The sequence below is a fragment of the Streptopelia decaocto genome, assembly GCF_964273445.1.
Source record: "Streptopelia decaocto genome assembly, chromosome: 2".
Taxonomy (NCBI): Eukaryota; Metazoa; Chordata; class Aves; order Columbiformes; family Columbidae; genus Streptopelia; species Streptopelia decaocto.
This window is the reverse complement of record NC_138655.1, coordinates 713,020-988,170: the sequence shown is the minus strand read 5'-3', so window position 1 is coordinate 988,170 and position 275,151 is coordinate 713,020. Positions and strand designations below refer to the sequence as shown.

At 62.4% G+C, this 275,151-nt stretch overlaps 7 protein-coding genes across 10 annotated transcripts in view; 5 read left to right on the top strand and 2 right to left on the bottom strand.

Annotated features, from left to right (window-relative positions):
• Nucleotides 1–1,239: 1,239 nt before the first annotated feature.
• Nucleotides 1,240–9,106, top strand: HGH1 (HGH1 homolog; the record flags this gene model as incomplete). Its single annotated transcript, XM_082046259.1, has 6 exons — nt 1,240–1,748; nt 4,242–4,342; nt 5,670–5,768; nt 5,851–5,942; nt 7,775–7,897; nt 8,795–9,106. 6 exons carry the CDS (start codon nt 1,240–1,242, stop codon nt 8,969–8,971), a joined length of 1,101 nt encoding a protein of 366 aa, XP_081902385.1. The 3' UTR covers nt 8,972–9,106.
• Nucleotides 9,107–31,888: 22,782 nt separating this feature from the next.
• MROH1 (maestro heat like repeat family member 1) lies at nt 31,889–105,110 on the top strand. Of its 4 annotated transcripts, none has more exons than XM_082043966.1 (43): nt 31,889–31,934; nt 32,475–32,749; nt 34,114–34,259; nt 34,898–35,029; nt 35,422–35,584; nt 36,234–36,332; nt 42,799–42,950; nt 45,113–45,253; nt 45,971–46,063; nt 46,966–47,044; nt 50,046–50,159; nt 50,570–50,643; nt 55,407–55,526; nt 56,488–56,598; nt 58,157–58,301; nt 58,390–58,430; nt 59,634–59,775; nt 60,705–60,757; nt 62,128–62,235; nt 63,432–63,551; nt 64,704–64,826; nt 65,808–65,954; nt 66,077–66,091; nt 67,710–67,832; nt 67,973–68,052; nt 69,333–69,465; nt 71,098–71,193; nt 71,870–71,974; nt 72,356–72,491; nt 73,437–73,549; nt 74,403–74,555; nt 77,683–77,837; nt 78,769–78,934; nt 80,171–80,367; nt 90,496–90,633; nt 92,998–93,112; nt 95,111–95,257; nt 96,136–96,324; nt 97,693–97,845; nt 97,933–98,067; nt 100,004–100,106; nt 100,988–101,053; nt 104,606–105,110. In XM_082043966.1, exons 2-43 carry the CDS (start codon nt 32,728–32,730, stop codon nt 104,689–104,691), a joined length of 4,929 nt encoding a protein of 1,642 aa, XP_081900092.1. In that variant the 5' UTR covers nt 31,889–31,934; nt 32,475–32,727; the 3' UTR covers nt 104,692–105,110. The 4 variants fall into 4 exon arrangements, with proteins under 4 accessions (XP_081900092.1, XP_081900090.1, XP_081900093.1 ...); XM_082043964.1 differs by having other exon boundaries at nt 66,077–66,103; XM_082043965.1 differs by having other exon boundaries at nt 31,917–31,934; nt 32,391–32,749; nt 66,077–66,103.
• Nucleotides 105,111–106,218: 1,108 nt separating this feature from the next.
• Nucleotides 106,219–178,298, bottom strand: BOP1 (BOP1 ribosomal biogenesis factor). The gene is made up of 16 exons (XM_082043968.1): nt 178,089–178,298; nt 177,769–177,933; nt 158,107–158,217; nt 112,840–112,994; nt 112,222–112,339; nt 112,031–112,132; nt 111,535–111,747; nt 110,902–111,063; nt 110,634–110,714; nt 110,264–110,333; nt 108,586–108,718; nt 107,614–107,794; nt 107,246–107,534; nt 107,063–107,147; nt 106,585–106,692; nt 106,219–106,465 (listed from the first exon to the last, which is right to left on the bottom strand). Exons 1-16 carry the CDS (start codon nt 178,095–178,097, stop codon nt 106,312–106,314), a joined length of 2,136 nt encoding a protein of 711 aa, XP_081900094.1. The 5' UTR covers nt 178,098–178,298; the 3' UTR covers nt 106,219–106,311.
• Nucleotides 119,734–129,753, top strand: SCX (scleraxis bHLH transcription factor). Its single transcript, XM_082045159.1, has 2 exons — nt 119,734–120,401; nt 129,569–129,753. The coding sequence occupies exons 1-2, from the start codon at nt 119,883–119,885 to the stop codon at nt 129,605–129,607; spliced, it is 558 nt and encodes a 185-aa protein (XP_081901285.1). The 5' UTR covers nt 119,734–119,882; the 3' UTR covers nt 129,608–129,753.
• Nucleotides 178,299–178,810: 512 nt separating the features above from the next.
• Nucleotides 178,811–244,754, top strand: HSF1 (heat shock transcription factor 1). Its single transcript, XM_082043970.1, has 13 exons — nt 178,811–178,964; nt 191,064–191,172; nt 194,311–194,447; nt 195,951–196,075; nt 222,863–222,938; nt 223,285–223,346; nt 224,901–224,997; nt 229,279–229,415; nt 230,798–231,031; nt 240,607–240,712; nt 241,798–241,863; nt 243,456–243,525; nt 243,915–244,754. Exons 1-13 carry the CDS (start codon nt 178,827–178,829, stop codon nt 244,118–244,120), a joined length of 1,563 nt encoding a protein of 520 aa, XP_081900096.1. The 5' UTR covers nt 178,811–178,826; the 3' UTR covers nt 244,121–244,754.
• Nucleotides 244,755–247,245: 2,491 nt separating this feature from the next.
• LOC309436048 (uncharacterized protein) lies at nt 247,246–253,395 on the bottom strand. Its single transcript, XM_082044905.1, has 8 exons — nt 253,331–253,395; nt 251,061–251,116; nt 250,519–250,569; nt 250,380–250,418; nt 250,274–250,309; nt 248,776–248,908; nt 248,166–248,210; nt 247,246–247,517 (listed from the first exon to the last, which is right to left on the bottom strand). Exons 1-8 carry the CDS (start codon nt 253,345–253,347, stop codon nt 247,469–247,471), a joined length of 426 nt encoding a protein of 141 aa, XP_081901031.1. The 5' UTR covers nt 253,348–253,395; the 3' UTR covers nt 247,246–247,468.
• Nucleotides 253,396–260,164: 6,769 nt separating this feature from the next.
• LOC309435582 (casein kinase II subunit alpha-like) overlaps nt 260,165–275,151 on the top strand; it is a 25,571-nt gene continuing 10,584 nt past the window's right edge. The window contains exons 1-6 of the mRNA XM_082043971.1: nt 260,165–260,367; nt 269,854–269,961; nt 271,074–271,185; nt 271,395–271,496; nt 272,779–272,829; nt 274,976–275,035. Coding sequence (XP_081900097.1) covers nt 269,861–269,961; nt 271,074–271,185; nt 271,395–271,496; nt 272,779–272,829; nt 274,976–275,035 — 426 coding nt within the window. The 5' untranslated portion in view covers nt 260,165–260,367; nt 269,854–269,860. The remainder of the gene's footprint in view (nt 260,368–269,853; nt 269,962–271,073; nt 271,186–271,394; nt 271,497–272,778; nt 272,830–274,975; nt 275,036–275,151) is intronic.

Genomic DNA, 275,151 nt, shown 5'->3' with positions numbered 1-275,151 from the left:
CTGGGACAGCACCAGGACCGAACTGGGACTGCACCAGGACTAAACTGGGCACCAGGACCGAACTGGGACTGCACCAGGACCGAACTGGGACTGCACCAGGACTAAACTGGGCACCAGGACCGAACTGGGACAGCGCCAGGACCAAACTGGTACTGAACCAGGACTAAACTGGGCACCAGGACCGAACTGGGACTGCACCAGGACTAAATTGGGCACCAGGACCGAACTGGGACAGCACCAGGACCGAACTGGGACTGCACCAGGACTAAACTGGGCACCAGGACCGAACTGGGACTGCACCAGGACTAAACTGGGCACCAGGACTGAACTGGGACAGCACCGGCACCACACCGGGGACAGCATGGGGACCGCACTGGGACCAAAGTGGGACTGAACCAGGGACAGCACTGGGACCAAACTGGGACAGCATTGAGAACTGCACAGGGACCAAAGTGGGACTGCACCAGGACTGAACTGGGCATAGGGACCAAACTGGGACGGCACCGGGACCAAACTGGGACAGCACGGGGACCGAACTGGGACTGCACCAGGAATGAACTGGGCACCAGGACTGAAGCAGAGCAGCGTGGGGACGACTACATAGGGACAGCACCGGGGACAGCACCGGGACTGAACTGGGGCAGCACCGGGACTGGAGCGGAGTAATGTAGGGACTGCATAGGGACACCACTGGGACTGAACTGGAACAGCACCGGGACCACACGGGTGTCAGCAGCAGGACCCCGGTCCCCCCGGGGCCTTGGCCACCCCGAGCCCCGCCGTGGGGCCACGGCTGTGGGAACAAGTGACCCGGGGGGACCCGGGAGCGCAAGGGGCAGCCCCGCGGTGCGGGGAGCCAGGGGCTGGCCGTTCTGACCTTCGTCCCGCCGAGGAAGGGCTGGGTGGCGATGGGAGGGTCGCAGTGACAGCGAGGTGGTCACGCGTGGGGTCCCCGGGGGGCGGGGACACGGGGAGCGGCCGCCCCGCGCCGTGACCGCCCGGGGGCACCCGCGTCCTCCCGCTCGCACTAGGACCCGGCGGCGCCGCAGAGCTGGGGGGCGGAGCCCAGTCGGGGCGGGGCAGCGCAGCCTCCAATCCCAGAAGCCGTTTCTCCGCCGGGTCCTCCCCTTTCGGCGGCCGTTCTGTAGCAGACGGGCGCTCATTGGCTCTCGGGCACGCCCATCACGCCGGGAGGCGCGCCGGTAGCTAGGTGACGCCCGTGGTGCGGAGGCGGGCGGCATGGCGGACGCGGCGGTGGAGGCCGCGCTGGCGGAGCTGGCGGCGCTGCTGGCCCCGGCGGCGGGCGCGGCGGCGCGGGCGGGCGCGGCGGCGGCGGCGCTGGCGCTGTCGGGGGACGCGGCGGGGCGGCGGCTGCTGGCGGCGCGGCCCGAGGCGCTGGCGGCGCTGCTGGAGCTGGCGGCCGCGCCGGGCCCGCCCGCGGCCCGCGATGCCCTGGGCTGCCTGCTGAACGTGTCGGCCGAGCCCGCGGCGCGGGAGCCGCTGCTGGCGGCGCTGCCCGCGCTGCTGGCGCTGCTGCCGGCCGGGCCGGCCTGCGGGCTGCTGGCCAACCTGTGCCGGGAGCGCGGCGCCGCGCGGCGGGTGCTGCGGGGCCTGCGGGAGCGCGGGCCCGGGCTGGCGGCGCTGCTGGACGCGCTCGGGGCGCCCCGCCCGCCCGCGGAGCTCGGGCCGCTGCTCTGCAACCTCAGCCGGCTGCCCGAGGGCCGCCGCGCCCTGCTCGACCGCACCCGGTACGGCCCGCGGGCGGCCCCCGGTGTACGGCCCTCCCGGGGGGACCGGCACGGGGTGATCGCTCCGTGTGTCCCCCCGGTGTGACTGGCACGGTGTGACCATCCCGGTGTGATCACTCCGTGTGTCCATCCCGGTGGGACTGGCACGGGGTGACCGGCCCGGTGTGATCACTCAGTGTGTCCATCCCGGTGTGACCGGCCCGGTGTGATCACTCTCTGTGTCCCCCCGGTGTGAGATCAGCCTGGTGTGACTGTCACGGTGTGACCGGCACGGTGTGATCACTCCATGTGTCCATCCCGGTGTGACTGTCATGGTGTGACCGGCCCAGTGTGATCACTCCGTGTGTCCATCCCGGTGTGACTGTCACGGTGTGACCATCCCGGTGTGATCACTCCGTGTGTCCCCCCAGTGTGACTGTCACGGTGTGACCGGCCCGGTGTGATCACTCCGTGTGTCCCTCCCGGTGTGACCATCCCGGTGTGATCACTCTGTGTGTCCCCCCGGTGTGACTGTCACGGTGTGACCGGCCCAGTGTGATCACTCCGTGTGTCCCCCCAGTGTGACTGTCACGGTGTGACCGGCCCGGTGTGATCACTCCGTGTGTCCATCCCGGTGTGAGATCAGCCCGGTGTGACTGGCACAGTGTGACCATCCTGGTGTGATCACTCCGTGTGTCCATCCCGGTGTGACTGGCACGGTGTGACCGGCCCGGTGTGACTGTCCGTCGTGTCCGTCCCTGGTGTGACCATCCCCAGTGTGTCCATTGTAGTGTGACAGTCCCCAGTGTGTCCATCCTGGTGTGTGACTGTCCCAGTGTGACCATCACAGTGCGACTGTCATGGTGTGATCACCCGGTGTGACTGTACCGGTGTGTCTGTCCCCGGTGTGACTGTAATGGTGTGTCCATCCTGGTGTGTTACTGTCCCGGTGTGTCTGTCCTGGTGTGTGACTGTCATGGTGTGTCTGTCCTGGTGTGTGACCGTCCTCGGTGTGTCCATCCCAGTGTGACCGGCCCGGTGTGACTGTCATGGTGTGATCACTCAGTGTGTCTGTCCCGCTGTGTCCATCCCGGTGTGACTGTCACGGTGTGACCGGCCCGGTCTGATCACTCCGTGTGTCCATCCCGGTGTGACTGTCACGGTGTGACCGGCCCGGTCTGATCACTCCGTGTGTCCATCCCGGTGTGACTGTCACGGTGTGACCGGCCCGGTGTGATCACTCCGTGTGTCCATCCCGGTGTGACTGGCACAGTGTGACCGGCCCGGTGTGATCACTCCGTGTGTCCATCCCGGTGTGACTGGCACAGTGTGACCGGCCCGGTGTGATCACTCCGTGTGTCCCTGCTGGTGTGAGATCAGCCCGGTGTGACTGTCACGGTGTGATCACTCCGTGTGTCCCCCCGGTGTGACTGGCACAGTGTGACCGGCCCGGTGTGACTGTCTGGCGTGTCCGTCCCTGGTGTGACCGTCCCCAGTGTGTCCATCCTAGTGTGACTGTCCCGGTGTGACCATCACAGTGCGACTGTCATGGTGTGATCACCCGGTGTGACTGTACCAGTGTGTCTGTCCCCAGTGTGACTGTCCCGGTGTGTCCATCCTGGTGTGTTACTGTCCCGGTGTGTCTGTCCTGGTGTCTGACCGTCATGGTGTGTCCGTCCTGGTGTGTGACCGTCCTCGGTGTGTCCATCCCAGTGTGACCGGCCCGGTGTGACTGTCATGGTGTGATCACTCAGTGTGTCTGTCCCGGTGTGTCCATCCCGGTGTGATTGTCACAGTGTGACCGGCCCGGTGTGATCACTCCGTGTGTCCATCCCGGTGTGAGATCAGCCCGGTGTGACTGGCACAGTGTGACCATCCCGGTGTGATCACTCCGTGTGTCCCCCCAGTGTGACTGTCACGGTGTGACCGGCCCGGTGTGATCACTCCGTGTGTCCCCCCGGTGTGACTGGCACAGTGTGACTGTCACGGTGTGATCACTCCGTGTGTCCCCCCAGTGTGACTGTCACGGTGTGACCGGCCCGGTGTGACTGTCCGTCGTGTCCGTCCCTGGTGTGACCATCCCCAGTGTGTCCATTGTAGTGTGACCGTCCCCAGTGTGTCCATCCTGGTGTGTGACTGTCCCAGTGTGACCATCACGGTGTGACTGTCATGGTGTGATCACCCGGTGTGACTGTACCGGTGTGTCTGTCCCCGGTGTGACTGTCATGGTGTAATCACCCGGTGTGACTGTACTGGTATGTCCGTCCCCAGTGTGACTGTCATGGTGTGTCCATCCTGGTGTCTGACTGTCATGGTGTGTCCGTCCTGGTGTGTGACTGTCCCAGTGTGTCCATCCCAGTGTGACGGTCCCCAGTGTGACCATCACGGTGTGACTGTCATGGTGTGATCACCCAGTGTGTCTGTCCCGGTGTGTCCATCCCAGTGTGACGGTCCCCAGTGTGACCGCCCGGTGTGCCGGTCACGGTGTGACCGCCGGTGTGCCCGTCCCCGCAGGCGCTCGGTGCAGCGGCTGCTGCCCTTCACCCAGTACGGGGACTCCACTGTCCATCGCCGCGGCATCGTGGGCGCCCTCAGGAACTGCTGCTTCGAGCACGGTGAGGGCTCCGGCACCGGGACCGGCACCGGGACCGGCCTCTGGCCCTGGGGGAGCTGGGATGGGCTTCGCACCCACCCTGCTGTGCTGCTGGGCTTTAGACTGGTCACGCTGCCTGGGTTTAGCCAGTGCGGGCGGCAGGGCCAGGTTTAGCCAGTGTGGGTGACAGGGCCGGGTTTAGCCAGTGCGGGCGGCAGGGCCGGGTTTAGCTGGTGTGGGTGACAGGGCCGGGTTTAGCTGGTGCGGGTGACAGGGCCAGGTTTAGCCAGTGCGGGCGGCAGGGCCGGGTTTAGCCAGTGTGGGTGACAGGGCCGGGTTTAGCCGATGCGGGCGGCAGGGCCGGGTTTAGCCAGTGCAGACAGCAGAACTGGGTTTAGCCGGTGCGGGCGGCAGGGCCGGGTTTAGCCAGCGCGGGTAGCAAAACCGAGTTTAGCCAGTGCAGACGGCAGGGCCGGGTTTAGCCGGTGCAGACAGCAGAACCGGGTTTAGCCGGTGCTAAGCAGAGCTCCCACGACATCAGCCTGTCCCCGTTTCTCTTGGTGGCACCGCAGCACGCAGGAGCCTGGGGGACGTGCAGGAGCCTGGGGGACGTGCAGGAGCCTGGGGGACGTGCAGGAGCCTGGGGGACGCGCAGGAGCCCGGGGGACGTGAAGGAGCCTGGGGGGTGTGCAGGAGCCTGGGGGACGCGCAGGAGCCTGGGGGGACGTGCAGGAGCCTGGGGGACATGCAGGAGCCTGGGGGGTGTGCAGGAGCCTGGGGGGTGTGCAGGAGCCTGGGGGGTGTGCAGGAGCCCGGGGGACATGCAGGAGCCTGGGGGACGCGCAGGAGCCTGGGGGACATGCAGGAGCCTGGGGGGTGTGCAGGAGCCTGGGGGACATGCAGGAGCCTGGGGGACATGCAGGAGCCTGGGGGGTGTGCAGGAGCCTGGGGGACATGCAGGAGCCTGGGGGACGCGCAGGAGCCCGGGGGACGTGCAGGAGCCTGGGGGACGCGCAGGAGCCTGGGGGACGCGCAGGAGCCTGGGGGACGCGCAGGAGCCTGGGGGACATGCAGGAGCCTGGGGGTGTACAGGAGGCCGGGGGACACAGCCCGGCCCCCTGGACACAAGGGTGTCCCCCACCCCCAGCGCTACAACGGGGACAGGCGCTGGGGGCCCGGCCGGTGCCTTCGCGTCGCTGGGGGCTCCTTTTGTGGGCAATCGTCCACCCATTGCCCCTCAGCTCCCCCCCCGTGCCACTGGTGGGGGTGAGCGGTGGGATGGGGGCTCAGCGGGGGGGCGGGGGCTGCGCTGGGCTCCGGGGGCTCCTCTGACCCCCCTTTCTCCGCAGAGGATCACGAGTGGCTGCTGAGCGAGGAGGTCGACATCCTGCCCTTCCTGCTGCTGCCCCTGGCCGGCCCCGAGGAGCTCCCCGAGGACGACATGGAACGTGAGGGGGGTCGGGGGGCGGCAGGGGGTGTCCGGGGGCTGCCGGCTGTGTGCCCCCCCCGCTGAGGCCGCCTGTCCCCCAGGGCTGCCCCCCGAGCTGCAGTACCTGCCGCAGGACAAGCGGCGCGAGGAGGAGCCCGACATCCGCAAGATGCTGCTGGAATCCATCATGCTGGTGGGTGCCGCGGGACGAGGGCGAGAGCCGCGTCCTGGCCGTGGAAATTGGGGACATGGGGGTCCTGGGGACAGCAGGGTGACCATGAGCCAGCACTGGCCCTTGTGGCCAGGAAGCCAATGGGACCTGGGGGGGGTTAGAAGGGGGTGGTCAGTAGGTCAGAGAGGTTCTCCTGCCCCTCTGCTCTGCCCTGGGGAGACCACACCTGGAATCTTGTGTCCAGTTGTGGCCCCTCAGTTCCAGCAGGACAGGGAACTGCTGGAGAGAGTCCAGCGCAGCCACCAAGATGCTGGAGGGAGTGGAGCATCTCCCGTGTGAGGAAAGGCTGAGGGAGCTGGGGCTCTGGAGCTGGACAAGAGGACACTGAGGGGGGACTCATTGCTGGGGATCAAGATGGAAAGGGGCAGTGTCAGGAGGATGGAGCCAGGCTCTGCTGGTGACAACCAGGGACAGGACAAGGGGCAATGGGTGCAAACTGGAACACAGGAGGTTCCACTGGAAGAGGAGAAGCAACTTGTTGGGGTGAGGGTGGCAGAGCCTGGAACAGGCTGCCCAGGGGGTTGTGGAGTCTCCTTCTGTGCAGACATTCCAACCCCTGGACACCTTCCTGTGGAACCTCAGCTGGGTGTTCCTGCTCCGGGGGTTGCACTGGATGAGCTTTCCCCAGCCCCTGACACTCTGGGATGGTGTCACTGTGTGTGGGTGACACCGAGCCGGGGTGCTGGCACCGGGGCACCCGCGCAGCCGCAGGGATGGTCTGACGGGTGTAGCAAACGCTCCCGTGCCGATAGGCCCAGGCAGGATCTCACAGCAAAACATATTTTATTAACGATTTTGCAAGAGCGGGTGTTGTCCCTAAAGGTCGGTGCACGGAACAGGGCAAAACTGACTTTTAAATGCAGGACTCAGTTTGCATTCCAGGATTAATTCAAAGAGACTTTGTTTTACCCCAAGGATTCATAGTGCGATGTCTGTCTGTCCTTCCCTGCTGGGGTCAGGTCCCCAATTGGGTAAAGACACGTTCCTGTGTTAAACGTTCGTGCATCGGGGACCTCGCGGAGCTCAGTGAGGGACAATGGGCTGAGAGCGGCTCTGCACGCCCAGGGGTGTCCGTGGCCACCATGGGGGGCTCGGTGGCCACTGCGGGAGCTGGTAGCGGGTTCTGGTGGCAAAGGCGACCAGCGGTGTCCTGGGCTGCGGGACAAGGGGCCTGCACGGCACCGGAGCAGGGAGGGGACACAGTGGGGACACAGTCAGCCAGGGTGGTGAGGGGACCGGAGCTTCTCCCCGGGAGGGACCGGGGATGGTCCGGGCTGGAGGAGCGAAGGCTGAGATGGGAAACGAGAGACAACTTCTCCCCGAAAGGGCTGTGGGGCATTGAACAGGCTGCCCAGGGAGCCCGATCCCTCACGCCAAGAAACCCTTGAGGTGCTGGAGCGAGTGGAGAGAAGGGAGCGGAGCTGGTGAGGGGCTGGAGCACAAGGGTGATGGAGACTGAGGGACCTGGGGGTTCAGCTGGAGAACAGGAGCTGAGGGGAGACCTTCTGATCTCTGAACTGCCTGAAAGGAGCTTGGAGCCAGGGGGGTCGGGCTCTGCTCCCCAGGAACAAGCGCCAGGAGCAGAGGAAACGGCCTCAAGTTGCCCAGGGGAGGTTGAGGGTGGATGTGGGAACAATTTCTTCCCCAAAGGGCTGTGGGGCATTGAACAGGCTGCCCAGGGCAGGGCTGGAGTCACCAGCCCTGGAGGGTGGACAGACGGACAGGAGGCTCTGAGGACAGGGCTGTGGCTGGACTGTCCCTGCTGTCCCCACGCCGCGGCTCTGTCCCCGCAGCTCACGGCCACCAGGGCCGGCCGGCGCACGGTGAGGGACAGGGGGACGTACGTGGTGCTGCGGGAGCTGCACCGCTGGGAGCGCGACCCCCGCGTGCTGAGCGCCTGCGAGAGGCTCATCCAGGTCAGCAGCGTCCGGGGGGACAGCAGGGTCCTGGGGGGACAGCAGGGTGCTGGGGGGACAGCAGGGTCCCCAGGGGGGGCAGCTGGGTCCCTGGGGGGGACAGCAGGATCCTGGGGGTACAGAAGGGTTCTGGGGGGACAGCAGGGTCCCCAAGGGGGGCAGCTGTGTCCCTTGGGTGGGACAGCAGGGTCCTGGGTGGGACAGCAGGGTCCGGAGGGGACAGCAGGATCTCCAAGGCGGGCGGCTGGGTCCCGGGAGGGGACAGGAGGGTCCTGGGTGGGACAGAAGGGTTCTGGGGGGACAGCAGGGTCCCCAAGGGGGGCAGCTGTGTCCCTTGGGTGGGACAGCAGGGTCCTGGGTGGGACAGCAGGGTCCGGAGGGGACAGCAGGATCTCCAAGGCGGGCGGCTGGGTCCCGGGAGGGGACAGGAGGGTCCTGGGTGGGACAGAAGGGTTCTGGGGGGACAGGAGGGTCCCCAAGTGGGGCAGCTGTGTCCCTTGGCGGGGACAGCAGGGTCCTGAGGGGACAGGAGGATCCCCAGGCAGGGCGGCTGGGTCCCTGGGGGGACAGGAGGGTCCTGAGGGGACAGCAGGGTCCTGGGGGGGACAGGAGGGTCCTGGGTGGGACAGAAGGGCTCTGGGGGGCCAGGAGGCTCCCCAAGGGGGGCAGCTGTGTCCCTGGTGGGGACAGCAGGATCCTGGGGGGGACAGGAGGGTCCTGGGTGGGACAGAAGGGCTCTGGGGGGCCAGGAGGCTCCCCAAGGGGGCAGTTGTGTCCCTGGTGGGGACAGCAGGGTCCCGGGGTGCAGAGCTGCTCCCAGGCTCTCTCTTCGCTCCCCACGGGGCTGTGGGGCCGTGGGTGGGGGTCCCACCAACCCGTCACCCTCCCGGGCCAAAGGTGCTGATCGGGGACGAGCCCGGGCCGGGGCTGGAGAACCTGCTGGAGGTGACGGTCCCCGAGGACGTGGAGCAGCAGCTGCAGCGCCTGGACCGCCAGGAGGAGGAGCGCTGGCGGGAGGAAGAGCAGCGGGCGGCGCGGGGCTCCACGGCGCACCCCCCGGAGCCCCCACGGTGAGGGGCTGCCGGCCCGGCCCCCCCAGCCGGGACACCGGGGACCTGCAGGGACAATCCGACCCCCCTGCTCCTCCCAGCTGCTGGGGGAGCGAATTTGGGGTCCTGGGGGCACAATGCCCCTCATCCCCCCAGCTCTGCCCTGGGATGAGGCTGAGACGCGCAGGGGGTGCTGCCCCCTGCCCCCCCGCCGTGGGGCTGCCCCACTGCTGCACGGGCTCCCCCCAGGGCTGCCGCAACGTGACTCGCAAAATAAAAGGTTTCTGGCCCAAAACTGCGGTGGCCCCCAAGGGAGGGTGAGGGGCGCTGGGGGGGGTGGGCTCCGGTCTGTCACTGTCACTGTCACCGCGGGTCCCCTCCTCCTGCCCCGGCCATGGGTGCTGCAGGGGGGCACAAGCTCACCCCCCACCCACCCTCGTGATCCCCCTCCTGTATGGGGCACCCGGGGGTCTGGGGGCTGATCCCCCTCCTGGATGGGGCACCCGGGGGTCTGGGGGCTGATCCCCCTCCTGTATGGGGCACCCGGGGGTCTGATCCCCCTCCTGGATGGGGCACCCGGGGGTCTGGGGGGCTGATCCCCCTCCTGTATGGGGCACCCGGGGGGCTGGGGGCTGATCCCCCTCCTGGATGGGGCACCCGGGGGTCTGGGGGCTGATCCCCCTCCTGGATGGGGCACCCGGGGGTCTGGGGGCTGATCCCCCTCCTGGATGGGGCACCCGGGGGTCTGGGGGTCTGATCCCCCTCCTGGATGGGGCACCCGGGGGTCTGGGGGGCTGATCCCCCTCCTGGATGGGGCACCCGGGGGTCTGGGGGCTGATCCCCCTCCTGGATGGGGCACCCGGGGGTCTGGGGGCTGATCCCCCTCCTGTATGGGTGTCACGGAATATTGCAGGGAGCCACCCCGAGGTTAATTTAAGGGACAGCAGAGTCCAAAACAACTGTTATTAAACCGGTGAGAAACAGGGTTTAGGGCTCCAAAAGTGACTTGAATACAGGTTCGGGTATCAGTTGAGGAAAATGATGAAGGGGCAGCAGCCAATACACCAGGCGGTCCATGGGGCGCATGCACGTGGCTGCACCAAAACAACGCCGGAGCCGGCCTGGTCCCGGGGAAATACACACTTGCCCGAACACGGTGCAGGATTATATTTCTTTTTAAAGAGATACGCGCACTCGTGGTGAGTACGGGAAGTGCACACTCGCGATTCCGCGAGGGTCAATTTATAATACACTCGCAATCCTGCGAGGGTCACTTTACTTACACGTGCAAGCGTGCACGGAATCCTACGCGTGCTGATGTGGAAGCACGGGAGGAAAATACACTCGCGATTGTGCGGGGAAATAATTTCAAGTACCCGGTGGACGGCAAATGGCCTTTATTGTCAAGTAACACAGGCTGAGATACCTTTGGTTCACAGCGTCATTCCGCTTGCGTACATCACGCACCCGTACCTATGGACGGAGGGGTTACTGCCTTTCCGTACAGCGCGAGATCTTCCGGCCGCCAGACCCCTAACTGCCTACATTTCCCCCTCCCTATGCAAAACTAAATTAGCTAAAATGTAACAGTCTGAAAAAATGTTGTGCCTCTACCTTAGTGCAATATTTTGTGAATAAAGCGACTGAAGTGAACAATAAGGCACTATAAATTAGTTAAAACTAGGAGGTAACAGCATGCAATACTGCATAAATAATCTTTAGAGTTATACTTCATAACATGAGCACCAAGGCACCATAAACTGGTGAAAACCAGAGTAGTGGTTAGTAACGGAATGTAACTGGGGATAACACTGCAGGAGTACTTATGTGGTTCTTCATATTAGTAGATATACTTCTCTGAAATAAGAAAAGGAAAAGAAAGAAATAACACATTTGAAAGAAGTTGCTGCACCTGCAAAAACGCTCTTTGAGCTTACTATGAAATACAAGAAGTGCACCCTTCTGTATCTACATCTACATCTATAGCTGCCTGTTTACAGTAGTTGCTGGCGTTCGATCAGCATGATGTCGACTCGCTGCAGCCGGCTGTGAACAAACGCCACGAGCTTATTCAGCGTGCAGGCTCCGAAGATCAGTGCTAACAGGACATAGCGATGGGCCGCCGAGGTAGATATCGGGGGTTAGCCATGGTGAATGGCTGAACCATGACTCAAACCATCCCTGCGGGGCTCCTCTATCTGTTTTTCCCTCTGTTCTCGACCCTCCCTATGTTTGGCCATCGTGTCTCTGACAATCCCTGTGTTGTTCGCATACACACAACATTCCTCCCCTCGCTCTGCACAAAGTCTGCCTTGTAAAAAGAAGAGATCCAGTTCTTTACGATCTTGTAAAGCAACTTCGGGCTTCCGTGACTTTTCCAAAGCGGTGATGGATTGTACAATTCGGACCAAATCTTCATCCGCTGCTGCTCCGAGGGAATGGAAGTTTTGATTCTGTTCCACTGGTGCTGCTGTTCCCATTCCCACTCCTGCGGCCAGCAGGGCAGCTACGCTCAGAGCCCTAACGGGTTCTCGCTTTTGTCTGTGACCCGAAGGTGAAGGGGATTGATGGTCAGGCATGTATTCTTTGGGATGGTACACGATTCTCGGAATAATCAGTACCTGTATGCAAAACTCACTGTTTTGATGAAGCACACTAAGAGACACACATGGCGTAACTCCAGTGTTTGAACATACCCATTTGGCATGGCTGGCAGGAACCAACCAAAGGGCTTTCGATCCCTTTTCTAGCGTGAACTCATTCGCACATAACGCCTTTTTCTTCGGGGGTACTTTACCGACACATGTGCCTTGCCCTGATACGTTTTCCGTTGTTATTCCCAGGTTGTTCGTGGCGTTCCACAGACATTGCGGTGGCTTAGACCCGTGTACCAGTTCTGGTTTAGAGGGTATACCTATTGCTTCGTAAAAGGGGGGCTTCCCGTCGTAGCAAAGCCAGCAATTTTCTGTCATATTTGGATTGGTGGAATTCAAGAGCTGGTATGTTGAGTTCAGCAAATTCCATAGGGGTTGCACTTCAAGTTCCACCGTATTAAATGTCTTGGTACTGTCTAAGGGCTTGGATGCTTGTGGGCTAAGAGCCGGGTTAGGCCCAAGTGCCTGGGGTGTTTGTAGCTCGACCTTGATGATTTGTATTCGTGTTTCTGGATCTTTGGAAGGGGTGCAAAGAAACACTGACCACGTTTTCCCCACAACCCAACCCACGTTGTTCGGCTTTTGGATCTTTAAATGTAGATAGGTGCAGTTACCTCTTTGGTCCAGCGTTGCATTGAGCGCAAATATGGGAGGGGTACACCCTCTTGGTCCCAAGCTTACTTGCAGAAATTTGTCCTTTTTTTTTTTGCTTGTTACAGTGGTCTCACACCCCCCACAGCAAAACCCCAGACAGTCGCAATAACTCTTTCCTGAGTTTGAACTATGGCACCAACATATTTCCCATAACGATTCAGATGTGAGAAACAAGTCATGGAATGTAACTGTGAAAGTCGGAGCACCTGCTGTTATGTTTTCCCCAATCACTCGATCGTTCGAGGCGTCCCGTAGGATCCACTTGATTGGCCGATGGTGAATGTAATCTGATTCTACTTTACCTGTAGCAACAAGGCCCAGAATCAAGATCACACAGAAGTGTGGCAGCTTCCGTGCTCGGCAGCCGCTTCGCTGCCGTCTGGGCTCTGTCAGCGCGGGACTCTCCGGCTCGGACACGACTCTTGCCGGCTTGTTGACGTCTCTTGTCACCGGGGTGCACGGGTCACCAGGGCGTCCGATGATCCCGTCCTGCAAACAGAAACGCAGTTTTCATTAGTTTTAGTCTGAAGATCCAGTTTAATGGACGTAAGCGGACGCCGGGTTCGGGAGCGCCGCGCTCCACGCGGGGTTGGCATCATTGGGCCGCCTCGTGTCCCGAGTGGGACAGGGCTGTGCACGGCCCGTCTGCCCTCTCCCCGTCTGCCCGCTCCCCGTCCCGTTTCCCCGGGTCTGGGGTCTGCGTTCCCTGCCGAGGTGCCCCCTCCTTCCGCAGGCCCAGCACGGGCCTCTGGGGCGGTTTTGGTGTGGGGGGCGCTGCTGACGGATCCCCCAGCTGAGGGCAATGTGCTGTGACACGGCCTGCCTGGCCACATTTAAAACACACCATCACGTTGGCTGTTGCGGTGCGAACAGCTGCCTGGACCGGGGCCAGGTGCTCTTCTCTCGCCACACGTTTGATCACGGCCGCGCCGCTGGACCCGCTGGCAGCCTTTGGTTACCGAATGGCACTGCTGGCGCAGGCGTTCTGCCGCGACCGGGCCTTTTGCCTCCGCGGGCAGCGCCGAGGAGCCGATCGCTGCCTGGGGGTGAGCTACGAACTGCGTGAAGCTCTCGCTTTCACCCTGTGTTATTGTGGACCATGGCGATGTTTGGCAATAGCTCTGGAGGCCGTGCCAATGGCCTCTCTGGCTGCACGTGGAGTGGCCGTAACTTCTAGAGCCCGCGAGCCCTGGGCCTGTGCCCGGGGGGTGATCATCGCTGGGTCCCAGCCCATCAGCGCTGCAGGTCGGGGCCGTGCAGCGGGTGATCCGCCCCGGTTCAGCGCTGCAGGTCGGGGCCGTGCAGCGGGTGATCCGCCCCGGTTCAGCGCTGCAGGTTGGAGCCGTGCAGCGGGTGATCCGCCCCGGTTCAGCGCTGCAGGTCGGGGCCGTGCAGCGGGTGATCCGCCCCGGTTCAGCGCTGCAGGTTGGAGCCGTGCAGCGGGTGATCCGCCCCGGTTCAGCGCTGCAGGTTGGGGCCGTGCAGCGGGTGATCCGCCCCGGTTCAGCGCTGCAGGTTGGGGCCGTGCAGCGGGTGATCCGCCCCGGTTCAGCGCTGCAGGTTGGAGCCGTGCAGCGGGTGATCCGCCCCGGTTCAGCGCTGCAGGTTGGGGCCGTGCAGCGGGTGATCCGCCCCGGTTCAGCGCTGCAGGTTGGGGCCGTGCAGCGGGTGATCCGCCCCGGTTCAGCGCTGCAGGTCGGAGCCGTGCAGCGGGTGATCCGCCCCGGTTCAGCGCTGCAGGTCGGAGCCGTGCAGCGGGTGATCCGCCCCGGTTCAGCGCTGCAGGTCGGAGCCGTGCAGCGGGTGATCCGCCCCGGTTCAGCGCTGCAGGTCGGAGCCGTGCAGCGGGTGATCCGCCCCGGTTCAGCGCTGCAGGTCGGAGCCGTGCAGCGGGTGATCCGCCCCGGTTCAGCGCTGCAGGTTGGAGCCGTGCAGCGGGTGATCCGCCCCGGTTCAGCGCTGCAGGTTGGGGCCGTGCAGCGGGTGATCCGCCCTGGTTCAGCGCTGCAGGTTGGGGCCGTGCAGCGGGTGATCCGCCCCGGTTCAGCGCTGCAGGTCGGGGCCGTGCAGCGGGTGATCCGCCCCGGTTCAGCGCTGCAGGTCGGAGCCGTGCAGCGGGTGATCCGCCCCGGTTCAGCGCTGCAGGTCGGAGCCGTGCAGCGGGTGATCCGCCCCGGTTCAGCGCTGCAGGTTGGAGCCGTGCAGCGGGTGATCCGCCCCGGTTCAGCGCTGCAGGTTGGGGCCGTGCAGCGGGTGATCCGCCCCGGTTCAGCGCTGCAGGTTGGGGCCGTGCAGCGGGTGATCCGCCCTGGTTCAGCGCTGCAGGTTGGGGCCGTGCAGCCTCCGCACGGCTCCGGGGGGTCCCCCCGCCGGGCTGGTCCAGCCGCTCCGGCCGCATCACCCGAGTCCAGGCGATGCTCCCGGGGGTCAGCACCACCTGTTGCCCCTCAGGAGGCAGTGGCGACCCGGTTCAGGGAGAGCACGGCGACCACCCCCAGGTCGCCAGGCCATCAGCTCGCAGGCACCAATGTGGTGAACGGCAAATGGCGTTTATTGGCACGTGAAACTGGCTTATATACATTCGGTTTACGTCATCACGCAGCAGGGAGGAGCGGGGGGGGGTTGGATTGTCCCTGCAGGCCCCCGGATGTCCCGGCTTGGGTCGACCCCGCGTCCTCCCGCTCGCACTAGGACCCGGCGGCGCCACAGAGCCGGGGGGCGGGGCCCAGTCAGCACAACCTCCAATCCCAGCCCTTTCTCCGCCGGGCCCTTCCCCTTTGGCGGGCTCTCGGGCACGCCCATCAGCGGTGGCGCGAAGAAGCGTAGCGAGCGGCACGGGTCGCAACAGCGACCCCAGCCGGGACACCCGGGGACCTGCAGGGACAAGCCGCCCCGCCTCCCCGCTCCCCCCTGCTGCTGGGGGAGCGAATTAGGGGTCCTGGGGGCACAGCGCCCCTCGTCCCCGCAGCTCTGCCGGGGGATGAGGCTGAGACGTGCAGGGGGTGCTGCCCCCCCGCCGTGGGGCTGCGCCACTGCTGCCACGGGCTCCCCCCAGGGCCGTGTCCCCCCTCGCTGAGGCCGCCTGTCCCCCAGGGCTGCCCCCCGAGCTGCAGTACCTGCCGCACGACAAGCGGCGCAAGGGGGAGCCCGACATCCGCAAGATGCTGCTGGAACCCATCATGCTGGTGGGTGCCGCGGGACGAGGGCGAGAGCCGCGTCCTGGCCGTGGAAATTGGGGACATGGGGGTCCTGGGGACAGCAGGGTGACCATGAGCCAGCACTGGTGTAGGTAGGTAGTTAGGGTCTGGCGGCCGGAAGATCTCGCGCTGTACAGAAAGATAGTAGCCCCTCCCTAGGTAGGTAGGAGTATGTGAGGCAAGCAGACGGACGTGACGTTGTAAACCTAAGGTATATAACGCTGTGATATCTGTTAATAAACGCCATTTGCCGTCCACCACATTGGTGTCTGCGTGCTGATGGACCGAGCGACCTGGGGTGTGGTCGCCATGCTGCCGTGCTGCTCCTGAACCAGGTCGTCACTGCCTACTGAGAGGCAACACACTGGCCCTTGTGGCCAGGAAGCCAATGGGACCTGGGGTGGGTTAGAAGGGGGTGGTCAGTGGGTCAGAGAAGTTCTCCTGCCCCTCTGCTCTGCCCTTTAGTTCAGATACTATCAGGATATACTTTGGGAACATATACATACATACATATATGATATATACAGCCACACCACCCTGAGAACACCCGATCTCATCTGCTCTGGGAAGCTAAGCAGGGTCGGGCCCGGTCAGTGCTTGGATGGGAGACCAGGTGGGAACAGCGGGTGCTGTGGGCTGAGCCAGCACTGGGCCTTGTGGCCAGGAAGCCAATGGGACCTGGGGGGGGTTAGAAGGGGGGGGTCAGTAGGTCCACCAAGTACTGATTACAAAAAAGAGTGAGGGAATTCTACGCTTCAAGCTACGGAAACGCCTGGGCCGAGGCCCCGGGGCCTCGGCCGCTCTCCCCGCCGGAACTCACCGGGCTCCAGCAGATGAGCGAGTCGGTGTTGCTGCCGCCGCCCCCTCCCGCCGCCGCGCCAGGCCCGTCCATGGCACTGAGGGCTCCAGGGCCCCGCACCCCCGCCAAGCCGCCGCCAAGGTGCGCGCCGGGGCGGGCGGGCTGCCCGTGGCCGTACACGACCACCGCCATCTTGGGCCGCGCCGTGACGCGCCCCGCGCACCCGCCTCCTCCTTCCCCGCGACGCACATGCGCAGTGTCGAGCCGGCTGCGCTGACGGCAGTCCACTATGCGTGCTTCTGCGCATGCGCAGCGCGCCGACGCCCGCTCCCCACGCAGCAGGGAGGAGCGGGGGGGGGGCGGATTGTGGTCAGTGGGTCAGAGAGGTTCTCCTGCCCCTCTGCTCTGCCCTTGAAAAGAGGGTTTAGCTCAGATACCATCAGGATATACTTGAGGAACATATATATATGTAATATATAGAGCCATACCACCCTGAGAACGCCTGATCTCATCTGATGTGGGAAGCTAAGCAGGGTCGGCCCCGCTCAGCACTTGGATGGGAGACCAGGGGGGAACAGCGGGTGCTGTGGGCCACGGAAACGCCTGGGCCGAGGCCCCGGGGCCTCGGCCGCTTCTCCCCGCCGGGACTCACCGGGCTCCAGCAGATGAGCGAGTCGGTGTCGGGATCCTCCACCAGCGTCCAGAGTTTGCTGAGGAACGCGGGGACGTTGCTGCCGCCGGCGCCGCCGCGCCAGGCCCGTCCATGGCGCTGAGGGCTCCGGGGCCCCGCACCCCCGCCAAGCCGCCGCCAAGGTGCGTGTCGGGGCGGGCGGGCGGCCCGGGGCTCAGAGGCGGCGGCGGGAACGGGCCGTTGGTTGCGCACTAAACCGCCCGGGGTCCAGTATGGCGGCCGCCTCCGTGAGGCGCAACGCCTCCTCCCTCCCCGCGATGCGCATGCGCAGCGCGCCGACGCCCGCCCGGTGCTTGGCAGTGCGCATGCGCGCGGTGCAGCGCTACCTCTCCCCTTTGACTCGCGCTCAGTAATTATTCCCCCCCCGCCCCTCCCGGAGCGCGGCCTCCCCTCCCCCTCTTTGTTTCCCCCTCCCCCCGGTGGGCGCTGCTGGGCGGGGTCCTGGGGGGGACAGCAGGATCCCCAGGGAGGGCAGCTGGGTCCCTGGTGGGGACAGGAGGGTCCTGGGGGGGACAGGAGGATCCCCAAGGGGGGCAGCTGGGTCCCTTGGAGGGGACAGCAGGGTTCTGGGGGGGGACAGGAGGGTTCTGGGGGGACAGCAGGACCCCCAAGGGGGACATCTGGGTCCCTGGGAGGGGACAGCAGGGTCCTGGGCGGGGACAGGAGGGTTCTGGGGGGACAGCAGGATCCCCAGGGGGCGCAGCTGAGTCCCTGGGCGGGGACAGGAGGGTCCTGGGGGGGACAGGAGGATCCCCAAGGGGGGCAGCTGGGTCCCTTGGAGGGGACAGCAGGGTTCTGGGGGGGGACAGGAGGGTTCTGGGGGGACAGCAGGACCCCCAAGGGGGACATCTGGGTCCCTGGGAGGGGACAGCAGGGTCCTGGGCGGGGACAGGAGGGTTCTGGGGGGACAGCAGGATCCCCAGGGGGCGCAGCTGAGTCCCTGGGCGGGGACAGCAGGGTCCTGGGGGGAGACAGCAGGATCCCCAGGTGGGGCGGCTGGGTCCCTGGGGGGGTACAGGAGGGTTCTGGGGGGACAGCAGGGTCCCCAAGGGGGGCATCTGGGTCCCTGAGGGGGGACAGCAGGGTCCCCAGGGGGGGTGGCTGGGTCGCTGGGTGGGGACAGGAGGGGTCTGGGGGGAACAGAAGGGTTCTGGGGGGACAGGAGGGTCCCCAGGGGGGGCAGCTGTGTCCCTTGGGGGGGACAGCAGGGTCCCCAAGGGGGGTGGCAGGGTCCCTGGAGGGGACAGGAGGGGCCTGGTGAGGCATCTGGGTCCCCAAGGTGGGCAGCTGTGTCCCTTGGTGGGGACAGCAGGGTCCTGAGGGGACAGCAGGATCCCCAGGTGGGGCGGCTGGGTCCCTGGGGGGACAGGAGGGTCCCTGGGAGGGGACAGGAGGGTCCTGGGTGGGACAGAAGGGCTCTGGGGGGCCAGCAGGGTCCCCAAGGGGGGCAGCTGTGTCCCTGGTGGGGACAGCAGGGTCCCGGGGTGCAGAGCTGCTCCCAGGCTCTCTCTTCGCTCCCCACGGGGCTGTGGGGCCGTGGGTGGGGGTCCCACCAACCCGTCACCCTCCCGGGCCAAAGGTGCTGATCGGGGACGAGCCCGGGCCGGGGCTGGAGAACCTGCTGGAGGTGACGGTCCCCGAGGACGTGGAGCAGCAGCTGCAGCGCCTGGACCGCCAGGAGGAGGAGCGCTGGCGGGAGGAAGAGCAGCGGGCGGCGCGGGGCTCCACGGCGCACCCCCCGGAGCCCCCACGGTGAGGGGCTGCCGGCCCGGCCCCCCCAGCCGGGACACCGGGGACCTGCAGGGACAATCCGACCCCCCCCGCTCCTCCCGGCTGCTGGGGAGCGAATTTGGGGTCCTGGGGGCACAGCGCCCCTCATCCCCCCAGCTCTGCCCTGGGATGAGGCTGAGACGCGCAGGGGGTGCTGCCCCCTGCCCCCCCGCCGTGGGGCTGCCCCACTGCTGCACGGGCTCCCCCCAGGGCTGCCGCAACGTGACTCGCAAAATAAAAGGTTTCTGGCCCAAAAGCGCAGTGGCCCCCAAGGGAGGGTGAGGGGCGCTGGGGGGGGTGGGCTCCGGTCTGTCACTGTCACTGTCACCACGGGTCCCCTCCTCCTGCCCCGGCCATGGGTGCTGCAGGGGGGCACAAGCTCACCCCCCACCCACCCTCGTGATCCCCCTCCTGGATGGGGCACCCGGGGGTCGGGGGGCTGATCCCCCTCCTGTATGGGGCACCCGGGGGTCTGGGGGCTGATCCCCTCCTGGATGGGGCACCCGGGGGTCTGGGGGCTGATCCCCCTCCCGGATGGGGCACCCGGGGGTCTGGGGGCTGATCCCCCTCCTGTATGGGGCACCCGGGGGTCTGGGGGCTGATCCCCCTCCTGGATGGGGCACCCGGGGGTCTGGGGGCTGATCCCCCTCCTGGATGGGGCACCCGGGGGTCTGGGGGCTGATCCCCCTCCTGTATGGGGCACCCGGGGGTCTGGGGGGCTGATCCCCCTCCTGTATGGGGCACCCGGGGGTCTGGGGGCTGATCCCCCTCCTGTATGGGGCACCCGGGGGTCGGGGGGCTGATCCCCCTCCTGTATGGGTGTCACGGAATATTGCAGGGAGCCACCCTGAGGTTAATTTAAGGGACAGCAGAGTCCAAAACAACTGTTATTAAACGGGTGAGAAACAGGGTTTAGGGCTCCAAAAGTGACTTGAATACAGGTTTGGATAGCAGTTGAGGAAAATGATGAAGGGGCAGCAGCCAATACACCAGGCGGCCCATGGGGCGCACGCACGTGGCTGCACCAAAACAACGCCGGAGCCGCCCTGGTCCCGGGGAAATACACACTTGCCTGAACACGGTGCAGGATTATATTTCTTTTTAAAGAGATACGCGCACTCGTGGTGAGTACGGGAAGTGCACACTCGCGATTCCGCGAGGGTAAATTTATAATACACTCGCAATCCTGCGAGGGTCAATTTACTTACACGTGCAAGCGTGCACGGAATCCTACACGTGCTGATGTGGAAGCATGGGAGGAAAATACACTCGCGATTGTGCGGGGAAATAATTTCAAGTACCCGGTGGACGGCAAATGGCCTTTACTGTCAAGTAACACAGGCTGAGATACCTTTGGTTCACAGCGTCATTCCGCTTGCGTACATCACGCACCCGTACCTATGGACGGAGGGGTTACTGCCTTTCCGTACAGCGCGAGATCTTCCGGCCGCCAGACCCCAACTGCCTGCATTTCCCCCCTCCCTATGCAAAACTAAATTAGCTAAAATGCAACAGTCTGAAAAAATGTTGTGCCTCTACCTTAGTGCAATATTTTGTGAATAAAGCGACTGAAGTGAACAATAAGGCACTATAAATTAGTTAAAACTAGGAGGTAACAGCATGCAATACTGCTTAAATAATCTTTAGAGTTATACTTCATAACATGAGCACCAAGGCACCATAAACTGGTGAAAACCAGAGTAGTGGTTAGTAACGGAATGTAACTGGGGATAACACTGCAGGAGTACTTATGTGGTTCTTCATATTAGTAGATATACTTCTCTGAAATAAGAAAAGGAAAAGAAAGAAATAACACATTTGAAAGAAGTTGCTGCACCTGCAAAAACGCTCTTTGAGCTTACTATGAAATACAAGAAGTGCACCCTTCTGTATCTACATCTACATCTATAGCTGCCTGTTTACAGTAGTTGCTGGCGTTCGATCAGCATGATGTCGACTCGCTGCAGCCGGCTGTGAACAAACGCCACGAGCTTATTCAGCGTGCAGGCTCCGAAGATCAGTGCTAACAGGACATAGCGATGGGCCGCCGAGGTAGATATCGGGGGTTAGCCATGGTGAATGGCTGAACCATGACTCAAACCATCCCTGCGGGGCTCCTCTATCTGTTTTTCCCTCTGTTCTCGACCCTCCCTATGTTTGGCCATCGTGTCTCTGACAATCCCTGTGTTGTTCGCATACACACAACATTCCTCCCCTTGCTCTGCACAAAGTCTGTCTCGTAAAAAGAAGAGATCCAGTTCTTTACGATCTTGTAAAGCAACTTCGGGCTTCCGTGACTTTTCCAAAGCGGTGATGGATTGTACAATTCGGACCAAATCTTCATCCGCTGCTGCTCCGAGGGAATGGAAGTTTTGATTCTGTTCCACTGGTGCTGCTGTTCCCATTCCCACTCCTGCGGCCAGCAGGGCAGCTACGCTCAGAGCCCTAACGGGTTCTCGCTTTTGTCTGTGACCCGAAGGTGAAGGGGATTGATGGTCAGGCATGTATTCTTTGGGATGGTACACGATTCTCGGAATAATCAGTACCTGTATGCAAAACTCACTGTTTTGATGAAGCACACTAAGAGACACACATGGCGTAACTCCAGTGTTTGAACATACCCATTTGGCATGGCTGGCAGGAACCAACCAAAGGGCTTTCGATCCCTTTTCTAGCGTGAACTCATTCGCACATAACGCCTTTTTCTTCGGGGGTACTTTACCGACACATGTGCCTTGCCCTGATACGTTTTCCGTTGTTATTCCCAGGTTGTTCGTGGCGTTCCACAGACATTGCGGTGGCTTAGACCCGTGTACCAGTTCTGGTTTAGAGGGTATACCTATTGCTTCGTAAAAGGGGGGCTTCCCGTCGTAGCAAAGCCAGCAATTTTCTGTCATATTTGGATTGGTGGAATTCAAGAGCTGGTATGTTGAGTTCAGCAAATTCCATAGGGGTTGCACTTCAAGTTCCACCGTATTAAATGTCTTGGTACTGTCTAAGGGCTTGGATGCTTGTGGGCTAAGAGCCGGGTTAGGCCCAAGTGCCTGGGGTGTTTGTAGCTCGACCTTGATGATTTGTATTCGTGTTTCTGGATCTTTGGAAGGGGTGCAAAGAAACACTGACCACGTTTTCCCCACAACCCAACCCACGTTGTTCGGCTTTTGGATCTTTAAATGTAGATAGGTGCAGTTACCTCTTTGGTCCAGCGTTGCATTGAGCGCAAATATGGGAGGGGTACACCCTCTTGGTCCCAAGCTTACTTGCAGAAATTTGTCCTTTTTTTTTTTGCTTGTTACAGTGGTCTCACACCCCCCACAGCAAAACCCCAGACAGTCGCAATAACTCTTTCCTGAGTTTGAACTATGGCACCAACATATTTCCCATAACGATTCAGATGTGAGAAACAAGTCATGGAATGTAACTGTGAAAGTCGGAGCACCTGCTGTTATGTTTTCCCCAATCACTCGATCGTTCGAGGCGTCCCGTAGGATCCACTTGATTGGCTGATGGTGAATGTCATCTGATTCTACTTTACCTGTAGCAACAAGGCCCAGAATCAAGATCACACAGAAGTGTGGCAGCTTCCGTGCTCGGCAGCCGCTTCGCTGCCGTCTGGGCTCTGTCAGCGCGGGACTCTCCGGCTCGGACACGACTCTTGCCGGCTTGTTGACGTCTCTTGTCACCGGGGTGCACGGGTCACCAGGGCGTCCGATGATCCCGTCCTGCAAACAGAAACGCAGTTTTCATTAGTTTTAGTCTGAAGATCCAGTTTAATGGACGTAAGCGGACGCCGGGTTCGGGAGCGCCGCGCTCCACGCGGGGTTGGCATCATTGGGCCGCCTCGTGTCCCGAGTGGGACAGGGCTGTGCACGGCCCGTCTGCCCTCTCCCCGTCTGCCCTCTCCCCGTCCCGTTTCCCCGGGTCTGGGGTCTGCGTTCCCTGCCGAGGTGCCCCCTCCTTCCGCAGGCCCAGCACGGGCCTCTGGGGCGGTTTTGGTGTGGGGGGCGCTGCTGACGGATCCCCCAGCTGAGGGCAACGTGCTGTGACACGGCCTGCCTGGCCACATTTAAAACACACCATCACGTTGGCTGTTGCGGTGCGAACAGCTGCCTGGACCGGGGCCAGGTGCTCTTCTCTCGCCACACGTTTGGTCACGGCCGCGCCGCTGGACCCGCTGGCAGCCTTTGGTTACCGAATGGCACTGCTGGCGCAGGCGTTCTGCCGCGACCGGGCCTTTTGCCTCCGCGGGCAGCGCCGAGGAGCCGATCGCTGCCTGGGGGTGATCTACGAACTGCGTGAAGCTCTCGCTTTCACCCTGTGTTATTGTGGACCATGGCGATGTTTGGCAATAGCTCTGGAGGCCGTGCCAATGGCCTCTCTGGCTGCACGTGGAGTGGCCGTAACTTCTAGAGCCCGCGAGCCCTGGGCCTGTGCCCGGGGGGTGATCATCGCTGGGTCCCAGCCCATCAGCGCTGCAGGTTGGGGCCGTGCAGCGGGTGATCCGCCCCGGTTCAGCGCTGCAGGTTGGGGCCGTGCAGCGGGTGATCCGCCCCGGTTCAGCGCTGCAGGTTGGAGCCGTGCAGCGGGTGATCCGCCCCGGTTCAGCGCTGCAGGTCGGGGCCGTGCAGCGGGTGATCCGCCCCGGTTCAGCGCTGCAGGTTGGAGCCGTGCAGCGGGTGATCCGCCCCGGTTCAGCGCTGCAGGTTGGGGCCGTGCAGCGGGTGATCCGCCCCGGTTCAGCGCTGCAGGTTGGGGCCGTGCAGCGGGTGATCCGCCCCGGTTCAGCGCTGCAGGTTGGAGCCGTGCAGCGGGTGATCCGCCCCGGTTCAGCGCTGCAGGTTGGAGCCGTGCAGCGGGTGATCCGCCCCGGTTCAGCGCTGCAGGTTGGGGCCGTGCAGCGGGTGATCCGCCCCGGTTCAGCGCTGCAGGTTGGGGCCGTGCAGCGGGTGATCCGCCCCGGTTCAGCGCTGCAGGTTGGAGCCGTGCAGCGGGTGATCCGCCCCGGTTCAGCGCTGCAGGTTGGAGCCGTGCAGCGGGTGATCCGCCCCGGTTCAGCGCTGCAGGTTGGGGCCGTGCAGCCTCCGCGCGGCTCCGGGGGGTCCCCCCGCCGGGCTGGTCCAGCCGCTCCGGCCGCATCACCCGAGTCCAGGCGATGCTCCCGGGGGTCAGCACCACCTGTTGCCCCTCAGGAGGCAGTGGCGACCCGGTTCAGGGAGAGCACGGCGACCACCCCCAGGTCGCCAGGCCATCAGCTCGCAGGCACCAATGTGGTGAACGGCAAATGGCGTTTATTGGCACGTGAAACTGGCTTATATACATTCGGTTTACGTCATCACGCAGCAGGGAGGAGCGGGGGGGGGTTGGATTGTCCCTGCAGGCCCCCGGATGTCCCGGCTTGGGTCGACCCCGCGTCCTCCCGCTCGCACTAGGACCCGGCGGCGCCACAGAGCCGGGGGGCGGGGCCCAGTCAGCACAACCTCCAATCCCAGCCCTTTCTCCGCCGGGCCCTTCCCCTTTGGCGGGCTCTCGGGCACGCCCATCAGCGGTGGCGCGAAGAAGCGTAGCGAGCAGCACGGGTCGCAACAGCGACCCCAGCCGGGACACCCGGGGACCTGCAGGGACAAGCCGCCCCGCCTCCCCGCTCCCCCCTGCTGCTGGGGGAGCGAATTAGGGGTCCTGGGGGCACAGCGCTCCTCGTCCCCGCAGCTCTGCCGGGGGATGAGGCTGAGACGTGCAGGGGGTGCTGCCCCCCCGCCGTGGGGCTGCGCCACTGCTGCCACGGGCTCCCCCCAGGGCCGTGTCCCCCCTCGCTGAGGCCGCCTGTCCCCCAGGGCTGCCCCCCGAGCTGCAGTACCTGCCGCACGACAAGCGGCGCAAGGGGGAGCCCGACATCCGCAAGATGCTGCTGGAACCCATCATGCTGGTGGGTGCCGCGGGACGAGGGCGAGAGCCGCGTCCTGGCCGTGGAAATTGGGGACATGGGGGTCCTGGGGACAGCAGGGTGACCATGAGCCAGCACTGGTGTAGGTAGGTAGTTAGGGTCTGGCGGCCGGAAGATCTCGCGCTGTACAGAAAGATAGTAGCCCCTCCCTAGGTAGGTAGGAGTATGTGAGGCAAGCAGACGGACGTGACGTTGTAAACCTAAGGTATATAACGCTGTGATATCTGTTAATAAACGCCATTTGCCGTCCACCACATTGGTGTCTGCGTGCTGATGGACCGAGCGACCTGGGGTGTGGTCGCCATGCTGCCGTGCTGCTCCTGAACCAGGTCGTCACTGCCTACTGAGAGGCAACACACTGGCCCTTGTGGCCAGGAAGCCAATGGGACCTGGGGTGGGTTAGAAGGGGGTGGTCAGTAGGTCAGAGAGGTTCTCCTGCCCCTCTGCTCTGCCCTTTAGTTCAGATACTATCAGGATATACTTTGGGAACATATACATACATACATATATGATATATACAGCCATACCACCCTGAGAACACCTGATCTCATCTGCTCTGGGAAGCTAAGCAGGGTCGGGCCCGGTCAGTGCTTGGATGGGAGACCAGGTGGGAACAGCGGGTGCTGTGGGCTGAGCCAGCACTGGCCCTTGTGGCCAGGAAGCCAATGGGACCTGGGGGGGGTTAGAAGTGGGGGGGTCAGTAGGTCCACCAAGTACTGATTACAAAAAAGAGTGAGGGAATTCTACGCTTCCCCCACCGGAACTCACCGGGCTCCAGCAGATGAGCGAGTCGGTGTTGCTGCCGCCGCCCCCTCCCGCCGCCGCGCCAGGCCCGTCCATGGCGCTGAGGGCTCTGGGGCCGCGCACCCCCGCCAAGCCGCCACCAAGGTGCGTGTCGGGGCGGGCGGCCCGGGGCTCAGAGGCGGCGGCGGCGGGAACGGGCCGCTGCCCGCGCATTGATCCGCTCCGCAACAGCATGGCGGGCGCTCCCTCAGGCGGCGCCGCCTCCTCCTCCTCCTCCTCAGGCGGCGGCGCCGCCTCCTCCTCCTCCTCCTCAGGCGGCGGCGCCGCCTCCTCCTCCTCCTCCTCAGGCGGCGGCGCCGCCTCCTCCTCCTCCTCCTCAGGCGGCGGCGCCGCCTCCTCCTCCTCCTCCTCAGGCGGCGGCGCCGCCTCCTCCTCCTCCTCCTCAGGCGGCGGCGCCGCCTCCTCCTCCTCCTCCTCAGGCGGCGGCGCCGCCTCCTCCTCCTCCTCCTCAGGCGGCGGCGGCGCCTCCTCCTCCTCCTCCTCAGGCGGCGGCGGCGCCTCCTCCTCCTCCTCCTCAGGCGGCGCCTTCTCCGGCCCCGTCATGCGCGTCCCCCCTCCTGCCCCGCCCTGGCGGGAATCCCGCGCTGCGCATGCGCACTTGTGTCGAGCCGGCTGCACTGCCGGCAGTCCACTATGCGTGCTTCTGCGCATGCGCAGCGCGCCGACGCCCGCTCCCCACGCAGCAGGGAGGAGCAGGGGGGGGGCGGATTGTGGTCAGTGGGTCAGAGAGGTTCTCCTGCCCCCCTGCTCTGCCCTTGAAAAAAGGGTTTAGTTCAGATACTATCAAGATATACTTGAGGAACATATATATATGTAATATATACAGCCATACCACCCTGAGAACACCCGATCTCATCTGATGTGGGAAGCTAAGCAGGGTCGGCCCCGCTCAGCACTTGGATGGGAGACCAGGTGGGCACAGCGGGTGCTGTGGGCCACGGAAACGCCTGGGCCGAGGCCCCGGGGCCTCGGCCGCTTCTCCCCGCCGGGACTCACCGGGCTCCAGCAGATGAGCGAGTCGGTGTCGGGATCCTCCACCAGCGTCCAGAGTTTGCTGAGGAACGCGGGGACGTTGCTGCCGCCGGCGCCGCCGCCGCGCCAGGCCCGTCCATGGCGCTGAGGGCTCCGGGGCCCCGCACCCCCGCCAAGCCGCCGCCAAGGTGCGTGTCGGGGCGGGCGGGCGGCCCGGGGCCCAACATGGCTGCTGCCTCCGTGAGGCGCCCCGTCACCTCCTTCCCCGCCTCCTCCTTCCCCGCGATGCGCATGCGCTTCCCCCCTCCTGCCCCGCCCTGGAGGGAATCCCGCACTGCGCATGCGCGCTTGTGCCGAGGAGCCGGCTGCGGTGTACCGGCACTCCCCCATGCGTGCTTTTGCGCATGCGCAGCGCGCCAACGCCAGCCCAGTGCCTGGCAGTGCGCATGCGCGCTTGTGTCGAGCCGGCTGCGGTGTGCCGGCAGTCCACCATGCGTGCTTTTGCGCATGCGCAGCGCGCCGACGCCCGCCCGGTGCCTGGCAGTGCGCATGCGCAAGGCGCCGCGCTACCTCCCCCCTTTGACCCGCGCTCAGTAATTATTCCCCCCCCGCCCCTCCCGGAGCGCGGCCTCCCCTCCCCCTCTTTGTTTCCCCCTCCCCCCGGTGGGCGCTGCTGGGCGGGGTCCTGGGGGGGACAGCAGGATCCCCAGGGAGGGCAGCTGGGTCCCTGGTGGGGACAGGAGGGTCCTGGGGGGGACAGGAGGATCCCCAAGGGGGGCAGCTGGGTCCCTGGGAGGGGACAGCAGGGTTCTGGGGGGGGACAGGAGGGTTCTGGGGGGACAGCAGGACCCCCAAGGGGGACATCTGGGTCCCTGGGAGGGGACAGCAGGGTCCTGGGGGGGACAGGAGGGTTCTGGGGGGACAGCAGGATCCCCAGGGGGGGCGGCTGGGTCCCTGGGTGGGGACAGCAGGGTCCTGGGGAGTACAGGAGGGTTCTGGGGGGACAGCAGGGTCCTGAGAGGGGACAGCAGGACCCCCAGCCGGGGGGGCTGGGTCCCTGGAGGGGACAGGAGGGTCCCCAACAGGAGCAGCTGGGTCCCTGGGAGGGGACAGCAGGGTCCTGGGCGGGGACAGGAGGGTTCTGGGGGGACAGCAGGATCCCCAGGGGGGGCATCTGGGTCCCTGGGAGGGGACAGCAGGGTCCTGGGGGGGGACAGGAGGGTTCTGGGGGGACAGCAGGATCCCCAGGGGGCGCAGCGGAGTCCCTGGGAGGGGACAGCAGGGTCCTGGGGGGAGACAGCAGGATCCCCAGGCGGGGCGGCTGGGTCCCTGGGGGGGTACAGGAGGGTTCTGGGGGGGCAGCAGGATCCCCAAGGGGGGCAGCTGGGTCCCTGGGAGGGGACAGCAGGGTCCTGGGGGGGGACAGGAGGGTTCTGGGGGGACAGCAGGATCCCCAGGGGGTTGGCTGGGTCCCTGGGAGGGGACAGCAGGGTCCTGAGAGGTACAGGAGGGTTCTGGGGGGACAGCAGGGTCCTGAGAGGTACAGGAGGGTTCTGGGGGGACAGCAGGGTCCTGAGAGGGGACAGCAGGATCCACAAGGGGGGCAGCTGGGTCCCTTGGAGGGGACAGCAGGGTTCTGGGGGGGACAGCAGGATCCCCAGCTGGGGGGGCTGGGTCCCTGGAGGGAACAGGAGGGTCCCCAACAGGAGCAGCTGGGTCCCTGGGAGGGGACAGCAGGGTCCTAGGGGGGGACAGGAGGGTTCTGGGGGGACAGCAGGACCCCCAAGGGGGGCATCTGGGTCCCTGGGAGGGGACAGCAGGGTCCTGGGGGGGGACAGGAGGGTTCTGGGGGGACAGCAGGACCCCCAGGGGGCGCAGCTGAGTCCCTGGGCGGGGACAGCAGGGTCCTGGGGGGAGACAGCAGGATCCCCAGGGGGGGCGGCTGGGTCCCTGGGGGGGTACAGGAGAGTTCTGGGGGGGCAGCAGGATCCCCAGGGGGGGCAGCTGGGTCCCTGGGGGGACAGCAGAGTCCTGAGGGGACATGAGGATCCCCAAGGGGGGTGGCTGGGTCCCTGGTGGGGACAGGAGGGTCCTGGGGGGGACAGGAGGATCCCCAAGGGGGGCAGCTGGGTCCCTGGGAGGGGACAGCAGGGTCCTGGGTGGGGACAGGAGGGTTCTGGGGGGACAGCAGGACCCCCAAGGGGGGCAGCTGGGTCCCTGGGAGGGGACAGCAGGGTCCTGGGCGGGGACAGGAGGGTTCTGGGGGGACAGCAGGATCCCCAGGGGGGGCATCTGGGTCCCTGGGAGGGGACAGCAGGGTCCTGGGGGGGGACAGGAGGGTTCTGGGGGGACAGCAGGATCCCCAGGGGGCGCAGCGGAGTCCCTGGGAGGGGACAGCAGGGTCCTGGGGGGAGACAGCAGGATCCCCAGGCGGGGCGGCTGGGTCCCTGGGGGGGTACAGGAGGGTTCTGGGGGGGCAGCAGGATCCCCAAGGGGGGCAGCTGGGTCCCTGGGAGGGGACAGCAGGGTCCTGGGGGGGGACAGGAGGGTTCTGGGGGGACAGCAGGATCCCCAGGGGGTTGGCTGGGTCCCTGGGAGGGGACAGCAGGGTCCTGAGAGGTACAGGAGGGTTCTGGGGGGACAGCAGGGTCCTGAGAGGTACAGGAGGGTTCTGGGGGGACAGCAGGGTCCTGAGAGGGGACAGCAGGATCCGCAAGGGGGGCAGCTGGGTCCCTTGGAGGGGACAGCAGGGTTCTGGGGGGGACAGCAGGATCCCCAGCTGGGGGGGCTGGGTCCCTGGAGGGAACAGGAGGGTCCCCAACAGGAGCAGCTGGGTCCCTGGGAGGGGACAGCAGGGTCCTAGGGGGGGACAGGAGGGTTCTGGGGGGACAGCAGGACCCCCAAGGGGGGCATCTGGGTCCCTGGGAGGGGACAGCAGGGTCCTGGGGGGGGACAGGAGGGTTCTGGGGGGACAGCAGGACCCCCAGGGGGCGCAGCTGAGTCCCTGGGCGGGGACAGCAGGGTCCTGGGGGGAGACAGCAGGATCCCCAGGGGGGGCGGCTGGGTCCCTGGGGGGGTACAGGAGAGTTCTGGGGGGGCAGCAGGATCCCCAGGGGGGGCAGCTGGGTCCCTGGGGGGACAGCAGAGTCCTGAGGGGACATGAGGATCCCCAAGGGGGGTGGCTGGGTCCCTGGTGGGGACAGGAGGGTCCTGGGGGGGACAGGAGGATCCCCAAGGGGGGCAGCTGGGTCCCTGGGAGGGGACAGCAGGGTCCTGGGTGGGGACAGGAGGGTTCTGGGGGGACAGCAGGATCCCCAGGGGGTTGGCTGGGTCCCTGGCAGGGACAGCAGGGGGTCCTGGGAGGGACAGGAGGGTTCTGGGGGGACAGCAGGGTCCCCAGGGGGGGTGGCTGGGTCGCTGGGTGGGGACAGGAGGGGTCTGGGGGGAACAGAAGGGTTCTGGGGGGACAGGAGGGTCCCCAGGGGGGGCAGCTGTGTCCCTTGGGGGGGACAGCAGGGTCCCCAAGGGGGGTGGCTGGGTCCCTGGAGGGGACAGGAGGGGCCTGGTGAGGCATCTGGGTCCCCAAGGTGGGCAGCAGGGTCCCTTGGTGGGGACAGCATGGTCCTGAGGGGACAGCAGGATCCCCAGGTGGGGCGGCTGGGTCCCTGGGGGGACAGGAGGGTCCCTGGGAGGGGACAGGAGGGTCCTGGGTGGGACAGAAGGGCTCTGGGGGGCCAGGAGGCTCCCCAAGGGGGCAGTTGTGTCCCTGGTGGGGACAGCAGGGTCCCGGGGTGCAGAGCTGCTCCCAGGCTCTCTCTTCGCTCCCCACGGGGCTGTGGGGCCGTGGGTGGGGGTCCCACCAACCCGTCACCCTCCCGGGCCAAAGGTGCTGATCGGGGACGAGCCCGGGCCGGGGCTGGAGAACCTGCTGGAGGTGACGGTCCCCGAGGACGTGGAGCAGCAGCTGCAGCGCCTGGACCGCCAGGAGGAGGAGCGCTGGCGGGAGGAAGAGCAGCGGGCGGCGCGGGGCTCCACGGCGCACCCCCCGGAGCCCCCACGGGGAGGGGCTGCCGGCCCGGCCCCCCCAGCCGGGACACCGGGGACCTGCAGGGACAATCCGACCCCCCCCGCTCCTCCCTGCTGCTGGGGAGCGAATTTGGGGTCCTGGGGGCACAGCGCCCCTCATCCCCCCAGCTCTGCCCTGGGATGAGGCTGAGACGCGCAGGGGGTGCTGCCCCCTGCCCCCCCGCCGTGGGGCTGCCCCACTGCTGCACGGGCTCCCGCCAGGGCTGCCGCAACGTGACTCGCAAAATAAAAGGTTTCTGGCCCAAAACTGCGGTGGCCCCCAAGGGAGGGTGAGGGGCGCTGGGGGGGGTGGGCTCCGGTCTGTCACTGTCACTGTCACCGCGGGTCCCCTCCTCCTGCCCCGGCCATGGGTGCTGCAGGGGGGCACAAGCTCACCCCCCACCCACCCTCGTGATCCCCCTCCTGGATGGGGCACCCGGGGGTCTGGGGGCTGATCCCCGTCCTGTATGGGGTACCCGGGGGTCTGGGGGCTGATCCCCCTCCTGTATGGGGCACCCGGGGGTCTGGGGGCTGATCCCCCTCCTGTATGGGGCACCCGGGGGGTCTGGGGGCTGATCCCCCTCCTGGATGGGGCACCCGGGGGTCTGGGGGCTGATCCCCGTCCTGTATGGGGTACCCGGGGGTCTGGGGGCTGATTCCCCGTGTTGGTGCCACTGGGGGTCCCAGGGTGTCGATCCCCTCCCGTGGGGGGGTACCCAGGTACCCCTGGGTCCCTGTGTGGGTCCCTGGAGGGAGCCCATGTCCCCCCATGGGCTGGTGGTGACATCGTGGAGGGGGGACAGGGTGGGGAGGGGTGGGGGTCCCCAGCTGCAGCGTGTGTCGTGCTGGGGGGGCAGGGGTGAGGCTGGGTGGGGGTCCCCTTGTGTGGGACACCCTGGGTGGGGGTCCCTGCTGTGGGACCCCCTGGGTGGGGGTCTCCATCTATGGGTGCCACGGGTGGAAGTTGGGGATGGGGCCGGGGGCTCCCCGCTGCGGGACACACTTGGGTGGGTGTCTCCACCTGTGGGACGTGTCTGGCTGGGGGTCCCCACTGTGGGACACCCGTGTCCCAGCCCCACGCTTGGGGACACCCCGGAGTCCCTCCAGGTGCCTCGCGCTGCCCCACCCTCCCCAGCGCGGCGTGGGGGGGGGCGACACACACGCTGTCTCCCGGGCGGGACCCACGGCCTCGCGTGGGGGACACGGGGACAGGGAGGGACCCCCGGGTGTTCCTGTTTTGGGGACCCCACCCCGCCACCCGCGCCCCCTGGCGGAGCCGCGCGGCCACGGCGCCCTCCCCTCCGTGCGCATGCGCGCGAGCCACCGCCCATGCGGGGCGGGGTCTTAGCCGAGGGGGCGTGGCCCTCTGGAAATTGGGGCGTGGCCATAGGGCGTGCGCACCCGGAAGCGGCGGAGGGCGCTGAGCGGTCCCGGCCGGGCGGTGAGTGCGGGGTTCGGGGCACCGGGCCGGGGGGCGCGGGGCTGCCCGTTCCCGGCCGAGCGGGGGCGCTGCGGGGCCTACGGGGGCGCCGTTCCCCGGATCCCCCGGCGGCCGCGGGAAAAGTCTGAAATGTCCCCCCCAAAGCTCGTCTCGCTGCCGGCTGGGCCCGGCTGGGCCGGGCGGGCGGGCGGGTTTAAGCCCGGCTTTGCCAGGCGTGGCTGCTGGAGGCGCCGCTCCCGCGCTCCTCACCGCGGCTTTGGGGACACAAATCTGGAGCACGGCCCCGGCATGGGGGTCGTCAATGGGGCGCCCACCGGGAGTTCATTAATGGCGTGCTCACGTGGGGTTCATTAATGGGGGGCCACCTGGTGTTTGTTAATGGGGTGCACACCTGGGGTTTGTTAACGGGGCGCTCACCGTGGCCTCGTTACCGGGTGCCCACCGGGGTCTCGCCAGCCAGCGCCATCCCGCCGAACCTGGGGGTCGTGGTTCCCCGTGGGAAGAGCCGTTTTCCGCTGCCGATCGCTGTCCCGTCCGCAGGTGCAGCAGAGGGAGCGGCGCCCGGCTCCCCGGCTCTGCAGCACGGTGCCGGCACCCATGGGAGCGCGGTGCCCCCGCCTGCCCGGAGCCGGCGCTCCACCGCGCCCAGGGCTGCCGTAGAGCGGCTCCAGCGCCGCGAGCAGCGTCCTCGGGGGAGCCAAGGCAGCGCGTGAAAATAGGTTCACCGGGGCTCCCGGGGCCGGGGGACGCCGCCGCCTGCCTTCTGCTGGCCGGGAGGCTGAGGACACGGAGCATGACGGAGTCACGGGTCAAACGTGAGTACGGGCGCCCCGGCTGCTCCTCCGGCGCCGTCACCGGCTCCGGCACCGCGGTTCTGCGCCATGGGGCCGGCCGGGAGCGCACTGGCGCTAATCAAGCCCAAGTGCCCCCGCGGTGCCGGGGGGGAGGGAGCGGTTCTCCCCGCGCAGTAATTCCCTGCCCTAGAAATTAATCTCGGGCCTTGGCTTTGCTGCAAATTGCATGAGCTTAAATAGTCGCTAAACTGCTCTAAACCCTTGTGCGTTTCCTAAATGAATCCCAGCCAGCTTGGAAATGAATCGCTGGGGTTTGTTGGTTTGTTTTTTTAATAACGAATATTCTGGTTTCTGGAGCCCCAGGGTGGGATGGGGGGGGGCACAAGGATCCCCCTCCCCAGCAGCACCAGCTCACGGTGGCTTCACCGTGACTGTGGGACCAGCGTCTCCGTGATCCCCCAACCTTGGGAAATGAGACCCCGGTGGTGGCTTTGGGCTGTGGGTGGGACCGTGTGGGACAGACGGACAGACAGCAGCTCCTCCTGCCTGCTGGCACCTTCCCATGCGCCCCGGGTGCTGCCCCCTCGGTGCCGGGTGTCCCACAGATCTCGGTGTCCCCACGTGAAGCCGCATCCTCGGATGAGCGGCCGTGGTGTCGCGGAGGCCACGTGCAGCCTTGGCCTGCTCTGGAGCTAATTAAGCTTGTTACGACACGGCCCTAATGAGGAGCGCCCGTCCCCTGAGCCGCTGCCTGTCCCGGCTCCCAAACCTTGGGTGCTGAGCATCCTCCCGGTGCCCGGAGCCGCGGTCACCGCGGTGCCGAGCGTCCTCCCGGTGCCCGGAGCCGCGGTCACCGAGGTGCCGAGATCCTCCCGGTGCCCGGAGCCGCGGTCACCGAGGTGCCGAGATCCTCCCGGTGCCCGGAGCCGCGGTCACCGCGGTGCCGAGCGTCCTCCCGGTGCCCGGAGCCGCGGTCACCGCGGTGCCGAGCGTCCTCCCGGTGCCCGGAGCCGCGGTCACCGCGGCTCCGGGCACCGGGAGGATGCTCAGCACCGCGGTGCCAAAGCGATATCTGGAGGGTCTGCGGTTCAAACGCACCCGTGGGACAGGCAGCCCAGCTCGGGGATGAGGATGGTGGGGATGAAGGAGCCCGTGGGGTAGGGAAGGGCGCGCACAGGGGCGTTGAGTTAACAGTGAGTTATTGGGGGGCTGAGCCCCCAGGAAGGTGCTGGTTGAGCAGGAAACAAAAGGGCCGGTGAGGTTTAATTGAGCCGCACGGGGCTGGTGGAAGGACGGGTGGAAACACCCTTGGGCGGCTCTTTGTCCCGGTGGGTCCGGGGGTGTCCGGGGGGGCAGAATCTCTGCCATGTGCCCGTTCTGCCCAGGACTCGCCACGACGCTGATGGACGCCACGACGGACAAGGCGCCGCTGGTGCAGGAGCAGATCTACAAGGCGCTGTGCGAGCTGGGGGCGTCGGAGCCCGAGGAGATTCTCAACGCCTGCGACGAGTACCTGCGGCAGCACGACAAGGTGGGGGCGCCGGGGGTGGGTTGAGGGGGGTCCGGGGTGCGGCGCTGGAACCGGCGGGTGAGGAAAAGCCCCTCAAGGTCATGGAGTCCAACCATAACCCACCCTGTCCCTGCCCCCTGTCCTGAGAACCTCATGTCCGTCTGTCCAGCCCTCCAGGGCTGGTGACTCCAGCACTGCCCTGGGCAGCCTGTTCAATGCCCCACAGCCCTTTGGGGAAGAAATTGTTCCCACATCCACCCTCAACCTCCCCTGGGCAACTTGAGGCCGTTTCCTCTGCTCCTGGCGCTTGTTCCTGGGGAGCAGAGCCCGACCCCCCTGGCTCCAAGCTCCTTTCAGGCAGTTCAGAGATCAGAAGGTCTCCCCTCAGCTCCTGTTCTCCAGCTGAACCCCCAGGTCCCTCAGTCTCCATCACACTTGTGCTCCAGCCCCTCAGCAGCTCCGCTCCCTTCTCTCCACTCGCTCCAGCACCTCAAGGGTTTCTTGGCGTGAGGGGACCCCAGGGTTCGGGTTTGACCCCCGCAGGGTTCAGGTTTGGCCCCCCCAGTGCCCACCACAGCAGCTCCATGTGGGGTCCATCATGTTTTGGTGGCCATGGCGCAGCCCACCTGGCCTGACCAGCTCTCCCGGTCCCGTTCCAGCTCGCCTACCCGCACCGCGTCATCATCCTGAAGGCGATGGAGACCGTGGTGAGGAACAACATTGCGCTCTTGGACAAGAGCACAGCGAAGGTCGTTATCTTCCTGGCGTCTAACGAAATGACCAAGTCGAAGGTACGAGCCGGGGGTCTCGGCCGGGCCCCCGCTGCCCCGATGCTGTTGGTGCGGTGGATGCTGCGTGTCTGGGTGCAGCGCAGTGACCAGGACCCTTTTGGGGACGGGAAGAGCTGGTTCTGTGCCACATGGCGGGGAGCAAGGAGCAGGGGAGGGGTTCGGGCTGCGTTCCTCTATGGGGAGCGATGAGGATGCTTTGCGGAGGGGTTTCTTCCAGCAGAGCGTGTGAACGCAGCCAAACCAGATTGGGGTGCTGAGAAGCCCCTGGGCAGGCGGCGGGTGCTGGAGCGGGGGGCGAGGGGTCCATCTGAACCCGGAGCCCGCCGTTCGTCCCGCCCGGTCCGCGGCGGCGTCCGTGTGTCTGTCCCGACGCCGTTCCCCGTCCGCGGCAGGATGTGATCCGGGACTGGCAACAAGCCGCCAGCAGCGTGCTGGTGGCCGTGGGGCAGCGCTTCATCAACAAGGTGATGGAGGAGGTGCTCAGCAAGTTCCAGCCGGGGATCCTGCCGCACTACTTCGTGGTGCAGACCTTCGCCAACCTCGCCGCGGCCAACGGTGAGCGGGCGCCGCGGGGGTGTGGGTGCTGCGGGGGGTGGGGTTCACCCGCACCCCAACGGCTCTGCGGGGTGTGCGCTTCCAAACAGGCTGCGCGGGGCCTCGCGGCTCAGACGCTGCTGCTGAGCAACGGGGGCGCTCGATCGGCGAAGGAGCTCGGGGGAGAAAGAATCAGAGAGATGGGGGTTCGGCCTGGGGGGCAGAAGCTCCGGGGAGACCTTAGTGTGGCCGTTATGGACTTAAAAGGGGCTCATGAGAAAAATGGGGGCAGAGTTTGGAGCAGGGTCTGATGTGATAAGACAAGGGGTGATGGTTTAAACTAAAGGAGGGAGATTCAGGCTGGATATAAAGATTAATTTGTCACGCTGAGGGTGGTGAGAGCCTGGCCCAGGTTCCCGGAGCAGTGGTGGATGAACCATCCCTGAGACACCCCAGGCCAGGCTGGACGGGGCTCTGAGCACCCTGAGCTGTGAGATGTCCCTGCTCATGGCAGGGGGGGCACTGGGGGGGCTCTGATGTCCCTCCAACCCAAACCAATTGTCATTCTGTGAAAACGGGGCTCCTGGCCGCCGCGAGCCGCGTTTCTTGGGGTGCCCGCGCGGTTCCCCTCGTGTGTCGGCGCTGCTGACCCCCTCCCGTCCCTCCCCAGTGTTCGGGATGGTGCCTTTTCTCAACTCCATCCTGGGGACGATGCTGCCCATGCTGGGGATGGCCAAGCAGGACCACATGAAGTCTGTCTTCTGCTACGGTAAGGGCTGCTCTGCGCCTCCGGAGCCCGCTGGGGTTTGCGGATGTGCCATAGGAGGTGTTTCCCCGCTGGAGAAGGAGGAACGGCGGGCAGGGTTGGGAACGGGCTCGGCCGGACCTTTCCTGCGTGTTTGGGAGCAGGGACCCGTGTGGCTGTGGGCAGGAACCTCTGGGTCACCGGGATCATGCAAAAGTCCTTCTCTGTCCCTGTGTGATCCCACTCGCTCCAGTTTCATGGCCCGGGGGGTCCCGGTGTCCTGCGCCGTCTCCTCCGGACAGGAGGACGTGGTGGAGGTGGCGGGTGGACAGAAGGAGGGACGTGCTGATCTAAGCCAGGCTGGCCCTTTGTTGTGCCAAGGGAGATCAGGGTGCCGGGCAGCGCTCGCCAAACCCACTTCTGTGGTTGTTATCGGCCAGTTTCAGGATGTGGCGCTCGGGGCGGGCAGGATGTCCCGGGGCCTCTCATGGCGCTGGAGCCCTGTGGGCTGGGCTGCTGAGAGCTGGTGCAGCGGGGCTGCGGCACAGCGGGGTCCGGGTGGAAAAGACCCTCGAGATCACCGAGTCCAACCATAACCCACACCGGCACTGCCCCCTGTCCTCAGAGCCTCGTGTCCGTCTGTCCAGCCCTCCAGGGCTGGTGACTCCAGCACTGCCCTGGGCAGCCTGTTCAATGCCCCACAGCCCTTTGGGGAAGAAATTGTTCCCACATCCAACCTCAACCTCCCCTGGGCAACTTGAGGCCGTTTCCTCTGCTCCTGGCGCTTGTTCCTGGGGAGCAGAGCCCGACCCCCCTGGCTCCAAGCTCCTTTCAGGCAGTTCAGAGATCAGAAGGTCTCCCCTCAGCTCCTGTTCTCCAGCTGAACCCCCCAGGTCCCTCAGTCTCCATCACCCTTGTTCTCCAGCCCCTCACCAGCTCCGCTCCCTTCTCTCCACTCGCTCCAGCACCTCAAGGGTTTCTTGTCCTGAGGTGATCCCACCATCCCTGGGGCTGCCATTTTGATCCCTAAGCTGCTCTTGTCCTGTTGGGCCCAGCTCAGAGCAGGTCCGGCCCTGCCGTGTCCTCCCAAAGCCGAGCTCTGAGCGCCGCGCATCCTCCTGGGTCAGGCCCAGACCGGCGCTGGCTTGGCCCTGGGGTTGTTGGTGTTGCCAGCTCAGGGGGTTGTGGGTGATCGTGGATTTATAGATGGTTTATAGGTTGGATTTATAGATGGGAGATTGATAGATGGATTTATAGATGGGAGATCTGCTGCTGCAGGTGGTCGTGGATGCGGGTATATGTTTATAGACGGGAGATCTGCTGCTCTGGGTGATCACGGATGCAGTTACATGTTTATAGACAGGAGATCCACTCTGGGTGATCACGGATGCAGTTCCATGTCTATAGATGAGAGATCTGCTGCTGTGGGTGATCATGGATGCAGTTACATGTCTGTAGACGAGAGATCCACTCTGGGTGATCAGGGATGCAGTTCCATGTCTATAGATGGGAGATCTGCTGCCATGGGTGATCATGGATGCAGTTACATGTCTATAGACGGGAGATCCACTCTGGGTGATCACGGATGCAGTTACACATCTATAGATGGGAGATCCGCTGCTCTGGGTGATCACGGATGCAGTTACACATCTATAGATGGGAGATCCGCTGCTCTGGGTGATCATGGATGCAGTTACACATCTATAGATGGGAGATCTGCTGCCGTGGGTGATCACAGATGCAGTTACACATCTATAGATGGGAGATCTGCTGCTGTGGGTGATCACGGATGCAGTTACACGTCTATAGACGGTAGATCACAGATGCAGTTACATGTCTATAGATGGGAGATCATGGATGCAGTTACATGTTTGTAGACAGGAGATCCACTCTGGGTGATCACGGATGCAGTTACATGTCTATAGATGGGAGATCTGCTGCTGTGGGTGATCACGGATACAGTTACACATCTATAGATGGGAGATCTGCTGCCGTGGGTGATGACGGATACAGTTACACATCTATAGATGGGAGATCTGCTGCTGTGGGTGATCACGGATGCAGTTACATGTCTATAGATGGGAGATCTGCTGCCATGGGTGATCACGGATGCAGTTACACGTCTATAGATGGGAGATCTGCTGCCATGGGTGATCACGGATGCAGTTACACGTCTATAGATGGGAGATCCGCTGCTCTGGGTGATCACGGATGCAGTTACACGGCTATAGATGGGAGATCCGCTGCTCTGGGTGATCACGGATGCAGTTACACGGCTATAGATGGGAGATCCGCTGCTCTGGGTGATCACGGATGCAGTTACACGGCTATAGATGGGAGATCCGCTGCTCTGGGTGATCACAGATGCAGTTATGCATCTATAGACGGGAGATCCACTGCTCTGGGTGATCTGGCTGTCTGTCGACAGGGGATCCACTCTGGCTGCTGGAGCGGCTGCTCCCCGGGCTCCTGGCCAGGACCCTTTGAAAACAAAACCCAAACCCAACCAAAAATCCCAAAGCCGGGCGTGATGTCGCCCGTTGCCCTTGTGTGTGCTGGGAGGAGCCGCTTTGGCCGGGCAGGCTCACCCCTGTGGTGACAAACTGCTCGCAGGAGCTTTAGGAAGGTTTAACTAAACCTGCGTGTTTGAGCACAGCGCAGAGACGGGGTGAGAACGGGACTGGATTGCACCCCCTCTGCACCAAGGTGTGAGGAGGAGGAGGAGGCGGCATGTGATGAGATTCTCTGGCTGCGGGACAAGGTCAGCGGGTGACTCAGCATCTGGGACCGGCCCGGGCTGAAAATAAACCCCAGCGGAGGCTTTGGCAGTGTATGCGGTGAACGGGGCGGCAGGGCCGGGACCTTCCTCCTCACCCTCCTCCTCTGGCTGCGATAGCGTGGGCGCATGGGGCTCGTGCTCAGCACGGGGAGCCGGAGTGTCCTTGAGTCACCCCACATCCTCAGGGGCTGTGGGGCCGCTTGGTCCCATCGGGGTGAGGGATCATTGAGTCATTTCGTTGGAAAAGCCCCTCAAGATTGAGTCCAACCACAACCCACCCTGTCCCTGCCCCCTGTCCTGGGAACCTCGTGTCCGTCCGTCTGTCCAGCCCTCCAGGGCTGGTGACTCCAGCACTGCCCTGGGCAGCCTGTTCAATGCCCCACAGCCCTTTGGGGAAGAAATTGTTCCCACATCCAACCTCAACCTCCCCTGGGCAACTTGAGGCCGTTTCCTCTGCTCCTGGCGCTTGTTCCTGGGGAGCAGAGCCCGACCCCCCTGGCTCCAAGCTCCTTTCAGGCAGTTCAGAGATCAGAAGGTCTCCCCTCAGCTCCTGTTCTCCAGCTGAACCCCCAGGTCCCTCAGTCTCCATCACCCTTGTGCTCCAGCCCCTCACCAGCTCCGCTCCCTTCTCTCCACTCGCTCCAGCACCTCAAGGGTCTCTTGGCATGAGGGATCGGGCTCCCGCTCGGAGGGACAGCTCAGTCCCCTGGGTGTCCTATGGGTGCCGCAGCCCCTTCCTGGGTGCTGTTGGGCCGGGGGTCCCAGCGGTGCCCCCCCCTTGCACAGGCTGCGTCCCGTCCCCTCGCGCGTCCCCCGCCGCTCGTGGCCGCGGTGACCCCGGCACCCACGGCGCTGGGTTGGCGGCACAGCGTGGGTTTTGCAAGCCCGAGGTTGCTTCCTCGTTAAGAAACGGCTAACGAAGGGCGCGGAAGCTGCAAGAGCCTCGCTGTGCATTAAGAGATAAAGAAGGGAGCACCCGCAGCGCGGGGAGGTGATGGGGACCTGGGGATGGGCTGGATGGAGCGGAGGGACGGACAGACGGGTGTGCGGGGCCGGGGGGCGGATGGGGCAGCCAGGTCGGGTTTGCGGTGCTGCCGGAGCTGCCCCGAAGGGCCGGGCCAAAGCGGCAGCGCGGGGCTCGTTCACACTGAGCATCGGGAGCAGCAGCCGGCGCCGGAGCTGCCCAATCTGGAGCCCGTTTGGTGCCTCCAGAGCGTTCCTGGAGTGAAACCGGGTGGGCGTCTGCGGCCTCGGGAGCTGCCGGCTCAGGGCTGCTCAGTGACAGGTGACCCCTCAGCTGTGCCGGGACCCCCTGGAGCCTCAGGGAGCCCCATAAAGTCTTGGGGACCCCATAAAGCCTTGGGCACCTCATAAGGCATCAGGGACCCCCACAAAGCCTTGGAACCGCATAAAGTCTCAGGGACCCCCATAAAGAATCAGTGACCACCATAAACCCTTGGGCACCCCCATAAAGCTTTGGGGAGCCCCATCAAGCCTTGGGCCTCCCCTAAAGTCTTAGGGACCGCCATGAAGCCTTGGGGACCCCCCTAAAGTCTTGAGGACCTCCATAAAGCCTTGGGCACCTCTTAATGCGTCAGGGACCCCCACAAAGCCTTGGGCACCCCATAAAGCCTTGGGGACCCCCATGAAACCTCAGGGACCTCCCTAAAGCCTCAGGGACCTCCATGAAGCCTTGGGGACTCCCCTGAAGCCTCGGGGACCCCCATAAAGTCTTGGGTACTTCCATAAAGCCTTGGGCACCCCACAAAGTCTCAGGGACCCCCATGAAGTCTTGGGGACTCCCATGAAGCCTCGGGGACCCCCATAAAATCTTGGGGACCCCTGTGAAGCCTTGGGGACCTCCTTAAAGCCTCGGGCACCTCCTAAGGTGTCAGGGACCCCCACAAAGCCTTGGGCACCCCATGAAGCCTCAGGGACCCCCATAAAGCATCAGTGACCACCATAAACCCTTGGGCAGCCCACAAAGCCTCGGGGAGCCCTGTGAAGCCTCGGGGACCCCTATAAATTCTTGGAGACTCCTATAAAGCCTTGGGCACCTCCTAATGTGTTGGGGACTCCCACAAAGCCTTGGGCACCCCATAAAGCCCTGGGGACTCCCCTAAAGCCTCAGGGACCCCCATAAAGCCTTGGGCACCCCACAAAGCCTCAGGGACCTCCACAGAGCCTTGGGGACCCCCATAAAGCCTCAGGGAGCCACATAAAGCCTTGGGGACTCCCCTAAAGCCTCAGGGACCCCCATAAAGCCTTGGGCACCCCGCAAAGCCTCAGGGACCCCCATAAAGCCTTTGGGGACTCCCCTAAAGCCTCAGAGACCCCCATAAAGCCTTGGGAACCCCGCAAAGCCTCAGGGACCCCCACAAAGCCTCGGGGACCCCCATAAATTCTTGGAGACTCCTATTAAGCCTTGGGCACCTCATAATGTGTTGGGGACTCCCACAAAGCCTTGGGCACCCCACAAAGCCCTGGGGACTCCCCTAAAGCCTCAGGGACCTCCATAAAGCCTTGGGGACTCCCCTGAAGCCTCGGGGACCCCCATAAAGTCTTGGGTACCCCCTAAAGCCTCAGGGACCTCCACAAAGCCTCAGGGACCCCCCTAAAGCCTCAGGGGACCCCCCTAAAGCCTCAGGGGACCCCCCTAAAGCCTCAGGGACCCCCATAAAGCCTCAGGGAGCCCCATAAAGCCTTTGGGGACTCCCCTAAAGCCTCAGGGACCCCCATAAAGCCTTGGGCACCCCGCAAAGCCTCAGAGACCCCCATAAAGCCTTTGGGACTCCCCTAAAGCCTCAGAGACCCCCATAAAGCCTTGGGCACCCCGCAAAGCCTCAGGGACCCCCACAAAGCCTCGGGGACCCCCATAAATTCTTGGAGACTCCTATTAAGCCTTGGGCACCTCATAATGTGTTGGGGACTCCCACAAAGCCTTGGGCACCCCACAAAGCCCTGGGGACTCCCCTAAAGCCTCAGGGAACTCCATAAAGCCTTGGGGACTCCCCTGAAGCCTCAGGGACCCCCATAAAGTCTTGGGTACCCCCTAAAGCCTCAGGGACCTCCACAAAGCCTCAGGGACCCCCATAAAGCCTCAGGGACCCCCCTAAAGCCTCAGGGGACCCCCCTAAAGCCTCAGGGACCCCCATAAAGCCTCAGGGAGCCCCATAAAGCCTTTGGGGACTCCCCTAAAGCCTCAGGGACCCCCATAAAGCCTTGGGCACCCCGCAAAGCCTCAGGGACCCTCACAAAGCCTTGGGGACCCCCATAAATGCTTGGAGACTCCTATTAAGCCTTGGGCACCTCATAATGTGTTGGGGACTCCCACAAAGCCTTGGGCACCCCACAAAGCCTCAGGGACCTCCATAAAGCCTCAGGGAGCCCCATAAAGCCTTGGGGACCCCCATGAAACCTCAGGGACCTCCATGAAGCCTTGGGGACTCCCCTGAAGCCTCAGGGACCCCCATAAAGCCTTGGGCACCCCGCAAAGCCTCAGGGACCCCCATAAAGCCTTGGGCACCCTGCAAAGCCTCAGGGACCCCCATGAAGCCTCAGGGACCCCCATAAAGTGTAAGGGCCCCCCATCTGCAGTCCGTCCAGCCGCTGCCCAGCAAACCAGCGCATCAAACGTCCACGTCCCGGGGGGCGCGAACCGACCAGCGTCCCGTCCGGGTGTCAAACGTCCCCGCGGCGCGTGTCCCGCAGCTCTGCAGCACTTCAGCGAGAGCATCCAGGAGTACCTGGCCAACCTGGACAAGGCGCCGGACCCCACGGTCAGGAAGGACACGTTCTCCAACGAGCTCTTCAGCGCCTACGAGGTGCTCTTCACCGGCTGGCTCCAGCACCGCGAGGCCAAGGTGGGCACGGGGGGACCCCCAGCGTGGGGTTGGGGGTGACATCGGCCTTGGTAATACAGATTATCACTTTTTCTTATCCTTTTCTTATCCTTGTGTTTCAAAACCACAATTAAATGCAGAGCCTCCCGGGACTAAGAAAAATAAACAGGGAGCAGAAGACATGAGAAGGCTTAACAGTGAGATTGAGAGGTTTCCAAAGCTCTGAGCATTTACTGAAGATGATGTGGTGATAAGTTACTTGACTCGAACATAATTATTTGTTCAAATAATAACCCAGAAGCTTGTGTTAACTCAGCCCCCATAGCACTGGCAGGACAATTTTGTCTGAGCACCTCAAGTACCGTGTCTAGTGAATGGCTCTAAACAGAGGGCTCAAGTACAACTCACCCACGATATCAGATTGTATTTTTTTCCCCATAAACCGGAGTTTTGCTTATGTGCGCCCTTTGTAAGGACGTCCCCCCCCAGAAGAGCCACCGCGGCTCTGCTTTAGGGCTGGGCGCTGTCCCCTTGTCCCCGCGTTGCCACTGTCCCCATGTGCCACACGCACAGGACGTGTCACTCGGTGCTGGACGTCAGAGCTGGGGGCTCTGTGGCCCTTTGGGGACAGTTTGGGCAGTGCCACAGTGACCAGCGTGGCTCCGTCGCCCACTGTGACACATTGAGGTGTCCCCGTTCCCTGGGCAGGCGGATGCTGGAGGCTCCTGGAGCCTCGTTGGGGTTGGAAAAGACCTTTCAGATCATTGAGACCAACACCGACGCTCAATATCCACCCGCCAGGACGGTGCTTGGTCTCAACAGAAAGCGGTGCCTTCTGTTTAAAAGCTTTAGTGACATTCCACACGGATTCGGTGCCACCACGTCCGCTAGGGTGACATTTTAGAGCCTCTGTTACACCAGATATTTAAATGGCTTTTAACTTTGTGATGCTGAGAACATTTAGAAGCCGCTATATTCATGAATATGCACTTCAGCTTAGGTGAAACTCCATTTATCCACCTTCAAGTTGGAATTAAAGAAATTACCCTGTTTTCCTGAAAATAAAACCTACCCCAAAAATAAGCCCTAGCCTGATTTTTCAGGATTTTCGAAATATAAGCCCTACTCCAAATATAAGCCCTAGTTACACCTCATTAAGAAGTCAATTTAAACAGTGTCCAGGCAGCTGCACATGTCAAAAAGGAATAAGTTTTGGAGCAAAAATTGATATAAGACCCTGTCTTATTTTTGGGTTAATGGCAGTGAAAGAAAGGAGACTAACAGGGACTTGATGCCAACAGCACGATAACAGGGCTTAAGCCGCGCTTATTTTTTGTAGTGCTCTGCTGTTTGGATGAATACAGCACAGAGGAAAAGAACCTGAGGCAGTGGCTCCACGCTCGGGGTGTGGAGGGAGCTCGGGGTTAATTAAGGGGGTTCGTCTTAAATCCCACCCGCTTTCATTTGCTAAGAGAGATTGAAAAAGCAGCCCCAGGACTGTGCGTGAGCCAACCCCACAGTGTCAATGGTCTTCAAAGGAGAGGATCAAGGTGTTGGACTAAAACCTGAGCGTGTTCCGCAGTGTTCTGGTGGTGCGTACCGTTCCACAGCACCGCTTGAAGCTCTTACGCTTCCACTCCCGTGAGTTAAAACCGAGCTTTGTTAAAGATGGAGATTTCTCACTGCTCCAACTCAAAGTAGTTGAGGAGCTTTTTCTTGCTGAGCTTAAACTGTATCACAGAGTTAACACTAAAACCAACTGGAGTGGCTGTTAGGTGCTGCTGCTTGGGTTTAGGCGCTGTTCCTATCAGGAATTAGAGGCTTTGGGCCGGGCTTTGGACCAGCAGAGTGACCGAAAGGGGGAGAGATGTAGCACCCCTGTTAGACACAAACCTACACTTAAAACCCCAAACTAAATCCCCAAATACAGCCAAATGACAAAATAATGATAGTTTTTAGAAAAGAAAGCGTGGGACGAGCAGGGGGGCGGCTGTGGGCGGTGCTGAGCCGGGCCTGTCCCAGCTGTCCCCGTGTCCCAGCTGTCCCCGTGTCCCAGCTGTCCCCGTGTCCCACGCTGTCCCCGTGTCCCACGCTGTCCCCGTGTCCCACGCTGTCCCCGTGTCCCACGCTGTCCCCATGTCCCACGCTGTCCCCGTGTCCCACGCTGTCCCCATGTCCCGCAGCTGCGCCTGGCCGTGGTGGAGGCGCTGGGGCCCATGAGCCACCTGCTGCCCGGAGACAAGCTGGAGGAGCAGCTCCCCAAGCTCATCCCCGCCATCCTCGGCCTCTACAAGAAGCACACGGAGGCGTTTTACATCTCCAAGGTGAGCGGGGGGCCGGGGGTCGGGATCTGCTCCCCGGGGACCAGCGATGGGACGAGGGGAAACGGCCTCAAGTTGCGCCAGGGGAGGTTGAGGTTGGATGTGGGAACAATTTCTTCCCCAAAGGGCTGTGGGGCATTGAACAGGCTGCCCAGGGCAGTGCTGGAGTCACCAGCCCTGGAGGGCTGGACAGACGGACACGAGGTTCTCAGGACAGGGGGCAGTGCTGGGGGTGGGGGAACACTTGGACTTGGTCCCCTTGTCCCTTGGGGGGCTTTTCCACCCAAAATGATTCTGTGATTCTATGATTAAAAGGGGCCAGTAAGAAAGATGGGGACAGACTGTTCAGCAGGGCTTGTTGGGACAGGGCAAGGGGTGATGGTTTAAACTAAAGGAGGGAGATTCAGGCTGGAGATCAGAATTGTTGCCCTGAGGGTGGTGAGAGCCTGGCCCAGGTTCCCAGAGCGGTGGTGGCTGAACCATCCCTGAGACACCCCAGAGCTGGAGGGGGCTCTGAGCAGCCTGAGCTGTGAGATGTCCCTGCTCATGGCAGGGGGGCACTGGGGGGGCTCTAATGTCCCTCCAGCCCAAACCACCCGTGGTCCTGTGATAAGATGGGTTATGCTGCTCTGCGTTGGCTGCATGATCCCCGGGGCTCCTCCTCCCCGGTGCCGGTCCCCGAGCGCTCTCCGGCGCTGACCACGAGCTCTCCCCGAGCAGAGCCTCTGCCAGATCCTGGAAGCTTCCGTCAACATCGGCAGCCGCAGCCTCGACGTGCAGCTGGACCCTCTGCTGGGCACCCTGCACCCCCAGGTAGGAGCAGCCGCTCAGGAGGGCGCTGGGGGCAACACGGCGTTTCGGGGGGGGCTGCGCCCCGGCCGCGTCGCCCCGCACCTCTTGGCTCCAGCTCCCGGGATCCCGCCTCTGATAGTTGAAGGAATCACATGCCCGGTCGAGTCGTCTAAAGCGAGAGCGGCTCTGGCTGCACCGTTGTCCGGCAGATTGAAAACAAACCCCTCCGGGTCGATGGACCTTGTAAGGGCTGATGGACCTTGTAAGGGATGATGGACCTTGTAAGGGATTTGCTCTTTGAGAATGAGGGAGGCAGGGAGCGTGCGGGAGCCCTTGTCGCGCTGTGACACCAAAATGAGCTCACCCAGCTCTCACAATCGTGCCTGCAAGTCTGACGGCTCTTGAACTGACTTTGAGCCTCGGAAGCGTCAGCAGAGAGAGGCTGTAGTTTCAAATAGGGCTTTACCAAAGCCACGCGCAACAACCCACTGCAGTAACGGTGCCGTTTGTAGCAGCTGCTGCCTGGCGATGGGTTTCGGTTGGTAAAAGCTGCAGAGGGACAGCTCAGGGACAACTCGGGGGCTGCGGGATGTGTCTGGTCCCACCCCGCAACCCTGGGGCGGTCACAGACTGTAGCGTCTTTGTGACAGCCCCGAACAGGCAGGTGCACGTTGTCCTTGCTGCGGCATTAGTGTACATGGAATTAAGAGCCTCAATTATTGCAATAGCAGCTGGCAGGGCTGGCTCATTTGGTTCCAGAGGAGACGACGCGGGCTGGGTGGTGGGGCAGGTTTGGACAAGGCGGGTCCTGCAGGCACCCCCCGTGCGGACACCCCCTGTATGGACACCCCCCATGCGGACCCCCCCTGTATGGACACCCCCCGTACCGGTGTCACCGCTCACCGCGGCTCTTCCTCCACCAGATCTGTGCTCCCGCAGACCCGGCGCTTCCCCTGACGGTTAAAAACCACACGGAGGTGCTCCGGTGCTTCACGGTTCTGGGTAAGGGACGTGGTGGCCGGGCTGTCCTGGTGGCTCTGGGAGGGGTCAGCAGGGCTGGTGTCTGTCCCCATGTTTTGTGGTCCCCAAGGAGTTCTGCCTGGTGACCGGGGGGTTTGTGCCCCCTGGGCTTGGGGGATGTCCTGGGCATCTCTGGCTCATGTGAGGAGATGCAGGAGGGGAGGACAGTGGTTTCTGTCCAGCTCTGGCCCATGTGGCACCAGGCTTGCCCCGAGAGCAGTGTAGGGAAAGGGAGCTGGGGGTCCTGGGGACAGCAGGGTGACCGTGAGCCAGCACTGGCCCTTGTGGCCAGGAAGCCAATGGTACCTGGGGGGGGTTAGAAGGGGGTGGTCAGTGGGTCAGAGAGGTTCTCCTGCCCCTCTGCTCTGCCCTGGGGAGACCACACCTGGAATCTTGTGTCCAGCTGTGGCCCCTCAGTTCCAGCAGGACAGGGAACTGCTGGAGAGAGTCCAGCGCAGCCACCAAGATGCTGGAGGGAGTGGAGCATCTCCCGTGTGAGGAAAGGCTGAGGGAGCTGGGGCTCTGGAGCTGGACAAGAGGACACTGAGGGGGGACTCATTCCTGGGGATCAAGATGGAAAGGGGGAGTGTCAGGAGGATGGAGCCAGGCTCTGCTGGTGACAACCAGGGACAGGACAAGGGGCAATGGGTGCAAACTGGAACACAGGAGGTTCCACTGGAAGAGGAGAAGCAACTTGTTGGGGTGAGGGTGGCAGAGCCTGGCCCAGGCTGCCCAGGGGGTTGTGGAGTCTCCTTCTGTGCAGACATTCCAACCCCTGGACACCTTCCTGTGGAACCTCAGCTGGGTGTTCCTGCTCCGGGGGGCTGCACTGGATGAGCTTTGAGGTCCCTTCACCCCCTGACACCCTGGGATGCTGTGACCGGGTGTCCCTGGTGGCTGTGTCTGGGGCAGCATCTCCTCAGGGCAGCTCCTGGTCCAGCTCCGCTCCCCAGTGCTCAGCGCTGCCTCGGGCCCCATCGTCCCCATCCAGGGCCGTCCCAAAGGCTCCCAGCTCCATTCCAAACCTTCTGTCGGAGCCTTTGGAGCCATCCCAGCCCCTTGAGGCCTCTCCAGAGGCCAGTTCTGCCGCACACCATGCCCATGGCTGGAGTTTGGCTTTGGGGGGCCCTGCTCCTCGTTGCTGTGTCTCTTGTACAGCGACGCGGTGGCTGTTGTGTCCCCGTCCTGGCTGTTGTCACCGAGCGGCGGTGGCACGGACAGGCAGGAGGACAGGGGGTGCTGAGCCGTGCTGAGTCACGGCCGGTGACGTCCCTGGTTGCAGGTTTCCTGCATCCCTCCCCAAGCCGCCTCTCCAGCGCCCACCAGCGCTGCCCCAGTTCCACCCGAGCCGCCTCTCCAGCGCCCACCAGCGCTGCCCCAGTTCCACCCGAGCCGCCTCTCCAGCGCCCACCAGCGCTGCCCCAGTTCCACCCGAGCCGCCTCTCCAGCGCCCACCAGCGCTGCCCCAGTTCCACCCGAGCCGCCTCTCCAGCGCCCACCAGCGCTGCCCCAGTTCCACCCGAGCCGCCTCTCCAGTGCCCACCAGCGCTGCCCCAGTTCCAGCATCCCTTGCCGCTCTATTTTCCAGCGGTCGCGGTGTTGTGACAGGCAGCAGCGCTGGCTGCAGGGGGGATTTCAGCTCTGGAGAGAAGCGCAGGGAACATGCTGGAGGCACTGGGGAGGAGCTCCGGGCTGGGCGTGAGGAGCAGGACGGGCTGGTTCGCCCGGCTCATGGGGTAACATGGGAACTGGTGGTGTCCCCAGCAGCTGGCAGCGTCCCCAGGGAGCTGGTGGTGTCCCCAGTAGTTGGTAACATCCCCAGGGAGCTGATGGTGTCCCCAGTAGTTGGTAACATCCCCAGGGAGCTGGTGGTGTCCCCAGTAGTTGGTAGCATCCCCAGGGAGCTGGTGGTGTCCCAGGGAGCTACTGCTGGTGTCCCCAGGGAGCTGGTGGTGTCCCCAGTAGTTGGCAGCATCCCCAGGGAGCTGGTGGTGTCCCCAGTAGTTGGTAACATCCCCAGGGAGCTGGTGGTGTCCCCAGTAGTTGGTAGCATCCCCAGGGAGCTGGTGGTGTCCCAGGGAGCTACTGCTGGTGTCCCCAGGGAGCTGGTGGTGTCCCCAGTAGTTGGTGACATCCCCAGGGAACTCGTGGTGTCCCCAGGGAGCTACTGGTGTCCCCAGCAGCTGGTGGTGTCCCCAGGGAGCTGGCAGTGTCCCCAACAGCTGGTGGTGTCCCCAGGGATCCAGCGCTGTCCCCAGGGATCCAGCGCTGTCCCCAGGGAACCGGTGGTGTCCCCAGTAGTTGGTAGCATCCCCAGGGAGCTGGTGGTGTCCCAGGGAGCTACTGCTGGTGTCCCCAGGGAGCTGGTGGTGTCCCCAGTAGTTGGTGACATCCCCAGGGAACTCGTGGTGTCCCCAGGCAGCTAGTGGTGTCCCCAGCAGCTCGTGGTGTCCCCAGGGAGCTGGCAGTGTCCCCAGCAGCTCATGGTGTCCCGAGGGAGCTGGTGGTGTCCCCAGAGAGCTGGCAGTGTCCCCAGCAGCTCGTGGTGTCTCCAGGGAGCTGGTGGTGTCCCCAATAGTTAGCAGCATCCCCAGGGAGGTATTGGTGTCCCCAGCAGCTGGTGGTGTCCCCAGGGAGCTACTGGTGTCCCCAGCAGCTGGTGGTGTCCCCAGGGATCCGGTGGTGTCCCCAGGGATCCGGCAGCATCCCCAACAGCTGGCGGTGTCCCCAACAGCTGGCGGTGTCCCCAGGGATCCGGCAGTGTCCCCAGGGAGCCGGCAGTGTCCCCAACAGCTGGCGGTGTCCCCAGGGAGCTGCCAAGCCAGGAGAGCAGGACGGGGTTTGCCGCGCAGGGAAAGGCTCCGATGGCCCATGGGGACGTGCAGCCGGGATGCCCCGTTTGGGGACGCCCCGTTTGGGGACGCCCGCAGCCCAGATCTCGGTGGCGTCTGGGGACATGGTGTCCGTGGCTCTGTCCCCGCAGCCTGCTCCTTCCCCGACCGCGTGCTGGCCTTCCTGCTGCCCAAGCTGGAGAGCAGCGGCGAGAGGACGCGCGTGGGGACGCTGCTCATCATGCGGCAGATCATCAACAGCGCCCGTGAGTACCGGGGGGGCTGCGGGAGGGGCTTCTCCTTCCCCCGGGGGGGTCTGGGTGAGGAGACCAGCCCGCCCGTGGCCGCAGGGTCTGGGGGGACAGCAGCCAGCTGGGAAGGGGACAAGGGACAAGGGCTGTTTGGGATGGACAGCAAGAGAGCATCACTGAGCTTCACCTCAAGTTGCGCCAGGGGAGGTTGAGGTTGGATGTGGGAACAATTTCTTCCCCAAAGGGCTGTGGGGCATTGAACAGGCTGCCCAGGGCAGTGCTGGAGTCACCAGCCCTGGAGGGCTGGACAGACGGACAGGAGGTTCTCAGGACAGGGGGTAGTGCTAGAGCTGCATTAGGTCATGGTTGGACTCGATCCTGAGGGTCTTTTCCAACTGAAATGATTCTCTGATTCTCTTTTCCAGCCTCACAAATGGAGATTAAAAAGCCCTTTATTCTTTCATCGATGAGACTCCCTCTGCAAGACACCAACAATAAGGTGAGCTGAGCCCAGCTGCTGCGCTGCCGCGGGCACTTGGGGTGCGGGGCTGGTTCTGTGGGTGTCCCCACCTCTGCCACCTCCTCCTCTTGCTCGTCTCCCTCCCGCTTGGGGTTCAGCCCCACAGCCCCGGGCAGGGACCCCGCTGTCCTGTGTGTCCTGTGACAGCCCCACAGTGACCCCGCTGTCCTGTGTGTCCTGTGACAGCCCCACAGTGACCCCGCTGTCCTGTGTGTCCCTGTGACAGCCCCACAGTGACCCCGCTGTCCTGTGTGTCCCTGTGACAGCCCCACAGTGACCCCGCTGTCCTGTGTGTCCTGTGACAGCCCCACAGTGACCCCGCTGTCCTGTGTGTCCTGTGACAGCCCCACAGTGACCCCGCTGTCCTGTGTGTCCTGTGACAGCCCCACAGTGACCCCGCTGTCCTGTGTGTCCTGTGACAGCCCCACAGTGACCCCGCTGTCCTGTGTGTCCTGTGACAGCCCCACAGTGACCCCGCTGTCCTGTGACAGCCCCACAGTGACCCCGCTGTCCTGTGTGTCCTGTGACAGCCCCACAGTGACCCCGCTGTCCCGTGTGTCCTGTGACAGCCCCACAGTGACCCCGCTGTCCTGTGTGTCCCTGTGACAGCCCCACAGTGACCCCGCTGTCCTGTGTGTCCTGTGACAGCCCCACAGTGACCCCGCTGTCCTGTGTGTCCCTGTGACAGCCCCACAGTGACCCCGCTGTCCCGTGTGTCCTGTGACAGCCCCACAGTGACCCCGCTGTCCTGTGTGTCCTGTGACAGCCCCACAGTGACCCCGCTGTCCTGTGACAGCCCCACAGTGACCCCGCTGTCCTGTGTGTCCTGTGACCACCCCACAGTGACCCCGCTGTCCTGTGTGTCCTGTGACAGCCCCACAGTGACCCCGCTGTCCTGTGTGTCCTGTGACAGCCCCACAGTGACCCCGCTGTCCTGTGTGTCCTGTGACAGCCCCACAGTGACCCCGCTGTCCTGTGTGTCCTGTGACAGCCCCACAGTGACCCCGCTGTCCTGTGTGTCCTGTGACAGCCCCACAGGGACCCCGCTGTCCCGTGACAGCCCCACAGTGACCCCGCTGTCCTGTGTGTCCTGTGACAGCCCCACAGTGACCCCGCTGTCCTGTGTGTCCTGTGACAGCCCCACAGTGACCCCGCTGTCCTGTGTGTCCTGTGACAGCCCCACAGTGACCCCGCTGTCCTGTGTGTCCCTGTGACAGCCCCACAGTGACCCCGCTGTCCTGTGTGTCCCTGTGACAGCCCCACAGTGACCCCGCTGTCCTGTGTGTCCTGTGACAGCCCCACAGTGACCCCGCTGTCCTGTGTGTCCTGTGACAGCCCCACAGTGACCCCGCTGTCCTGTGACAGCCCCACAGTGACCCCGCTGTCCTGTGTGTCCTGTGACAGCCCCACAGTGACCCCGCTGTCCTGTGTGTCCTGTGACAGCCCCACAGTGACCCCCCTGTCCCGTGTGTCCTGTGACAGCCCCACAGTGACCCCGCTGTCCTGTGTGTCCCTGTGACAGCCCCACAGTGACCCCGCTGTCCTGTGACAGCCCCACAGTGACCCCGCTGTCCTGTGTGTCCTGTGACAGCCCCACAGTGACCCCGCTGTCCTGTGTGTCCTGTGACAGCCCCACAGTGACCCCGCTGTCCTGTGTGTCCTGTGACAGCCCCACAGTGACCCCGCTGTCCTGTGTGTCCTGTGACAGCCCCACAGTGACCCCGCTGTCCTGTGTGTCCTGTGACAGCCCCACAGTGACCCCGCTGTCCTGCGTGTCCTGTGACAGCCCCACAGTGACCCCGCTGTCCTGTGTGTCCCTGTGACAGCCCCACAGTGACCCCGCTGTCCTGTGTGTCCTGTGACAGCCCCACAGTGACCCCGCTGTCCCGTGTGTCCCTGTGACAGCCCCACAGTGACCCCGCTGTCCTGTGTGTCCCTGTGACAGCCCCACAGTGACCCCGCTGTCCTGTGTGTCCTGTGACAGCCCCACAGTGACCCCGCTGTCCTGTGTGTCCTGTGACAGCCCCACAGTGACCCCGCTGTCCTGTGACAGCCCCACAGTGACCCCGCTGTCCTGTGTGTCCTGTGACAGCCCCACAGTGACCCCGCTGTCCTGTGTGTCCTGTGACAGCCCCACAGTGACCCCGCTGTCCTGTGTGTCCTGTGACAGCCCCACAGTGACCCCGCTGTCCCGTGTGTCCTGTGACAGCCCCACAGTGACCCCGCTGTCCTGTGACAGCCCCACAGTGACCCCGCTGTCCTGTGTGTCCTGTGACCACCCCACAGTGACCCCGCTGTCCTGTGTGTCCTGTGACAGCCCCACAGTGACCCCGCTGTCCTGTGTGTCCTGTGACAGCCCCACAGTGACCCCGCTGTCCTGTGACAGCCCCACAGTGACCCCGCTGTCCTGTGTGTCCTGTGACAGCCCCACAGTGACCCCGCTGTCCTGTGTGTCCCTGTGACAGCCCCACAGTGACCCCGCTGTGCTGTGACAGCCCCACAGTGACCCCGCTGTCCTGTGTGTCCCTGTGACAGCCCCACAGTGACCCCGCTGTCCTGTGTGTCCTGTGACAGCCCCACAGTGACCCCGCTGTCCTGTGTGTCCTGTGACAGCCCCACAGTGACCCCGCTGTCCTGTGTGTCCTGTGACAGCCCCACAGTGACCCCGCTGTCCTGTGTGTCCTGTGACAGCCCCACAGTGACCCCGCTGTCCTGTGTGTCCTGTGACAGCCCCACAGTGACCCCGCTGTCCTGTGTGTCCCGTGACAGCCCCACAGTGACCCCGCTGTCCTGTGTGTCCCTGTGACAGCCCCACAGTGACCCCGCTGTCCTGTGTGTCCTGTGACAGCCCCACAGTGACCCCGCTGTCCTGTGTGTCCTGTGACAGCCCCACAGTGACCCCGCTGTCCTGTGACAGCCCCACAGTGACCCCGCTGTCCTGTGTGTCCTGTGACAGCCCCACAGTGACCCCGCTGTCCTGTGTGTCCCTGTGACAGCCCCACAGTGACCCCGCTGTCCTGTGTGTCCTGTGACAGCCCCACAGTGACCCCGCTGTCCCGTGTGTCCTGTGACAGCCCCACAGTGACCCCGCTGTCCTGTGACAGCCCCACAGTGACCCCGCTGTCCTGTGTGTCCTGTGACAGCCCCACAGTGACCCCGCTGTCCTGTGTGTCCTGTGACAGCCCCACAGTGACCCCGCTGTCCTGTGTGTCCTGTGACAGCCCCACAGTGACCCCGCTGTCCTGTGACAGCCCCACAGTGACCCCGCTGTCCTGTGTGTCCTGTGACAGCCCCACAGTGACCCCGCTGTCCTGTGTGTCCTGTGACCACCCCACAGTGACCCCGCTGTCCTGTGTGTCCTGTGACAGCCCCACAGTGACCCCGCTGTCCTGTGTGTCCTGTGACAGCCCCACAGTGACCCCGCTGTCCTGTGACAGCCCCACAGTGACCCCGCTGTCCTGTGTGTCCTGTGACAGCCCCACAGTGACCCCGCTGTCCTGTGTGTCCTGTGACAGCCCCACAGTGACCCCGCTGTCCCGTGTGTCCTGTGACAGCCCCACAGTGACCCCGCTGTCCTGTGTGTCCTGTGACAGCCCCACAGTGACCCCGCTGTCCTGTGTGTCCTGTGACAGCCCCACAGTGACCCCGCTGTCCTGTGACAGCCCCACAGTGACCCCGCTGTCCTGTGTGTCCCTGTGACAGCCCCACAGTGACCCCGCTGTCCTGTGTGTCCTGTGACAGCCCCACAGTGACCCCGCTGTCCTGTGTGTCCTGTGACAGCCCCACAGTGACCCCGCTGTCCCGTGTGTCCCTGTGACAGCCCCACAGTGACCCCGCTGTCCTGTGTGTCCTGTGACAGCCCCACAGTGACCCCGCTGTCCTGTGTGTCCTGTGACAGCCCCACAGTGACCCCGCTGTCCTGTGTGTCCTGTGACAGCCCCACAGTGACCCCGCTGTCCCGTGTGTCCTGTGACAGCCCCACAGTGACCCCGCTGTCCTGTGACAGCCCCACAGTGACCCCGCTGTCCCGTGTGTCCTGTGACAGCCCCACAGTGACCCCGCTGTCCCGTGTGTCCTGTGACAGCCCCACAGTGACCCCGCTGTCCCGTGTGTCCTGTGACAGCCCCACAGTGACCCCGCTGTCCTGTGTGTCCTGTGACAGCCCCACAGTGACCCCGCTGTCCTGTGTGTCCTGTGACAGCCCCACAGTGACCCCGCTGTCCCGTGTGTCCTGTGACAGCCCCACAGTGACCCTGCTGTCCTGTGTGTCCTGTGACAGCCCCACAGTGACCCCGCTGTCCCGTGTGTCCCTGTGACAGCCCCACAGTGACCCCGCTGTCCTGTGTGTCCTGTGACAGCCCCACAGTGACCCCGCTGTCCTGTGTGTCCTGTGACAGCCCCACAGTGACCCCGCTGTCCTGTGTGTCCTGTGACAGCCCCACAGTGACCCCGCTGTCCTGTGTGTCCTGTGACAGCCCCACAGTGACCCCGCTGTCCTGTGTGTCCTGTGACAGCCCCACAGTGACCCCGCTGTCCTGTGTGTCCTGTGACAGCCCCACAGTGACCCTGCTGTCTTGTGCATGTCCAGCTGCTGCTGGCAGAGCCCAATCCCTGGCTGTGGTTTTGGGTAAAACCCAAACCACCATTCCCCGTGAGGAGGAGGAGGAGGCACTGAGGGGCAGCTGTAAGGAGGACCCTGCAGCGTCCCCCGCTGATCCGGTGCCACCGCTGTGCCCGTGCAGGTGAAGCGGGCGCTGGTGCAGGTGATCAGCGCCATGGCGCACCACGGCTACCTGGAGCAGCCCGGCGGCGAGGCCATGGTGGAGTTCCTGGTGCGGCAGTGCGCCCTGCCCGCAGAGCCGGTGAGCGTGGCGGGGAACCCTGAAGGAAGGTACCGGGGCGGGGAGACCCCAAAGGAAGGCGCTGCACATGGGGCTGATCCATGGGCTGAGGTCACCAAGGCCACGTGCCGGGCCCTGCACTGGGGTCACACCAACCCCGTGGACGCTGCAGCTGGGGAACAGCGGCTGGAGAAGAAAAGGAGCTGGGGGTGTTGGTGCCAGCGGCTGAACATGAGCCAGCGGGTGCCCAGGTGGCCAAGAGGCCACAGGGTCCTGGCTGGTACCAGCACTGGGGTGGCCAGGGGACCAGCGCAGTGACCGTCCCTGTGCTGGGACCTGGGGGGGCAAACCTGAACCCTGGGGGCAGCTCTGGGCCCCTCACACCAAGAAACCCTTGAGGTGCTGGAGCGAGTGGAGAGAAGGGAGCGGAGCTGGTGAGGGGCTGGAGCACAAGGGTGATGGAGACTGAGGGACCTGGGGGGTTCAGCTGGAGAACAGGAGCTGAGGGGAGACCTTCTGATCTCTGAACTGCCTGAAAGGAGCTTGGAGCCAGGGGGGTCGGGCTCTGCTCCCCAGGAACAAGCGCCAGGAGCAGAGGAAACGGCCTCAAGTTGCCCAGGGGAGGTTGAGGTTGGATGTGGGAACAATTTCTTCCCCAAAGGGCTGTGAGGCATTGAACAGGCTGCCCAGGGCAGTGCTGGAGTCACCAGCCCTGGAGGGCTGGACAGACGGACACGAGGTTCTCAGGACACGGGGCAGTGCCGGGGTGGGTTATAGTTGGACTCCATGACCTTGAGGGGCTTTTCCAACCAAGCAGCCCCTCCAAGCTCCATGGGTAGAGCTGGAGCGCGAGCTGGCAATGGGCCAGGAGGCAGGAGGTTTTGGGGTTCTGTCCCCTCCTTTTGGGGTGCCCTTTGCCAGACGTGTCATCCCAACGGCTTCAGCTTCATCCGCACTGACCTGCGCTTCCCCTCTCCTCCAGCAACCCAAAAAACAGCCCGCGGATGCCGATGACCTCACGAGTGACAGCGTCCGCAGCATCAGCGTCAATACGCTCTTTCTGCTCAGCACGACCGTGGACAGGATGAGCAACGTGAGTCTGTGCTGTTGTCCCTGCCCCGAGAGCAGTGTAGGGAAAGGGAGCTGGGGGTCCTGGGGACAGCAGGGTGACCATGAGCCAGCACTGGGCCCTTGTGGCCAGGAAGCCAATGGGACCTGGGGTGGGTTAGAAGGGGGTGGTCAGTAGGTCAGAGAGGTTCTCCTGCCCCTCTGCTCTGCCCTGGGGAGACCACACCTGGAATCTTGTGTCCAGTTGTGGCCCCTCAGCTCCAGCAGGACAGGGAACTGCTGGAGAGAGTCCAGCGCAGCCACCAAGATGCTGGAGGGAGTGGAGCATCTCCCGTGTGAGGAAAGGCTGAGGGAGCTGGGGCTCTGGAGCTGGACAAGAGGACACTGAGGGGGGACTCATTGCTGGGGATCAAGATGGAAAGGGGCAGTGTCAGGAGGATGGAGCCAGGCTCTGCTGGTGACAACCAGGGACAGGACAAGGGGCAATGGGTGCAAACTGGAACACAGGAGGTTCCACTGGAAGAGGAGAAGCAACTTGTTGGGGTGAGGGTGGCAGAGCCTGGAACAGGCTGCCCAGGGGGTTGTGGAGTCTCCTTCTGTGCAGACATTCCAACCCCTGGACACCTTCCTGTGGAACCTCAGCTGGGTGTTCCTGCTCCGGGGGGCTGCACTGGATGAGCTTTGAGGGCCCTCCAACCCCTGACACCCTGGGATTCTGGGATGCTGTGCTGGCCCCAGAGCCACCGTCCCTGTGCTGGGGTCCCACGCTGCCGCGGGTTGTCACCGCTCCCAGCCCTGACTGGAGCTCCTGTCGCCATCCCCTTGCTTCCGCAAGCAGGGCAGAGCTTTGGGTTGGAGGCTGTTGTCCCAGGGGCCTGTGTGTGCCCTCCCCGTGGGCATCTCCGAGGCTGGAGCGAGGTGGTGGTACCGGAAATATCAGTGAAGACAGACACGGAGCTGTTGGAGCGGGACAGAGGAGGGACACGGGAATGGGCCAAGGGCTGAACAGCTCTGGGGAGAAAGGCTGAGAGAGCTGGGGGGTCAGCCTGGGGAGGAGAAGCTCCGGGGAGACCTTAGTGCGGCCTTTCTGGACTTAAAAGGGGCCGATGAGAAAGATGGGGACAGAGTTTGGAGCAGGGTCTGTTGTGACAGAACAAGGGATGATGGTTTTAAACTAAAGGAGGGAGATTCAGGCTGGACATGAGGAAGGAATTGTTGCCCTGAGGGTGGTGAGAGCCTGGCCCAGGTTCCCAGAGAGGGGGTGGCTGAACCATCCCTGAGACACCCCAGAGCTGGACGGGGCTCTGAGCACCCTGAGCTGGTGAAATGTCCCTGCTCATGGCAGGGGGGGCACTGGGGGATCTCTAATGTCCCTCCAACCCAAACTGTTTGATGATTCCATGAAAGGGAACCCCCGGGGCTGCAGACGCTGAGCACAGTGGACGCCTCTCCCCTCTGGTCAGGGGAACTCAGTGATTTTCCCCGTCATCAAAACGTGTCTGACCCGGCATCTCCGCCATCCCCCCCTCGGTCCCGGCGCCTCCGTCCCGCGGGTGGAGCTGCCACGTCCCCTCTCCCCGCAGGTCCTGTGGCCGTACCTGCTGGAGTTCGTCACCCCCATCGCCTTCACCAACGCCCTGACCCCGCTCTGCAGGAGCCTCCTGCACCTGGCCGTGAAGAAGCAAGAGGAGGGAGACAGCGCGTCCCTCATCCGCTACGACCTGAACGGTGGGTACCGGCAGCCGCGGGAGCTCGGCAGTCGCTGGGCTGCTCCCTGGGAGATGTTCTTTGATGCTTTTTTCCCTTCTTTTCCCAGCAAACGTGCCCTCGCCCCACGCTCTGACGACGCGGCTGCTGGTGAGTGGCTGCAGGCAGAGCTCTGCCTTCCCTGCTCAGCCCTGGGTCCCATGGGAGCCCCCCCGTCCCCTGTCCCGATGGCCCCGCGCAGGGGCAGGGCGACCCCGTCCCACCTCGCTGCTCCTTGCAGGGTTCCCGTACCCCGCACCAGCTCTCGGTCGCCATGTCCCCGTCCCCCCCTGCACGCTGGAGCGGCTCCGTGTGGGGTGGGACAGCTCAGGGTCCCTCGGGACCCCCGGGGCCGTGTGCGTGGGGCGTGCGGTGCTGCAGAGCCCCAGATATGCGCTCACAGGGCTCTGGGGAGCTGCTCCTCAGCCCCATGAACCTGGGTTTGCTCCTCTTCGCCTGGCGTGCACCCCCTGACCACATTTCCCTATCGAGCTGGAGCTTGTCGAGGGTTAAGATTGCGGGGTGACAATCAAACCCTGGCAGATGTATTGTTAACCCCCTCTCCCCCCAACTTCCCCCTTTTTGCCCCTCCCTCTCCCCCCTTCCCACTCAGGACAGGCGATCGGGAGGGAAAGAAGGACAGAGAGAAGAGAGTTGGAAACATTAACAATGTTTTACTAATGCTACTAATAAGAATAGAGAAAATAATACAAAATATACAAAACCAATCTTGAAAGTCTCGGCAACTGCAGAGCCGGCAGCCGAAGTCCTGGACTGGACTCTGCAGCCAACCGGAGCTGGATTCAGTCTGTCACTAGGGCTCAGTTCGCAGGGACGACTCACAAGGTCCTCTCCTAATGTCGCCATAAGCAGAAGGGAAAAGGGAAAGGGAAAAGGGACGAGGTCCTCGTGATCTCCCACTTTTATATGAAGTATTCACGTGAATGGGATGTTATACACAGTTGGTCAGTTTCTTGGTCACCGGTTTCTCGCCGCCCCTCTCGTGACATGTCCATCCATGCTTATCAATAAGTTTGCATTCCATTGCTATGTTTACCAAAACATGGGTCTGGTTCTCCAGGAAAATGCAGTTAATATGAAGCTTTAGCTGACAGGCAAATTCACTAAAAGAGAAACTTGTTTTTAACAAAACCAGGACAGAGCTACAAGAGGAAAGTGTGTTTTCACCGAGCATAGAGCTCTGTCGCCTCCCAGCATCGCATTCCTGGGCTTTTCTGTTTCATATTTGCTGACCTACAGCCCAGAAAGGCCTTTCTGTGCGCCAACCCCTGCGTTGTGTCCCCAACGCTGCAGGTGGTGTCGTCGCAGCCGTACGCGGGAGACGGGCGGGGGGCGGCCGCCCTGCGCCTGCTCAGCGCGCTGCGCTGCAGCGTCCACCCCGCGCTCGAGCCGCTCTGGAGCAAGAAGGTCCCCGTGCTGCTGGAGCACATAGAAGGTGGGAAAGGGCCTCTACTCGGGAGCAACCAGGGGAATCACCTGCTCCAAACTGGGCATTTGGGGTGTGCAAGGACTGGGGGGGGTGCTGCCCAGAGGCCTGATAGAGTTATAGAATCGTTTTGGGTGGAAGAGACGCTCAAGGTCACCAAGTCCAACCATAACCTGGCGCTGCTCCCTGTCCTGAGAACCTCGTGTCCGTCTGTCCAGCCCTCCAGGGCTGGTGACTCCAGCACTGCCCTGGGCAGCCTGTTCAATGCCCCACAGCCCTTTGGGGGAGAAATTGTTCCCACATCCACCCTCAACCTCCCCTGGCGCAACTTGAGGCCATTTCCTCTGCTCCTGGCGCTTGTTCCTGGGGAGCAGAGCCCGACCCCCCTGGCTCCAAGCTCCTTTCAGGCAGTTCAGAGATCAGAAGGTCTCCCCTCAGCTCCTGTTCTCCAGCTGAACCCCCAGGTCCCTCAGCTGCTCCATCACGCTTGGTGACTCTCAGTACATCGTTGCTCTCATAAGTGCCGTTTTCTATTTCATTAATGACTTTAATCACTGTGCTTTTGCTGGTTCCTACCAGGAGTGCGTGTGTGCCTCACGTTAGCCGCGCTGTGTCCGCTGCAGGACACGCAGCATTTCATAGAACATAGAATCATTTCAGTGCAAGAGAGAGACCCTCAGGATCATTGAATCCACCCATAACCCACCCTGTCCCTGCCCCGTGTCCTGAGGACCTCGTGTCCGTCTGTCCAGCCCTCCAGGGCTGGTGACTCCAGCCCTGCCCTGGGCAGCCTGTTCAATGCCCCACAGCCCTTCTTTTGGGCAGAATTTTCCCCTCATTTTCCTAACTCGGTGAGGAATTCTCCGAGGAGGGGTCTGTCCTGTGCGTGTTGTCCAGTGAGGACCAGGAGCCGGTGTGAACCCTCTGCTTTCTCCTAGAGAACACGGAGCAGCCGCTGTCGCAGAAGCAGTGGGAGGAGGAGCTGCTGCTGGTGAGGGTCCCGGCGCCGGGGGCGCCGCGGGGCGGTGGGAGGTCGCTCCTGGGCACGCTGCTCCGAGTTCTCGCCTCGGGAGCGTGATGGGGGTCACGACTCACAGGGAAGGTTAACAAGGAGTGTTCAGGCGTGCTGGTGGGTCAGAGAACAGCGGTCTGGGGGGTCTCCGTTTAATTGGAGAGCACTGAAGTAGGGCACGGAGAAGCGGTCGAAGCTCTCCCGCTCCTCTGACGATGGCCGGGTTACCTGGTGCAGTTTATCACAGTATCACAGTATGTTTGGGATTGGAAGGGACCTCAAAAGCTCATCCAGTGCAATCCCCCCATGGAGCAGGAACACCCAGCTGAGGTTCCACAGGAAGGTGTCCAGGGGTTGGAATGACTGCAGAGAAGGAGACTCCACAACCTCCCTGGGCAGCCTGTTCCAGGCTCTGCCACCCTCACTGAGAAGAAGTTTCTTCTCAAATTTAAGTGGAACCTCTTGTGTTCCAGCTTGATCCCATTGCCCCTTGTCCTATCATTGTTTGCCACTGAGAAGAGCCTGGCTCCATCCTCGTGACACTCACCCTTTATATATTTATAAACATTAATAAGGTCACCCCTCAGTGTCCTCTTCTCCAAACTAACGAGCCCCAGCTCCCTCAGCCTTTCCTCCCACGGGAGATGCTCCACTCCCTCCAGCATCTTGGTGGCTGCGCTGGACTCTCTCCAGCAGTTCCCTGTCCTGCTGGAACTGAGGGGCCACAACTGGACACAAGATTCCAAGTGTGGCCTCCCCAGGGCAGAGCAGAGGGGCAGGAGAACCTCTCTGACCCACTGACCACCCCCTTCTAACCCACCCCAGGTACCATTGGCTTCCTGGCCACAAGGGCCAGTGCTGGCTCATGGTCACCCTGCTGTCCCCAGGACCCCCAGCTCCCTTTCCCCTACACTGCTCTCTAATATGTAATTTCCCAGCCTATACTGGAACCTGGGGTTGTTCCTGCCCAGATTCAAGACTCTACACTTGCCCTTGTTAAATTCCATCAGGTTATTCCCCGCCCAGCTCTCCAGCCTGTCCAGGTCTCTGATGGCAGCACAGCTCCCAGTGTCACCACTGCTCCCAGCTTGGTGTCACCACCAAACTTGCTGACAGTATCCTGGGAGAGACCCAACCCTGAGTTCAAACGCACATTCCTGGGGCTGAGAGCTTGCAGGATCCGCGCTGGGGGGCCAGGCTCCCGCAGCCATCGGGGGGTCACTGGGTGGGGACAAGGCTCTGGGCACAGGTGACATGACATCCCGCGTGGTTTATTCGCCGCCCCCAGCCGAGGCTGCGGGCGCAGCCGGGACCGGGTCTGCCGGCCGCTGACAGTTCTTCTCCCTCAGTTCCTCCAGGAGACGCTGGCGGCCGTTTCTGACAACACCTGGGTTTGCCACTTTGTCACCGAGATGTGCCGGCAGCTGAGCAGCTACAACGGCGTCCCGGCAGAGAAGGTGACGCCAGCGGCGCCGGGCCGGGAAAGGGGGGTTAGAACCACAGAATCACACATGGTTTGGGTTGGAGGGACATTAGAGCCCCCCCAGAGCCCCCCCGCCATGACAGGGACATCTCACAGCTCAGGGTGCTCAGAGCCCCGTCCAGCTCTGGGGTGTCTCAGGGATGGTTCAGCCACCACCGCTCTGGGAACCTGGGCCAGGCTCTCACCACCCTCAGGGCAACAATTCCTTCCTCATATCCAGCCTGAATCTCCCTCCTTTAGTTTAAACCATCATCCCTTGTCCTGTAACAACAGGCCCTGCTGAACAGTCTGTCCCCATCTTTCTTATGAGCCTCTTTAAATACTGAAAGGCCCCAAGAGGGTCTCCCCAGAGCCTTCTCCTCTCCAGGAGTGAAGGAGAAATAGCAGGAGGTTGGTGAGGTGTCCGGGCAGGCTTGAAAACGGGAATACTGGCCAGTCCATGGGCACATTGCTGGCTGGAGGGGCCCTGACCGGCTGCATCGCTCTGTTTGCGCTATTGGGACCCCACTCGTGGTCCCTACAGCTCGTGTTACACCCGCTGTGAGCGGGTCTGTAATGAAGCTGAGCGAGAAACGAGCTGGACCGGGCGCAGAGCTCTCTGGTGGGGAGGGGGAGGAACCAAGTGACCCGGTTTGTGATGGCGCCGGTGCCGGCTGGGCTGCGAGGGGCCGCCCCCGGGCTGGGGAGCAGAGCACGTGCAGGATCTTGTTGGAGTGGGTCAGGAGGGATGGGGTCTCCATCAGGATGGGGTGTTTGTGCAGGGGCAGGAGCAGCCGGGGCTGAGCCCGGCTTGGCGAGGGCATCGCCGGGCAGTCTGTCCTGGTGCCGCCTCTGTTGCGGTGACTTTGATTCTCCCGGGCAGCAGCGAGGGTTTGGTCAGACCCGTTCCTGGCTCAGAGCCCTCCGGGGCTTAAGGGCGTATTTGAACCCTGAGCCGCCGATCAGGCTTAGCCGAGGGCGCCTGGATGGGGAGGCTGTTCCTTGGCCCGAGTGCTGCGCTGCGATGGGACGTCGGTCCCAGCGCTCCGGGTGTCCCGGCTGCTCGGGGCCGGGCTCTACGTGCACCTTTGCCTTTGGGCACGAGGCTCCGGCGTGCTGCGGGGAGCAACGGCCGCGTGCTCAAGCCTCCGAGCAGGGTCACGGCCGCTGACGTTCCTCTTGCCCTTCCAGAATTTCCTGTACAAATGCATCGGGACGACGCTCGGGGCGTGCGCCAGCAAAGACCTCGTGCTAAAGCAGCTCCAGGAGCTCCTGGAAACGGCCAGATACCACGAGGAGGTGGAAAGGGAGGTGAGGAGCTGTGCCCAGCGTCCCGAGGGCCATCCTGAGGGAGCCGGAGAGCAGGCCCGCCACGCTGGACCTTCCTTTTCTGGTCCAACCATGTCTGCGCTGGGCTTGGACCCCCTGGAGAACGGGGTGTGGGGTGAATGAGCCCAGGGAAATGGGGAGAGCCCACCCGCACCAACCCAACAGCTGGGGCTTTGGGACACTATTTGAAGTGCCGTGTGGCCCCAGACTGGGACAGGTGCTGTTTCCCAGCCCTGAGCGAGCTGGTGGAGCTGCTGCCACAGGGAAATCGTTGAATCACAGGTGGTTTGGGTTGAAGGACCTTCCCAGCCCCCCAGCGCCCCCCCTGCCCTGAGCAGGGACACTTCACCAGCTCAGGGTGCTCAGAGCCCCGTCCAGCTCTGGGGTGTCTCAGGGATGGTTCAGCCACCACCGCTCTGGGAACCTGGGCCAGGCTCTCACCACCCTCAGGGGCAAAAATCCTTCCTTAGGTCTGGTCTGAATCTCCCTCCTTTAGTTTAAAACCACCCCCCCTTGTCCTATCGCAACAGGCCCTGCTGAAAACTCATCTGCTCGCGGATGCTTTGCAGCATTTGCTTCACCACCCGCTCAAAGCCTCCCTGTCTGCCCTGGAGCTGAGGTTGGGGTTAAGCCCGGCCTGGCCTGACTTGGCTCCGGTTTCCCTCTGTACTCGATGGCGCAGATGCTGCGCTCGGTGCCGCCGTTCCGTGCAAACACGAGCTCGCTGCCCGGCTTGGCTCCAGCTTATGCAGCTCCAGCCAGGGCTGCTCTTGAATAGACTGTTTATGGAGCCTCAGCCCAGCTCGCTGGACCTGGAGGCTGAGCAGAGAGGCAGGACCTGCTAAGCCCGGCTTTGCTCTCGCTCCCGTCTCCTGCAGAGCGGCTGACACCTGAGTGTCGTGTCCGCGCTGAGCCCGCGGCTGCTCCGGAGCCGTGTCCCAGCCTGTCACCCGGACAAGGACAGCGTCATTGTGTCCTCTGTCCCCAGGGATGCAGCCCTGGCTGCCAGGCTGACCCAGCTGGGCACGGCTCAGGTGCTGGGGATTAAAACCAATAAACAGGCTCATTTGAAGTGTCAGCTGGGGCTGGGGAATTAATAGCTGTCAGCTAATGTGTTTTCTCTGCTTCCTCCAGGGACTGGCTTCCTGCTTCGGGATCTGTGCAATAAATCACCTGGAGGAAACCCTGGCCAAGCTGGAAGATTTTGTTAAGTCTGATGTCTTCAAGAAATCCGTGGGGCTGTTCAGTATCTTCAAGGTGAGAGCCGAGGGGCCCCCGCCGCGGCGCAGCCGGCGGCAAGAGCCTCACCCCGGCTTCTTCAGCTGCGGCGTGTGCTGGAGCGTGTGCTGGAGCCGCCGGGAGAGGAGCTCGTGTCCCACCTCAGGGCGTTGGGCTCAGTCACCGGTCCCTTGGCCGTAGTACGGCGGGTTGGCCGTGAACCTGGGATGGTGTGGGCGAAGCCTTTAGCAGCGCTGGGTACGGCCAGTGGGTGCTGATTTCTAGCATGTTAATTAACCAGCAATTTACCTGGTTAATGTGGCCAGGCTGGGTCTTGGGTGCTTCCCGGCATGTCTGACAGGTAACGCCCGATGGCGAACGGGGCTGGTGCGCCGGGCAGAGCCGCGCTGCACGAACGGCGCACGATCGGACGCCCGGTGCTCCGTCCGGGCGCCGGAGGTCGCTGCCAGCACCAAAAGGAAGGGAAGCGGAGGCCCAAAACGTGCCTGGAGGGGCCCTCGTGTCCTTGTGAGACCTGGGAATCACAGAATTGTTTTGGTTGGAAGAGACGCTCAAGGTCACCAAGACCAACCATAACCTGGCGCTGCCCCCTGTCCTGAGAACCTCGTGTCCGTCTGTCCAGCCCTCCAGGGCTGGTGACTCCAGCACTGCCCTGGGCAGCCTGTTCAATGCCCCACAGCCCTTTGGGGAAGAAATTGTTCCCACATCCAAGCTCAACCTCCCCTGGGCAACTTGAGGCCGTTTCCTCTGCTCCTGGCGCTTGTTCCTGGGGAGCAGAGCCCGACCCCCCCCGGCTCCAAGCTCCTTTCAGGCAGTTCAGAGATCAGAAGGTCTCCCCTCAGCTCCTGTTCTCCAGCTGAACCCCCAGGTCCCTCAGTCTCCATCACACTTGTGCTCCAGCCCCTCACCAGCTCTGTTCCCTTCCAGAAGAACCAGCCCTGGCTCTCCCATTAACTTCCCTGCTGTTCCCCCCGTTAACATCCTCATCTGCTCTAACAGGACCGTAGTGACAACGAAGTGGAGAAAATCAAGAGCACCCTGATCCTGTGCTACGGTTACGTGGCCATGTACGCGCCCAAGGAGCTGGTGCTGGCCAGGATCGACGCGGACATCCTCAAGAACATCTTCCAGTACTTCAACACCAAGGTGAGCTGCTGGGCCTCCCGGCTCCCGTGGGGCAGCCGGGCTGCGTGGGTGCTGGGACCCCCCCATGGTGGAGTTTCCTCGCTCCTGCGTTGCTAACGTGTCTTGTTTTTTCACTCGTTCAGGTTCTGGGAATAAAGGTAGAAACCAAGGTACAGTGTGAGGCGTTAAACCTGAGCCACTCTCTGCTCTGTCCTGCTCTCTGTCTGCCTCTCGCTCCGGCTTCCCTGGAGCTCTGCCCGCAGCGGGACCAGGGGAGCGCTCTGAGCTCCCCATCCCGTCCTCCAGGCTCCAACCATTGCCCGAAAGTGCCAAAATTCACAGCAAAGGGAAGGGAAAATGCCTTTGTGGCAGGGAGGAGCTGTAGGTGGATTGCTGGGCTGCCCACAGCCGCCTTGGGCTCCCACGCCGGAGCTCAGAGCCCCCCCAGGAGGGTGCGAGCTGCTTTGGTTGGCGCTCGTGGCGAGACGAAGGGGACCGGGGTTGCTCAGGGCTCTGTCGTGGCACAACTGGGATCCCCGGGTCCCCCCCACGCGCTTTGCTGGGGAACCACCTCACCACTCGGCTCTAATCCACTAAACTAATCATCCTGCTTCCCCCCCAGAACAATAATTCAAAGAGGCAGTTATTAAGAGCCAGGTTACTGTCCTGGGGGGCACCGAGGGGCTGTGTTTTGAAATGTGTCGGGGTTTGGGGTCTGATCAAGACGAATGGCGTTTGTCAGGGTGAACTGTCACCAGGGACTCCTGCGCCGGGCTCCACTAATGCGTTTTCCTCCTGGGCTCCCGCTGGCACTAACGGCTTCTGCAGAGCATCTCTGGCCCCGGGCTGGGACCTGCTCGCTCAGACCACTGCTGGTCCCGCGGCTGGCCCGGGGGTCTCGCTGGGGGGGGGTGAGGGCTGGGAGGGGGGAGGGGGTTTAATGGGGCGAGGCCCCCGTCTCGGGGATGTAAACAGGTCATTATCCCCTTTGCCGTGCTAACGAGCCGGCAGCCTGAGGAGCGGCTCCAGCTCCTCCGTGGGGCTGTGGTCACCACCCACGGAGCCACCGGCTGCAGGGAGGGCTGGTGCCTCCTCTGGGCCCGTGTCCCCTGTCCCAGAGCCCGAGCTGCGCAGGAGGAGTCGCTCAGGTGCTGCAGACCCTGGCAGGACCGTCCTTGTCCCGTGTCACAGAATCACAGAATCACAGAATGGACTGGGTTGGAAAAGACCTCAGAGATCATCGAGTCCAGCCCTTGGTCCAACTCCAGTCCGTTTACTAGATCATGGCACTAAGTGCCATGGCCAATCTCAGTTTAAAACCCTCCAGGGCCCGTGAGTCCAGCACCTCCCTGGGCAGCCATTCCAATGCCTGACCACTCTCTCTGTAAAGAATTGCTTTCTAATATCCAGCCTGAATTTCCCCTGGCAGAGTTTAAGCCCATGGCCCCTTGTCCTATTGCTGATGCCTGGGAGAAGAGCCCAATCCCCACCTGGCTATAACTTCCCTTCAGGTAGTTCTAGAGAGTGATGAGGTCCTGCCAGGGAGCTCCAGTTGGCGTGTGACAATGGGGACAGTGTCCCCTGTGCTCCCCGGTCACCAGGGGACGTGGACATAGAGCACGGAGCTGAGCCCACGCGCTGCTGCTGGCAAGGCCAGGCTTTGAGCTCAGCCTGAGCAGCAGTTGTCCCGCAGGGACGGCAGCGCTGGGTGGGCCGGCGAGTTCTGGTCGTGTCCTAAGCCGGGTGTTCACGTCTCGCCCCGGGTTGTGCCCGCAGGACCTGACCCTGAAGCTGTGCCTCATCCGGAGCATCTGCATGATCAGCCAAGCCATCTACAACGGCGCCAAGTGCGGGGACTTCGTCTTCTCCCGCAAAGCTGAGCTGGTGGCCCAGATGGTGGTAAGAGCAAGGCCTGGGGTGGCCTGGCCTGGGGGGGGACACCGGGAAGGCTCCCAGTCGGGCACAGGGGTGGCTGGTGCATCTGCAGAGCAGGGGCTGGTGTGAGCGGGACTGTAAGCGTCGCATGTTCTGCCTTCCAGGAGTTCATCAAAGCGGAACCGCTGGACGCCATGCGCACGCCGGTTCGCCAGCGGGCGATGGTCACCTGCACGTACCTGGTGTATCCTTCAGCCCTGCGGAGGAGCCGCTCGCGGGGCTGTGCTCGCTGGAGCGCTGTGCCCACAGCGCCTGAGCCCGCTCCCCAGTTTGCGTGCGGGTCTGACGGCAGGGCCGGGGTGTTCTCCCTCGGTGGGGTGTTAACAGCGCCGTGCTGGCCCGGCTGGATCCATGGGCTGAGGCCAATGGGCTGAGGTCACCAAGGCCACGTGCCGGGCCCTGCACTGGGGTCACACCAACCCCATGGACGCTGCAGCTGGGGAACAGCGGCTGGAGAAGAAAAGGAGCTGGGGGTGTTGGTGGCAGCGGCTGAACATGAGCCAGCGGGTGCCCAGGTGGCCAAGAGGCCACAGGGTCCTGGCTGGTCCCAGCACTGGGGTGGCCAGGGGACCAGCGCAGTGACCGTCCCTGTGCTGGGACCTGGGGGGCCAAACCTGAACCCTGGGGGCAGCTCTGGGCCCCTCACACCAAGAAACCCTTGAGGTGCTGGAGCGAGTGGAGAGAAGGGAGCGGAGCTGGTGAGGGGCTGGAGCACAAGTGTGATGGAGACTGAGGGAGCTGGGGGTTCAGCTGGAGAACAGGAGCTGAGGGGAGACCTTCTGATCTCTGACCTGCCTGAAAGGAGCTTGGAGCCAGGGGGGTCGGGCTCTGCTCCCCAGGAACAAGCACCAGGAGCAGAGGAAACGGCCTCAAGTTGCGCCAGGGGAGGTTGAGGTTGGATGTGGGAACAATTTCTTCCCCAAAGGGCTGTGGGGCATTGAACAGGCTGCCCAGGGCAGTGCTGGAGTCACCAGCCCTGGAGGGCTGGACAGACGGACACGAGGTTCCCAGGACAGGGGGCAGGGACAGGGTGGGTTATGGTTGGACTTGGTGACCTTGAGGGGCTTTTCCAACCAAAGTGATTCCAGGATTCCTGCCATGTGGAAGGGCACGGTTGGGTCGGCACGGTTGGGTCGGCACGGTTGGGTCGGCACGGCTGCGCCTCCCCCAGCTCTCGGTCTCCGTTCTCGTTGGCTCTGCACTCCATGTTCCTGGCACACACCAGAGCCAAGGGCGCTGCTCTCTCAGTTACACCAGATGACTTTTGAGATCCAGTTAAAAATACTTCAGCACGTCCCAGCTCCTGCCACAGACCCTGGGAACCCTCTGCCCGCTTCCCCTTAAACCGGTGCCGCTTGGCACGGAGTCACGCCAGCAGGAATGTGTATAAATCCCCCATTCCCGGCTGACCGGCGCTCCCCTCGCGATCGATGCATCCGCGTTGCTTCCTTAACCTGGGACCAGGTTCCTGGAGCCGCACCTGGGTGACCCGGACAGGACGGAGCTGCTGGACACCTGCCTGGGCAGCGTGCTGGCCCTGCCGCCGGAGCCGGGGAAGGACAGGGACGAGGACGGAGCCGACGCCGGGTACCGGGAGGTGCGGTGGCAGCACCGGGGCTACGAGCAGCCCTGCCCAGAAGGGCTCGGGCGTCCTGGGGGGTGGGCAGTGTGACAGGAGCCGGCAACATGTGCTGGCGGCCCAGAGAGCCCATGGCATCTTGGGCTGCACCCGGAGCAACGTGAGCAGCACTGGGGGGGATCCTGCCCCTGTGCTGACCCCCTGAGCTCTGCGTCCAGCCCTGGGGTCCAGCACCAGCCAGACATGGAGCTGTTGGAGCGGGACAGAGCGGGGACACGGGAATGGGCCGAGGGCTGAACAGCTCTGGGGAGAAAGGCTGAGAGAGCTGGGGGGTCAGCCTGGGGAGGAGAAGCTCCGGGGAGACCTTAGTGCGGCCTTTCTGTAATTAAAAGGGGCTGATGAGAATGGTGGGGACAGAGTTTGGAGCAGGGTCTGTTGTGACAGGACAAGGGGTGATGGTTTTAAACTGAAGGAGGGAGATTCAGGCTGGATATCAGAATGTTTTGCAGTGAGGGTGGTGAGAGCCTGGCCCAGGTTCCCAGAGGGGTGGTAGATGAACCATCCCTGAGACACCCCAGGCCCGGCTGGACGGGGCTCTGAGCACCCTGAGCTGTGAGATGTCCCTGCTCATGGCAGGGGGGGCACTGGGGGGGCTCTAATGTCCCTCCAACCCAAACCATGTGTGATTCCATGCGGCGGGCAGGGCGCTGCCGGTGCTGCCCGGCTCCCTGCCGGGCTCGGCGCCAGCAGCACGGAGCCGGTGCAGAGCCCACATTGCGACCTGGCAGCGCCACAGGGCTTTGCTCTGCGCTCACAGCTGCTCGGGGACGTCGCTTTTGGGGCAGCACGGATGCTTTTGGACGGCGCCGTGAACCGTGGGCTCCCGTGGCCGTGGCGGCTCAGCCGTGGGAAAAGCCTGTTTGTGATTCACCCCGGGGATGAGCTGCATCGCTTCCCCCGCTCGCTTATCTCCCACCAGCGCCCGTCTGTGCCCATAGCGAGCGAGAAAGGGTGAGCTTATCAGCAAACCCAAACGCTGCTAATAAGAGCACCAACTCCCTTCAGGGGAAAAACCAAATGATGCTGGAAACCCTGTGGGGTAGAAGGGGCCTTTACATAACCAGCTTTTGAAAGGCTGCAGCTGCTTCTCGGCTGCGGTCGAGTGCTTAATGAATGAAAAGAACACGGCGCTAATGAAGTCGTTGCAGCTGCCGGGCGGCGCGGAGCAGCCCGTGCTCCGGCGCATCGCCGCGCAGCCCCGGCCGCGAGGTTCGCGGGCAGCTGGCCCAAAACTGCAACTAATAACCTTTTTGCCCTTTCCCTTCCATCCTATGAAGCTTCGTAGCTTTTATTTTGGGGGAGGTTTATCCCAAAATAAGTCCTGTGAGCTCCGGAACAGGCTCCCCAGCTCTGGAACAGGCTCCCCAGGGAGGTGTCACGGCCCCAACCTGACTGTGCTCAAGAAGAGACTGGACACCGTCCTCAGACACACGGGGTGACCTGTGGGGTGTCCTGTGCAGGGACAGGAGCTGGAACTGCTGATCCCATGGGTCCCTCCAGCTCAGGACACTCTATAACCCTATGGCTCTATGTCTCTCCGGGCTGGCTCTGCAGACGCGGTGCAGCCCCTATGATCCCATTTCCCCTCAGGTGCTGTACGGTGACACCATCAGCGCCCTGAAGGACCTGCTGAAGAGCCTCCTGCAGAGGAGCCTGACCCCCCACGGGCTGCAGGACATGTTTGCGGTGAGCGGCTTTGGGGGGCTCTTCGGGGAGCAGTGGGGAAGCCCAGGTGACCCCAGAGGTGACAAGGCAGCTTTGGAGCCAGGGCGGGAGCTGGTGACGCTGGTCCTCGCTTCTCCGTGGGACGGGAGGTCCGGTGGACCCTGTCCCCTCCTGCTCGCACCGGGCACGTGGCCCCCGGCGTCTCCTCCTTCCCGACGCCGTTGGCCTTGCTGGGGCTCACACGGGGTGGTTTCATAAAACCACACGATCGTTTTGGTTGGAAAAGCCCCTCCAGATCATCAAGTCCAAACATAACCCACCCTGTCCTTGGCCCCTGTCCTGAGAACCTCATGTCCGTCTGTCCAACCCTCCAGGGCTGGTGGCTCCAGCACTGCCCTGGGCAGCCTGTTCAATGCCCCACAGCTGCCCCGCTGGGACACGGTCTCCAGGGGAGGACGCGGGCGATTGTCCCTGTGCCTGAGGATGGTGGGCAGCGTGTGGTGGGGGGGCATCCCCGCAGCCTCCCCAGGAGCCAGAGCCCCAGCCTTGTCCTGTGGATGAGCCAGGGGAAGCTGGTTGGGATGAGGACAGGGTTCCTACAGCCCATGTGTGAGCCGCGGGCTGAAGGACACGTGGCACAGCCGCCGAGCCGCTGCTCTCCTCTAGGATTCTCCCTCCTGATGCTTTTCCCCTGCAGCATTTAGGCCCCTGGATCAAGTCGAGCAAGGAGCACGAGCGGCAGCGGGCGGTGGAGGTCAGCGCCGCCTTGCTGGACTTCTACCTGAGCAAGCTGAACGTCAGCGTGAGTGAACGCGGCGCCCGGCGTCTCCTCCTTCCCGACGCCGTTGGCCTTGCTGGGGCTCACACGGGGTGGTTTCATAAAACCACACGATCGTTTTGGTTGGAAAAGCCCCTCCAGATCATCAGGTCCAACCACAACCCACCCTGTCCCTGCCCCCTGTCCTGAGAACCTCGTGTCCGTCTGTCCAGCCCTCCAGGGCTGGTGACTCCAGCACTGCCCTGGGCAGCCTGTTCAATGCCCCACAGCCCTTTGGGGGAGAAATTGTTCCCAGATCCAATGTGAACTTTCCCTGCAAGGGAAGGTTTGTGGTGGCAGGGAAACGCTGTCCTTGTGGCCCCGAGCCCTCCTCGCGAGCGTCCCCTGTGTTTGTCACCCCTACAGACCGTCATCCCCTTCTACAACCTGGGCGTCCTCATCGCTCTCTTCTCCCCGCGCTGCTCGGACTCCCTGGCCAGCGTTCGCCAACACGCCATCGACTGCGTCTACTCCCTGCTCTACATCCAGCTCTGCTATGAGGGTGGGTGCTGGAGGGGGGTTTGGGTGCTGGAGTGGGGTTTGGGTGATGGAGAGGGGTTGGGGCCAGCAGTGGGAACCCCCGTCTCTGCGGCCGGGGGTGCCCGTCCCATCCAGACCCCAGTGGGGCCAGAGGAGCCACAAAAATTGTCTGAGGGCTGAACAGCTCTGGGGAGAAAGGCTGAGAGAGCTGGGGGCTCAGCCTGGGGAGGAGAAGCTCCGGGGAGACCTTAGTGCGGCCTTTCTGGACTTAAAAGGGGCTGATGAGAAAGATGGGGACAGAGTTTGGAGCAGGGTCTGTTGTGACAGGACAAGGAGTGATGGTTTAAACTAAAGGAGGGAGATTCAGGCTGGATATAAAGAAGAAATTTGTCACGCTGAGTGTGGTGAGAGCCTGGCCCAGGTTCCCAGAGCGGTGGTGGCTGAACCATCCCTGAGACACCCCAGGCCAGGCTGGACGGGGCTCTGAGCACCCTGAGCTGTGACGATGTCCCCAAGGCTGGCCCGGGTGACCTTTGAAGGTCCCTCCAAGCCAAACCGGCTGTGACTCTACGATCCCTCCATGTCCACGGTCCTGCAGGAAGGACCTGCAGGCGCGGTTTGCAGCAGGAATGGGGCCGCTGCAGAACAGGGGGTGGTGTTGGGGGTTCTCCCCAGGTCTGGGTGCAGGTTTCCGAGCTGTGTTCAGCCTGCAGTTCCTCCTCTGTCCGGGAGAGGTCAGTGCTCCCCTTCCCCAGCCCAGCAGAGGCTCTGGGCAAAGCAGAGAGCACTTGAGGTCTCCAGCGCAGGGCAGCCCATGCAGAGCACTCACCCTGGCGCTGGGCAGCACTTTGCTTTCTTGGCTCCTTCCTGGCAGCTGCGCCAGCTCGCAGGTCAAACCCAGCTCGGCGCAGCACGTCGGGGTCAAGCGTGAGGGATGCTGCTCACCGAACGCTCCCTCTGGCCCCAGGTTTTGCCCGGGACCACCGAGATGAGATGGTGGAGGGGCTGAAAGCTCTGAAGAAAGGCCTGGAGGAGCCCGACTTCACCGTTCTGTTCCACACCTGCACCAACATCGCCATGGTAAGGCGCAGGGTGCCGGAGCTGAGGAGCGGGACCTGCCCGGGGCTCCGGGGCTCCTCTATTCTGAGCAGCTCGCGGGCTGGTTGCCGCTGGGGAGCCCCAGTTTGGCACTGTGAACCAGCCGCTGGAGTCTTCTCCGCCTGGAGAACACTCCTGGGCTGCTCGGGGATGCTCCGAGTGTCCCACCCCCATGGGGAAGCTGCTGGTCCCACTTTAGGCACGAGGACACATGTGCAGATGCCATGGGTGCAGTGAAATCAGCAGGGACCCATCCCTGGCTGGGCTGCGGCTCGGTGTCACCGCTCAGGGTTCTGACGCGCAGCCCGAACCCTTGAGCCCCCAGCGCTCTGCTCTTGTGGGAGCCGAACTCCTCTTTGAGGGCCATTTTCCATGCAAGTGTTGCTCCAGGAGGACTTGGAGCTCTAGAGAAGCTGGTGGTGTGTTTTTGTCCTGGAAAAGCTGCCGTTCCTCACATGTGGTGGCTCTAGGGCTCGTTGTTCCTGCACTCAGCAGCTTTTTCCACCCTCAGGTCTGGAGAGTGTGTTGAGACGGGAGGGAGCATCTTCCCAGCTGCTGGGTGCTGGCCAGCGTGGGGTTAATGGCTTCGTTGTGTTGTCCCAGCCCATCCCAAGAGAGCCCCAGGTTATCGGGCCACCCTCAGGGCTGTGTCCTGGCCCTTGTCCCCTCCGTCACCACTGTCACCACCGATTTGGGCTCCCGCAGGACACTGAGCCGGGGAATGACATCCCGCAGCTGGGGCCCTCGGTCCGGGCTCTGCGGTGTCATCGGAGGGACCCCGTTCTTCTGAGAGCGACAAAACCGCATCGCCTGACCCCGCTCGCCCTCCCCGCAGGTGATCGGGAAGCGCATCCCGCCGGAGCAGCTCATGAGCCTCCTGCTCGCCATGTTCGAGGGGCTGGCGGACCCCGACAAGAACTGCTCCCGAGCAGCCACCGTCATGATCAACTCCCTGCTCAAGGAGCGCGGGGCTGTGCTGCAGGAGAAGGTAAAGCTGCTGCAGGGGAAGGTAAAGCTGCTGCAGGGGAAGGTAAAGCTGCTGCAGGAGAAGGTAAAGCTGCTGCAGGGGAAGGTAAAGCTGCTGCAGAAGGTAAAGCTGCTGCAGGGGAAGGTAAAGCTGCTGCAGGGGAAGGTAAAGCTGCTGCCATTGGCCTCGTTGCTGCCCCCGTGGCACAAACGCAGCTCCTGCCGGGTTCTGCTGCTGCTGCCCCTTCTCCCCACGTGTGTATTTTGATAAATTCCCCCTTGTGGCTCCCACGGGTGGTTTGGTGGGGCCATGGGCTGCGCTGGTGCAGCCGGGGATGGCAAGAGCGGGATGCCCAGCACAGGGAGGGATCCAGCCCTGATGGAATCGTCAAATCGATTGGGTTGGAAAAGACCTTTAAGATCATCAAGTCCAACCATAACCCACCCTGTCCCTGCCCCCTGTCCTGAGAACCTCGTGTCCGTCTGTCCAGCCCTCCAGGGCTGGTGACTCCAGCACTGCCCTGGGCAGCCTGTTCAATGCCCCACAGCCCTTTGGGGAAGAAATTGTTCCCACATCCAACCTCAACCACCCCTGGGCAACTTGAGGCCGTTTCCTCTGCTCCTGGCGCTTGTTCCTGGGGAGCAGAGCCCGACCCCCCTGGCTCCAAGCTCCTTTCAGGCAGTTCAGAGATCAGAAGGTCTCCCCTCAGCTCCTGTTCTCCAGCTGAACCCCCAGGTCCCTCAGTCTCCATCACCCTTGTGCTCCAGCCCCTCACCAGCTCCGCTCCCTTCTCTCCACTCGCTCCAGCACCTCAAGGGTTTCTTGGCGTGAGGGGCCCAGAGCTGCCCCCAGGGTTCGGGTTTGGCCCCCCAGGTCCCAGCACAGGGACGGTCACTGCGCTGGTCCCCTGGCCACCCCAGTGCTGGTCCAAAGAAGACAGGAGACATTTCCCCCGTCTCTGAGGGGACTCTCTATCAACTGCTGCATTTCTGGCCAGGGGAACGTTTGCCCCAAAGCTGTTGGGGTGTACGTCTCCATTCCCAGGGGCACGCACGCTCTTTCTCCTCCTCCTGTGCTGTGCCGGGAGCGGCTCCGCGCCGGCTCCGCGGCGGGTTGAGGAGTTCAGGGACAAGCTCACTTTACCAGAATGGGCTCAGGCTCCCCGCGAAACCTTTGTGAGCGCTGGGGGAGCGCAGGCTCCTGGCTGGGACGCCGGTCTGGATGCTCGCAGGGCTTAGAGGTGCTGGATGCAGAAGGGTTTTTGTCTAATCCACTACCTTTAGGGCTAAGCTCCCCCTTTCTCCGGCAGTAATTGGAAACACTGGCGCTGCAGCTACTCCTTGGGCTCTCTTTTGCGCCTGGGCTCCTGCGTCAAAGTCCTGCTCGCTACCTAGGAGCCTCTCTGCTACATGGGGCTGCTCCAGCTGACATGACTCACCTTTTGCTCAGCTCCAGCCCAGCGCAGATCCTGAAACCCGAACCCATGCTAAGCCCCCGGGTGGCGGCAGCGCCGAGCGCAGCTGGGGCCGGAGCGCTCGCCTGCTCTGCGCTTAATCTCGGGAATTTGCTGCCAGGCCTGGTCTGCGCCTGAACTTCCTCTTGGTCTTAACGCGCGTTTTACAGCTCGCAGGCAGCGCTGAGGTGTCTCCCCCGTTCAGCTCCGGTTCCTCGCAGGAACTCGCTGCCGAGCACCTTCGCTGCCCCCGTGTCGCGGCCGGGGCTTAGCGCCTGTTCCGGGCCGGGGCCACGGCTCGGGTGGCAGGTGTCCCCCCAGGTCACACACAGCCCCTGAATGTCAGGGGGTGAAGGGCCCTCAAAGCTCATCCAGTGCAGCCCCCCGGAGCAGGAACACCCAGCTGAGGTTCCACAGGAAGGTGTCCAGGGGTTGGAATGTCTGCAGAGAAGGAGACTCCACAACCCCCTGGGCAGCCTGTTCCAGGCTCTGCCACCCTCACCCCAACAAGTTGCTTCTCCTCTTCCAGCGGAACCTCCTGTGTTCCAGTTTGCACCCATTGCCCCTTGTCCTGTCCCTGGTTGTCACCAGCAGAGCCTGGCTCCATCCTCCTGACACTGCCCCTTTCCATCTTGATCCCCAGCAATGAGTCCCCCCTCAGTGTCCTCTTGTCCAGCTCCAGAGCCCCAGCTCCCTCAGCCTTTCCTCACCCGGGAGATGCTCCACTCCCTCCAGCATCTTGGTGGCTGCGCTGGACTCTCTGCAGCAGTTCCCTGTCCTGCTGGAACTGAGGGGCCACAACTGGACACAAGATTCCAGGTGTGGTCTCCCCAGGGCAGAGCAGAGGGGCAGGAGAACCTCTCTGACCCACTGACCACCCCCTTCTAACCCCCCCCAGGTCCCATTGGCTTCCTGGCCACAAGGGCCAGTGCTGGCTCAGCCCACAGCACCCGCTGTTCCCACCTGGTCTCCCATCCAAGTACTGAGCGGGCCCGACCCTGCTGAGCTTCCCACATCAGATGAGATGGGGCACTCTCAGGGTGTTATGGCTGTATACATTACATATATATATGTTCCCCACGTATATCCTGATAGTATTTGAACTAAACCCTTTTTCAAAGGCAGAGTAGAGGGGCAGGAGAACCTCTCTGACCCACTGACCACCCCCTTCTAACCCCCCCCAGGTCCCATTGGCTTCCTGGCCACAAGGTCTCCCATCCAAGTACTAACCAGGCCCGACCCTGCTTAGCTTCCAAGACCAGGCATTCCCAGGGTGCTATGGCTGTATACATTACGTATATATGTATGATCCTCAAGTATATCCTGATAGTATCTGAACTAAACCCTTTACTCAAGGGCAGAGTAGAGGGGCAGGAGAACCTCTCTGACCCACTGACCACCCCCTTCTAACCCACCCCAGGTCCCATTGGCTTCATGGCCACAAGAAGGTCCCCTTTCCCGGGACACCCCGCACATTCCGCTGTCCCCCGGCTGGGGACGGATCCTTGCCCTCCCTGGAGCTCTCTGGTTCTGCATGCTGAGCCGGGACACGTCCCCACAAACCGCGCTGCCCACCCGCGCTGTCCTCTGACACCGCGTCACCCGTGACCGAGGGGACAGGACCCGCGTGTGCTCTCCGACGGTGACCCCAGGCGCTCAGCGCTCACCCGGCCGCCCCATCTCCTCTCCCCTCAGGTGCCCGACATCATGAGCATCATCCACGGCAAGCTGGAGGAGGTGGACGAGGAGCACGTGCGCAAGGCGGCCCAGCAGACGGTTTACATCTTGGCGGCCCAGCACAAGAGCCTGGTGGTGTCCAGCCTGCTGAGCAGCGCGCTGCCCTTCGACAGGTCCTGCAGGGCTCCGCGGCGGCTTCCCCTGAGCTGCACAAAGGCTCTTGCCCGCTCAGCCCCAGCAATCAGCCCCTGCCGGTGTTTCCTTGGCGTGCTCAAGGGTCGGCACGGCCGCTCGCTGCCGCTCGGGGGGTTTGCTGGGCTTGCAGGGGGTGGCAACGCCGACCCCGGGGAGCTGAGCGTGGCTGGGGCTCGGTGCTGCTCTGCAGAGCGGATCACCCACCCAGAGCTGCTGAGCCCGGCTGAGCCTCGAGCAGACGGGGTCATAGAGTCACAGAGCCAGTTTGGTCGGCAAAGCCCCTCGAGATCAAGTCCAACAATTACTCCAGCCCAGCACTGCCCCCTGTCCTGAGAACCTCGTGTCCGTCTGTCCAGCCCTCCAGGGCTGGTGACTCCAGCACTGCCCTGGGCAGCCTGTTCAATGCCCCACAGCCCTTTGGGGAAGAAATTGTTCCCACATCCAACCTCAACCTCCCCTGGCGCAACTTGAGGCCGTTTCCTCTGCTCCTGGCGCTTGTTCCTGGGGAGCAGAGCCCGACCCCCCGGCTCCAAGCTCCTTTTGGGCAGTTCAGAGACGTTCTTGTCCTTGACAGGACAAGGGGTGATGGTTTTAAACTCAAGGAGGGAGATTCAGGCTGGATATCAGAATGTTTTGCCCCTGAGGGTGGTGAGAGCCTGGCCCAGGTTCCCAGAGCGGTGGTGGCTGAACCATCCCTGAGACACCCCAGGGCAGGCTGGACGGGGCTCTGAGCACCCCGAGCTGTGATATGTCCCTGAGGTTGCACCGGGTGACCTTTGAAGGTCCCTTCACCCCATGTTGGTGGGTGACATGACTCAGGTGTTCCCCGGCGTGGGGAAGGGACTTTGCCATGGGGGTGATTTAAAGCTGGCAGCCAGTACCAAAGCGTCTCGTGTCCCTTCTCTGCAGCCACACGTGCGCCATGTGGAGGTCCCTGGCCGGCGAGCCCACCCTGACCTCGCAGATCCTGGAGCAGCTCCTGGAGAAGGTGAACCGGGACGTCCCATACAAGGAGAGCAAGGGCTTCCTGCTGGGCAGCAGCTCCGAGCGCATCGCCACCCCCCTGCCCCTGGCCGTGAGTGTCCCCGTCCCCGTCCCCACCGCTCTGCCCCTGGCCGTGAGTGTCCCTGTCCCCATCCCTCTGCCCCTGGCCGTGAGTGTCCCCGTCCCTGTCCCCACCCCTCTGCCCCTGGCCGTGAGTGTCCCTGTCCCTGTGTCCCTGTCCCCACCCCCCTGCCCCTGGCCGTGAGTGTCCCTGTCCCTGTGTCCCTGTCCCCACCCCCCTGCCCCTGGCCGTGAGTGTCCCCGTCCCTGTCCCCATCCCTCTGCCCCTGGCCGTGAGTGTCCCTGTCCTGTGTCCCTGTCCCCACCCCCCTGCCCCTGGCCGTGAGTGTTCCTGTCCCTGTGTCCCTGTCCCCACCCCCCTGCCCCTGGACGTGAGTGTCCCTGTCCCCACCGCTCTGCCCCTGGCTGTGAGTGTCCCTGTCCCCGTGTCCCTGTCCTCACCCCTGACTGTGAGTGTCCCTGTCCCGTGTCCCTGTCCCTACCCCTCTGCCCCTGGCTGTGTGTCCCTGTCCCCGTGTCCCTGTCCCCACCCCTGACTGTGAGTGTCCCTGTCCCCACCCTGGCTGCAATGTCCCTGTCCCACCCCGTGCCCAGCGGGACGCCGTGCCCCCCACCCACACCTGGAAGAGCTTTTCCCCATTTCCGTGGCCCTCGGGGCTCGGTGCCAGGCGCGGGCTCTGGAAATACCGCACCGCTCCGTAACGCCTATTAGAGCTAATCCAGCGGCTCATAAAGAGCCTCTCAGGTGTCCGTCCTCCAGGGAGAGCACTTTGCCTTTTTATCCCTTCAGAAAAAGCATAAAGCCAGCCTGGCAGCTTGCTGAGCAGGAAAGCAGCTGTGAAAATTTCCTCCTCCTCCCCAGGACCAAACGCAGCTGGGAGAGAATCAGCCGCCCCGAGAGCGAGCCCCCTCCCCTCCCTGCGCTTTGACACCCCTATGGACCGCACGCTGTAATTATGGCTTTGCAAATTGGCCGGAATAGGCTCTGTGTGTGTGTGTGTGTTGTCTTCCTCCCCTAAAAGCCAGGTACAGCTTCCCCTCCCCGGCTTGCCGAGGAGCAGCTGTTGCTCCGCCGGGTGGGACGCGGGGGGTCACGCCGACGCTTTGTCAGACTCAGCGTTGCAGGAAGGAGGAAAAAGAAAGAAACCAAAGGGCTCTGGCTGCCTGGCTGGGTTATTTACTATCAGCTATCCCAGCGTGGTGTGGGAGATCCCCTCCTAATCCTCTTCGTTCGCTCTCTCTCCAGGCCACATGTGCTCTGTATGAGATCATGTCTGCTCCGGAGTCTGGGGCAGCGGTGCTGGGGCTCTACCCGCCGCTGTTTGTGACTCTCCTGCTGCGCCTCAGCTGCACCGTGGGTGTTCAGCTACCGAAGAGCCTGCAGAGCCGCGAGAGGAGGAGCAGCAGCCTGGGCTCGGCCGCCCGCAGCCTCCACCCCGCCAGGTACCTGTGCTGCCATCTGAGACCTGGCCAGGCTGGAGAGCTGGGCAGGGAAAAATGTAATGAAATATAACAAGGGCAAGTGTAGAGTCCTGCATCTGGGCAGGAACAACCCCAGGTTCCAGTGTAGGTTGGGAAATTACATATTAGAGAGCAGTGTAGGGGAAAGGGAGCTGGGGGTCCTGGGGACAGCAGGGTGACCATGAGCCAGCACTGGCCCTTGTGGCCAGGAAGCCAATGGGACCTGGGGGGGGTTAGAAGGGGGTGGTCAGTGGGTCAGAGAGATTCTCCTGCCCCTCTACTCTGCTCTTTAGTTCAGAGATTATCAGGATATACTTTGGGAACATATACATACATACACATATGATATATACAGCCATACCCCCTTGAGAACACCTGATCTCATCTGCTCTGGGAAGCTAAGCAGGGTCGGGCCCGGTCAGTACTTGGATGGGAGACCAGGTGGGAACAGCGGGTCCTGTGGGCTGAGCCAGCACTGGCCCTTGTGGCCAGGAAGCCAATGGGACCTGGGGGGGGTTAGACGGGGGTGGTCAGTGGATCAGAGAGGTTCTCCTGCCCCTCTGCTCTGCCCTGGGGAGACCACACCTGGAATCTTGTGTCCAGTTGTGGCCCCTCAGTTCCAGCAGGACAGGGAACTGCTGGAGAGGGTCCAGCGTAGGGCAACCAAGATGATTAAGGGAGTGGAGCATCTCCCTTATGAAGAAAGGCTGAGGGAGCTGGGGCTCTTTAGTCTGGGGAAGAGGACACTGAAGGGTGACCTTATTAATGTTTATAAATATATAAAGGGTGAGTGCCATGAGGATGGAGCCAGGCTCTTCTCAGTGGCAAACAATGATAGGACAAGGGGTAATGGGATCAAGCTGGAACACAAGAGGTTCCACTTAAATTTGAGAAGAAACTTGTTCATGGTGAGGGTGGCAGAGCCTGGCCCAGGCTGCCCAGGGGGGTTGTGGAGTCTCCTTCTGTGCAGACATTCCAACCCCTGGACACCTTCCTGTGGAACCTCACCTGGGTGTTCCTGCTCCGGGGGGATTGCACTGGATGAGCTTTTGAGGTCCCTTCAATCCCAAACATACTGTGATACTGTGATACTGTGATACTGTGCGCCGGGGCGACCCCCGCGGTGGTGACCGTGGCGCCCTTGTGGTGACAGCCCGACCTCTGCTGCGGTTTGCGCTCGGAGCTGGGTGGTGTTTGTTTCTGCAGAACGCAGCGTCTAAATTGGGAAGCATTAAATCAGGCGCAGCGCAAGACGAGCTCGGTCAGCGCCGCTGCCAGAGCCCTGCGGGGTTGGGTTGTTGCCGCAGCCTCCCGAAAATCCTGGCTGGCTCTGGTGTGGGGTCCCCCGGGGCTCGTGGGCACGGCGGGGGCGGAGGAGCGTTTTTGGGGCTCCCTTTCGGTGAAGGATGAGGAGGGGAAGCTGGAAAGAGCCAACGTTTTGGTTTCATTGCGTCTCAGTCGCACCAAATCGCTGCCTGTTGAGCGAACAGCTGCGCTGCGGTGCCGTTGTCCCCCGGGTAGAGGTGACAGTGCCAAACCACCGCAGTCCAGCTCGACCATCGGTGCGTAGAGCCCGGGGTGTCCCGCGCCACCGAGGAGGGTCTTGGCCTCTCACTGCGGCCGGACCTTCTGGTTTGTCACAGGATCACAGATGGTTTGGGTTGGAGGGGCCTTAAAGCTCCCCCAGTCCCCCTGCCCTGAGCAGGGACATCTCACAGCTCAGGGTGCTCAGAGCCCCGTCCAGCTCTGGGGTGTCTCAGGGATGGTTCAGCCACCACCGCTCTGGGAACCTGGGCCGGGCTCTCACCACCCTCAGGGCAACAATTCCTTCCTCATGTCCAGCCTGAATCTCCCTCCTTCAGTTTAAACCATCACCCCTTGTCCTGTAACAACAGGCCCTGCTCCAAACTGTCCCCATCTTTCTTATTGACACTTTTTAAGTCCGAAAAGGCCACACTGAGGTCTCCCCGGAGCTTCTCCTCCCCAGGCTGAGCCCCCAGCTCTCTCAGCCTTTCTCCCCAGAGCTGTTCAGCCTCGGATCGTTTCTGTGGCTCCTCTGGACTTGTAAAAGATTGTTGTTGTAAACGTTATTTCTCTCCTGTGAGAGCCCCTGAAATCCCCGAGGGCTCGTTGCTGAGCACAGGGAGGGTCACCACAGCTGCTCAGTCCTCCTCTGTGCCAGCTCCGTGTCCCACACCAGATCCATGTCGCTGTGCCAGGTCCGTGTCCCAGTGCCAGGACATTGTCCCAGCGCCAGGTCTGTGTCCCAGCGCCAGGTCTGTGTCCCAGTGCCAGGTCTGTGTCCCAGCGCCAGGTCTGTGTCCCAGCGCCAGGTCTGTGTCCCAGCTCCAGGTCTGTGTCCCAGCGCCAGGTCTGTGTCCCAGCGCCAGGTCTGTGTCCCAGTGCCAGGTCTGTGTCCCACACCAGATCCATGTTCCTGTGCCAGGTCCGTGTCCCAGTGCCAGGACATTGTCCCAGTGCCAGGTCCGTGTCCCAGCGCCAGATCCGTGTCCCAGCGCCAGATCCGTGTCCCACACCAGATCCGTGTCCCACACCAGATCCATGTCCCAGTGCCAGGTCCGTGTCCCACACCAGATCCATGTTCCAGCACCGGGTCTGTGTCCCGGTGCCATGTCTGTGTCCCACACCAGATCCATGTCGCTGTGCCAGGTCCGTGTCCCAGCGCCAGGTCTGTGTCCCACACCAGATCCATGTCCCAGCGCCAGATCCGTGTCCCACACCAGATCCGTTTCCCACACCAGATCCATGTCCCAGTGCCAGGTCCGTGTCCCACACCAGATCCATGTTCCAGCGCCAGGTCTGTGTCCCGGTGCCATGTCTGTGTCCCACACCAGATCCATGTCGCTGTGCCAGGTCCGTGTCCCAGCGCCAGGTCTGTGTCCCACACCAGATCCATGTCCCAGCGCCAGGTCCGTGTCCCACACCAGATCCATGTCCCAGTGCCAGGTCTGTGTCCCTGTGCCAGGTCCACGTCTCACACCAGGTCCATGTCCCACACCAGATCCATGTCCCGGCGCCAGGTCCGTGTCCCGGCGCCAGGTCCGTGTTCCAGCGCCAGGTCCGTGTCCCACACCAGGTCCGTGTCCCAGCGCCAGGTCTGTGTCCCACACCAGGTCCGTGTCCCTGTGCCAGATCTGTGTCCCCCGCTGTGTCCCCATCTCAGTCTCAGTCCATGCTGCCCTGCCCAACGTGCTGAGCACCACCAGCTGCTGGAGGTTCCCAGCAGAGCCCTGGTGCTGGGAGAGCTGGGACGCCAAGGGGGCAGAGCACCCGTTAGATGGGCTGCAGGACTGTCCCACCCCGGGGCTTCATGGTGTCCCCTCTGGGAGCGTGGGGCTGTCACCCACAGGGCTTCATGGTGTCCCCTCCGGGAGCGTGGGGCTGTCACCCACAGGGCTTCATGGTGTCCCCTCCAGGAGCGTGAGGCTGTCACCCATGGGGCTTCGTGGTGTCCCCTCCGGGAGCGTGGGGCTGTCACCCATGGGGCTTCATGGTGTCCCCTTGGGGAGCGTGGGGCTGTCACCCATGGGGCTTCATGGTGTCCCCTCCGGGAGCGTGGGGCTGTCACCCGAGGGGCTTCATGGTGTCCCCTCTGGGAGCGTGGGGCTGTCACCATGGGGCGCTGGACCCCTGACCGTGTCTGGAGACTGGGAGAGCTGGGGCTGTTCAGCTGCAGGAGGGAAGCGGAGAGGGACTTTATTGGTGTCACCACGTGTGCCCTCGTCCTGCAGCTGGTGAGCGGTACCTGCACTCGCTTTAAAGCACTTTATATTTATGGGGATGTTGGGTTAACCCCAAGGGGACTTGGGCTTTTTTACAGGCTATTATTAGTGTTAGGAGGAAAGCCTGGAGGATCCCCTGGAGCCAAAGCGGGACCGAGCGAGGAGGGCTCTGGCATCTCCTGACGTTCCGTTTGTCACATCCCAATGGTGAAGAAAGGTGTTTCTTTCCTCTGGGTAGAATGAGTGAGGTGGTGACATTGGGCACAGCGAGCGGTGTCCCCGGCTGCTCCGCGCCGCGGTGGCCCCGGCTGCATCTGGCGCAGCTGCCGCTCGCGCTGGCTCCTCCCGCCGGAGGGGATGAGTGGAACCAGGTGCTGTGGATGGCAGGGCTGCCGTCTAATCAGCCTTTTATTGACACCACATGGCAGAACAGAATTAAGAGAACCCGCTGCGTTGGAGGGGCGGCTTGGCAGAGCCCGATGGTGGTTGTCCCGTGGCTGTTTGGTGCTCCCCGAGCTCGTGGCTCTTGCCCTGTCCCCTCAGGGTGTTTGTGGCCGTGGTTGGGATGTGGCTTCGTGCAACCTCCCGATGGGATCCGACACTTGCGCCACCGTTGTGGCTTTGGGCTCCTGCAGCCGGATCCGTCTGCTCTCATCACGCTCGTCCCCCGGGGTGTCTCCTGGATGGGCGAAATGGGCAGATGCTGGCCAGAGCCTGTGCCGTAACACGGGGAGCGCTGGAGGGAACTCGGAGCAGCTGGTTGTTGCCCCCAGGGAAGGAGACGCAGGAGCCAGAACCGCCTGCTCTTCCTCCAGAAGCGTCTGGGCTCCAAACAGCGTTGGGGACACAAACAAGAGGTGCTGAGCTCTGTCCACGGCCGCTGCTCCGTCCGTGGGACGGGGCTGGGCTGGATGAACCCGTGTCCCTCGCCACGCTGGGGTCGGGGTCCTCTGGCAGCTGTCGAGCACGAGAGCGAACGTGCGGGATGCGACATTTGTTGAGCGCGAGAGCGAACGTGCGGGATGCGACATCTGTCGAGCACGAGAGCAAACGTGCGGGATGCGGCATCTGATGAGCACGAGAGCGAACGTGCGGGATGTGGCATCTGTCGAGCACGAGAGTGAACGTGCGGGATGTGGCATCTGTCGAGCACGAGAGTGAACGTGCGGGATGCGACATCTGTCGAGCACGAGAGCGAACGTGCGGGATGTGGCATCTGTCGAGCACGAGAGTGAACGTGCGGGATGCGGCATCTGACGAGCACGAGAGCGAACGTGCGGGATGCGACATCTGTCGAGCACGAGAGCGAACGTGCGGGATGTGGCATCTGTCAAGCACGAGAGCGAACGTGCGGGATGCGACATCTGTCGAGCATGAGAGTGAACGTGCGGGATGCGACATCTGTCGAGCATGAGAGCGAACGTGCGGGATGCGGCATCTGTCGAGCACGAGAGCGAACGTGCGGGATGTGGCATCTGTCGAGCACGAGAGCGAACGTGCGGGATGCGGCATCTGTCGAGCATGAGAGCGAACGTGCGGGATGCGGCATCTGTCGAGCACGAGAGTGAACGTGCGGGATGCGGCATCTGTCAAGCACGAGAGCGAACGTGCGGGATGCGACATCTGTCGAGCATGAGAGTGAACGTGCGGGATGCGACATCTGTCGAGCATGAGAGTGAACGTGCGGGATGCGACATCTGTCGAGCACGAGAGCGAACGTGCGGGATGCGGCATCTGACGAGCACGAGAGCGAACATGCGGGATGCGGCATCTGTCGAGCATGAGAGCGAACGTGCGGGATGTGACAGTCCCCGGATCCTTGTGGGAAAAGCCAATGTGCCAGATGGGAGATCGGTGGGAACCAGAGGATCAGTAGGAACCAGAGGATCAATAGGAACCAGAGGATCGGTGGGAACCAGAGGATCAATAGGAACCAGAAGACGGGTGGGAGCCAGAGGATTGGCGGGAACCAGAGGATCGGTGGGAGCCAGAGGATCAATAGGAGCCAGAGGATCAGTGGGAGCCAGAGGATCAATAGGAACCAGAGGATCGATGGGAGCCAGAGGATCAATAGGAGCCAGAGGATCAATAGGAGCCAGAGGATCAGTGGGAGCCAGAGGATCAATAGGAACCAGAGGATCGATGGGAGCCAGAGGATCAATAGGAGCCAGAGGATCAATAGGAGCCAGAGGATCAATAGGAGCCAGAGGATCAGTGGGAGCCAGAGGATCAATAGGAGCCAGAGGATCAGTGGGAGCCAGAGGATCAATAGCAGTCAGAGGATCGGTGGGAGCCAGAGGATCGGTGGGAGCCAGAGGATCAATAGGAGTCAGAGGATCGGTATGAACCAGAGGATCGGTGGGAGCCAGAGGGTCGATAGGAGCCAGAGGATCAATAAGAGCCAGAGGATCGGTAGGAGCCAGAGGATCGGCGGGAGCCGGCAGCTCTTTGACATCCGCTTCCCTGAGGTGGGATGGGGGAGCCCCCGGCCCGTCTCCTGCAGCCCCAGGAGCAGCCCCGCTGATGGAGGCGCTGACTTAGTCCCGGCTTTGCTGGGCGAAGCTGGGCAGGATGGTACCATGGGGGCTTTCTTGCTGGTCCGAGCCCCCGGATCGCATTGCCAGGGCTGGTGTGAACGCGGGTGCGCTGGCCACGCTCTGCTCCCTGGGACCGCCGTCCGTGGGTCACACGTGGTGTCTGTGTCCTCGGCACAGGAAAAAGGCTCCTCTGTCAGCGCTCCGCAGCCGTGCCCATCACACGAGCACCGTGCTGGCTGGCTCCGTGCTGCTCCTCACATCCCCGCTCAGTCTGTTGGTGTTGGTCTGGAACAGCCGTGTCCCGGCTCTGCATTGCGGTTGAGTCCCGGTGACACCGCCTGCTTTTGGGAGCAGGGACGGGGCTGTGTCACCCCAGATCCTGCCAGAAACCCCTGGGGATGAGTGGAGGGGCCGGGAATGACACCCGGTTCCGCTCCCAGTCCCGGTTCCGCTCCCAGTCCCGGTTCCGCTCCCAGTCCCAGTTTTGCTCCCAGCCCCGGTTCTGCCCTGAGTGCCGGTTCCGCTCCCAGTTCAAATTGTGCTCCCAGTCCCACTTCTGCTCCCAGTCCCAGTTCCACTCCCAGCTCCATTTCTGCTCCCAGTCCTGATTCTGCTCTCAGTCCCAGTTCTGATCCCAGTCCTAGTTCTGTTCTCAGCCCTGGTTCTGCTCCCAGTTCAAATTCTGTTCTCAGACCCAGTTCTGCTCCCAGTTCTAATTCTGTTCCCAGTCTCGGTTCTGCTCCCAGTCCCATTTCTGCTCCTAGCACCAGTTCCATTCCCAGCCCCATTTCTGCTCTCAGCTCCAATTCTGCTCCCAGCCCCAGTTTTGCTCCCAGCCCCAGTTCTCCCAGCCCTCGTTCTCCCAACCCCGGTTCCTCTCCCATCCCTGGTTCTCCCAGCCCTGTTTCTCCCAGCCTGGTTCCTCTCCCATCCCCGGTTCTCCCAGCCCTGGTTCTCCCTGCCCGGTTCCTCTCCCAGCTCCAGTTCTCCCAGCTCCAGTTCTCCCAGCTCCAGTTCTCCCTGCCCAGTTCCTCTCCCAGCCCCGGTTCTCCCAGCCCCGGTTCTCCCAGCCCCGGTTCTCCCAGCCTGGTTCCGTCCCAGCCCCGGTTCCTCTCCCAGCCCCAGTTCTCCCAGCCCCAGTTCTCCCAGCCCCGGTTCTCCCCGCCTGGTTCCGTCCCAGCGCTGGTTCTCCCAGCCCCGGTTCCTGTCCCAGCCCCAGTTCTCCCAGCCCCAGTTCTCCCAGCGCCGGTTCTCCCCGCCCGGTTCCGTCCCAGCGCCGGTTCTCCCAGCCCCGGTTCCTGTCCCAGCCCCAGTTCTCCCAGCCCCGGTTCTCCCCGCCCGGTTCCGTCCCAGCGCCGGTTCTCCCTGCCCGGTTCCGTCCCGCCGTGCAGGCTGCGGGCCGGTGGCCGTGGCCATGAAGTCATCGCTGATTGATGGAGGCGAACAGTCTTTGTCCAACACGGAGAACAAACCGCGGGGATGTGAAATTCCAGCCTCGTCCCAGGAGCAGGTTACAATATCAAAGTAATTTCCTGTACGCGTTTCGAATGCGAAGGCTTCATGATATTTAAATGCCAAAGAGAGATGGTAAAGGTGAATATGATAGCTTGGCAGGAAGGGCCGGCTGGAAGACAACGGGATTTTGTTGGAAAGGAAGGAAGTGTCTATAGGACACTGTGGAAAAAGCAAACCTGGGGAAGGAGCGGCGTCAACCATCTGGTGGGAGCAGCCGCGCTCCGGGATCCTGTGTTGGAGCAGGAGAGCCTGGAGCTGCAGCCGGGAGCCCGGACCTCGGCGGGTTCTGGAGGAACGTGGGCGCTTTGCCGGGTCGGTGCGTCCCGAGGAGCCGCCGCGAGCGCCGGGCTGGCGCTGGGACGTTGCCATCAGACCTTGGCCACAGCCAGGGAGCCGGTGGGACGTTCCTCAGCCTTTTTGTTGCTGTTTTCTTACACTGCAAGAAGATTAATCCCCCCGTGGCCTGTTGGACTCAGCGACGGGTTCACCTGTGCGCCAGCGTTGGGTTTCAAAGCTTGGGGAGGTTCTTGAGCTCTGCAGAGGCGTTCGTGCTCCTCAGGATGCTGCAGGAGCACGGTCCCCACGTCCCCAAGTGGCGCGTGTCCGGCTCTCCCGCCCCAAACCTGTGTGGGTGCTGAACCTCCCCCCTAAACCCACCGTGGCCGTGAAAGGAACCCGGGTTGCGTTCCAGGCGGATGGAAGGGGGAGTATCCAAGGGGGATACTCGAGGTCAGAGACCCGCTCTGTGGAAGGGGCGCTCGGAGCGGAGACGCCCGTACGTCCCTGTGCAACCTGGGCTGCAGCTCATGGCGCCTGAAAATGGGCTGAAAACTCCAAAAGCCGGCGTGGCCGGGCTCCGAGCAGTAAAACCAGGGATGCTCCATGGACCAGCAGCTCGGTGTGGGCAGATGGCGCAAGGATCCTTCTGCCAAGGGCTTGCTTTAATTAGCAATTAGCTCCTTGCCGTGGTCCTGGTGTGGGGATGCTGAACGGCTGCGGGGCTCTGCGCCGGAGCTGAGTGTGCTCAGCAAACCCTCCTCATCCTCCTTTCTTTGGGGTGGTGGTTATTGTCCATCGGTATGTGAAGGTGGGACACGGGGGAGGTGACGGGGTGGCCTTGGGCAGGGTGAGCTGGGACCTGGCTCGGGGGTGACGGCCCCTCCGTGTCCCTTGTCACCGCGGCTCAGGTCACCCCACCAGAAGCCCAAATAGCAGGAACCGGCTCATAAACCTTCGTGCCGAGACGCTCTTACTGAATTATGTTTTCTTTGTGTGTGTGGTAACTACGTTCCTCTGGCTTATACGGCAGGCTAAGAGATTTATCCATCGCTAATATTTGTTTTGTTTTGACAGGATAATGTATGTTTCCCATATGTTGCCCTGTGCTTGCAGCAAAATAATCCCTACCTATAAAATACTAATGCAAAAAAACCCCACCAACCCTTCTTAAAGTACTTCTGGACTTCTTTACTTTTCGGTCCATTGTTTTGGATGACGTTAATGCCAAACGGCACGGTGGCGATGGAAGTGGCCGGAGTTATGGGCTCGTCTCCCGCTGGCCACAGCCCTTGTGTAATTCATCCCGTCCTCGAGCAGCGCAGCCTCCCGGACGGGCAGGGATGGGGGCGGCGCAGGCAGGGATGCAGGCAGGGATGCAGGCAGGGATGCAGGCAGGGGTGCAGGCAGGGGTGCAGGCAGGGATACGAGCAGCGCAGGCAGGGGTGCAGGCAGGGATGCAGGCAGGGGTGCAGGCAGGGGTGCAGGCAGGGATACGAGCAGCGCAGGCAGGGGTGCAGGCAGGGGTGCAGGCAGGGGTGCAGGCAGGGATACGAGCAGCACAGGCAGGGATGCAGGCAGGGATGCTGCAGAGATGCAGGCAGGGATGCAGGCACAGATGTGGGCAGGGATGCAGGCAGGGATGCTGCAGGGAGGTGGGCAGGGATGTGAGCAGTGCAGGCAGGGGTGCAGGCAGGGGTGCAGGCAGGGATGCGGGCAGGGATGCGGGCAGGGATGTGGGCAGGGGTGCAGGCAGCACAGGCAGGGATGCAGGCAGGGATGTGGCAGGGATGCGGCAGGAATGCAGGCAAGGGTGCAGGCAGCACAGGCAGGGATGCAGGCAGGGATGCTGCAGGGATGCAGGCAGGGGTGCAGGCAGCACAGGCAGGGATGCAGGCAGGGATGCTGCAGGGATGCAGGCAGGGGTGCAGGGATGCAGGCAGGGATGCAGGCAGGGATGCTGCAGGGATGCAGGCAGGGGTGCAGGCAGCACAGGCAGCTGCCCTCACCTCACCTCACCACCCCACTTCTCTCGGCAGCTGCGCGGTGGAGACGCTGAAGGTGATGCTGGCGCGGGGGGGCAGTGAGGAGGTGGCCGTGGCCGTGGGCAGCGCCGGCGCCTGGGACCTGATGGCCAGTCCCGAGAGGCACCACGACGGCATCGCCGTGCTCGCCAGGTAAGGGCTGGCACCGCGCCGGGGCTGCGGTGGCTCCTCGGGTTGGGTGCAAGAGCCCCACGGCGGCCGTGGGGAGGCGGATGGCGAGCGGGGAGGGCGCTTCTGTGTCCTGGGGGGTTGTGATGTGTCGAACCCATGGAGGGTCTCGCTGGCTTCCCAGGGGATAGGCGATGGGGCTCTGCCGTGCTGTCTGCCCTGGGGATGGGGACCCACAGCATGAACCACGTTCCTGGGAGCACCGGGGGGCTGGGTGCGGCTGGTGCCCATCAGAGAATCACAGATGGTTTGGGTTCAAATGACCTTCAGATGTCACCCAGTGCCCCCCCTGCCATGAGCAGGGACATTTCACAGCTCAGGGTGCTCAGAGCCCCGTCCAGCTCTGGAGTGTCTCAGGGATGGTTCAGCCACCACCTCTCTGGGAACCTGGGCCAGGCTCTCACCACCCTCAGGGCAACAATTCCTTCCTCATGTCCAGCCTGAATCTCCCTCCTTTAGTTTAAAACCATCACCCCTTGTCCTGTCACAACAGACCCTGCTCTAAACTCTGTCCCCGTCCTTCTCATTGTCCCCTTTTAAGTCCAGAAAGGCCGCACTAAGGTCTCCCCGGAGCTTCTCCTCCCCAGGCTGACCCCCCAGCTCTCTCAGCCTTTCTCCCCAGAGCTGTTCAGCCCTCGGCCCATTCCCGTGTCCCTCCTCTGTCCCGCTCCAACAGCTCCATGTCTGGCTGGTGCTGGACCCCAGGCTGGTTGTCCGTCCCGTTGTGCCCCTCGCCAGGGCTGTCCGGCAGCTCTTCAGCCACATCAGCCAAACGTTTCCTGCCATCAGCTGCGTGGCTGCGCTCCTGCGGGGCTCAGGCTCCCTGTTCACCTTCTGAGCTCTGTCCCTGCCTCCTGTCCTGAGAGCCTCGTGTCCGTCTGTCCAGCCCTCCAGGGCTGGTGACTCCAGCACTGCCCTGGGCAGCCTGTTCAATGCCCCACAGCCCTTTGGGGAAGAAATTGTTCCCAGATCCAACCTCAACCTCCCCTGGGCAACTTGAGGCCGTTTCCTCTGCTCCTGGCGCTTGTTCCTGGGGAGCAGAGCCCGACCCCCCCGGCTCCAAGCTCCTTTCAGGCAGTTCAGAGATCAGAAGGTCTCCCCTCAGCTCCTGTTCTCCAGCTGAACCCCCAGGTCCCTCAGTCTCCATCACACTTGTGCTCCAGCCCCTCACCAGCTCCGCTCCCTTCTCTCCACTCGCTCCAGCACCTCAAGGGTTTCTTGGCGTGAGGGGCCCAGAGCTGCCCCCAGGGTTCAGGTTTGCCACCCCAGGTCCCAGCACAGGGACGGTCACTGCGCTGGTCCCCTGGCCACCCCAGTGCTGGGACCAGCCAGGACCCTGTGGCCTCTTGGCCACCTGGGCACACGCTGGCTCATGTTCAGCCGCTGCCACCAACACCCCCAGCTCCTTTTCTTCTCCAGCCGCTGTTCCCCAGCTGCAGCGTCCATGGGGTTGGTGTGACCCCAGTGCAGGGCCCGGCACGTGGCCTTGGTGACCTCAGCCCATTGGCCTCAGCCCATGGATCCATCCCACCCTCAGCACATCAACACTGCACCCAGCCTGGTGCCACCCGCAAACTGAGGGTGCACTCGATCCCCTCATCCAGACCATTGATAAAGAGATTAAACAGAACTGGCCCCGGTGCTGAGCCCTGGGGAGCAAAACCTGTGACCGGCCAACAACGGGGTTTGGCTCCATTCACCACAACTCCCTGGGCCCGGCGCTGCAGCCGGTTCTTCACCCGGCGAGAGCACCAAAAGGTCTTGGATGGAAAGATTCTTTCCCTTTGCTGCTGCAATGTCGCTGTGGTTCCTCAAGCCCCGCGGCAGCGCCCGACCCCCCCGGTCCTTCCCGCGGCGCCTGCGCCTCGTCCCGCCAACGGCGGCGATTTGGCGAGGCCGCGGCACGGCCACAGCCCGGCGGAGCCGGTTCAGCCGGGGACTCCGCTGTCCCTCCACCCAGCGCCGTTAATAGCTCTTGGACGCTGCGGAGGAGACGAGCGGTTTGGGATTTTCCAGTTATTTGCAAAAAAAAGAAAGAAAAAAGCTTTATTGAGCCTCCCAAACGCTTGAAGAGCGTCTGTCTCATCCCAAACAAACCCTGCCCCTGCTTGCCAGGGTTCACCGGAGCCGGCTCGTGCCAGCGTTGCCGTGCCCTGCGCCGGGTCCCCATGGCGGCGGGAGGGGACGATGGCTTTTCCACCCTGGGTGTCACTGTTCCGCACGCCGGGCGGCTCCGGCGGCTCCGGGCTCTCTATGTGCGTCCAGGAGCCGCCCGCGCCGCCCGTCCCGTGTCACCTCCTCGGTGACACCTGCCGCTTCCCTCGGCAGCGCCATGGCCCGCCACGCCGGCCCCCGCCTGCCCCTCATCGTCAAGAACCTCGTCCCCACGCTGAGCAGCGTCTTCGACAGCCAGAGGGTCACGGCCACCGCCTTCCTCGCCGAGGTGAGCGCGCGCGGCTCCGGCGCTCCCGTTAACGAGGGTTAAACCACAGCAGGTTCGCGCGCCCTCCTCCCTCCCCGACCCTCTGCTGGAGGGGGTGGCGGGGAAGCGCCCGCAGGAATCCAGCGCCGGAGCCATCGCCGCCGCGAGCCAGCACGCCGGAGCTCCTCCGGCCTGACGTACCAGGCGCAGGAATGAGGTGACTCAAGTCCTTTCCCCTCGCCGGCCAGCAGACTGTAACGCTAGATCTCGCCGTACATACCACCTTAAAAACCTCGGCCCGCTCCAGGAGGTTTTGTTACATAAAGGAGCACCTTATGCCAACAATGCAGAACCATATCCCCCCCTTATAAAACCACCTTTTAAATTCTCAGCTGCTTAAGCAGCCTGGGATTAAGGCACTGTTTTTATTTTGTGTTTGGCTGGGGGAGCTGCCGGCCCCGGCTCTTGGAGCCCGGCCCAGAATCTGCTTTAGTTTTTGGAGTGTGGTTGGGTTTAAAATAGCAGCTTTGCCTCACCGTGGAGCTGGAGGGGAAGGAAGCAAATGCCTGTGTCTCCCTCTCTCCAAACTGATGAGGTGAGAGCCCAGGCCCTTTTCTGCCGGCCGTGCCAGTGACGGAGATGACAGAGGGGAAGCGAGGAGGGGAACGGCCGCCGGGAGCCTTCGGCCTCGCGGGGTCCTGGGGATGGCGGCAGAGCTACCCCAGGACGGCCCCCACGGCCGCGTCCCCTGGGACAGGGGCTCCATGCCACCTCCGGCACGCAGGGACAGCTCTGCGGTGCCACCGGTGTCCCCACCGCCCACCCCGAGCTCCACGTTCACCCCCCGGCGCCTGCTTGTGGGTCGCACTCTGGGGTCCCAGGGCTCGCGTCACGGTGGTGGCAGGTGACAGCGGGTGGCCGTGGGGAGCCGGAGCAGCCCCGCTGCCCCCGCCCCCGCAGGGCTGTCCCCAGGGGGACCCAACTCCGGGGCGACCGCACCAGCACCCAAATGTGCCCTTCAGCGCTGGGCTCCTGCTCACCCCACCGGCGGTTAAAGCTCCGCTCTGTAAAGCCCAGCCTGACCCGTCCGGGCTGAGCTGGGGCCAGCAGCGCTCCTTGGAGCCTGTCCTCACTGTCCCCATGTCCCCACTGTCCCCACTGTCCCCATGTCCCCACTGTCCCCACTGTCTCCATGTCCCCGGGGCTCGGTGCGAGGGTCAGCGGGAGAGCAGCCAAGAGCGTGAAATCCCCCTTTCCTCCCAAAGCCGTGGCTGCCGGCAGCGCGTTCGCTGGCGAGTTTTGGTGGCGATACTGAGCAAAGCACCGTAGCCGTTGTCTCCGGTGAGGCGGGAGAAACCTGCTGCTTGGCCACACATCAGACAAAACGGGTTTGCTGGGAGCCCTTATGTCCTAAACCCCCCAGAAGCAATTCCACGTCAGCTGAGGAGCCGGCGCGTTGATCTGGAAGCGCAGTTTTCAGTCCGGCGAGTTCCGATCCAAGTTATTCTTGTCGAGCGTATGAGTATTTTAAGGACTGCAGGAATTTAAAGCTGTGTCACCGTTGACTATATTATAGCGTAAGGAAAGTTTTCTTGCAAGTTGGGACGCACGACACAAGTCGCAGGACAAATGTCGCGTGTCTGAACTCTCAGCTCCAGCTGCTGCCGTGTCCTCGTTCGCGGCTTTTTACGTTCTCTTTGGAGATTCCTCCACTTGCTTGATCATAAACCTTTTGAGGAGCCCGGTGACACTGGCCAGCGCAGGGGACGCGCTTTGGCGTCCGTCCCTGCAAAAGCCCCATGTCCCCCACCCCGTCGTCCCTGGCAGGTGATCTCGGGGGCGAGGATTTAGCGTTTGTGTTGGTTTTAGGGGTGTATAGCAGCTGTCAGTGGTCACCCCAGCTCCCCACACCATCCCAACTTGTGGGTTAGGAATTATCACAGCTTCCCCAAATCCATCCTTTCCCTCGCGGTTCGTGGTTCCCCTCCCGTGGGTGCTGAGGCTCTTGTTCTGCTTTAGCTCCTGGGCAGTAACGTGGTGAACGACCTGATGCTGCTGGAGACGGTGATGGACAACATGATGGGCAGACAGAAGGACGCCTGCACGCTGGTGCGGATGCTGGCGCTGCGGGGGCTCGGCAACATCGCCGCCGGCTCGCCGGAGAAGGTGAGAGCGAGCTCGGCGTCCCGGCCGGAGCTGGGGGCACAAGGGGGCCCGTGGCCATCGGGAGATGCCACTTCACAGTGTCACAGTATCACAGTATGTTTGGGATTGGAAGGGACCTCAAAAGCTCATCCAGTGCAATCCCCCCTGGAGCAGGAACACCCAGCTGAGGTTCCACAGGAAGGTGTCCAGGGGTTGGAATGTCTGCACAGAAGGAGACTCCACAACCCCCTGGGCAGCCTGGGCCAGGCTCTGCCACCCTCACCGAGAGGAAGTTTCTTCTCAAGTTTAAGTGGAACCTCTTGTGTTCCAGCTTGATCCCATTACCCCTTGTCCTATCACTGTTTGCCACCCAGAAGAGCCTGGCTCCATCCTCGTGGCACTCACCCTTTATATATTTATAAACATTAATAAGGTCACCCCTCAGTGTCCTCTTGTCCAGCTCCAGAGCCCCAGCTCCCTCAGCCTTTCCTCACACGGGAGATGCTCCACTCCCTCCAGCATCTTGGTGGCTGCGCTGGACTCTCTCCAGCAGTTCCCTGTCCTGCTGGAACTGAGGGGCCACAACTGGACACAAGATTCCAGGTGTGGTCTCCCCAGGGCAGAGCAGAGGGGCAGGAGAACCTCTCTGACCTACTGACCACCCCCTTCTAACCCCCCCAGGTCCCATTGGCTTCCTGGCCACAAGGGCCAGTGCTGGCTCATGGTCACCCTGCTGGCCCCAGGACCCCCAGCTCCCTTTCCCCTACACTGCTCTCTAATATGTAATTTCCCAACCTATACTGGTGTATTTCCCCACCTACCTCGGTGCCCCCTGGCTGGTGCAGTACCAGGCGCCGTGTCCCTGCCCGCGACCGCTGTTCTCTCCCCGTCTCCCGCAGGTGAGGAAGCACGGGGCCAAGCTACTGGCGTCCATGGTGAACGGCCTGGACGACAAGGACGACCCGCACAACCTGGTGGCGCTGGAGGCCATGTCCAGCCTGTCCAAGCTGCTGGGCCACGTGGAGGAGCGGGACGTGCAGTCCATGCTGCTGCACATCGCCATCCGCATCCGGCCCTTCTTCGACAGCGTAAGGCTGGCGCGGCGCTGAGCTCCCGCCCTTCCCAGCGTCTCTGGAACGGCTCCTCCGCTGAGCCGGAGCCACAGCATGTGTGTGGGAGGCTGCTTGGTGCTACGGGCACGGGCCTGGGTGCTACAGGCATGTTCTGGGTGCTACGGGCATGTCCTGGGTGCTATAGGGCATGTCCTGGGGGCTACAGGCATGTTCTGGGTGCTATCGGACATGTTCTGGGTGCTACGGGCATGTCCTGGGTGCTGTAGGTCCTGTCCTGGGTGCTACAGGATATGTCCTGGGTGCTATGAGACATGTTCTGGGGTGCTATAGGATATGTCCTGGGTGCTATAGGATATGTCCTGGGTGCTACGGGCATGTCCTGGGTGCTATAGGATATGTTCTGGGTGCTATGTGCATGTCCTGGGTGCTATGGGCATGTCCCCAGGTGCTATGGGCATGTCCTGGGTGCTATGGGCATGTCCCCAGGTGCTATGGGCATGTCCTGGGTGCTATAGGATATGTCCTGGGTGCTATAGGACATGTCCTGGGTGCTATGGGCATGTCCCCAGGTGCTATGGACATGTCCTGGGTGCTATGGGCATGTCCTGGGTGCTGCAGGACATGTTCTGGGTGCTATAGGATGTGTCCCCAGGTGCTACATGACATGTCCCGGGTGCTATGGGGCATGTTCCCGGGTGCTGCAGGACATGTCCCGGGTGCTATGGGGCACATCCCTGGGTGTCAGCGGCGCTGTGGGCTGGGGACGGAGCTGGGAGCTCGGCACAGGACACGGTGCGGGGGAAGCTGAGGTGCCTGTTGCTTTATCTGTTGGGACCTCGATCCCCAGGCAGCTCTGGGTGCGGGGCTGAGCCAGCGTGGGTGCTATGGGCACAGAGAGGCCGGCGAGAGGGGACAAACCCTCGGTGGGTGTCTGTCCCAGGGGTTTCACTGCCCTTTGCAGTCTGTCCGTCCCCAAACCCCTCCAGCGTCACCGCGGGGGAGCTGGATGCTTCTCCTGCTCAGCCTGAGCCTCGTGCTCCATCCTGGGCACCCCCCCCTTGCCCAGGACCCCCGCTGGGCTCCGGGGTGTCACCTCTGCTGCTCTGCCCCTTCCAACGGCCGGGGGTGCAGCATGGAGACCCCCAGCACCTCCTGGTGCTCCGGCCGCCCCGGGGGCTCCAGAGCAGCAGCAGCAAACGGGGGTGCTGGCGGCTGGAATTTGGGGTGAAGAGGCTGGGAGGGAGCTGTGCTTTTGTGGAGTGGCTTTAGACCCCCACCACAGCCCGTCCTGCGTTTTTCCTGCTGCTCCGGTGTCCCCAGCCCGAGGAGCAGGACGGAGGGTGCTGGAGCAGCCGCGTCCCCAGCGCCCGCGTGTCCCCGCAGGAGCAGCACGAGCTCCGCCACTCGTCCATCGTGCTCTTCGGCAACCTGAGCAGGTTCAGCGAAGGCGACTGCGAGGTTTTCTTCGAGCAGATCCTCAACGGGCTGGTGACGCTGCTGCTGCACCTGCAGGACCCCCAGCCGGAGGTGGTCAAGGTGGGTGTCCCGCCGCGGGGGGACGCTGGGCCCCGGCGCCGTGCCGCGCTCCGGGGCGCACGCCGCACACCCCTCTCTGTGCCGCAGGCCTGCAAGTTCGCTCTGCGCATGTGCGGCCCCAGCATGGGCTGCGAGGGGCTCTGCGACATGTTCCTGAACCACCTGCGCGAGGACAGGAGCCTGCACTACGGAGAGTTCATGAACAACGTCTGCAAGCACCTGGTGAGTGGCCGCGGAGCCCGCGGCGCGGGGCCGGCGCTGCCCGGGCTCAGTGCCCCCCGGGGCTCGGTGCCGCCTGGGGCTCAGTGCTGCCCGGGCTCAGTGCCCCCCGGGGCTCAGTGCCCCCCGGGGCTCGGTGCTGCCCGGGGCTCGGTGCCGCCTGGGGCTCGGTGCCACCCGGGGCTCAGTGCCCCCCGGGGCTCGGTGCTGCCCGGGGCTCAGTGCTGCCCGGGGCTCAGTGCTGCCCGGGCTCGGTGCCACCCGGGACTCAGTGCCGCCCGGGGCTCGGTGCTGCCCGGGGCTCGGCGCTGCCCGGGCTCAGTGCCACCTGGGGCTCGGTGCCACCTGGGGCTCAGTGCCGCCTGGGGCTCAGTGCTGCCCGGGCTCAGTGCCCCCCGGGGCTCAGTGCCCCCCAGGGCTCAGTGCCGCCTGGGGCTCAGTGCCACCCGGGGCTCGGTGCCGCCTGGGGCTCAGTGCCACCCGGGGCTCAGTGCCGCCCGGGGCTCGGTGCCGCCTGGGGCTCAGTGCCGCCCGGGGCTCGGTGCCACCTGGTGGGGTGCATGTGGGGGCTCCTGGTCCCTAAGGTGCTCCCAGGGCAGCTCTCCCCAGCACGGTGGGTTCCTCAGCCCCCCAGGACCTCTAGGCGTTCAGGGGCCGGTGGCAGCGCTGGGGACAGTCCGTGGCAGTGCTGGGGACAGCTGGTGGGGACAGCTGGTGGCAGTGCTGGGCACAGCCAGTGTCAGCACGGGGGACAGCTGGAGTCAGTGCAGGGGACAGCCGGTGGCAGCACTGGGGACAGCCAGTGGCAGCGCTGGGGACAGCCAGTGGCAGCGCTGCAGACAGTCCGTGGCAGTGCTGGGGACAGCTGGAGTCAGTGCAGGGGACAGCCGGTGGCAGTGCAGGGGACAGCCAGTGGCAGCGCTGCAGACAGTCCGTGGCAGTGCTGGGGACAGTCTGTGGCAGTGCTGGGGACAGCCGGAGTCAGTGCAGGGGACAGCCGGTGGCAGCGCTGGGCACAGCCGGTGGCAATGCTGGGGACAGCCAGTGGGGACAGCCGGCACTGGGGACAGCTGGTGTCAGTGCTTGGGACAGCCAGTGGGGACAGCTGGTGGCAACATTGGGGACAGCCGGTGGCAGCACTGGGGACAGCCAGTGGGGACAGCCAGTGGCAGCGTTGGGGACAGCTGGTGTCAGTGCTGGGGACAGCCGGTGGCAGCACTGGGGACAGCCGGTGGCAGTGCTGGGGACAGCTGGTGGCACTGCTGGGCACAGCCAGTGTCAGCGCTGGGGACAGCCGGAGTCAGTGCAGGGGACAGCCGGTGGCAGCACTGGGGACAACTGGTGGCAGTGCTGGGCACAGCCAGTGTCAGCGCTGGGGACAGCCGGAGTCAGTGCAGGGGACAGCCGGTGGCAGTGCAGGGGACTGCCGGTGGCAGCGCAGGGACAGCCGGTGGCAGTGCAGGGGACTGCCGGTGGCAGCGCAGGGACAGCTGGTGGCAGTGCAGGGACAGCCGGTGGCAGCGCAGGGGACAGCCGGTGGCAGTGCAGGGACAGCCGGTGGCAGCGCAGGGACAGCCGGTGGCAGCGCAGGGGACAGCCGGTGGCAGTGCAGGGACAGCCGGTGGCAGCGCAGGGACAGCCGGTGGCAGCGCAGGGGACAGCCGGTGGCAGTGCAGGGGACTGCCGGTGGCAGCACAGGGGACAGCCGGTGGCAGTGCAGGGACAGCCGGTGGCAGCGCAGGGACAGCTGGTGGGGCCAGCCGGTGGCAGCGCAGGGCCAGCCGGTGGCAGCGCAGGGACAGCCGGTGGCAGCACTGGGGACAGCCAGTGGGGACAGCCGGTGGCAGCGCAGGGACAGCCGGTGGGGACAGCCGGTGGCAGCGCAGGGCCAGCCAGTGCCGTGTCCCGCGTGACGCCCCGGCGGCCGTTTCTCTCCCAGATGCAGAGTTACCCGGAGATGCTGAACCGCCTGATCTCCACCAACCTCTTCTACTTCAAGAGCAGCTGGGCGGACATCCGCGCCGCCGCGCCCATGTTCATCGGTACGGCCGGGGGCCAGCCTGCCCTCGGGCTGCGGGGTGTCCCCTCCCCGCGGGGGCGTCTGCTGGGTTGTGTGTCCTGGGGACGTTTCAGTCCCCATGTCCTGCAGAGCCCTGGGAAGCGCCGGTTGTGCCGCGGTTTTGGTGACCGCCCGCGTGGGCGATGCCGGCGCAGAGCCCGGTTTGCAGCAGCCGTGGGTCGCACGGACGGTGCCCTCGATGGGCCTGGACCGGCCGGGTCCATCACGTCCAGGGTCCCCAGGGCAGCATGTGGGGGAGGTTACGGTGGGATGAGCAGCATTGAATCATTTTGGGTGGAAAAGCCCCTCAAGGTCACCAAGTCCAACCATAACCCACCCTGTCCCTGCTCCCTGTCCTGAGAACCTCGTGTCCGTCTGTCCAGCCCTCCAGGATGGTGACTCCAGCACTGCCCTGGGCAGCCTGTTCAATGCCCCACAGCCCTTTGGGGAAGAAATTGTTCCCACATCCAACCTCAACCTCCCCTGGGCAACTTGAGGCCGTTTCCTCTGCTCCTGGCGCTTGTTCCTGGGGAGCAGAGCCCGACCCCCCTGGCTCCAAGCTCCTTTCAGGCAGTTCAGAGATCAGAAGGGCTCCCCTCAGCTCCTGTTCTCCAGCTGAACCCCCCAGGTCCCTCAGTCTCCATCACACTTGTGCTCCAGCCCCTCACCAGCTCCGCTCCCTTCTCCCCACTCGCTCCAGCACCTCAAGGGTTTCTTGGCGTGAGGGGCCCAGAGCTGCCCCCAGGGTTCGGGTTTGCCCCCAGGTCCCAGCACAGGGTTGAGCAGCTGCCTCAGCCCCGTGTCCGCAGCTCCGAGTGTTTCTGTGGTTCCAGCCCGAGCCCTGACTCTGAAATTCCTCCTCAGGCTTCCTGGTGCTGCACGTGGACGAAGATCACAGCCCACAGGTGGACCTGGACCAGCTCATCTCGGGTGAGTCGCTGCTGCCGCTGCGGGGAGCGGGGACTCGCTCAGCCCTCTGGGATGGGGCTCAGCCCCGTGGGATGGGGCTCAGTCCCGTGGGATGGGGCTCAGTCCCACAGGATGGGGCTCAGTCCCACAGGATGGGGCTCAGTCCCACAGGATGGGGCTCAGCCCCGTGGGATGGGGCTCAGTCCCACAGGATGGGGCTCAGTCCCACAGGATGGGGCTCAGTCCCGTGGGATGGGGCTCAGTCCTGTGGGATGGGGCTCAGCCCCGTGGGATGGGGCTCAGCCCCGTGGGATGGGGCTCAGTCCCACGGGATGGGGCTCAGCCCTGTGGGATGGGGCTCAGCCCTGTGGGATGGGGCTCAGTCCCACGGGATGGGGCTCAGCCCTGTGGGATGGGGCTCAGTCCTGTGGGATGGGGCTCAGTCCCATGGGATGGGGCTCAGTCCCACGGGATGGGGCTCAGCCCTGTGGGATGGGGCTCAGTCCCACGGGATGGGGCTCAGCCCTGTGGGATGGGGCTCAGTCCCACGGGATGGGGCTCAGCCCCACGGGATGGGGCTCAGTCCCATGGGATGGGGCTCAGTCCCATGGGATGGGGCTCAGTCCCACGGGATGGGGCTCCCCAACCGCTGCTGTCCCCGAGGCTCCTGCTCGGGGCTGGGGACCCGCAGCTCAGGGCTGTCACAGGGGGACAGGGCTGCTATGGGGTCCCGCTGAGTCCTCCTGGGTCCAACTGAAGTTGCTCAAGGGTCAGTACTGGGACCAGCACTGTTCAATATATTCATCAATGACTTGGACGAGGGAATAGAGTGACTGTCAGCGAGTTTGCTGGTGAAACCAAGCTGGGAGCAGTGGTGACACTGGAAGCTGTGCTGCCATCAGAGACCTGGACAGGCTGGAGAGCTGGGCGGGGAGAAATTTAATGGAATAGAACAAGAGCAAGTGTAGAGTCTTGAATCTGGGCAGAACAACCAAGGGTTCCAGTGTAAGTTGGGAATGAGCTGTTGGAGAGCAGTGTAGGGAAAGGGAGCTGGGGGTCCTGGGGACAGCAGGGTGACCATGAGCCAGCACTGGGCCCTTGTGGCCAGGAAGCCAATGGGACCTGGGGGGGGTTAGAAGGGGGTGGTCAGTGGGTCAGAGAGGTTCTCCTGCCCCTCTGCTCTGCCCTGGGGAGACCACACCTGGAATCTTGTGTCCAGTTGTGGCCCCTCAGTTCCAGCAGGACAGGGAACTGCTGGAGAGAGTCCAGCGCAGCCACCAAGATGCTGGAGGGAGTGGAGCATCTCCCGTGTGAGGAAAGGCTGAGGGAGCTGGGGCTCTGGAGCTGGACAAGAGGACACTGAGGGGGGACTCATTCCTGGGGATCAAGATGGAAAGGGGCAGTGTCAGGAGGATGGAGCCAGGCTCTGCTGGTGACAACCAGGGACAGGACAAGGGGCAATGGGTGCAAACTGGAACACAGGAGGTTCCGCTGGAAGAGGAGAAGCAACTTGTTGGGGTGAGGGTGGCAGAGCCTGGAACAGGCTGCCCAGGGGGTTGTGGAGTCTCCTTCTCTGCAGACATTCCAACCCCTGGACACCTTCCTGTGGAACCTCAGCTGGGTGTTCCTGCTCCGGGGGGCTGCACTGGATGAGCTTTGAGGGCCCTTCACCCCCTGCCATCCTGTGGTTGTGTGACTCTGATTCTGCGGGTGCCACGGGGAACGTCCCCAACCTGCGGCTCAGCCCGCGCTGTGACCAGGACCAGGACCAGGACCTGGTTTGCCCCCCATGGCCGAGCTCACACGTCCCCCGGGCACCCACTGTGGGTGCTGAGCGGCCCCCCCACCCCGCGCGGCCCCCCCGGCGGCTCCGAGGGGCTCCGGGCTCCGCGGTGGCTCTGGCGCGAGCAGCAGGGCTTGCAGCGCTTTGTTCGCAACGTGTTAACTGTTGGGAGGCAGAGCCGAGGCTCCTTCTGAAGGGCTCGTAAAAACTCCACTTGAAGCTGGTGGCATTTTGGAGCAGAGTTAAGTAATTTTCCTGGATTTCAGGGATTTTTTCCCTGTCACTAGTGACCTCATAGTATATAGTAATGCATGGAAACTTTCGGATTGTTCCAAGGGAGCTTAAAAAACACTAAAAAAGGAAAAACTATCTTTCCGTTGGCTCCCCGAGCCCTTCCAGAAGAAAGAGGCCTGTCTGTTAGAAACAAGTGAAAGATAATCTGCCCGTGTGTGAGTAATCGCTGGAGCGAGCGGCCCCGGCTCGGGCGCCCGAGCTCCCGTCTTGAGCGGCGCGGGGGCGGGGGGGCCGCAGCCCACCCGGGGTCCCCGGCACCGGGACGGGGCAACGGGCGCGGAAATGGGGGAGCACGGGGGGGTGGAGGGTTCGGCTGCGCTGGGTAAACAAGCTACTGGAAAAATGGGATTGTATTTTTAGTGGTAGGAAAAACTACCTGGATTGTTTTCTTGCTGCCGGGAGCCGTTCCAGCCGTTAGGAAATCGCTGATAGGGGACGGTTGGCCCCGCCAGCGGCTGCACGGCCCCGCGGGCCCCCGGGGGCTCCGCTCCCCTCCCCGGCCCCCAGGGCCCCCCGGGACCCCCCAGGGCCCCCCAGCTCCAACCTGTGCCCCGGGGACCCCTCCTGGGCCCAGCAGCCCCGTCCTGCTGCCATCGTCCTGCTGCCATCGCAGCGGGCCCCTGGGCGCCGGAGCTGGGGGCTCCTGGGGGGGGCAGAGCAGCTACAGGAGCTATAGCAGCTATAGAAGCTATAGGAGCTATAGCAGCTCTAGGAGCTATAGGAGCGATAGGAGCTATAGCAGCTATAGGAGCGATAGGAGCTATAGGAGCGATAGGAGCTATAGCAGCTATAGGAGCTATAGCAGCTATAGCAGCTATGGGAACTATAGCAGCTATAGGAACTATAGGAGCAATAGCAGCTATAGCAGCTATAGGAGCGATAGGAGCAATAGCAGCTATAGAAGCTGTAGGAGCTATAGCAGCTATAGGAGCAATAGCAGCTATAGGAGTGATAGGAGCAATAGCAGCTATAGGAGCTATAGGAGCAATAGCAGCTATAGCAGCTATGGGAACTATAACAGCTATAGGAGCAACAGCAGCTATAGCAGCTATGGGAACTATAGCAGCTATAGGAACTATAGGAGCAATAGCAGCTATAGCAGCTATAGGAGCGATAGGAGCTATAGCAGCTATAGGAGCTATAGGAGCTATAGGAGCAATAGCAGCTATAGAAGCTGTAGGAGCTATAGCAGCTATAGGAGCAATAGCAGCTATAGGAGTGATAGGAGCTATAGCAGCTATAGGAGCTATAGGAGCAATAGCAGCTATAGCAGCTATGGGAACTATAGCAGCTGTAGGAGCTCTAGGAGCAATAGCAGCTATAGCAGCTATAGGAGCGCTAGGTTTTCCCCTGGGGGGCGTGACAGAGGCCCCGAGCGTCCCTGGGCCCAGTTTCCCGCCCCCGTGTGCCAGCGCGGCCAGGACGTGGCTTTGCCGTGGGCCCGGGGGGGTCCCGGCGCTGCGCCCCCCAGCCCCGCTGTGCTCTGCTCCCTGCAGCGCTGAACCTGCTCCTGAAGGATCCCGTCCCCGCCGTCCGCGTCAAGGCGGCCGAGACGCTGGGCCGCCTGGTGCGCATCCTGTGAGCCCCGGGCCCCCCGGGGCCGCCGCAGCAATACGGGGGCGGCAGCCCCGCGCCCGGACCCCCGGGCACCGCCACGTCTTCCTGCACCCGGCACCCGCCGCTGCTCCAGCGTCTTCCTCCGCTCTCGCCAGCCCGGGGGGTCTGCGCCTCTGTCACCCCCCCAGGACACGGGGGACACACGGTTGCTCTCTGCGGGTTCTGGTTGACTTTTGGGATGAGGGTCCCGGGGACCTTGGTGGAGGGGGATGCTGGAGCGGGGGGTGACAGCATCCCCGGGTCCCCCCCGGCCGCCTCCAGCGCCTCATCCCCCCCACTGCTCCCGCTGCTGAACACGGGGCCCTGTCCCCCCCGCCCCATGAATGTCACTGTCCCCTCTCCACACATGTACATAAGTGTATTTTTAAATAAAGCTCTTTGCTCCCCAGGAGCTGTGGTGGGTGAAGGAGCCGGGAGTGGGTGCCCCCATGCCCATGTCAGCCGGGTCGTGCGGGGGGTCTCTTCCCCAGGTCCCCCCCGTCCCTGCTCCGGTCACCTCTGGGCTCTTTTGTCCCCTGGGTGCTGCCCCTGTCCCAGCTCGTGCGCTGCCCTTTCCTGGGGTGCACGCGCTGTGTTGGGGGGACTGGCTCAAGTGCCTTGAGCGCCCTCCGCACCCAGGGGCCATCAGGGCTCAGAGTGAACAGGCCACGGTGGAAGAGCTGCTGGGGGGGGATGGGGGGTTCGCAGCCCCCCCCCCAGCCTGCGGGGTGACGGGGGGGACACCCCCATGGTGGTTTTTGTTCAGTGGAAGCCCAGGGGGGCCCTTTGCAGCAGTTCGGTGCCACCTCTGGCCCCGTGTCCCCCTCAGGGACAAGTTGAGGTGACGTGGGGCCCCGCAATGGGGGTGCTGTGTGCTGGGGGGGTCATGCTGGCTCCCGGCAGCCCCCGGCCACGTCCCATGGATGGGGGGTCCCCCTGGATGCCCCCCCAGCCGGTGGCCGGTGCTGAGCTCATGTGTGGGCTGTGGGGCGGCTCCTCTGCTGGGACCGTGTGTGGGGACAGCTGGGGTGACCCCCAGGGACTATGGGGGTGACACTGGGGTTAGAGGGGTGCTGGGGGGGGGGGGGTAACATTCTGGGGCTGCCTGCTGAACGTGTCCCTGCGCTGGGTGCCCCCGGGGCCAGCTGTGGGCTTTGGGGTCCCAGAGCGGGTGCCCATCCCGGGCATGGGGCTGGGACCTGCTGCGGCCCAGGAGCCAGCGCACCCCAGGGCTGGCACATGGGGGGGCTGTGGGGGTGCAGGGCTCAGGTGATGCCCCCCCAGCCTCCCCATGGTGGGGGGGGGGGCGCTGGAGCTGGGGGCAACTGGAGAGCCTGGGGAGGGCTGAGATCAACTCATCCCGACTCCTCCCAGCCCCCCGCGCCACCTCCTACCGCCCTTTCTGTCCCACCCAGCGTGTTTTGGCAGGGGGTCCCCGAGTCCCCACAGTCTCAGTCCACCATGGGCCGAGCCGGTGACGCAGAACAAGGCGGCACAGGGTCATATCCAAACAAGTTTAATGAGCGAGGCCCCCGGAGCGCGTGCGGAGCTCCCGGCAGAGCGCGGTGGCTCCGGCGCTGCCCCTTGCAGTTGGGTGGGGGTGATGCTACGTGTAGAGGCGGACGGTGCCGTCGGCGCCCGAGGAGAAGACCCAGGGCTGGGTGGGGTGGAAGAGCACGGCCAGCACGCCCAGGTCCAGCGTCGGCGCGTGGCCCTTGAGCACCTTGACGGGCACCAGCAGCGGGTTCTGCAGCAGGTCACTGCGGAGCGCAGGGTCAGCGCGGGGCTCCGCTGCCCTCCCGGGGTACCCGCGGCACCCCGCAACCACTGCCCACCCCAAAACGCTCCCCGGGAGAGGGGACCCGACCCGAGCACCTACTTGTAGACCATGCCGTGGCACACGATGACGGTGCCGTCGTCCGAGGCCGAGGCGAAGAGCGGGTAGCGCTTGTGGAAGGCCACGCTCCGCAGCGCTTTCTTGTGGTGCCTGCAGACGGCGGCGCCGTGTCAGGGCGAGGGGTGGACGCTGTCCCTGTCCCCGACCCGTGGCCACAGGGCCAGGCTGGACGGACCCCAAGCTCTGCTGTATGTACGGGAGGGGGCAACTGGGACGGACTGGGACCTCTGGGAGCAGCTCAGAGCAGCCCAGCAGCTCCCACCACAGAGGCCTTGTCCCCGGGCGCCCTGGAGAGCTGTCACCGTCCCGTCAGACACCACCACGCGGGGTAGGGACGGTGGTTCCCAGCACAGCCCCCGGGGGCTGCGGGTCCCAGGAGTGGGAACGGCGCTGGGAAGAGGCCGCGGAGGGTCTGGGGGCTGCGGGCGGGTTTGGGGAGCCGGCAGAGCCGGGCGCTCACCGCAGCAGCTGGTAGGGTCTGGTGGAGAGGTCCAGGTCGAACCAGGCCAGCTTGCTGTCGTAGCTGCCGCAGATGATGTTGTCACCTGTGAGAGGGGACTGGGGGTTACTGGGGTCACCGGCGAAGCCCGGGGTGTCCGCCCTGCACCCCAGGGACCCGGCAGCCCCTTGGGGACCCACGTACCTCCGGGGTGAATGGCCATGCTGGACACCCACTTGCAGTTGGTCATGAGCTTCTTGGTGAGCTCCTGCTTGAGGAGGTTGTAGACGCGGACGTAGCGCTGGGTGGCCACGAAGAAGTAGGGGCGGATGGGGTGGAAGAGGACGCACTGCACCAGCCCCTTGCTCTTGCGGAAGGGGTTCTGGCTCCAGCGCTTGCTGGTCTGGTGGATCAGCACTTGCATGTTGCTGTTGTCAGACACCACGCTGGCGAAGTAGTCGCCTTTGCCGTGCCACGTCACCTGCTTCACGGCCTGCGGAGAGCCGGGAGGATGGCGCGGGCTCAGAGCGCGTTGGGGGCGCAGACGGCTCCCGCGGGGCCCCCCGGCCCACCTTGCTGTGCTGGACCAGCAGCCGCACGCCTTTGCCGTGCTGCTCCGCGGTGGCCGGCACCCACTGCACCGGCTGCACTCGCTCCTCCTCCGGCGCCACGTAGGACTCGAGCAGCTGGTCGGTGGCCCCGTAGAGCAGCTTGTCCCCGAGACAGGGGTTCACCAGCAGCACCGAGTGCTCCCTGCGTGCGGGACGAGGGACGGGTCAGGAATCGTTGAATCATTTGGGTTGGAAAAGCCTCTTGATATCACCGATCCAACCATAACCCACCCCAGCACTGCCCCCTGTCCTGAGAACCTCGTGTCCGTCTGTCCAGCCCTCCAGGGCTGGTGACTCCAGCACTGCCCTGGGCAGCCTGTTCAATGCCCCACAGCCCTTTGGGGAAGAAATTGTTCCCACATCCAACCTCAGCCTCCCCTGGCGCAACTTGAGGCCGTTTCCTCTGCTCCTGGCGCTTGTTCCTGGGGAGCAGAGCCCGACCCCCCTGGCTCCAAGCTCCTTTCAGGCAGTTCAGAGATCAGAAGGTCTCCCCTCAGCTCCTGTTCTCCAGCTGAACCCCCAGGTCCCTCAGTCTCCATCACACTCGTGCTCCAAGGACCCCCCCAGGAGCCCAGCGCCACCATGGGGTGGCCCCAGCACAGGGCCAGGGCCACGGGGAGGGACACGTGGGCCACCGTGAGCAGCCAGGCCACCAAGGGGACAAGGCAGAGGATCCGGGTGAGCGCTGCCACAGCCCGGGCGCCCCAGGGAGGATGGTGGGGACGGACGGTTCCTCCACAGAAGACCAAGGGCCACCAGGCGGGGGCACAGCGAGCATGGTGGCTTCGCACCCGCGCTGTGCCCGTCCTCACTGCTCGGGCGCCGGAGTTCCTGAGCTCCTGAGGGGCTGGACAGGCGCTGGGGGAGGAAAAGCGGTGCCCGCCGCGGCTGCGGCGGCTCCGGCGGGAGGAAGGGACGCGCCGGGACACTCACACGCCCACGGCCACCAGGCAGACGGTGGGGTTGGGGTTCCAGGCGACGCTCTTCACCACGCCGCCCACGGGCAGCGTCTTCATGCAGCGCGCGGTGCAAACCTCCCAGAAGCGCACGGTGCCGTCATCCGAGCCTGCGGAGGGGATGGGTGAGCAAGGGACAAGGACACTGCGCCGCGGGGTCTCCGAGCGGGGGGAGCAGCCCTGCCCGCAGCCCCCGGGGGGAGCACCGCAGCCGCGCCCCAGCACCTGCGAGTCCGCATGGCAGCGGCTCCAGCGCCGCGAGACGTGACCGGGGGCTGCTGCTGAGAGAACAGCCCCCCCGCGCTCCCCCGGCACCGCGGCTCTGCCCGGGGTCCCCTCCCGCGTGCGCGGCTCCCGGCGCAGCTGCCGTGCTGGCGGCGCGCCCGGCTCGGCGCGGCGCGGCGTGGCGCGGCGGCTCCGCAGCAGGAGCAGGTTGCCGGCAGCGCCCGCGCGCGTGTCCCCGCAGGTCGGGTTATTTTTAACGCCTGATCTCAGCCACTTTCCCAGCCCGCGGCCAGGAATTCCACGTTGAGCAACCGCCCGGCACGGCGGCCACCGGGAGCTGGCAGCCTGGAAACTCCGGCGCTATAAAAAGCACATGTGCCGCTGCGGGCTGCTCAACTGCCATCTGCTCTCCATCTCCAGGCTCCGCCGCCGCGCGGCCGCCGCGCTCGCGCCTCCGGCCTCACTTTCTCCACTGCCCAGCTCCTGGGTGGGGTCCCCGGAGCCGCTGGAGAAACCCGCGGAGGCTCCTGGAGGCTCCTGGAGGCCACGCGACTTTCCGCGGGCTGGGGGACACGGCCGGGCAGCCGCAGCACAGCCGGGGTGCTCCCGGCTCCCCCGCGGCCCGGCAGCGGTTCGGGGCTGCCAGGGAGCTCACGGGAGCCCCGGCTCGCCCATGGGCACAGGGAACAGCGCGGCTGCTCCCAGCCCTGCACCGGTGACACTGGGACCAGTCCCGTGCTGGCGTGACACTGGGACCAACTCTAGTGCTGGGGTGACACTGGGACCAGCTCAGGCGCTGGGGGTGACAGTGGGAGCAGCTCCAGTGCTGGGGTCACACTGGGACCAGTCTTGCACTGGGGGTGACACTGGGACCAGCTCTGGTGCTGGGGGTGACACTGGGACCAGTCCCGTGCTGGGGTGACACTGGGACCAGCTCGGGCACTGGGGGTGACACTGGGACCAGCTCCGGCGCTGGGTGTGACACTGGACCAGTCCCAGGCTGGGGGTGACACTGGGACCAGTCCCAGGCTGGGGGTGACACTGGACCAGTCCTGCACTGGGGGTGACACTGGGACCAGTCCCGCACTGGGGGTGACACTGGGACCAGCTCCGGCGCTGGGGGTGACACTGGGACCAGTCCCAGGCTGGGGGTGACACTGGACCAGTCCTGCACTGGGGGTGACACTGGGACCAGCTCCGGCGCTGGGGGTGACACTGGACCAGTCCTGCACTGGGGGTGACACTGGGACCAGTCCCACGCTGGGGGTGATGCTGGACCAGTCCCACGCTGGGGGTGATGCTGGGACCAGCTCGGGCACTGGGGGCGACACTGGGAGCAGCTCCAGCACTGGGGGTGACACTGGGAGCAGCTCCAGCGCCGGCGCACCCGGCATGGCCGCGGTGCCGCGGTTTGGGGCGGGAAGGCTCACCTGAGACCAGCCACTGCCCGCTGGGAGAGACGCTGAGGCACCGCACCAGGCTGCTGTGGCCGCGGTAGATCTGGGAGGGACACGGAGGGCGGGTGAGGGCCCCACGCAGCCCCACGGCTCCTCTGTGGGATGTCCCCACACTGCCACCCACCCCCTGCGGGACCAAACCCGGGACTCTGCTCTTTTCCCGGGGCCGGTCCCCCCCTCTGCCCCTCGGTGACGGTGCTGAGCCCTGTCCTGCCCCACGCACCGCAGGCCCCGCTCTGCCCAGAGCAGCCGTCACAGGTGCGGGGACACACCAGGACAGCTTGGGGACATCCCACAGCCACGGGTGTGCACATAACCCCCCCGGCTCCGCGCCGCCACTCACCAGTGCCTGGGTGGTGGGGAAGGGCTGCAGGTCCCGCGGCTTCGGCAGCTTGGGGATCAGGTCCTCGGGGTCCACGTTCACCTGCGGGAGGCGGGTGCTGAGCCACAACTGGGCTGGGATGGGGGACGCGTTTCGCAGGCTCGGGGACAGCAGGCTCGGGGCAAGAGGCCCGTGGCAGCAGCAGCTTGTGCCCCAGAGCATCGCGGTCCCCAGCCAGGAGTGCCCAGAGGCCGGTGTGAGCCGTGGCCGGGGCGGGAGGAGCCCTCACCCGCATCTTGCGCTGGCGCGGGCAGAGGTAGAGGTCCAGGCAGCGCTCGAAGCGCTCGTGGATGAAGCGCGGGTAGGCGGGCACGGCGCGCAGGCACCGGTGCTGCTGCGGCACGAAGTTCAGCTTCCGCTCGGCCGGCTCCTGCTGCTCCCACGCCAGCTTCTGCGGGACGGACGGACAGACCCCGCTCAGCAGGACCCCCCGACGCTGCCCTGGCCCGACACGTCCCCCGAGCCCAGTAAGAACCAGCCCGGCGCTGGTTTCTCCCCCCGCTCCGGGAGGCACCGCGCTCTACCCGCTCCAGCATCCCCCGTCTGCCCAGGGGTTCTGCTGCCTGTTTTTCCTCCTCGAGCCCCCGCTTGAAGCTCTGGACACAGTGTGCCAGGAGAAACCCCACACCAGGACACCCTCAGCTTGGAGGCTGTACCCCAGTGTCACGGGGGGAGGTGACCCCACTTCTGTTTGGTTCCAGGTGCCGAGGAACCTTTGCTTTAATTCTCATTGCAAGGCTTTGACTCACCTCGATGCAACGTGATCTCTACGGTGCCCTTCCGAGCAACAGCTCTAGATCCCTCCCCGGCACGGATCCCCTTGGGTCCCCACAGCCTCCCAGCTCCCCGTGTCCCCCCTCACCTCCTCCTCGCTGAGCAGGTACTCGGGGGGCGGGTTGTAGGACTCCTCGTGCCCAGGCAGCTTCATCTTGGGCGCCGGGACGTGCATCTTGTGGCGGCCCAGGATGGAGTTGGGATCCTCGTGGGCCCAGAGGTCGTAGTAGGTGGGGGTATCATCCTTGGGCTTGCGGGGCTTGATCCAGCCCATCTTGATGGCGTGGACCAGCTTGGAGACCTGCGGGGCGAGGAGAGGCTGGGGCAGGAGCCGCAGGGCTCCAGGGGGATGGGAGCAGGAGGGGGGGACGTGGGGATGGGACCCAAAGCCGCCGAGCGCAGCTTTGCCACCCCGGGAGCTGCACAGGGCGCCTGGCCCAGGTTTGCGTGTGGACACGAAGCAACAGCTGTGGGGTTGGGTGGTCACAGCTGGGACAGGAGGGACAGCTGGACAGGAGAAGAGTCGCCAGCATTCAGCTGGGCTTTGTGCTCCCCGCTCCGGCCTGGAGCTGTCGGACTCTCACCTTCTCCTTCTCGATGAGGGAGGGGATGAAGCTCCGCTTGTCCGCCGGCCGATTCGTCACCGGGTGGATCATGACCTCGTGGGTGAAGAAGTCAACAGCCGGCTGGGGAAGACACGGAGGCGTGTGGCAGCGGCTCCGTCCCCGGGACACCCAGCGCTCGGAGCAAGCGCAGGGGTGCAGCATGACCCTACCTCGTAGGGGTCGAAGTGGACGTCCCCAAACTGCCCCCTCTGGAGCCGATGCACCAGCTCCACCTGCTCGTCTGTCAGCTTGATGTCGGCACCCGTCATCTTGTCCTGGACCGTTCGCCTGCGGGGAAATGAAGGGGACAGGGCTCGGGCTGGACGGCAGCGTCTGTCCCAGTGCTGGGACAAGCCTTGGAGCCCTGGGCTCCAAAACCACGTGTCAGGAGCCACACGGGGAGACCTCGGGGTCTCCAGCCTCAATTCTACAGCCCTGGGCTCCAAAACCACACGTCAGGAGTCAGACCGGGAGACCTTGGGGTCTCCAGCCTCAATTCTACAGCCCTGGGCTCCAAAACCACACGTCAGGAGTCACACGGGGAGACCTTGGGGTCTCCAGCCTCAATTCTACAGCCCTGGGCTCCAAAACCACACGTCAGGAGTCACACGGGGAGACCTCGGGGTCTCCAGCCTCAATGCTACAGCCCTGGGCTCCCAAAGCCACACGTCAGAGTCAGACCGGGAGATCTCGGGGTCTCCAGCCTCAATGCTACAGCCCAAGGCAGTCGGGGTGTTTCACGGCTTGTGTGTGTGTGGACACGTCACACCGTGCACCGCCGTGCTCACCAGTACTCGGGGTTCTCCATCTTCTCCAGGAACATGTCCAGCTCGTCCTTGTTCCGGATGGGCTTGTAGATCTTCTTGCCGTCCAGGTTGTAGCCGATGTGGGGGAAGTCCTGGTACCACTCCATGGGGATGTTGCCCACCGTGTTGCGAATGTCCTGGAGGGGACGGAGGGAGGAGGAGTGAGGGGACAACAGGGGACACCGCGCCAAGCCTATGGCTGGCAGTGAAGATGGCCCAACCCTCCCGGGGTGGCACGGGACCGGAGCGGGGTACACCAAGATGGGGGAGGCCGGGAGGGCGGCCACCGAACCCCAAGGCTGGGGTGAGGGTGTGTGTGGATGGGGGATGAGGCGGAGGAGCGAGCGCCAAGGCGAGCGGCGCCCGGGCTCGTGTCCCGCAGCGGAACGGGCTCAACGGCCTTTCCACGGGCGGGCGAGGGGGCGCCGGAGCGTGGCCGCGGCTGCGGGCGGCCCAGCGCATTCCTGCGGCCGGCCTGCGGACAGCCTCACGTTTTCCGCCTGCCGCTGCCAGCGCTGCTCCCTGCACGCACACAGCGCGCCGGCCGCCGCCTGTCCTGCCGCCTGTCCCGCTGCCTGTCCCGCCGCCTGTCCCGCCGCCTGTCCCGCCGCCTGTCCCACTGCCTGTCCCACCGCTGCCTGTCCCACCACTGCCTGTCCCGCCGCCTGTCCCGCCGCCTGTCCCACCGCCTGTCCCGCCGCCTGTCCCGCCGCCTGTCCCACCGCCTGTCCCGCCGCCTGTCCCGCCGCCTGTCCCACTGCCTGTCCCGCCGCCTGTCCTGCCGCCTGTCCCGCCACCTGTCCCGCTGCCTGTCCCGCTGCCTGTCCCGCTGCCTGTCCCGCCGCCTGTCCCGCCGCCTGTCCCACTGCCTGTCCCACCACTGCCTGTCCCGCCGCCTGTCCTGCCGCCTGTCCCGCCGCCTGTCCCACTGCCTGTCCCACTGCCTGTCCCACCGCCTGTCCTGCCGCCTGTCCCACTGCCTGTCCCACTGCCTGTCCCACTGCCTGTCCCGCTGCCTGTCCCGCCGCCTGTCCTGCCGCCTGTCGCACCGCCTGTCCCACTGCCTGTCCCGCTGCCTGTCCCGCCGCCTGTCCAACTGCTGCCTGTCCCACTGCCTGTCCCGCTGCCTGTCCCGCTGCCTGTCCCACCGCCTGTCCCGCTGCCTGTCCCACCGCCTGTCCCGCCGCCTGTCCCGCCGCCTGTCCAACTGCTGCCTGTTCCACTGCCTGTCCCACCACCTGTCCCACCACCTGTCCCGCTGCCTGTCCCGCTGCCCGTCCTGCTGCCTGTCCCACCGCTGCCTGTCCCACCCCCTGTCCCACCGCTGCCTGTCCCACCACTGCCTTCGCCCTCCCCTTGGCTCGGTGGCCACAGGTGTCACAGCGGTGGAGCAGGAGCAGCCCCGGTGTCCCAGGCTCTGGTCGAGGGGACCAGGACACCACGGGCGGGTTTTGGAGACACCGCCAGGCTCCACATCTCGTCCCCAGCGCTGGCAGGGAGCGTGGGGACAGCTGCTCCGGTCCCATCACCAGCTCGCACGGGACGCGCCATGGACACGAGCTGGCCTGACCCGCTGCGGTCCCGGGACCGACAGAGGGAACGCCGGAGCCGGTTCACTTCCCAAGAGGCCGGGGCAGGAGCCGGCCCCTGGGGGCTCGGATCCCCCGGCTCCGTCCCCCCCAGGACCCGCTGTCCCAGCGCAGGGCTCGGACACCACGAGACCCCCCGGCGCTCAGCCAGGAAAGCGGGGGTCCTGCCCGGCCCCCAGGGACCCTCCGGGCTCTCGCGCTGCCCCCGTGTTGCAGAACACAGAGACCTCGTCCCCAGGTACAGCGCAGAGGGACAAAGGCGTGAGGGTGACCTGTGCCCCGCACAGCCCCCAGTCTGGAGTCACCCTCACCCCGCGGCACCGTCTGGTCCCCAGCAACACCCACAAACAGCACGGAGCCCCCCGGGGACCGGCGGAGCCACAGGGAGCCCCACGGCCACCCCGGACCCCCCGTCACCCCCGAGCAGGGTCAGCACGGGACAAACGCAGCCCCTGGGGACCCGGGCAGGAATTTCGCCCTCGGCATCAGCCCGGGACACTGTCACCGTGCTTGGTTGGCGGCTGCGTCCTGCGGGGGCACCCGCGGGCTTCCCGGCAGGGAAGGTGGCAGCCCCGACAAAATGCCGTGGGGGTGCAGACGCCTGGGGCCACCATGGGAGTATGGCGGGGCTGTGGGCTCCACGTCCCCCCAGCAGCGGGCTCCACGTCCCCCCAGCAGCGGGCTCCACGTCCCCCCAGCAGCGGGCTCCATGTCCCCCCAGCAGCAGGCTCCATATCCCCCCAGCAGCGGGCTCCATATCCCCCCAGCAGTGGGCTCCATGTTCCCAGAGCAGCGGGCTCCATGTCCCCCCAGCAGTGGGTTCCACGTCCTCCCAGCAGCGGGCTCCACGTCCCCCCAGCAGCGGGCTCCATGTCCCCCCAGCAGCGGGCTCCATATCCCCCCAGCAGCGGGCTCCACGTCCCCCCAGCAGCGGGCTCCATGTCCCCCCAGCAGTGAGCTCCATGTCCCCCCAGCAGTGGGCTCCATGTCCCCCCAGCAGCGAGCTCCATGTCCCCCCAGCAGCGGGCTCCATGTCCCCCCAGCAGCACGCTCCATGTCCCCCCAGCAGTGAGCTCCATGTCCCCCCAGCAGCACGCTCCATGTCCCCCCAGCAACACGCTCCATGTCCCCCCAGCAGCGGGCTCCATGTCCCCCCAGCAGCACGCTCCATGTCCCCCCAGCAGTGAGCTCCATGTCCCCCCAGCAGCACGCTCCATGTCCCCCCAGCAACACGCTCCATGTCCCCCCAGCAGCACGCTCCATGTCCCCCCAGCAGCGGGCTCCATGTCCCCCCAGCAGTGAGCTCCATGTCCCCCCAGCAGCACGCTCCATGTCCCCCCAGCAGCGGGCTCCACGTCCCCCCAACCCTGCAGCTGGGAGGAAGGAGCAAATTCCTCCCAGATGGGTTTCTTAGCGCTGCCGAAGCAGCCCGGTAGCCAGAGCCCGGCCCTCCCCTCCACTCGCCTCCCACCCACCCACCCAGCCGGCGCTGCAGCCGCCTCCCGTGTCGCTAACACATGGGTAACACGTCGGTAACACATCGGTAACACATGGCTGGCGCGGGGGAGTCCGCGGCCCGCGCGAGGATCTGCCGTCACTCAGCCGCGCGGCTGGAAGTTGTTCTTGGCCGGGCCCTGGGCATTCCTAGACGCGCATTCCTGGCAGCTGGAGAAGCTCGTAGGAAAGATTCTTCTCTTGAAAATATCCGGTCCACGTGGAGGAGAAAGGGGCCGGGGCAAGCTCAGCCCTCCCGCCCCAGCCCGGAGCCCGGGGCTGCGCGCCAGGGGCACGGGGGTCCCGTGGGTGCCCCCCGAGGCGAGCATGGAGCTGGGGAGGGCGCTGCACCCCCGGGCGCACAGCCCAGAGGAGGGGGGGCGTGGGGGTTCGGCACGAGCACCGGGCAGCTCTGCCAGGACCGGGGTCTGCAGGAAAAGCACCCGCTGGGGACGGCAGGTCCCAGCGCTCAACAGGGACCGTGAAGGGAACCGACACAGGGACCAGCACCAGGGAGCGGGTCAGGCAGAAGGTGCAGGCAGAAGGTGCAGGCAGCGGGTGCAGGCAGCAGGTGCAGGCAGAAGGTGCAGGCAGTGGGTGCAGGCAGAAGGTGCAGGCAGCAGGTGCAGTCAGCAGGTGCAGGCAGCGGGTGCAGGCAGTGTGTGTAGGCAGGCGGTGCAGGCAGGCGGTGCAGGCAGCGGGTGCAGGCAGAAGGTGCAGGCAGCAGGTGCAGGCAGGGGGTGCAGGCAGAGGGTTCAGGCAGCGGGTGCAGGCAGTGGGCACAGGCAGAAGGTGCAGGCAGCGGGTGCAGTCAGGCGGTGCAGGCAGGGGGTGCAGGCAGGGGGTGCAGGCAAAAGGTGCAGGCAGCAGGTGCAGGCAGGGGTGCAGGCAGCAGGTGCAGGCAGTGGGTGCAGGCAGAGGATTCAGGCACTGTGTGCAGGCAGCAGGTGCAGGCAGCAGGTGCAGGCAGGGGTGCAGGCAGCGGGTGCAGGCAGTGGGTGCAGGCAGGGGGTGCAGGCAGCGGGTGCAGGCAGAGGGTTCAGGCAGCGGGTACAGGCAGTGGGCACAGGCAGAAGGTGCAGGCAGCGGGTGCAGGCAGGGGTGCAGGCAGTGGGTACAGTCAGCGGGTGCAGGCAGGGGTGCAGGCAGCGGGTGCAGGCAGAGGGTGCAGGCAGGGGTGCAGGGAGGGGTGCAGGCAGGGGGTGCAGGCAGCGGGTGCAGGCAAAAGGTGCAAGCAGGGGTGCAGGCAGCGGGTGCAGGCAGGGGTGCAGGCAGCGGGTGCAGGCAGAGGGTGCAGGCAGGGGTGCAGGCAGCGGGTGCAGGCAGGGGTGCAGGCAGCAGGTGCAGGCAGCGGGTGCAGGCAGGGGTGCAGGCAGCGGTGCAGGCAGGGGTGCAGGCAGGGGTGCAGGCAGCGGGTGCAGGCAGGGGTGCAGGCAGCGGGTGCAGGCAGGGGTGCAGGCAGCACTCTTCTGCACCAGGGCCCTGGCTCGGCAGCCGCGACAGCCCCAGGACAAGGTGGTGACACCGGGCTCCGCCGCCCTGCCAGGGCTGGGACACGGAGCCCAAACTGGGGCACCGGGGAAGCTTTTTGGGGAGGCAGGAGAGTGGCAGAGCCAGGGGCTGGGAGGCTGCGTCTCCAGCGCCAAATGCCTCTTCTCGTTTAAACCAGAGCTTTCGGAGCCCGGTGCTCCGGCCCGAGCCAGGGCCGAGCGCCTCCTGCCCACAGGGTCGCTCCCATCCCGTCTGGAGCCGGAGGAGCTGGGCCGCAGGTCTCACCGGGAAGGGCAGCGCAGGAAAAGGGCCCGGGGACCGCACTGGGATAGAAGGTGCTAGAGAAAAGCAGGCTCATTAGTGGAGCTAAACGAAAGCAGATGCCTCCGGGAGCCCGGCTTTCCAAAGCACACACGGCGAGCGCCCAGCGCCGCGCGAGGAGATGACAGTGGCTTGGATTCCAGCAGCTGCTGCGACTGCTGATTCACGGCGGTAGCGCACGGCGGAGGTGGAAAGCGGTGGAGGGAGCTCCCGCTGGGGACCGCGCCACCGAAACACCGCGAAACCGGCACTGCCCAGCAATTCCCAGCTCTGGCCAAGTTAAAATGCCGTTTATCAAGCACGTGGCCGTCCCAGCGGGATCTCGCGCTGCCGGTGATGCGGGTTGCCGGCCTCCTGTCACCAAAAGCAGCTGTGTCACCCCCGATGGCAGGGGGAGAGCGGAACGTGGGGCTCAACCCGCCTCCCCCGCTCCAGCGCCCCAGGCTGCGGGTCTGCAGCCGATCTGCGAGGGGACGGGCGGCCCCGGTGGGCCCCAAGATCCGGGCCCACCATCTGTGCCATGAAATCCGTGCTGTGGGGATGCACCGAGCCAAGAGCCTCGCACGGCAAAGCCGGGGCCAGGCCACAGGACTTTGCCCGGGTCTCCTTTGGGCGCAGCGAGCCGGGACGGTCCCTGCGGGGTCCCCGCTCGACCCCCAGCCCCGCGTGCCCGGAGGAGGCTGCTCAAGCTCCGGCACAGGCAGGGGAGCCGGGGGACGTGGGGCAGGTGGCAAAGCCGAGCCTTGCAGCAGGTGCTGGTCTCTGTGCGTCCCGCAGATGGGGACAGGCTATGGGGACAGGTTATGGGGACACCCGCACACACCTGTCACATTGAGAGACACAAATGTTGTTCTTGATACACGGGGAGGAAATGAAAGCAAAGTGAAGCAGCAGGCGGCAGCGCCGCGAGGGTTAATTCCTCCTGCTCTGCCCCATTAGCAGCAGCAGCGGGAGGAGGAGGAAGAGGATGGATTCGGTCACACTGGGGAAGGGGGCAGCGCGCTCAGCGCTCTGCTGGCCGGGGCTGATCCTGAGCACCCTGGGCGGGGGTCACACAGCCCTGTCCCCAGCCCTGTCCCCAACCCTGTCCCAGGGGTCACACAGCCCTGTCCCCAGCCCTGTCCCAGGGGTGATGCAGCCCTGTCCCCAACACTGTCCTGGGGGTCACACAGCCCCGGCCCCAACCCTGTCCCAGGGGTGACGCAGCCCTGTCCCCAACCCTGTCCCAGGGGTCACACAGCCCCAGCCCCAACCCTGTCCCAGGGGTGATGCAGCCTTGTCCCCAACCCTGTCCTGGGGATGACACAGCCCTGTCCCCAACCCTGTCCTGGGGGTGACGCAGCCCTGTCCCCAGCCCTGTCCTGGGGGTGATGCAGCCCTGTCCCCAGTGTAACACAGCCCCATCGCCAGCCCTGTCCCCAGCCCTGTCCCGGGTGTGATGCAGCCCTGTCCCCAGTGTAACACAGCCCCATCGCCAGCCCTGTCCCCAGCCCTGTCCTGGCGGTGACGCAGCTCTGTCCCCAGCTCTGTCCCAGGCTCAGGCTGCCCATGAACCCCACGGGATGGGGGCCAGGGGACCCTCCCTCCCACCCAAACACGCCGGGTCCCCCGGGAGCCCCTTTGCCGGTGCCCACCCAGCGCACGCACAGGACACCGCGCAGCCGCCGTGTGCCGGGCCGGCGGGCCGCCCGCAGCCCATCCTCGCCAGCCGGCCTCTGCGGGACCCCCGGCCGAGCCCTGAAGGGTTAAGTCCCCTCGGGGCTCAGGGTGAGCTCAGGTAGGCTGAGCCTGCAGCTCTGCTTTGAGCAGGGCTGGGAGCCGGAGGAGGGGCCTGGCTGACCAGTGCTGCTGCCGCTATAAAGCTCCAGCTCCTGCCACACTCCCAGCCTTAAGATGCACATGTGTGGGGAGAGGAAACAGGCGGTGCCTGCCAGCAGCCCTTAACCCTTCGGTGCGCCCAGAGCCAGCGGGGAGCCGGGACGGGACGGAGCCTGCGGGGAGCGGGACGAGCCGGGGCTCCCCGGGGAAGCAGCATGAGCGCCCGGAGCTGAGGGCGCCCGCGGCACGAGGAGCTCGGCAGAGCTCGCTGGTCCCCGGCGCCGCTTCCCCGCCGTCCCCCGGCCGCCCACCATGTCCTTTGCCATGCTGCGCTCGGCCCCCAGCCGCTACCTGTACCCCGAGATCAGCATGCTGTCGGAGGACGAGGAGAACGGCAGCGAGAGCTCCGGCTCCGACGAGAAGCCCTACCACATGGACGCCGACGGCTACGGCATCAAGGCCGGCAAACGCAGGAGCGGCAAGAAACCCAACCGGCTGAGCAGGGAGCCCCGGCAGCGGCACACGGCCAACGCGCGGGAGCGCGACCGCACCAACAGCGTCAACACCGCCTTCACCGCCCTCCGCACGCTCATCCCCACCGAGCCGGCCGACAGGAAGCTCTCCAAGATCGAGACCTTGAGACTGGCCTCCAGCTACATCTCGCACCTGGGGAACGTGCTGCTGGTGGGGGAGGCGTGCGGGGACGGGCAGCCCTGCCACACCACGCCGGCCTTCTACCACCACGGCGGCGGCAGCCCCGCCGCGCGCGACGCCGACGGCTCCCAGCCCAAACAGATCTGCACTTTCTGCCTCAGCAACCAGAGGAAGCTGGTAAGTGGCCGCTCGCGCCGGCCCCGCGGGGCTCTCGGCTGGAACGGGGGTTGCCGGCAGCGGTGGGGACCCCCCCGGGTGTCCCCGGCCATGGAGGGGGTCGGAGCCGGACCGCGGCGCCGCTTACGGCTCCGTGCCACGGGGCCGAGGGGAAAAGGGGCTGGCTGGGAGAGATGGAGCCGCTCCGGTGGGAGCTGCACGGACAGGACTGGGGGGAACACCCGAAACCTGGGGTGCCCGCCTTGAGCACGTCTGGATTTGCTGCCCAAAGCCGCCTCCGAATCCTGCGTGCGTTCACTGCGAGGGAAAGGGAGGGGAGAGGGGGAAACGCTGCGAGGGCGAGAAATGCGCTTTAGGAGCTGGAAATCAGAGGCGCAGGGAAAGTGTGAGTCTGGAAAGAGTCTGGAAAGAGTCTGGAAGAGTCCGCGCCTCCCTCGGCACGGCCCGGGCGGCAAACGGAGAGGCCAGAGGGGCCGGGGCGCAGGGCTGGCTGCGCCGGGGTCCCCGGGCTGCTCCGTCCACCGCGGCGATGGCTGTGCCGGCTCTGGCAGCAGCCGGCCCGGTGCCCCGGTGCGGGGGAGCGGGGGCCGACACCACGGCACGCGGCCCCACCGAGCAGCCCGCGGGTGGCGGGGGCCGGCAGCCCTGCCCCACCAGCACCGTGGCCGGTGTGGGATGTTGTGGCCAGCCCGGTGCACCCGGTGTCCCTCCCCGCTCCCGGCGTCGGCCACAGAGGGCTCGGGGACAGGTGGATTAGGACGTGAGCGCAGGAGCCTGAATGGGAAAACCGGCAGCTCTGGGGAGGTTCCGGGGGCCGTTTGCCCCAGTGCCACCGGTTGGGAGAGGGAGAGCGCGGCTGCGGCTCCAGCTCCAGCATGGCCCTGGCTGCCCTTCCCTGGCAGTGCCGGACAGCAAAGCCCGGTGCAGGGACAGCAAAGCCTGGGGTGCAGGGACAGCAAAGCTTGGGGTGCAGGGACAACAAAGCCTGGGGTGCAGGGACAACAAAGCCTGGGGTGCAGGGACAACAAAGCCTGGGGTGCAGGGACAGTAAACCCTGGGTGCAGGGACAGCAAAGTCTGGGGTGCAGGAACAGCAAACCCTGGGTGCAGGGACAGCAAACCCTGAGTGCAGGGACAGCAAAGCCTGGGGTGCAGGGACAGCAAACCCACAAGTGCAGGGACAGCAAACCCTGGGGTGCAGGGACAGCAAACCCTGGGTGCAGGGACAGCAAACCCCGGTGCAGGGACAGTAAACACCGAGTGCAGGGACAGCAAACCCCCAAGTGCAGGGACAGCAAACCCTGGGTGCAGGGACAGCAAACCCTGGGTGCAGGGACAGCAAACCCTGGGGTGCAGGGACAGCAAACCCCAAGTGCAGGGACAGCAAACCCTGGGTGCAGGGACAGTAAACCCAGGGTACAGGGACAACAGACCTGGGGTGCAGGGACAGCAAACCCCGAGTGCAGGGACAGCAAAGTCTGGGTGCAGGGACAGCAAACCCCCAAGTGCAGGGACAGCAAAGCTTGGGGTGCAGGGACAGCAAAGCCTGGGGTACAGGGACAGCAAACCCCGAGTGCAGGGACAGCAAACCCTGGGTGCAGGGACAGCAAACCCTGGGTGCAGGGACAGCAAAGCTTGGGGTGCAGGGACAGCAAACCCGGGGTGCAGGGACAGCAAAGCCTGGGGTGCAGGGACAGCAAAGCCTGGGTGCAGGGACAGCAAACCCTGGGGTGCAGGGACAGCAAACCCTGGGGTACAGGGACAGCAAACCCCGGTGCAGGGACAGCTGGGTTTTAAGAACCTGTTGGTCTCGGCACGGCGCAGCTGGTGTCTGGCGGGGTGACCGAGGCAGAGGTGTCGGGACAGCAGCCGGAGCCGCGCGTGCTCTCCCCGTGCTCTGAACCCGTTTCACCCCAAGGAGTAAGGCCCCGAAGGGTGAAAAGTCTTTGCTAAGGATTCAAGGCTCATTAAGCGCGGAGCAGCCAGTAAAAGCCATCAGCAGCAAACCCGACAGCTTGAGTGTGTCAGAGCAGGAAAACCCGGCCCTGTTAATCCCCTCGCACGTCCTTCCCGGCGCAGAGACATGGAGCAGGAGCCGGAGCCAGAGCAGGAGCCAGAGCAGGAGCATGGGCAGGAGCTGGAGCAGGAGCAGGAGCAGGAGCAGGAGCAGGGGCAGAACAGGAGCTGGAGCAGGAACAGGAGCAGGGGCAGGAGCCAGAGCAGGAGCCAGAGCAGGAGCCAGAGCAGGAGCAGGAGCAGGTGCAGGGGCAGGGGCAGGAGCTGGAGAGGGAGCAGGAGCAGGAGCAGGAGCAGGAGCAGGAGCTGGAGCTGGAGCAAGGGCAGGAGCCAGAGCAGGAGCAGGAGCTGGAGCAGGAGCAGGGGCAGGAACAGGAGCAGGAGCTGGAGCAGGAGCAGGAACAGGAGCAGGAACAGGAGCAGGAGCAGGAGTAGGAGCAGGAGCTGGAGCAGGAGCAGGAGCTGGAGCAGGGGCAGGAGCAGGGGCAGGGGCAGGAGCAGGGGCAGGAGAAAAGGACGGCAGGAGCCTTTGAATCTGCCGGGATTTACACAGCTAAAGCTCAGCCCAGCAAAGCCCGAGCGCCTGCCCTGTCCGCAGTGCTCCTGAGCACCGGTGTCCAACTGCTCGGCCGCCGGCTGCAAAGTGCCCTCGTGCCGCAGCAAACGGCTCGGGACGGGGTTATCCCGGTTAAGAACAGAACTGCACGTGGGGGGAAGCTGCTACTGGGCTGAACTGGGCAGCTCCCCCGCCCCCAGTTCCCAGCTGGTTCAGAAACCCGCTGACGGCTCCAGAGGTCGAGCGTTGTCTCTTCTGTTGGTATCGCCGCTTCGGCAGCAATTCCAGCAAACTCCCTTCGCTGCCTTTGCGTCAGTTCTGATAAATGCCCGTCTCCACTTCCGCAGCAATTCCCATCACCATTTTGCGCCAGTTCTGATAAATCTTCCTTGCTACTTTTGCGTCGGTTCTGATAAATCCCCATCACCACTTTCGCATTGATTCCTACAAATCCCCACCGCCACTTTCGCATTAGTTCCCATAAACTCCCACCGCCACTTTTGCCTGGCTCGCACTAAGCTCCCGGCGCCACTTTTGCCCGGGCTCCGCTCAATCGCTGTTGCCGCTCGTGCCTCAGTTTCCCTCGGGGCCACTGTGTGCCCAGGGAAACGAGCAGCACAGGACTCGGGGCCAGGACAAACCCCCCCGAGATCGGCTCCTCGGCCACTATCAAAGACTACGAGATACTTTGGTTGGGCTGAGCAGGCAGTTAAGCTGGGCTCAGGCTGGGCCGGGGGATGATCAGCCCGTGCCTAAGCAGCGCACTTGGTCTGTGCTTGCGATTTTACGGCCAGATAACAATTTGATAGGTTTGACTGCGTGTTAAAGGAGTAAAACAAACCATCTTTGATCGGGATGGTTATTTCCACGAACGGCGAGGCAATGAACGCCGGCTCATCCGAGCGGCAACGCCGGCACAGCCCGGACCTCGCTGGGTGCAGGGACCGGACCTGCCTTGGCGCCGTGGAGCCCATGGCCACCGTCCCCGTGGCCAGTGCCACACGAGGCCACTCGCCTCGGCGGCTTCACAAAGCTGAGTTCCCAGAGCTGAGCTCCCAAAGCCAGGTTCCCAAAGCCATGTTCCTAAAGCTGAGCTCCCAAAGCTGAGCTCCCAAAACCGAGTTCCCAAAGCCGAGTTTTCAAAGCTGAGTTTCCAAAGCTGAGCTCCCAAAGCTGAGCTCCCAAAGCCATGTTCCCAAAGCTAAGCTTCCAAAGCTGAGTTCTCAAAGCTGAGTTCTCAAAGCTGAGTTCCCAAAGCTGAGTTTGCAAAGCTGAGTTTGCAAAGCCGAGTTCCCAAAGCCGAGTTCCCAGAGCCGAGTTCCCAGAGCTGAGCTTCCAAAGCCAGGTTCCCAAAGCCATGTTCCTAAAGCTGAGCTCCCAAAGCTGAGCTCCCAAAGCTGAGCTCCCAAAGCCGAGTTCCCAAAGCCGAGTTCACAGAGCTGAGCTCCCAAAGCCGTGTTCCTAAAGCTGAGTTTTCAAAGCTGAGCTCCCAAAGCTGTGTTCCTAAAGCTGAGTTTGCAAAGCTGAGTTCCCAAAGCTGAGTTCCCAAAGCTGAGCTCCCAAAGCTGAGCTTCCAAAGCCGTGTTCCCAAAGCTAAGCTCCCAAAGCTGAGTTCTCAAAGCTGAGTTCCTAAAGTCAAGTTCTCAAAGCCGAGTTGTCAAAGCCGCGTTCCCAAAACCAAGTTGAAAAGCCAAGTTCTCAAAGACGGGTTTGCAAAGGCGTGTTCCCAAAGCCGCGTTCCCAAAGCCACGTTCCCAAAGACGAGTTCCCAAAGCTCTGTTTCCAAAGCCAAGCTCCCAAAGCCGAGTTCCCAAAGCCGAGTTCCCAAAGCCGAGTTCCCAAAGCCGTGTTCCTAAAGCTGAGTTCTCAAAGTTGCGTTCCCAAAGCCGCATTCCCAAAGCCACGTTCCCAAAGCCGAGCTCCCAAAGCCGCGTTCTCAAAGCCACGTTCCCAAAGCCGTGTTCCCAAAGCCGTGTTCCTAAAGCTGAGTTCTCAAAGTTGCGTTCCCAAAGCCGCATTCCCAAAGCCACGTTCCCAAAGCCGAGCTCCCAAAGCCGCGTTCTCAAAGCCACGTTCCCAAAGCCGAGCTCCCAAAGCCGCATTCTCAAAGCCACGTTCCCAAAGCCGAGCTCCCAAAGCCGAGCTCTCAAAGCCGAGTTCCCAAAGTCGAGCTCCCAAAGCCGCGTTCCCAAAGCCGCGTTCCCAAAGCCGAGCTCCCAAAGCCGCGTCCCAAGGCCGAGCCGGTGTGGCGGTGCGCGGCAGCTCCAGCTCTGTGGGGACCCCGTCCCGGGAAGGAGGCAGCGCCGCTTCCCCAGGCGCACACGCCGCGCTGCAGGCCGGGCCGGGAGCAGCAGCTGGAGCGGATCACAACGGGACTGTCAGAACAGCCCGGCCGGGCCGGCAGCACCGGCGGCGCCTTCGCCACGTCGTTGTGCTCCCGCGTCACGGTGTCGTTTCAAGCAGCGCGAGCTCACGGTGCGTGATCCCGTGGGCATCTGGCTCGCCAGGGTCACCCTGAGGGATCTCCTGTGTCCCTCTGTCACCAGCTCTGTCACCACTTTGCACCCGATGTGCCATGGAGCTGCCACCGAGCCGGCCACCTCAGAGGGACACCGCAGTGAATGGGGGACACCTCAACCTATGGTGAGGGACACCCCAGTGCATGGGGGACACCCCAGCCCATGGGGGACACCCCAACCCATGGTGAGGGACACCCCAGTGCATGGGGGACACCCCAACCCATGGGGGACACCCCCAACCCACGGTGAGGGACACCCCAGTGCATGGGTGACACCCCAACCCATGGGGGACACCCCCAACCCACGGTGAGGGACACCCCAGTGCATGGGTGACACCCCAGCCCATGGGGGACACCCCAGTGCATGGGTGACACCCCAACCCATGGTGAGGGACACCCCAGTGCATGGGTGACACCCCAGCCCATGGGGGACACCCCAACCCACGGTGAGGGACACCCCAGTGCATGGGGGACACCCCAACCCATGGTGAGGGACGCCCCAGCCCACAGCTGGTGACAGCCCAACCCATGGGCTCCCCGAAACCTCCGTCCTTCTCCCCCAATGGCCCCAGACACGCGCAGCCCCGTCCATGCTGGGAACGCGTCTCCGTCCCGAGCCGTGGCTCCGAGGGGCAGCCAACGCCACGGCTTAATGAGGGGACCTCGTTAGCGCTAGAGAGGCAGGAGGTGGCACTGAAGCCCCAGGGGACGGTGTGGGCAGGGTCCAGGTGCCACCTGGTCGCCGGGAAGGCAAGAGCACCGGGGAGGGCGGTGGGTGAGCGTTCGCTGTCACCGCGAGCAAGGAGGGGACAAACGGGCCCAACGGTGTCAGCAGAGGCTTCTCCTGGCGAGGGGTCACCACAGAGAGCTGGGCGGCATGTTGGGGTCACCGGGTGCTGGGGGCACCCCAAGGCACAGCCCAGCAGGTCGAGCTTTCGGTGAGCCCTTCCCAGAGCTGCGCCTTGCGCCAGCTGAGCGGCGCCGCGGGCAAAGGGGCTTGTCCGGGTTGGCGCCGGAGCAAGACCGGGCTCAGCCAAAGCGGCTGTGCAGCCCGGCGGCTGCGCCGGCTTGGGCCGGGTCCCCCAGCGCCAAAAACCAGCATGGGGACGAGGCCTCGGGTGATGCCACAGCTGAGATGTGCGGAGCATCCCGTGCGCCACGGGCGCTGAGTGACAGACGGGACAGGACGGGCCGGGACCGGCGTTGCTGGGGATCGCTCCTGTAAGCGAGCGCTGGGACTCAGGGTCACCCATCCCCGCCAGCCCACTGTCCTTCTCCAGGTTCAGCTTTCTGTGTCACCGTCCCTGCCTGGTGCGGAAAAGCCAGGACGCTTCTCGTCCGGTGACACTGGGGTGTCCCTCACCATGGGTTGGGGTGTCCCCCATGCACTGGGGTGTCGCCCATGCACTGGGGTGTCCCTCACCATGGGTTGGGGTGTCCCCCATGCACTGGGGTGTCCCTCACCACGGGTTGGGGTGTCCCCCATGCACTGGGGTGTCCCTCACCATGTGTTGGGGTGTCCCCCATGCACTGGGGTGTCCCTCACCATGGGTTGGGGTGTCCCCCATGCACTGGGGTGTCCCTCACCATGGGTTGGGCTGTGGAGCTGTGGGGCTCGCAGACGCCTGCGCCGTGGCTGGACCGGGCTCTTTTAAACGCCAAACGGTCCAAACGCGGCGCTGAGGACCCTGGCAGGATCCTCTGTGAGCGCTCGTCCCCACTGTCTCCATGGCGCGGAGCTGGAGGGGACCTGGGGGACACGAGACGAGAGGCGCGTGTGTCACCCCGAGCAGCGAGCGCAGGGGCTGCACACCGGTTAAAGGGACAAGGGACGAGTGTCCGGCATCGGCTGCTCTGTCTGCCGGCGCAGGAGCACGCACTGGTGTGGCAAGCGCGGCGGGGTCCCATTGCCACCGCCACGGGTGGGCAGGGCGGCAGAGCCGGGTGCCACGAGCTGGTCCCGGTCCCCATGTCCCCCGCCCCGGGTTTGATGCTCCTGGAGAGGAACAGGCACACGGGACAAGGGCAGGAGCACCTTCCAGAGCATCTCTGGTCCCGGCACAGATAACCGCGGCACAGCGCGGCGCTGGAGCACAGCGAGGAGGGGACGGGGGGACGGGACCCTCCGGAAGGGACGACGCAGCCTGGGGGTCTGGTCAGCCTGGCCGGTGGGGACCTGTGGGGCTTGGTGACAGAGCTGGGGCTGCGCCGGCGGGGTCACCGGGGGTTTCATTGCAGGGACCCCGTGTGGCGCTTGGGCTCTGGGTGTCACCGGCCCCGTCCCTCGGGAGGGAGAACGCTGGAGAACGCTGGCGCAGGTTTTGATTCAACGCACAGGGAGGAACTCGCAGCCTTCGGCCTCGGCCCAGGCGCAGCACCGGGAGCCGGGGAGCTCGTGTCCTTGTCACAACAGCCGTCCCCATCTCTGTGTCCCTCCCGCCGCCACCCACAGCAGGTCCCCGTCAGCTGGCCCATGGGACAGCCAGACTTGGGGTCTGGACCCGGCTGTGGGTTTAGTGCGCAAACACCCATAATTTGGGTCGGTGCCGGTGCCGGGGAGCCGAGAGCGACCGCGAGCTGCCCGGGGAGCTCAGCATCCCCAGCGCCGTCCCCCGCTCCCCCCGCTGTATCTCCGAGATGCGACGGCTCCGCGGCCCCGTAATTTACTGTTCCTGCTGCACTTAATGGCAGCGGAAAGGCAAGGTGATAGGGGAAAAAATATGAGGCGGGATTTTCCGAATCCCCATTTCCTCTCCAGACAGCACAAGAACTCCTGGGGCCTGAACATCTGGGAAATTTAATTTTACCGTTCCTGAGCTGAACTCCCCTTCCCCTCCCCTCCCACCCCCGGTAACAAAGGAGGAGGCAGCGCAGGGGCCGCACGTGCGATGGGGGAGGCTGAGCCGCCGAGCGGCTCCGGCACGGCCACGCTGGCAGGGGACGTTTCCACGCTGGTGGAAACGGCACCGAACGCTCGGTCCCGGGCGGAGGGACCGGCACCCAACCCGGTTAAACCCCACGTGGCCACGGTGCCATCAAACTGGGCAGGAGATCACCGGCTGGCTGGGGGTGGGGTGGTGCTGGTGGTGGTAGCGGTGGCAGTGAGTGTGCTGGGGGTGGCAATGCTGGCGGTGGTGGTGGCAGTGGCGGTGGTGGCACTGATGGTGCTGGGGGTGGGAATGCTGGTGCTGGTGGTGGCAGTGATGATGGCAGTGATGGTGCTGGTGGTGGTGGTGGCAGTGGTGGTGGTGGCAGTGATGATGGCAGTGATGGTGCTGGGGGTGGGAATGCTGGTGGTGGTGGTGGCAGCAATGGTGGTATTGGAAGCAGTGGTGGTGCTGGTACTGGCAATGGTAGTGACTGATGGTGCTGGTGGTGGTGGTGGTGACAGTGATGGTGCTGGTGGCATCAGCGATGGTGACAGTGGTGGTGCTGGTGGCAGTGGTGGTGACAGTGATGGTGCTGGTGGTATCAGTGATGGTGATACTGATGGTGCTGGTGGTGACAGTGTTGGTGCTGGTGGGTGTGGTGGTGACAGTGATGGTGCTGGTGGTTGTGGTGGTGACAGTGATGGTGCTGGTGGTGACAGTGGTGGTGCTGGTGGGTGTGGTGGTGACAGTGATGGTGCTGGTGGTATCAGTGATGGTGATACTGATGGTGCTGGTGGTGACAGTGATGGAGCTGGTGGTTGTGATGGTGACAGTGATGGAGCTGGTGGTTGTGATGGTGACAGTGGCGGTGCTGGTGGTATCAGTGATGGTGACAGTGGCGGTGCTGGTGGCAGTGGTGGTGACAGTGGCGGTGCGGGTGGTGGCGGCGATGGTGACAGTGCTGGTGGGGGAACGTTTTGGCACCCGGGGCACTAAGTCCGGCTCCCAGCCCGGCTGTCACCGAGGGGCTGGCCGGGAGGACGCTGCGGTGGCCCTGGTGGGTCCCGCGGTGGCGATGACAATGACAATGACAGTGACACCTTGGGAAAGCCACCCCGCTCTCTGCCCGGCACCGGGAGCGCGGGAGGCTCCGGGCTGAGCTCCCGGCCCCAATGGTTTTGTAACTCGGCTTCTCCTCCTCTCCGCAGAGCAAAGACCGAGACAGGAAGACGGCGATTCGGAGTTAGACGGTCACGGCGCCGGGGAAGGACGAGCAGAAGGAGGAAGGATGGAAAAGCCACACACACCAAACCACAGCCACGGCCACTCCTGCCTTCACCCTGCTGCTGGGGAGAGCGGCACGGTGACACCCCGGGGACCTCGCGCCACCCGCGCACGCGGCTCGGGGACCAGGACGGACACGGGGACGGCAGGAGCGCTGGCTGCGCAGGGACGCTCCGCCATGGCACCGCAGCTGCTGCCCGGCCAGCCAAAGGGACCAGGGACCCGCTCCGCTGTCTGGGGACACCGCGCACCCTGGTGTCCGGGGACACTGTGCACCCCGGGGTCTGGGGACACCACGCACCCCTGGTGTTTGGGGACACTGCGCACCCCAGTGTCTGGGGACACCGTGCACCCCGGTGTCTGGGGACACCACATACCCCCAGTGTCTGGGGACACCGCACACCCCTGGTGTCTGGGGACACCACGCACCCCTGGTGTTTGGGGACACTGCGCACCCCAGTGTCTGGGGACACCACGCACCCCGGTGTCTGGGGACACCACATACCCCCAGTGTCTGGGGACACCGCGCACCCCATTCCGGGGCGGACTCGAGCGGTGCCGGTGGCACCTCGTCCGGGGACACTCGGCTCTCCCCGTCCCCTCCAGCGTGGAGCCGCTCCGTGCCCTCAACCCGGAGCCCTGGGGTGCTGCAGTTGTTGAGTTTGATCAATACATGCTGGTGTTTCATGTCATTGATGTGATAATATAAAGCCTGAGCGATTTGTATAATTAAAAATGACTATGGTTGAAACCCACGGCAGGATTTCCTTCCCCCCCGAGCCCCCCCACAATAAAGCGCCGGTTCAACCGCACCCTCGCCGGCTTTAGGCCCCGACGCAGCCGCAGCTCGCGCTCTGCTCCCCCTTTGGGCCAAACCCTCGGTGGGGCGAGCGCCGAGCCCTGCGCCGCGTCCCCGGCTGCGGCACCGGCTCAAAACCGGGGACCCGCTGCAAACCAGATGCTGCGGCTGAGCTGAGCTCCTGGGGACATAAATCACGCCAGCGCGGGGTGTGAAACGCGCCTTACGTCCCCAAAACAGCGGCCCGAGGTTATAAGAGCCGGAGATGGAGGGAAGGGTGAGCTCGGGCTCCAGAGTGGTCACAGGCGCTCCCCAAAAATCACCAAGAGTGTTGTGGTTCAAGCCGAGCCAGCAATAGAGCCCAGCAGAGCTGCTGGCTCGCTCAGCACCCAGAAAGGGCACAGAATCAAAAGGGGAGAAACCTGTGGATTGAGATAAAACTATTTTGATATAATAATGAAATAATACTAATATACTACTGCTACTAGTGTGTATAAAATGGAAAATAGAATATGAAGTAAAAGATACGCAGTGCTGGTCCTCACAAGGTCCGTCCGCAGGGAGCAGCCGGGCCCAGGATGAGCCCCCCCGGTCCCAGCAGCCGATTCGGGGACAGAAGAGGGAAAAGGCACAAAAAGGCCCAGAGGCTTCTGCCAAACAGCCAAAAGCTGAACCGAAGGAAGTGCCGACGGGAACTGCGCCGAAACGGAGCTGAACCACCACGGTCCCCGGCCAAAAACCCGACCCTCGCTATATCCGAAGCCCGATGGTAACGGCACAGAACGTCCCCATGGATCAGCGGTGCCAGTCGGGGTCTGTCCCACCCGTGTGTCCCACACGGAGCTCAGAGCGGCCTCGGGCTCCCGGCCAACAACTACAACGAGAATGGTTTGTTCCCACTCAAAACCACTTGGAGAAAAGCGTTGTCTTGTCTGTCCGGGGCGTTATCTCCCTGTTCTCCAACCAAACGCAACCCCGAGCACGCTGGGTGTGAAAAGTTTCGAAGCGCAGCAAGAAAATCAACTCGATATCAGCTAAAGCAGCACAAAAGGCCTTTGCTGTTCGCCGCGAGGGCTGCGGAGGGGCCGGGGCGCTGGGGGGCAGGGGCGCGGGGGTCCCCTCGCTCTGCACGGTGCTGATGCCAAAGGGTCCCGAGGTGGCTCGGGGGTGACAAGTGACACATCTGGAGCGACCCGTCCCGTGCCTGGCGGAGCCCGGAGACGCTCCGCTTGACCGACATGGGAACGTTGGTGTTTTTAACTGCAACCGGAGCGGTTTCGAAGCTGGAGAAAGAGGTTTGGAAGGCTCCTGCCCCTCGGGAGGACACGAAGCGAGCGCAGGGATGATAGCGCTGCGATGAAGCTCGGAGGCGCCGGGAGGAAAGCGGCCGTTCAGCGCAGCCCCTCGGAGCCCTGCGGATGAGGTCGGAACGCTCGACACTCAAACGATGCTTCACCGATTCCGAGGGACGCTGCCAACTCGGCCCCACCCAGGCTGCTGCGGTCACGCAGGGACAGGGGATCGGCGCTCGCACCGTTACAAACGCGGCAAAGCCGACGGCCCGTGGCCGGAGCGTCCGCGGCCGAGCGGAGCTGCCGCAGGACGGAGCAGGAGGTTGAGCGGAAGGGGCGCTGGAGCAGCGGCGCCCGCACCCGGCTCGGTGCCCTGGCACCGGCACGCCGCGCATACCTCGGCTCTGAGACGCTGCCGCCGGGTCCCACCGCGCCTCTTCCAGCCACGCATTCCTCTGCCGGCTCATCACCGCGGGCTGTGCCACCGCGGACACGGCTCTGCCCGCGGGGACGGAGCCCGGAGCCAGGGACGTGCTGGCACAGGTACCAGAGAACACAATCATAGAGTAGAATCACAGAGTAGAACCATTTCAGTTGGGAGAGACCCTCCAACCATAACCCAACTCTGGCACTAACCCTAAGAACCTCATCTAACCGCCTTTTCAACCCCTCCAGGACGGTGACTCCAGCCCTGTTCCAATGCCCCACAGCCCTTTCCAGGAAGAATTCTTTCCTAATATCCAATCTAAACCTCCCCTTGCGCAACTCGGGGCTGTTTCCTCTCGTCCCATCACCTGGTGCTGCGGGAGATGCAGCTTTCGCTGCTTTCCCCGGCGACGCGGGGGGACCCGGCAGCGAGCCGGGCGGCGCTGGCGCTCAGCGCCGCGATAGGGCCTGCCCAGCCGCCCAGTGATTTTCCACCACATATTTGCTCTGTGAAGTCACAGGTGGCTCCAGGATCCGCACGTCTGCCGTGTCCAGGCCGCGCCGCTGGCTCGGGGACGAGCGCCGGGGCTGCGGGTCCCTCGGCACCCACGGCAGCTGCGGCTCCTGCTCCTCCGGAGCTCTGGGGGCTTTGGGGATGAGAACGCGGTGCCACCCGTGTCCCGTCGCCACCATGCGCTGCCAGGGACACGAGCGGCAGCTCCTGCCGTCGCTGGGGGCCGGGACACCCACAGCTGGGACAGAAAGAACGAACACGGGTGATTCTGCAAGAGGGATCCGACCAACGGGTCGGAGATCCCCGACGCAGAGGGAAACAGCTCCCAGGTCACAAACACGGGTGCTCAGTAATGCTGACGTAGGGCTGGACTGGAACCAGTCCCGGCGTCCCAGCACAGGTTGCCCGTGGCGGCACCGGCTCTCTCACCCCCAAGCTCACCAAAACTCCTGCCAGAGGAGGGAAGACGCTCCGCAGCAAGTCACTGCGCCTTGTGTGACGGGGGACGGATGTCACCTCTGTCACAGCCGCCGCAGAGCTTCGCCTGTGCCACGGAGCGGGAGGTGGGTCCAACCCGCCACCGGCTTCACACCCTCTATATCCCAGCGCCGAAATGCCGGAGTCTGTGGAGGACGAGTGTGACCCCCCGGCACAGGGGAGCTCGGGGCAGAGGGGCGCACGGGGTCCCCGGCAGCACCCGCAGGTCCCACTGTGCGCGGGATGGGGACCCGTGTCCAGCTGCCACCGCTCCCAATCGCATCCATATGCCCCCCCGGCCCCTTCTCCACCGCCCGCCGGCAACACGTGCGGCTGGCGAGCCATTAAAGTGCTGCAGGTGACAATTATGGGTTGGCTGGTAAAGCCGTACGGGGGTCCCGGGAAAGAAAGGAAAAGGGTCTTTAAACACACGGTGCTGGCAGCTGCGCAAACGGGGCTGCCCCACGGTGTGCTCGGCTCCCCTGCCTTCCCCTGACCCCCCCATGGCCACCCTGGGCCCCTCTGCCTTCCGCCGACCCCCGCATTGCTCCCTGGGCCCCCTTCCCCTTATCTGACCCCCAACATCGCTCCCTGGGCCCCTTTTCCCTCCCCTAACCCCCCATTGCTCCCTGGGCTCCCCCATCAGTCCATGGGTCCCCTTTCCCATCCCCTGACCGCCAACATCGCTCCCTGGGCCCCCCTTCCCCTTATCTGATGCCCCCATCACTCCCTGGGCCCCCATTCCTCTCCTCTGACCCCCCTAGCACTCCTGGGAGAGCTGCTGGGATACTGGGAGAGCTGCTGGGATACTGGGAGATCTGCTGGGATACTGGGAGAGCTGCTGGGATACTGGGAGAGCTGCTGGGGAGCTGGGACGTTTGGGGGCAGCAGTGCCCCCGGCCTTTTCTGCTCCAGCACCTTTCCACATCCCCAGTTAACCCCTTACTGGGGACCAGTAGCACGTCCCCAGCACAGGCACTGGTGGAGATGTGGAGGTGACATGGGTATGGCCACCCTGGGGAAAGCCAACAGCCACCCAGGGCCACCGGAACGGTGCTCGGGGCCTAAAGTACAAATGGGCTCAAGACCTCCACAACCCCTCAAGATCCATCACAACCCCTAAGACCCACCACAACCCCTCAAGATCCATCACAACCCCTAAGACCCACCACAACCCCTCAAGACCCACCACAACTCCGCAAGACCCACCACAACCCCTCAAGACCCCTCAAGCTCCACCACAACCCCCCAAGACCCATCACGAGCATCAAGATCCACCACAACCCTTCAAGACCTCCAAGACCCCTCCAGATCCACCACAGCCCCAAGACCCACCACAACCCCTCAAGTTCCACCACAACTCTGCAAGACCCACCACAAGCCCTCAAGACCCCCACAACCCCTCGAGATCCACCGCAACCCCTCGAGATCCACCACAACCCCTCGAGATCCACCACAACCCTTCGAGATCCCCCACAGCCCCTAAGACCCACCACAACCCCTCAAGACCCACCACAACTCCACAAGACCCACCACAACCCCTCAAGACCCACCACAACTCCCCAAGACCCATCACGAGCATCGAGATCCACCACAACCCCTCAAGACCCCCACAACCCCTCGAGATCCACCACAACCCCTCGAGATCCACCACAACCTCTCGAGATCCACCACAACCCTTCGAGATCCCCCACAGCCCCTAAGACCCACCACAACCCCTCAAGACCCACCACAACTCCACAAGACCCACCACAACCCCTCAAGACCCACCACAACCCCTCAAGACCCACCACAACTCCACAAGACCCACCACAACCCCTCAAGTTCCACCACAATCCCACAAGACCCACCTTGACCACCAAGACCCACCACAAACCCTCAAGATGCCTCAAGACCTCTGCCAAGCCCCCGAGCAGAGCGGACCCTGGAGTCCGGGTGGCAGCAGCACTGGTGCCTGGGGGGACCTGGCCATTCCCTGGGCCACCCTCTGTCCTTGTGTCTGTCCCTGTCCATCCTCGCTGGGCCCAGCTCCTCCTCCCCGTGTCCCAGCGAGAGGAACCGAGCGCTGTCGGTGGGATTTTCTCCTCGCGCAGACACGCGCTGACTGTGCTCACAAGTGTTCAGCCCTCAGCCCCAGCGGCGGGTGAAACGATCCAAAAGTCATAGAATAGTAGAGTCATTATGGTTGGAAAAGACCTTCAAGATCACCGAGTCCAACCATAACCCGCCCCTGTCCCTGCTCCCTGTCCTGAGAACCTCGCGTCCGTCTGTCCAGCCCTCCAGGGCTGGTGACTCCAGCACTGCCCTGGGCAGCCTGTTCAATGCCCCACAGCCCTTTGGGGAAGAAATTGTTCCCACATCCAACCTCAACCTCCCCTGGCGCAACTTGAGGCCGTTTCCTCTGCTCCTGGCGCTTGTTCCTGGGGAGCAGAGCCCGACCCCCCTGGCTCCAAGCTCCTTTCAGGCAGTTCAGAGATCAGAAGGTCTCCCCTCAGCTCCTGTTCTCCAGCTGAACCCCCAGGTCCCTCAGTCTCCATCACACTTGTGCTCCAGCCCCTCACCAGCTCTGCTCCCTTCTCTTCACTCGCTCCAGCACCTCAAGGGTTTCTTGTCCTGAGGTGATCCCGCCATCCCTGGGGCCGCCATTCTGAGCCCTGAGCTGAGGAGCCCAGAGCTGCCCCTGGGGGTCCTGGGGACAGCAGGGTGACCCTGAGCCAGCACTGGCCCTTGTGGCCAGGAAGCCAATGGGACCTGGGGGGGGTTAGCGGGGGTGGTCAGTGGGTCAGAGAGGTTCTCCTGCCCCTCTGCTCTGCCCTGGGGAGACCACACCTGGAATTCCACGGGCGCAGAGCGAAACCAGCCCAGCGTCAGGGCCGGAGCGGCCCCGGAGGAGCCCAGCGCCGCGTTCCTGCGTGTGACCCTGCAGGAACCGCCGATGGTCGAGGAGGGGACAGTGATGCCACTGCCGTGTCCCCTGTGCTGTCACTTCTGTGTCCCCAACGCTACTGTGTCCCAAATGCTGCCACTGCCATGTCCCCAATACTGTCCTTTCTCCAACACTGTGTGTCCCCAATGCAGCCATTGCCATGTCCCCAGTGCTGCCATTGCCATGTCCCTGGTGCTGCTGTGTCCCCAATGCTGCCATTGTTGTGTCCCCAATGCTGCCATTGCCATTTCCCCAATGCTGTCATTGCCGTGTCCCCAATGCTGCCACTACTGTGTCCCCAATTCAGCCACTGCCATGTCCCCAGTGCTGCCATTGCCATGTCCCCAGTGCTGCCATTGCCATGTCCCCAATGCTGCCATTGCCATGTCCCCAATGTTACCATTGCCATGGCCCCAATGTTGCCATTGCCGTGTCCCCAATTCAGCCATTGCCATGTCCCCAATGCTGCCATTACCATGTCCCCAATGCTGCCATTGTCATGTTCCCAGTGCTGCCATGTTCCCAATGTTGCCATTGCCATGGCCCCAATGTTGCCATTGCCGTGTCCCCAATGCTGCCACTGCCATGTCCCCAATGCTGCCATTGCCGTGGCCCCAAAGCTGCCATTGCTGTGGCCCCAATGCTGCCATCGCCATGTCCCCAGTGCTGCCACTGCTGTGTCCCCAGTGCTGCTATGTCCCCAATGCTGCCACTGCCGTGTCCCCAGTGCTGCCATTGCCGTGTCCCCAATGCTGACATGTTTGATGCCTCTGTCAGTGCCCTGGGGCTTGGGGACAGGAGCCAGACCCCGGTCCCCACCAGGCACTGCCTTCGGCCTCACCGATGAGCCACACGCCCCAGGGAACCCGAGGGAAGGGACATGGGGGACCCGAGGGAAGGGATGTGGGGAACCCGAGGGAAGGGACGTGGGGAACCCGAGGTTAGGGACATGGGGGACCCGAGGTTAGGGACATGGGGGACCCGAGGGAAGGGACATGGGGGACCCAATGGGAGGGACGTGGGGAACCCGAGGGAAGGGACGTGGGGGAACCCAAGGGGAGGGACGTGGGGAACCCGAGGGGAGGGACATGGGGAACCCGAGAGGAGGGACGTGGGGGACCCGAGGTTAGGGACATGGGGGACCCGAGGGAAGGGATGTGGGGGACCCGAGGGAAGGGACGTGGGGAACCCAATGGGAGAGACGTGGGGAACCCAAGGGGAGGGACGTGGGGGACCCAAAGGAAGGGACGTGGGGGACCCAAGGGAAGGGACGTGGGGAACCCGAGGGAAGGGACGTGGGGAACCCGAGGGGAGGGACGTGGGGAACCCGAGGGAAGGGACAGGGGAACCCAAGGGGAGGGACGTGGGGGACCCAAGGGAAGGGACAGGGGAACCCAAGGGGAGGGACGTGGGAGACCCGAGGGAAGGGACATGGGGAACCCGAGGTTAGGGACATGGGGAACCCAAGGTTAGGGACATGGGGAACCTGAGGTTAGGGACATGGGGAACCCGAGGTTAGGGACATGGGGAACCCGAGGTTAGGGACATGGGGGACCCGAGGTTAGGGACGTGGGGAACCCAAGGGACGTGCCTCCGGTGTGTCCCAGCAGCACCAACCACCCCCCGGCCCTGGGGGGGGTCCCATGGCCACGGCAGCGCAGCCCCTGCCCCGGGCGACCCCCCACTCCCACCGCCCCGTCCCCAAGCTGGGGGACAATGAGCTGCCGCGCTCCCCACATGATCCATCACAAGGCGCTGCCGCCTGCGTCCCCGCTTAGCACCTGCGGGGCTGCCAGGAACCACGTGTGACCCCGCGCTGCCGCTGATTTACTTGCTGTTAGGGGCCTTTTTCCACCTCCCCCCCCTGCCCTCGCGCTGGATCCCGGCCAGCCGGACCCCCCGGCCCCGCTCCGGGGCAGGTGCCACCCCCGGCGCCCCCCGCAGCCCCGTCCCCCGGCTGCGGCGCCGCGGGTCGCGCCGCCAGCCGCGCGTGTCCCCGTCCCGCGTGCCCCGCGCCCCCCGGCCCCCTCCCAAAGCAGCTGCAGCTGTCGGGGCTCGATGGGAAGTGCAGGTACGGCGCTGGCTCCCTGCCCGTCTCCCCTGTGTCTGTCTGCTGCGAGAGGAAGCCAGTCCACCTCTGGAATCCTTCACTCTCTCCTCGTTGCTGCTCTCCCCGCGGCTCCCCCGGGGATTCGGGGTCAGCCCCTCTCTCTCGGTCTCTCTTTTTTCCCTTACCCCTATCACATTACAATGCAGGCAGTGTTCGCTCCAAATCCCCCACCGCACGTTAATTCTGTTCCTCTGTCTCTAACTACCAAACTGCTTTCCTGTGCCTCCTGTCTTTCCATTCCTCCTCCGCTATTTTTTATCTCTGACAAATCGAGCCCGTCAGCTCCGATCGCTGCGCGGGCCGGGGAAGGGGCTGCCAGAGCCGCCGGCTGCCGCGGAGGAGGGCGAGCGAGCGGGCGCGGGCACCGGGACCACACCGGGGGGCCCAGCGGGCACCGACACGGCTCCCCGGCTCCGTCGCCTGAATCCCAGTCACCCGCAGTGCTCAAATGGGGCTTCCCAGGGCACTGACGAGGTGACGCGGCTTAGAGGCGGCCTGGGCAGTGTTGGGCCAACGCTTGGACTCCATGATCTCAAAGGTCTTTTCCAACCCAAATGATTCGACGATTCCCAGAGCTCCGAGCGGGGTCCCGGGGGGTCAGGGGCCACCTGAAGCAGCCAAGACCTCCCCTGCGATCCATCATTCCCACCTGCCTCAGTTTCCCTCTCCCGCAAGGGCTGGGGAGGGGCCGCGTGCCCGGAGCGTGTGCTCAGGCTCCTGTCCCAGCCCGGCTCCATAACCTTTGCTCCTGCCCTAAATCTGGGCAGCACAAGGCAGAACAAACGCGTGAGTTTGCAGCTGTGCAGGGTCCCCCGGGGGAGATCTGGGGGGTCTCAGAGTGGAGCACAGGGGACACAGAGACTTCCAGAACTTGATGGGACAGACGGACGGACCGGGCTGTTCACCCCCCAGCACAGGTCCCCTCGTCCTCGCCACAGCGCCGGCGCTGGCTCAGATCTGATAGGACCCCAGCGAGGGCGCAGGGACACGCGTCACCCGTGTCCCCTGCCCAGGCTGTGACAGGAGCAGCCCCCCGCTTTGTGCTGACGCCAAGGACGCCGCTGGCACTCCGGGGCAGCAGCGCCGCGGCCTCGACCTTCCCGGGGCCGGACAAACGGCGAAGCTGGAGCAGCGAGGGGGTGCTGAGCGGTGGGGAAGCGCGGGGAGCCGGGCAGGAGCCGCAGCATCGCTTGCTTGGAACAGACCCGCGAGACGCCGGAGCCCACGAGCTCCCCGCGCGGCGCAGGAACCGCAGCGGTTAATGAGGGGGAACGCGCTGGCGGCTCCGCTGGCCGCTGCCCTCCCCCCGCCGCAGCCCCCCCCCCTGATTTATGGCGAGGTGTTTTCTTTAGCAAAGCCAGCTGCCGGGGCCTTCCTGCCGCCGCGCACCCCGCGCCGCACCTGGAGCCCTCCCCCAAAACCCAGCCGGGAAGGGCAGGGGGATCCCAGCCATGGAGGAAGAGGAGGGAGCCGGGCGCTGCTCAGGGACGCAAAGAAGCGCACTTGGAATTCAACCTGAACACGAGAAGATGCTGTTTCACTGGGGGGCGGTCAGGCTCTGCCTGGGGTAGAATCCCCACCCCTGGAGATACTCTGGACCTGCCTGGACATGGTGCTGGTGGCCCCCAACAGCCCCGGGGTTCAGAGACCCCTCTGCTCCCACAAGGACGGCAAGCTCAGCCCTGAGCACTTTGGGAGGTGATCAGTAGGTTTCAGAGTAAACACAGGCTCACATCACACCACATGGCAGCCACACAGGCCCAGGAGCGGAGCTGAAATTTGCTTCACAACCAACAGGAGGAAGGACTGAAAACCCCTGAACGCCAGCGGGCTGGGGCAGCCGCCACGGGGCCCGGCCACGGCCACGGCCACAGCCACGGCCACAGCCACAGCCACGGCCACGGCCACGGCCACAGCCACAGCCACGGCCACGGCCACAGCCACGGCCACAGCCACAGCCACGGCCACGGCCACGGCCACAGCCACAGCCACGGCCACAGCCACAGCCACGGCCACGGCCACAGCCACGGCCACAGCCACAGCCACGGCCACGGCCACGGCCACGGCCACAGCCACGGCCACAGCCACAGCCACAGCCACGGCCACAGCCACAGCCACAGCCACGGCCACGGCCACGGCCACAGACACGGCCACGGCCACGGCCACGGCCACGGCCACGGCCACAGCCACGGCCACAGCCACGGCCACGGCCACAGCCACGGCCACAGCCACAGCCACGGCCACGGCCACAGACACGGCCACGGCCACGGCCACGGCCACGGCCACGGCCACGGCCACAGCCACGGCCACGGCCACGGCCACAGCCACAGCCACGGCCACAGCCACGGCCACGGCCACGGCCACGGCCACAGCCACAGCCACGGCCACGGCCACGGCCGCGCTCGCGGCGCTGCCGGCACACGGGGGCCGCGCTCCCCCGCCCTCCCCACCTCCAATCTTTCCGTGCTGATTTACTGCCCACAGCAAAAAGTTTCCCTTTTCGCATCCAAGATTCCTGGCGTTTTGGCTTCTGCTCCCGCAAACCCGAAGCAACTGTTAATTTTGGCAAGTGCCCTTTCTCTGCTCTGACCGTGCTCGGACTTTTCCATTCCCGACACCTTGGGAGCTGTTCCTGGGGGGGGGCACAGGCGTCCCCCCCTTCCTGGGCACTCTGCCCTCTCTGAGGACGGGGAGGACCCGCTGCCGCCACCGCGCAGCCAAATCCCACCAAGAGCCCCCATTCCCCACCCCACCTCGCACTGGTGTTACTGGTAGAGCAAACCAGGCAGGGCCATGGGCTTGTTGGCCCAGTGGGCAGCGGCCCAGTGTGGCAAAGAGGAGCCGGGCTCGGCGCGGCCACGGGGATCCACCGGCACAGCTGCGGGAAGAGAAACCACAGCATAGAGCCGCTTTGTGGGGGAACCCGCGGATCAAGGAACCCCACAGACACCTCCGGCACCCACCGCACCGCCAAGGGCCGCGCGCCCCGAGGCGCCGGAGGTGCCGCCGGGCGCCAAACGCCGGCGCTGGCCCGGGCGCAGGTTCCCCCTCCCCGCGGCGAAGCGCTGCCTCGTAAAGCAGCCGCCCAGCTCTCGCTTCTGTGCTGAGCAGGCCCCGCTCGTTAAAGGTTACGAGATGTACCGGCAGCGCGGGGATGGGGAGCGGGATGGGGTCCCACGAGCGGCGTCCCGGGGGTGCAGCCCCCGCGTGGCGCTGGGTAGGGACGGTTTCCCCCGTGTCGACGGCTCCGGGGTGTCCCCGCTGTCCCTTACGCCGCGTTTCCCCCCCGGGAGAAGGGGAGAATTCGGACAGCTGGTTCCAATCATGCCCAGCGCCCCCCGGGACCCTCTGGCAGCCATGTGGGAGCAGAGCTAACCCGGGATGAAAGGAAAGGGCTCCCCGCGGCGCTGGCAGGGGGCACGGAGCCCCCCCAGCGCCGCACACGCACCTGCAGCCCCGCAGGCTGCGCCAGGAGCAGGCGGCGCGGCCGGAGCCGCACGCGAGCCGGAGCCGCACGCGAGCCGGCCCCGCGGCTCCGGGACCGGCCAGGAGGAAAGAGCAGAGGCTGCCATGTCCACATTCCTCCCGCTTAGCAAAACACGGCCCGGTCCCCTCTGCGGCCCATTAAAGAGACATTTCCTGCCCAAAAACAGAGGGAGGCACCGCGGCCCGGCCAGGAGCAGGGATGCGTGAGACAACCGACTGATCACCGGGAGACAACCGGCAGGTCAGCATGACACAACCAACCAAGCACCAGGATACAATTAATGGATCACTGTGATACAACCAGCTGATCACCGTGATACAACTGACCAATCACCAGGATACAACTGACCGGTCACTATGACAGAACGAACCACCCACCAGGATACAACTGACGGATCACCAGGATACAACTGACCGGTCACCATGACAGAACCAACCAACCACCAGGATACAACTAACGGATCACTGTGATACAACCAGCTGATGACCGTGATACAACTGATCGATCACCAGGATACAACTGACCGGTCACCATGAGAGAACCAACCAAGCACTAGGATACAACTGACCGGTCACTGTGATACAACTGACCAATCACCATGATACAACTGGCCGATCACTGTGATACAACTGACCGATCACCAGGATACAACTGACCGGTCACCATGAGAGAACCAACCAAGCACTAGGATACAACTGACCGGTCACTGTGATACAACTGACCAATCACCATGATACAACTGGCCGATCACTGTGATACAACTGACCGATCACCAGGATACAACTGACCGGTCACCATGAGAGAACCAACCAAGCACTAGGATACAACTGACCGGTCACTGTGATACAACTGACCAATCACCATGATACAACTGGCCGATCACTGTGATACAACTGACCGATCACCAGGATACAACTGACCGGTCACCATGACAGAACCAACCAAGCACCAGGATACAACTGACCAGTCACTGTGATACAACCGACCGATCACCGTGATACAACTGACCGATCACCAGGATACAACTGACCGGTCATTGTGATACAACCAACTGATCACCGTGATACAACTGACTGATCAATGGTGATACAACTGACCGGTCACCGTGATACCACTGACTGATCACCATGATACAATCGACAGATCACCATGATACAACCAACTGATCACTGTGACACAACTGACAGATCACCATAACAAAAGTGACCAGTAACTGTGATACAACCAACCGATCACCATGACACAACTGACCAATCACCATGGCATAACCAACCAAACACCATGACACAAGTGAGCAGTCACCATGACACAACCAACCAATCACCACAATACAAATGACCAATCACTGTGATACAACCAACTGATCACCATGATACAACTGAGCGATGACCACGACACAAGTGACCGATCACTGTAATGCAACCAGCTGATCACCGTGACACAAGTGACCGATCACTGTGATACAACCGGCTGATCACAGTGACGCAAGCGACCGATCACTGTGATACAACCGGCTGATCACCGTGACACAAGTGACCGATCACTGTGATACAACCAGCCGATCACTGTGATACAACCGGCTGATCACTGTGACACAACTGGCTGATCACCGTGACACAAGTGACTGATCACTGTGATACAACTGGCTGATCACCGTGACACAAGTGACCGATCACTGTGACACAACTGGCTGATCACAGTGACGCAAGCGACCGATCACTGTGATACAACCGGCTGATCACCGTGACACAAGTGACTGATCACTGTGATACAACCGGCTGATCACAGTGACACAAGTGGCCGATCACTGTGATACAAGCGGCTGATCACCGTGACACAAGTGACCGATCACTGTGCTACAAGCGGCTGATCGCCGTGACACAAGTGACCGATCACTGTGATACAACCGGCTGATCACCGTGACACAAGTGACCGATCACTGTGATACAAGCGGCTGATCACCGTGACACAAGTGACCGATCACTGTGCTACAAGCGGCTGATCACCGTGACACAAGTGACCGATCACTGTGATACAACCGGCTGATCACCGTGACACAAGTGACCGATCACTGTGATACAACCAGCTGATCACCGTGACACAAGTGACCGATCACTGTGATACAACCGGCTGATCACTGTGATACAACTGGCTGATCACCGTGACACAAGTGACCGATCACTGTGATACAACCGGCCAATCACTGTGATACAACTGGCTGATCACCGTGACACAAGTGGCCGATCACTGTGATACAACCAGCCGATCACTGTGATACAACCGGCTGATCACCGTGACACAAGTGACCGATCACTGTGATACAACCGGCTGATCACCGTGACACAAGTGACTGATCACTGTGATACAACTGGCTGATCACCATGACACAAGTGGCCGATACTGTGATACAACCAGCCGATCACTGTGATACAACCGGCTGATCACCGTGACACAAGTGACCGATCACTGTGATACAACCAGCTGATCGCTGTGACACAAGTGACCGATCATGGTGATACAACCGGCTGATCACCGTGACACAAGTGGCCGATCACTGTGATACAAGCGGCTGATCACCGTGACAAAAGTGACCGATCACTGTGATACAAGCGGCTGATCACCGTGACACAAGTGACCGATCGCTCCCCGTCTCTCAGGCGATGATCTGTCACAGGGACACACAGTCGGGAGCGGGGGAGGCAGGACGCCCACGGCAGGGCTGTGATCCCGCTCCCCGAGGTGCTGCAAGCCCAGCACCACGCAGGATTCCTCGGGGCTGCCGTCCCCAAGCCTCGGTCATTAAGCAAGAAGCCAGAGAGGTTCAATGAGTCCCAGGCCCCTCGCAGAACCGATTGTCCCAAGGCAGCTCTTGGCACGTCCCCCCAGCCCCTCTCCGGGGAGGCCGGACCCCGTGGCAGCCCCCTGGAGCAGCCCACTCGTGTCCCCACCAAACACCGTGTCTGGTTGTCACCCACGGCCCCCACGGCTGAGCAACCTCATGGCAAAACCTGAGGCTGGGAGAGGAAAGAGACGGGATGAACCCGTGTGGGGCAGGTGAAGGAAAAGGGGGCTTGGGGTCAGCGTGCTCCCCGAGCGCCCGGAGATGGGGTGGGGGAGCCGGCCCCCCAGCCCGGCGAAGGGCAGAGGCCCTGAGTGTATCTCAGGAGCTGGAGGCCATCGGGAGAGGCTCCTTCCCAAACAAAGAGAAGCGCAGGAGCGGGAGAGCCGGAGCGCAGCTGCGGGCGAGCGCTGCAGCTGGGGGTGCGCGGGGGCCGCTCCGGGAGTGGGGGGCCCAGGCCAAGGCCTCTGGCAGCTGTCGGTTCGGTAGCCGGCAGAAGCCATTAACGGCGTTTGGCAGCAGAGCAAAGCCAGGCGTGGATCCCGGACAGACAAACAGCCGCTCGGCAGCGGCTCCGCACGCTCTAGAGTTACAGCCCGGGGCCGGAGGCGAGCGCAGGCACAGGACGCAGCTTCCGATCCAGCCGGGCTACTGCAGGGGCCGGCTCAAAGGTCTGGCCCTTCGCCCCCCTGGATGGGATCCGTGTTTCTGACAGGGAAAGAACTGACCCCAAGAGCTGCAGAGCCCCAGATTTTGCTCTTGAGACAGGTCCTGGCTCTGCGGAGCGATGCTGACCCCTGTGCACGGAGCCAGCACCTCACCCCCGCACCGTCCCGAGGGATGCTCAGCCCTGTCACGTCGTGTGTGTCCTTACAACAGCCACAGCGGCTGACCCCCCGTGTCCCCAACACCCAGCCTGGCCGCAGGACAAAAGGTCCTTCCAAGAACCCTTGCTCCCCACCTCTCCCGGGGTGGCAGAGGGGTGTCCGGGGGTGCCCGTGGGCTCCCCAAATCCCGGGCTGTGCTCCTGGAGCCCAGAAGCGCTCTGGCAGCAGAGCCACAAACACCTGAATTTGCCCATTAAATGGGCACGGGCAGAAAAGGCCCCTTGGGGGGAGGCAGCCCCCAAACCCACCGGCATTCATCACAGATTCCTTAAATCATTTGGGTTGGAAAAGCCCCTCAAGATCAAGTCCAACCATAACCCCCCCCGGCACTGCCCCCTGTCCTGAGAACCTCGTGTCCGTCTGTCCAGCCCTCCAGGGCTGGTGACTCCAGCACTGCCCTGGGCAGCCTGTTCAATGCCCCACAGCCCTTTGGGGAAGAAATTGTTCCCACATCCAACCTCAACCTCCCCTGGCGCAACTTGAGGCCGTTTCCTCTGCTCCTGGCGCTTGTTCCTGGGGAGCAGAGCCCGACCCCCCCGGCTCCAAGCTCCTTTCAGGCAGTTCAGAGATCAGAAGGTCTCCCCTCAGCTCCTGTTCTCCAGCTGAACCCCCAGGTCCCTCAGTCTCCATCACCCTTGTGCTCCAGCCCCTCACCAGCTCCGCTCCCTTCTCTCCACTCGCTCCAGCACCTCAAGGGTTTCTTGGCGTGAGGGGCCCAGAGCTGCCCCCAGGGCCTGAGGTGCAGTGTGTGGGTGCACTGGCACTTGCCATCCTCCACCATCCTCCTTTCCCATGTAGCAACGTGTCCTTTAATAACCAAACCCTCTGCTCCATCAATAAAAGTCACCATGCAGGTCCACCCACCTCCCCACCAAGCCCAGTTGAAGAGTCACCACTGACCGGGCACCCACAGGCCAAAGTTTCACCCAGACCCTCCCAAGAAGCCACGAAAAGCAACAGGAGGCCAGGGCAGCTCTGTCCCCACAGCCATTGCCAGCTCTGTCCCCACAGCCATTGCCAGCTCTGTCCCCACAGCCACTGCCAGCTCTGTCCCCACAGCCACTGCCACCTCTGTCCCCACAGCCATTGCCACCTCTGTCCCCATGGCCATTGCCAGCTGTGTCCCCACAGCCATTGCCAGCTCTGTCCCCACAGCCATTGCCACCTGTGTCCCCACAGCCACTGCCAGCTCTGTCCCCACAGCCACTGCCACCTCTGTCCCCACAGCCATTGCCACCTGTGTCCCCACAGCCACTGCCACCTCTGTCCCCACAGCCACTGCCAGCTCTGTCCCCACAGCCATCGCCACCTCTGTCCCCACAGCCATCGCCAGCTCTGTCCCCATGGCCATTGCCACCTCTGTCCCCACAGCCACTGCCACCTCTGTCCCCACAGCCACTGCCACCTCTGTCCCCACAGCCATTGCCACCTGTGTCCCCACAGCCATTGCCACCTCTGTCCCCACAGCCACTGCCAGCTCTGTCCCCACAGCCATTGCCACCTGTGTCCCCACAGCCACTGCCACCTCTGTCCCCACAGCCACTGCCAGCTCTGTCCCCACAGCCATTGCCACCTCTGTCCCCATGGCCACTGCCAGCTCTGTCCCCACAGCCATTGCCAGCTCTGTCCCCACAGCCATTGCCACCTCTGTCCCCACAGCCACTGCCACCTCTGTCCCCACAGCCATTGCCACCTCTGTCCCCACAGCCATTGCCAGCTCTGTCCCCACAGCCACTGCCACCTCTGTCCCCACAGCCATTGCCACCTCTGTCCCCACAGCCGTTGCCACCTCTGTCCCCACAGCCACTGCCAGCTCTGTCCCCACAGCCACTGCCACCTCTGTCCCCACAGCCGTTGCCACCTCTGTCCCCACAGCCATTGCCACCTGTGTCCCCACAGCCATTGCCACCTGTGTCCCCACAGCCACTGCCACCTCTGTCCCCACAGCCATTGCCACCTCTGTCCCCATGGCCATTGCCACCTCTGTCCCCACAGCCACTGCCACCTCTGTCCCCACAGCCACTGCCACCTCTGTCCCCACAGCCATTGCCACCTGTGTCCCCACAGCCATTGCCACCTCTGTCCCCACAGCCACTGCCAGCTCTGTCCCCACAGCCATTGCCACCTCTGTCCCCATGGCCACTGCCAGCTCTGTCCCCACAGCCATTGCCACCTCTGTCCCCACAGCCACTGCCACCTCTGTCCCCACAGCCACTGCCTCCTCTGTCCCCACAGCCACTGCCACCTCTGTCCCCACAGCCATTGCCACCTCTGTCCCCACAGCCACTGCCACCTCTGTCCCCACAGCCACTGCCACCTCTGTCCCCACAGCCATTGCCAGCTCTGTCCCCACAGCCATTGCCACCTCTGTCCCCATGGCCATTGCCACCTCTGTCCCCACAGCCACTGCCACCTCTGTCCCCACAGCCATTGCCAGCTCTGTCCCCACAGCCATTGCCACCTCTGTCCCCATGGCCATTGCCAGCTCTGTCCCCACAGCCACTGCCAGCTCTGTCCCCACAGCCACTGCCACCTCTGTCCCCACAGCCATTGCCACCTCTGTCCCCACAGCCACTGCCAGCTCTGTCCCCACAGCCGTTGCCAGCTCTGTCCCCACAGCCACTGCCACCTCTGTCCCCACAGCCACTGCCAGCTCTGTCCCCACAGCCGTTGCCAGCTGTGTCCCCACAGCCGTTGCCACCTCTGTCCCCACAGCCATTGCCACCTCTGTCCCCACGGCCATTGCCACCTCTGTCCCCACAGCCGTTGCCACCTCTGTCCCCACAGCCATTGCCAGCTCTGTCCCCACAGCCATTGCCAGCTCTGTCCCCACAGCCATCGCCACCTGTGTCCCCACAGCCATTGCCACCTGTGTCCCCACAGCCATTGCCACCTCTGTCCCCACAGCCATTGCCACCTGTGTCCCCACAGCCATCGCCAGCTCTGTCCCCACAGCCACTGCCAGCTCTGTCCCCACAGCCATTGCCACCTGTGTCCCCACAGCCATCGCCAGCTCTGTCCCCACAGCCACTGCCAGCTCTGTCCCCACAGCCACTGCCACCTCTGTCCCCACAGCCATCGCCAGCTCTGTCCCCACAGCCCCTGCCCCGCGGGCCCTCGCTCCTGCGCAGGACTCGGTGCTTGGACCGGCCCGTCTGTGCTGGCAGCAACAAGCCCACTCTCCATCTTCCAGAGCTTTGCAACGGGCTTGATTATTCTGTTCCTGAGTATTTCCAGGAACTGAGGTTGAGTGGTGTTTTTAGGACAAGTTGTGCTAGTGGACAGAGGGAAAATATCAGGGAGAGAACCGTGAGCAAGAACACGGAGGCACCGGACTTAGGTCTGCAAGGCCAGGACTAAGAGCAGCTGTCTTGTCCCCAGCCGGGAGGTGATGGGGACAGACTTTAGCAGGGCCTGTTGTCATAGGACAAGCGGTAACAGTTTTAGATTAAAAGAGGGGAGATTCGGGCCAGACACAAGGAGGAATTGTTGCCCTGAGGGTGGTGAGAGCCTGTCCAGGTTCCCAGAGCGGTGGTGGCTGAACCATCCCTGAGACACCCCAGAGCTGGACGGGGCTCTGAGCACCCTGAGCTGTGCCAGGGCAGCAAGGCCCATCAGTACTTGGGTTTCAGTTGGGGGTCTTTTGGCTGCCACTGAATTATTAACTATTTTGTCCAGTTTGTTTCGCTGCTTTGGAGTTCATCGGGCTGTTTAAAACGTGTGTTAAAAGCCTTCCAAGCGCACACCTCTCCAAAGGCAAAGTGTTTCCATGTCCACGCTGGGCGATGCGCATCTCGGGACAAGCGCTCGCGCTGTTCCCCTTGAGCCGGGCGCCTCTCCCCAGCCCGGGCTGCCCGGACACGGCTCCTTTCCTGCCAGCTCCAACGTCCCTCCTTTGTGGCCCCGGCTCCGAGCGCTCAGATACACCCGGTGATGGTGACGTGAGCTCCGAGGCCACCCCGAACGCCCCCGGGGTGCAGCCGGCCCGGTGCGGAAATACCGGTTTGCACAGAGCCTTCCATAGACAGGTATTTCAATGCAAACGTTGTGAGCGCTGGCTTGGGATTGGAAGTGGACACAGCAAGCCCAGGAATCGTCCCAAATAGCTCCCGCGCACCAGCGACACTGTAATATCAAGTAAAGCCCCGGTGAGATGGACGCGGGCGATGCCGCCGGGCATGAGGATGCGATGGGCAGGAGACGAAGGTTGGACGTGGGCGCCGGGGTGAGAAGCACCAGACTCCATCACCGGGAGTGGAAAATGGATGGCAAAGCCCCCACTGACAGACGGGGAGGAGGGGGAGGAGGTGCTGGACTCGCCGTCCCTGGAGGGTTTTAAACTGAGACTGGACATGGCACTTAGTGCCATGATCTAGTCAATGGGCTGGAGTTGGACCAAGGGTTGGACTCGATGATCTCTGAGGGCTTTTCCAATCCAGTCGATTCTGTGATTCTGTGATTCTGTGTGTGCGTCTCTGTTAGCAGATGTCAGCGTGGTCCGTTTAAACGGCAGCAAATATCTGCTGGGCGCGTTAGGGCTTGAGGAAAATCATCTTAGTCCTGGCCTAACAACCCAGCCCAGCCCGGTCCCCTGAACTGGCCAAGCGGCCTCCGGCTTCCTCCGCACGTTCTCGCGTACCCGGCGCGGAGCCTGATGAAGTGGGACATTGGAACAGCGGCCAGCGCTTCGGGGCTGCACGCGTCCCCTCCGCCCAACGGGAGGAGCCCGAGCGGCGACCCCAGCGCCGGAGCTGCCGCGGCTCCTGCCTGGGGACGTGCCCGGGGCTCTGGCGCCGGGCCAGGCAGCCGCGCTGCTGCTCCGGCCCTCGGCGAGGAACCAGGGGCTCTCGGGAGGCAGAGGGGTCACAGCGGCTTTGGGGGGCTCTGTGGTGTGAGCCCCACCGGGCCAGCGCCGCCAGAGCCGCCGCGGTGGCGCAGGGCTCGTCCAGCTCACCGGGGCTGGGGAAACACTCAGCGCTGCCCTCCTGGATTTCGGCTGCCACTGAATTATTAACTATTTGCTCAAGTTTGTTTTACTGCTTTGGAGTTCACGAGGCTTTGAAAAACACATTTAAAGCCTTCTGAGAGCGCAACTCTCCAAAGGTGAAGTCCAAAGCGGTGTTGCCGTGCCCTGCTCGGCGATCCGCGTCCCGGGGAAACCGCGGCTCTGGCAATGGTTTTGTGGGCTGCACGGTGTGGATTCACCCTGTGCGTGGTAATGCCGGTAGCGGTGAGCGCGCACCGCGGTGGCTCCGGCGCGACGCTGGCACAGGGCGAATCGTGGTGCCCGCGCAGCTCCGGGCAGCCGCGATGGCACCGTGGCAGGGCCGTTGTGCCGTAAACTGAGCCGCGGCAGGGCCAGCGTGCCGTAAGCTGAGCCGCGGCACGGAGCAGCCCCAGCGCGCGGGGGGAAAGTAAATGGAAAAAAAAAAAAGGGAAAGAAGGAAAAGTTTCCACTCCTCAGGCGAATGTTGTTGTGGGTTTCTCGCTCTCCTCGGGTCACGGAGCTGATGGTTTCAGTGCACTCGCTGATGTCATTCCTTCCAGAAGGAAAAAGCCTTTCCTGCCCCAACCGAGCTGCTTCACAAACGCTTTAAATATCAAGGTTGGGGCAGCCAAAAGACGGAGTCATTTAGCTCCTTTTGGGTTTTTTTCAGGATGATATCAGCACCTGTTAATTGAGGCCTTTCCCCTCCGCTCTCCACCTGGACCCCCAGGGTTCGCTGATCCCGAGCGAGAGGACGCGGGGCCGGCTCCGCCGGGGCCGCCGGAGCGGCCGTGCCAGCGTGGCGAGCGCTGAGCCACCGTGGGGAAGGGGTTTGCTCCAGTTCCCCCCTCTCCATCACACGCAAACTTTCCGTCCTGGCTGGAAACGCTAGGAGAGCGAGTGCCCAAGCCGCTCGCTGCGCCGTCCCCCGAGCGCGCTGAGCCCGGCTGGCCGCGGGGAGGCACCCAGCACCGAAACGTGGGTATGGGGGCTGTCCTGAGCCCCCCAGCTCTTCCCCAGGTGCAGGGAATGACGGTGGGTGGGCACGGAGCTCCTGCTGCTCGCTCTGTCCAGCTGGCGCTCGGAGCAGAAAGCGCAGCAGCCGGGGCTCCACACCCACCCGCACGGAGCCTTTTATCAGGAACCCAGCGCGACTTGGCAGCGAAGCCGGCGGCGCTTGCCCAAAGCCTGGTCGGCTCTGGCTGGAGAGGAGATCGCTGCCAACAGCGCCGCACAGCCCGCCCTCCTTCCCTCCTTCCCCCGAGCCGGGTGGAACGGCTCCGGGACAGCCCGGCCTCTGCCTTCGGCTGCTCCTGTCCCACCACCCCAGCCTTGGTCCTTTGCCTTTGGTGGGTCCTGTCCCACCACCCCCGGCCTTTGTCCTTTGCCTCTGGCTGCTCCTGTCCCACCACCCCTGTCCTTGTCCTTTGCCTTTTGTGGTCTATCCCACCACCCCCATCCTCTGCCTTTGGTGGGTTCTGTCCCATCGCCCCCATCCTTCATCCTTTGCCTTTGGCTATTTTTACCCCATCACCCCCATCCTTTGCCTTTGACTGTTTTTACCCCACCACCCCCATCCTTTGCCTTTTGCAGGTCCTGTCCCACCACCCCCATCCTTCGTCCTTTGCCTTTGGCTGTTTTTACCCCATCACCCCCATCCTTTGCCTTTGGCTGTTTTTATCCCATCACCCCCATCCTTTGCCTTTGGTGGGTTCTGTCCCATCACCCCCATCCTTTGCCTTTACGGGTCCTGTCCCACCACCCCCATCTTTTGCCCTTTGCCTTTGGCTGTTTTTATCCCATCACCCCCATCCTTTGCCTTTTGTGGTCTGTCCCATCACCCCCATCCTTTGCCTTTGGTGGGTTCTGTCCCATCGCCCCCATCCTTTGCCTTTTGCTGTTTGTCCCATCGCCCCCACCCTTTGCCTTTTGCAGGTCCTGTCCCACCACCATCGTCCCTGCCTTTTGCAGGTCCGTCCCATCACCCCCATCCTTTGCTTTTTGCAGGTCCGTCCCATCGCCCCCGTCCCTGCCTTTTGCAGGTCCGTCCCATCACCCCCATCCTTTGCCTTTGGCGGGTTCTATCCCATCATCCCCATCCTTTGTCCTTTGCCTTTGGCTGTTTTTATCCCACCACCCCCATCCTTTGCCTTTTGCAGGTCCTGTCCCATCACCCCCATCCTTTGCCTTTGGCTGTTTTTAGCCCATCGCCCCGATCCCTTGCCTTTGGCGGTCTGTCCCATCGCCCCCATCCCTTGCCTTTGGCGGTCTGTCCCATCACCCCCATCCTTTGCCTTTGGCGGTCTGTCCCATCGCCCCCATCCTTTGCCTTTGGCGGTCTGTCCCATCACCCCCATCCTTTGCCTTTGGCGGTCTGTCCCATCGCCCCGTCCCTGCCTTTGCCGGTCTGTCCCATCGCCCCGTCCCTGCCTTTGGCGGTGTGTCCCATCGCCCCGTCCCTGCCTTTGCCGGTGTGTCCCCCCACCCGCCCCGCACACCAGCTGCCCCGGCACCGCCGGCACGGCCGGGCCGCGGGCCAGGCCCGGCTGAGGGGCCGCGCTTTGATCCGCGAGCTCCTGAGAACGTCCATTTCATTTTCAAACGCTGTCGCTCCAGATGTTCTTGTTATTCACATTAGTATCTGCAAACCCCAGTGTCTGCAAAGGCTTTGGCACCGCCGGCATCTCCCGGCCGTGTAAGATAATCCCCCTGCGCGGTGCGCGCGTCCCTCTCCTGCCATTTCAGTTTTAAACCCGATGCCTTTTCATCTTGTCAAATATCCCCCGCGCTACCTTCTGCATCCTGTTATTGTGTCCTCTCCGACTCCGCTTCGCCTCCAAACCACACAAATCTTGTCTTTTCACATCTCTTCATCGGCAGATCCCCCCCAGGCCACCAATTAGCCCCGCTATCCATCTCCGCAACTACTCTTTCTCTCGCTGCCTCTTCTGGGAAGGGAACGATGGCGATGGGGCACGGCGCTGGAGCTGGAGCTCACCCGCGGGCTGCAATGGAGCTTTCGGCCCTTCTCGAGCCCCTCCGGCTCCCTCCCCACGCGACACAAGGGTGTGCTTGTCCCCCAACAGGAAAATAAAACAACCTTGAATTCGGCAACGGAAACACTTGCTGGATGAGCAGGGCTGTGGGGCATTGAACAGGCTGCCCAGGGCAGTGCTGGAGTCACCATCCTGGAGGGCTGGACAGACGGACATGAGGTTCTCAGGACATGGGGCAGTGCTGGGGTGGGTTGTGGTTGGACCTGATGGTCATTTCCAACCAAAACAACGGGATGGTTTGGGAACCCGCTCCCCCGCGGTTCCCCTGGGGAAGCTGGACCGGGGCTCCCGGGCTCGGGCATCTTGTGGCCTGACTCCCAGTCACAAAGCAGCCCAAAGCCCCGGCTCCTCACGTCCCAAAGCCCCGGCTCCTCACGTCCCAAAGCCCCAGCTCCTCACGTCCCAAAGCCCCGGCTCCTCACGTCCCAAAGCCCCAGCTCCTCATGGCCCAAAGCCCTGGCTTCTTGGAGCCCAAAGCCCCAGCTCCTCGGAGCCCAAAGCCCTGGCTCCTCATGGCCCAAAGCCCCAGCTCCTCATGTCCCAAAGCCCTGGCTCCTCACATCCCAAAGCCCCGGCTCCTCATGTCCCAAAGCCTCAGCTCCTCATGCCCTAAAGCCCCAGCTCCTTCACACCCCAAAGCTCTGGCTCCGCCTGGCCCAAAGCCCCAGCTCCTCATGTCCCAAAGCCCCAGCTCCTCATGTCCCAAAGCCCCAGCTCCTCATGTCCCAAAGTCCCAGCTCCTCATGTCCCAAAGCCCCAGCTCCTCATGTCCCAAAGCCCCGGCTCCTCACATCCCAAAGCCCCGGCTCCTCATGTCCCAAAGTCCCAGCTCCTCCTGTCCCAAAGCCCCAACTCCTCATGTCCCAAAGCCCCAGCTCCTCCTCTCCCAAAGCCCCAGCTCCTCCTGTCCCAAAGCCCCGGCTCCTCACATCCCAAAGCCCCGGCTCCTCATGTCCCAAAGTCCCAGCTCCTCATGTCCCAAAGCCCCGGCTCCTCATGTCCCAAAGTCCCAGCTCCTCCTGTCCCAAAGCCCCAGTTCCTCATGTCCCAAAGCCCCAGCTCCTCCTGTCCCAAAGCCCCGGCTCCTCATGTCCCAAAGCCCCAGCTCCTCAGGTCCCAGAGCCCCAGCTCCTCCTGTCCCAGAGCCCCGGCTCCTCCTGTCCCAAAGCCCCAGCTCCTCATGGCCCAAAGCCCCGGCTCCTCCTGTCCCAAAGCCCCAGCTCCTCCTGTCCCAAAGCCGCGTCTCCTCGCAGCCCCGTCTCCCCGCAGCCCTTTGGCACCTCGGCACTGTCAGCCGGGGCCGAGCGCGCACGGCTGCCCGGCCAGACACGCTGGCGGGGGCGGTTTGGTGAGGTTTGGTGAGCGGTTGCCGCGGGCGGCGCGGGGGAAGCCTGGAGCGGCTGCCGGGGCCAGGCGGGTCGGGAAGCGCCGGCAGAGCCGCACACACACACACACACACCCCCGAGCGATGAGTTGAAGGAGCTGTCTGCCAGCAGCACATTCTGCAGGAGGGTTTTTTCCCCTCTCTCTTGGCTAATCAGCTACTGAAAGCAGAGCTCCCTTGGCCCGGGCGGCGCGGAGCCCCCCCGCCCGGCTCAGCTGCGCTGCGGAGGAGGGAAGTGGGCTTGGAACAGCCGCCGGCTCACCGAGGAGCACTCAACGCGCCTTCATTCATTATCCACTGACATATGGAATAGTCATTGCGGGAGGAAACAGAACCAAACAAAAGCCCCAAACTGCTTCCTCCCAGCGAGGCCCTGACAGCCTCTGCAGCTCACGGCCATTCATCTCCGAGCGCCGGAGAGGAAGGGACGCTCGGCGAGCGCCGGAGGGATGGCCGGGGGGGCCGGCGCGGCGGCCGCGCGCTGGGGCTGCGGTGCCGCCCGGCGCGGGGACGCGGCTCGCCGGGCACCGGGACAGGGCGCTGCGTGCCACACGGGCTCCTCTACCCACCCCGGCCAGGAAACCGGTTTATTTTGTTGTGTCTCTGGTCGGAGCGCGCGGCAGAGCCCGGCTCGGGCGCCCGGCCAGAACGAGCCGGCGGCTGCCAAGTGAGCGGGAGCGCAGCGAGGAGAAATCCAGCCTGTGCTAAACACGGGGGCAGAGCGGGGCTGAGCTGTTATTCTTTATTAAAGAGCTCCGAAGCCCACGCAGGGGCGGCGGGGGAGCGCGGCGGCTCAGCGCCAGCCGCGGCAGCGACGGCGGCACAACGCGGGGTAGCGGTGCCGCCAGAGGTTCTCCCAAACTGGTTTAGGGAGCAATCCTGCTGGGAGAACCCCGGGACAGGCTGCAGGTGACGGTGCCCGGTTAGCAGGTGAAACCGGGCAAAGGGGAGCTGGGGAGCACCCCAAGACCCCCAGCTGGGGTCTGCGCTGTGACCGGAGGGGACAGGGGCACTTCCCGCTGCCGTACCCAACTGCTGGAGCTGCTGCTGCCCAAGGCCAACGTGTGAACACGCGCAAGGGGGCGATTGCCCATCGCTCACAGGAAAGATAACAAGGTGTGCAGAGATAATGAGCACAGACATGGGTATAATCAAGGTGCACAAGGCTGAATCTCTACCCAGATTTCTTGTGTGACCCCCCCAGCGCCCACGGACGAGCTGCTCCCGAGCTTTGTGCCGTGCCCGGCAGGGCCCTGGCGCCCCTGGACGCGGGGACAGGGCTGGGACCCCCAATTGGCAGGAAAGGGGGTGCCAGCCCAGCTCCAGCTTCCACGGCTCCGTCCACTCTGCCCGCAGGACACCCCGGGAACCGCGGTGCCTCTCACAGGGGGTCACTCAGGACCCCCCACCACCACGGACCACAGACCCACGTGTTCCGCCACGGTCCCACGGCCAAACGCCACGGTTCGCCGGCTCTCTCCGACGCGGTGATGCAGCACCCCATAGGGCGGCATGGCTGGGCGCTGGAAGGACGCAGGTGACGATCCTGCACTCCCGGAGCCCCGTGTTGCCCCCGGCACCCCCCGCCTCCGGGAAGGGAGGGGGAACAAAGCGCCACCCGGCACCGAATCCGGCTGCCGCGGTTCCCAGCCCGGCCAGGCTGATCGAAACCGCGGGAGCTGCGCCAGTGCGGCCGGTCACCCCGGGAATGGAGCCCAGTCCCCAGCGCCCTCCTGAAGAGCAGCGCACCAAACCACTGTGTCTCAAGGCTTTAATTAGGATGAGGCCGCACGTTAAGTGGCGTGAGGCTGCAGAGACAATCCAAAAGAATGAAAATACAGAAGCAATCTGCAGCAAGAAGGTGTTTCGCAGCACTTGAGGGCCACGAAGCAGCGGCCGAGCGCCGCTCCGGAGACCAGCACAAAGCGCCCAGTGTGCGCATCCCGGCCGCAGGAAACAGAAGCATCAGGGTTCTTATGGAACAGAGATAAATACAATTACAGAGGGAGGGCAGGGGATTGGGAACGGGGAACAAGGAACAAAGCCACTGGAAGCTGCTCTGATGTCAACAGGTTCTGAATCAGCGCTCCCCCCACCGGGGCCCTGAAGCAGGACCAGCTGGGGAGAGAGACCTTGAATTCCTGCATGAAAGGCTTGGGTTTTTTTTTCCTGGGTTATGCTGGAGACATTACACAAGTGTATGTTTTCTATAGTCATATATTTCCCCCTCTCTCTAAATCTGTATTCCAGACCCGGGGGCAGGGGCTGCGGCAGCTCCAGCGTTAGCCCAGGTGGGCCTCCAACGCGCAGCGCCGCGGGTCGGAGCCGCAGCCGGCACCGCCGCCTCCCCGCCGGGGCTCGCACGGGAACACGCGGCGCTCGGAGCCCCCGGAGACAAGCGCGGAGCCTTTGGACGCCGTCCCGAGGCTGGGGGCGCAGGCAGGAGCCGCCGGCCCCGCGGGGGCCGCGCTGCCGCCCCCCGGCCGGGCTCCCCGCAGCACCGCAGGCTCCTCACCTGCCCGCTTTGCTGCGCTCCGGTTCTCCTCGGCGCTTCAACAGGAGACAGGCTGAAATATTCCACCCCGGGGGCGCCCGGGAGGCTCCTCCAAGTCACGCTCAGGCTGCCCAGCGCCCTCGCAGGTGAACCCAGACCCCAGCAACAACGGCCAAATCCAACCGCCCCCACAGCCCTTGGCAATCCCCCCATCCCCACCCCAGGGCTCTGGCGAAACAGCTGATAGAAGCCAATCGCATTAATTGATTTAGCAGACGATTAAGAAAGGCAATGAAGTTTGTCTGGAACAACCAAGCCCTCGGGGCTGAGATCCTGCTATCTTTCCACACAGTTTCCAATCTTTTCCGACACACGAAACCCGGCGAGGTCCCCCCGGCGAGCATTGAACGGAGCCCCCCAGCCAAATGCCCCCCAGGCACCCTCTGAGACCCTGCATAAACCTCACGCAGCTCCACGGCACAGACGGCGCTGCCATGCGGCTCCCGGCCGGGGTGGATGATCCCCAGAGCCAAGCGCCGGCCTTTCCTGGGCGGCCGTGCCGTTCCCTCGCTCCAGGTGACACGCTTGAGCCATGTCCCCTCGGCCGGCTCTCCCGCCAGCTCTGCGGCGCTGCCCCAGCCCCACGCTGGCAGCAAAGGGCAATTCCCTCCCAGAGATGAGGTTTGGCTGCATTCCCGCACTTTGGGCGCACACAGAAGCCAACAGCGAGGGAATCCATCACCTCTGCCCCATAGCCGTGTCTTGAAAACCCCTTGGGTCCTACCTCTTCATCTGAGCTGTCTTCTTCGTATTCATTCTGAGCAAGCAGATCCTCCTCGTCCTTCAATGACGAATCGTCCTCCAAGGTTTTGCTCTTCCTGGGAGCCCCTTTGGCCTGAAAGACAGAAAAACACAGCTCAGTAAGATCCTGTCGCGTGAATCTTTGAGTTTGTGCGGTCGCTGAATCGGGGACCTTGGCTGGGGGATGAAATGTGAAGCTGCCACTACCTGAGCTACTTGAGCCTCCTGCCCCATCCAAACCATCTCCCGGAGCCACTTCAGCCTCCTGCCCCATCCAAACCATCTCCCGGAGCTACTTCAGCCTCCTGCCCCATCCAAACCATCTCCTGGAGCCACTTCAGCCTCCTGCCCCATCCAAACCATCTCCCGGAGCTACTTCAGCCTCCTGCCCTGTCCAAACCATCTCCCGGAGCCACTTCAGCCTCCTGCCCCGTCCAAACCATCTCCCGGAGCCACTTCAGCCTCCTGCCCCGTCCAAACCATCTCCCGGAGCTATTCAGCCTCTCTGTCCCTCTTTTCCCCGGCACCCAACGTCACCAAGAGCAGGCGCGGACACAGAGCCAGCGTGGGGACGGGATTTCCCAGCTCCGTCGGCACCCGAGACGCTGCGGAGGAGGCGCCAGCGTGGCCAGGGGCTCAGGAGGCAAGGAGAGCATCACACAGCAGCTCAGACAGCGGGAATGGACGCGTGGGCTGGAGAGCAGCTCTGGAGGCCCCTGCTCTGAGCAAACCTGCCATGCTGGATCGGGGTGCTCAGGGTTCGGGTGTTTCCAAGCAGGGGTCCTGGTCCCCCAGGGCTGCGCAGCTCCCATGGGCAGGAACACACCTGACGCCCAACCATAGTTCCTGCTGCACCTTGTCCCCATGCCTGCCACCCTGTCCCCAGGCGGCACGACAGCCCGGCTCCATCTCCTCGCTCCCTCCTGATGCTGACACCAACAGGATCCCCTGTGCTCCTTCTGGTGAAGAACCAGCTCCCAGCCCCGCTGCCACCCTGTCCCCAGGCATCACACAGCCTGGCTCCATCTCCTCGCTCCCTCCAGACACTGTGGACACCAATGGGATCCCCTGTGTCCCTTCTCCTGGTGAAGAACCAGCTCACAGCCCCGCTGCCACCCTGTCCCCAGGCGTCACAACAGCCCGGCTCCATCTCCACGGTCCCTCCTGACGCTGTGGACACCAACAGGACCTCTGTGTTCCTTCTGGTGAAGAACCAGCTCACCGCCCCTCTGCCACCCTGTCCCCAGGCATCACAACAGCCCAGCTCCATCTCCTCGCTTGCTCCAGACACTGTGGACACCAATGGGATCCCCTGTGTCCCTTCTCCTGGTGAAGAACCAGCTCACAGCCCCGCTGCCACCCTGTCCCCAGGCATCACAACAGCCCAGCTCCATCTTCTCGCTCCCTCTTGACGCTGTGGACACCAACAGGACCTCTGTGTTCCTTCTGGTGAAGAACCAGCTCACCGCCCCTCTGCCACCCTGTCCCCAGGTGTCACGACAGCCCGGCTCCATCTCCTCGCTTGCTCCAGACACTGTGGACACCAATGGGATCCCCTGTGTCCCTTCTGGTGAAGAACCAGCTCCCAGCCCCCCTGCCACCCTGTCCCCAGGTGTCACGACAGCCCAGCTCCATCTCCACACTCGCTCCAGACACTGTGGACACCAATGGGATCCCCTGTGTCCCTTCTCCTGGTGAAGAACCAGCTCCCAGCCCCTCTGCCACCCTCTCTCGGCCTCCAGGACAAGCGCCCGTGGGTTCCTGGTGCCAACCACAACGCTGTCACAAGGACAGGCTCTTCCCAGCAAAGCTCCCGCCTAACGTGCTCCAGCGCGTTTGCGCTCAGGTCTCCGGAGCTGCCAGGCGAAGCGGTTGAGAGGGGAACGCACACAACCACCTCAGCTGCAAAATCAGAACTTCACATAGAATCACATAATAGTTTGGGTTGGAACGGACTTTCAAAGGTCATCTAGTCCGACCCCCCTGCAATAAGCAGGGACATCAACTAGATCAGGCTGCCCAGAGCCACATCCAGCCTGGCCTTGTGTGTCTCCAGGGATGGGATGGGTTGCAAACCATGGGCACGTTCGGAGCCGCCCTGAACCCCAAATGTCTCCAGAAGACACCTGGGAGGGAACGGGGCAGGAACACACAGCCCATGAGGTGCCAACAACAACGTGAGGGACAGACACCCGCACCACGTGTACCGCACGTGTCCTACCGAGGTGACCGTGGGACTGACGGGGCAGGAACACACAACCCCCGAGGTGCCAACGTCACCGTGACGGACAGACACCCGCACCACGTGTACCGCACGCGTCCCACCGAGGTGACCGTGGGACCACGTGTACCGCACGCGTCCCATCGAGGCGACTGTGGGACTGACGGGGCAGGAACACACAGCCCATGAGGTGCCAACATCACCGTGACGGACAGACACCCGCACCACGTGTACCGCACGCGTCCCACCAAGGCGACCGTGGGACTGACGGGGCAGGAACACACAGCCCCCGGGGTGCCAACGTCACAGTGACCGACAGACACCTGCACCACGTGTACCGCACGCGTCCCACCCAGGCGACTGTGGGACCCACGGGGCAGGAACACACAGGCCCTGAGGTGCCAACGTCACCGTGACGGACAGACACCCGCACCACGTGTACCGCACGCGTCCCACCGAGGTGACCGTGGGACTGACGGGGCAGGAACACACAGCCCCCAGGTGCCAACGTCACCGTGACGGACAGACACCCGCACCACGTGTACCACACGCGTCCCACCCAGGCGACTGTGGGACCCACGGGGCAGGAACACACAGGCCCTGAGGTGCCAACGTCACCGTGACGGACAGACACCCGCACCACGTGTACCGCATGTGTCCCAGTGAGGCGACCGTGGGACCGATGGGACAGGAACACACAGCCCCGAGGTGCCAACGTCACCGTGACGGACAGACACCCGCACCACGTGTACCGCACGCGTCCCACCCAGGCGACCGTGGGACCGGGCAGCTCAGCGCAGCCTCTGCTCCCTGGACGAGCCCCATTTGGCCCGTCCCGGCGCCGCAACTGGCAGGACACCAATGCACCGCAACACAACGTGTCCCCCGGCGGGGCGCACGGTGCCCGCTCTGCCCCCGACGGAGGGACAACCGGCGGGACACGGCGCGGCCGGCAGCGCCGCCGGCAGACTGCGCCCACTCGCTGACCCGCCGCGTGGGTGCCGAACGAGCGACAGAGCCTTCCCTGGAAAAGAGATTCGCTCTCTCCCCCCGCGCGCCACGGGGGGAGGACGGGGACCCTGCCGAGATCGGGTTTACGGGAGGATTCGGTGAAATAATCGGAAAAACAGCTCCAGAAAAGGTCCCTCGCGGGAGCAGTAAAACCGCGCGGTGTGCGATCACCTTCTGCTGCGCGGACGGAGCCCGCGGCTCCCCCGGCGCGGGACAGCGCCTGGAAAATCCCGGCCCGCAAGAGGATGAGATTACTGCAAAAACAAAAGGCTTTATTAAAACGTTTCGAAAAAGGGAGATGGGAGATAAGTTTTTTCGCAGGCTTTTGGCGCTACGATGGCTTCGGGCTCGAGTTTCCAGCTTCCCCTCGTTTCCCCCCTCTCTCCGCCGCCACGATGAGACCGGAGGAGGATCCTGCGACGTGAATCTGAGCTACCGGTGCCACGAGCTGCCGGTGGCCTGGAGAGCGATTGGCGTGCCCGGAGCTGGCCCGGTCGCTCCCGCGCTCGCCCCAGGGATCGCGGCACCTGGTCCGCCAGACCTCGCTGGGATTCACCGGGGTTCACCGGGATTCACCGCGGCTGGCACGGCCAGACCTCACCGGGATTCACCGGTTACACCGCAACTGGCACAGCCAGACCTCACTGGCATTCACCAGGGTTCGCCAGGATCCACCATGGCTGGCATGGCCAGGCCAAGCCAGGATTCACCGGGGTTCACCAGGTTCACCACGATTCACCGTGGCTGGCACAGCCAGACCTCACCGGGATTCACTGGGGTTCACCAGCATTCACCGCGGCTGGCACGGAGTAAAGACCAAGAGCAGGACTAAAGCCCGAGTGGCAGGACTAAAGCCTGAGTGCAGGAGTAAGGCCCGAGTGCAGGAGTAAAGCCAAGTGGCAGGAGTAAAGCCTGAGTGCAGGAGTAAAGCCCGAGTGGCAGGAATAATGTCCGAGTGCAGGAGTAAAGCCCCAGTGGCAGGAATAAAGCCCGAGTGGAGGAATAAAGCCCGAGCGGCAGGAATAAAGCCCGAGCGGCAGGAATAAAGCCAAGTGGCAGGAGTAAAGCCCAAGCGGCAGGAGTAAAGCCTGAGTGGCAGGAGTAAAGCCTGAGTGGCAGGAGTAAAGCCCGAGTGGAGGAATAAAGCCCGAGCGGCAGGAGTAAAGCACGAGTCCAGGAATAAAGCCCAAGCGGTAGGAGTAAAGCCCAAGTGGCACAAATAAAGCCTGAGCGGCAGGAATAAAGCCCGAGTCCAGGAATAAAGCCAAGTGGCAGGAGCAAAGCCTGAGTGCCAGGAGTAAAGCCTGAGTGCAGGAATAAAGCCCGAGTCCAGGAATAAAGCCAAGTGGCAGGAGCAAAGCCTGAGTGCCAGGGGTAAAGCCTGAGTGCAGGAATAAAGCCCAAGTCCAGAAATAAAGCCCGAGTGGCAGGAATAAAGCCCCAGTGCAGGAATAAAGCCCGAGCGGCAGGAGTAAAGCCTGAGTGGCAGGAGTAAAGCCCGACTGCAGGAATAAAGCCTGAGCGGCAGGACTAAAGCCTGAGCGGCAGGACTAAAGCCCGAGTGGCATAAGTAAAGCCCAAGTGGCAGGAGTAAAGCCCGAGCGGCAGGAGTAAAGCCTGAGTGCAGGAGTAAAGCCTGAGCAGCAGGAGCAAAGCCCAAGTGGCGGGATTAAAGCCCAAGTGGCAGGAGCAAAGCCCGAGTTCAGGAATAAAGCCAAGTGGCAGGAGCAAAGCCCGAGTCCAGGAATAAAGCCAAGTGGCAGGAGCAAAGCCCGAGTCCAGGAATAAAGCCCGAGTTCAGGAATAAAGCCAAGTGGCAGGAGCAAAGCCCGAGTCCAGGAATAAAGCCCGAGTCCAGGAATAAAGCCAAGTGGCAGGAGCAAAGCCCGAGTCCAGGAATAAAGCCCGAGTCCAGGAATAAAGCCAAGTGGCAGGAGTAAAGCCCGAGTCCAGGAATAAAGCCCGAGTCCAGGAATAAAGCCAAGTGGCAGGAGCAAAGCCCGAGTCCAGGAATAAAGCCCGAGTTCAGGAATAAAGCATAGTGGCAGGAGCAAAGCCCGAGTCCAGGAATAAAGCCCGAGTCCAGGAATAAAGCCAAGTGGCAGGAGTAAAGCCCGAGTCCAGGAATAAAGCCCGAGTCCAGGAATAAAGCCAAGTGGCAGGAGTAAAGCCCGAGTCCAGGAATAAAGCCCGAGTCCAGGAATAAAGCCAAGTGGCAGGAGTAAAGCCCGAGTCCAGGAATAAAGCCCGAGTCCAGGAATAAAGCCAAGTGGCAGGAGCAAAGCCCGAGTCCAGGAATAAAGCCCGAGTCCAGGAATAAAGCCAAGTGGCAGGAGTAAAGCCCGAGTGCCGCCCGGGCAGCCCCTGCAAACAGGCTCGTTCCACCAGAGGGCGGCAAGCGATGCCGGACACACGGACACACGGACACACGGTCGCTGATGGGGATGTGGGGCGGGTGGTGGGTTTCGACAGCACAAGCCATGGAAACGCTTGGGCCGAGGCCTCGGGGTCCGGCGCCTCGGCCGCTTCTCCTCACCTGGAGGTGTGTAAAGCTTCTACTTGTTGTCTGCATGAATAAATACCCAGAGCTGATAGCCAGGACAACAACAAGGCGCTTTTTCTTAACTCCGAAATGACGAAAAGCTCAGTTTTACGTGTGGATAAACGATATGTAAATATGGAATCACAGAATGTCAGGGGTTAAAGGGCCCTCAAAGCTCATCCAGTGCAGCCCCCCGGAGCAGGAACACCCAGCTGAGGTTCCACAGGAAGGTGTCCAGGGGTTGGAATGTCTGCACAGAAGGAGACTCCACAACCCCCTGGGCAGCCTGGGCCAGGCTCTGCCACCCTCACCCCAACAAGTTGCTTCTCCTCTTCCAGCGGAACCTCCTGTGTTCCAGTTTGCACCCATTGCCCCTTGTCCTGTCCCTGGTGTCACCAGAAGAGCCTGGCTCCATCCTCCTGACACTGCCCCTTTCCATATTGATCCCCAGCAATGAGTCCCCCCTCAGTGTCCTCTTGTCCAGCTCCAGAGCCCCAGCTCCCTCAGCCTTTCCTCACACGGGAGATGCTCCACTCCCTCCAGCATCTTGGTGGCTGCGCTGGACTCTCTCCAGCAGTTCCCTGTCCTGCTGGAGCTGAGGGGCCACAACTGGACACAAGATTCCAGGTGTGGTCTCCCCAGGGCAGAGCAGAGGGGCAGGAGAACCTCTCTGACCTACTGACCACCCCCTTCTAACCCACCCCAGGTCCCATTGGCTTCCTGGCCACAAGGGCCAGTGCTGGCTCAGCCCACAGCACCCGCTGTTCCCACCTGGTCTCCCATCCAAGCACTGACCAGGCCCGACCCTGCTTAGCTTCCCAGAGCAGATGAGATCGGGCCTTCTCAGGGTGGTATGGCTGTATATCTCATATATGTATGTATGTATACGTTCCCAAAGTATATCCTGATAGTATCTGAACTAAACCCTTTTTCAAGGGCAGAGCAGAGGGGCAGGAGAACCTCTCTGACCCACTGACCACCTTCTTCTAACCCCCCCAGGTCCCATTGGCTTCCTGGCCACAAGGGCCAGTGCCGGCTCATGGTCACCCTGCTGTCCACACAGCACCTCGCGTTGAGCTCAGATACAAGATGATCCCAATTAGCGCCGCCAAATGAGCAGAAAAGTGGCTCCTACCAGCAGGTCAAGTCTCCTCCCGCCGAGCACTGTCAAATAGAGACGGGACCATCGCAGAGGCCATGGCACAGGGAGAAGTCGGCTGCTATTCGCTTTCCCACCGCTGTGAGATGAATAGGGACAACTTCTTCCCCAAAGGGCTGTGGGGCATTGAACAGGCTGCCCAGGGCAGGGCTGGAGTCACCAGCCCTGGAGGTCTGGACAGACGGACACGAGGTTCTCAGGACAGGGGTCAGGGACAGGGGGGGTTATGGTTGGACTTGGTGACCTCGAGGGTCTATTCCAACCAAGTCCTGAAGATGGGAGAGGTAACTCATGCCATGACTGTCAGTGTGAGCAACGAGCCTGCGATTTTCCACCCCGTGGGCAAACATCAATTTGCTCCATTTCATGGGGCTGACAGAACTGCCAACAGCACAGGAAGATGGAGCCTGGCACGGAACAGCCTCGCTTATGCACCAGACTCAAGATCTAACACAGCCCAAGACACAGACAGCTCGGTGGGTGCCAGCGAAATCGGAAGGTTTGTGCCTCATCCTGTCAGAGAAAGGAGCGGAGCTGGTGAGGGGCTGGAGCACAAGGGTGATGGAGACTGAGGGACCTTGGGGTTCAGCTGGAGAACAGGAGCTGAGGGGAGACCTTCTGATCTCTGAACTGCCTGAAAGGAGCTTGGAGCCAGGGGGGTCGGGCTCTGCTCCCCAGGAACAAGCGCCAGGAGCAGAGGAAACGGCCTCAAGTTGCGCCAGGGGAGGTTGAGTTTGGATCTGGGGAACAATTTCTTCCCCAAAGGGCTGTGGGGCATTGAACAGGCTGCCCAGGGCAGTGCTGGAGTCACCATCCTGGAGGGCTGGACAGACGGACACGAGGCTCTCAGGACAGGGGGCAGGGACAGGGTGGGTTATGGTTGGGCTTCATCTTGAGGGGCTTTTCCAACCAACCTGACTCTGTGGTTCTATGACTCCAGCTTTGCTTTGCCTTTGTCCCCAGGGCTCAGCGCTGGGTGTGCGACCCAGCCCATCACCAGGCCCCCGCTCGCCGGTGACACCGGCAGGGCCAGGACAGGACAGGATCCCTGGGGTGATCTGTGCACCCGCAGGGACAGGACAGGACAGGATCCCTGGGGTGATCTGTGCACCCGCAGGGACAGGACAGGACAGGATCCCTGGGGTGATCTGTCACCTGCAGGGACAGGACAGGATCCCTGGGGTCATCTGTGCACCCGCAGGGACAGGACAGGACAGGATCCCTGGGGTGATCTGTCACCTGCAGGGACAGGACAGGATCCCTGGGGTGATCTGTGCACCCGCAGGGACAGGACAGGACAGGATCCCTGGGGTGATCTGTGCACCCGCAGGGACAGGACAGGACAGGATCCCTGGGGTGATCTGTCACCTGCAGGGACAGGACAGGATCCCTGGGGTGATCTGTGCACCTGCAGGGACAGGACAGGATCCCTGGGATGATCTGTGCACCTGCAGGGACAGGACAGGATCCCTGTTGTGATCTGTGCACCTGCAGGGACAGGACAGGATCCCTGAGGTGATCTGTGCACCTGCAGGGACAGGACAGGATCCCTGTTGTGATCTGTGCACCTGCAGGGACAGGACAGGATCCCTGAGGTGATCTGTGCACCTGCAGGGACAGGATCCCTGGGGTGATCTGAGCACCTGCAGGGACAGGATCCCTGGGGTGACCTGTGCACCCGCAGGGACAGGACAGGATCCCTGGGGTGATCTGAGCACCTGCAGGGACAGGACAGGATCCCTGGGGTGATCTGTGCACCTGCAGGGACAGGATCCCTGGGGTGACCTGTGCACCCGCAGGGACAGGACAGGATCCCTGGGGTGATCTGTGCACCCACAGGGACAGGACAGGATCCCTGGGGTGATCTGTGCACCTGCAGGGACAGGACAGGATCCCTGGGGTGATCTGTGCACCTGCAGGGACAGGACAGGATTCCTGGGGTGATCTGTGCACCCGCAGGGACAGGACAGGACAGGATCCCTGGGGTGATCTGAGCACCTGCAGGGACAGGACAGGATCCCTGGGGTGATCTGTGCACCTGCAGGGACAGGATCCCTGGGGTGATCTGTGCACCTGCAGGGACAGGACAGAATCCCTGGGGTGATCTGTGCACCCGCAGGGACAGGACAGGATCCCTGGGGTGATCTGTGCACCTGCAGGGACAGGATCCCGGGTTTAAACCCAGCACATGCACACGTCAGCCCGGCCCCAGCTGCAGCCACCGGCTGTCCCGGGCTCGGCTGCGGCCGCTCGGCTCCGCTCCGCCCCGGCGCTGCCAAGGAACAGAGCCCGGCCTGGCGGAGCGCTGGAAGTCATTAAGAGGAAATCTAATCCGACAAGGACAGCCTAATATTTACACAGCCCCGCGAGCTGGAGACGCACCGAGCCACGGGCTGCGCGACGTGCTGACAGGCGCGGGAGCGCTGGCCCTTCCGCTGCCGGGCCCCGGGGGCCGGGACAGCTAAGCTCAGCCCAGGACAGCTCGGGACAGCTAAGCTCAGCCCAGCTCGGCTCAGCTCAGGACAGCTAAGCTCAGCCCAGCTCGGCTCAGCTCAGGACAGCTCGGGACAGCTAAGCTCAGCCCAGCCTCAGCCCAGCTCGGCTCAGCTTGGGACAGCTCAGCTCGGGACAGCTCAGCTTGGGTCGGCACAGCTCGGGTCGGCACAGCTCAGCTTGGGTCAGCACAGTTCAGGTCAGCTCAGATCAGCTCGGGACAGCTCAGATCAGCTCAAGACAGCTTGGGATAGCACAGATCAGCTCGGGATAGCACAGATCAGCTCAGGACAGCTCAGTTCAGCTCGGGACAGCTCAGCTCAGCTCAGGACAGCTCAGCTCAGCTCAGGACAGCTCAGTTCAGCTCGGGACAGCTCAGCTCAGCTCGGAACAGCTCAGCTCAGGACAGCTCAGCTCAGGACAGCTCAGCTCAGGACAGCTCAGGACAGCACAGCTCAGCTCGGGACAGCACAGCTCAGCTCAGCTCGGGACAGCACAGCTCAGCTCAGCTCAGCTCGGGACAGCACAGCTCAGCTCAGCTCAGGACAGCTCAGCTCAGCTCAGCTCGGGACAGCTCAGCTCAGCTCAGCTCGGGACAGCACAGCTCAGCTCAGCTCGGGACAGCTCAGTTAGGGACAGCACAGCTCAGCCTGGCTCAGCTCAGCTCGGGACAGCTCAGCTCAGCACAGCTCAGCTCAGCTCGGGTCAGCACAGCTCAGGTCACCTTGGGACAGCTCAGCACAGCACAGCTCAGCTCAGCTCGGGTCACCACAGCTCAGGTCACCTTGGGACAGCACAGCTCAGCTCAGCTCGGGACAGCTCAGCTTGGCTCAGCTCAGCTTGGGACAGCTCAGCTTGGGACAGCTCAGCTCGGGACAGCTCAGCTCGGCTCAGCTCGGCTCGGCTCAGCTCGGCTCAGCGCGGCTCGGCTCAGCTCGGCTCGGCTCAGCTCGGCTCAGCTCGGCTCGGCTCAGCTCGGCTCGGCTCAGCTCGGGACAGCTCAGCTCGGGACAGCTCAGCTCGGGACAGCTCAGCTCGGCTCAGCTCGGCTCGGCTCAGCTCGGGACAGCTCAGCTCGGGACAGCTCAGCTCGGCTCGGCTCAGCTCGGGACAGCTCAGCTCAGCTTGGGACAGCTCAGCTCAGCTCGGCTCAGCTTGGGACAGCTCAGCTCGGCTCAGCTCGGGACAGCTCAGCTCGGGACAGCTCAGCTCGGGACAGCTCAGCTCGGCTCAGCTCGGGACAGCTCAGCTCAGCTCGGGACAGCTCGGCACAGCCCAGCTCGGCACAGCCCAGCTCGGGACAGCCCAGCTCGGGACAGCCCAGCACGGGACAACCCAGCTCGGGTCAGCTCAGGCTTCGCTGCTCACAGCAGCTCCACACTCCTGCAGGGGCTGAGACGCCGGCGCCGCTCACCGCTCGGCTCCCCTCTGCTCTGTCCCGAGGGGCTGCCTTCGCTGCTCTGCGGGGTTTGAGCCCCAAAGACAAGACTACTCGCATTCCAGCTTTCTAGCCGCATCTTCTTGGACAGAACGGCAGGCGGCAGCGGGACGGCGCGGAGCCGCACGGCGCTGCGGAGGCTCGTCCCTACAGCCCGCCTTCCGCACCGACCGCACGTCCCAAACCCGTGTCTCACCGTCTCCGGAGTGTCCATCTCCCTGTTACTTCTCAACACGACAGTCACGGACCGGGTCCAAACCTCTGGTGGGTGCTTCCAACACCAAAGCGTTCAACAAGCAGTAATACCCCCTGAGCTAAAGGGTTCTCCTTTGCTAGAGCTGCTGCTTCCATGGATGGAGCAGCAAAGACTAAGACCAGCAGAGAAAGAATCACAGAATCGTTTCGGTTGCAAAAGCCCCTCAAGATCGAGTCCAACCACAACCCACCCCAGCACTGCCCCCTGTCCGTCTGTCCAGCCCTCCAGGGCTGGTGACTCCAGCACTGCCCTGGGCAGCCTGTTCAATGCCCCACAGCCCTTTGGGGAAGAAATTGTTCCCCAGATCCAACCTCAACCTCCCCTGGGCAACTTGAGGCTGTTTCCTCTGCTCCTGGCGCTTGTTCCTGGGGAGCAGAGCCCGACCCCCCCTGGCTCCAAGCTCCTTTCAGGCAGTTCAGAGATCAGAAGGTCTCCCCTCAGCTCCTGTTCTCCAGCTGAACCCCCCAGGTCCCTCAGTCTCCATCACCCTTGTGCTCCAGCCCCTCACCAGCTCCGCTCCCTTCTCTCCGCTCGCTCCAGCACCTCAAGGGTTTCTTGGTGTGAGGGGCCCAGAGCTGCCCCCAGGATTCAAGACAAGCTCGAGTGTGAATTTTTCCATCAACCTTTGCTCCTGTACCTTCTGAAACCAGAGGGAGACTACGTCATTCTGATATTATTTACAAATGTAGCACCTGTGAGAGAAGCTTCACTACCAATACAAGCCCAAGGTGGCAAAGAAGTTGCTCTCCTGTTACCAAGCGTGTCCCTACGCTGCGTCTCATCACCAAATGCCCACCCAGAGGCAGGAAACAGAAGCGCCCCCGCTCTGGACAGGTCTGGGCTCCCCCTCACTGACCCTGCGCACTCAGGGACACTCAGGGACACTCCCCTGCTACAGAAACCAGCTCCAAATGAACAACCTAGTTACTTGAGAGCTCCAGGGACAGGGGTTGGGTTATGGGTGGACTTGATGACCCTGAGGGTTGCTTCCAACCAAAATGTTTCTATGTTTCTATAAATGCGATTTCTCTTCACAGATGTTTTGCTGTGGTTGACGCGCACAGGTTTGATTTTGCTTTTTCCCCACAATTAACAGAGGGGGGGCACCTCCAGGGGCCCCTTGCAACCCCAGCCACTCTGTGGTTGTGACACTGGGCGCTTATTCCCCCCACTTCCCTCTTCTCCTCCAGGCACAGGGCGGAGCAGGGAATAAACTGCACTTGGCTGGCATGGATTTGCCCCCAGATGCCTTCGGTTTGGAAGGAGGGTCCCAGACCACGGGCTGGGGGGTGGGATGGACCCAGTGGAACCACTTACCCCCCCTGCCCTGTCACAGAATCACACAGCCCCAGGGTGTCAGGGGGTGAAGGGCCCTCAAAGCTCATCCAGTGCAGCCCCCCGGAGCAGGAACACCCAGCTGAGGTTCCATAGGAAGGTGTCCAGGGGTTGGAATGTCTGCACAGAAGGAGACTCCACAACCCCCTGGGCAGCCTGGGCCAGGCTCTGCCACCCTCACCCCAACAAGTTGCTTCTCCTCTTCCAGCGGAACCTCCTGTGTTCCAGTTTGCACCCATTGCCCCTTGTCCTGTCCCTGGTTGTCACCAGCAGAGCCTGGCTCCATCCTCCTGACACTGCCCCTTTCCATCTTGATCCCCAGCAATGAGTCCCCCCTCAGTGTCCTCTTGTCCAGCTCCAGAGCCCCAGCTCCCTCAGCCTTTCCTCACACGGGAGATGCTCCACTCCCTGCAGCATCTTGGTGGCTGCTCTGGACTCTCTCCAGCAGTTCCCTGTCCTGCTGGAACTGAGGGGCCACAGCTGGACACAAGATTCCAGGTGTGGTCTCCCCAGGGCAGAGCAGAGGGGCAGGAGAACCTCTCTGACCCACTGACCACCCCCTTCTAACCCCCCCCAGGTCCCATTGGCTTCCTGGCCACAAGGGCCAGTGCTGGCTCAGCCCACAGCACCCGCTGTTCCCACCTGGTCTCCCATCCAAGCACTGACCGGGCCCGACCCTGCTTAGCTTCCCACATCAAATGAGATCAGGTGTTCTCAGGGTGGTATGGCTGTATATATCATATATGTATGTATGTATATGTTCCCAAAATATATCCTGATAGTATCTGAACTAAACCCTCTTTTCAAGGGCAGAGCAGAGGGGCAGGAGAACCTCTCTGACCTACTGACCACCCCTTCTAACCCACCCCAGGTCCCATTGGCTTCCTGGCCACAAGGGCCAGTGCTGGCTCATGGTCACCCTGCTGTCCACACAGCACCTCGCGTTGAGCTCAGATACAAGATGATCCCAATTAGCGCCGCCAAACGAGCAGAAAAGTGGCTCCTACCAGCAGGTCAAGTCTCCTCCCGCCGAGCACTGTCAAACAGAGACGGGACCATCGCAGAGGCCATGGCACAGGGAGAAGTCGGCTGCTATTCGCTTTCCCACCGCTGTGAGATGAATAGGGACAACTTCTTCCCCAAAGGGCTGTGGGGCATTGAACAGGCTGCCCAGGGCAGTGCTGGAGTCACCAGCCCTGGAGGGCTGGACAGACGGACACGAGGTTCTCAGGACATGGGGCAGGGACGGGGGGGGTTATGGTTGGACTTGGTGACCTCGAGGGTCTATTCCAACCAAGTCCTGAAGATGGGAGAGGTAACTCATGCCATGACTGTCAGTGTGAGCAACGAGCCTGCAATTTTCCACCCCGTGGGCAAACATCAATTTGCTCCATTTCATGGGGCTGACAGAACTGCCAACAGCACAGGAAGATGGAGCCTGGCACGGAACAGCCTCGCTTATGCACCAGACTCAAGATCTAACACAGCCCAAGACACAGACAGCCCGGTGGGCGCCAGCGAAATCGGAAGGTTTGTGCCTCATCCTGTCAGAGAAAGGAGCGGAGCTGGTGAGGGGCTGGAGCACAAGGGTGATGGAGACTGAGGGACCTGGGGGTTCAGCTGGAGAATAGGAGCTGAGGGGAGACCTTCTGATCTCTGAACTGCCTGAAAGGAGCTTGGAGCCAGGGGGGTCGGGCTCTGCTCCCCAGGAACAAGCGCCAGGAGCAGAGGAAACGGCCTCAAGTTGCCCAGGGGAGGTTGAGGTTGGATGTGGGAACAATTTCTTCCCCAAAGGGCTGTGGGGCATTGAACAGGCTGCCCAGGGCAGTGCTGGAGTCACCAGCCCTGGAGGGCTGGACAGACGGACACGAGGTTCTCAGGACAGGGGGCAGGGACAGGGTGGGTTATGGTTGGGCTTCATCTTGAGGGGCTTTTCCAATCAACCTGACTCTGTGGTTCTATGACTCCAGCTTTGCTTTGCCTTTGTCCCCAGGGCTCAGCGCTGGGTGTGCGACCCAGCCCATCACCAGGCCCCCGCTCGCCGGTGACACCGGCAGGGCCAGGACAGGACAGGATCCCTGGGGTGATCTGTCACCTGCAGGGACAGGACAGGACAGGATCCCTAGGGTGATCTGTGCACCCGCAGGGACAGGACAGGATCCCTGGGGTGATCTGTGCACCCGCAGGGACAGGACAGGACAGGATCCCTGGGGTGATCTGTGCACCCGCAGGGACAGGACAGGATCCCTGGGGTGATCTGTGCACCCGCAGGGACAGGACAGGACAGGATCCCTGGGGTGATCTGTGCACCCGCAGGGACAGGACAGGATCCCTGGGGTGATCTGTGCACCCGCAGGGACAGGACAGGATCCCTGGGGTGATCTGTGCACCTGCAGGGACAGGATCCCGGGGGTGATCTGTGCACCTGCAGGGACAGGACAGGATCCCTGGGGTGATCTGTGCACCCGCAGGGACAGGACAGGATCCCTGGGGTGATCTGTGCACCTGCAGGGACAGGATCCCGGGGGTGATCTGAGCACCTGCAGGGACAGGACAGGATCCCTGGGGTGATCTGTGCACCCGCAGGGACAGGACAGGATCCCTGGGGTGATCTGTGCACCTGCAGGGACAGGACAGGATCCCTGGGGTGATCTGTGCACCTGCAGGGACAGGACAGGATTCCTGGGGTGATCTGTGCACCCGCAGGGACAGGACAGGACAGGATCCCTGGGGTGATCTGAGCACCTGCAGGGACAGGACAGGATCCCTGGGGTGATCTGTGCACCTGCAGGGACAGGATCCCTGGGGTGATCTGTGCACCTGCAGGGACAGGACAGAATCCCTGGGGTGATCTGTGCACCCGCAGGGACAGGACAGGATCCCTGGGGTGATCTGTGCACCTGCAGGGACAGGACAGGACAGGATCCCTGAGGTGATCTGTGCACCCGCAGGGACAGAACAGGACAGGATCCCTGGGGTGATCTGTGCACCTGCAGGGACAGGATCCCGGGTTTAAACCCAGCACATGCACACGTCAGCCCGGCCCAGCTGCAGCCACCGGCTGTCCCGGGCTCGGCTGCGGCCGCTCGGCTCCGCTCCGCCCCGGCGCTGCCAAGGAACGGAGCCCGGCCTGGCGGAGCGCTGGAAGTCATTAAGAGGAAATCTAATCCGACAAGGACAGCCTAATATTTACACAGCCCCGCGAGCTGGAGACGCACCGAGCCACGGGCTGCGCGACGTGCTGACAGGCGCGGGAGCGCTGGCCCTTCCGCTGCCGGGCCCCGGGGGCCGGGACAGCTCAGCTCAGCCCAGGACAGCTCGGGACAGCTAAGCTCAGCCCAGCTCGGCTCAGCTCAGGACAGCTCGGGACAGCTAAGCTCAGCCCAGCTCGGCTCAGCTCGGGACAGCTAAGCTCAGCCCAGCTCGGCTCAGGTTGGGACAGCTCAGCTTGGGACAGCTCAGCTTGGGTCAGCACAGCTCAGGTCAGCTCAGCTCAGGTCAGCTCAGCTCAGCTCGGGACAGCTCAGATCAGCTCGAGACAGCTTGGGATAGCACAGATCAGCTCAGGACAGCTCAGTTCAGCTCGGGACAGCTCAGCTCAGCTCAGCTCGGGACAGCTCAGATCAGCTCGAGACAGCTTGGGATAGCACAGATCAGCTCAGGACAGCTCAGCTCAGCTCGGGACAGCTCAGCTCAGCTCAGCTCGGGACAGCTCAGCTCAGCTCAGGACAGCTCAGCTCAGCTCGGGACAGCTCAGCTCAGCTCGGGACAGCTCAGCTCAGCTCAGCTTGGGACAGCACAGCTCAGCTCAGCTCGGGACAGCACAGCTCAGATCAGCTCGGGACAGCACAGCTCAGATCAGCTCGGGACAGCACAGCTCGGCTCAGCTCGGGACAGCACAGCTCGGCTCAGCTCGGGACAGCACAGCTCGGCTCAGCTCGGGACAGCACAGCTCAGATCAGCTCGGGACAGCACAGCTCAGATCAGCTCGGGACAGCACAGCTCAGCTCAGCTCAGCTCGGGACAGCTCAGCTCAGCTCAGCTCGGGACAGCTCAGCTCAGCTCAGCTCGGGACAGCACAGCTCAGCTCAGCTCGGGACAGCTCAGTTAGGGACAGCACAGCTCAGCCTGGCTCAGCTCAGCTCGGGACAGCTCAGCTCAGCACAGCTCAGCTCGGGTCAGCACAGCTCAGGTCACCTTGGGACAGCTCAGCACAGCACAGCTCAGCTCAGCTCGGGTCACCACAGCTCAGGTCACCTTGGGACAGCACAGCTCAGCTCAGCTCGGGACAGCTCAGCTCGGCTCAGCTCAGCTTGGGACAGCTCAGCTTGGGACAGCTCAGCTCGGCTCAGCTCAGCTTGGGACAGCTCAGCTCGGGACAGCTCAGCACAGCACAGCTCAGCTCAGCTCGGGTCACCACAGCTCAGGTCACCTTGGGACAGCACAGCTCAGCTCAGCTCGGGACAGCTCAGCTCGGCTCAGCTCAGCTTGGGACAGCTCAGCTTGGGACAGCTCAGCTCGGCTCAGCTCAGCTTGGGACAGCTCAGCTCGGGACAGCTCAGCTCAGCTCGGGACAGCCCAGCTCGGGACAGCCCAGCTCGGGACAGCCCAGCTCGGGACAGCCCAGCACGGCTCAGCTCAGCTCGGGTCAGCTCAGCGCCTCGCTGCTCACAGCAGCTCCACACTCCTGCAGGGGCTGAGACGCCGGCGCCGCTCACCGCTCGGCTCCCCTCTGCTCTGTCCCGAGGGGCTGCCTTCGCTGCTCTGCGGGGTTTGAGCCCCAAAGACAAGACTACTCGCATTCCAGCTTTCTAGCCGCATCTTCTTGGACAGAACGGCAGGCGGCAGCGGGACGGCGCGGAGCAGGACGGCGCGGAGCCCCACGGCGCTGCGGAGGCTCGTCCCTACAGCCCGCCTTCCGCACCGACCGCACGTCCCAAACCCGTGTCTCACCGTCTCCGGAGTGTCCATCTCCCTGTTACTTCTCAACACGACAGTCACGGACCGGGTCCAAACCTCTGGTGGGTGCTTCCAACACCAAAGCGTTCAACAAGCAGTAATACCCCCTGAGCTAAAGGGTTCTCCTTTGCTAGAGCTGCTGCTTCCATGGATGGAGCAGAAAGACTAAGACCAGCAGAGAAAGAATCACAGAATCGTTTCGGTTGCAAAAGCCCCTCAAGATCGAGTCCAACCACAACCCACCCCAGCACTGCCCCCTGTCCGTCTGTCCAGCCCTCCAGGGCTGGTGACTCCAGCACTGCCCTGGGCAGCCTGTTCAATGCCCCACAGCCCTTTGGGGAAGAAATTGTTCCCACATCCAACCTCAACCTCCCCTGGCGCAACCTGAGGCCGTTTCCTCTGCTCCTGGCGCTTGTTCCTGGGGAGCAGAGCCCGACCCCCCCTGGCTCCAAGCTCCTTTCAGGCAGTTCAGAGATCAGAAGGTCTCCCCTCAGCTCCTGTTCTCCAGCTGAACCCCCAGGTCCCTCAGTCTCCATCACACTTGTGCTCCAGCCGCTCACCAGCTCCGCTCCCTTCTCTCCGCTCGCTCCAGCACCTCAAGGGTTTCTTGGTGTGAGGGGCCCAGATCTGCCCCCAGGATTCAAGACAAGCTCGAGTGTGAATTTTTCCATCAACCTTTGCTCCTGTACCTTCTGAAACCAGAGGGAGACTACGTCATTCTGATATTATTTACAAATGTAGCACCTGTGAGAGAAGCTTCACTACCAATAGAGCCTCTACAAGCCCAAGGTGGCAAAGAAGTTGCTCTCCTGTTACCAAGCGTGTCCCTACGCTGCGTCTCATCACCAAATGCCCACTCAGAGGCAGGAAACAGAAGCGTCCCCAACTCTGGACAGGTCTGGGCTCCCCCTCACTGACCCTGCGCACTCAGGGACACTCAGGGACACTCCCCTGCTACAGAAACCAGCTCCAAATGAACAACCAGTTACTTGAGAGCTCCAGGGACAGGGGTTGGGTTATGGGTGGACTTGATGACCCTGAGGGTTGCTTCCAACCAAAATGTTTCTATGTTTCTATAAATGCGATTTCTCTTCACAGATGTTTTGCTGTGGTTGACGCGCACAGGTTTGATTTTGCTTTTTCCCCACAATTAACAGAGGGGGGGCACCTCCAGGGGCCCCTTGCAACCCCAGCCACTCTGTGGTTGTGATACTGGGCGCTTATTCCCCCCACTTCCCTCTTCTCCTCCAGGCACAGGGCGGAGCAGGGAATAAACTGCACTTGGCTGGCATGGATTTGCCCCCACATGCCTTCGGTTTGGAAGGAGGGTCCCAGACCACGGGCTGGGGGGTGGGATGGACCCAGTGGAACCACTTACCCCCCCTGCCCTGTCACAGAATCACACAGCCCCAGGGTGTCAGGGGGTGAAGGGCCCTCAAAGCTCATCCAGTGCAGCCCCCCGGAGCAGGAACACCCAGCTGAGGTTCCACAGGAAGGTGTCCAGGGGTTGGAATGTCTGCACAGAAGGAGACTCCACAACCCCCTGGGCAGCCTGGGCCAGGCTCTGCCACCCTCACCCCAACAAGTTTCTTCTCCTCTTCCAGCGGAACCTCCTGTGTTCCAGTTTGCACCCATTGCCCCTTGTCCTGTCCCTGGTTGTCACCAGCAGAGCCTGGCTCCATCCTCCTGACACTCCCCCTTTCCATCTTGATCCCCAGCAATGAGTCCCCCCTCAGTGTCCTCTTGTCCAGCTCCAGAGCCCCAGCTCCCTCAGCCTTTCCTCCCACGGGAGATGCTCCACTCCCTCCAGCATCTTGGTGGCTGCGCTGGACTCTCTCCAGCAGTTCCCTGTCCTGCTGGAACTGAGGGGCCACAACTGGACACAAGATTCCAGGTGTGGTCTCCCCAGGGCAGAGCAGAGGGGCAGGAGAACCTCTCTGACCCACTGACCACCCCCTTCTAACCCACCCCAGGTCCCATTGGCTTCCTGGCCACAAGGGCCAGTGCTGGCTCAGCCCACAGCACCCGCTGTTCCCACCTGGTCTCCCATCCAAGCACTGACCGGGCCCGACCCTGCTGAGCTTCCCAGAGCAGATGAGATCGGGCGTTCTCAAGGTGGTATGGCTCTATATATTATACATATATACATACGTTCCCAAAGTATATCCTGATGGTATCTGAGCTAAACCCTGTGCTCTCTGTCCCCCACCCCGTCCCCGCGCCGCCCTCACGTGTGTCCGGGGGTGGGCGCCGCCGCCGGGCTCGTCCTCCGGCTCCGAGTCCCAGTCCCGCTCCTCCCCCGCCGAGCCGCTGTCGCTGCCCGAGTCCTCCAGCCCCGAGTAGACGCTCTCCCCGCTGTCCGTCAGCTCCTCCGCGCTCTCCCCGCCGGGCCGCGCCTGCAACGGAACGGGGCGGCGGGGGGGGGTCAGGGCGGCGGGTCCCGCTCACCGAGCGGCCCCCCGGCGCGTCCGCGGCCTCACCGTCACCATGGCAACCGCCCCCCGTCACCATGGCAACCGCCCCCCAGCCACACACACTCACACCCCCCGACCTGCTCCATGGCCGCGGCTCCGCGTGCGACGGCCCCGACGTGCGCCACGTGCGCGCGGGTCAGAGGTCACGGCCCCGCCCACGCTGCACGGCCTTGCCCCGCCCCTAACCGCCCAGCAGCGCCCACCGGGGGAGGGGGAACGGAAGAGGGGGAGGGGAGGCCGCGCTCCGGGAGGGGCGGGGGGGGAATAATTACTGAGCGCGGGTCAAAGGGGAGAGGTAGCGCGGCACCGCGCGCATGCGCACTGCCAGGCACCGGGCGGGCGTTGGCGCGCTGCGCATGCGCAAAAGCACGCATGGGGGACTGCCGGCACACCGCAGCCGGCTCGACACAAGCGCGCATGCGCACTGCCAGGCACTGGGCTGGCGTTGGCGCGCTGCGCATGCGCAAAAGCACGCATGGGGAGTGCCGGCACACCGTAGCCGGCTCTTCGGCACAAGCGCGCATGCGCAGCGCGGGATTCCCTCCAGGGCGGGGCAGGAGGGGGGACGCGCATGCGCATCGCGGGGAAGGAGGAGGCGGGTGGGCGGGGCGCATCACGGAGGCGGCCCAAGATGGCGGCGGCCATGCTGGGCCCCGGGCGGGTCAGTGCGCAGGCAGCGGCCCGTTCCCGCCGCGCCCCCCGCCGCCCGCTCTGAACCCCGGGCCGCCCGCCCGCCCCGACACGCACCTTGGCGGCGGCTTTACGGAGGTGCGGGGCAGCGGCGCGGCGCGGCCGGCCCCGGAGCCCTCAGCGCCATGGACGGGCCTGGCGCGGCGGCGGGAGGGGGCGGCGGCGGCGGCGGCCCCGGCGGCAGCAACGTCCCCGCGTTCCTCACCAAACTCTGGACGCTGGTGGAGGATCCCGACACCGACTCGCTCATCTGCTGGAGCCCGGTGAGTCCCGGCGGGGAGAAGCGGCCGAGGCCCCGGGGCCCGGCACCCGGCAGCGGGCGAACGCCCGCTGCCGGGTGTCCGGGCCCCGGGGCCTCGGCCCAGGCGTTTCCGTAGCCCACAGCACCCGCTGTGCCCACCTGGTCTCCCATCCAAGCGCTGACCGGGCCCGACCCTGCTTAGCTTCCCAGATCACATGAGATCAGGTGTTCTCAAGGGGATATGGCTGTATATATCATATATGTATGTATGTATATGTTCCCAAGGTATACCCTGATAGTATCTGAACTAAAGGGCAGAGCAGAGGGGCAGGAGAACCTCTCTGACCCACTGACCACCCCCTTCTAACCCCCCCCAGGTCCCATTGGCTTCCTGGCCACAAGGTCTCCCATCCAAGTGCTGACCGGGCCCGACCCTGCTTAGCTTCCCAGACCAGGCATTCCCAGGGTGCTATGGCTGTATACATTACATATATATATATATATATATATGTATATATATATATATATGATCCCCAAGTTTATCCTGATAGTATCTGAACTAAACCCTTTTTTCAAGGGTAGAGCAGACCACCCCCTTCTAACCGAGCCCAGGTCCCATTGGCTTCCTGGCCACAAGGGCCAGTGCTGGCTCAGCCCACAGCACCCGCTGTTCCCACCTGGTCTCCCATCCAAGCACTGACCGGGCCCGACCCTGCTGAGCTTCCCAGAGCAGATGAGATCAGGTGTTCTCAAGGGGGTATGGCTGTATATATCATATAAGTATGTATGTATATGTTCCCAAGGTATACCCTGATAGTATCTGAACTAAAGGGCAGAGCAGAGGGGCAGGAGAACCTCTCTGACCCACTGACCACCCCCTTCTAACCCCCCCCAGGTCCCATTGGCTTCCTGGCCACAAGGGCCAGTGCTGGCTCAGCCCACAGCACCCGCTGTTCCCACCTGGTCTCCCATCCAAGCACTGACCGGGCCCGACCCTGCTGAGCTTCCCAGAGCAGATGAGATCAGGTGTTCTCAAGGGGGTATGGCTGTATATATCATATAAGTATGTATGTATATGTTCCCAAGGTATACCCTGATAGTATCTGAACTAAAGGGCAGAGCAGAGGGGCAGGAGAACCTCTCTGACCTACTGACCACCCCCTTCTAACCCCCCCCGGGTCCCATTGGCTTCCTGGCCACAAGGGCCAGTGCTGGCTCATGGTCACCCTGCTGTCCCCAGGACCCCCAGCTCCCTTTCCCCTACACTGCTCTCCAACAGCTCATTCCCAACTTACACTGGAACCTGGGGTTGTTCCTGCCCAGATTCAACACTCTACACTTGCCCTTGTTCTATTTCGTTAAATTTCTGCCCGCCCAGCTCTCCAGCCTGTCCAGGTCTCTGATGGCAGCACAGCTTCCAGTGTCACCACTGCTCCCAGCTTGGTGTCACCAGCAAACTTGCTGACAGTCACTCTATTCCCTCGTCCCAATCACTGATGAATATATTGAATAACACCGGCCCCAGCACTGCCCCCTGAGGCCCTGCACTAGATACTGGCCTCCAACTGGACTCTGCCCCATTGGCCACGACTCTCTGGCTTCTTCCCTTCAGCCAGATATTCTCAGCTTACTGTGTTTAATTCCTTTCGTTTAATTTCCTTCAGTAACAGAAGAAACAAGCTCGGGGGGTGGGGATTGTGGACCCCTAAATGGCTGCAGGAGGGAAAAGGATTTTCTCTGTGCATTTGAGGAGAAACCGGCAGGCATATAAACATAAAAGGGAGGTTGAGAAGCGCAATACACTTCTTAACATGTATAAATTCTAATTTGGCTTCTTTGAAGGTAAAGCCTTCACATTTTATTTGCAGTTCCTTGGCACGCTTTTTAAATTAACTTTCTCAGCTTTAATACTTCTCTGGTCCCTAGAGAGGTGATTCAAACGTGGCTTCGAGGCGTTTATTGTGTCCTCAGCGCCAGCGCTTCCTGCCCTGCCTCATCCATGGGTCCCCGCGGTTTCTCGGGTGTCACCGGGGCCGTTCCCATCCCATAACCCGCGGGTTTGCTGATGGGAGCCCCGAAGCGCGGAGGGAACAGGACACTCAGCAGCGCCTCGGATCGGGGCAGCTGCTGCGCTGGGTGCTCAACGGGGACGCACACAGAGATGCTTTGCCCTCATTATCTCTAATCAGTCGGTGTTTCTCATGTATAAGAGGAGATGGCACTGGCTGAGTTGCTGGGCAGACGGTTGGCAGAGGCGGATATCGGGTTGGCAGAGGCGGATATCGGGTTGGAAAGGCAAATACGTGGTCGTGCCGCTCACCCGTTGTGCAGTCTCTCCCCACAATGATCCTGCGCAGGCCAAAACTGTAGAAGAATGTGAAGAGTTGAAGGAGGAGGGCTGTGTTCCTGTGAAACACCACGGCTGGCTGTGATTTGCTGCTCGTGGGGCCACGGGAGCGGGTTCAGCTTGTTGTCCTCCACGGGCTGGTGTTTTTTCCTGGGTGTTTTTCTCCTCTGTGGAACTGGTGAGTTTTGGTGACCCGTTCTGCTGAACGTTCTGTGACGCTGAAGCGTCCCCTGTGCCGGCTGTGGCACTTGTCACGGCTTCTCCAGGGACGGGACAAGCTCAGGGAAGTGCCAGAACCACTAAGGAGAGGCTGGACCCGCTCTGGTACCTGTATCTCAGCTGCATCTTCAGCTCACTGATGTGACTCCTCACCCTGTCTGAGCTGATTCTCCCCTTAGTCTCAGCTGGATCCAGAGTGAGCTCAGTGTGGTGTTTAAGCCCAGGTTTAGTGATGGGCTTGGGAGTGCTGGCTTAACAATTGGGCTCCATCTCCAGGATCTCTTCCATTCTATTCTAAACCGTCAGGAAAATGGTTTTCACAGAATCACAGAATGGTTTAGGTTGGAAGGGAACTAAATCGCCACCAGTGCCCCCCCTGCCATGAGCAGGGACATCTCACAGCTCAGGGTGCTCAGAGCCCCGTCCAGCCTGGCCTGGGGTGTCTCAGGGATGGTTCAGCCACCACCGCTCTGGGAACCTGGGCCAGGCTCTCACCACCCTCAGGGCAACAATTCTGATACCCAGCCTGAATCTCCCTCCTTTAGTTTAAAACCATCACTCCTTGTCCTGTCACAACAGACCCTGCTCCAAACTCTGTCCCCATCATTCTCATCAGCCCCTTTTAATTACAGAAAGGCTGCACTAAGGTCTCCCCGGAGCTTCTCCTCCCCAGGCTGACCCCCCAGCTCTCTCAGCCTTTCTCCCCAGAGCTGTTCGGCCCTCGGCCCATTCCCGTGTCCCTCCTCTGTCCCGCTCCAACAGCTCCATGTCTGGCTGGTGCTGGACCCCAGGGCTGCCCGCAGAGCTCAGGGGGTCAGCACAGGGGGCACAGGGGCAGGATCCCCCCAGTGCTGCTCACGCTGCTCTGGATTTGCTTGTACGTGCGTTTTCTGGCCCGTTGGGCCCAGGTGAGCGTTAGGGAGCAAACGTGGGTCGGGGCCACGCTCAGCATCCCCAGGGCGCTGGATTGGCCTGACCATGCGTGAAACTGTCCCTTACGATGAAGATGTGTGTGGTGGCCACGATCGCCTTGTGGTGGCTCCTACAGTGGCTCTGCTGGTGGTTTTGGCCGCTCATCTTGAAGGAAGCGTCAGGTTCAGAGACATCGTTTTGCTTCTTGTCGCTTGGGGAACAGGGACAAAGGTGGGGACGGAGAGTCTGGGGGAACGTGAGGATGCTCCTGAGGGGCAGAGTTCGGAGGAAACCAGGAGATCTGCTGTCCCACCCAAACAGTCACTCTTGGCCAAGTCTTAAGGCTGAATTTAGAATATGCTGAGCTTAAGCTTGTGGAGTCTGAGCCTCAGTCCTTGTATCAGCAGTTCATAGAATCACAGGTTGTCCTGAGCTGCAGGGACCCACAGGATCATGGGTTCCAGCTCCTGTCCCTGCCCCCTGTCCTGAGAGCCTCGTGTCCGTCTGTCCAGCCCTCCAGGGCTGGTGACTCCAGCACTGCCCTGGGCAGCCTGTTCAATGCCCCACAGCCCTTTGGGGAAGAAATTGTTCCCACATCCACCCTCAACCTCCCCTGGTGCAACTTGAGGCCGTTTCCTCTGCTCCTGGCGCTTGTTCCTGGGGAGCAGAGCCCGACCCCCCTGGCTCCAAGCTCCTTTCAGGCAGTTCAGAGATCAGAAGGTCTCCCCTCAGCTCCTGTTCTCCAGCTGAACCCCCAGGTCCCTCAGTCTCCATCACATTCGTGCTCCAGCGCCTCAGCAGCTCCCAGCAAGGCCAGGCTGTTACAGCCCAGTACGGCCATTGAGCGCCCCGAGCTTCGTGCTGTTTTAGAGCGGGAGGTGGCCGCGCTGTTGGGGAGGGTGACACAGCAAAGGTGGAACAGCAAACCCTCCACCACGTGCTGATCTTCTGCAGAGCCTGGTTGGACTCGACCATCTGAAAAGTCTTTTCCGACTGTAAAGATTCTGTGGGTGCGGAGCCGTTCCTGCGCCGTTGTGCTCTGACCCGGCGGCTCCGTGCGTGCTCCCGGACAGCGGGGTTGTCCGAAATCCCAGCGGCGGCAGCTCGTGTTGCTTGTGAACACACACACACACATCCCGCACCACTTGCCCATTTGAGGTCGGTGCCGAGGTCCTTGTCTGCGCTGGGACAACAACTCTGTTGAAACTGTCACCAGTTGTCACCATTTCTACAGACTCATTTCATTTGGCAGAGACCCTCAGGATCATCCAGTCCAACCATAACCCGGCCCTGGCGCTACCCCATGTCCTGAGAACCTCGTCTAAACGCCTTTTCACCCCTCCAGAGATGGTGACTGGTGCCTTAACTCCCGGTGTGCGGTGACACCGCTGCCGCTCCGCCGTCCCCAGGCCCGGCCTTATCGCGAGGAAAAGGACTCGCTTTGACAGGGTATCGTATGGAAAATCCGAATGTATAGCTGGAAATGAGCAGAAAAACGGCAATGCCGGCGTGCTGGGGAGTTGTGATCTGCGCCCTGGGGAAGCGGAGGAGGCAGCAGGAAGGGGATACAGGGAAACGGGGGGTTTCTCTTATATATTGAATCTCGTGTGCAGGTAATAGCAGCTTTCATGATTTTGCAAGGGGGGGGTCGATCAGTTTACTAAATAGGGTGAGGGTTTGGTAGATAAGGCTCTTAATGAAACAAAACAAAAGTAAACCATTGTTCAGAGCTTTTATGCTTGAGTTACTTTCAAATTCTGTGTTTGCAATGCAGATTCAAACTAAACCTTACTCTCGTAAGCGTGGCGACCAAAATACAGTATTGGTACAGGGCAATAAGAGCTGTAGTTGTGTTGCATTTCCGATTGAATCTTGAATCTCTCTCCCTCCCTCCTTCAGTGTGGAAGGAGTGGGCACATCTCCCTCTCTCTGCTGGTTGAGGCCAACAGCTTTTGTTTGGCCCCAGAGCCCCCTGGCCTGGGCCATTAGGAGAAGGGAGCGCCGAGGCACCACTGGGCACCCACAGCCAGGGTGGGGGCGTTTGGAGCTTCAGGGGCACCCACAGCCAGGGTGGGGGTGTTTGGAGCTTCAGGGGCACCCACAGCCAGGGTGGGGGTGTTTGGAGCTTCAGGGGCACCCACAGCCAGGGTGGGGGCGTTTGGAGCTTCAGGGGCACCCACAGCCAGGGTGGGGGTGTTTGGAGCTTCAGGGGCACCCACAGCCAGGGTGGGGGTGTTTGGAGCTTCAGGGGCACCCACAGCCAGGGTGGGGGCGTTTGGAGCTTCAGGGGCACCCACAGCCAGGGTGGGGGTGTTTGGAGCTTCAGGGGCACCCACAGCCAGGGTGGGGGTGTTTGGAGCTTCAGGGGCACCCACAGCCAGGGTGGGGGTGTTTGGAGCTTCAGGGGCACCCACAGCCAGGGTGGGGGTGTTTGGAGCTTCAGGGGCACCCACAGCCAGGGTGGGGGCGTTTGGAGCTTCAGGGGCACCCACAGCCAGGGTGGGGGTGTTTGGAGCTTCAGGGGCACCCACAGCCAGGGTGGGGGCGTTTGGAGCTTCAGGGGCACCCACAGCCAGGGTGGGGGCGTTTGGAGCTTCAGGGGCACCCACAGCCAGGGTGGGGGTGTTTGGAGCTTCAGGGGCACCCCCAGCCAGGGTGGGGGTGTTTGGAGCTTCAGGGGCACCCACAGCCAGCACGTGTAACTTTCCGTGCACATTTGCATGTGTATTTCTCCTCGCGGGATTGCGAGTGTATTATAAATTGACCCTCGCAGAATCACGAGTGTGCACTTTCCGTACTCACTACGAGTGCGTGTATCCCTTTACAATAACCCCACACCGTGTTCATGCAGTGTGGGCTCCTCCCGGACCCAGGGCGGCTCCGGCATTGTTTTGGTGCAGCCACGTGCATGCACCCCATGGACCGCCTGTTGTATTAGCTGCTGCCCCTTCATAATTTTCCTCAACTGATATCCAAACCTGTATTCAAGTCACTTTTGGAGCCCTAAACCCTGTTTCTCACCGGTTTAATAAAAGTTGGTTTGGACCCTGTTGTCCCTTAAACGAACCTCGGGGAGCCTCCGGGACAATCTAAATTCAAGAATGTGACCTTTAAAGGTTGGGGGTTTATTTGGCTCGAGCTAAAGGTTCGTTTAGAGTCGCAAGGTCCGGTGTTGGGCGGGAGGCTGAAGTGAGAGCCTTACTAAGACTGAATGGAAAAGCCCTCCTAGAGCCGCAGAGCGCTGGGCACCAAACACCCGGAGCTGCCCCGAAAGCTGCGTGGAACCGGCGCCAGGTGCTGACAACACAAAACACAAGAGTCAGGAGCTGTCCTTGGGAACGGCGCCGGTGCCTGGTCCCCGGTGAAACCAGCACAGTTTTGGAAGGCCCGTCGAGGTTGGCACATTTGCTGCTGACACCAAGTTGGGAGGGAGTGTGGAGCTGCTGGAGGGCAGGAGGGATCTGCAGAGGGATCTGGAGAGACTGGAAAAATGGGCTGATTCCAATGGGATGAAGTTCAACGAGGCCAAGTGGCGGGTGCTGCGCTTTGGCCACAACAACCCCCTGCAGCGCTCCAGGCTGGCACAGAGTGGCTGGAAGGGACCTGGGGGGACTCATGGACAGGAAGCTCAACATGAGCCACCAGTGTGGCCAAGAAGGCCAATGGGATCCCGTCCTGTATCCAAAACGGCGTAGTCGGCAGGACAAGGGCAGTGATCCTTCCCCTGTGCTCTGCATTGGGGAGGCCACACCTGGAGTGTTGTGTTCAGTGCTGGGCCCCTCAGCTCAGGAAAGAGATTGAAGTGCTGGAGCGGGTCCAGAGAAGAGCAACAAGACTGGGGAAGGGACTTGAACACAAGCCCTATGGGGAGAGGCTGAGGGAGCTGGGCTTGTTTAGTCTGGAGAAGAGGAGGCTCAGAGGTGAGCTCAGCACTCTCTAGAACTACCTGAAGGGCAGTTCTAGCCAGGTGGGGATTGGGCTCTTCTCCCAGGAATCAGCAATAGGACAAGGGGCCATGGGCTTAAACTGTACCAGGGGAAATTGAGGCTGGAGATGAGAAAGCAATTCTGTGCAGAGAGAGTGGTCAGGATTGGAATGGCTGCCCAGGGAGGTGCTGGACTCACCGGCCCTGGAGGGTTTTAAGCTGAGATTGGCCATGGCACTTAGTGCCATGATCTAGTCAATGGACTGGAGTTGGACCAGGGGTTGGACTCGATGATCTCGGAGGGCTTTTCCAACCCAGTCCATTCTGTGATTGTGTGATAGTGTAAATGACTCTGCGGGCGGTTTGCGCGCGGCCGACGCTGCTCGTGCTGCTCTCGTGCAGCGGGTCTGTGCCGCAGCCGTGCTTTGGGGTCCAGGCTGTCTCGCTGATCCTCACACTCTTCTCCACGCCTTTTCGTGCCAAGCGCTCGTCCCGCAGCTCCGTCTGGCCCTGGGTCCAGCCACGGGCGCCTGCTCCGGGCTCCCACCGACTCTGCCTCTGGTTACACCTCCCGCAGACCCCGCAGCGATCTCGTCGCCCCCTTGGCTTTGTTTTCCGCTGCCTCAGGGTCGCGCCTGCTCCTGGAGGTGGCTCTTTGAACCCTTTCTTCTCCCCAGCTCGTTATTTGCGCTCGGTGTGAGCACCGGAGCTCAGCCCCATGCAGGAGCGTTTGTCGCTCTCTGCTCTGGGAGCCAAGGACACTGTGAGTTCTGCCCATGGGCGTGAGGAGCTGGAATGGGCTGGACGGACAGAGCTGGACGGACAGAGCTGGACAGACAGAGCTGGACTGACACCCACACTGAGCAGGGAGAGGCTTCCAGCCCACTAGCGATGTGAGAATTACTTAAGGAGGGGGGACCCTCTGCTCTCTCTCTCTAGGGTGTTCTTGCTCTTGCACGTTCTGTTCTCCTTCGCTCTTTGTGCCAGAGCCGGGGCAGTTTGCTTCGGGACGTTTAGTTCGGCTTTTTATCATTTTGCAGAGGCCTCAGGGCTTTTCTGCCTTTTTCACTCTCTGGGATGAGCTTTGGGACCAGGTGCCGTTTCTGGGACTGGCTGCTTAGTGTGGGTGTGAGGAATTGCCTTGACTATCTTTTATTTCTATTTTATATATATATCTAATAGTACGGTATTAGCGTTTTGTTATTTTCTTAAGCCGTGTTTATCTCAATGCAAGTTTCTCCCTTCCCGTCGGTTCTCTCCCGTATTGCGGGGTAGGGAGTGAGCGAGCGGCCGCGTGGTCCTGTTGAGCTCAGGTTAAACCACACCGGGGGGACACGGGACTTGGGCCTCGCTGGAGAGCGGGAGGGACCGCGGCTAAACCGCGCAGCCAGGACGCGCTGCGGTTTGTGTGGTTCGTGCCGCGGGCGCCGATCGGATCCCTGCCGGCCGGGCTCGGCTCCATAGGGGGCTCGGAGGAGCTTATCCTGGGAGCCGGCGCCGGTTTTCCCTTTGTTTTCCCTTTGTTTCCTTGCGTTTTGCTGGGTGCTGCGTGCAGGGATCGCCCAGCGCCGGGGACTAACAGCAGCAGCTTCCCGCTGAGTCTGGAGCCCGCAGCAATTAGCGCAATTACCGGCTAACGAGAGCTTGCACCGCGGCGCATCGTCCTGCACCCGCCTCCGTTCCAGAGCCCGAGGAGCTTTCTCAGCCGCAATCCAAGTGCGCGCTTTGGCGCACAAAGGAGTGATTATGCCCTGCTTTCTCTTAGCTTCAGGTTATTCCTTGGCGGGGTTTTTTTGTGTTTTGATTCGGGTTTTTATTTTGTTTTTTTTAGGGTTTTGTTGTTTGTTTGGTTGGGGTTTTTTGGTTTTATTCTAGTTCGTTCTGGTTTTCTTGTCTAGATTTAGGCTGTGCCTTTCTCAGGGATCAGGACTCCCTAGGCCAGCCCAGGAGCGCTTCTGTTCTTGCCATCCCGCTTCCAGCACCGTCTGTTCACTTCCAGCTCTAAACCATGGCCAATATCTGCCTTTCAATCACTTTGTACATAGATGTTCCTTCTTTATTTCCCCCATTAGCGATGTATTGTGCTTTCCCTTCGCTTTACATGGCGCTCAGCTCCAAGCTCTAACCTGCCCGGCTCCGGTAACCGCTGCACAGAAACCGTGTCACCCGTAGCCTGGGAAGGACGACACAAGATCCGCGAGGGAAGAACCAGCAAACCAGAAGGAACAGGTGTTGGTTGAACCCCCTTTGGTGAAGTTCAGGCGCAGTTGGGGCTCCATGGGGTTCTCAAGTCTGGCTGCTGTGGTTCTTTTAGTGCCGTTGGCGTGAAAACGCAGTTGGTGTGCGAAGCGCAATGAGTCAGGTAGGAGGTGCCGGCGCCTCGGAGCCTCATCTTGCTGCGGGATTTGGGAAAACCCCGAAAAACCTGCAATTCGGGGCCCTGTGACCCCACTTGGGTGAAGCACAAGGTCACGCACCCAATGATTCGTGCCGCTTTCTGGAAATTCATTAGTTGTGCCTGCAAATGGTTGTTTCTTTCTTAGGAATTGGATCAGGGTGTTTTTCCTCTTCTAAGCACCGTTTTCATGTGTTTTTCGACGTGTGTGCGAGCTGGGTTACCCCAAGTGGTCCCCAGGGACATCTCACAGCTCAGGGTGCTCAGAGCCCCGTGCAGCCTGGCCTGGGGTGTCTCAGGGATGGTTCATCTACCACCCCTCTGGGTAAAGGACCTTAATGAAACCAAACCCTCAGATGCAGCTGTTGGCACAGCAAGGGCAGCACAACTTCACGAGTTCTCATTTCTCACCGCGACCGAGGAACGTTTCCTACGTGTTTATTTAACAATCAGGAATAGGTAAGAGCCGGGGACGCGTTCCTGCCTCTCTGAACACTGAGGCGCTGAAGGAGTGAAGAAACTCACCCACGGACTAAAACACCCTAATAAACCTTTACCTGGTTTTGTTATCGGCCAGCAGAATCTTTTAAGGTCTGGGGGCCTGTTTTAGTCATCCGAACCCTTGTGAACGGGGGGACTTTGGATGCTGTGTGGGTGGTCGAGCCCGGCGCTTGGCCGGTGTTCCCTGTGTGTGCCATGAGCCGTGGGTGCCTGGTTGGGCTCTGGACGCTCTGCCAGCTCCGCGCCGCTGGGACGGCGTTCGCGGGAGCGGCGCCGGTCGTGGCAGAAAACCCGAGCCGTAAAACGCCTCCGAGTCCCTGTGTTGCTTCGCCAGGACGAAAATCCCTCCTCTGGCTGTTTGGCAGGTGCGTATGTTGACGCAGAGATCCTGCTCCGCGTGCCGGAGGGGGAAGAGAAACCACCCTTTGGAATGGCACCGCAGAGCTGGACGCTGAGCGGCTCAGGTGTGATCCTGACTACTAGTTAAGATAGTCAGAATAGTCAAAATAACTAGTTATCCTGCTCTGTTGGCAATAACTCGTCTTCCAAAATCCAGCAGCAGAAGCGCCTCAGAGAGGCAGGAACGCTTCCCCGGCTCTCGCCTATTCCTGGTTGTTAAATAAGCACGTAGGAAATGTTTCTCGGTCGTGGTGAGGAATCAGAACTGCTGAAGCTGTGCTGCTCCTGCTGTGCCAGCAGCGGCTCGTTGCTCCCAGGGGCTCGTTGCTCCCAGGGGCTCGTTGCTCCCAGCGGCTCGTTGCTCCCAGGGGCTCGTTGCTCCCAGCGGCTCGTTGCTCCCAGCGCTCGTGGCCACGGGCGCCACAGCCGGTGCATCATCTGCACTGACCTGCAGGCCTCTCCATACCAGCCTCCTTGGCTCCGTTTGCTGGAAACATCGCTGCCTATTGCTGGAGATACAACGACTTAATTAGGACACGTGGGGGAATGAGTAGATTTGCGGTTGGGCAGGCTGAGCTTTGATCTTTGTAGCCTGCTTAACCCCAGGCTCGGGTTTCTGAGCTTTGGAGAGCTTTGCTCTGCAGGTTCTTGACATTACTCACAGCATTGAGAGTTACTGGCTGCTGGTGGGTCCTCCAGGTGCCGGTGGGTCCTCCAGGTGCCGGTTGGGTCCTCCAGGTGCCGGTGGGTCCTCCAGGTGCCGGGTGGGTCCTCCAGGTGCCGGTTGGGTCCTCCAGGTGCCGGTTGGGTCCTCCAGGAGCCGGTTGGGTCCTCCAGGTGCCGGGTGGGTCCTCCAGGTGCCGGGTGGGTCCTCCAGGTGCCGGTTGGGTCCTCCAGGTGCCGGTGGGTCCTCCAGGTGCCGGGTGGGTCCTCCAGGTGCCGGGTGGGTCCTCCAGGTGCCGGTTGGGTCCTCCAGGTGCCGGGTGGGTCCTCCAGGTGCCGGGTGGGTCCTCCAGGTGCCGGTGGGTCCTCCAGGTGCCGGGTGGGTCCTCCAGGTGCCGGTTGGGTCCTCCAGGTGCCGGTTGGGTCCTCCAGGTGCCGGTTGGGTCCTCCAGGTGCCGGTGGGTCCTCCAGGTGCCGGGTGGGTCCTCCAGGTGCCGGTTGGGTCCTCCAGGTGCCGGGTGGGTCCTCCAGGTGCCGGTGGGTCCTCCAGGTGCCGGTTGGGTCCTCCAGGTGCCGGTGGGTCCTCCAGGTGTGTGTCTGTTGGTCCTCCAGGATGGCCAGGTGTGATAAACTGTGTTCTAACCTGCAGCCAAGGGACTCAAGAGATGGGACCGATGCCGATCCTGACCTCACACGTGCATGTTTATCCTTGTGAAAGCAGAACGGGGTTGATAATGTTTCTCTTCTTCTTTTTTTCCAGAGCGGAAACAGCTTCCATGTGTTTGACCAAGGCCAATTTGCCAAGGAGGTGCTTCCCAAGTACTTCAAACACAACAACATGGCCAGCTTTGTGCGGCAGCTCAACATGTGTGAGTACCGCGGGGAGGCTGGTCCCCGCTCGGCCCGCGTTTGCTGTGGGGGGAACGTTGGCTCCAGGGACACCGGGGGGGTCAGCTGGAGAACAGGAGCTGAGGGGAGACCTTCTGATCTCTGAACTGCCTGAAAGGAGCTTGGAGCCAGGGGGGTCGGGCTCTGCTCCCCAGGAACAAGCGCCAGGAGCAGAGGAAACGGCCTCAAGTTGCGCCAGGGGAGGTTGAGGTTGGATGTGGGAACAATTTCTTCCCCAAAGGGCTGTGGGACATTGAACAGGCTGCCCAGGGCAGTGCTGGAGTCACCAGCCCTGGGGGGCTGGACAGACGGACACGAGGTTCTCAGGACATGGGGCAGGGACAGGGGTGGGTTATGGTTGGACTCGATGATCCTGAGGTCTCTTCAACTGAAATGATTCTGCGATTCTGTGATCTCCCGGGTGCTGTAGGAGCAAACCCAATGGAAGCTGGTGTTTCACAGCTTCATTTTGGCTGCAAAAGACCCTCAAGGTCACCAAGTCCAACCATAACCCCCTGTCCTGAGAACCTCATGTCCGTCTGTCCAGCCCTCCAGGGCTGGTGACTCCAGCACTGCCCTGGGCAGCCTGTTCAATGCCCCACAGCCCTTTGGGGAAGAAATTGTTCCCACATCCAACCTCAACTTCGCCGTGCTGGGCCCACGAAGGGAGAGCTGCTGCCCGGGTATCTCCACTCCACCAGCCCAGCTCTATTCTCTTTCTCCGCGCTCCCCCTTCCCCATTTCCCAAAGTTACTCTGTTTAATCCTCCTCTCTCCGTTCGGATGGGCCGGACGGCGCAGCGGGCCTGGCCGAGCGATGGACGCGGCGTCTGCCGGCGGCAGGGCTGCTCTCCCGCGGCAGCGCCGGAGGTTACGGCACAGCCGCCAACTCGCGCCCGTCTGCGCCGCCTCCTCCGCCGCCCCGGGGCAGCAGCACAAGGGTCCCTTGAACCCCGGCGCCGGCTCCGGGACCAGCCCAATCTCCATTCGTGGCTGGCGGGGTTACAAGCGCCGGCACGCTCATCGCCGTTCTCAGCGGCTCCGGCGCGGCTGCGGGCACATCCTGCGCCGCCTGACCCTGCGCTCTTGAGGATCACCCGAATAACCCCAAACTGCACAATATCACTGCAATAACGCGTAATTTCGCTAAATCACTTTCTGCTGCGAGCGCAGGAAGCAATTTTACTGCTTTTTAACCGCAGCTGCGGACTGAGCAGCTCCAATAACACCCTGGATCCATCCCGGCTGCTTACGGACGCGCTGAGGTCCAAAAGCACTTTGCGCTGGTCCTGAGCGGCTTTGAGGTGGTTTAAGTGCGTGTGAAGATGCTTGTTTTCTCTTTTCAATCATCTTCAGGGGGTTCTGGCCGTTGCGTCAGGCAGACAGCGGTGTGTTCTGTTCTTTATTTCTTTCTCTCGCCTTCTCCTTCTGCTGCTAATTGCAGTAATAACTCGGTGGCCTTTCATTTCCCTTCCTTTGTACGGGCTCGTGGTAGAGAACTTGCCCCCTGGGCTACCAAAGGATCGTTCTTTGTGTAGCACACCACAACATCTCTCAACGGCGTTGGTGTCCTTAGGAACACCCTCCTTTTGCATTGTCCCCCCTTACCTGATGACTTGGAAGCTGAGGGTGCAGCTCCCAAGGTGAAACAGCATTTTCCCAGCTACAAGAATGGCTTCAAAATCACAAATACGCCAGAAAGCGGAACGTGCGCGTTATTGCGGGAACCCCAGCTCCAGGCGCCTCCATCGCAACGGGGAGGGCGAGAAGGCGCCGGAACAATGAGCGGGGAGCTTGGGGAGATGCGGAATAACCCATCGTGTTGGTGGCCCCTCGCGTGGTTTTGTCTCCAGAGGGTTTGTGTTGTCATTAATGCACAAGATAACAGGCAGCGGTGCTTTGGCTGTGGCTAATTGCTCTCTATTTATTCACTGGATAAATAAAGCATGAGCTCGCTGGGTTGGCCTGGAGGCGGCGCTAGAGCCTTGAGTCTCCTTGGGGTGGTACTGGTGGAGAGATTTGGTTGATAGACACATGTTCCCTTCTGGCTGCGCGTTGGGTTGCTGAGCAGGACGTGTTGATCCACACGGCCGGACGGGTCCCTGCGCTGGGGGCGGAGCAGGAACGGGGACGTTGCGTGGAGCCTTTTGCTTTAGTTGCAGTAGCTTCAGAGAATCCCAGGATGTCAGGGGGTGAAGGGCCCTCAAAGCTCATCCAGTGCAGCCCCCCGGAGCAGGAACACCCAGCTGAGGTTCCACAGGAAGGTGTCCAGGGGTTGCAATGTCTGCAGAGAAGGAGACTCCACAACCCCCTGGGCAGCCTGTTCCAGGCTCTGCCACCCTCACCCCAACAAGTTGCTTCTCCTCTCCCAGCGGAACCTCCTGTGTTCCAGTTTGCACCCATTGCCCCTTGTCCTGTCCCTGGTTGTCACCAGCAGAGCCTGGCTCCATCCTCCTGACACTGCCCCTTTCCATCTTGATCCCCAGCAATGAGTCCCCCCTCAGTGTCCTCTTGTCCAGCTCCAGAGCCCCAGCTCCCTCAGCCTTTCCTCACACGGGAGATGCTCCACTCCCTCCAGCATCTTGGTGGCTGCGCTGGACTCTCTCCAGCAGTTCCCTGTCCTGCTGGAACTGAGGGGCCACAACTGGACACAAGATTCCAGGTGTGGTCTCCCCAGGGCAGAGCAGAGGGGCAGGAGAACCTCTCTGACCCACTGACCACCCCTTCTAATCCTCCCTCATCCTCTCTCCTTGCTGCCCCACACCGGGAGCAGCAGAAGGTGCTTTTCCCGTGATCCACAGTCCCCACGCTCCATGTGGAGCTGCTGCTCGGGCAGGTACCTGGAGCTGCTCTGCTGGGGAAGCTGAGGCAGGGGAAGGGCTGACGGCCGGAGGGACCTTCGCCCATCGCTCCTCCTGCTGCCTGGAGACAATCAGCACAAACCCCTGTGCAAACCGCCAGTTTAAGGCCGTGTTTCCCACCCCATTTTGGGGATGGGCCGGGTTAGAAAGCGATCCCGCGGTGACAGAGCGAGCGAGGCGCGCTCGTGCCGCTTTCTCTTTCTCAGTTCGCACGTGGCCCGTCAAGCTTTTCTCCCAGCGCATCCCCTTTGTTTTTCAGACGGCTTTCGCAAGGTTGTCCACATCGAGCAGGGCGGGCTGGTGAAGCCGGAGAAGGACGACACGGAGTTCCAGCATCCCTACTTCATCCGCGGCCAGGAGCACCTCCTGGAGAACATCAAGAGGAAGGTCACCAGCGTAAGTCTCCGCAGCACATCTTGCTCTGGATGAACTGTTGCAAAGCAGCGGTTCCACCCAGGCGTGCTCTAAGTGCTGATGGACATTGAGCCGTTGGTGATGGGTTTATGTTTTCTGGTTTTCTCCGTATTTTCAGCCATAGTTTGTTACGCCGCTGCCCTGCGCTCGGGCCTCGCAACCCAAATTGCTTCTGCGTTCAGGAGGAAGGGGCGCCGGGTTTTCCTGTTGTTTGTCTGAACGAGCAGCAGCTGTTGGAGTTTAGCGGGAGGGAGGTTGGTTTGCTGGGTCCTCTGGGAAGGCGCAGGAGCAATTGTGCCTTTCAGGAGGAGGGAGAGTGATCACTAGTTGAGCTGCAGGATTGACTGAAAATGCTTCTCGGAAGGAAAAATCCGTATTATGCATACAGCGTGTGCACACATGGACACGTGAGGATGTGTTAGATGTAGTAGTGGAAAGAGGAAAAGGAAGGATAAAGTACCTGAATTATTTTAAATGCGTTCACCTCCGGCGTATCCCGAATATCAACTTACCCGTTTGCCCTTTGAACTCCCAGGTGTGTTTTACAGCAGCACGGGCCCTGCAGATGTGCAGGAGCGCCCCTTGGTATCACAGTTCCCAAAGTGCTGCGAACTTCCTGAGCGGATCCATCAGTCCCGAAGCGTGGGCTGGGGGAGCTGCTTTTGTCGTTCTTTTCCAAATACGAACCAAATGAACACACAGAGAGCAGCTCTTGTGTCCGTCCGGGGCGCTCTCAGCGCATCCGTTTGCACTGAGGCGTTGAGTTCCTCCAGGCGTTTTCGTGGCGGTGGACACGTTAGGAGGATGTGGAGAGATCCTGAAGGTGTGTGAGCTGCTGGGAGGCGCAGGAACTGGAGCTGGGATGGAGATGAGACGTGTTGGTGGGCCCACAGACGTCTCCACGGTGAACGTGCCGACGTGTCGTTGCTCCTGAGGATCGTATCAAACATCAACTCAGCTGCTCAGACTCTTCCCCTATAGCGCTTGTAGTGGGGAGGAGGAGGATGCTGAGGCTGCCCTCCCGCCCCTGGGCTTCTTCTCTACCCCACTGGCCTTTCCTCATTGCCAGACTCCACAGCTCAGCGCCGGCAGCAGAGGCTCTAGGAGCATGCGAGACGCCTCGGTTTCCTGCATTTGGTGCAGATGTGCTCTCTGCGGCCGCAAAGCGCCACTTTTAGGGCGGTCACGCACACCCGCGTCCCGGCCCGTTTGCGTTTCTGGAGGTTTGTGTGGGTGCTGCCCTGCGCTCGCACCCCAGCACTGTATTTCTAAGCCAAAAAGACCTTTGTTTTGAGGCTGGGCGGAATTTGCCGTTTCCAGAAAGGCGGCTTTGCAGACGCTGCTTTCAGCCCTGGGACACAGCTCAGGTGCGACCGCAGCGCTTGGCCTAGAGAAGGAACAGGAGTTATTCGCGGCATCAACTTCGAAGCCTCGATAACCATTTTGTAAGGAGGAAACATCCCTGACGTCTCTTTCTGTCTCCAGGTATCCAGTATAAAGAACGAGGATATAAAGGTTCGGCAAGACAACGTCACCAAGCTGCTGACGGACATCCAGGTGATGAAGGGGAAGCAGGAGAGCATGGACTCCAAGCTGATGGCCATGAAGCAGTATGTATGTGGGGAGGGGGTGCCACCCAGTGCCACTGTCCCGCGGTTCCTGTCCCAAAGCGTTGCTTTCCAGAGCTCAGCTCTCTGCTCCAGCCATCCCGGGGGTGTCACCGGCGCCGCAACAGCCTCAGGGATCCTTGGAACACCATTAAAACCCGTTCAGGACCCCGTGTCCCACCAGCACGGTGCAACCTGTGGTGCTTTTTGAAGGGCGGGGGTGCTTTGGGAACATATTGGACTGTTAGCATGGAGTCCCTTTTAGTCTCCTTTCTTTTCCCAATTTAATTCCGACTTGAACGTGGATAAATGGAGTTTCACCTAAGCTGAAGTTCATGTTCATTAATATGGCGGCTTCTAAATGTTCTCAGCATCACGAAGTTAAAAGCAATTTAAATATTTTGCGTAATAGAGGCTCTAAAATTTCATCCTAGTGGACGTGGCGGCACCGAATCTGTGTGGAATGTTGCCAAATCTTTCCAGATGTTTTCTGTTGAGATCAAGCACCGTCCCGGCAGGTGGATATTGAGAGAGTCAGTGTTGGACTGGATGGGCTGAAAGGTCTTTTCCAACCCAAATGATTCTATGATTCTGTTGTGTCTTGTCTTTGGCTGCACCCGGGTGTTCAGATGGTTCGGGGTAACGTCTGCTGTCTGTCTGTCCGTCCCCCGGGCTCTTGGCTTTTGACTCGTGCCCAGTTCAGTTCTCAGCGGGTGCTGCTCACGCTGTGTCGCTGGGTTGGGAGGCAAACGGGGGGTCTGGGGTCCTGCTAATAAACCAGCTTTACCGGGAGGGCTCGGGGGCTGCTGCTCGTCCCCGGGCACCTTTTCCCTTCTGATCTCTGAACTGCCCGAAAGGAGCTTGGAGCCAGGGGGGTCGGGCTCTGCTCCCCAGGAACAAGCGCCAGGAGCAGAGGAAACGGCCTCAAGTTGCGCCAGGGGAGGTTGAGGTTGGATCGGGGAACAATTTCTTCCCCAAAGGGCTGTGGGGCATTGAACAGGCTGCCCAGGGCAGTGGTGGAGTCACCAGCCCTGGAGGGCTGGACAGACGGACACGAGGTTCTCAGGACAGGGGGCGGTGCCGGGGGGGGTTATGGTTGGACTCGGTGACCCTGAGGGGCTTTTCCACCCAAAATGATTCTGTGACTCCCTCAGGCACCTTTACACATCCTGATTGAAAGCTGCTCTTCAGCTTTTTCCCCTGTTCCCTCCGCACAAGTCGGAGGGGAACTCCGACATCCCACCCATCAGTGGGCTTGATTTGATTTCCCGTGTTTCGACGGTACTTGGCAAGCAGAGCGAGCAGCCCCGTTCCTGTCGGATGGAGCAGGAAAGCGGGTGGGGGCTCAAGGGGACAGTTTCATCGGGGAAGAACGTTTCCTCCGTGCTATGATCCGCAGCCAAGTCCCTTTTCTTGCATTTCATTGCTAACGTCCATGACATTTCATGACGTCTCTGGTGCTCGCAGCCCTCTGGCCCCTCTGCTGTGCGTGGGAGGGGAGACGATGCGCTCTGTCTGCAAGTCAGTCTGGATGATCCCCAAAATCACCAGGAATGGTTCGTTGTCCCCAAAGCAGGGGGTGTCACTGTGTGCAAAAGCCGGGTCGCAGCACCCAGAGGTGAGAGATGGTGTTTGCCGAGCTCTGCGGGTCTGGGTGCTGGGACGAAGGCAGCAAGGTCAATGAAAACCTTATCAGTGCCTTCAGACCCTCCAGAGCTCGTTGGTCACACATTTGCACGTTGCATTACGTTATCTTTCAGAGTATAACGAGCAAAGGACACTTTAGCTCGAGATATGAGCAAGACTCGACTAACTGTGCGGCTTCCTAAGTCTAAAGCGGCGGGGTCAGCGGTGTCTGCAGCTCATGATCGAGTCTTTTGCAGGTCACTTTATCTTTGTTATATGAGCAGACCAAGCTAAACCTGGAAGGATTTCCATCCCTTTAGGTGAGCGACTGCGGGTGGGATTCATGCTGTAAGCGATGCGCCCGGGCTCTGCTCCGGAAGAGCGGGTGGTCCAGAGCCACGGGTCCATGGCAGCAGGTGGAAGGTTCGTGTGCTGTTGTTGTAGAGCAGTTCACAGTGTCACAGTATCACAGTATGTTTGGGATTGGAAGGGACCTCAAAAGCTCATCCAGGTCAATCCCCCCATGGAGCAGGAACACCCAGCTGAGGTTCCACAGGAAGGTGTCCAGGGGTTGGAATGTCTGCACAGAAGGAGACTCCACAACCCCCTGGGCAGCCTGGGCCAGGCTCTGCCACCCTCACCATGAAGAAGTTTCTTCTCAAATTTAAGTGGAACCTCTTGTGTTCCAGCTTGATCCCATTACCCCTTGTCCTGTCATTGTTTGCCACCGAGAAGAGCCTGGATCCGTCCTCATGGCACTCACCCTTTAGATATTTATAAACATTAATAAGGTCACCCCTCAGTGTCCTCTTGTCCAGCTCCAGAGCCCCAGCTCCCTCAGCCTTTCCTCACACGGGAGATGCTCCACTCCCTCCAGCATCTTGGTGGCTGCGCTGGACTCTCTCCAGCAGTTCCCTGTCCTGCTGGAACTGAGGGGCCACAACTGGACACAATATTCCAGGTGTGGTCTCCCCAGGGCAGAGCAGAGGGGCAGGAGAACCTCTCTGACCCACTGACCACCCCCTCCTAACCCACCCCAGGTCCCATTGGCTTCCTGGCCACAAGGGCCCAGTGCTGGCTCATGGTCACCCTGCTGTCCCCAGGACCCCCAGCTCCCTTTCCCTACACTGCTCTCTAATATGTAGTTTCCCAACCTATACTGGAACCTGGGGTTGTTCTGCCCAGATTCAAGACTCTACACTTTCCATTGTTCTATTTCATTACATTTTTCCCTGCCCAGCTTTCCAGCCTGTCCAGGTCTCTGATGGCAGCACAGCCTTCAGTTTGGGGTTTGTTTGCCTTTCCAAGCGAGCGAAGGGACGTCCCCGCCGTGGCTTCGGTGCTCACAGCCCCCCACACACCCCGAAACGAACCCCGCGGGGTCTTCACCAGAATGGACCCACGAGGGACTCCACGGCTGCCCCTGGATCGGGAGCGATTTTTTCCCCTTTCTTGGCAAAACAAGCAGTTTGCCGCTCGCCGCGGTTCCTCGCGTCCCCGCCTGAGCCGTTATCACTATGGGTTGCTGTGGAGGCTTCTCTTTTGGCCCTTGGAGCGTCCGGAGCCCAGCACGCAGCGCCCAGCACGCAGCGCCCATGCGGACCCTCCTGCTTTCTGCAGCCCTGGGCCGTGCTCTGGGATAAGCGTCTCAGCTCAGTTCAGGATGAGAGCGCCCACAGACGCACGGCCGGCTCTAGGCCGCGTTCCGGCTGCTCCACTGCCTCTCGCCAAAGCAAACATTAGCGTTATTAATTAAACCGGGCTGGAAACCGCTAGGTGGAGTGCCTGCAGCAGGACAAGGGCTCAGCCAGCAAAGCTTCCAGTCCATAGGAACCGCGGGTGTTGCTTTAGAAAGCCGGGCTGGGTGTTCTCCGTTTGTCCTGCCCGTTGGCTCCAGCCTTCGCAGCTCAGAACCAGGTTGTTCCGTGTTCAGGGTTCTCCGTGTTGCTCAATAACCGCAGCTTGGGTCGGCGTCTTGTTATCTTTACTCTTTCCCGTCTCTTCCTAGCGCTGGATCCCCGTGCTCTATGCTGTTCCTTCTCTGGAGGGCAGAGCGTACAAGCCAGTTTTATGTCTTGGAAACTTGTGGTTAAAAATTCTCTTGCTCCCTGAGTAATAACCATCCAATTCGCCCGAGGTTGGTCTCCTTCCCTCTGGATCTGCAGCGCATCAAAGCATCACCTGGCTCTTGTCGTCACGTCCTTGTGGCTTGTTGTCTTGGTGAGTTTTCGGAGTGTTTTTGAGGGCCTGCTGGTTCGTCTGTGCGCCGGAGTGACCCCGGTGCACCGCGCCGCTCTCAGGAGTCAACCTGCCAGATTTTGGGGGCAAAACAACGTGGATTGAGACCTTCAGCTTGTGCCTGTTGCGCTGCCGGTTCCTGGTGAACCGCCTTGCAATCGGGATCCTGTTGGACGTGTCTTTGTCGCAAGTTCTGCGGGAATAGTCTGTGTTAATCCTCCGGCGCGGAGGCTCCAAATGCATTAATGGCTCAATCCAGGAACCGTCTGTATCCGCGTGGGATGGAGCAGAACTTCCAGATGGACCTGCTGTTTATCGGCCGCCCAACCTGCAAATCTGGGGGTAACACCCCAGTTCTGGCCGCCACAGGCTCAGTGAGGAGGAACTCGGAGAAACTCTGGTGCGCGTCGGTCTTGGAGGGAGAAGTTTGGTAACAGAGACCTCCCGAATTGTTTCTGCACAGAAACAGAGATTGCGGCTCCGACTTTACCTAAAAACAAGCACCATGCGTCCAAACGCCGGCGTGGATGAGCCGAAGTTACTGGTGCGAAGTGAACTTCAGCTGGAGATCTGAGCTCTTCTCAACCGTGAGTTAGAAGTGGGTTAATTTTGCTCTTAAAACCAGCCCGTTTTTGTTTGGCCAAGTGTGAGGTTGCTACGAATGAGGAATTGAGCTCTGAAAATGAGCTCGCAATGGGGCCAAACGTCCCGCGTTCCTTCTGGTTTGATCCGAAGGGTTGTACTTGGGGGCTCTCAGTCAACCGTTGGCTTTGGAAAAGCCACGACGGGAGGAGCGTAACTAGAGCTGGTGAGGGCACGGTAAGAACGCTGAGCAGCCCTCGGGAACAGAAAATACCAGAGCGAGGGCAAACCTGCTGGGTAACCAGTGCCCGGAGCCTTTTTCACTGGAAACGGAGGAGAACGGGCGCCGACGGGCGTCCCTGGAGGAGAATGGGCGTCCCTGGAGGAGAACGGGAGCCGATGGGCGTCCCTGGAGGAGAACGGGCGTCCCTGGAGGAGAATGGGCGCCAACGGGCACCAAGGGGCGTCCCTTGAGGAGAATGGGTGCCAATGGGCGTCCTTTGAGGAGAATGGGTGCCAGTGGGCGTCCCTGGAGGAGAATGGGTGCCATTGGGCGTGCCTGGAGGAGAATGGGTGCCAATGGGCGTCCCTGGAGGAGAATGGGCGCCAATGGGCGTCTCTGGAGGAGAACGGGCGCCGACGGGCGTCCCTGGAGGAGAACGGGCGTCCCTGGAGGAGAACGGGCACCGACGGGCGTCTCTGGAGGAGAACGGGCGCCGATGGGCGTCTCTGGAAGAGAACGGGTGTCCCTGGGGGAGAACGGGTGCTGATGGGCGTCCCTGGAGGAGAACAGGCGTCCCTGGAGGAGAACGGGTGCCGACGGGTGTCTGTGGAGGAGAACGGGTGCCGTCAGGCATCCCTGGAGGAGAACGGGCACCAATGGGCGTCCCTGGAGTAGAACGGGTGCCGACGGGCGTCCCTGGAGGAGAACGGGTGCCAATGGGCGTCCCTGGAGGAGAACAGGTGCTGATGGGTGTCCCTGGAGGAGAACGGGTGTCCCTGGAGGAGAACGGGCATCCCCGGGGGAGAACGGGCGCCGTCGGGCGTCCCTGGAGGAGAACGGGCGTCCCTGGAGGAGAACGAGTGTCCCTGGAGGATAACGGGCACCGACGGGCGTCTCTGGAGGAGAACAGGCATCTCTGGAGGAGAACGGGCGTCCCTGGAGGAGAACGGGTGCCGACGGGTGTCTCTGAAGGAGAACGGGCGTCCCTCGAGGAGAACAGGCGTCTTTGGAGGAGAACGGGCGCCGACGGGCGTCCCCAGGGGAGAACGGGTGTCCCTGGAGGAGAACGGGCACCAACGGGCGTCCCTGGAAGAGAGCAGGTGTCCCTGGAGGAGAACGGGCGCCGTCGGGCGTCTCTGGAGGAGAACGGGCACTGACGTGCATCTCTGGAGGTAACTGCAGCCCGAGGAACCGTCGCTTGAGGGGTTTTATGCAGTAACAGAGATGAAAATAGATCAAATTAGACTAGTGCTAAGGTCTTAAGTAAAATTTTGATACGGGGAGGATGTGGTTGATCTCACCACTGCAAGTGGGAATTGGAGATTCCCCGCCTGAGCCGCAGCTGCAGCAGCGAGTGCCCGCGGATGCTGCACCTCGTGCTCCGCGCACCCGAATCACAGCGCTCAGGGCTTTGTGCCGTGAAGAGCCCGGACCACGAAGCAAGCCCTGTGTTCTGGGAAGATTCCGGAGCCCGCTGTCTCATTCTCTGGGCCCCTCAGGTCAGGAAAGAGATTGAAGTGCTGGAGCGGGTCCAGAGAAGAGCAACAAGACTGGGGAAGGGGCTTGAACACAAGCCCTATGGGGAGAGGCTGAGGGAGCTGGGCTTGTTTAGTCTGGAGAAGAGGAGGCTTAGAGCTGAGCTCAGCACTCTCTAGAACTACCTGAAGGGCAGTTCTGGCCAGGTGGGGATTGGGCTCTTCTCCCAGGCATCAGCAATAGGACAACGGGGCTTAAACTTAAATTTAGGCTGGAGATTAGAAAGCAATTGTTTGCAGAGAGAGTGGTCAGGCATTGGAATGGCTGCCCAGGGAGGTGCTGGACTCACCGGCCCTGGAGGGTTTTAAGCTGAGACTGGCCATGGCACTTAGTGCCATGATCTGGTCAATGGGCTGGAGTTGGACCAAGGGTTGGACTTGATGATCTCTGAGGGCTTTTCCAACCCAGTCCATTCTGTGATTCTGTATTTTGAATCGGGATCCACTTCAGCTAAACACGCCAAGTGTGGTTTCTATCAAGAAGCTTTGTTGGCGTAATAAAAGGTTTCTGGTCACAGCTTCTGTGGAATAGAGATCTCAGTGAAAACACAGACGGGCTGAGTCTGGAAGGGGAAATGTGTGCGGGGGCTTTTACCGGTTTGAATTAGGAATTTCTCAGTCCTATCCCATGTAACGCTCAGGGTGATGGTGTTTTTATTAAGCTCTCAAATCTTCTCCTATTGACTCAGCTCAAAACGTCTCCCAGAAGAGCCGGGACCGCGATGGGACCCGTCTCCGCTCGTGTGACAGTGGCTGAGTCGCCATCAGTCTCTGGCGCTGGCAGCAGATGATGGAAAAGCCCGGCTTAGGGTAGGAGCACATTCACAGTTGGTCAGCATGTCCGAGGGCTCCGGGAGCCGCGATGCGGCGTCCCTGCAGCGCGGGGCCGTCGCCTTGCGTTGGCTCAGCCTGCGCTTTCCTGCTCTTAGTCTTAGTTTGGGGCTTTTTGTTAGTTTTAGGGTGGGCTTTTGTTGGGTTTGCGGGCGTTGTTTTCTTCTCCGGGCAAACAGGCGTCCCTTGTCTTCTTCAGGTGTTTCTGAGCCTCTGGAGACTTGTATTGTTTAATAAAGACAAGCGAGTTGTGGGTGAAACGAGTGTCTGAACTGGCCGTGAGCTCCAGGGGAGGTTTGAGCGGCCTTTGGAGCTCACGGAGTTACGGTCGCATTGCACCATTTCCTTTGTCGTCCCGGTTACCTCGCACGGAAAGACGTGCAAAACCCGCAAATCTCCCCATTCTGGGCGCGCACAACCCGGGGCTCTTGTGCTGCTGGTGCGGAGCCGCGGTTGGTCGTGCACGGCGCCGGAGCCTCCGGGCGCCCTTCTGCTCCTCCCTGCCCAGCTGCTCCTTCACATCATTAACAGCTCCAAATTACCTCTTCTCTTCTGTTTCCCCCGCGTTTATCACAACGTGAAGGTTTATTGGAGCGTGGGAGGACGAGCCCTCCGGGCCGTTCTGCGGGGATTCACCAGGTCACAGTGCGGAATGTTGGTTTGGCTGTTCCGTCCCCCCGTTCCAACAGCTTTCCTGCTCTCCTGGTGTCCCACACACGTCCCGTAACGCGTTGTAACTGCTGCTCTGTCCTGCAGGCTCATCACTGCCCAGCATCGCGTCGCTCACCCAACACCTTCCCCAAATTCCTCGTGCTGCTGTTTGGGAAAGCGCCTCTTTCCACTCTGCTGCACCTTCAGTGTTGCTTAGCGGTGCTGAGGCTTTGCTAGAACCGTTCTTAACAGGCCGAGCTTAGCAAGTCTTGATATTCAAAGGGACTGTGTAATACACGCGTGATTTACCAACAGCCAGGATGCTTCTGCTCACGAGAAGTTTTGTGTTAAGAGCGTTACTGTCGGTATCTTTTCTATTTCTTTTCTAGTATTTTAGAGCTGGGAAGGAGTCAGAAGGGCTGCAGGAGCCTGGGACTGGGTTTGCTCCATCTCCTTCTCCGGGAGCCGGAGCAAAGGGTGCTCATTAATTACCGCAGACCCGGAGCCGGTGACTGACCCCGCGCTCCTGCCGTTCCGTTTGGCTTCCGTTCTGCTTCCTGAGCTTCTGAAGCGCTGACTCAGCCCAGCCAAATGTTTTCCTCTGGGCTTTCTAACTTGGAGCTGTTGAGGTTTCGGAGCTGACGATGGCAATTAAAGCTGGCGCTGGGGCCGCGCTGCCTCTCAGGTATAATTCACGTATTCCTCTAATGTTTGGCTCCAGCGCCGGCTCCGTCGGTGTCTGTGTGTGATTCCTCGTCTCCTGTGAGCGCCGTGCGGCTCCGTAAGGGGAGCGGTTCGGTTTACCTGTAGGTGCGGCCGCCCGCTTGGCTTTTCGGGCTGTGAACAATTCAAGACGCCAACGCTGGGCCGTTTTCTGGCGGGTCCGGGATTTCCGTGCGGCCGTGGCGCTGCCCTGGGCTGGCGCCGCGGTCGTTATTCATATCACAAGCGTAACAAAACCAGCCCGAATGCTCGGGGAGCGGAGAACCCACCCAGTGCTCGCAATGGAGACGCTGGCTCTGGGTTTGGAAGCATTTGTACCCACAGGTTGTTTTGCAGGGAGGAAGGAGATCGCTGCCCGCGCCTGCGCCCTGCCTGCGCCCTGCCTGCGCCCTGCCTGCGCCCTGCCTGCGCCCTGCCTGCGCCCTGCCCTGCCCGTGCCCTGCCTGCGCCTGCCCTGCCTGTGCTCTGCCTGTACCTGCCTGTGCCCTGCCTGTGCTCTGCCTGTACCTGCCTGTGCTCTGCCTGTACCTGCCTGTGCCCTGCCTGCGCCTGCCCTGCCTGTGTTCTGCCTGCACCTGCTCTGCCTGTGCTCTGCCTGTGCTCTGCCTGTGCTCTGCCCGTACCTGCCCGCGCCCTGCCCTGCCTGCGCCCTGCCTGCGCCCTGCCTGCGCCCTGCCTGCACCCTGCCCTGCCCGCGCCCTGCCCGCGCCCTGCCCGCGCCCTGCCCGCGCCCTGCCCGTGCCCTGCCCGCGCCCTGCCCTGCCTGCGCCCTGCCTGTGCTCTGCCCGTACCTGCCCGCGCCCTGCCCGCGCCCTGCCTGCGCCCTGCCCTGCCCGTGCCCTGCCTGCGCCTGCCCTGCCTGTGCTCTGCCTGTACCTGCCTGTGCCCTGCCTGTGCTCTGCCTGTACCTGCCTGTGCTCTGCCTGTACCTGCCTGTGCCCTGCCTGCGCCTGCCCTGCCTGTGTTCTGCCTGCACCTGCTCTGCCTGTGCTCTGCCTGTGCTCTGCCTGTGCTCTGCCTGTGCTCTGCCCGTACCTGCCCGCGCCCTGCCCGCGCCCTGCCCGCGCCCTGCCCGCGCCCTGCCCTGCCTGCGCCCTGCCTGCGCCCTGCCTGCGCCCTGCCTGCACCCTGCCCTGCCCGCGCCCTGCCCGCGCCCTGCCCGCGCCCTGCCCGCGCCCTGCCCGTGCCCTGCCTGCCTGTGCCCTGCCTGTGCTCTGCCTGTGCTCTGCCCGTACCTGCCCGCGCCCTGCCCGCGCCCTGCCCGCGCCCTGCCCGCGCCCTGCCCTGCCTGCGCCCTGCCTGCGCCCTGCCTGCACCCTGCCCTGCCCGCGCCCTGCCCGCGCCCTGCCCGCGCCCTGCCCGCGCCCTGCCCGTGCCCTGCCTGCCTGTGCCCTGCCTGTGCTCTGCCTGTGCTCTGCCCGCGCCCTGCCCGCGCCCTGCCCGCGCCCTGCCCGCGCCCTGCCCGCGCCCTGCCCTGCCTGCGCCCTGCCTGCGCCCTGCCTGCACCCTGCCCTGCCCGCGCCCTGCCCGCGCCCTGCCCGCGCCCTGCCCGCGCCCTGCCTGTGCCCTGCCTGCCTGTGCCCTGCCTGTGCTCTGCCTGCGCCCTGCCTGCGCCCTGCCTGCGCCCTGCCTGCGCCCTGCCTGCGCCCTGCCTGTGCCCTGCCTACGCCTGCCCTGCCTGTGCCCTGCCTGTGTCCTGCCTGCGCCTGCCCTGCCTGCTGCTGCCCCCACAGCAGGATGAGGGTTCGGGGACCCCCCCGGTGGTTCCTCGGCTCCTCTCTGGCCCCGGGAGCCCCGGCGGACCCGTGAGTTTCATTCCAAGCCGGGTGTCAAAGGCCACGGTGTCCGCACCTCCTGCGGGGCTCAGCACCGCGCCGTGTCCCGCGGGGCTCAGCACCATGTCCTGCAGGGCTCAGCACCGCGCCGTGTCCTGCAGGGCTCAGCACCGTGTCCCGCGGGGCTCAGCACCATGCGTGTGACCGCGGGGCTCAGCACTGTGTCCCGCAGGGCTCAGCACCGCGCCGTGTCCCGCGGGGCTCAGCACCACACCGTGTCCCGTGGGGCTCAGCACCATGTCCTGCAGGGCTCAGCACCGTGCCTTGTCCCGCGGGGCTCAGCACCGTGTCCCGCGGGGCTCAGCACCGCGCCGTGTCCCGCGGGGCTCAGCGCCGTGCCGTGTCCCGCGGGGCTCAGCACCATGTCCCGCGGGGCTCAGCACCATGTCCCGCGGGGCTCAGCACCGTGTCCCGCGGGGCTCAGCACCGCGCCGTGTCCTACGGGGCTCAGCACCACACCATGTCCCACGGGGCTCAGCACCGTGCCATGTCCTCTGGGGCTCAGCGCCGCGCTGTGTCCCGCGGGGCTCAGCACTGTGCCATGTCCTGCAGGGCTCAGCACCGTGTCCCGCGGGGCTCAGCACCGTGTCGTGTCCCGCGGGGCTCAGTGCTGCCCGGGACGCCGCGAGCTCTTCCCCCGCAAGGCCCCAGCGCTTTTCCAAGGCCCCGGTCGCTCACCGAATTGAAAAGTTAAAACTCCTCTGGACAAAACTAAATGTGAAGAGCCACAAGGATCTGGCCTTTCGCAGCACAACCCCTCTTCCCCGGAATTAGTTTACCGTCTGCAAACCCCCAGTAAATCATCCCAAATCATTCTGACCCGTGCAGCTTGCTCGATGGTTTCAGGGTTCCAAAAGCAACATATATATTACGGTTTGATGCTGACCTAAGGGGATAGAGTTTGCATTACGGCATTTGTTGAAAAGATTGAATCCATCAGCGTTAGGTGAGAGAAAAGCTGAGCTAGGCCGGAACGAAGCCAACGAGGCGATATCCAAGTTTAGTCACCGCGCTCGGAAAAGCCTCATTACCAGCAGCCCTCCCACCTTCGGGGAGCAAGGTGCTCTGCTTCAAACCCGCTCCAAACCCCCTGGGCTTTAGTCCTGGGCTTAGCGTTAGGCAGAGCTTTCCAACCCTGGTTCTCTCTTCACCTTTTCCTCAGCAGCCCCGCGAGCGCAAGTGGTTTGTTCTGCATGTCTGGGCTGGCCTGGAAAAACCAAAGCACGGTCCGTGTAGCAAAGACGTCAGGTTTGTAAGGTGATCTGCTGGGAAGCGGCCAACCGGGTGTTTCCGGTGGTTCCCGCCGTGCTGTACGAGCCTGGCGGATCCCGAGTCCCGCTCGTGGTCCCGGAGCCGCGTTGGGAGCCGGGGACGTGGTCCCGGAGCCGCGTTGGGAGCGGGAGACGTGGTCCACGGAGCCGCGTTGGGAGCGGGGCACGTGGTCCCGGAGCCGCGTTGGGAGCGGGGGACGTGGTCCCCGGAGCCGCGTTGGGAGCGGGGGACGTGGTCCCGGAGCCGTGTTGGGAACAGGGGACGTGGTCCTGGAGCCACGTTGGGAGCGGGAGACGTGGTCCCGGAGCCACGTTGGGAGCGAGGGACGTGGTCCCGGAGCCGCGTTTGTAGCAGTTCACTCACCATGGGCCTTGGAACCGGGTTTAACTTTGCGGGTTTTATACACACGGCTGTTTACGGGCAGAGTTGGAGCGAGGGACCAGGGCTGTGCTGCTGGCCGGTTGTCTGTCTGTCTGCCACCCAACCCTGGCTGTGTGTCTGTCACCCAGCCTTGGCTGTCTGTCTTTATGCCACCCAGCCCTGGCTGTATGTCACCCAGCCCTGGCTGTGTGTCTGTCACCCAACCCTGGCTGTCTGTCTTTCTGCCACCCAGCCCTGGCTGTATGTCATTCACCCCGGCTGTCTGTCAGCAAACCCTGTCTGTCTGTCTGCCACCCAAACACTGTCTGTCTCTCACCCAGCCCTGGCTGTGTGTCTGTCACCCAGCCCTGTCTGTCCGTCTTTCTGCCACCCTCCCCGTCCGTCTGCACGTGCAGTTGCTCAGGCCACATCCCACGTGCAGCAGGTGAAATACACTCAACCTGAGGCTTCTCCTCCTCCCCGTGCGCCCGCGGTGCTGCCGGCGGCGGGAGGACGTGCCGGGGAACATCCAGCGCGTGGAAGGGGACAGAGGTGGCTGCAGAGGGGCCTCATCCTGCCCAAAACCTCCCAGCTGCCAGGGAAGCACGTTGGGCCGGCTCACCGTGGTTTGGTCACGGCTCAAAGCCACGTGGATGTTTCCTCCGCTTCCCGTGGGCAAAAGAAAAGTCCAGCTCCGCTGTCGGCAAACAGACGCGGCTGTGCCGTGCTGTCCGCCCCCAGACCTTTACCAAAAGGGTCTTGTGGCGGCAGTAGTGATCCACATTGAGCGCGCTGGAGCCGGCCGGGATGGGGGAGCATCCTGTCCTCAGGGGCCTCGTCCCGGAGCAGCTGAGCGGCCGCGACGTCGCTCTGCATTGAAAGAGCCGTTTCCTTTGTGCGCGGGTCGGGGGGGCAGCTGGGCGGCATCTGCGTGTCCCCGCGCCCTCCGCCGCGCTGCCCCCGCTCGTTCGCTGCCGGCTTCCTCCTGAAAGAAATGGCATGAGGATTAATTACAGCCCTGTTGATGAGAATCTCGATCACGGTGTTTCGGCGGGGGCTCCACGTCTCAGTTCGCTGGTGCTCGTCGGGAAATAACAGATTACGATTTTTACTTCGTTGCTGAGTTTCCTTTTCAAAATAGGTGGGAATGCAGCGAGTGGAGTTAAGTGGGGACGTGCTCCTGGGTTTGGTGTGAGACGTCAGCGTCAGGGCGCTGGGCTCTTGTGCAGAGATCTGGAAGGGCAGCGGTGTCAGGGGGTGCAGCACAGGGACCCCCGCACGTGGGGGTCACAGGAGCTCGGGAGCACAAGTGTGATGGAGACTGAGGGACCTGGGGGGTTCAGCTGGAGAACAGGAGCTGAGGGGAGACCTTCTGATCTCTGAACTGCCTGAAAGGAGCTTGGAGCCAGGGGGGTCGGGCTCTGCTCCCCAGGAACAAGCACCAGGAGCAGAGGAAACGGCCTCAAGTTGCCCAGGGGAGGTTGAGGTTGGATGTGGGAACAATTTCTTCCCCAAAGGGCTGTGGGGCATTGAACAGGCTGCCCAGGGCAGTGCTGGAGTCACCAGCCCTGGAGGGCTGGACAGACGGACACGAGGTTCTCAGGACAGGGGTTGGTATATGCTTGGACTCCATGATCTGGATGGTTTTTTCCACCCAAAACGATTCGGTGATTCTACTCTGCTAATGGACCTTCCTTCATCCCGTTCCATGTAATCCAAGGGAACAGTGGCCTCTGGCTTTCGGCCGTTGCTGGGCTGTGCGTGGAGGGAGGACCCTCAGGTGCCACCATGTCCCCGGCCTCACTCGGGTGGAGGTGACAGTGACAGGCTGCCCCACCAGCTACTCTTGTCGCTTTGGGTAGTAACCGTATTAACGCTGGAGCATCTGCCCCTTCGGAGAGGAGGTGGCGAGAGCGTTTGCGGTGGGAGGGGAACGCGGCTCCTGGAACTCGGTTCCCATGAAGCATCATTTTTTGGAAGGAGAATTCCACATTTGGTGTGAGCCAGGCGCCTTCTGCCTTCATTTCATTCCTTCTCATTATCAAACGGGCAACAAACACCAAGTGTTTATTCAACAGTTTTGCCACCCGTGACTTTTGTAGACGTGTCTCGTGCAGCCTGAAGAGCCGCACTGTGGGATCTCATTCCCCGGATGGAAAGTTCTGGTGCTTTTTGCAGTTGAGAATGAACCGTACCCGGTGTTGAGGGTGCGGGCGCTCGAGAATGAACCGTACCCGGTGCTCAGGGTGCGGGCGCTCGAGAATGAACCGTACCCGATGCTCAGGGTGCGGGCGCTCGAGAATGAACCGTATCCAGTGCTCAGGGTGCGGGTGGTCGAGAATGAACCGTACCCGGTGCTCAGGGTGCGGGCGGTTGAGAATGAACTGTACCCGGTGCTCAGGGTGCGGGCGGTTGAGAGTGAACCGTACCCGGTGCTCAGGGTGCGGGCGGTTGAGAATGAACCGTACCCGGTGCTCAGGGTGCGGGCGGTCGAGAATGAACCGTACCTGGTGCTCAGGGTGTGGGCGCTCGAGAATGAACCGTACCCGGTGCTCAGGGTGCGGGCGCTCGAGAATGAACCGTACCCGGTGCTCAGGGTGCGGGCGGTCGAGAATGAACCGTGCCCGGTGTTGAGGGTGCGGGCGGTCGAGAATGAACCATACCTGGTGCTCAGGGTGCGGGCGGTTGAGAATGAACCATACCTGGTGCTCAGGGTGCGGGCGGTTGAGAATGAACCGTACCCGGTGCTCAGGGTGCGGGCGGTCGAGAATGAACCATACCTGGTGCTCAGGGTGCGGGCGGTCGAGAATGAACCGTACCTGGTGCTCAGGGTGCGGGCGGTCGAGAATGAACCGTACCTGGTGCTCAGGGTGCGGGCGGTCGAGAATGAACCATACCTGGTGCTCAGGGTGCGGGCGGTCGAGAATGAACCATACCTGGTGCTCAGGGTGCGGGCGGTCGAGAATGAACTGTACCCGGTGCTCAAGGTGCGGGCGGTTGAGAATGAACCGTACCCGGTGTTGAGGGTGCGGGCGGTCGAGAATGAACCGTACCCGGTGTTGAGGGTGCGGGCGGTTGAGAATGAACCGTACCCGGTGCTCAGGGTGCGGGCGGTCGAGAATGAACTGTACCCGGTGCTCAAGGTGCGGGCGGTTGAGAATGAACCGTACCCGGTGCTCAGGGTGCGGGCGGTCGAGAATGAACCGTACCCGGTGCTCAGGGTGCGGGCGGTCGAGAATGAACCGTACCCAGTGCTCAGGGTGCGGGCGGTTGAGAATGAACCGTACCCGGTGCTCAGGGTGCGGGCGGTTGAGAATGAACCGTACCCGGTGCTCATGGCGCGGGCGCCTTCTGAATCTCTCCAGCATTATTTTGGTGTTCCATATACCACAGGAAGATTTTTCGGGATGAGAACAATCAGCTATTGGGATGATGTCCCCGGGGCAGCGGTGGCTTCCCCAATGGACATGCTGAAGGTTCAGCTGGACAGGGCGCTGGGCCAGCTTGGCTAGACCAGGCTTTGCTAAGGTTGGACCAGGTGATCCTTGAGGTCCCTTCCAACATGGGATTCGATGATTGTCTGTGCGTAATTGTTTCCCAGAGCCTCAAAGGAAGGGGATACCCGTGTGTCCGGGCACAGCCGCGGTGCTGCCGCGGGCCGGGCCGGGTTCCCTTGGCGCCGTTTGGCTCTCCCTAATTCTCCATCTTCCCGCTGGTGCGCTGTTGGCCGAGCTCCGGCTCTCCCAGCCGCACCGAGACTGTGGTCTGCGCTTTTACGACCTCTAAATTGGACAATTGTAATGTGTTGTTTTACGGCCTTCCTGCGCAAAGGTTGCGCCGGCTCCAGCTGCTCGGGGACCGCGGCCAAAACACTTTCCTACCGTGGCCTCCGCACGTCGGCTGGTCCCGCGGGCCCCGCGCTGGCTCCGGCTCAAACATCAGCTTGATCTTAACATCGCTTTGATGGCTCATAATGCTGAGTGTAACAGGGGATCTGTGCGTTTTGTCTACACTGCTGCTTTTTATGAGCTTTAGTCACTGCTTGAGATCATCTGAAGTCGGTTTTATTGGTCGTTCCAAACCAGAGGTTAAAGACCTGTGGAATACTCATTTTTCAGGGCAGCGATCTCAATGTGAAATTAATTACCGCCACAGGCTGGCGTTAAAATAACCCAGCACAACTGGCATCTCTGAAGCCTGGTGTGCAGGTGAGCTCCTGTCCAGCTGGTTGTGCTGATGGTGGTAGCGGGGTGTTCTCCTTTCCCCGTGCACTCTTCTCTCTGGCAGCACCTGCAGAACTTGCATGTTTTCCCATTTCGCACCGTCCCTCCTGTTCCCCGTTGCTCAGCATGTCCTGTTCTCCATGCCCCATCTTCACTGGTCTTTCTTAGGGTGTTCTCGAAGAACCAGGTTCCAGTATAAGCTGGGGAATGACCTATTAGAGAGCAGTGTAGGGAAAGGGAGCTGGGGGTCCTGGGGCCAGCAGGGTGACCATGAGCCAGCACTGGCCCTTGTGGCCAGGAAGCCAATGGGACCTGGGGTGGGTTAGAAGGGGGTGGTCAGTAGGTCAGAGAGGTTCTCCTGCCCCTCTGCTCTGCCCTGGGGAGACCACACCTGGAATATTGTGTCCAGTTGTGGCCCCTCAGTTCCAGCAGGACAGGGAACTGCTGGAGAGAGTCCAGCGCAGCCACCAAGATGCTGGAGGGAGTGGAGCATCTCCCGTGTGAGGAAAGGCTGAGGGAGCTGGGGCTCTGGAGCTGGACAAGAGGACACTGAGGGGGGACTCATTGCTGGGGATCAAGATGGAAAGGGGCAGTGTCAGGAGGATGGAGCCAGGCTCTGCTGGTGACAACCAGGGACAGGACAAGGGGCAATGGGTGCAAACTGCAACACAGGAGGTTCCACTGGAAGAGGAGAAGCAACTTGTTGGGGTGAGGGTGGCAGAGCCTGGCCCAGGCTGCCCAGGGGGTTGTGGAGTCTCCTTCTGTGCAGACATTCCAACCCCTGGACACCTTCCTGTGGAACCTCAGCTGGGTGTTCCTGCTCCGGGGGGCTGCACTGGATGAGCTTTGAGGTCCCTTCCAACCCCTGGCATTCTGGGATGCTGTGAACCAAACCATGTTTGTTTCCTCTCTCCATACGCACCTGAAATAGTTCAGAAAAACGTATTGAATGTAGCAGACTCCACTGGTTCATGGGGAGGAGGAAGAACGGTGCGGCGCCAAACGGAATTACTTTTGATGTTGGATTGACATCCCTATTTCTCTCATGATGTGCGAGCGGGCGTTACCGTGATGCGGCTGAAGCTCAGTGCTTGTCTCACGTTATGCACTCAGGTCCCAAGCGCAGCTTAACCCTGCGCTCAGGGCTGAGACCCCTGGTGCTCGCGGGTCGGGTCGGCGGGAGCTGCTTTTGTGGATCGGTTCTTCAGCAAAGCTTCCCGTGGCGCGGGAGCCGCTCTGCTCGTCGCTTCAGCCCAGAGCTGCTGGCACGTGCAGATGATGTGTCAGCATCCCGAGATAACGAGCTTTTTAATTGACCTGCGGGTTTATTTGGCCAGACGGTTCACATTTACTGACGCTAAAGAATGTCTCTTCTCCTTGTTGTATGAACCGGTGCTGCCCGAGCGTTCTGCTGAACTTAAAATTGTTTTAAAAGGTGATTGAATCCCAGCTGGGTCCATCCCCCAGGTTTAGGGAGCAGGTGGCTGCTTTTTGAGGTGACGTCTGACACTAAAACCTCCATTTCTGCAGCTCCAGAGACCTGCGGTGTGTTCTCCCAGACCAACATTCCTCTGCCGGAGCTTCTCTGCTCCATTCGTGACCAGTTCCAGATGTGTCCCGGGTCAGCGCTGTTCCCCCAGCTGTCCTGAGCGCTTTGCAGAGCTCTTTCCACAGGTTCTGCTTGAAAATGGAGATGAAATCCTTGCCGGGCACTGCTTGGCACCATTTCCCTGCAGCAGAAGGCTCCGTGGCTTTCTTGGAGCAACCTTTTAATCATTAATCGTTAATATTCCGTATTCCTGAGCCGTTTCCAGGCTCTAAAGCAAGAGCCATCTACAGCTAATTCACCCTGTTCCGAGAGGGAATCCCCCCCCGTTGTACCTGCTGGAGGGTCCGGATCCCGAGCGCTCGAGCCAGGATTCAGGTTGCTTTGGTAGTTGAGTAGCTCGTTGAGCGCAGAGTAAGACAGAGCTGCTCCCCCACTGCACGGCTGGTGTTACTGGGAATGGACACCGGCAATGACTGGTGTTACTGGGAATGGACACCGGCAATGACTGGTGTTACTGGGAATGGACGCCTGCGCTGGGAGCCCCGTCCTGCCCATGGCGGTCTCTGCCGGGATGGCTGGGCTGCCCCGAGCTGTCGCTGACCTTGGACATGCCGCGTCCCCAGGACATACCAGCCCTGTGGACATTGGAACGTGGCCCTGGGTTCACCTGGCTGTCCGGGTGTCACGGCGCCAGGACAGTCCCCAGAGCCCGCGGGTGGCGTCGGATGTTGATCTTCAAACAAGAGCCTAAATCCCAGAATCCCAGAGTGTCAGAGGGTGAAGGGCCCTCAAAGCTCATCCAGTGCAGCCCCCCGGAGCAGGAACACCCAGCTGAGGTTCCACAGGAAGGTGTCCAGGGGTTGGAATGTCTGCAGAGAAGGAGACTCCACAACCCCCTGGGCAGCCTGTTCCAGGCTCTGCCACCCTCACCCCAACAAGTTGCTTCTCCTCTTCCAGTGGAACCTCCTGTGTTCCAGTTTGCACCCATTGCCCCTTGTCCTGTCCCTGGTTGTCACCAGCAGAGCCTGGCTCCATCCTCCTGACACTGCCCCTTTCCATATTGATCCCCAGCAATGAGTCCCCCCTCAGTGTCCTCTTGTCCAGCTCCAGAGCCCCAGCTCCCTCAGCCTTTCCTCACACGGGAGATGCTCCACTCCCTCCAGCATCCTGCTGGCACCGAATGTTCATTTGAGCAGAGGGACAGTTTGCAAGACACCACGAGAAGGGTCCAGGTCAGGATTTAACTGCAAACAAGGGTTATACAGATGCAGAGTAAGGACTTAAAAGGTGACGAGGTGTCAAATCGTTGAATAGTTTGCGTTGGGAGGGATTACAGCGACGTGCAGGTTCCTCAGCAGGAGCAGGAGGGGAACTCTGGTGACAATGACAGAGCCCAGGGAACGGCAGCAGATGTGCCGGGGGCAGTGGGACATGGGGAAAAGGTTCTTCCCCAGAGGTGCTGGACACTGAACAGGCTCCCAGGGAGGGGTCACGGCCCAACCTGTTCAAGAAGAGACTGGACACCGTCCTCAGACACACGGGGTGACCCGTGGGGTGTCCTGTGCAGGGACAGGAGCTGGAACCGACGATCCTGTGGGTCCCTGCAGCTCAGGACACTCTGATCAAAAGCCATCTATTCCAAACCAAAGCTCCTGCAGTTTGTGGCGCTGCCGTTCCGGAGGAGCCGGCGGCCCGTGCGCCGCTCTCCATCGCATCCTCTGCCCCCTCGGTTCAGGTGATGCCCGGCACTTCACGCTCCTCGCTCGCTGTGTTGTTCTTTGTGTGATTTTCCTGTCCCGTGACTCCTGGGATGTGGCGGCAGAGCTCTGCATCTTAATGACGCCGTGTCTGGAGAAGCGCGGCTCTTTGTTGGCGGCGGACGTGCCAGCTGCTGCCTTCAGCTGATATCCCCGGCCTCAAATCAGGAGGGAGAGGGAACAGTTGCTGCCTGTTCGCCTGCGCTTTGTCCTTTGATTCCGCGGCTCCGGGCCACCGGGGCGGTGTTTTACAGAGCCGCTCGGTTGCCGGGTCGCGGTCGTCTCGGCGCAGCACCGCTCGGCTCCGGGCTGCGCTTTGCTGGCTTCATGTTGCCCGGGGAATCTTCATCTGGCCCAGCGTATTGCCCTTATCCCATATTGTACCAGCCCCGGCGTGGCCAGCGGGACTGGGGGGGCCAAGCCGCAAACCCTGGGGGCGGCTCTGGCCCCTCAGTTTAGGGATCAAAATGGCGGCCCCAGGGGTGGCGGGATCACCTCAGCGCACAAAATGGCGGCCCCAGGGGTGGCGGGATCACCTCAGCGCACAAAATGGCGGCCCCAGTGGCACCAGAATCACCTCAGGGCTCAGAATGGCATCCCCAGGGATGGCGGGATCACCTCAGGACAAGAAAGGCCTTGAGGTGCTGGAGCAAGTGGAGAGAAGGGAGCGGAGCTGGTGAGGGGCTGGAGCACAATGTGATGGAGACTGAGGGACCTGGGGGTTCAGCTGGAGAACAGGAGCTGAGGGGAGACCTTCTGATCTCTGAACTGCCTGAAAGGAGCTTGGAGCCAGGGGGGTCGGGCTCTGCTCCCCAGGAACAAGCGCCAGGAGCAGAGGAAACGGCCTCAAGTTGCCCAGGGGAGGTTGAGGTTGGATGTGGGAACAATTTCTTCCCCAAAGGGCTGTGGGGCATTGAACAGGCTGCCCAGGGCAGTGCTGGAGTCACCAGCCCTGGAGGGTGGACAGACGGACACGAGGTTCTCAGCACAGGGGGCAGGGACAGGGTGGGTTGTGGTTGGATCGATGATCTTAAATGTCTCTTCCAACCAAAGTGATTCTGTGATTTTTCCTGACATTTTGGTGACACCGTAGCATCCATGACCCTAAACCTTGCTCTGGACCTGCCGCGCGGTCCCAAACCTGCCCAAACAAACAGCTTTGTGCCATCGGTTTGGTTCTTTTCCCAAGCAAATATGTATGGAGCAAGACCCTGCAGATCCTGGTTGGTTTGCTTGATCAAAATGCAGTTTTATTTCCTATACACTGTTGGTTAAGTCCCAGAACATCTAATTGCTGCCACTATGGAGGACTCGGCTGCTCGCTGCCGAATAAATCTGGAGAGCCTTGTGAAAGGAGATAATAATGTAGGAGATAAAAATATTGCAGGAGATAGAATTATTGCGGGAGATAAAAATATTGCAGGACACAGAAGAGCTCGAATCCAAACTGTGTGGGCACCAAGTGTGTTCATGCACCGTCACAACCACGAGCCGCTGTTAAATTGTGTTTTCTAGCACGAGTCTCTGGGGTTCAATGGGGTTCAAGCCCCCAAAGGAGGGTGTTTAAAATACTGAGGGTTTGTTCTGTATGTGTGTGTGGCACAGGGCTGAGCGGTTTGCGTTCAAACGCAAGGGGAGGCAAGTCCATCCTCTCAATACCTGTTTCTCAAAGCCCGGCTTTAGGAAAGCCAAGCAGCAGCAGCCCCGGCTTGCACGGCTGCGTCTTTAAATCGCGAAACACCGGGATAAATAAACCCAGCCGTTGATTTGCAGACTCTGGCTGTGAAGCCAAGCGCGGCCTTTCCCCGCGGCCGTTTGATCCGCGGTAATTAAAGCCCTTTGCACGGGCTGCTCGTCAGGCGGGACGGCCGTTCCTCCTGAGGGCCGCGGGACGGCCGGTGATGAATGAGCGTCTGTCCTGGCGGCGGGAGATAACACATGGCGCGGTGCCGGCGCCGGCCCCCCCGCAGCGCCGGCTCCGTTTATCTGGGGGTCCCGCCTGCAGACCCGCGTCCCCCGAGCCCCCGGCGCTGCTCCAGCACGACGGGCACGCACCGCGGTATCTGGGTTGGGGAACTGGGGCGAACTGGGGTCTGTCCGTCCCACACGCCCCCCTGTCTCTGCTTTGGTTGCATTTAAATGCTTTATGTTATATTTAAACGCTTTACGTTATATTGAAACGCTTCCCTTTGAATTTCCGAATGGGAGATCAGTCCTATCGCTGCTGTTAACAACTCGAAGTATTTCCAGAGGCTGCAATCCTGATGTGGCTCTACACGGCACCCCCGTTTTTCTCACGTTTTGATACTTTATTATGTCCCTTCCTCTATTTAAGAAGCAAATGGCTTCATTTTCTGTCACTAACGCCTGGTTTTGCTACACAGTGTTGGCAACCATATAACCATAGAACCATGTAACCGTATAACCATAGAACCATGTAACCATATAATCATGTAACCGTATAACCATAGAACCATATAACCATAGAACCACGTAACCATAGAACCATGTAACCATATAATCATGTAACCATATAACCATAGAACCATGTAACCATGTAACCATATAACCATAGAACCACGTAACCATAGAACCATGTAACCATATAATCATGTAACCATATAACCATAGAACCACGTAACCATAGAACCATGTAACCATATAATCATGTAACCATATAACCATAGAACCATGTAACCATGTAACCATATAACCATAGAACCACATAACCATAGAACCATGTAACCATAGAACCATGTAACCATAGAACCATGTAACCATAGAACCATGTAACCATATAACCATAGAACCACGTAACCATAGGACCCTAGAACCATGTAACCATGTAACCATTGAACCATAGAACCATGTAACCATGTAACCATGTAACCATAGAACCATAGAACCATGTAACCATAGAACCACGTAACCATTGAACCACAGAACCATGTAACCATATAACCATGTAACCATAGAACCATGTAACCATATAATCATGTAAACATAGAACCACGTAACCATTGAACCACAGAACCATGTAACCATATAACCATGTAACCATAGAACCATGTAACCATATAATCATGTAACCATAGAACCACGTAACCATGTAACCATATAACCATAGAACCATGTAACCATATAACCATATAACCATGTAACCATAGAACCATGTAACCATATAATCATGTAACCATAGAACCACGTAACCATGTAACCATATAACCATAGAACCATGTAACCATAGAACCATGTAACCATAGAACCATGTAACCATATAACTATATAAGCATATTATAGGGAGTATGAAAAGTGAATATTGTTTGAGTTGGCGATTGCTTATGTTAAACGTTCATGAGAAGTTTAGGTGTGGTACTTGAGCTCAGACTAACTCGCACTGAACAGGGCAGCGTGTGCAGGTCGGATCTTCCCTAAGGGGTCCAGTTCTTGCAGGTCGGTTCCCATCCAAGCGGCTCGTGCTCCCCGGGTCCATCGTGTGCAGCTGCGGGATTGCAGCTGGACACACCTGCCTTTCTTCCTGCAAGTTCTAGCGGCAGCTCCGTGTTAACGGATGGGCGACTGAGCCTGGTCCCGGTGCCGTGCGCGGGGGCCGCGCCGTCCCCGCGGGCGGGTTCAGGAGAGGCAGCTGCGGAGCGGGGCCGTAAAATATTGCCTGAACAAAACGCTTCAAAGCTCCTTTAATAACTCCCAAAATGAAACGTTTGAAAGCGGCCCTTGTAAACTCCTCACCGGCCTTTAATTGCCTCATAAACCACAAGTATTAAAGGGTATTTTTTGCCGCTCTCAGATGGGTTTAACCCTTCGGGGACCTCGTGTCCAGCTGTTTCTCTCCCGCCGCCTAATGAGCAGTTACCACCTTCTTTCTTCTCCTTTCATGATCCATCACGACCCCTGCGCGGCTCAGGTGCGGCGGCCGGCGCTGCCGGGACGGCCCCGGCTCCGCCGCCGCCCCCGGGAGCGCGGCTGCGCTCGGCCCTTCCCAGCGCCGGGACCCGCCGATTTCTCCACGGGCCTTTTCTTGTCCCGAGGCGAAGCCGGGAGCCGCGTTCAGATGGCTAATTTACGGCCCCCCCGCGCCCCGCCGGCCGCGCCGCAGACCCTGCCTGCGCGTAATTGGCAGCTGGTGCCTGGGGAGCGATGGAGCAGCTGAGATCACCCGGCTGCACCCCCCGGTATGGCTCGGGAACCCAGCTGCACCCCCGGCACGGGGCGATAACTCATCCGCACCCCCGACACGGGGTGGCAGCCATCTCTGCAACCCCCAGCTCGACAGGATAACACAGCTGCACCCCCAATATGAGATGGTAACCCCTCTGTACCCCCGACATGGGGTGATTCAGCTGCACCCCCAATATGAGATGGTAACCCCTCTGTACCCCCGACATGGGGTGATTCAGCTGCACCCCCAATATGAGATGGTAACCCCTCTGTACCCCCGACATGGGGTAATTCAGCTGCACCCCCCAATATGAGATGGTAACCCACCTGTACCCCTGACACAGGGTAACTCAGCTGCACCCCCAATATGAGATGATAACCCATCTGTACCCCTGACATGGGGTAATTCAGCTGCACCCCCCAGTATGAGATGGTAACCCCTCTGTACCCCCGACATGGGGTGATTCAGCTGCACCCCCAATATGAGATGGTAACCCATCTGTACCCCCAACATGGGGTAATTCAGCTGCACCCCCAATATGAGATGGTAACCCATCTGTACCCCTGACACGGGGTGATAACCCATCCCTGCACCCCCCAATATGAGATGATAACCCATCTGCAACCCCTGACACAGGGTAACTCAGCTGCACCCCCCAATATGAGATGGTAACCCCTCTGTACCCCCGACATGGGGTGATTCAGCTGCACCCCCAATATGAGATGGTAACCCAGCTGTACCCCTGACATGGGGTAATTCAGCTGCACCCCCAATATGAGATGGTAACCCCTCTGTACCCCCGACATGCGGTAGCCCAGCTGTACCCCCCAATATGAGATGATAACCCAGCTGCACCCCCTGTCAGGGGGTAACTCAGCTGCACCCCCCAATATGAGATGATAACCCATCTGTACCCCTGACACAGGGTAACTCAGCTGCACCCCCCAATATGAGATGATAACCCATCTGTACCCCTGACACAGGGTATCTCAGCTGCACCCCCAATATGAGATGGTAACCCATCTCCACCCCCTGACACAGGGTGATAACCCATCCCTGCACCCCCCAATATGAGATGGTAACCCATCTGCACCCCCTGACACAGGGTAACTCAGCTGCACCCCCCAATATGAGATGATAACCCATCTGTACCCCTGACATGGGGTAATTCAGCTGCACCCCCCATATGAGATGGTAACCCCTCTGTACCCCTGACATGGGGTGATTCAGCTGCACCTCCCAATATGAGATGGTAACCCACCTGTACCCCCGACATGGGGTAATTCAGCTGCACCCCCAATATGAGATGGTAACCCATCTGTACCCCCTGGCACAGGGTGATAACCCATCTCTGCACCCCCCAACTCAAGATGCTAACCCAGCTGCACCCCCCAACACAAGGGCAGCCCCGTTGCCCCCCAGGCACCGCTCTCGTGTCCCTAGGCTCTAGGGACACCCCAGATTGCTGCCGAAAGCGCTGAGCGCTCCTCGCGTAGCCGAAACGCAGCCCCTTGGCGCTGAGATCCCCGACGAGGGATCCCACAGAGCGACTCTGGCACCGAGATCCTATCGGTGCTGCCATCACGTAACCACATAAACTAAACCCCGTCACCTCGGAGCCCCCTGGAGCTCCAGGAGCTTTGAGAACAAGAGAAAACCTTGCCGGTTTATTGCTGGTTTCTCCATCGTCTTTTGCGTTCACGGGACACACGGACCCGCTCGTTGCTGTTTTCCTTTGGACGTGTAGAAAAGCCGAATCCAGGGCCGTACGAGGCGTGTGGGGTTTGGGAGCAGCTGCTGCAGGGGGAACCGGAGGCCCCCGCTCCGGCCGGCCCCACGGGCTGCGGAGCTCGCTCCGCTCCGTCTCCAGAGACCCCGATTTATAGATATCTATATAATAGAATATAAGCGGCCCTGCCTGCAGCTGGGCCAGCTCGGGAGGTTGAGCTCGGTCACCAGGGACATTGCCACCAGGTCCCGGCTCACAGCAGATGTGACCTGCTCGTTTCTCTGGGCGAGCTCCGCGTTACCCCTGCGTGTACATGGCTGTTCCTGGAGCCACGCGAGCTCCACGTTACCATGTGCATGGCTGTTCCTGGAGCCGCGCGAGCTCTGCGTTACCGTGTACATGGCTGTTCCTGGAGCTGCGTGAGCTCCGTGTTACCCCCACGTGTGCGTGGCTGTTCCTGGAGCCACGCGAGCTCCGCGTTACCAACGTGTGTGCATGGCTGTTCCTGGAGCCGTGTGAGCTCCGCGTTACCGTGTACATGGCTGTTCCTGGAGCCACGCGAGCTCTGCGTTACCGTGTGCATGGCTGTTCCTGGAGCCGCGCGAGCTCCGCGTTACCCCCATGTGTACATGGCTGTTCCTGGAGCCACGCAAGCTCCACGTTACCGTGTGCATGGCTGTTCCTGGAGCCGCGCGAGCTCCGCGTTACCCCCATGTGTACATGGCTGTTCCTGGAGCCACGCGAGCTCCACGTTACCGTGTGCATGGCTGTTCCTGGAGCAGCGCGAGCTCCGCGTTACCCCCATGTGTACATGGCTGTTCCTGGAGCCACGCGAGCTCCACGTTACCGTGTGCATGGCTGTTCCTGGAGCCACGCGAGCTCCACGTTACCATGTGCGTGGCTGTTCCTGGAGCTCTGCGAGCTCCGCGTTACCCCCCTGTGTACATGGCTGTTCCTGGAGCCACGCGAGCTCCGCGTTACCGTGTGCATGGCTGTTCCTGGAGCCACGCGAGCTCCGCGTTACTGTGTGCATGGCTGTTCCTGGAGCTGCACGAGCTCCGCGTTACCGTGTGCATGGCTGTTCCTGGAGCCGCGTGAGCTCCGCGTTACCATGTACATGGCTGTTCCTGAAGCCGCGCGAGCTCTGCATTACCCCCATGTGTGCGTGGCTGTTCCTGGAGCCACGCGAGCTCCACGTTACCGTGTGCATGGCTGTTCCTGGAGCCACGCGAGCTCTGCATTACCCCCACGTGTACATGGCTGTTCCTGGAGCCGCGCGAGCTCCACGTTACCCCCATGTGTGCATGGCTGTTCCTGGAGCCGCGTGAGCTCCAACGACGGCAGAATCAGCTCAAGGCGCACAGTTCCGCCCGCAGCCCCGGGCGGCTGCGGATGCGCCGCGGCCGGAGGTGCCGCGAGTCGCCGGCGCGGCGTCCCGGCCCGTGTTTGGCGCTGACGCCGGTTCCTGTCTTGCAGCGAGAACGAGGCGCTGTGGCGGGAGGTGGCCAGCCTGCGGCAGAAGCACGCGCAGCAGCAGAAGGTCGTCAATAAGGTAACGCTCTCCCATACCAAGGGGTCGGGGCGCTCACGTGGGCGCGGACGTGGAGACGGAGCGACCAGACGGGCGCGGTGGCCTTGATTCGGTTCCAAAAGAGCTTTGGTCGCTGCGTCTCCTTCCCGTTACTGTGGGGTGTGGAAACGCGGCGGGGCGAAGCTGCTTTGGGGCTGGGAGTGTTGCGGTGCCCAGTTCGGTAGTGGGTTTACCCTTGACCGTCACCGTTGTGCTCGGGCTGCGGTCAGTGTTGTGTCCTGCTCCGAGCATGGGCACCCAGCACCCCGAGCTGTTTCTCTCTGTGTTATCCACACCCCTAACAGCTTTTCGTTTTTTCTCCTCACAGCTTATCCAGTTTTTGATTTCATTGGTGCAATCCAACCGTATCCTCGGGGTGAAGAGGAAGATGTAAGTCTGCATTTCTACCTCCAGATACCGATTTTCTGTCTGAGAGAATAAAGGGAGGATCGGCAGGGAGGGTCCCCGGAGCTCCGTGTCCTGCGGCAGCCTGGCCAGGGGGCCGTGGGAGCCTCCTCGTACTCGCTCCAGCATAAACCAGCCAACGCCACCGTGCCGCTGGTATCGAGGAGGGTTTGGCACGCCGGCCACGGAGCCCCGAGCAGAACCGGGGTGGCTCAGCGCTGTGCTGGGGGCAGCACCGCTGCCAGAACAGCCCCTCGGGGTTCGTGTCATCAGACCGAAAAGGACACGGCACAGAATCACAGAATGGCCTGGGTTGGAAAAGCCCTCAGAGATCATCGAGTCCAACCCTTGGTCCAACTCCAGTCCATTGACTAGATCATGGCACTAAGTGCCATGGCCAGTCTCAGTTTAAAACCCTCCAGGGCCAGCGAGTCCAGCACCTCCCTGGGCAGCCATTCCAATGCCTGACCACTCTCTGCACAGAATTGCTTTCTCATCTCCAGCCTAAATTTAAGTTTAAGCCCCGTTGTCCTATTGCTGATGCCTGGGAGAAGAGCCCAATCCCCACCTGGCTAGAACTGCCCTTCAGGTAGTTCTAGAGAGTGCTGAGCTCAGCTCTAAGCCTCCTCTTCTCCAGACTAAACAAGCCCAGCTCCCTCAGCCTCTCCCCATAGGGCTTGTGTTCAAGTCCCTTCCCCAGTCTTGTTGCTCTTCTCTGGACTGCTTTACCCCTCGCTCATTGTACCATTCAGTACTTAAGCGCCCTTAGTGATGAAGAACGTTTCAGGGTTAATTTGCTTTGACCCGTTAACAGTTCTGTGGTTTTGTCCCAGGATTGCGCTGTAGCACGATCGTTCCCCCCCTCCGTCGTCCTGTTGCCCCCATCCGACACCCCCAGGCCGGCCAGGTCCCGCTCCCGCAGTCCCGTTCACCCCATTTCTGGCTCTCATTGAGGTGTGAACAGGCGCTGACACCACCGTGTGTCCTTTTGTGCACAAGCCGTGCCCGGCAGCACCATATGGCAGACAGCACCACATCGGCCTTGATTAGTATTAATGAAGACAGTGGTTTAGATGGTGATAATGTCCCAAGACATGCCGGAATGATTTATCTCGTAAGGAGAGAGTGTTTCTCCGCAGTACCCGAGTCCATGAAAAGGGCCCCAGCATGGTCGAGCCCCCGCTGACCACGCGTGATCCATCTCCGGAGCAGTTGGCCGTGGAGCGGGGAGCCCGAGCAGAGCCCTGACAATGCAGGAGGTGACCGGGGACTATAAAACGTCCTCTGAGACCTGAGCTTTTACATTTCTGCTCAATCGACTTGCAAAACCTCACACAGGGGCTCAGTGTGTTCCCCTGTGTCGGGGGCTGCGCTGTACCCAGACACCTACCCCATGTCCCCGGACACCCAGACCTGCCCACGGTTGTGCCTTGTGGGTGCAGGTCACCCGGTTTTGGGCTCTGCCGGGGGGGGAGGTGATGCCCGAGATCCGGAGCCGGCGGCGCGGTGACTCCTGTGCTGTTTGGGAATGTTTTGCAGCCCCCTGATGTTGAACGACAGCAGTTCAGCACATTCCATGCCCAAGTACAGTCGCCAGTACTCCCTGGAGCACGTCCACGGCTCTTCCCCGTACACAGTAAGTACGGCGTGCACGCCAGGGGACGAGGACCCGGCTCTGTGCGGAGGGACACACAGCAGGCGCTTCTCCATCTGCTCTTACAATCATAGAACCATGGAATGGCTTGGGTTGGGTTGCGTTGGGTTGGGTTGGGTTGGGTTGGGTTGGGTTGGGTTGGGTTGGAGGGACCTTCCCAGCCCCCCAGTGCCCCCCCTGCCATGAGCAGGGACGTTTCACCAGCTCAGGGTGCTCAGAGCCCCGTCCAGCCTGGCCTGGGGTGTCTCCAGGGATGGTTCATCCACCTTTGTACAACTTACCGCTCACAACCTCTTTGTTTTGTTCAGCAAAGTCCGGGCCCAGAGAGTTGTGGTGAATGGAGCCAAACCCCATTGTTGGCCGGTCACAGGTTTTGCTCCCCAGGGCTCAGCACCGGGGCCAGTTCTGTTTAATCTCTTTATCAATGGATGAGGGGATCGAGTGCACCCTCAGTTTGCGGATGGCACCAGGCTGGGTGCAGTGTTGATGTGCTGAGGGTGGGATGGCCGTACAGAGGGGGCTGATCCATGGGCTGAGGCCAATGGGCTGAGGTCACCAAGGCCACGTGCCGGGCCCTGCACTGGGGTCACAACAACCCCGTGGGCGCTGCAGCTGGGGAACAGCGGCTGGAGAAGAAAAGGAGCTGGGGGTGTTGGTGCCAGCGGCTGAACATGAGCCAGCGGGTGCCCCGGTGGCCAAGAGGCCACAGGGTCCTGGCTGGTCCCAGCACTGGGGTGGCCAGGGGACCAGCGCAGTGACTGTCCCTGTGCTGGGACCTGGGGAGGATAAACCACGAATCAGTTCCTCGGGAAGCGGAGCTGGGTCGAAGCGGTGCCTGCGTGCTCTGTCACATCTGCTGAATCGTGTCTGTGGACACCGGCTCCAAGGCGGGGTGAGCGGAGCAAAGCCAAGGGCTGCGTGTGCACCCAGTAGTCCCCGATGTCCCCAAGGCTGTGGCGTTAAGGCCCTGAGAGGAGGGAGCAGGCGGTGGCTTTGGAGGTGAAGACGTCATCAGCGTGTAGTCCAGAGCAACCAAGTTCATGGGTGGGTGTGGGTGTTGATCAGAGCGTGGCCTTGTGACGGCGTGTGACCGTCTGCAGGAGGTGGCTTCACGGGGACACAGCGTTCTAGGAGGAGTCTCTGGAAACGCGTGCGCTGGACTGCCCTTCCCACTGCTGCTGGACCCAGTAATCCTGAGCTTTTCTCTATGTCCTTCCCACTGCTGCTGGACCCAGTAATCCTGAGCTTTTCTCTATGTCCTTCCCACTGCTGCTGGACCCAGTAATCCTGAGCTTTTCCTATGTCCTGACTGCTGCTGGACCCAGTAATCCTGAGCTCTTCTCTATGTCCTTCCCACTGCTGCTGGGTCTCAGTAATCCTGAGCTTTTCTCTATGTGCTGACTGCTGCTGGACCCCAGTAATCCTGAGCTTTTCTCTATGTCCTTCCAACTGCTGCTGGACCCAGTAATCCTGAGCTTTTCCTATGTCCTGACTGCTGCTGGACCCAGTAATCCTGAGCTTTTCTCTATGTCCTTCCAACTGCTGCTGGACCCAGTAATCCTGAGCTTTTCTCTATGTCCTCCCAACTGCTGCTGGACCCAGTAATCCTGAGCTTTTCTCTATGTCCTTCCAACTGCTGCTGGACCCAGTAATCCTGAGCTTTTCTCTATGTCCAACAAGGAGTTGCTCCCAAGCACTGAACCCTTCAAATGGGCTACACACTCGCTCCTAGGCCTGTGTGGGCTGAGCCTGCTCAGCCTAAGCACCCGCTGTTCCCACCTGGTCTCCCATCCAAGTACTGACCGGGCCCGACCCTGCTGAGCTTCCCAGAGCAGATGAGATCAGGTGTTCTCAGGGTGGTATGGCTGTATGTGTTATATATATATTATATATATGTTCCCCAAGTATATCCTGATGGTATCTGAGCTAAACCGTTTTTTCAAGGGCAGAGCAGAGGGGCAGGAGAACCTCTCTGACCCACTGACCACCCCCTTCTAACCCACCCCAGGTCCCATTGGCTTCCTGGCCACAAGGGCCAGTGCTGGCTCACGGTCATGGGGATGCCCTGGCTGGACGTCCCACCGGGACAGCATTGAAGCCGCCGATTCCCCACACCCAGTGATCCTGGGGAGCGTTTTAGCAGAGAACCGCAGTATGTGGCGCCGCTGCATTGCTCCCTGCCGCCCGCCCACCCCCTGCGCCAGCCCTGTGTTCCCCGGCCAGCTCCGCTCCTCTCTGATCTCGGCTCTCAGCGCCTCTGTTCTCACGCAGCCCCAGCGGCAGCTCTCGCAGCAGCCCCAGCCTGTCCCGGGATGGGAAGCATCCTGGATGCTGATGCTGCCGTAATCCTGCGGAAATAATGTGTTTTCACAATGAGTGTTAACGTGGCTCGAGACCTTGGTGGGGGTGAGGGACGGGCTGGTCCTGACCCGACGTACCCAAGATGGGTCCTGTGCCACTTGTTGGGCTTTGCTTATGTCACAGAGGCACCCCGAGGTTTGTTTAAGGGACAACAGGGTCCAAAACAACTTTTATTAAACCGGTGAGAAACAGGGTTTAGCACTCCAAAAGTGACTTGAATACAGGTTCGGGTATCAGTTGAGGAAAATTATTAAGGGGCAGCAGCTAATACAACAGGTGGTCCATGGGGTGCATGCACGTGGCTTCACCAAAACAACGCCGGAGCCGGCCTGAGTCCTGGAGGAGTTGCTCCCAAGCACTGAACCCTTCAAATGGGCTACACACTCGCTCCTAGGCCTGTGTGTGCTGAGCCTGCTCAGCCCACAGCACCCGCTGTTCCCACCTGGTCTCCCATCCAAGCACTGACCGGGCCCGACCCTGCTGAGCTTCCCAGAGCTGATGAGATCAGGTGTTCTCAGGGTGGTATGACTGTACGTGTAATATATACATTATATATAAATTCCCCAAGTATATCCTGATGGTATCTGAGCTAAACCCTCTTTTCAAAGGCAGAGCAGAGGAGCAGGAGAACCTCTCTGACCCACTGACCCCCCCCTTGTAATCCCCCCCAGGTCCCATTGGCTTCCTGGCCACAAGGGCCAGTGCTGGCTCAGCCCACAGCACCCGCTGTTCCCACCTGGTCTCCCATCCAAGTACTGACCGGGCCCGACCCTGCTGAGCTTCCCAGAGCAGATGAGATCAGGTGTTCTCAGGGTGGTATGGCTGTATGTATTATATATATATTATATGTAAGTTCCCCAAGTATATCCTGATAGTAGCTGAGCTAAACCCTTTTTCAAGGGCAGAGCAGAGGGGCCTGAACACAGTGTGGGGTTATTGTAAAGGGACACACGTACTCATAGTGAGTACGGAAAGTGCACACTCACGATTATGCGAGGAAATAATTTATACACGTGCTCGTATTGAGCACGGAAAGTTACGTGTGCAAATGTGCACGGAAAGTTACACGTGCTGGCTGTGGGTGCCCCTGAAGCTCCAAACACCCCCACCCTGGCTGTGGGTGCCCCTGAAGCTCCAAACGCCCCCACCCTGGCTGTGGGTGCCCCTGAAGCTCCAAACACCCCCACCCTGGCTGTGGGTGCCCCTGAAGCTCCAAACACCCCCACCCTGGCTGTGGGTGCCCCTGAAGCCTCCAGGGCCCCTGAAGCCTCAGGTTGAGCCCAATTCCAGGAGCAAAACTGAAAGTGTTGCCAAGCCGGGATCTATGTGGAGTGAGGAAGGGCCGGGGGGGTTCTCCACATCCCGCCTGGTTCCAACACCCCCGGGTGCATCTTCTCCTCTGGGGTTTCCTGGGCTGACAAGAGCTGATGCACAAAGAGCCCGTTCAGGTTCGCTCAAGTCTCCCCGTTAATTTGCTCCTTAACGAGAGCGATGTCAAAATGCAGCCGTTTCACGTGCTGGCGGCGTCCGAGCCTTTGTATTTCTTATATGTGTAGGTCTCAGTCGTGCGAATCGCAGCTTTTATTTGAGAATAAAAGAATGGGGTTTTAGTAGGAGAAAGCCGAAAACCTGCGTTGCTAAAGTGTGAACGATCCTGAAAAATAATGCAATATTTCTGGTTCTTAAATTCCATTATTTCCCAGAAAACGAAGCTTGGAGGACAGACACCCACGTTTTACTTTCCGCAGTGCTTTGGGTTGGCGATCATGTATTTCCAGGCGCCGCGTGGAGTCGCCCGTCGCCTCCGTGCTGGGGCGGGTGGGAGTCGGGCCCGTGCGATGTCCCCACGCGGGGGACAGCGTGTGGCCGTGCCCGGCGCCAATGCTGCGATTGTCATTGCAGGCTTCTTCCCCAGCATACAGCGGCTCCAACCTCTACTCCCCGGATTCTTCAGCCAACTCCGGTCCCATCATCTCCGACGTGACCGAGCTCGCCCAGTCCAGCCCTTCGGCGTCTCCCAGCGACAGCCTGGACGAAAGGTACGTGGCTGCTCTCCGCAAAGCCGAGCTTAGCTGGGTCAGGAGAGCGTGTTTGCCAAGGAGCCGGGGAGCCAGACAGCACTAAACCACCCCTGTTCTGTTCCGAATCTCCCAGGAGCCGCAGCTGGAAAACAGCAAAGCCGCTGGGACAGGGTTTGGGGCGCCTGAGCGGGACGTTGGGCCTGCCCCTCACATTCCTGCTTTTGTTCAGCTTTGGGGTTGTTTATTCCACGCGACACTCACTCCTTTCCCTGCCCCGTCTAGTGTGAAACTGTGCTGGGGGAACGTGGTTTCGTTTCCACAAGGAAACCACATTCCTTGGCCTGTCTGCTCCATCCCATGAAATTATCGGTGTCGCGGAATCACACGTTGTTTGGGTTGGAGGGACCTTCAGTGTCCCCCAGAGCCCCCCCGGCCATGCGCAGGGACATTTCACAGCTCAGGGTGCTCAGAGCCCCGTCCAGCCTGGTCTGGGATGTCTCAGGGATGATTCCCTTTTTCCTTCCTCTTTAATAGCTTATTGTGCCATTGGCACTTCCCATGAGGTGCTGAACCACCCACAAACGCCTTTTATTACCTTTCCTACCCTCTGCCAGGAGCGCTCACTCTCAGATACAGGCCATATGTTTGCTTTTGGGCCCTTTGCTCGGTCCTGTGTCCTTTCCAGCAGGACTAATTGTGCCTGTTCCGCCCCCAAACCCGTGAGTTGGGGCCGTAAAGGATTTGATCTGCAAAACCAGGGCTGCCCGAAGGACCCGCTTTCCCTTCCCATAAGACCAGCACGTCCGAAATGTGGGGGTGCCTGTGGACAAGGTCACTCCTGGCTGATGTGGGAGCCGTTAAAGTGCCGCAGCCCCTGTGGCGACGGCGACGCCACCGGCGTCCCCGCGGCGCCTTTAAAACGCTGCAGACGCTGCATTGAGAGCGTGACCACAGCAAAAGCTGCAGCGGTTTGACTGCGCTGGGGAGGCAAAACCAGCCTGTCCTTCCAAAATCCTCACCTAGAGCTGCCTGGGGGGTTGTCCTGTGGTCCCTGTGGTTGTCCTGTGGTCCCTGTGGTTGTCCTGTGGTCCCTGGGGGGCTTATCATCCTGTGACTCTGTGATTCCACGACTGTGTCGGGGCGCGGGGCTGAGCAGCCGGGAACACGCTGGGATTGCAGGAGATGCTGGAGCATCAGGGGAGCTGCTTAGGGTCAGAATCAGAGAGGAAATATTTAGGTGTGGGTGTTGTTCGGCCTCATCTTTGGGGCTGACCGGGCAGGCTTTGTGGCAGCAGTCACAGGGATCCCCGTTTGCCCTTTAGTGTGGAAGCAGCTCTGCGGGCCGACCAGCTCAGGAGCGCGGCGGGGTGAGTTCTTTACCCGCTCTGTGTCTCCCGCAGGAGCAGCCCCGTGGTCCGTATCAAAGAGGAACCCCCCAGTCCCGCCCGCAGCCCCCAGATCGAGGAGGCCAGCCCGGGGAACCCCCCGGCCGTGGAGACCCCGCTGTCCCCCTCCACCTTCATCGACTCCATCCTACAGGAGAACGACCCCAGCAGCACCACGGCGGCCGCCGGCGACAGCGCCCCCCAGCCCCCGCCCCCCGAAAAGTGCCTCAGCGTCGCCTGCCTCGACAAGTAAGTGCCGCGGGGACAGCTGGGTCTGCAGGAGCGCGGCCGCTCGCTCTCCGAACTGCCCGAAAGGAGCTTGGAGCCGGGGGGGTCGGGCTCTGCTCCCCAGGAACAAGCGCCAGGAGCAGAGGAAACGGCCTCAAGTTGCCCAGGGGAGGTTGAGGTTGGATGTGGGAACAATTTCTTCCCCAAAGGGCTGTGGGGCGTTGAACAGGCTGCCCAGGGCAGTGCTGGAGTCACCAGCCCTGGAGGGTGGACAGACGGACACGAGGTTCTCAGGACAGGGGGCAGTGCTGGGGTGGGTTATGGGTGGACTCAGTCTTGAGGGGCTTTTCCAACCAAAACAATTCTGTAATTCTATAAGCTGTTGTTTGCACTGTACAGCTTCCTCAGCAGGAGCAGGAGGGGCAGGGTGAGCTCTGCTCGGTGACAGTGACAGAGCCCAGGGAACGGCAGCAGATGTGCCGGGGGGGTCAGTGGGACATGAGGAAAAGGTTCTTCCCCAGAGGTGCTGGACACTGAACAGGCTCCCAGGGAGGGGTCACGGCCCCAACCTGTTCAAGAAGAGACTGGACACCGTCCTCAGACACACGGGGTGACCCGTGGGGTGTCCTGTGCAGGAACAGGAGCTGGAACCGACGATCCTGTGGGTCCCTGCAGCTCAGGACACTCTGTGATTGCCCACCTGGCTCCAGAGGAGGTGAACACGTTCTCACTCAGCCCTGGCTCACGGGACGGAGCTTGTGGCAGACTTAGGACGGAGCTTGTGGCAGACTTAGGCCGGGCTCAGCGGGCAGCAGGCTGGGAGCTGCTGGGTGACTTCTGATGGGGGATCAGCTGTGCACTCTTATGTCTTTTATCACCACACAGCGCTCGCAGATGCAACTGCAAGTGCTGCATGAAAAACTAGAAAGTTTTTTGGCCGTATCCAAGTGCCAGGAGCTTCTCCCCCGAGCGCGTTGAGATCTCGGCACGGTTCTCACATCTCAGCCCCCGTTCGCTCTGGGTTCTGGGGAAAACAGTGGTGGAGTTCAGGCTTTTCCTCGGAGCGGCAGGACGGGCTTTGTGTCCTTGCAGCAGAAAAGCGCTTTGGAGCAGACGCTGTTGGTTGGAGGGCGCTGCTCTGACTCGCAGCCCAGGGGTGTGAGTCTCCTCGCCGGTTGTGTCAGCCCGTCGCTTTGCGGAGCTGTAGCCACAAAAGCTGCGCCAAGAGCCGTCTCGCGTTACCATTTCACGGTGAGTGCAGCGTCAGCTGAGCTCTGCGGTTGAGCTCTGCTCAACAGAGCCCGGTCGCTGCCTTAAACCCCCCCGCAGTTGCGCAGAGGCCAGAAACACCGGCTTCCTCCAGCCTCCCATCCTCAGAGACGTTTGGAGCTTCGCCTATTTAGACCCGGCCAGGGCCTCTAGACCCGTCTGTCCCACCGATACCCGCCGGCCTTACAAAGAGACTCATTTTATTGTGCAGCTCATCAGAAGCTGAAACTGGCCATAGAAAGGTAATAAACATGAAAAAGGAAACACCGCCACTGAGTCACTCAGGGCTGTACAGAAGCAAAGGACACGGGAAACACTCCCCGTGCCCCTGCGGAGACTCCGCTCCAGCCTTAGAAGCAGCTTAGGACCATTTGAACAGAAAGGCTTGTGCTTGCTCACGTTTGGTGCTCCCTCGCTCCCGCGTTTTGCAGACAACACTGTGCTTCCCCACCTCTTGACGTTCCAGAAGGAAGGACTGCACCCCTTGAAGGTTCCCACACGTGGATCCATCCTGTTCGCCCCAGGAGTCTGTACAAGAGGCGCTGGAGCGCAAGGGGCACCCAGCGCTGGCCGGAGCGTGACCGGCGAACAGCAAACCTGTCCCCGCCACAGGGACCGGGAGCCAAAGTGTGAATTGGCAAAGGAATCCCCAAGCTCTGCGCTCCCCTCGGCTTGGATGGCACCGGTTTTGTGCCTCAGCATCCCCGCCTGTTCCTTGGGGTTACTGAACTCCCCGTGTCCCGTTGTAGCAGAGGGATATAAGGTCGGTGTTGCCGGCTCCTTCCCCGATGTCACCAGAGCCGCCCGTGTGCGCCGGAGCAGAGCAGCTCTGGGGAGACATTATTGCATCTCTTGGTAATTAAAGGGGGCTGATAAAAAGGGTGAGGACAGACTTTCCAGCAGAGCCTGTTTCCATAGGACAAGGCATGATGGTTTAAACTAAAGGAGGGAGATTCAGGCTGGATATAAGGACGGGTGGTGAGAGCCTGGCCCAGGTTCCCAGAGCGGTGGTAGATGAACCATCCCTGAGACACCCCAGGCCAGGCTGGACGGGGCTCTGAGCACCCTGAGCTGTGAGATGTCCCTGGGGTTACACCGGGTGACCTTGGAAGCTCCTTTTCCAACCCGAAGCATTCTGTGATTCCATCATTCCAAACCGTCCATCAGCCGCGGGTGCCCAGCGGGACCTGGAACGACACGGAACCGCAGAGGGAGGAGCTGCTGCTCGCAGCACCGTCAGCGAGCTGCTTTAACGGGGCAGCACGTCGCTTGTCACATCCCCAGGACGCGTCAGACCTGTCCCCGGCGCCCGTCCCGCGCTCACAGCTCCCGCTCACGCCAAACACACGTCGTGGTGCGTGGCACCGAGCTCGCGACCCCGCGGCGCCCTTTTCTGTGACATGTGCTGCTCGGGGTGAGCCGCGGGTACCGGGGAGGTGTCGACAGGCGGCTCTGACATCCTGCCAGCAGCGCTCGGCGATACCTGCTTTTCATCACGAGGCGCATTTCAGTTGTTCTCAGATGTACTGGAGACGAGCAGCCCGCGGGGCCGCAGGTCGCGGTGCACAGGGCCCCTTTGTGCGCCCCGCCGGTTGGGATTTCTTCCACAAGACACCCTTTGTCCGCGGGAATTCCACCCGAACCGAGAATCCCCCTTCATGTGAACAATGGTATTCAAGCAGCAGGTGACGGCACCGACCGTCGGGCAGCGAGAGGGAACGTCTGCCCGAAACGCTGGGCGGCGTCACCCAAACATTGTCCGCCACCCCCTGGAGCCCTTTCCGGAGCGCACAGCGCGCCGAAAAACACGGACACCGGCGTTATCGGTGTCAAACACGCATCCCGCGAGCAGCAGGCGCTGTCGGTGCTGCGCCAGCGTCCTCCCGGAGCCGCGCTCGGGGTGACGGTGACGACGGTCCCTGTGTCAGTGCCACCCTGCAGACCCACAGCCGGAGCGGCTCGTCCTGCTGAGGAGCTGCTGCCTGAGTTGGGCTGGGCTGGAGTGAGCCTGCGCTGTAACGAACCTGCGCTGTAACGAACCTGCGCTGGAATGAGCCTGCGCTGTAACGAACCTGCGCTGTAACGAGCCTGCGCTGTAACGAACCTGCACTGTAACGAACCTGCGCTGGAATGAGCCTGCGCTGTAACGAACCTGCGCTGTAACGAACCTGCGCTGTAACGAACCTGTGCTGGAATGAGCCTGCGCTGTAACGAACCTGTGCTGTAACGAACCCGCGCAGTAATGAACCTGCACTGTAACAAACCTGCACTGTAACGAACCTGCACTGTAATGAGCCTGCGCTGTAACGAACCTGCGCTGTAATGAACCTGCGCTGGAATGAGCCTGCGCTGTAACGAACCTGCGCTGTAACGAACCTGCACTGTAATGAACCTGCGCTGGAATGAGCCTGCGCTGTAACGAACCTGCACTGTAACGAACCTGCGCTGGAATGAGCCTGCGCTGTAACGAACCTGCGCTGTAACGAACCTGCACTGTAATGAACCTGCGCTGTAACGAACCTGCACTGTAACGAACCTGCACTGTAATGAGCCTGCGCTGTAACGAACCTGCGCTGTAATGAACCTGCGCTGGAATGAGCCTGCGCTGTAACGAACCTGCGCTGTAACGAACCTGCACTGTAATGAACCTGCGCTGGAATGAGCCTGCGCTGTAACGAACCTGCACTGTAACGAACCTGCACTGTAACGAACCTGCGCTGGAATGAGCCTGCGCTGTAACGAACCTGCGCTGTAACGAACCTGCACTGTAATGAACCTGCGCTGTAACGAACCTGCACTGTAATGAACCTGCGCAGTAATGAACCTGTGCTGTAACGAACCTGCGCTGGAATGAGCCTGCGCTGTAACGAACCTGCGCTGTAACGAACCTGCGCTGGAATGAGCCTGCGCTGTAACGAACCTGCGCTGTAACGAACCTGCGCTGTAACGAACCTGCGCTGGAATGAGCCTGCGCTGTAACGAACCTGCGCTGGAATGAGCCTGCGCTGTAACGAACCTGCGCTGTAACGAACCTGCGCTGTAACGAACCTGCACTGTAACGAACCTGCACTGTAACGAACCTGCGCTGGAATGAGCCTGCTCTGTAACGAACCTGCGCTGTAACGAACCTGCGCTGGAATGAGCCTGCGCTGTAACGAACCTGCGCTGTAACGAACCTGCGCTGGAATGAGCCTGCGCTGTAACGAACCTGCGCTGTAACGAACCTGCGCTGTAACGAACCTGTGCTGGAATGAGCCTGCGCTGTAACGAACCTGCGCTGTAACGAACCTGCGCTGTAACGAACCTGTGCTGGAATGAGCCTGCGCTGTAACGAACCTGTGCTGTAACGAACCCGCGCAGTAATGAACCTGCACTGTAACAAACCTGCACTGTAACGAACCTGCACTGTAATGAGCCTGCGCTGTAACGAACCTGCGCTGTAACGAACCTGCGCTGGAATGAGCCTGCGCTGTAACGAACCTGCGCTGGAATGAGCCTGCGCTGTAATGAACCTGCGCTGTAACGAACCTGCGCTGTAATGAACCTGCGCTGGAATGAGCCTGCGCTGGAATGAGCCTGCGCTGTAACGAACCTGCGCTGGAATGAGCCTGCGCTGGAATGAGCCTGCGCTGTAACGAACCTGCACTGTAACGAACCTGCGCTGGAATGAGCCTGCGCTGTAACGAACCTGCGCTGTAACGAACCTGCGCTGTAACGAACCCGCGCAGTAATGAACCTGCACTGTGATGAGCCTGCGCTGTAACGAACCTGCACTGTAACAAACCTGCACTGTAACGAACCTGCACTGTAATGATCCTGCGCTGTAACGAACCTGCGCTGTAACGAACCCATGCAGTAATGAACCTGCGCTGTAACGAACCTGCGCTGTAACGAACCCGCGCAGTAATGAACCTGCACTGTGATGAGCCTGCACTGTAAAGAACCTGCGCTGTAACGAACCCACACAGTAATGAACCTGCACTGTAATGAGCCTGCGCTGTAACGAACCTGCACTGTAACAAACCTGCACTGTAACGAACCTGCACTGTAATGATCCTGCGCTGTAACGAACCTGCGCTGTAACGAACCCATGCAGTAATGAACCTGCACTGTAACGAACCTGCGCTGTAATGAACCCGCGCAGTAACGAACCTGCACTGTAATGAGCCTGCGCTGTAATGAACCTGCGCTGTAACGAACCCATGCAGTAATGAACCTGCACTGTAACGAACCTGCGCTGTAACGAACCTGCACTGTAATGAACCCGCGCAGTAATGAACCTGCACTGTAATGAACCTGTGCCGTAACGAACCTGTGCCGTAATGAACCCGCGCTGTAACAAGCCTGTGCTGTAACGACCCTGCTCTGTAGCGAGCCTGCTCTGACCTCGGGTGCTTTGGCAGGACCCCGTGTTTGTGTGTTGGGTTTTTTTGTTGTTACCAACGCCGCACTCCGTTCCGCTTTTCCAACCCTATCGTGGGATAGCAACGGGGAAAAGGCTAAAAATTGGCGCCGCGTGGCGGAATCCTTGGGCAGCAGCTCAAAATACGGAGTGGCCGGCGGCGGCTGAGCTGTTTTCATCCCTTTGGGTGGTCCTGGCAGGGCGGGGAGGGGTGTGTGCGCCGCTCCATCGCTGGCTCGGGGAATGGAAAGCGCAGCTGCGAGCGGTGGAGCCGCTGCCAGCAGAACGTGCGCGCCCCGCGGGGACAGCCGGGGCCCAGCGGATTTTCGGGGCTGTTCTCCCATTTTAGGGTAACGACGGAAAAACGTCACATCCCGCTGAGTGCGCACCAAGGGGCTGCTCGCGCTGAGCTTTTCCCTAATGGGAAACACCCCAGATCGGGACAAAAATCTCTTCGGTATTGCCCTTAGGTAGCTCTGGCTAATGTACAGAATAATGCAGAAGATAATGCAACCTGTCTTGAGCTAAAATGCGTTTCTAAATTGGCATCTCACCCCCAAGGCTTGGGCAGAGCTGGTGGCTGCTGGGGGTGGTCCCGCGCCCCCGCGTCTGTGTGATTCTATATGATTCTATACGATGACAGTGACGTGATGGCCCGGAGAGCGCGCAGGGGCCGGGGGCTCCTGCTTCCCCACCGAAACTGCCCAATATGTTTGAAAAGAGAAGCGATTCCGGACCCCGCGGACCAGAGGAGCGCAGGCAGCGCCGTCGGGGACGCGCCCGGTGACGGGGTTAAGGATGGAAGGGACGACAGCTCTACTGGGGGGACTGGAGCCAGACTGGTGGCACTGGGAGCTGCTCAAGCGCCGCCTGTGACCAGCGGACACCTGAGAAGCACGAGCTGGAGCTCCACAGCAGCTCCCAGTCCTCACTGGGAAGGACGTTGCGCTGGTGACGGAGGCACGAGCGGCGCCGTAACACACGCAGGGCAGTGCTGGAGGCGGCGCGAGGAGCTGGCAGATGGAGTTTTCTCATCAGAATCTCTATCAAAATGGGCCCTTTTCCCAGGAAAAAGCTGTGGAGGGGGAGGCGTCGCCTGCCGCCTCCATCGCCGTGACAAGGGCTTTGGCGCAGCTTGGCCGGGGCCGCCGCGGCATCGGCGTTAACCACGCGGCTGTGCCGGGAGGAGAGGCGGCGGCGGGGAGAGCCGCTCCGCTGAGTAAGGAGGGGTTATTATCACAGTGCTGCTGCTCAGGCTGTAAAACAGCCCACACAGAGCGAGACCACCCCAGGCTGCCTCTCGGCACTTCATCACACGGAAACGCCGACTCCGGGGGCTCGGGAGAGCGGCGCTGGAGCGAGATCGCAGCCCCGGCTCCGCTGGGCAGGGGGACAAAGCCGGAGCGGCTGCCAGGGGCGACGGGGAGCGGAGGGAACCAGCCCAGGGCTGCGGGTGGGACGGGGTTATTGGCCTCCCCAGTTTGAGCGCTCCCTGCCCGGCACAGCCACCCTGGGGACAGGAGGAGCTCTGCGGTGGCACCGGCCCTGCGGCACCAACCCGGGATCCATCGTGTGTGCCAGGGATCCCGCCGTCGCTCTGCAGGGCCTGATGCAGGTGACATGGGACAACGATTTGGTGGGACCCTCATGCTGCAGCTCCCTGTGTCGTCCCCTGTTGATGGAGGTGACACGGGACACCAGTGGGACCCTCGTGCCGCAGCTCCCTGTCTCATCCCTGGTTGATGGAGGTGACACGGGACACCGATTCAATGGGACCCTCGAGCCGCAGCTCCCTGTCTCATCCCTGGTTGATGGAGGTGACACGGGACACCGATTCAATGGGACCCTCGAGCCGCAGCTCCCTGTCTCATCCCTGGTTGATGGAGGTGACATTGGACACCGATTCAGTGGGACCCTTGTGCCACAGCTCCCTGTGTCGTCCCTGGTTGATGGAGGTGACACAGGACACCGATTCAATGGGACCCTCGTGCCGCAGCTCCCTGTCTCATCCCTGGTTGATGGAGGTGACATTGGACACTGATTCAGTGGAACCCTCGTGCCGCAGCTCCCTGTCTCATCCCCGGTTGATGGAGGTGACATGGGACACCAGTGGGACCCTCATGCTGCAGCTCCCTGTCCTGTCCCCGGTTGATGGAGGTGACATGGGACACCGATTCAGTGGGACCCTCGAGCCGCAGCTCCCTGTCCCATCCCCGGTTGATGGAGGTGACATGGGACACCGATTCAGTGGGACCCTCGTGCCGCAGCTCCCTGTCCCATCCCTGGTCATTTATTTGCAGCCGGTGGCCCCTAAATGCGGAGCTTTGGTGTTCCGGCTCGTTTCTGGCACAAGGTTTTCCTCGCAGCCTCTTTTCCCTTCCTGCGACGATGACAAAATACACTTGATTTGCCGTCTGCGCGGCGCTGTGGGGCGAGGGGATGCGGCAGCTCGTGGGGACGGGGACATGAGGTGCCTGTGGGTGACTGAGCGGTGGCCGAGTCCTCGTCCCCGCTGTTGGGTGTCCCAGCACATTCTGGGCCCGGGGACGGCCCATGTCCCTAAGGGGTGACAGCAGAACCGCTGCTCTGCAGGACACGGGTGGCAGCGGGACCTGGGGACAAACCCCGCGGCGGGTACGGAGCCTCCAAGAAGCGATGGAGCTTCCCAGTGTGTTTCTGATTCACCCCACGCTGGAAACTGCAGCTTTGCACTCCCATAGAAACCACAGCATCATTTCGGTTGAAGAGACGCTCAGGAGCATCAATCCAACCATAACCCTCCCCGTCTCTGCCCCCTGTCCTGAGAACCTCCTGTCCGTCTGTCCAGCCCTCCAGGGCTGGTGACTCCAGCACTGCCCTGGGCAGCCTGTTCAATGCCCCACAGCCCTTTGGGGAAGAAACGGTTCCTAAATCCAACCTCAACGTCCCCTGGTGTCCTTGCGCTCGTGTCTCTGGCACCTTCCCCTCAGCTGCCGTGCTGGCTCTGCGCCCCCGGCCCCTCCTGAGCACCTTCCGGAGCCAAAAAGCTCCTTTCCAGGACAAAGAAGGTGACGGATGGAACCCGAGGCCACCGCAGCACCAGACCGTGCGATAACCGAAGCTGCCGCCGCTCCCGGTGCCAAATCTAGGGGGTTTGCTGTGACAAACAGGGCTGGTTTTCCCCACGTGCTCTTCGGGGAGCCCCGGGGGCAGCACCGTGGGGTTGTCTGTTATTCTGAAGCATCGTGAACATAAAGCACCGTGGAAGTGGAGAAGAAGGGGGCGCAGGGCCGGGTCCACTGTCACTGTCACCCCGCAGCCCGCCTGCCACGCGGTGACCGTTCTCCGGAGCTCAGTGTCACACTCCAAGGTCCAAACCAATTGAAAACAGCCCTTGCTGGGATGGCTCACCCACCTGCTCACTCATCCTGGGGCAGCTTCATTCTCTCCGTTGTCCCCAGAAACAGCCTCTCCCACCCAACGGCTCATTTTCCCCATCGCCAGAGGGTTTTTCTGGCCAGCAGAAAGCTGGAACATTCCCCAAAGTGCGGGGAGGGGGGTTCGTTGCCCCTTTTTTGTCTCGTATCCACGCGGGGATGTGACGATGTGGACCAAAGGAAGGCTCCAAACAAAGATTTGGCTGCATGAGCCCCGTGCCCGGCTGCCGGTTACCGAGCCCGCACCCCCAGAGCCTCCATTTGTTGCAGAAATCGGGGGGTTTATCAGCAATTCACTTGCCCTCGGGCCTCCGGGAAGGGGAGTCCTGGTGGTGTCTGCAGGCTGAGGATCAGGAGGAGACATCGCTGGGGTGCGAGCGCAACATTGGGGTCCCAGCGCCGCTCTCCTGCGCCGCTTTTGGGAGGGTCGATAGAGTCCCCGCAGAGCCCCAGCCCTGCCAGAGCCTTCCCAGCATTGACCTCCCCGCTCTCCTCTTTCTTCTGCCCAGGAACGAGCTCAACGACCACCTGGACACCATCGATTCCAACCTGGACAACCTGCAGACCATGCTGACCACGCACGGCTTCAGCGTGGACACCAGCGCGCTGCTGGACGTGAGTGTCGGCCCCACGGACCGCGGCGGCGATTGCCACACAGCCCGGGGTTCACAGGTCACACAGTCCCAGGATGGCAGGGGGTGAAGGGCCCTCAAAGCTCATCCAGTGCAGCCCCCCGGAGCAGGAACACCCAGCTGAGGTTCCACAGGAAGGTGTCCAGGGGTTGGAATGTCTGCACAGAAGGAGACTCCACAACCCCCTGGGCAGCCTGGGCCAGGCTCTGCCACCCTCACCCCAACAAGTTGCTTCTCCTCTTCCAGCGGAACCTCCTGTGTTCCAGTTTGCACCCATTGCCCCTTGTCCTGTCCCTGGTTGTCACCAGCAGAGCCTGGCTCCATCCTCCTGACACTGCCCCTTTCCATCTTGATCCCCAGCAATGAGTCCCCCCTCAGTGTCCTCTTGTCCAGCTCCAGAGCCCCAGCTCCCTCAGCCTTTCCTCACACGGGAGATGCTCCACTCCCTCCAGCATCTTGGTGGCTGCGCTGGACTCTCTCCAGCAGTTCCCTGTCCTGCTGGAACTGAGGGGCCACAGCTGGACACAAGATTCCAGGTGTGGTCTCCCCAGGGCAGAGTAGAGGGGCAGGAGAACCTCTCTGACCCACTGACCACCCCCTTCTAACCCCCCCAGGTCCCATTGGCTTCCTGGCCACAAGGGCCAGTGCTGGCTCAGCCCACAGCACCCGCTGTTCCCACCTGGTCTCCCATCCAAGCACTGACCGGGCCCGACCCTGCTTAGCTTCCCAGATCACATGAGATCAGGTGTTCTCAGGGTGGTGCGGCTACACATATTATATACATATTATATATAAGTTCCCCACGTATATCCTGATGGTATCTGAGCTAAACCCTGTTTTCAAGGGCAGAGCAGAGGGGCAGGAGAACCTCTCTGACCCACTGACCACCCCCTTCTAACCCACCCCAGGTCCCATTGGCTTCCTGGCCACAAGGGCCCAGTGCTGGCTCATGGTCACCCTGCTGTCCCCAGGACCCCCAGCTCCCTTTCCCTACACCGCTCTCCAACAGTCATTCCCCACCTTCTTTTTGCCGCCTTTCCCCGCACTCATCGCTCTTTCCTTTGCCAGCTCTTCAGCCCCTCGATGACGGTTACAGACATGAACCTCCCCGACCTGGACAGCAGCCTCGCCAGCGTGAGTAGCTGTTAAAACCTCTCCCGCCGTTCGAAACGGCTCCGGCGACGGGTGCAGAGCAGCAACGCGGAGCTGGGGGAAGCCACGGGGGGGAAATAATTCAATTAGCGCCGCGGCTTTCTCTGAGCAGCTCATACGGAGAGCGGGGCGGCTTCATCGCTCACCCGCGGTTAATTAGGTGCCGAGACCTCCCGCTCTCCCGCGAGCGCTGCCCCGAGCGGGGCCGGCGCTGGAGCCCGCGGAGCTGCATGTGGTTTCCATAAACCCTCCTTTTCCCTCTCCGCGCTCCCCAGGAGGTTTTCCCCACGCAAACTCCGCCAGGTGCTGCGTTCTTGCTTTGATTTGCTTGCGTGTCGTCAGCGCCGAGGCAGACGAGAGCCAGTCTAGAGCCAGTCTTGCCTGATAAAGGGATTTTGCACCAGATGATGATAATTAGCCAAACGTGGCGTTTTGTGGCTGCGCCGAGACGGCGATTGGAGCAGAGAGGTGGAAATTGGGGTCAAAAGCGGCGAGTCCCAAAGGCTGGGCCGCGGGGCTGTGCCGGCCCCAGCGCCGCCCTGCGACATCGCTCAGGATTTGCCCAAAATGGAACGATTCTGTAGGAAAAAAGGAGCAGGACACTGAGATAAGCAAGAGCTTGGACGCGCCGTGGGTCTGGCCCGGGTCAGACCTGGTCCAGTTGCCACATCACGAGTGACAAACTCTGCGCCTTCCTCCCCCATTTCTTTGGGTGTGAAGAGTGAAGATGGGGTAGCTCAGAAGTTAATTATTTCGTGTCGTTGAGCTGGGAGTTACACCATAAAACACGCGGCGGCAGGGTTTACTGAGCGCGGCTTAACCGGCGTCCTCTGATAGGCGCAGCTTAACCCTCATTAGTGCCGTTCCAGAGCGGTAACGAAACCAAATCCGCGCTCGGGCGACTTTCCCTGCCCGCAGGTGCTGTAAGAAACAACTGGGGGGTTCACAGAGTGAATCTGGAGGGGATTATTCACCCCAAGCGTTTTCCTCCCCTTAACGGTCCCGTCTCAGCCGTTCCATCCTGGGACAGGAGTGACACGGGATCGTGTCCCCGGCCGAGGTTTAACCCGCGCCGGCAATAGGGCGACGCAGCCCCTCACTCACTCCTCCCAATAGGGGAGAGAATCGAAAGGGAGGGAAAGCTTGGATTGAGATAAACACGGCGTAATAAAATAACACAAGTGCTTTAGTTGCTCTTAAGACTTTTCAATGAACACAAATTGATTCTGTGATAAACACCCAAATGTTTGTATGACCTGGTTTAGCGCCAGCTCTAGGTTCTGCTTGGACTCGATCTTAAGGGTCCCTCCCAACAACAACAATATATATGTCAAAAAACTAAACCAACGTGACCCGTTACAAACACGTCCTGAGGGTTTTCCCTGGGCTTGTAGAGCCCGAGGTGCAGAAGAGCTGATCGGTGACACCCGCGTCACCTGAACCGGCCCCAGGTGTGTCCTGGAGCCGGTGAGCTGCACCTTACCCTGTCCCAGCTCCGTCAACCACGTTTTGGGGCTGTAAATCACCCGTTGGGGCTGGAAATCACGGTTTGCTCCGCGACCTCTCTCCCGCAGATCCAGGATCTCCTCTCGTCCCAGGAGCAGCAGAAACCGGCGGAGACGGAGCCCGGCGCGGCAGACACAGGTACCCACGGTGGCGCAAGGATTGGCACCGCGACCGAATCGTTTCTCCTCCCAAAAAGCGGGTTTGGCTGGGAGAGATGGGAAAAGGGGGGTTGGGAGGGGCTGCGAAGCCCTGATGGGGGCGATGGAGCCGGGGGAGCCGGGTGTTCCGCGACGGGAATGAAAACCCGTCACATTCCATCAGAACACCAGCAAAGGTGTTTTTCCCGTGGGGCGCCGTCCCCCGTGTCACCGAGGACCCCCCGGCCCTCCCTAGGCTGGGACTAATTCTGGGTTTAGCCGAGCGCTGCGCAGCCCCGTGGTGGCGCTCCCGGGAGCCAAACCGCGTCCCTCTCGTCCCTGTTGTCCCCATGGGGGTGGCGCGTCCCCACTGAGCGTGTCCCCCCGCAGGGAAGCAGCTGGTGCACTACACGGCCCAGCCCCTCTTCTTGGTGGACTCGAGCGCCGTGGACGTGGGCGGCGGGGACCTGCCCATCTTCTTCGAGCTGGGCGAAGGGCCCTATTTCACGGACGGGGACGAGTACGCCGAGGATCCCACCATCTCCCTGTTGGCCGGGACTGAGCAGCCCAAACCCAAGGACCCTGCGATATCCTAAAACCGGGCGCGGCGGCGCCGAACAGGACGACTCACCGCACTGAAGGGAAACGCAGCCGCCCGCTCCCGCCTTGGCACAGACATTGCGAGCGCTCGCGCCCTCCGGCTCGTGTTTGCTTCCCCGGCGCCGCGCGGACCCCGATTGTGTGTGTGCTTCACCAGGTGTGTTCAGCCCGCTTCCCAGAGCCCGCGGCGCCGCCGGACGCGACCGCGGCTCCGCGTCCCCGAGCAGGCGGCACCGGGGGCGTCCCCTCCGGCGCCCACCGAGGGGGCAGCTCCGCGTCCCCCTCCCCGGAGGGGCCGATAGGATGGTTTTTAACGAGAGAAATAAAGGTTTGCGCTGCGGCGCCGGTGCCTGGGGTCCCGCTGTGGTCTGTGCGTCGCGCCCCGAACCCGCCTGCGTTTGATTTCCTCTCGCTCCGTGTGTTTCTTCGGGGGGTTGTTTCCCTGGTTTTTTTGCTTCGCAGTAAAAAAGAAACGACAAAATTTGTACATTTCCACTTGGGACTGTTAATAGTAAAAACTGTATTTTGGATTTTTACATGAGAGAAGAAGAACCCACTTCTATCTATATATATATATATATAAATATCTCGCCCTATATATACATACAAATATATATAAAACAAACGGTCTGTCACCTGCTGGCTTTTCTATGCTCAAAACCTTTATCTCTGTCCTGTGTTGGGGAAGCGGATGAGATAACAGCCCCGGATCGCCCTTTTTGCTGCGGGTCCCGGCGCCGGAGCTCCAGGTTTGTGCGTTGGAACCCTGGGCCGGCGCTCCGGCCTAAACCCCAGGCTGAGCTTTGCGGGACGTTTGGGAGCGTTGGAAGGTCCCTGCGTCCCGCTCGGTCGGCACGGAGGGGTCGCGGCGTCGGGACGGTGCGCGGCCGGCGCGGTTTGGACGTGAGACGGAGCCGGGAGCTCGTCCAGCACGGAGCCATCGAGACGGGACGTCATGGGACCAACCCGGCACCGGCACCTTGTCCGAAATGCGGTTCCTGGCGTCTGGAGCTCCGCAACGGCACCAGGGCACAGGGACAGATGCGCCGGAGTCCCTCAAGTGTCCCCACACCCTGAATCGCACCGTCATGGACCTGGCTCAGAGGTGACGTCCCCGCTGTCCCCAACTCGGAGGTGCGGCACCAAAACAGCTTTGCGGCCGAGTTGTGGCACTGAGCCCTCTGCTCGGGTCCGGCCCAGAACAGGGGACACGGTGACGTGTGATGGGGCCGCATCTTAATGCCACATCGTGTCCACATTGGGTGACCCGTTGGTGCCGCTGAGCGTCTCCCGTCCCCGCGGTTGCGCTGGGGTTGCACCGGTGAGCGCTGGCTCTGCCGGGGCCTCCAGCTCCGCGCGCCGGGATGTCCCCGCATGGCCGCGTGGGGACAGCGGGTGTGTGCCCGGACCTGCTGTCCCCCCCAAACGCGGGTGATTTTCGGTCTGCGGGGGCTCAGCCCAGGTTGTGGCTGGGGACCCGACCCCGTGGCTCCGCCGCCATCGCCGCTGCGGTGACGCCGGGTGACACGCGGGGACCCCCAGCGCTGCGCGGTGGGATTGTCACCTGTGGGGCGCTTGATCGAGTCCTGTCGGGTGGCCACGCTGTGGTCACACCGGGACGGACCTGGGCACGGGGACACCGGAGCAGCCGCGGCGGCGACGGGACGGGGGGACGGGGACACAGCGACGGTCCTGCGGGGTGGAGGGCGCTGGAGCGGGACGGACACACGGCAGGACAGACGGCCAGGAGGAGGAGGACGAGAAGGAGGGAGCGTCCTGACGGCGCCTGGAAATGATGCTGGTGCTCCAGAGGTCGTTACAACATGGAGAACGTGCGGGACACCCCGGGGTGAACATGGGGAACGTGCGGGACACTCAGGTGGGAACACAGAGAATGTGTAGGACACCCCGGGGTGAACATGGAGAACGTGTGGGACACCCCGGGGTGAACGTGGAGAACGTGTGGGACACCCAGGGTGAACATGGAGAATGTGTGGGACACCCCGGGGTGAACATGGAGAATGTGTGGGACACCTGGTGTGAACATGGGGAACGTGTGGGACACCCTGGTGTGAACATGGGGAACGTGTGGGACACCCTGGTGTGAGCACAGGGAACATGTGGGACACCCTGGTGTGAACACGGGGAACGTGTGGGACACCCTGGTGTGAACACGGAGAACGTGTGGGACACCCTGGTGTGAACATGGGGAACGTGTGGGACACCCTGGTGTGAACATGGGGAACGTGTGGGACACCTGGTGTGAACACAGAGAACGTGTGGGACACCCTGTTGTGAACATGGAGAACGTGTGGGACACCCCGGGGTGAACGTGGAGAACGTGTGGGACACCCCGGGGTGAACATGGAGAACATGCGGGACACCCCGGGGTGAACATGGGGAACGTGTGGGACACCTGGTGTGAACACGGAGAACGTGTGGGACACCCTGGTGTGAACACGGGGAACGTGTGGGACACCCTGGTGTGAACATGGGGAACGTGTGGGACACCTGGTGTGAACATGGAGAACATGTGGGACACCTGGTGTGAACATGGAGAAGGTGCAGGTGTGAACATGGGGAGGGTGCAGGTGTGAACATGGGAAGGTGCAGGTGTGAACATGGGAGGGTGCAGGTGTGAACATGGGGAGGGTGCGGGACTCCAGTGTGAACATGGGGGGGGTGCAGGTGTGAACATGGGGGGGTGCAGGTGTGAACATGGGAAGGTGCAGGTGTGAACATGGGGGGGGTGCAGGTGTGAACATGGGGGGGTGCAGGTGTGAACATGGGGGGGTGCAGGTGTGAACATGGGGGGGGTGCAGGTGTGAACACAGGGAAGGGTCCCAGCGATGCCCCCACATTTGGGGACACCCGGGCGGCCGGTCCCGTGGGGGCTGCACCGCGGCAGTGGGGCCGGGGGCCCCGGGGCGCTCAGGGACCCCCACGTGAGGACGGGGGCGTTTTCCCAGTGGGGACCCCCCCGCTTTACCCCCAACTCCACGCAGCTGCTCAAGGACCTTTATTGGGGACACTGGGGTGCGGGTGGCCGGGGGGGCTGCTCCGCTGGCAGCCGCCACCACGGGGGCACACGGGGGGGTCCGGCCGCCCCCACGGCCCCAGCGCAGCCCCCTCGGGATGGGGGTCCCAGGGGAGGGGGGGGGGGGGGGGTCACCCCGCTGCGGGGACACGTGGGGACGCGGGGGACAGCGGGGGAGGGGGGGCGGTGTCCTGGGGGCGTGTCCATCGAGGCTCGGCCGTCTCAGACCCCTGGGGGGGGCACAGGCTGCGTCAGCCCCGCGGTGTCACCGGCCCCCCCCGCGCCCCCACCGCTGTCACTGTCACCGTCACCTTGGGACGCCAGCGCCTCCTCCGAGTCCGCGTCGCGCTCGAGTCCTGCGGAGGTGGCGGGGCCGGGGGTGGCACCGACACGTCCCGCCCCCCACGCGTGACATGACCCCCCACGCGTGACATGACCCCCACGCGTGACATGACCTCCCACCTGTGACACAGCCTCCCACCCGGGACACAGCCCCCCCACCTGTGACACGGCCCCCAACCCGTGACACGGCCCCCCGACCCGTGACACGAACCCCCCACCTGTCACACAGCCCCCCACCCGTGACACAGCCCCCAACCTGTTACACACCCCACGACCCCCTAACCCGTGGCACGACCCCCTGACCCATGACATGACTCCCCACCCGTGACGTGGCCCCCCTACCCGGGACACAACCCCCCCCACCCGGGACACAGCCCCCTGCCCATGACATGAATCCCCCACGTGTAACACGACCCCCCATCCGTGACATGACTCCCAACCCGCGACACGACCCCCCCCACCCATGACACGACCCCCCCACCCGTGACACGGCCCTGAGTATCGGGGTGTCCCCTGCTAACGGGGCACCCCCACTAGCGGGACACCCCGAGACTGCAGCAGCCCCCAGGGCCCCCCCGGCGCTGGGGTTGTCCCCACGTCCCCACTCGGGACGCCCCTCGCAGCCCAGGGGGTGCTGCTTTGGGGGGCTGGGGGGTCCTCACCCTCCTCCGACTCGTTGGACTGGGCCGGGACATCCAGGACGGGACCTGGGGGGCAGATGGGGTCAGCAGATGGGGGGCAGCAGCGGGACCCGCGTGGGGGGGCAGATGGGGATCAGTGGATGGGGGTCAGCGGCGTGGGGTGGGGGGCAGATGGGGGTCAGCGGCGTGGGGTGGGGGGCAGATGGGGGTCAGCAGCGGGACCCGCGGGGTGGGGGCAGATGGGGGTCAGCGGCGTGGGGTGGGGGGCAGATGGGGGTCAGCGGGACCCACGCGGGGGGGGCAGATGGGGGTCAGCGGCGTGGGGTGGGGGGCAGATGGGGGTCAGCAGTGGGACCCGCGGGGGGGGCAGATGGGGGTCAGCGGCGTGGGGTGGGGGGCAGATGGGGGTCAGCAGCGGGACCCACGTTGGGGGGCAGATGGGGGTCAGCAGCGCGGGGGGGGGGGGGCAGATGGGGGGTCAGCAGATGGAGGTCAGCAGCGGGACCCCCGGGGTGGGGGGGCAGATGGGGGTCAGCAGCGGGACCCACGGGGGGCAGGGGCAGATGGGGGTCAGCAGCGCGGGGGGGGCAGTGGGGGTCAGCAGCGGGACCCCCGTGGGGGGCACACCCACCGGGCCGGGGCCCCCCCCGCCACGGGCTCGGCGCTGAAGGAGCCGCTGCTGGGGGCGTCCAGGCTGGAGGAGTCGCTGCTCAGGGACTCGCGCGTCGCGTCGTCCGCACCCCCAAAGCTGAGGGGGGTCAGACCTGGCGGGGGGGAGACAGGTTGGGGAGCCCTGTGCACACAGTGGGGGTCCCCGCCCATGCTCTGGGGTCCGTGCCCATGTTAGCGGGTCAGTGCCCATGTTGGGGGTCCCTGTGCACAGAGTGGGGGTCCCTACCCATGTTGGGGGGTCCCTGCCCATGCTGGGGGGTCCCTGTGCCCATGTTGGGGGTCCCTGTGCACAGAGTGGGGTCCCTCCCTATGCTGGGGGTCCCTGTGCCCATGTTGGGGTCCGTGCCCATGTTGCGGTTCCTGTGCACAGAGTGGGGGTCCCTGCCCATGCTGGGGGGGTCTATGCACATGTCAGGGTCCGTGCCCATGTCGGGGGCTCCCTGCCCATGTTGGGGTTCCTGTGCACAGAGTGGGGGTCTCTGCCCATGCGGGGGGGTCTATGCACATGTCAGGGGCCTGTGCCCATGCTGGGGGGTCCCTGTGCACAGAGTGGGGGTCCCATGCCCATGCTGGGTCCGTGCCCATGTTAGCGGGTCAGTGCCCATGTTGGGGGATCCCTGTGCCCATGTTGGGGGTCTCTGGTGGCACAGAGTGGGGTCCCTGCCCCATGCTGGGGTGTCGCTGCGCATATTGGGGGGTCCCTGCCCATGCTGGGGGGTCGCTGCGCGCATATTGGGGGGTCTATGCCCATGCTGGAGGTCCGTGCCCATGTTGGGGGGTCCGTGCCCATGTTGGGGGGTCTGTGCCCATGTTGGGGGTCCCTGTGTGCAGAGTAGGGGTCCCCGCCCATGCTGGGGGATCGCTGCCCATGTTGGGGCTCCCTGCCCATGTTGGGGGTCCCTGCTCATGTCGGGGGTCCCGTGCCCATATTGGGGGTCCCTGTGCACAGAGTGGGGGTCCGTGCCCATGTGGGGGTCCCTGCCCCCATCGGGGGGTCTATGCCCAAGTTGGGGGGTCATGCCCACGTGGGGATCCCTGTGCACAGCGGGGGTCCGTGCCCATGTGGGATCCCTGTGCACGGGGGGGGGGGTCCGTGCCCATGTGGGGATCCCTGTGCACAGCGGGGGGTCCGTGCCCATGTGGGGATCCTGTGCACAGCGGGGGGTCCGTGCCCATGTTGGGGTCCCTGTGCACAGGGGGGGTGGGGGTCCCTGTGCACAGGAGGGGCCCGTGCCCATGCGGGGGTCCCTGTGTATAGAGGGGGGTCCGTGCCCGTGCGGGGGTCCCTGTGCACGGGGGGGGTCCGTGCCCATGCGGGGGTCCCTGTGCACGGGGGGGGTCCGTGCCCATGTGGGGGTCCCTGTGCACAGGAGGGGTCCGTGCCCATGCGGGGTCCCTGTGTATAGAGGGGGGTCCGTGCCCATGCGGGGGTCCCTGTGCACGGGGGGGGTCCCTACCTTTGCCCAGGCGCTGTGCCGAGGTGGTGAGATCACCTGGGGGGGCAGAGGGGGGTCAGGAGGAGCGGGGGGACGGTGACCCCGGGGTGTCCCCCCCCACGCTCACTCTCTCCGGACGCCTCCAGCTTGGCGGGGCTGACGGGCTCTGGAACGGACAGACAGGGGGACGTGACCCCGGGTCACCCCGACACCCCGGGGGGAAACTGAGGCACGGCGGGGCCGGGGGGGGGCGCAGGGCCCCCTACCTGGCGTCTGTCCCTCCGCAGAAAGGGCCACGTCCAGGGGGGTCGGGGGGTCTGCGGGGACACGGGATGGGGAACACGGCCCGGACACCCCCCAACTGGGGTGACACGGCCCGAACCCCCGCAGCCAGACAGGGACCCCCCCATGCTGCTGGGGGGCAGCACCCACTGGGACCCCTGAGCACCCAGGGGGCGCCCAGGCCCCCCCAGCCCCCCAGCCCCCCAACCTCTTCCCCACGGCCCCCAGCCCCCCAACCTCCTCCCCACGCCCCCCCAGCCCCCAACCTCCTCCCCACGGCCCCAGCCCCCCAACCTCCTCCCCATGGCCCCCAGCCCCCCAACCTCCTCCCCACGGCCCCCAGCCCCCAACCTCCTCCCCATGGCCCCCCAGCCCCCCAACCTCCTCCCCACGCCCCCCCAGCCCCCCAACCTCCTCCCCACGGCCCCCAGCCCCCCAACCTCCTCCCCACGGCCCCCAGCCCCCCAACCTCCTCCCCACACCCCCCAGCCCCCAACCTCCTCCCCACGGCCCCCAGCCCCCCTACCATCAGCTGTCACCGCAGCCAGGACCAGGAGCACAACCGCGGCCATCGCCGGGACCCTGCGGAGGGGACACAGAGTTTGGGGACCCCTGAACCCCCCCAGTGGCCATCGCTGCTCCCAGTCCCCCCACAGACCCCCCAGGGCCCCCCAGGATCCCCAGCGCCCACAGCAGCCCCTTCCTGCATCCTACAGGACCCTGCAGCCCCCATGGTCCCTGTCCCCAGGTTGGTGTCACCCCAGCTCCAGACAGGACACGGGGCTGCGCTCCCTGTCCCCAGGCTGGTGTCACCCCAAACCGAGCAGGACACAGGGCTGTGGTCCTTGTCCCCAGGCTGGTGTCCCCCCAAACTGAGCAGGACATGGGGCTGAGGTCCTTGTCCCCAGGTTGGTGTCCCCCCAAACTGGACAGGACACGGGGCTGCGGTCCCTGTCCCCAGGTTGGTGTCCCCCCAAACTGGACAGGACACGGGGCTGCGGTCCTTGTCCCCAGTTCGGTGTCACCCCAAACCGAGCAGGACATGGGGCTGAGGTCCCTGTCCCCAGGTTGGTGTCACCCCAGCTCCAGGCAGGACACGGGGCTGCACTCCCTGTCCCCAGTTCGGTGTCACCCAGCTCTGGGCAGGACATGCGGCTGTGCTCCCTGTCCCCAGGCTGGTGTCACCCCAAACCATGCAGGACACGGGGCTGCGGTCCCTGTCCCCAGGTTGGTGTCACCCCAGCTCTGTCAGACTGTCCCCCCCGGGCAGGAGGGGACCCAACCCCATGTCCCCGAGGAGGGGACCCCGTGTCCTGGCCTTGTCCCTGCCGGGGACCCCACGGGCAGCGGGGGGACAGCCTGGCACGGGGTACGGGTGGCACTGGGGGGGGCTGCATCCCAGAGATGTCCCCAGCCCCCGCCATGTCCCCAGCGCCCCCGCACCACCTGGAGATGTCCCGGGACCCCATCCCCCAGTGCCCCCAGTACTACTGGGAGGAGCCCCCCAGTCCCCACAGTAGCCAGGTCCTGGTGGGGTCCTGGTGTCCCCATGTCCCCTTGTCCCCCCCGTGCCCGGGGCGTGGGCAGCAGAGCTGGCGCCGTGCTGTCCCGGGGTGTCCCCTGTCCCCACTGTCCCAGGGTCCCTGCTGGCCCCAAGTTCTCCCCTGTCCCCACTGTCTGTGGGGTCTCCACTGTCCCCACTGTCCCCGTGGCCTCTGCTGTCTCTGGGATCTCTGCTGTCCCCGGGTCCCCACTGTCCCCACTGTCCCCGTGGTTCTTGCTGTCCCGGGGTCCCCACTTTCCCTGGGGTCTCTCCTGTCCCTGTTGTCCCGGGGTCTCTGCTGTCCCCACTGTCCCAGGGTCCCCACTGTCCCCGGGGTCTCTGCTGTCCCCACTGTTGGTGTCACCCCAGCTCCAGACAGGACACGGGGCTGCGGTCCCCGGGGTCTCTGCTGTCCCCACTGTCCCCGGGTCCACACTGTCCCCGGGTCTCTGCTGTCCCGGAGTCTCTGCTGTCCCCGGTCCCTGGGTCTCTGCTGTCCCCGTGTCCCCGGGGTCTCCGTTGGCCCGGGTGTCTGCTGTCCCGGGGTCTCTGCTGACCCCACTGTCCCCGGGGTCTCTGCTGTCCCTGGTTCCTGGGTCCCTGCTGTCCCGGGTCTCTGCTGTCCCCGTGTCCCCGGGTCTCTGCTGTCCCTGGTTCCCGGGTACCTGGTCCCCGGGTCTCTGCTGTCCCCGTGTCCCCGCTGTCCCGGGGTCTCTGCTGTCCCTGGTTCCCTGGTCCCCGGGTCTCTGCTGTCCCCGTGTCCCCAGGTCTCTGCTGTCCCTGGTTCCCGGGTCCCTGGTCCCTGGGTCTCTGCTGTCCCCGTGTCCCCGGGGTCTCTGCTGTCCCTGGTCCCCGGGTCTCTGCTGTCCCCGTGTCCCCGGGTCTCTGCTGTCCCGTGTCCCCGGGTCTCTGCTGTCCCGTGTCTCTGCTGTCCCCGTGTCCCCGGGTCTCTGCTGTCCCGTGTCCCCGGGTCTCTGCTGTCCCGTGTCTCTGCTGTCCCCGTGTCCCCGGGTCTCTGCTGTCCCTGGTTCCCGGGTCCCTGGTTCCCGGGGTCTCTGCTGTCCCCGTGTCCCCGGGTCTCTGCTGTCCCCGTGTCCCGGGTCTCTGCTGTCCCTGGTTCCCGGGTCCCTGGTTCCCGGGGTCTCTGCTGTCCCCGTGTCCCCGGGTCTCTGCTGTCCCTGGTCCCCGGGTCTCTGCTGTCCCCGTGTCCCCGGGTCTCTGCGGTCCCGGCCCCGGGTCCCCGGTCCCCTCACCTGCGGGGCACGGCCATGCCTGCGGCTCCGGGGCTGGCGGCGCTGCGGGCACCGGCACCGGCACCGCCCGGGGCCGTTATAGCCGCATGGGGCTGGGGAGGAGCCAGGTGGCACCGGGCCAGCCAATCCGGGAACCGGCACCGGCACTGCGGCTGGGACCGGGACCGGGAACCGGCCCCGGCACTGCGGCTGGGACCGGGACCGGGACCGGGACCGGGAACCGGCACTGCGGCTGGAACCGGGACTGGGACCCGGGAACCGGCACTGCGGCTGGGACCGGGACCGGGACCGGGAACCGGCACTGCGGCTGGGACCGGGACCGGGAACCGGGAACCGGCACTGCGGCTGGAACCGGGACCGGGAACGGGGAACCGGCACCGGGAACCGGCACTGCGGCTGGGACCGGGACCGGGACCGGGACCGGGAACCGGCACTGCGGCTGGGACCGGGACCGGGAACCGGGAACCGGCACTGCGGCTGGGACCGGGACCGGGAACCGGGAACCGGCACTGCGGCTGGGACCGGGACCGGGAACCGGCACCGGCACTGCAGCTGGGACCGGGACCGGGAACCGGACCCGGGAACCGGCACTGCGGCTGGAACCGGGACCGGACCCAGGAACCGGCACCGGCACTGCGGCTGGGACCGGGAACCGGGAACCGGCACCGGCCCCGGGAACCAGCACCAGCACCGGTACCGGCCCTGCGGCTCCGCACCGGGTACCGGGCACCGCGTACCGGGCGGGGCCGGCCCGAGCGGCGCCGGGACCCCCCTGCGGGGACCCCTCAGCCCGCGACCCCCCGCCCCACTGCAGGGACCCCGGAGCCCTGACCGGGACCCCCAGCAGCGTTTTGGGGACCCCAGAGCCACGGCAAGGACCAGCACCACTGTGGGGACCCCCTAACCCAGAGCGACAGCGGGACCCCCAGCACCATTTCGGGGACCCCCTAACCCAGAGTGACACGGGGGCCCCCAGCACCATTTGGGGACCCTCTAACCCAGAGCGACACGGGGGCCCCCAGCACCATTTTGGGGACCCCCTAACCCAGAGCGACAACAGGGACCCCCCAGCACCATTTCGGGGCCCCCATGGCCCAGCACCATGGCTGGTCCCACAGCTCTGGGGACCCCCAAACATGCCCCCCCAGCACCACTTCAAGGACCCCAGGACCCCCAACACCACTTTGGGGACCTCCAAGCTCCCCCCAGCTCTGGGGACCCCCCCAAACCCAGAGCTCTGACTGGGCCCCCCAGCACCATTTTGGGGGCCCCCAGGCCCAGCACCATGGCCAGTCCCACAGCTCTGCCCCCCCCCCAAACCCAGAGCCCTGGCTGGTCCCCCCAGCACCACTGGTCATACTGGGGGTGCTGTGCACCCTGTGCTGGGGTCCTGGCCATGGCTGGGGGGGCACTGGGCACCCCCAGCAGCCCTGGGATCCCCAACCCGGGGTCCCCCCGGGCTGTCCTGGGGGTCCCCCCACCCACAGGGCTCCCCCGGGCAGGCAGCCCCCCCATAACCCGGGCACCCACAGGGCCCCCCCAGGAGGATGGGGGGTTTGGGGATGGAGCCGGGGGGTCCCACCCTGCCCCCCCGCAGCCCGAACAAGGGCCCCTTTGTGTCCGGGGTGCTCAATGTCCCTTTGTTCCCGGATTAAGGGGGGGCTGCGGGCCGGGGGGGCAGCGCCGGCTCCGGTGTCAGGGGCTGCGCTGGGGCTGGGGGTCCCCCCGGGGCTGGGGGCTCCGGCCCCGTCCTGTCCCACCGCGGTGCCGGTTGGCAGCGCCGGGGTGGCCATGGGGACTGGGGGGGCACCAGCCGCAAGGCCATGGACCCCCCGGCCGCGGCGCCTTCGCTGGGGTGCCCTGGTACGGCAGCGCCCCGGCTGCGGGCACAAAGCGCCTTTGTCCCGGCACCGCGGCACCGCTGGGCACCGGAACCAGCGCGGCGCGTGGCCACGGCACCGCGGCCCTGGCACCGGCACCGCGACACGGGGCGGCCCTGCGCCCCAAACCGGCACCTGCGCCCCAAACCGGCACCTGCGCCCCCAACCGGCACCTGCGCCGGCACCGCCCGGGGAGCTGCTGTGGGCCCGGGGAGCCAGAGCGGGGCCAGTGAGCCAGTGTGGGGCCAGTGTGGGGCCAGTAACCCAGTGTGGGGCCAGTAACCCAGTGTGGGACAAGTAACCCAGTGTGGGACCAGTGAGCCAGTGTGGGGCCACTAAACCAGTGTGGGGCCAGTGTGGGGCCAGTGAGCCAGTGTGGGGCCAGTAAACCAGCGTGGGACCAGTAAACCAGTGTGGGGCCAGTGTGGGGCCAGTGTGGGGCCAGTGAGCCAGTGTGGGACCAGTGTGGGACCAGTAAACCAGTGTGAGACCAGTAAACCAGTGTGGGGCCAGTGTGGGGCCAGTGAGCCAGTGTGGGACCAGTGTGGGACCAGTAAACCAGTGTGGGGCCAGTGAGCCTGTGTGGGACCAGTAAACCAGTGTGGGACCAGTAAACCAGTGTGGGCCCAGTGAGCCACTGTGGGGTCAGTGAGCCAGTGTGGGGCCAGTGAGCCAGTGTGGGACCAGTAACCCAGTATGGGACCAGTAAACCAGTGTGGGAGCAGTACCCAGTGTGGGACCAGTGAGCCAGTGTGGGACCAGTAAACCAGCGTGGGACCAGTAAACCAGCGTGGTCTCAGTGAGCCAGTGTGGGACCAGTGAGCCAGTACGGTCCCAGTAAACCGGCATGGTCTCAGTGAGCCAGTGTGATCCCACTAAACCAGTATGGCCCCAGTAAACCAGTATGGCCCCAGTAAACCAGTATGGCCCCAGTAAACCAGTATGGTCCCAGTAAACTGGTACGGTTCCAGTAACCCAGTGTGGCCCCAGTAAACCAGTATGGTCCCAGTAAACCAGTGTGGCCCCATTGAACTGGTATGGTCCCAGTAAACCGCCATGGTCTCAGTGAGCCAGTGTGGTTCCAGTGAACCAGTATGGTCCCAGTAAACCAGTATGGTCCCAGTAAACTGGTGTGGCCCCAGTAAACCAGTATGGCCCCACTGAGCCAGAATGGTTCCAGTAAACCAGTGTGTTCCCAGTAAACCAGTATGGTCCCAGTAAGCCAGTACGGTCCCAGTAAACCGGCATGGTCTCAGTGAGCCAGTGTGGTTCCAGTGAACCAGTATGGTCCCAGTAAACCAGTATGGTCTCAGTAAACTGGTGTGGTTCCAGTAACTCAGTGTGGCCCCAGTAAACCAGTATGGTCCCAGTAACCCAGTGTGACCCCACTGAGCCAGAATGGTTCCAGTAAACCAGTGTGTTCCCAGTAAACCAGTATGGTCCCAGTAAGCCGGTGTGGTCCCAGTAAACCAGTATGGTCCCAGTAACCCAGTATGGCCTCAGTAACCCAGTACGGTCCCAGTAAACCAGTATGGTCTCAGTAAACCAGTGTGGCCCCAGTAAACCAGTATGGTCCCAGTAAACCAGCACGGTCTCAGTGAGCCAGTGTGGTTCCAGTGAGTCAGTATGGTCCCAGTAAACCAGTACGGTCCCAGTAAACCGGTATGGTCCCAGTAAGCCGGTGTGGTCCCAGTAAACCAGTATGGTCCCAGTAACCCAGTATGGCCTCAGTAAACCAGTACGGTCCCAGTAAACCGGTATGGTCCCAGTAAGCCGGTGTGGTCCCAGTAAACCAGTATGGTCCCAGTAACCGGTATGGTCCCAGTAAGCCGGTGTGGTCCCAGTAAACCAGTATGGTCCCAGTAACCCAGCATGGCCTCAGTAAACCAGTACGGTCCCAGTAAACCGGTATGGTCCCAGTAAACCAGTATGGTCCCAGTAACCCAGTATGGCCTCAGTAAACCAGTGTGTTCCCAGTAAACCGGTATGGTCCCAGTAAACCAGTATGGGACCACTAAACCAGTATGGCCCCAGTGACCCAGCATGGTCCCAGTAAACCAGTATGGTCCCAGTAAACCGGCATAGTCCCAGTAAACCAGTATGGTCCCAGTAACCCAGTATGGCCCCAGTAACCCAGTATGGTCCTTAGTAAGCCAGTATGGTCCCAGTGAAACAGTATGGACCCAGTAAGCCCCCTCCCACTTTGGGGGTGCTCCCCCCTCCCCCCAGCTTGTGCTGTGGGTGCTCGGGGGGGTTGTCGGGACCCCCCACCCTCTCTGGCTCCCCCGGGTGCTGCACAACGGGGGGGGGGGGCGGGAGGGGGACAGGGGGTCACAGACCCCAGGGGACAGGGTGGGGGATTTTGGGGAGGGGTCACAAAGGGGGGGGGGCCTCTGTGGGGAGATCCCAGTGTCTGGGGGGTCCCATTGGGGGAGTCCCAGTGCCTGGGGGTGTCAGTGCTGGGGGGTCCCACTGGGGGGTTCCCAGTGCCTGGGGGGGTGTCAGTGCTGGGGGGTCCCATTGTGGGGGTTCCCAGTGCCTGGGGGGGTGTCAGTGCTGGGGGGTTCCCACTGGGGGGGGTTCCCAGTGCCTGGGGGGGTGTCAGTGCTGGGGGGTCCCACTGGGGGGTTCCCAGTGCCTGGGGGCGTGTCAGTACTGGGGGGGTCCCACTGGGGGGGTTCCCAGTGCCTGGGGGGTGTCAGTGCTGGGGGGTCCCACTGGGGGGGGTTCCCAGTGCCTGGGGGCGTGTCAGTACTGGGGGGGTCCCACTGGGGGGGTTCCCAGTGCCTGGGGGGGTGTCAGTGCTGGGGGGTCCCACTGGGGGGGGTCCCAGTGCTTGTGGGGGTGTCAGTGCTGGGGGGTCCCACTGGGGGGGTTCCCAGTGCCTGGGGGGGTGTCAGTGCTGGGGGGTCCCACTGGGGGGTTCCCAGTGCCTGGGGGGTCTCAGTGCTGGGGGGTCCCACTGGGGGGGTTCCCAGTGCCTGGGGGGGTGTCAGTGCTGGGGGGTCCCACTGGGGGGTTCCCAGTGCCTGGGGGGGTGTCAATGCTGGGGGGTCCCACTGGGGGAGTCCCAGTGCCTGGGGGGTGTCAGTGCTGGGGGGTCCCACTGGGGGGGTTCCCAGTGCCTGGGAGGTGTCAGTGCTGGGGGGTCCCACTGGGGGGTTCCCAGTGCCTGGGGGTTCTCAGTGCTGGGGGGTCCCACTGGGGGGGTTCCCATCTTGGGCTGTGTCCCAGTGCAGACTGGGGGTCCCAGTGCTGGAGAGGGGGGACCAGGGCCCCCACCCCGGTGCCATGGTGTGTCCCCGCAGCACCCGAACCCTCAGTGCTGCTCTGTCACCGCGGGTGTCACTGTGTCCCCAGCCCCCCACCCTGTCTCATGTGCTGGCTCGATGGGGTGGGGACACCATGTGGGGGGGACAGACAGGGACGTGGGGACAGGGGTGGGCACAGGGGTGGGGATGCTGACATGGGGACAGGGATGGGATGGCGTCATGGGCACAGGGATGGTGACATGGGGTCAGGGGTGGGCACAGGGATGGTGACGGTGACATGGGGACAGGGATGGTGACATGGGGATAGAGGAGGGGACAGGGTTGGGGAGGGTGACATGGGGTCAGGGATGGTGACATCGGGATAGAGGAGGGGACAGGGATGGGGATGGTGACATGGGGTCAGGGATGGGCACAGGGATGGTGACGGTGACATGGGCACAGGGTGGTGACATGGAGATAGAGGAGGGGACAGGGATGGATGGGGAGGGTGACATGGGCACAGGGATGGTGACATAGGGTCAGGGATGGGCACAGGGATGGTGACGGTGACATGGGCACAGGGATGGTGACATAGGGATAGAGGTGGGGACAGGGATGGGGAGGGTGACATGGGGACAGGGATGGTGACATGGGGTCAGGGATGGGCACAGGGATGGTGACGGTGACATGGGCACAGGGATGGTGACATGGGGATAGAGGAGGGGACATGGACTGGGATGGTGGCATGGGGACAGGGATGGTGACATGGAGATAGAGGTGGGGACAGGGATGGTGACAGTGACATGGGGACAGGGATGGTGACATGGGGATAGAGGTGGGCACAGGGGTGCAGGGACCCAGAGATGGGGGAGTGGGTGGGAAAGGGCAGGTGGGTTGGGGATGGGGAGCACTGGGAGCACTGGTCCTGGCACAGGACATACTGGGCAGCAGGGGAGCACTGGTCCCAGCTCCAGGAGCACTGGTGGCACTGGTGGCACTGGTGGCACTGGTGGCACTGGTCCCTGCCCCAGGAGCACTGGTGGCACTGGTGGCACTGGTCCCTGCCCCAGGAGCACTGGTGGCACTGGTGGCACTGGCGGCACTGGTGGCACTGGTCCCAGCCCCAGGAGCACTGGTGGCACTGGTGGCACTGGTCCCAGCCCCAGGAGCACTGGTGGCACTGGTGGCACTGGTGGCACTGGTCCCTGCCCCAGGAGCACTGGTGGCACTGGTGGCACTGGTCCCAGCCCCAGGAGCACTGGTCATACTGGGAGCACTGGTGGCACTTGTCCCACCCTACGTGAACTGGTCTCATTCCCACTTGAACTGGTCCCATCTCAACTCAAACTGGTCCCACCCCATGTGAACTGGTCCCACCCCATGTGAACTGGTCCCATCCCCATGTGAACTGGTCCCACCCCCGATCTGAACCGGTCCCACCTCATGTGAACTGGTCCCACCCCATGTGAACTGGTGCCACCCCCGATCTGAACCGGTCCCACCCCATGTGAATTGGTCCCATCCCGAGTTGAACAGGTCCCATTCCCACGTGACCCGGACTGCTCCCCCCCCCCCCCCCCGCACTGGCCGCAGTGGTCTCTCCCCAGCCCCGCCCCCAGCCTCGCGCAGGCGTGCTGGCGGGAGGCGACGCTCTGTCCTCCTGGCGGAGTCGGCGGCGCCGGCGCGTAGCGCCCCCCATGGTCCCGGCGGGGCCCGGGCCGGCCCGTCCGCCGGCGCCGCCGCCAGGAGCCGCCGCCATCTTGTGACCCCCAGCGGAGGGAGGGAGCCGGCCCCCCGCGTCCCCCCGCGTCCCCCCCCCGTCCCCCGCCGTCCCCCCGCCGTCCCGGGCCGCACAGGCCCCGGCCCCGGCCCCCGGCTCGGCCCCCGGCCCGGCCCGGCCGCTCCGGTGAGGGGACAGCGGGGGGAGGGGCAGGGGGAGGGGGGAGCGGGGGGGGAGGGGAAGGAGTGAGGGGAAGGGGGGGGGTGGAGTGAGGGGGGGAGCGAGGGGGGCGGTGAGGGGGTGAATGAGGGGGATGGGGGTAATTTGGGGGGGGTGTGAGGGGGGTGTGTGGGGGGTGTGAAGGTGGGGAGGGTGAGTTGGGGTGTGAGTGAGGTGGTGAGGGGGGTGAGGGTGAGTGTGATGGGGTGAGGGTGAGGATGGGGGTGAGTGTGAGTGTGGGGGGTGAGTGTGTGAGGGTGGGGGTGAGTGTGGGGGGTGAGTGTGTGAGGGTGGGGGTGAGTGTGGGGGGTGAGTGTGTGAGGGTGGGGGTGAGTGTGAGTGTGATGGGGTGAGTGTGAGAGGGGGAGTGAGTGTGGGGGGTGAGTGTGTGAGGGTGGGGGTGAGTGTGATGGGGGTGTCAGGGGGCTGAGGATGGGGGTGAGTGTGAGTGTGATGGGGTGAGTGTGATGGGGTGAGTGTGAGGATGGGGGTGAGTGTGAGTGTGATGGGGTGAGTGTGTGAGGGTGGGGGTGAGTGTGGGGGGTGAGTGTGTGAGGGTGGGGGTGAGTGTGATGGGGGTGTCAGGGGGGTGAGGATGGGGGGTGAGTGTGATGGGGGTGAGTGTGTGAGGGTGAGTGTGTGAGGGTGGGGGTGAGTGTGATGGGGGTGAGTGTGTGAGGGTGAGTGTGTGAGGGTGGGGGTGAGTGTGATGGGGTGAGTGTGTGAGGGTGGGGGTGTGAGTGTGGGGGGTGTAAGGATGGGGGTGAGTGTGTGAGGGTGGGGGTGTGAGTGTGATGGGGTGAGTGTGTGAGGGTGGGGGTGTGAGAGTGATGGGGTGTTAGGCTGGGGGGGGAGGGTAAGTGTGGGGGGTGAGGTGGGAGTGCAGGTGAGAGGGTTTGATGGGGTGTGAGTGTGTGAGGGTGTGCTGGGGTGTGAGTGTGAGAGTGTGAGTGTGAGTGTGAGGATGAGGATGATGGTGGGTGCGATGGGGTGTGAGAGTGTGAGTGTGAGGATGATGGTGGGTGCGATGGGGTGTGAGTGTGAGGATGATGGTGGGTGCGATGGGGTGTGTGTGAGTGTGAGGATGATGGTGGGTGCGATGGGGTGTGTGTGAGTGTGAGGATGATGGTGGGTGCGATGGGGTGTGTGTGAGTGTGAGGATGATGGTGGGTGCGATGGGGTGTGTGTGAGTGTGAGGATGATGGTGGGTGCGATGGGGTGTATGTGAGTGTGAGGATGAGGATGATGGTGGGTGCGATGGGGTGTCAGTGTGATGATGGGGGAGGGGTGCCCTGTGTTCTGGGGGGACGTGGGGCAGGGGTGCCCTGTGTTCTGGGGGACGTGGGGCAGGGGTGCCCTGTGTTCTGGGGGGACATGGGGCAGGGGTGCCCTGTGTTCTGGGGGGACGTGGGGCAGGGGGTGCCCTGTGTTCTGGGGGACATGGGGCAGGGGTGCCCTGTGTTCTGGGGGACGTGGGGCAGGGGGTGCCCTGTGTTCTGGGGGTACCTGGGGCAATGGATGCCCTGTGTTCTGGGGGGACGTGGGGCAGGGGTGCCCTGTGTTCTGGGGGGACATGGGGCAGGGGGTGCCCTGTGTTCTGGGGGACATGGGGCAGGGGTGCCCTGTGTTCTGGGGGACGTGGGGCAGGGGTGCCCTGTGTTCTGGGGGGACGTGGGGCAGGGGGCACCCTGTGTTCTGGAGGGACGTGGGGCAGGGGGCGCCCTGTGTTCTGGGGGTACCTGGGACAATGGATGCCCTGTGTTCTGGGGGGACGTGGGGCAGGGGTGCCCTGTGTTCTGGGGGTACCTGGGGCAGGGGTGCCCTGTGTTCTGGGGGGACATGGGGCAGGGGTGCCCTGTGTTCTGGGGGGACATGGGGCAGGGGGTGCCCTGTGTTCTGGGGGTACCTGGGGCAGGGGTGCCCTGTGTTCTGGGGGGCGTGGGGCAGGGGTGCCCTGTGTTCTGGGGGACGTGGGGCAGGGCTGCCCCATCGGGCTGCGTGGCAAGGCGTGGGGTGTGTTCAGCGGGTGTCGTGGTGCCGGGTGACCCGCCGGTGCGGTTCGGTGCCGTGGGGCGCGTGGGCAGGACCCAGCACCACATCCTCACTTTTCCCCGCTTCTCCTGTTTGACTCTAATAATTCCATTTGCCTCTCGGAGCGGGAGGCGGGGGGGGCCCAGCCCCTCACTTTTGGGGCCCACCGGGCCCTTCCCGGCACTCTGGGTCACCAGCCCGTTACCAAAACGCCGCCGTAATTACCAGGGAGCGCAGGGGGAAGCTGCGGTTTCTGCAAAACGGGAAGAATCTAACGAACTTTGTTAACCGCAAACAACGCGAACCCGTTTCTGCCCAACCGAGAGGTTTTCCTTGTCCTAGTTAATCCATATTTATTGCGCCATATTGCGATCCCGTCGCCAGATGCCGGAGCCCCGTCCTCGCTCTCGCGGTGAATCCTCTGCGATCCCAAACCACTTTTTAGGCCCCGGTGATGAGTTTTTGCCGCAAGTTTTTGAAACTCGCTGTGTGATGCAGAAAGGTCTAAATTTAGGGTATGGACCCCTGGCTGCTTCCCCTCGTCCCCGAGCCCGGCGCTGGACAAGCTTCGCTCTCCTTCCCACGATTTCTCTTTGGAAAAGTCGTTGGGCAGCACCACGACGATGCCAGAATTGGGCGCTTGAGCCTCTTTCCCTGCTCCCCGGGGCGGGATGTCCAGGGCAGTGGTGGCGTCACCGTCCCTGGAGGGTTGACAGGCGGACATGAGGTTCTTGGGGACACAGGTTAGTGCCGGGGGGGGGTTATGGTTGGACTCCACCATCTTAAAGGTCTTTTCCAACCAAAAAGACTCCGTGATCCTGCAGGATCGGGGACGCGGTTCCTGGTGAGACAATATTTGCGAACTGGGTCGACTGAGCCCACCGCGCTCACCTAAATGAGGCGTTTTCCCCTAAACCGTGGCCTTTGCAGACTGTTGGCTGCTGCGGTTCGGATGTAATGGAGCAAGCGGTGATTTAAACCGATAAGGATGTTATTGGGTCTCTGGCGTCTCCATTGGGAGGACGACTAAGGGCAAGCGCTGGGGTTACAGCCTGGACGCCTGAGCCGGCTGCGGAAACCAGTGCAGGGGGGCTGCGGAAACCAGTGCAGGCCAAAACGCCCCCAGAATCACATCCCCGTCCAGCCAGACTGCTCCCAAACCTGCACCCTGATCCAGCCAAACTGCTCCCAAACCCTCATCCTGATCCAGCCAAACTGCTCCTGGAATCTCATCCTGATCCAGCCAAACTGCTCCCAAACCCTCATCCCCATCCAGCCAAACTGCTCCTGGAACCACATCCCAGTCCAGCCAAACTCATCCTGGAATCTTGTCCTGATCCATCTAATCTGTTCCCAACCCTCATCCCATGTGCAGCCAAAATGCTTCTGGACCCTCATCCTGATCCAGCCAAACTGCTCCCAAACCCTCATCCCCATCCAGGCCAAAATGCTCCTGGACCCTCTTCCCCATCCAGCCAAACGGCTCCTGGAATCTTGTCCATATCCAGCCAAACTGCTCCCAAACCTTCATCCCGATCCACCCAAACTGCTCCTGGAACCCCATCCCAGTCCAGCCAAACTCACCCTGGAATCTTGTCCCGATCCATCTAATCTGTTCCCAAACCCTCATCCCTGTGCAACCAAACTGCTCCTGGACCCTCATCCTCATCCAGCCAAACAGCTTCCAAACCTTCATCTGCATTCAACCAAACTGCTCCCAAACCCTCATCCTGATCCAGCCAAACTGCTCCTGGAACCACATCCCAGTCCAGCCAAACTCATCCTGGAATCTTGTCCCGATCCATCTAATCTGTTCCCAAACCCTCATCCCTGTGCAACCAAACTGCTCCTGGATCCTCATCCTCATCCAGCCAAACAGCTTCCAAACCTTCATCTGCATTCAACCAAACTGCTCCCAAACCCTCATCCCGATCCACCCAAACTGCTCCTGGAACTGCATCTCAATCCAGCCAAACTCATCCTGGAATCTTGTCCTGATCCATCTAATCTGCTCCCAAACCCTCATCCCCTGTGCAGCCAAACTGCTCCTGGACCCTCATCCCCATCCATCCAAACTGCTCCTGGAGCCGCGTCCCCGTCCATCCAAACTGCTCCTGGAGCTGCGTCCCCATCCATCCAAACTGCTCCTGGAGCCGCATCCCCATCCATCCAAACTGCTCCTGGAGCTGCGTCCCCATCCATCCAAACTGCTCCTGGAGCCGCGTCCCCATCCATCCAAACTGCTCCTGGAGCCGCATCCCCATCCATCCAAACTGCTCCTGGAGCCGCGTCCCCGTCCATCCAAACTGCTCCTGGAGCCGCGTCCCCATCCAAACTGCTCCTGGAGCCGCGTCCCCATCCAAACTGCTCCTGGAGCCGCGTCCCCGTCCATTCAAACCGCGTGGGCTGTGGTGTCACCGAGCCCTGTGTCGCGCGGGGTGTCCCTGTCACCCGCCGTCGGACGGGGCCGGGTGTTCTCTCCACACCCCGAGGGCTGTGGGGGGTTACAGACGGGGTGTGGGGGGAGCCCTTTGCAGGGGGGGTGCTGAGTGCCTGTGAGCTGCAGAAAATGAGGGGTTACGGCTTCTCTGCGGCGGGGGTCACACTGGGGCTTGGCATTGGCTCAGAGAGGGCTTGCCTGGACCCCGACCCCTTACCGTACCCTGTACCCCTTACCCATACCCTGTACCCATACCCTGTACCCCTTACCCATACCCCTTACCCATACCCTGTACCCCTTACCCATACCCCTTACCCATACCCCATACCCTGTACCCCTTACCCTGTACCATTTACCTGTTCCCTTATACCCTGTACCCTTTACCTGTACCCCTTACCCCATACCCTGTACCCCTTACCCATACCCCATACCCTGTACCCCTTACCCATACCCATACCCTGTACCCCTTACCCTGTACCATTTACCCATTCCCCCATACCCTGTACCCCTTACCCGTACACCCATACCCTGTACCCTTTACCTGTACCCCTTACCCATACCCCTTACCCTATACCCCGTACCCCTTACCCATACCCCTACCCCTCACTGACACCCATACTCTGTACCCCTTACCCATACCCCTTACTTACCCTGTTCCCCATATCCCTCACCTGTACCCCACACCCTCTGCCCTTTACCCATTACCTGTACCCCATACCAATACCCCTTACCTGTACCCCTGTTCTCAGGACAGGGGGCAGTGCCGGGGTGGGTTATGGTTGAACCTGATGATCTTCAAGGGCTTTTCCAGCCTCAATGACTCCACAATTCCGTAGCCACCGTGTGCGTCTTCCCTTGCGAGCAGCATTTTGGGGGAGCCTTAGGGGGGTCCCCGAGCCCGCAGCACTGGGGTGCGGGACCTCGCTTTGACCGCTTCACTTCTCATTTCAGCCCCGCCAGTCGCTCCGGTTTGGTATCCAGAGCTGGAAACCGGGATGTTCAGCTCTTTCTCCCTGTGTCGCCATCCTCAGCTCGTCGAGCTGCTTTCTCCAAATTCCTGCCGGTTTATTGAGCGCCGTGAAGGCTCGTGGATTTTTCCAGAGCTTCCCGTGGCCCCGGGGGGGTTGTGGCATTCGGAGGGGCCTGGTGCCGGGGGGCCGGTTTTATTCAATATACCCATTAACGATTTAGATGAGGGAATAGAGTGACTGTCAGCAAGTTTGGTGGTGACACCAAGCTGGGAGCAGTGGTGACACTGGAAGCTGTGCTGCCATCAGAGACCTGGACAGGCTGAGAGTTGGGCAGGGAAAATGTAATGAAATAGAACAAGGGCAAGTGTAGAGTCTTGAATCTGGGCAGAACAACCCCAGGTTCCAGTATAAGTTGGGGAATGACCTATTAGAGAGCAGTGTAGGGGAAAGGGACCTGGGGGTCCTGGGGACAGCAGGGTGACCATGAGCCAGCACTGGCCCTTGTGGCCAGGAAGCCAATGGGACCTGGGGTGGGTTAGAAGGGGGTGGTCAGTAGGTCAGAGAGGTTCTCCTGCCCCTCTGCTCTGCCCTTGAAAAAAGGGTTTAGTTCAGATATGATCGGGATATACATGGGGAACTTATCTATAATATATATATAATATGTGTAGCCACACCACCCTGAGAACACCTGATCTCATCTGCTCTGGGAAGCTCAGCAGGGTCGGGCCCGGTCAGTACTTGGATGGGAGACCAGGTGGGAACAGCGGGTGCTGTGGGCGGAGCCAGCACTGGGCCCTTGTGGCCAGGAAGCCAATGGGACCTGGGGGGGGTTAGAAGGGGGTGGTCAGTGGGTCAGAGAGGTTCTCCTGCCCCTCTGCTCTGCCCTGGGGAGACCACACCTGGAATCTTGTGTCCAGTTGTGGCCCCTCAGTTCCAGCAGGACAGGGAACTGCTGGAGAGAGTCCAGCGCAGCCACCAAGATGCTGGAGGGAGTGGAGCATCTCCCGTGTGAGGAAAGGCTGAGGGAGCTGGGGCTCGTTAGTTTGGAGAAGAGGAGACTGAGGGGTGACCTTATTAATGTTTATAAATATATAAAGGGTGAGTGCCATGAGGACGGATCCAGGCTCTTCTCGGTGGCAAACCATGATAGGACAAGGGGTAATGGGATCAAGCTGGAACACAAGAGGTTCCACTTAAATTTGAGAAGAAACTTCTTCATGGTGAGGGTGGCAGAGCCTGGCCCAGGCTGCCCAGGGGGTTGTGGAGTCTCCTTCTGTGCAGACATTCCAACCCCTGGACACCTTCCTGTGGAACCTCAGCTGGGTGTTCCTGCTCCGGGGGGCTGCACTGGATGAGCTTTGAGGGCCCTTCCAATCCCACACATACTGTGATACTGTGACACTGTGTTTCTGAGCCGGGTCACCCGCGTGGCGCTGCAGTGACAACAGAGGGGACACGGTGACGCTCAGCCCCCTTTTGGTAAGGGATTCAGAGGGACGGGCCTGCCCAGGCCAGGCTGCCACATTCCACCTGCCGTTATGGCTTAAAAACACTCAATTCAGGAAGCCCAGAAGCCCCAGACCGTGGTTGACGCCTCCAGGACGCGCAGAGCCCAACGCTGCCCCTTCCACGAAAGCCCTTCGAGGGGAAAAAGCCCTGAACCGAGCGCACAGCAGAGAAGTTGCCTTTTTTCCCTGAGCTCTTCAGGTTCAAAATATGTGAAAAGTGGGGCAGGGTGCCCCGATTTCCGCCCTATTTCACGTGTGAACGCCTCGGGAGCCGCAGATCGCCGTGCGTAGGAGAGATGGGATATCTCCCCATCCTTCTCTTCTCCCCGGTTGGCACTTTGCGCCCCATTCCACGGTGTCACAGCAAGTGTCACCTCTGCCGGTGTCGCCTCCGGAGCGCCGCGTCCCCTCGCTGTGGCTTTCGGCTGCTGGCTGGATAAGCGGGAGTTCAGTTTTAGAGCCGGTTTTAGTCCAGGCTGGGCTGACGGAGCCCGTTAACCCCGCAGGAAATTCATTATTCCAGGGATTAACGAGCTCTTCTCGCTCCGTCCCAGGCGGGAGGGGCCGGATCCCGCAGCTGCCTCTTTGAGGTGTTTATTAACCCTTGTGTAGCAAATTAAACATGCAAATGAGCCGGCCGAGTGCTCGCCAGCGCTCCAGCGGGTTTAGACTCACTGGCTGTGCCGGGATGTGGTTTGAGCTGGTTTTGCCGCGGCCAGAGCAGAGCCCGGGCTGCTGTGTGGGCATGATGCTCATTGGGGTGAGGGACGGGCACCAAGGCCCATTTCCTGCTGCCGTGGGAGGGTTGGGGACATGCGGGTGGCCCCACGGTCCCCACAGCTGGGCTCACGTGTGGTGTCACCAGAGCTGGTGGGCTCACATGTGGTGTCACCAGGTCAATGGGCTCACATGTGGTGTCACCAGAGCTGGTGGGTTCACATGTGGTGTCACCAGGTCAATGGGCTCACGTGTGGTGTCACCAGAGCTGGTGGGCTCACATGTGGTGTCACCAGGTCAATGGGCTCACGTGTGGTGTCACCAGGTCAATGGGCTCGCGTGTGGTGTCACCAGAGCTGGTGGGTTCACGTGTGGTGTCACCAGAGCTGGTGGGCTCACGTGTGGTGTCACTGGGCTGGTGGGTTCACATGTGGTGTCACCAGGTCCATGGGCTCACCTGTGGTGTCACCAGAGCTGGTGGGTTCACATGTGTGGTGTCACCAGGTCCATGGGCTCACGTGTGGTGTCACCAGAGCTGGTGGGTTCACATGTGTGGTGTCACCAGGTCCATGGGCTCACGTGTGGTGTCACCAGGTCAATGGGTTCACATGTGGTGTCACCAGTGCTGGTGGGGTCACATGTGGTGTCACCAGGTCAGTGGGGTCACATGTGGTGTCACCAGAGCGGGTGGGGTCACATGTGGTGTCACCAGGTCAGTGGGGTCACATGTGGTGTCACCAGAGCTGGTGGGTTCACGTGTGGCGTCACCAGGCCTATGGGCTCACATGTGGAGTCACCAGAGCTGGTGGGTTCACGTGTGGTGTCATCAAGCCCATGGGCTCACGTGTGGTGTCACCAGGTCAATGGGCTCACATGTGGTGTCACCAGAGCTGGTGGGCTCACATGTGGTGTCACCAGGCACATGGGCTCACATGTGGTGTCACCAGGTCAGTGGGGTCACATGTGGTGTCACCAGAGCTGGTGGGTTCACATGTGGTGTTACCAGGCCCATGGGCTCACGTGTGGTGTCACCGGAGCTGGTGGGTTCACATGTGGTGTCACCAGAGCTGGTGGGCTCACATGTGGTGTCACCAGGCCCATGGGCTCACATGTGGTGTTACCAGAGCTGGTGGGCTCACATGTGGTGTCACCAGGCACATGGGCTCACATGTGGTGTCACCAGGTCAGTGGGCTCACGTGTGGTGTCACCAGAGCTGGTGGGTTCACGTGCGGTGTCACCAGAGCTGGTGGGCTCACATGTGGTATCACCAGGCTGGTGGGCTCATGTGTGGTGTCACCAGTCCACATTTTGGACTCATGTGTGGTGTCACCAGGCCCATGGGCTCACATGTGGTATCACCAGGCTGATGGGCTCATGTGTGGTGTCACCAGTCCACATTTTGGACTCATGTGTGGTGTCACCAGGCCCATGGGCTCACGTGTGGTGTCACCATTGCACATTTTGGGCTCACCCGTGTTGTCCCCGGGCAGAGCTCCGTTTCCCCGCAGCCAGAGCTGCTTTCTCCACGCGTCCCCCAGCTCTGGCCACTTTGTCCCCGCGTTGCGCTCCCATTTCCCCATCACCGTCCCACCTCCCACCCCAGTGCCGCAGGGGGGGCTCCCCGCCCTGGGTTGAACTGGGCGAACTGGTCTGGGGGAGAAAAGGGCCGGAGTGGGGTGCGCCCAGCCCCGTGGCGGGTTCGGCGCCGCGCCGGCACCCCCGTTTTCCCCAATTTCTCCCCCAAAGTGCCTCGCTCTCACCCCAACTCCTGTGTTTGTGTTTTAGGGGAAGCATGTCGGGGCCGGTGCCGAGTCGGGCCAGGGTCTATGCGGACGTGAACACTCAGAGACCCCGCGAGTACTGGGACTACGAGTCGCACGTCGTGGAATGGGGGTACGCACGGGTACGGGGGGACACCGGCGTGCGCGGCGCGGGGACCGCCCGTTCGCTTTCCGGCGCTGCCGTCCAGCTCCGGTGTCGCTTTGTGGTTGGACTCGATCACCTTGAGCGTCTCTTCCAACCAAAACGATCCCAAAGCGGAGCCGCCTGTAGGGAAGTGTTTAAAATAGAGCTGGGGCTTGGCTGGAAGCGCTTAATTAAAGCGGCGTGGTAAGGGTTTGGTTTTGATTGCCGGTTACGGCACAAGACGGTGGAATTCACGCCGCCAGCCCTGGGAATAATGGGGAAAACAGCGCAAAGCTTGGAGCAAATTGGGGCTGAAGGGTGAACGGCTCGCGACTGTTCTTTGTGGAGCTCCCCAAGGGTTTGGGCTGTTGGAGAACACAAAGACGAGCGGTTGGTTGTTTCATCCGGCAGCCGCTTTGCCGAGGGGCTGCGGCACGACCGGCGTCGGCGTCGCGGGTGTCACCGTCGCGTTCGGCCGCCAGAAACGCTCCCGGGCGTCCCAGGACTTGTGCTGGAATGCATAATACACATCTTATATCTGCTCATATAGGAATTAAACCCTTTTTCTCCATGCCGAAGCCCCCGGGGAGCCGTCGTTCCCCCGCGCTGGTAACGGCCCGTTTTGTGCGAGCATCCCGGCCTTTTATCCCTGGTACTTCATCTTTTCCCTGCTCTTGACCATGAGGGTGAATGGGTGAACCCTCCCAGGTTTGACGAGCTGCTTGTCCTCGAGTTGCTGACGAGCTTCTCTCATATCATCTGCTAATTAGCGACTTGGGAAGTGGAGCTTTCCAGCCTGTAACTCCCTTTCCTTCCTCAGCTTGTTAATCCGTATCAAATCCCCCGTGTGCCGTAGCAGAAATAATCACTGATGCTTCAGCCCCCTCGGGTGACTTGGGGTAGCGGATTGAAACACGTGGAGGTTTCCTGGGCGCAACTTGCTTGATTTTCTTTGGATTCCGTGTACAGAATAATTCTCTTTACAATCCCTTGGGCTTGCGGGGTCCTTTACACCCCAGTATAAAGGAGGGAGAGAAGCGTTGGCTCTGATTCGATCAGGACACCGTCCCTTCATCTCTTCTTTACTCTTTCTCCACCAGGAACCAAGATGATTATCAGCTGGTGCGGAAACTCGGCCGCGGCAAGTACAGCGAGGTCTTTGAAGCCATCAACATCACCAACAACGAGAAGGTGGTGGTGAAGATCCTCAAGGTGGGTGTTGGCGCCTTCCCCTTCCCTCCCTCTCCGTTCGGCGTGATATTCGTTAGAGGAAAACACCCGTCCCGCTTGTAATTAGTCCGTAGGGTGTCGGAAATGCGGGAAGCTCCGTTCCGCGCTCGTCGCGGTTCCTCCGGCACGACCGGAGCCGCCGGCGCTGAGCGCGGTGCCACTGGTGACCGTGTCTGCTGGTGTTTCCTCAGCCTGTGAAAAAGAAGAAGATCAAACGAGAGATTAAGATCCTGGAGAATCTGCGGGGAGGCCCCAATATCATCAGCCTGCTGGACATCGTCAAGGACCCGGTGGTGAGGAGGGGAGCGGAACCTGCGGGATCCCCCTGCGCCCCGACTGGCGCCCCGCGGCCCAAACCGGCCCCGGGACGTCGCAGCCTGTGCCCCGCTCTGCTGGGATCGGGGCAGGATCCCCCCAGGTTGGGGCAGGATCCCCGGGTTGGGACAGGATCCCCAGGTTGGGGCAGGATCCCCGGGTTGGGGCAGGATCCCCAGTTTGGGGCAGGATCCCCGGGTTGGGGCAGGATCCCCGGGTTGGGACAGGATCCCCCAGGTTGGGGCAGGATCCCCGGTTTGGGGCAGGATCCCCAGGTTGGGGAAGAATCTCCTGTTTGGGGCAGGATCCTTGTTCAGGGCAGGATCCCCGGTTTTGGGGCAGGATCCCCAGTTTGGGGCAGGCTCCCCAGTTTGGGACAGGATCCCCAGTTTGGGGCAGGATCCCCATTTTGGGGCAGGATCCCCGGTTTGGGGCAGGATCCCCGGTTTGGGGCAGGATCCCCAGGTTGGGGCAGAATCCCCTGTTTGGGGCAGAATCCCCAGTTTGGGGCAGGATCCCTAGTTCAGGTCAACGCTGGTTTGGGGCAGGCTCCCTAGTTTGGGGCAGGCTCCCCAGTTTGGGACAGGATCCCCATTTTGGGGCAGGATCCCCGGTTTGGGGCAGGATCCCCAGGTTGGGGCAGAATCCCCTGTTTGGGGCAGAATCCCCAGTTTGGGGCAGGATCCCTAGTTCAGGTCAACGCTGGTTTGGGGCAGGCTCCCTAGTTTGGGGCAGGCTCCCCAGTTTGGGGCAGGATCCCCAGTTTGGGGCAGGATCCCCATTTTGGGGCAGGCTCCTGGGTTTGGGGCAGGCTCCCCAGTTTGGGGCAGGATCCTCGTTCAGGGCAGGATCCTCGTTCAGGGCAGGATCCTCGTTCAGGGCAGGCTCCCCATTTTGGGGCAGGCTCCCCATTTTGGCGCAGGCTCCCCAGTTTGGCGCAGGCTCCCCAGTTCAGGGCACCACTCACCAGGACCCTGTGGGTTTCCCAGCCCCATTTTTGGCAGCAGGTGGCAGTTTCCCCAGCCAGCCCCATGAATCCCCGGTGCTGGCAGCACCGATTCCGCCCCATCCCCAGCTCCATCCCGCCCGCCGTGCCGCTGACAAACCCCCGTGGGGATGAATAATCCGGGCGTATCGAGCTGGTTTAATCCCTGGCCGCGCGGCAGCTGTTTGCGGGAGATAGCGGGGGCCGTCTCGCTCCTCCGGGAGCGCTCAAGTCTCTTTTCTTCCCGTCTCGGCGCCGCGGTCACGGCCCCGCAGTCTCGGACGCCCGCCCTGGTCTTCGAGCACGTCAACAACACCGACTTCAAGGTGAGGGACTTGCTGCTGTCGCCGATGCCTCTGGAATCGGGGGATGGGGATTGAGGGAGCTCGTCCGGGTGCTGCCGTGTCACGGCGTCGGCTTCCTGACCCGCTCCGATGCCGTCGAGGGGTTCCCGACCCGCTCCGATGCCATCGAGGGGTTCCCGACCTGCTCCGACGCCGTCGAGGGGTTCCCGACCCGCTCCGACACTATCAAGGGGTTCCTGACCCCCTCTGATGCCGTCGAGGGGTTCCCGACCTGCTCTGATGACATCAAGGGGTTCCCAACTCTCTCTGATGACATCAAGGGATTCCGGACCCACTCTGATGCTATTGAGGGGTTCTCAATCTGCTCTGACTCTATCGAGGGGTTCCCGACCCGCTCCGACACTCTCGAGGGGTTCCCGACCTGCTCTGACACTATCAAGGGGTTCCCGACCCTCTCTGATGCCATCAAGGGGTTCCGCACCCACTCTGACACTATTGAGGGGTTCCTGACCTGCTCTGATGCCGTCGAGGGGTTCCCAACCCGCTCTGATGACATCAAGGGGTTCCCAACTCTCTCTGATGCCATCAAGGGGTTCCCGACCCACTCTGACACTATCGAGGGGTTCCTGACCTGCTTGGGTGCTATCAGGGGGTTCTTGACTCACTCAGATGCTGTCGAGGGGTTCCCAACTCTCTCTGACACTATCAAGGGGTTCCCAGCTCTCTCTGATGCCGTCAGGGGGTTCCCAACTCTCTCTGATGCCATCAAGGGGTTCCCGACCCACTCTGCTGCCGTCGAGGGGTTCCCGACCTGCTCTGATGCCATTGGGGGGTTCCCAAGTCTCTCTGACACTGTCAAGGGGTTCCCGGCTCTCTCTGATGCCATCAAGGGGTTCCCAACTCTCTCCGATGCCGTCGAGGGGTTCCCGACCCGCTCCGACGCTGTCGAGGGGTTCCCGACCCGCTCTGATGCCGTCGAGGGGTTCCCGACCCGCTCCGATGCCATCGAGGGGTTCCTGACTCGCTCAGATGCCGTCGAGGGGTTCCCGACTCTCTCTGATGCCATCAAGGGGTTCCTGACCCACTCTGACACTATCGCGGGGTTCCTGACCCGCTCTGATGCTGTCGAGGGGTTCCTGACCCTCTCTGATGCCATCAAGGGGTTCCCATCCTGCTTGACACTATCAGGGAGTTCCTGACCCACTCTGACACTATCGAGGGGTTCCCAACCCGCTCTGATGCTATTGAGGGGTTCTCGATCTGCTCTGACACTATCAAGGGGTTCCCAACTCTCTCTGATGCCGTCGGGGGGTTCCTGACCCACTCAGATGCCGTCGAGGGGTTCCCAGCTCTCTATGATGCCACCGGGGGTTTCCCAGCTCTCTCTGATTATGGGTTATGGGGAGGAAGGTGATGAGGAAGGTTGTGGGGAGGAAGAAGATGAGGAAGGTTATTGAGATGGGCTCCAGGATTTAAAGCAGCAGCCGCTTGGTTCTGTTGTCAGGAGTAATTACCGCCCTGTAATTACCGCCCTGTGATTACCACCCTGTAATTACCACCCTACATGCTGACATGAGCCTTTTCCCACCCAGTTCGTGTCCCCAGGGCCTGGTTTTGGGGACTTGCCCCGCTGGGGTTTGCAGGGGCGCTGAGATGTGCTCCCCTCCTCATCCTCCTCATCTTCCTCATCCCCCTCCTCATCCCCCTCCTCATCCCCCTCATCCCCCTCCTCATCCCCCTCCTCATCCCCCTCCTCATCCCCCTCCTCATCCCCCTCATCCCCCTCCTCATCCTCCTCATCCTCCTCATCCTCCTCATCCTCCTCACCCTCCTCATCCCCCTCACCCCCCTCATCCCCCTCATCTTCATCCCTGTCCTCAGGCTGGGAAATGGAGTCGGTCCAGCCGCCGGGGCTCCCTGGGTGGGCACAGGGTTGTTGGCCAGACTGGGCTGTGCTTGGGGCTCCTGGCCACAAAATTGGGGCTCCAAAGCCACTCAACACCCGCTCTGCACCGCGAGGAGCCGCGGATAACGGTGCCGCAGTCCGTTAACCCACCGCTCATTAACCCACCGTTCATTAACTCGCCGCTCATTAACCCGCCGCTCATTAACCCGCCGTTCATTAACCCGCCGCTCATTAACCCGCCTCTTCTCTCCCTTCCCGCAGCAACTGTACCAGACGCTCTCGGATTTCGACATCCGGTTCTACATGTACGAGATCCTCAAGGTGAGCCGGCCCGGAACCTCGGCCAGAGCGAACCCCACGGCCCGAGCCGCGCTCACCCGGCTACCGAGCCCTCCCGGCCCATTGCCCGCCCGGCCACGTGCGCCGGCATCCTGGGC

What these genes read in the sequence shown, in the direction of transcription:
- MROH1 (XM_082043964.1), top strand. Translation starts at nt 32,728, where the DNA reads ATGACGGAGTCACGGGTCAAAC. An exon ending in TGCAAGACACCAACAATAAG is followed by an intron (nt 50,644 to 55,406) that starts GTGAGCTGAGCC and finishes GTGCCCGTGCAG; the next exon opens with GTGAAGCGGGCGCTGGTGCA. An exon ending in ACGGCGTCCCGGCAGAGAAG is followed by an intron (nt 62,236 to 63,431) that starts GTGACGCCAGCG and finishes TTGCCCTTCCAG; the next exon opens with AATTTCCTGTACAAATGCAT.
- SCX (XM_082045159.1), top strand. Translation starts at nt 119,883, where the DNA reads ATGTCCTTTGCCATGCTGCGCTCGGCCCCCAGCCGCTACCTGTACCCC. An exon ending in TCAGCAACCAGAGGAAGCTG is followed by an intron (nt 120,402 to 129,568) that starts GTAAGTGGCCGC and finishes TCCTCTCCGCAG; the next exon opens with AGCAAAGACCGAGACAGGAA.
- BOP1 (XM_082043968.1), bottom strand. An exon ending in TCCACTTCGACCCCTACGAG is followed by an intron (nt 112,133 to 112,221) that starts GTAGGGTCATGC and finishes TGTCTTCCCCAG; the next exon opens with CCGGCTGTTGACTTCTTCAC. An exon ending in CGCGCCAGCGCAAGATGCGG is followed by an intron (nt 110,715 to 110,901) that starts GTGAGGGCTCCT and finishes CGCCTCCCGCAG; the next exon opens with GTGAACGTGGACCCCGAGGA.
- HSF1 (XM_082043970.1), top strand. Translation starts at nt 178,827, where the DNA reads ATGGACGGGCCTGGCGCGGCGGCGGGAGGGGGCGGCGGCGGCGGCGGC. An exon ending in AGCGTCGCCTGCCTCGACAA is followed by an intron (nt 231,032 to 240,606) that starts GTAAGTGCCGCG and finishes TCTTCTGCCCAG; the next exon opens with GAACGAGCTCAACGACCACC. An exon ending in GCCCGGCGCGGCAGACACAG is followed by an intron (nt 243,526 to 243,914) that starts GTACCCACGGTG and finishes GTCCCCCCGCAG; the next exon opens with GGAAGCAGCTGGTGCACTAC.
- LOC309436048 (XM_082044905.1), bottom strand. An exon ending in GCTGGAGGCGTCCGGAGAGA is followed by an intron (nt 250,310 to 250,379) that starts GTGAGCGTGGGG and finishes CTGCCCCCCCAG; the next exon opens with GTGATCTCACCACCTCGGCA. An exon ending in GCGGGGGGGGCCCCGGCCCG is followed by an intron (nt 248,211 to 248,775) that starts GTGGGTGTGCCC and finishes TCTGCCCCCCAG; the next exon opens with GTCCCGTCCTGGATGTCCCG.